At 42.5% G+C, this 230,017-nt stretch overlaps 2 protein-coding genes and 1 non-coding gene across 4 annotated transcripts; 2 read left to right on the top strand and 1 right to left on the bottom strand.

The window, feature by feature from the left end:
- The first annotated feature begins 47,437 nt into the window (after positions 1-47,437).
- LOC147897266 (5.8S ribosomal RNA) lies at positions 47,438-47,590 on the top strand. The gene has a single exon (XR_015541724.1). It is a non-coding gene; the product is annotated as a 5.8S ribosomal RNA (ribosomal RNA).
- A 13,667-nt stretch (positions 47,591-61,257) lies between these two features.
- LOC147897265 (uncharacterized) lies at positions 61,258-151,401 on the bottom strand. 2 transcript variants are annotated; one of them, XM_087379953.1, is made up of 8 exons: positions 151,062-151,401; positions 150,518-150,788; positions 140,829-140,891; positions 89,334-89,416; positions 83,198-83,228; positions 63,410-63,496; positions 62,246-62,411; positions 61,258-61,893 (listed from the first exon to the last, which is right to left on the bottom strand). In XM_087379953.1, the coding sequence occupies exons 1-7, from the start codon at positions 151,253-151,255 to the stop codon at positions 62,250-62,252; spliced, it is 891 nt and encodes a 296-aa protein (XP_087236079.1). In that variant the 5' UTR covers positions 151,256-151,401; the 3' UTR covers positions 61,258-61,893; positions 62,246-62,249. The 2 variants fall into 2 exon arrangements, with proteins under 2 accessions (XP_087236079.1, XP_087236078.1); XM_087379952.1 differs by having other exon boundaries at positions 61,258-61,873.
- Positions 151,402-175,888: 24,487 nt separating this feature from the next.
- Positions 175,889-211,333, top strand: LOC147897264 (UBX domain-containing protein). Its single transcript, XM_087380670.1, has 10 exons — positions 175,889-176,115; positions 185,338-185,486; positions 185,582-185,665; positions 185,753-185,942; positions 186,039-186,116; positions 186,255-186,323; positions 186,427-186,570; positions 196,281-196,389; positions 196,553-196,848; positions 210,643-211,333. Exons 1-10 carry the CDS (start codon positions 176,011-176,013, stop codon positions 210,811-210,813), a joined length of 1,395 nt encoding a protein of 464 aa, XP_087236796.1. The 5' UTR covers positions 175,889-176,010; the 3' UTR covers positions 210,814-211,333.
- The last annotated feature ends 18,684 nt before the right edge of the window (positions 211,334-230,017 follow it).

The raw sequence follows: 230,017 nt of genomic DNA, 5'->3' as shown, positions 1-230,017 counted from the left end.
AGCTTAGCAATATGATTGAGCAGTCCATTATGACAAGATTAGGGACTAAGAGGACTTTAAACTTCGGGGATGAAGAGTTGAGTAACCCTTCTAAGAGGTCCAAATTCCAACCGCGAGAGAGAATTGAGTTCCCCAAATATGATGGGGCAAGGGAGGCTGACAAAATCCTCAATTGGATTCGTGATTTTGAGCTATACTTTGCCCATCAAGACAAGACCGAGCAAGAGAAGCTTGCTCTTGCTACATTGCATCTGCAGAAGAATGCCCTAATGTGGTGGTCCTTGTCACAAACAGGAAAAGAGCCTATTCGTGAATGGGCTAAATTTGTGGAGCAACTGAAAGCCACTTTCATGCCACCGAGGCATGAAGAGAACCTAACCTTTCGTTGGGAGAGGTTTAGGCAGTTCGATAATGAGAGTAATGCAGATTTTACAGCCAGATTTTGGAAACTCTCTCTAGAGTTACCCGAAAAGAGTGAGGAAGATAGGAGAAAGAAGTATTTAGTAGCTTTAAGCCCAAAAGTAAGGTACGAGGTTGAAATGTTTAACCCGACCACGCTTAAGGACCTCACTAAGCTAGCTGAAATAGTCGAGAGGAAATTGAATCCGCGTAAACCCTTCAACAAAGGAAATGAGAAAGCTATTGTACAAAATGTTAACAGCCAATCACGTCCTAGATGGATACCATTACCTTCCATGACTGACGATGAGAAGAAAAAGCTAATTAAGGAGGGAAAATGTTTTGAATGTAAGAAACATAAGCCAGGGCATCCATGGCATAAATGTCCTACTCTATTAGCCAAAATTGTCAAAACCAATTCTGTAAAAGGGAAAGGCAAAGCATCCAAGCAGGAGGGTGAGGCTTCTACCTCCTCATCCCAAGACTCTACGATGAACATAGAACCAAGAGTAAATGCTATCCATTCAGCCAACCCTGGTGTATGGATGTGTGAACTGAATAGAGAGTAGGCATATTTATTGTAGAGTATGGATAGAGAATAAATATTTTTCTCCTCCGTGTAGAGCGTCTGATAAGATAAAGAGGGCTGAAATAGAAGAGTTGGAAAAAGAGATTGAAGGTCTATAGTTTCTATAGACTAAGTAGCTCTTCATCGCAAAATCATCCATAGCCAAGGTCTACCTAGTTCAATGAAAACATTTGGGTGAGAGAATCGTTTTAATACTGACCAATTTGTTGAGAATGTGTTTAAGCTTATTGAGCAGGTTACTGTAAAGAGATTTCAACAGCTAAGTATTCATAAGAGGATTCTGAGCATGAAGAGATACTGAAGAGGCACTGCAGTGGTACTTCTGCATTTTGAATATTCAGCATCAAGAGGAACCAGAACTTGAAGATGAGATTTAAGTTCGGATTCAGAAGAGATCGTGTACTACCAGGAGAAGATTATTTGCAGATTATGAAGAGGAGATGCAAATGCAGAAGTAAAAGAGAAGCGTACGCAAGAGGAAGAGACAAGCAATAATCCAGAAGAGGACTTCTGCTCATTCAAGCAGGAGGGAGTGTCATGACAAGAGAAATGATTATTTAGTTAATTAATAGTCATTAGAACTTTATTATTGTTAGGCGCTAATTTGATGGTGCGGTTATATGTTTGTATTTATGATCGATTAAGCGGTGTAATTAGTACCGCCAAAACTATGTAACATTGGCCAATGATTGGTAATAAAGATGTGCACACACGTGTCTAGGTCCTAGGGGCAATAGGAAAGGGAAAGGGTGCATTAGAGTGCATTGAATGGTAGGTGCATGGGTCATAGGCTAAGGGTAGCTGTAAATGGGAAGATGGAACTTGAGTGATCTCAAGGGACATTAATGAAAGGGTATCACCCTTTCATTGTGAATCTCACCTTGCATTCTCTCTACCACATTGCATTCATCCGTCATCTCTCTCCCACCTTGCATGTAGGTCGAAAAAGAAACAAGTACTCTCACAAGGGCGCTCTTCCCCATTGGAGGGCCAATCGGCATTCAAATTCTGCATGCATTGCACACATTTGCATTTTCAAAAAGTGTGGATTTTCACAACAAAAAGATCATGATGAGGGAAAGGGGGGTAATTTGAAAGAGGTTTTATTTGGTAGTCGTAAATTTCAGCTGGACTCATAAAATACATCAATCTCTTTGAGGTAGGAAAGGTGTCGATATTAAATGGGCTGATGCGGGACAAAACAGGATGATGTTTTGGGATTTCATGGGCGCTGGCTCAAGCAAAATCTCATTACTGCCATAGCAATTTGTTGTAGGGAATGGCCAAGAGCTCATGCAGGAGGAGCAGTTAATGTTAGTGTCTGTTATTGCCCTGGGAAACTGCTCAAGTAGGTTCAGGGTTTCTGGCAAGCAAATCTGGATTACAAGATTGAGCTGACACAACTGACTCTTATCAGTTGTGGTGCTCGACCACCTGCAAGCGTTAAGGTTGGCAACGGTTTATTTTGTACAAAGGGAACGTACTTTTGACTTGCATTGGGATCCATGGATCGTGATTTGAGGAACAAAGCTTCAACAAAATGTTGGACTTGCCCAATGGGTCATGAGAAGAGTGTGAGTTTGGATCGTGAGGTGCAGGTTTACTTCCTGTGCGGGAGATGGACTTATTACTTTTAACATCTTGGGTTCACTCAATTTATCCAAGATAACTTCTAACTTTGTTTCTTTTTTGTTGATAATTTATCTCCTCGTTGTAGAAAGTTGTTAAAATGTGGTTTGCTTGTGATTGCGGCCCTTGTGGTGTGGATGAGCTTGCTTTTGTTAGGCATGTGAAAGAATTTTGGTACTTTGAATAATCAACAGTGCATAGTCTTATATGCCTTGCAAAGACATTCATCGTGAAATATATAAATATTTATCCATGAGCTTGCTTCTATCAGGCATGTGAAATAATCTGATACTCTGAATAATCAATCATGCATAGTCTTATATGCCTTGGTAGACATTTATTGTGCAATATATATTTCTCCATGGCCAACATTGTTGAGAGACAATGGTTCATAAGTTCTGTGAGCAACATGTGATTTCAATTCAAGAGACCCTGATGTTGATATGAACATTTAGATATTAACACACAATTTTGAGCAACACATCGTGTAAATTGAAATTGATGCGGGATCGATTTGTTGACCCTTTAATGTGGAGGAGCTTTCCCCCTTCTCATCTGAAAAGACGAAAATGGATTGAAAACTCACATTGGGTTAACTTGGAGGAAGGTGCTGAGTGTCTTGCGTACCATTATCCGAGCAAACCTCAAGGATGTTGCTCTTCTTTTTGAGTCGGTGATGGAAGTTTTATTCAATAATATGAAACTCGTCATCTTAACATAGTCTAATGTGGACGATAATAACATGGCGCTTTTTGGAAATTAAAACCTAGCCAATACAAGAATAAATCATTATGCATATAATATCATCATTGTCCTCTATGAATATCAGTATAAATCGTTGCATTCTATTGTATGTTGTTTTTTAGTTGTTAAAATCTAATGGTTATATATCAACAAAATTGAATAGCGAAGAAGCCTAAAAAGGCTTTTGAAGTTAGTCGCTAACTTGCAAGGTTTTAGGTCTTACAAATTACCTTTCGAATCACTCTAGATGTGAAAAACCCAAAAAAGAAAATTTACAATGGAGACTCGGAGAAATCATAGCTTTTGCTAACCGCAAACATACGCATGAATAACAGCAGTATAAGCACAACTATGAATAGGAGAAGGCTACAGACTCACAACCTACTCAATGCACACCAAACAACAGGAATAACAATAGCTCACAAAGCATCTGTGAGTAGAATACCTAATTGAATAAGCAAATAGCAAAAGCTTACTGAAGTTTCGTACTATTGTTAGTCACAACTACTGGGGCTAGCTTTGGTTGCCTTACGCACTGCAAAGTTAGAATGCTCAAGACTAGTTGCACTTAGCACGCTCGCTCCTCCTTTTACTCAAGCTTTTCTCAATCTTAGGGGATTTTATTGATTGGGTCAAGTAGTGTTCTAGAAGATTTTCTTTCACAAACGTTTTTGAGCTGCTGTTAGCTATTTTACTAGTATGTAAGCCCGTGGCAAACCTATGGAGGAGAGTGAGGAGCGTAGAGTTTTCAACCTCTTGCCCTTTACGTCTCGTGCCTCTCTGCCGGCTCTCTTTAATCCCCCATCTCCTTACGAAACCTGAACTTTATACTTATCTTCTGTTTATTACACCACTCCTCAAGACACTACTCAGACTTGAAAGGGCGATGGGAGAAATATATTATTTGAACATCTACAGCTCAGAGGCAAAAAACATTTACATGGATATGTAGAACTCCTTCCGTGCCAACGATTGTAATCAATAGTCCGCTTGGATATATAAATCCATAACATAACTATAAGTTGTTATGTAACGATTCATCAAAAAACCAGTCGATCACCGTGAGGAGCCATCCCTCGCTGACCTCTTAATATGAAGTTTCTCTATTTTGATATATAAATATCACGAATTATTTCTCTATGGTTTGCCGCTTTTTCCTGATCATCATCTCACTAACCAAATGATTTCCAGCTTCTCTTTCGACTGCCTCTTTACTTCCATTCGCTAACGATGCCTTGGCTCCCATATAATCTTATCGATTCATGTCTCACGCTTTCACATCCTTCTCATTTTGTCTGCTCGCAATAATTGGCCTCAAACTCATGGTCAGTGGCCTTCTTTGCGAAAAAAAAAGGAGACCATCTGCACTGCCTTCACCTTGACTAGAAATCCTTTCGATTTCAGCTTTGTCCTACTGGTCCCAAGATAGCGAAATGAAAGAATCGCATGAAGCGGTGAAATTTTCACGTCGAGATTTTTGTCTCCTTTACACAATCCTAAGCCTAACATGTAGCGAACAAAGTTGAATAGCCTGGCATGTAGTGAACAAAGTTGAATCCAATGCAAGGCCTCAACATGCCCAAAGATCGTCTTTCTTGCATGTTGAAGGTGGGAATGCTCCACAGAAGAGTAGCAAGGGAGGAGGTCTTTGTTTAAGCGTGAATCAACTTGTCGGAATGTCCAGAAACATGAGGGGGCAAAGGAAACTGCTAAATGGTGAGAGCGATAATCCATAATACTATCCCTCGGCCGCCCTGGAAAGTACGCATCATCGCACTTTGGCATCTCCCTCGGCCTAGGCGCCTTTGTGAAATCATACAGATGCAATTGGCTTCATATTCGACAAGTAGGTAAAAAAGAGGCTAATATGCCGGTGTCAACATCTATACTTGTAGCATTGGCGCTTCCAACATGCATTGTGACAATCTCTCTGCAGGTTTGCAATTTACCTACTTGTAGGCATCTTTTTCTCTTTTAGGAGAGGTTTGGGGGAGGACGATTGGAGGAACATGGCCCGTCGGATTCAATCTAATCAATCTGAACCATCAAATTGAAGTGTTGCACGAATTGGTGCAAGGGTGGTTACAAAAATGGATTCGGACAAGGTATTCTCTCTTACTAGAGTAGTATGTAAAGTCTCATTCACGTACATCGGAGAGGGACACGTTCTACTGCTTTTAGTCTATCGAAACTGCGCCAATAAGAAGTAGATAGAGCATGCCCCATAGATTCTTAACGGAGTAAGTCAAATAGTATAATTACAAGAGTTCTCTCTGCAATTGCTGCTGCACTCCTTTTGTGTATTTTTGTCATAGTCTGGAGACGATGGAAAACAAAGCACAAAGGTATGCTCAATTTTAAAAGCTACTGTTTCTTTCGTCTTGCATGCTCCCATGATCTCTTTCCTCTCTCTTGTGCGCCAGATTGCTTGTAATTTAACTTGTGGCTGGCCACGGGTTTCACCCTAGTCAATTTTTAAAGCCCAGATATCGTGACGACCATTTCTCCACGTCATCAACACACGTGGTTGCCTCGACATCACATGCCTCGTCATCGCTCCTAGCTGCGCCCCTCTATAACGTTGAATCGGTTGTTGCCGATCTTCTTGATGTAACACACGCTCCCAGTCCTTGATTTAAGGCAATTGTTTGGAGATTTGGAATCGGTTTGGGGGAGGACGATTGGGAAATTCTCAATCGTTAGAGCAAGGTGGAGAGGTGTAGGGACACTAGAATATGGAGGGAAGAAGGTCCTCATGGCTTCCAACAAGGACCATACTTCCTCCACTTTGCAATTTGCAACACACTACCTCCATTTTGCCATTTGCAGTTGCGAGTTGAAGAGTAGTGTAATCGAAATCCTTACCCAACCTCGGTTTTCCACGAGGAGTCGCTATACTATTCGCACATGACCGCGCTTTGCATGTAGATGCAACACAGTCTCTCGAGAAACTCGAGGTACACTTTTTTCAAAAGTGTCACAAGAGTAGTGCTAACAAACGAGGAATGATACTATGTTCCTCTCATAGAGAACTCTAGGAAAAATACTTACATCATATTTCTTTTTCATTCCCTGGCCCGACAATGGATGCCAAAAGGGTTGGTTGTGTTTTTGGAAAGAGACAAAAATTCAGACCTGGTCGTGTTTTTTTGAAAGGGATAAAGATTCGGACCCAGCTGTGTGTTCAAACTTCTTTGGATTTTTGCTATTTGTAGGCTTCAACATGGGCTTCATGACACCAATCCCCAGCTCGGTTGGGAACGAACGAGACTGCAGAGTGTTTCTACATTTCACCATGGTGCCACGGGTTTCACACTAGTAGACGATGAGCTCTCTGCTGGCCATTTTCTTGTCGTCTCTGTCTGCAATGTCTCTTGTCTTATGTACGCAGTGGTTATGTAAATTGGTGGAGACGTCGGGTATGGAGTTCGAAAGCTCAGAACAGTGTTCCGTTCTTGTCAAATTACTTCGGAGGTTCTCGCTGCTCTGCTCTTAGAGCTTGTGTAGTCAAATATGCACGTTGCCAACATGACGGCCCATTTGTCTTCAAGACAGATCTCGAACTTGGGACATTATTTGCGCGTTCGTCACAAGGCATTTTCAGGAGCTGTTGATGATGACATCTACATGTGGCTAGATCACTTTTCAAATTGTCAGAATATAACCATTGGTTCGACGCTCAAAAAGTGGAGATTAAGCCGTCGTTTTAGGGCCTCGTTGCAGCTTGGTACACTAGTTCAAAGATCCTATCAAACATTCCTGGCCGCATTTGCAAGCTGCTCTTACAAGCACATTTGGAAGTACCGATAAGTGAAGAATGCTCTTATGAAACTTCAAGATCTAAGTCAATTGCCCACAGAATCTGTCTCGCAATTTGGAGTGAAGTTAACTCATCTCTTGTTTCGCATAGATCCAAATATGATAGAGGATTTCAAGCTATTCTTTTTATGACCAAGATTGAAACCTGCCGTTTCTTAGCACACGCAAGGTCAGGGTCCCAAGACCCTGAATAAAGCACTTCTGATTGTGAAAATAATTGAGTTTACATTGAGCAAAGCGGGTGCAAAACTTCTGCCCCTCCCTCCGTTGTTGCCTATTCCGTCTTATTCTTCCGCCCCCACGCCAACATACATAGATCATACTCTAAGTGCACAAAGGTTTTCACAAGCCTTGGTTTTGTCTACCAAACGATAAGTCTAGATTACCCGATCGCGATTCTCAAGGAAAAACATGGTGTTTTCATTGCAATTAGGTACGACCACATTCCTGGCCTTGCTGTTTTCATTGAAAGTAATAGGTTAATCCCATGCAAAATCATCCGACGGACACAACAAAGTCTTTAGTGTCGGCTAAAGATCAGCTGGAATCCTAAAGGACAAGTTCACGATCCTCCCAAGCCCATAGCTTTCGTTGTTGAAGCTAAATATTGTCAGCAGCCATTAGTCATCCTTATTGACGCAAGAAGTTCTCTCATGTCGTCCCATAAGACATACCACTCTACTCTATACCAAAAACTCGTGTAACATTCGGAGATAATGTTACAGTGGCAAAACGGCTCCGATAGAAGTGGACTCTTCTTTAGGAGCTCATATAGAATTATAACTAGGAGAGACCAAGCATATAGTACAAAGAAAGGTCTTGCTCTACAGCAAAATTTTCCTTTAATGATAAGTGTGATTGGCTTTTAGAAAACCAAGTTTTAATAGATTTCAATAATAAATAACACACTATTCAAAATTTTTGGACTTTCTCTCTTGGTTTGGACTTTTTTTTGGAGCATATCCTCTCCACTCAACTTCACTTAGTGAGCTAAAAAATTGGGTTTTTTTGAGCACTAAATGGGTCACTTATATACAAATATGGCCTTATTAAGCTAGTAAAAAGTCAAGTGGTAACCTCTAATTTTAAAAAAAATGGCTCAGTGAAGCTATAATTCCCAAACTCGTGCATGGTGCCCCCATCCAATAACTATAATAATAATAATAGTAGTCTCCTAACTCAAGTTCAATTTTAACACTATGAAGTGAAAATATGACACCATATGAAAAGAGTTTGTTGAATTCAACATATAAGTGGTGTATAGATACACCATTTTTTTGAAAAAAAAGAGTTTGTTGAATTCAATATATAAGTGGTGTATAGATACACCGTTTTTTTGAAAAACAAACCATACAATAAATTATCTTATTGGTGGTGTATAGATACACCATTTGTATGGAAAAAAGCATACAAAACATTATCTTATGCATTTGAATCTCGTTCAGAGTCATCAGATTCATGTAATGTATTTGAGCTTGATGGGTCAAGTCTTGCCAAATGATGTTTAATATGGACATGACTTGGATCAGGGATTGTGATACATTTTTCAACATTGTATCCATGCTTCTTTTTAAAACTTCGTGTCCTCGATTTCCAGCAATGAATAATGCTACTGACTTCCACCTCTGTTAATCCTTCATTATTTGAAACCCATTCACGTTTCTTTTGCAAGCATCCCTCATAGAGTTGTTTTATTGTATATCTTCTCGGGAGATTTTTCAATGGCTTTGGTTCATACCATAAAGCTGTAAATGTTATAGGAGTTCCCTTGTCATCCCTTTCTATCTTAGCAACCTTTGCAACCCAAATTGGGCCACCTTGGTCATCCAACTCTGAACCTGGATCAGATGCCCAAACTGCAACAAATAGACCCTCTTCAATCTCATTAGATGGTATAAACTCTGGTAAGGGTTTGTCTCCCTTCCTGCTATAATATTTTCGAGGTAAAAGGCATTCCTCTGCTTCCTCCATATCTACTAACATATTTATATCCAAAGGAAAACTTGGTGACCTAGCTTGTTCCGGCCAAAAGGATTCAGAGTATTGTGGATTTGTGTGTCCTATTAGAGCATCATCTCCTGTTTGTAAATATGGCTCTATGAATGCTCTCCAATCTACCATCCTCTCTAAGATAGCCACTTCTGATTCTTCCTTGCGAGAACCTCCAATTTTTTTCCCAATTCGAAATAGCATATCCTCCATTGTCAAAACATCCATTGCCTTCAACTCACCAGAGATAACACTGAAGATTTAATCTATGTCTTCATGTGTATGGCCGACAAGAAGAAAGCCAACTTCCACTTCTTCAAATATTTTCAAACCAACCAGCATAGAGCATAAAGCAAATATATATTTATTCTTGTTCTCTCTCCAACAATTATCAGCTTGTATTCGCAATGTGTTAGGCAAACATCCGCAAGCATCTCTGACCTTTCTTATTGCTTTCATGATTGATGTAACAACCTGGTTACTATCATGGTCATGCAAACTATCAATCCATACATCACAAAAGATTCGGTATCCATGTACTAATACTCCACACAAGTGTGTTTTTAGTCCACGTTTGCCCTCCAATGCCAGTGGGATGCGTCTATATCGTGGCAAAGTGGTTGTATTCTGGTCCATGCCATCAATGGTGATGCACACGGACTTATCGACATGTGAAATAGCTTCCTCTCTCCAAGAAGCATACAACTTTCAAGCATCCTGCACATGACGTAAATGGATTGATCGCCATTTAATATATCTTCCTCGCTGCTGCTCACATTTACTATGTTCAATGGCATTTTTTAATTCATCACATGTCTTACATTTTGACATCCTTTGCTTTGATGGTGTCTTGACATGGCAAAAATCTCTACGCCAAATTTTGTACAAGGTTGATCGTGAAATCATGCTCTCGTCTCTGTCTTGTAAAGTTTTATTGACAGTTTCTAGGACGACCTTCTTTGTCATTCCCAAAGGAAGATGTTGTTGGCATTCGACACGTCCATCTAGCATTGTTTGTTGAAGATGAGGCTGCAGTAATGCATGGTCTTCGAGAACTTGCTTTAATGTTGTGGTTGCATTTATAGTGCTTCCATGGCATTTAAGCTTGTAGGTATTTCCATGAATTGTATGAATAACTTTTTCTTTCACCTCTGCCCAGATGGTCCAGTATGTGCCATGTGATAGTCCAGTTAACCATTGATATCCTCGATTGCAAATGGGTCTCCCATTAACCATGGGTTTCAATCTAGGTTTACAGTGTCTTGTGCTCAAATCTTGATTAGTGCCTTGATGAAGAAAGCATGAAAACTCTTGAAGAAGATAGTTATATCTATTAGGCGCTGTCTTACTCCAAATACCAAGGCGTATGGCTGCACAATCATCTTTCCCAACTTTTCTAATGCAAAGTCTCTTGCAACAAACTCGCATAAGCATCCTTTTCATATTCTCCTCGGATAGCATCACATGTCTCTTTGGTTCTGGAATTGATGCCATGATTCTTCGCCTCTTCACACTCACATACTTTCTTTTTGTAAATAGTGTCTTGCGTTTTCTAGTTGTAAGACCATCAAACCTCGAATCCATTTCCATTGAATCTTCATCTTTATAATCAAATGCTGTGTGGGCTTGAGAATTATTTGATACCTTATAATATCTTGGAAATGGCAATCTGGTCGACATGTTCATTGATGTCAATTTGTTGCCAATGCCTCTTGAATTTTGTGTTTGAACTGTTTCTCCTTCGTAACTCAAGATTCTCCCATCTATATTCTCTGGCATGCTAGCAACAATATTACGAACAACATGACAAGTCTCAGATTCTCTGCCCCTTTTGCCTTGTATTCGAGTGGTAACATCATGATCATTGTCACTAATATCATCAATCCCTGTTATTGCATCACTTATCCCATCGATCTTTGCGTGTATTTTTCTTTGTGGTCCCATCTTATTATTCTCAACACAGGACAAGTCTTCTATACCAGTGAGCCTGTTCGAGTCACTTGCAGCACAAGACAAGTCTTCTATACTAGTAAGCCTGTTCGAGTCACTTGCAACACAAGACAAGTCTTCTATACCAATGAGCCTGTTCGAGTCACTTGCAACACATGACAAGTCTTCTATACCAGTGAGCCTGTTCGAGTCACTTGCAACACAAGACAAGTCTTCTATACCAGTGAGTATATTTGAGTCACTTGCAACACAAGAAACCTTTTCTACATCAACATCTGTTACTATAATGTCTGTCCTCAATACCTGTGAGCATGCCACTATGATACTCTTGATTACTACTATAGCTTCTTATCAATTTGGATCCCATTTGTGTTATAGTCTTTTTCTTCTGATAATATTCCATTGTGTCTTCCATGACATTGAAGGAAACTGTCTTGGGCAAACTTGATTTCAAGAAAGCTAACCCCCATTTACAAATACTATGAACTTGTAGTTGAGACGTAGTATTATGGACGTCTAATTGTGAAGTACTATCCATTGCATTTTGAATGACACCTGCACTAGTCAACTTAATTATCTCCACTATACAAAGAAAACTCTGAGCATAGCCCTTAAAGTTGCCAATTGCTAAAACTTCTCCGGAGCAAGATAACATCTGTACTTTTTTCCCTTGGATATAAGTTTTCTTGATATCTTGAAAGTATGTCTTTGGAACAATTTCGTCTTGGTCCCAGAGTGTTCTCTGTGCTTGCATATCAAATATGTCACATTGTAAGATATCTCCCAATGTTTCAAAGTCTCCATGTGGATATTTTAAATGTACTTCAGGATTTACAATGTTGGTGATTATCACTACACATCTTCTCTCACCACAACGTTGGAAATGACACACATTCATAGGATCAAGACTATGAATTTGTCCAAAAGCCACCACTTCATTCTTCTTATATAACACTACATCCATACCCTCTGTTAGGGTGAATACCTGTTTTATGTATAAAAGTAGATTAGCAACTCAAAATGAACATAATAAATAATCATTGAGCTTATTATTACTTAATAACTTCTATATCAAAACTAGCAGAGAAGGCATTAAACCTAAACCCTACATCCTAAACTTTAAATAATTAATACCAAAACATCTTAACCATCATAAATCCTAAACTTTAAACATTTAATTCCTAAACCCTAAATCCTAAACTCCTAAACAATAAATCCTAAACCTTAAACCCTAAACTCTAAATCCTAAACCCTAAATCTTAAATCTTAAATCCTAAACCTTAACCCTAAAATACAACCAAAATTTAATGAATTTTTTTAATTTGTGCAATAGGTTGGATATATCCCCCAACCTATTGCTTGAGCAACCGATTGGATATATCAAGCAACAGATTGGGGGATATATCCAACTTGTTGCACAAATCAAGAATTTTTCTTGTTTGTGCAACAATTTGATATACAATTGGGGAATATATCCAACCTACAACTGAAAAATCTTGATTTGTGCAAGGTTGAGAAATAGTTGGATATATCCCCAAGTAACAGGTTCAACAGTTGGATATATCCCCCAAGCAACAGGTTGGAGGCCTGTTGTTGGATATATCTCCCAACCTGTTGCTTAAGCAATAGGTTGGGGGGTATATCCAATCTGTCGCACAAATCGAGAAAATTCTCGATTTGTGTAACAGGTTGGATATACCCCCCAACCTGGAGGCCTGTTGTTGGATATATCCCCCAAGCAACAGGTTGGAGGCCTGTTGTTGGATATATCTCCCAACCTGTTGCTTGAGCAACAGGTTGGGGGTATATCTAACCTGTTGCATAACTCTAGAATTTTCTAGATTTGTGCAACAGGTTGGATATACCCCCAACCTGTTGCTCAAGCAACAGGTTGGAGGTATATCCAACCTGTTGCACAAATCGAGAATTTTCTTGATTTGTGCAATAGATTGGATATACCCCCAACCTGTTGCTTGATTGCACAAATCAAGAAAATTCTCGATTTGTGCAACAGGTTGGATATACCCCCTTGTTGGGGGTATATCCAACCTGCTGCACAAATTGAGCCTGTTGGATATACCCCCCAAGGTATATCCAACCTGTTGCACAAATCGAGAAAAATCATAAAATTTTGATTGTATTTTAGGGTTAAGGTTTAGGGTTTAGTATTTAGGGTTAAGGATTTAGGGCTTAGGATTTAAGATTTAGTGTTTAGGGTTTAGTGTTTATGATTATATTTTTAGGGTTTAGGGTTTAGGATTTAGGGTTTAGGGTTTAGGGTTAAAAATCTACGGTTTAGGGTTTAGCATTTAGGGTTTATGATTATTGTTTTAGGGTTTAGGATTTAGCTTTTAGGGTTTAGTATATAAGATCATGAGCTTAGAGTGTAGAATCTAGGGTTTAGAATTGAAAATTAGGTTTTATAATTTAAGTTATAGGGGTTAGGGTTTAAGGTTTAGGGATTGTAACTATTATATAAGTTTAAGAGCTTAGATTGTATAACCTAAGATTTAGGGAACTTTAGGATTTAAGATTTAGGGTGTAAGATTTAAGATATATAGACTATATAAAATATGCATTCTAAAGTATTTAGTTTAGATATATATAGACTATATGTTATATGCTTTCTAAAGTGTTTTGTTTATAGGTACGATACATTACAAAGGCTTTACTTTAAGTAAGTATAAGTCTACCTAGTCAAAGTATCCTACTGATTAGGGACAAGCACATAGGCTAAAAGCACACCAATTCATATTTTTTTACATTCATGCTGCATGGTGTATCAGAAGGTACGATCCTTTGCAAAGGCTTTACTTTAAGTAGTTACAAGCCTACCTAGTCAAAGTATCCCTCAAGTATCCTACTGATTAGGAACAAGTACATAGGCTAAAAGCACACCGATTCATATTTTCTTACATTCATGCTGCATGGTGTATGAGAAGAAATGAAAAAGTATGTGATAAGAAATATTCGAAGAAATATGTATTCCATATCATGGACATTCGAAGAAATATGTATTCCATATCATGGATACCATGGATATCTGGTAGTTGCTAAAGTAAAAAAATGATATGGATGCAATGATACTGTAGTCTTCTAGATTTTATGGTTTTAAATACCTACCTTACAAATACATTATCTAATTTTGCATTCTTCGACTAACTAACAAGTATTATACACATGGAATCATGGATATCTGATGGTTACTAAAGTAAAAAAATGATATGGATGCAATGATACTATAGTCTTCTAGATTCTATGGTTTTAAATACCTACCTTACAAATACATTATCTAATTTTTTATTCTTCGACTAACTAATAAGTATTATACACATGGAATAAAAGCATACATGCGAAAAGTAAGTGTGTAAATTTTAATATTTTCTTATTTTTTAAATTAATTTAATTCTTTTATTGACTACTTTTTAAAATTGAAAGATTATTAGTATATAATCTACATAATTTTAAATGTTATTAATGTATAATATTAATTATTTATATATTTATTTAAATTTATATAATAATTAATTTATATTTATATTAGTTTTTAAGTTAATAATGTATAGAATAGCAATATATTCACTAATTCTTCATTGTTTTAAGAGTAAGGATTATATAAAGCACATATGCTAGAAGACCTCCCTTTCAAGTTATTTTTTTAATTAATGTATTTATATATTTATTTATATAATAATTATATAATATTTATATTAATTTATAAATTAATAATATATATTTTTAGCAAAATTATATTTTAACATTTGTTAATAAAAATTTATTATATTATGGAGTAAAAATATTATAAATGGATTTCTTATATTAATAAAGTGTAGTGAGAAGAGTTTTTTGGAAAGATTTATGATTAAATTTTGTTTTGAAGTTGTTGCGTATGCAATAGGTAGGGACATTTGAGTGGTTTTGAGGTTGATAGAGAAATTTGTAATAAAGTGTCGTGAGAAGAGTTTTTTGGAGAGATTTATGATAAAATTTTGTTTTGAAGTTGTTGCGTACGCAATAGGTAGGGAGGTTTGAGTGGTTTTGAGGTTGAGAGAGAAATGTGTAATAGATTGTTTTTTTTTTAAAAGGAGTTTTTTGGAGAGATTTATGATTAAATTTTGTTTTGAAGTTGTTGCGTACGCAATAGGTAGGGAGGTTTGAGTGGCTTTGAGGTTGAGAGAGAAATTTGTAATAGATTGTTTTTTTTTGTTGATGAGTTTTTTTCAGAGATTTATGATTAAATTTTGTTTTAAAGTTGTTGCGTACGCAATAGGTAGGGTTTGAGTGGTTTTGAGGTTGAGAGAGAAATTTGTAATAGATTGTTTTTTTAAAAAGGAGTTTTTTGGAGAGATTTATGATTAAATTTTGTTTTGAAGTTGTTGCGTACACAATAGGTAGGGAGGGGTTGTGAGAGTTTGAGTTAAAGAGGAAAATTTGTGGAAAAAAAGATTTAATGCTAAAATGGTTTTTTAAGTTGTTGCGTACACACAAGTTTTTGAGAAAAAGATCGGATTTGAAAAAAAATTCAAATTTATAAAAACTTGATTCTTAGAAGTTCTTGCGTACGCAATAGGTTAGAAATGAACTCACCTCTTGCAACATTTTGAAAATTTTTGAGAATCCTGCAACAGGTTGATGAGAGGAGAGAAGCGTGGAGTGTAAACGAATGATCTTTGAATGAAAGAGAGAATGAAGAATGTTCTACTTATAGTGAACCTAAAAGAACTAAAAAAACCTTAAAAACTAAAAAAAGCTGACTTGACCTAAAAGCTATCCATTTCCTATAAAACTCTACTTCTCATCTTGTCTCACAACTCTCTTATTCTATCTCACAACTTTCCTGGAGCTCCATCACCTCTCCACTCTTCCTCCCTCTTCTCCAACTTCCTCTCTCCCCTCCCTTGCCCTCCCCTCCCCTCCCCGTCCCTTCCCCTCTCCTCCCGCTTCTCCCCTCCCTTCCCTTCCCCCTTCCCCTCTCCTCCCTGCCTTCCCTTCCGCTTCCCCTCCTCTCCCTCCCCATGGGCCCTTCCCCCTCCCTTCCTCTCCCTCCGCCTCCCTGCAGGCCCCTCCCTCCCGCCGTTCATCCCTTCCCTCCCTCCCCTCCCCTCGCCCCCCGCCCCCTTTCCCTCCCCCGTCCCGCTGCCTTCCCCTCCCCCTTGCCCCGCTCCCTTCCCTCCGCCCGCCCCGCCCCCTTCCCCTCCCCCTTGCCCCCCGCCCCACGTTGCCTTCCCCTCCCCCTTGCCCCGCCCCCTTCCCTCCGCCTGCCTCGGGGCAGGGGCGGATGCGGGGGAAGGGGGCGAGCGCGGGGGGGGCAAGGGGGAAGGGAAGGGGGCGGGGCACGAGGAGGGCAAGGGGGCAGGCGCGGGGTGGGGAAGGGGGAGGGGGCATGGGGCAAGGGGGAGGGGGCGTGGGGAGGGCAAGGGGGCAGGCGCGGGGCGGGGAAGGGGGCGGGGCGGGCAAGGGGGAGGGGGCGTGGGGCAAGGGGGAGGGGGCATGGGGACGGGGAGGGGGCACGGGCAAGGGGGCCCGCCCCATCCCCTTGCCTGCCCCGCCCGCCCCGCCCCCTTCCCCCCCTTCTCGTCGGCTTCGACGGGGAGGAAGGGGGAGGGGAGGGGGCGGGTGCCGGGGAGGGGGCTTGACGGGGAGGGGGGGGAAGGAGAGGGGAAGGGGGCGGTCGGCGGGGGAGGGGAAGGGGCGGGCGCGGGGGAGGGGGGCTCGACGAGGAGGGGGGGAAGAGCAGACGGGGAGGGGGGAAGGGGGAGGGGACGGGGGGGGCAAGGGGAGGGGACGGGGGCGGGGAGGGGGGGCGATGCCCCCCTCACCTGTTGCACGCACAACAGGTGGGGGGATCCCCCACCTGTTGCGCACGCAACAGGGGAAGGGGGAGGGGAAGGGTGCAGGCGCGGGGGAGGGGGCTTGACGAAGGGGGGGAAAGGGGAGGGGAGGGGAGGCGAAGGGGGCGGGCGCGGGGAGGGGAAGGGGGCGGGGCGGGGGGGAAGGGGGAGGGGAAGGGGGCGAGGGGAGGGGGCGGGGAGGGGATGGGATCCCCACCTGTTGTACACGCAACAGGTGGGGGACCGGGGCGGGGAGGGGAGGGGAGGGGAACCCCCACCTGTTGCGCACGCGGGGCCCCCTCCCCCGCCGTCGCCCCATCCCCTCCCGCTCCCCCTTCCCCATGCCTTCCCTTTCCCTCCCCACGCCCTGTCCCCTCAAAATTAAAAAAGTTAAAATAAATAAAAATTAAAAAATTAAATTAAATTTTAAATAAAAAAATAAACCAATTAATTAAAATAAAATAATTAAAAAAGGAAAAAATTATTTTATTTTAAAAATTAAAAATAAATAAAACTTAAAATAATATTTAATTAAAAATTTATTTAATATTTTGAGTTTGAAAATCTTTGTAATTCTCATTTTTTATTTTTGATTGTTTTTCAAAAAACTATGGCTTCCATGGCTTCCAGTTTTGGTTCCAAGGTGTCTTTCAAATACCTTGAACATGCTTGGTATTTTATGGAGCGCAAATCAAAGTATTTTTTGGTGATCACTGTAGAGAATATATCAAGCGCGAAATATTCTACAGAGGCAGTAAGAAATGGTGGCATGGTATCAAACATCAACATTAAAGAAAACAATTTGATAGAAATTGTGTGCAAAGGAAAGAATGACGAGGTGGTTTACAAGTTACGAGTTACTCCGAAGCACTTCTTGAAGCCGTTACCAGATTCAATTGAGGGATCCCAAGAATTACTTAATGCCTTAGAAGCATTGAAGAAAATGTGGGATGCATTTCCAGAGTGCAGGCTATTTAAAACCAGGCGAAAAATTGGATAGCGATGAAGAGGAAGATCCGCAAGAAGAAGATACAAGTCTCGAAGACTTTTCTATAAGTGTGGCAGACTTACATCCTCCAGAGGATGAGGAATACATTTGGGGATTTTCACAATTCAGCGTGGCCACAATGCTTATTGATCGAGCTTCATTGTTCACAAATCAAAGAAAGCTCGATAAGATATTTGCACGTAAATTGTATGAAGATACAAGGAAAACAAGAACTCCAGTTGCCACTAATATCACTCTTCGTCCTATGGCGTTTAAGAGATTTCAAGAAGATGATCCTACATTGCCTGATGTCACATTTCAAAAGCGCGTGGACTTTCTTGATGCTTTTGAGAACTTTAGAAGGAGTGACTTTGTTCGTGGAGAGGCTTTGTACCAAAGTCGATATGGGAGTGACATCGAGAAGAGATACATGCTGGCAAAGAATAGATTCTTGGAAAGATGCAGGTTTGAGCCCATTGATGGGCAACACTTTTGTGAAGCTTGCAGGATCGCCCTTGATGAGGGAAGAAAAGGAAACTTGCCACAGATTGAGTGGATGGAAAAGTTTCAATGGGTCATTTGTCATATATGCATATTTAACGATGACTCGAAGTACATTCTAGAATCAGAAAGGCTGAATTCTGCTCCATTTAGGTTGAAAAAAGCTCTTCTCTTTCTGAGATCTTGATAAAGACAAGGGAGTTATGGATGGGCTGTGGAAAGCCACAAACAGTGAAGGGCAGGAGACCTACATCTGAGTACATGGCAAAGAGGACTCGGTTCTATAGATGCTTGAAAGGTGTTGTAAGCAATACGCAAGGCATACCAGGTAATAAGGTTGAGGCAAAGGATTTGAACACCGTCGTTGCAAGATACAGGGATGTTACTTGCATTGTCTTCCATGAAGACTCAGTGTTTCAGAGCATCGTGGATGTTTGCCAAGCATATGAAACAGGGAAGATGTCCTTTGAGGCACCAGAGCACATTGCAACTCAGAGGAAAGAAATAAAGAAACCGATGTCTATTGTTTGGTGGAGAGCTTTAAGGTTTGTTCCAAATGCAATAACAGAAGAAGTATGCAAGAAGATGCTAAGTGGTGACTGCTTCTTTGGAAAGAAGAGCAAGCATAGCAACTTAGATGAAGTGGTCACCCAAATGATTCAAAGTGAGGCTGCTCTCTCGGCACTATTATTTTTATTGAAATCTGATGATGAGTTAGCTGGCAAGTCAATTGATGTGGATAAGAAGAAAGCACTTAGCCTAGGTCAACTCCTTGATAAGACATGGGCTAGAAAGTGGTTGGCTTCAATGGATGCAGATGCCACACCAACAAAGGATCTAAGAGCTAAAATGTCAAAGGTTGTTGAGACAGAATATATGGACATCAAGAAAAAGGCCTTGCAGTCCACTACCCAAGGTAGAGCAATTGGTGGTTTAGACGATGGTTCTCCATTCAGCTTCTCTTATGATATCTTGCTATCAGAGAATGATACAAAATTTGCACACATCAATGGCATTGATACAGAACAATGAGCGGTCATGCTTGGGAGAAGCCATGCGTATTTTTCATAGATGAATTGCAAGACCTTGCAGTGTCACGGATAGTTGAACTTGTGCGGTTTATCGTAGAAGGTCCTATGGCAGATAAGAAAAGATCAACGTTGGTCCTGTTCATGACAGAATCACAAAGGGATGCCTTATATGCGAGTTTGACATCTGCATTTGGGTATTTACTTTCAAAAGTATACCATGGTATAGTCCTACGTAATCATATGACTGTCTTGGAAGGCACTGCCATTCAAGTCTTGCAGCCTTTCTTGATGTGCTTCTTATCAAGGGGTGGTGGCAATCTAATCCAAACTCCTTTAAGGACTCTCGAGCTGCATTACTTTGAGGACAATAAGGTTAAGCTTGATGCAGCAATGGTGGATTACAGAAAGCCGATGGATCCTGATGTGATACTAGAGATGACAAAGAATTTATTGAATGATGGTTGGGAAGTAGCATTGTATCGAATGGGTTTTGCTACTGAGAAATTGCTACGCCAAGGTAGAAATGTAAATGTCATTGATACCCCCCATCAAATTGAGTTCTTTGACACATATTACAGTTGCACTACTTTTTTTGAAGAGGAAAATGTCAAAGAAGAGGGTAGTGAGTCTGAGGGTGATGATTCTAGCTCAGGTGATGATGAGGATGAAAGCTCTGCATCTGATGACTTACGGTAAGAAGAAATCCGCACAAATAATAAGGGTGATCAATTGTCAACTAGAGTCAAGGAGGTTCCACTCATCATACGGGAAGGCTCGCGGCAGCAAGAAGTTACAGTAGTACAGCACGTCATAGGAAAAGGTAAGGCTAAAGAGGTGGAAGCACTTCCCTTAAAATTAAAAGTGAGGAAGGCACCCTTGATCTTGGATGAAGGATAGGCAAGTGGATCGATCTTGGGTGAAGGACAGGCAAGTGGATCAAGCAAGGAAGCCTTACTCAAAGAAGGTATGGACGAGGCAAAGCATGACCAGGAGGCATAGATGGTTCTTCAACCATGACCTTACAGACTCCAGAGCAGCCTACTAGTCAGGAACCTAGTAGCCAGGTCCCTACTTACCAAGAACTTAGTCATGAGACTCTAGAGTAGCCTACTAGTCAGGTGCTTGGAACTGAAGAGCAAACTACTGAGGACCTTGCTACTGAGACTCCAGTCTTAGAGCAGCCTATTAGTCAGGACCCTGGTAGTCAAGGGCCTGGCATTGAGGACATTGGTACTGAGTAACATGATGGCTATCGGCTTTGTAATCACAAGTTTACTACTTTTTTTATTTCTTTGCTCTCATTATTGTGTATAAAGATTGTTTATGAGGGCCATTTTATACTTAACGGTGTTTTTTAATACCAAGTGTGGTGTATATGTACACTACTTACACATAAAAGGATTTATCTACACTACCTTTCTAAGGGCTTTATGTACACCACCTTTCTAAAAGAAATGGTCATAAAGGTGTGTGCACACCACTTATACATAAAGGTGTTTATTTACACCACCTTTCTAAGAGAATTGGTCATCTATTATTGGTCATCTATTGATGTTCTTAGGTGATAGTAGCTCCATTCACAAGAAGTTATGAAGATGTTTATGTAGACCACTTTGTAAGAGAATTGGTCATCTATTATTGGTCATCTATTGATATTCTTAGGTGATAGTAGCTCAATTCACAAGAAGTTATGAAGATGTTTATGTAGACCACTTTATAAAGATTTTTGTGAAGTTATGAAGATGTTTATGTAGACCACCTTTGTAAGAGATTTGGTTATGCATTGATGTTCTTAGTACTTAATCATTAAATCTTTTGTTTTGAGTTGGCAAATCTAGTTCAAAAAACAACATTACTAGTATATTCAAAATTTTTGGACTGTTTTTTAGTCCATTTCTCAAATTGGACTTTACACAAGTCCAAAAATTTTGAATAGTGTGTTAAATGCATGCAACTTTCAGACTCGACCACTATCTCAGGGATTTGTTGTCTATCTTGACTACGTTTTGGTGCATTCTAAATCCTGGCAAGAACATAAAGCAATTCCTAGCAAGCATTGCATCTAGTTCAATGATACAATCTTCGGCTCAATCCAAAAAAATGCAAATGGGCCCAACCAATAGTCAAATATCTTGGTTCATATTCTCCAAAGATGGGATTTGACGAGATCCAAGAAAACGTCAAAGCCCTCAATGAATATAGCAAAAGATGTCAAAAGTGTGCAGAGGTATTCAGTGCCAAATTCATTCCATAATTGTCCAAATTAGCTGCTCCTCTCCGATGCTTGCTCCTAAAAACGTTGAAGTTCCATGTGATACTTGGCCGAAACAAACTTGTCTTGGCCTCATGATTATCTTAAGTTACGGTGAGTTTAAGAGACTCACAGCAAGTCAACTCGCAGCTTCTTTAGTTTCTTCCGTGTAAACGCAGGTTGAGGTGAATTGAGGGGCGTTGGGATCTGCGTCGACGGCTTGCGTGAGTGCAATTTGGGCGATATTGGACTTGATCGTGCGGAGTCGAAGTCGTGCAGGTTCGCCAAACCAGAATCCGCGCGCGGGTGATTTTTCAAGCAATAGCTACGCACGTCAGCTCGATGAACACATCCAATTAACTACTTTTCGCATAGGCAATAAGGACATGGAGGAGTTGCCAATTCGTCTTGGACACTGTCAAGGAACGTTGCCAAAACTGCCAGCTGATCTCTCTAGCGCGGTTGCTGCACGATGAATCTCACTGATCTCGATCCCAAAGCCAAACACCATGTGTGCGTACTGCTAATTCCAGAAGTAATCTATTGAACACAGATCCCACGACCCAAAAGCTTGCCCGAACTTTGCTATTTCAAGAAACTCATCAGAATTTGGACGAAGTGAAGACCAGTACTAGCTGCTGGCAATTGATGTTTGTTTACGAGTGATCTCCTTTTATGCTTTTACGTAAATCAAAAAAGCATATAGCTTTTACAAAAGCTAAGGATGCAAACAACTAACAGAGGACATTTCAAACTGTGTCAAATACTTCTTGAGACTTTTTATCCGAAATCAAGCCTTTCAGGTTATGGTTAAGGCCATGAGAAATAATTTTATATGCTTTGAAAGACTGAAGATTAGTGGATGTTGAAACCACTCGCACGAGGTTTGGGAATAGGAATTTTTTTTCTTAAAAACCTACTCAGGAATTGCTCCATCTTGAAATTCTATTTCTAATTTACATTATAAAATTACTAATTCTCTTGATGAGCACATCGAAAAGTTCAAATCTATTTTGGAGCAGATGTCTGCTGTAGGTGCTCCTATTCTAGAGGATCAATGTATTGCTATGCTTTTAGTAACCATGAAAGCACCAGAGTTTGATACAATTGTCATCGTATTGGCATAGAAGGATAATGCGACTTTTGAAGGAGTCTGTGATTCTTTAAAGGATGTGGCTCGCAAGCTCAAAGCGATAGAACATATTTAATAGAAAGCATTGATTGTAAGTAAAAAATGTTCCTTTGACTCTTTCTTAAATAATGAGAAAGCTTTATTTGTGACCCCTAAGCGCTTTTGGGGTTTTCAAAACCGTGGGTGAGGACATTATCAAGTTAAGCTTTTGGAAATTATCACGCTGGATGCAATTATTCAAATAAATATATAACATGTGATTTCTGTGGAAAACCTGGCCGTGATGAAAATTCTTGCTACTGCAAAAGGCATTGGAGATCTTCAAATATAAACTATTTCAAGCATGCACATTCTACATGGAGTTTTGTATGGTTCTAGGGTTGCATCACAATCTGGTTTCAGTATCTAGACTTACGAATATTGGAATTTCCGTATTGTTTGATGATGCTGAATGCTGAATTTGTGAATGCTATCACAAGTAAAGGCCAAGAGTCAAGTATATTATGGCACCAACGATTTGGACATGCAAATTTTCAATCAATTTTGGATATGGAAAAACATGATCTTGTGGATGGCTTATCACTTATTATGGATGCCACTATGGGTATATGTGAGCCTGTTCTCTTGGAAAGAAACATCATTGACCCTTTTTAGGAAAAGGTATAAGAGCTACGATAATTTTAGAAATTGTGAATATTGATTTATGTGGCCCTTTTCCTTATTTGCATGGTGGAGCTCGTTATTATCTTCTATTCATGGATTTTTCTCGATATTCATTTGTTTCTTCTTATCAAAGAAATCTGAAGCATTTAAAAAGTTTTGTTCATTCTAGAGCTCCAAAGAGGCCAATTAATTCAGAGACTACGAAGTGATAATGGTGGTGAATTCAAATCTCATGTTTTTGATCAATTTTGTCGAGAGGTTGGAATCGCTCGAGAATTTACTGTGCCTTATTCTTCTCAACAGAATGGTGTTTCTGAGTGCAAAAATTATACTATGATGAATGGTACACAATGTATGCTGATCCATGCAGGATTAGGAAATGAATTTTGGGTAGAGGCTGTGGCAACGGCAATTTGTATGTCACAGATTGCATTGTTTTTATGAAGGTATTGGCTTACCAAATTCACATGTAATAATGATGTCCACACCATTTTGTTGACTATTTGTCCTAGAAAAAATGCTCATGCATCATTCACAAAGCACACTATTCTCTACTTTGTTCAATTTGGAAATTACACTATTCTTTATGGTATCTATTTGCCCACAATAATCACATGTAGCAATGCTATTGATGACGTTTGTTCTAAAAAAATTTAAAGAGAAATGCTTATGTGTGATTTGCATATTGTAGGAGTCTTTATCAAACTCCATGTACAATCACCAATCCATAACCCGCACATTGCTACAGCAAGTACAATTGGATTTGTGTAATTAAATTCTAGTAAAGTAGTTTCTCTTGTGCTAATATATTTAGAGGTGTATAGTGACATCAATATATAGATTCCATTGCATACAGATAAAAACACTCTTTGTCTCATGCACTTGTACATAGAAATAATTTCCTTTTCGTCGATTAGCAAAATAGACAAGCTCAATGCCATGCTTTCCATCACCTAAATTGCACCCATCCTTCCCCCCCCTCCCTCTCTCTCTGTCTCATTAGGTCTTGAGCCACTACAGACAAGCTCCTCTTGTCTCTAATCAGCCGTCCAAGCATGTTGATCCCATAGAAAGCATATAAAGGTCCATCCACTTAGATGATTAGGGGATTATCCTTGGTGTTTGCTCCCCCTTTGTGGGTTTCTCTCAAGGCGATAGCATGATGTGGGTGTTCTCGTGCTCATAGGCACCAATTTTTAAGAAGGTGGTGCAATGTCCATGCTCCTCCAGCATAGGGGGTACAACTTGTCTTTCTTACAAAAAGAGGGGCTAGACTTGCCAAAAGGAGAGGCTAGAAGAGAGGGTACATACCATTCTATTTAAGGTTAAAGAGGGTGCTGATGCCCCAACACGTGACAATTTTCTAGGGTACATGTGGGCCTCAAATGAGATTCGTATTTTGTGAAAGAAACGACGGGGTGCCTTAGGAAGGGAGTTTTACACGATGGGTGCCTTTCAAGAGAGTGTTGCATCACTTTTTTTGTGTGGAAAAATGCCCAAAGTAACCCCATGATCTAATTAATGCTTTCCAACTTATTTTGACGCTTAGCAAGCTGCTACTTTTTATTGGAAAGTTGTCAAAATGTAAACTTCAAAGTTTGGTTAAAGCTACTCAAAGTATCGATTTTAATCTTGGGAAGTCACTTTTCTATAGTAAAGGTATGCATAAGATTCCAAATACGAATTCAAAATTTGATCAACTGGAACTTCTTTGTACGAATTATATGATTCTAATATAATCAAATTTGCCCTTTTTTTTTTTTTGGGGAAAATTATGACCACAGCTAGCCCAATTTATTAACTGTCTAAAATAGCAACGGTTGAGATTGCTAAAGTTAGTCGTTAGGTGTAACAAAAAATAAAAATTTGACATTGTTCTAGGGATAGTATATTCTATATTTATAAATTGCATCCTCTCCCCCTTAAAGAAATTGAGATGTCTTCATCTTGCCAAGAAGATTAGGTAGCCCCTTAGGAGGGTAGACTCATCCTCCCTAATGGCATCTTCCTAAAAGAAATCCATTCCATTGGATGTGCTAAAATAATATTGTTACAAAACAACTATTCCTAGTCTCTAGAATGTTATCAGGTTACAACTTCAGGGCTCCTTAACTTGGGATTACAACTTGCTCATCATTAAGAAAATGATTTGGACTAGGTATGTAGGCCCGTTAGGAGGCTTATGTGAAATACACCATGGATTTTAAGATGCTTTGGTAGCCAAAGCATGTAGGTGGGGTTGCTCAAGAATTTTAAGCTTCATATGGCCACAATATTTGGGGCTCAATGAGGCCTTTACTTCTTATCTTTTCCCAAGGACAAAGAACTCTGCCAGGCCGTCTTCCTTGAGAATTATCTTAGATCTTCATATATTAGTACAATGCCTTGGACAGGCCTAGACAGTTGTGATGTCCTTGTGGATTGCCTTGGTATGCTCATCCATTTTGTACGTTTAAAAAATCCAATCAAGGAGTCTAAGAGCAATGTGAGCTTTGTGATGGGAATGAAGGCCTATAGGTATGCGACGATGCCTAGATGACCATAGGGCTTTGGCCTACACTTTATGTGCTTTACTAGGGAAAAATATATGTGTCAATGCCCAATGGAACATAGGATTTTGGCAAACACTCTATGTGTTTTATGATGGTAAAATCTATGTTGGGGTTACACCTATAGAGAAGTCCCATCTCTTTACAAAGGATCTCATTACTTGTTAGATGCTCTTGTCAACCTTATAAGTTGATCTTATGAATTTTGTTTTTTGCAAAATTCCAAAAGCCTAGGGTTAGAGGAGTTTAATTATTCCTCTCATAAGATTTGAATGATCCTCTAATAAGAGTTTTGTAACTTGCAAACTAAGACCACAATGTCCTTTGACAAATGGCTACAGCACTTACAAATGGACTTGCAATCATATGTGCTATTGTTACACTCATATATCACAAAACCAACATTATTTCTTAAAAGTGAGCCCAAAGACATATTCACTAATGCATTCAATACGAAAATCATATACTTATGGCAATCAAACATGGACATGTACCATTCATTATGGTGGATCCATATGCAGCAACATCAAACTGTACATCTTACATATAACCAAAATAACACAAAAATTAAAACACACTATGAGAACATGCATGTATGAAAGCTCCTCTACATAGAAATGTATGCGCAAGATGAGTGATGCATTACTACACTCCTAGCAAATGAGTGCATAGCTTGCTTCTTTCATCACCTTATCTTTGCCATTACATAGATCTACAAGAGACTTTCAATCTCCTTTCAATTTATCAACACAAATGAAAAACAAAACAGAGCGTTCCTACTAAAAAGAAAGGAAAAGCTTTAGAACCTCCCAAATGACTCCACAATAATATCGTATGTTTCAATAATTGACAAATACATAAAACAAAAGACATGGATAACATATGGTTAGCAACCTTTGCATCGAAGTACAAATAGATAGAAAAAAATCAAAAAAGACGATGACAAAAAATAATAAGGTTTGTTAAGTTTAATAAATTCAGGGATCCTAATAATTATTACCGTGAACAATTACTATTATATCACCCATCCAAAGAAGATGAAAACCAGGAATTCATACTGCATGGAAGTTGGCAAAAAGCATACTATGCAAGGCTATCAACTATAGAAGAAAATAAAAACAAATACAACCATCAATACAATGAAAATGATCAAAACAAAAACTTGTTAAATGATACAACCCAAAATGAAGATAATACCTTCAAGATCTATGATGGAAAACATGTTAATAGTGAAGATTTGTATGACATTGGATTAGACATGCCTTCGTTTACAAAAGAAACCAAGAAATGACCATTTTGTTTATAAGCGTAAAACAACAAATATTATTAGACAACAATGAATACTTCCACAAATTACGCTCCTTGAACAAAAAGCAAAGAGAGATATTTGATGATGTGATGCTGTGCAAAAGGTTGATGAAGCTAATGACTAAATTGCATTTGTTCCTCATAGGAGGAGTTGGAGGAAAAAACATTTACTCCTTCTCCTGGTGCAAGGTTTATTACGCTACTACAACCTGAACACACCAAACATTAACCGTGACTTGCCCAAAGTTCTGATGCTAGCATATACAGAAAAATCTTCTCCTGGTGCAAGGTTTATTATGCTACTGCAACTTGAACACACCAAACATTAACCATGACTTGCCCAAAGTTCTGATGCTAGCATATATAGGAAAATCATCTGTATATAAACAAGTCCAACTCATTGTTTTTTATGAGATCTCATAGGTTGGGAAAATAATTCTAGACTTTGTCGAGCTTAGAATGCAAACATTAGAATGAAACCACTCCTACTACTTTGGCAATGTTGACATCATCACTTGTGGTGGTTTTTACCAGGCCAAGCCTATTAAGTTTCTTGGGTTTTCAAAAAGAAGAATGACAAACTAGAATCCATGGCGAACACATACTAGCACACAAAACCAAAATGCTATGAACTAAAAACAACTATGAGACAAAGTAACAATGCTTTTGTGCATGCATTGAACTCCTTTAGGAATTCCACAGGCACAGGCATAGGCACACACACACAAGTAGGTTGCATTAATCAAATGTGCTTCCAACCCAGTACCAAAAGAACAAACTTTTCCACACCTCTAATACACCAAATTTCAAACAAATAAAAATAGTAAAAAAATTATTAGAATTGTCTATAGGCACAAAGCACACCTTCAAAGCAATAGATCACTTCTCTAGGACAATTTGCACAAAATCCAATCTATTGGAAGATACAAATGGACTACATATAATAATAGAAATAAAAGAAGGAAGGTTAGTTGAGCTATGCCCTGGTAATATCAACCAACAAGACGGGGCGAGTCAATGGAACTTATGGGATTTTCATGACATCATCCACTTACATGGGAAAACAAATAGTTTGGATACTCTTTCCTTAACAAGACATTGGAATGAAAACTAGAAATGAAAAAAAACAAGCATACAGTACATGTATACAAGCACAATGGTGGACACCAATACTTAGAGTCACAAAAGAAGTGCAAATAGGTTCATAAAAAAATAGGCATCCTCACATATGAACAATTTTGATTCAACCAACAACAATTCATAGATCTCAAGGACTAACATTATAAAAACTTGGTTTCTCACCAAAAGGAGTACATGCACATGGCTTAGCATACATAGTGTTATCTAGAATTGAAGAAATAGAGAAGCTATACTTGCTCAAACAACTGCAATTTGATATCTTCAACATAGACAATGACGTGAAAAAAGAAATGGAGTGCTTCACTCTTCAAGTGACATGGAAAACAATAGCACAATCAAAATTAGAGAAAAAGGACAAATACACAATAGTCATTCAATCTCTCAACACAAGATCCTTACCAAAATATGAAGAATATGACAAAGGAACAAACCATCTAATGAATTTAGAATATTATTTGTTTACGAGAGACAAGAACAAACATCCAATGCATCACTTTCAATTTCCACACAATCACAAATTACTCGCACTCAAGATCCCACACACTAGTTAGGAAAGATACATCAATTACTAAGGTTCAAACTTTCAATAAGCAAAGGATAGAAATTATAAGCACTGACATAAGCACAACAAAAGGCATATATAACATCCTCAATGTCTATATACCACCATCTAAAATGTACAACATTGTCATATCCTACCTTGAGAACATACTAGAGAACATAACCAACAAACAATCTCTTATGATTTTGCTAGGTGATTTCAACATTGACATGTTACAATAAAGACTGCAAGCAATAAACCTTCAAAATATGATGCGCTACTTCAACTTTAACTTATAATTCAATGAACCAACAACTACTTATGGATCTCAATTAGATCACATATTAAGCAACACTAATAATCCCAATAAAAAGGCAAGGACATCTTTTGCATATTGGACTGACCACTCCATCTCATACATATACATATAAGACTAATTAAATAGCACAAGCATACACATGGAAAAAAAGAACACTAACACCATCATAGATTCTCTACAAGTAGGGCCTTAGTGGCTTTGACACACTATTTATTTACTTAGCAAATTAGGAGCTTGGGAGGGCAAGATATTGAGGATGAGAGATCGGGGCAAGAAAAAGGGACATTGGGGTGTAGAACGCACATGGATTTAGAAACGAAAGAACACAGACAAAGAAGTAGAGTTCTTTGTGCACTGGATTGAGAGCAAAAAACATGATTCAATTTTGATTTTTGGACGAGCTATTGTTAGTAATTCTACAAAGTTTTGTGTTGCCATAAGTCAACAAAGTTTCTCAAATTTTGTAGCATCATAAGTCATCCACTTTTGACATGGATCAATATAGTTGGTAGCAAGGGAGATGAAGACAACTGCGGAGGCAAACCCAAATCAGCTAGTGCAGCTTCCATTTCGTGCACTCAATGCACCACCCCAAGAGTTTTGAGTGAAAGGCAGGGTATGTACATTCATGGGGTGAAGCATTGTTGCAAGTCTATGTGAGTGCAAAAGTCATGGATGCAATCCCTTGTAGTGCTTTGGAGCTTTTCCACATGCGTTTTGGAGCCTGCATATTGTTACAACTTGCCCTCATTGCAAAGGTGTTGTTGGGGGTTTAGGTTGTTTATATTCATCTAGGAGGGAAACTTTGTCGAAGAGGGATTCTTGCTATATGGCTTATAGTTGATTGATGTAACTTCGAGCAAGTGCACGATCAAGGGTAGCAACTCCACCAAGATCTTCACAAAAATTATTGATCAAGAACACAATTGATCTGTGCTAAGATTAGCTCTGTCAAAGTCCTATGAATTACTTCAAAATGATGAGAGTCGCAAGTGATTCCATGTTGTTGGCCTTAGAGGATTGAGGCATTTGGACATGGAATTTTGCTAAGGGTTCTACTTGTCTCGCCAAGCAAGCAAGAGAAAGCAAGGACGCTTTTATGAGTTGATCACTTCTAGTGATGATAGTGAAAAGATTTGAGGGTAGATTTGGCCTAGTACATGGACCAAAGGGAGATTCTTAGCACGAATGAGGAAGGAGAAGCAACAAGCAAGGTTCTTCCACAGCCGAGGGAGTGGCAGGAAGCATAGGGCTAACATGCAATATGGGAGAGTATGGTAGGTGTAGTTTAGTTAGTTCAATTTAGGTAGGTTAGTTAAGTTCAGTTAGTTCTTAAGCTAAGCTCTAAGTATTGCACTTAGCTTAAGGTGTATTAACTCAAATTAATGTTAATTTTAAAGTTGTAGGCTGAATAGGTTTCTTGTCATGGCTTTTTTCTACACAAAAATACAAAAATGTTGGTTGTGTGTTATGCTCATTGAAGCTCTGGATTGGGAGATATAAATTTTACATGAAAGAGTACCCATCTAATCTATCCACTCATTTCATGTCATATAATAGGTCTTTAATATTATTATTCTGTCCACTCATTTCATATCATATAATAGGTCTTCAATATTTTGAGTCTATCTACTCATTTCATATCATATATTAGTCTGCTCGCCGCCACTGATTTCATATCATACAATAGGTCTTCAATATTATTAGTCAATCTGCTCATTTTCTCATTAATTTCATATCATACAATAGGTCTTCAATATTATTAGTCAATCCGCTCATTTTCATATCATATAATAGGTCTTCAATATTATTAGCATGTCCACTTGTTTCATATCATATAATAGGTCTTTAATATTATTAGCCTGTCCACTCATTTCATATCGTATAATAGGTATGCAATGTTAAAGGATTCCAAAGCCATAGTCAAGTGCTCGGGACAAACGACAACTTCAATGACCACCTTAGTGGCCATTTGGGAAGATATCATCTTCACGCTATGCGCTACCTATGAGCGTGGCACTCCACATTCAATAGGGACCGTCAAAAGATGAGATCAATTCGGCAAGGCTTGGATTATAGGGAATTTTAACACTTTCTCTGCAGGTGATATCTACTGGATGTATAGACCACCTCCGTGGCTATTAACCTTTGTTCCTAAGGCAACCTAGGTAATGAGTCCATGCCGTGAAAACATGTTTTTCTTTCCTAACAACCTTTTCACTATATTTACCATCTTCAGCCCCTTTATAAAAGCACATATTTTTTCAAGCATTTATAGAAGTTTTCTTTTTCTGAGGAAAAAAAAAGCATTCCAAAGCCACAGTCTCAAAAAATTAAGAAGATGAACTACCAAGCTCCATTTTTAAAAACAAGATAATTTTGATTAGTCTATCCACTCAATTCATATCATCCAATAGGTCATCCATGGAAGACAGATGTTTCCTTTACAACTTTGACATTGATGGCAGATATGCATGTATGTCCTGCAAAAAAATTCATGAATACTTTGAGAAGGTTCATTGGTAAGATATGTGGAAATACCTTTACACACTGCATGAAGAGGCTATGCAGAGAGAGAGAGCAAGAGCATGCGGAACTCCTATGCTTGGTGCTTTACACACACACACACACACAAAGTGAGCATGAGAGAGTGCATGGAACTCCGTGCCAAATGAAACTGGAGGCATTGTGCAAATAGAGAGAGAGAGAGAGAGAGAGAGAGAGAGAGAGAGAGAACGGTCGGTGGCACGGGCCTAGATATTCTATTATTAGAGACTTGGTTAATGTAGAGCATTCAGTGTACGAGGGAAGGAATTTTTTTCAAAATACAAGTCAAAGTATACTATTCAAAACAAAAGTACTCTTTAGGCATTTGGCAAAAAAGAATACTTTATTATACACCCTATTGTGCTTAGACCCCAAAGATGAAATCTATTGTTTAATACAACCAAATATTGCTTTTAATACAACTAAATAGTGCTTTTAGAAGTTTTTGAATGTTATTACAATCATAATTGTTCATCAATTATTAACTATTAAATAGAACTATTTCATATTGCACAACACTCGTAATAGTACTAAAGTATTAGATTAGATTAAATACACAAGGTGTAGCTATAGCTACTATAACTAATACTAGATAATACAACATTAGTACTATTAGACCCGACTGTGAATTGCAATTGTAAATCTTGATTTAATATCTTGACTGCTCAGTGGAACAAATAGTTGACCAAGAATTTTCCTTTGTCAAATAGGTCATTCTTATACCTTTCTACCACTTCTTGATAAGAAAGTCCCAATTTCCAATGCTTAAACACCCTACTACATGGAACCCTAATAATAGCTAGCTTACAACATAGCAATCGAATTTGTTCCCCCTAGCCCTCTTATAAGAGCCAATCAGAACTAATAAAGGCAATTCCCCTTCAATCGATCTAAATAAAGGAAAACCTAATAAAGGCAATTTCCCTTCAGTAGATTTAAATGTGGCGTTGGATCTTTGAGTGGCCAAGAAGGTCTGGCAAAGTGAAAGGCAAGAAAGAAGAAAATGATGCATAAGCCATCTTGTGCACTAACCTAGCATCTTAACTTGAATGAAGCACATATACCTGAATGAATTTATTATGCCTTCTTTTTTTTTCCCATGAGGGTGAACATTTTGTTTCTGTGCACATTAAAAGCTCTATTGTGAACATCTTATGTTCTTAATATAAATATATAACTCTTTTTCTCAACCATTAATGAATGAGGAGCAAGCATGATAGATGGAATGGAATTGCATTGTTTGAGATAAATTTGGATCTTGCATATTTTTGTTTGAGACAAATTTGGACCTCATGCATTTTTTCCCCAGATTGAGTTATGATAAAAGTCAACACAATTGGTGTATTGAGTAGGTTTTTCCAACAACCCACTAGAAAAGTGAGTGGAAGGAAAGAATGTGGGTACGGTCATGTCAACTTCAAGTACTTGTTAGATCTAAGGAATCAAAATATGGCAATTGGGATTCCGAAGCTACAGTTTCTTGGAAAAGTTTGTGAAGCATGCTGCTTTGGCAAACAAAAGCGAACCAACTTTGTCAGAAGTACTTCTCGTGCACGAGGTATTCTTGATTTAATTCATATAGATGTATGGGGTTATGCCCAGACCCGCAGCATCAATGGTTCACTTTATTACTTGACCTTCATCGACGACTACAGCAGATATTGTTGGGTCTACTTTTTGAAAGAGAAATTTGAAGTGTTTGCCAGATTTCAAGAATTCAAAGCCATGGTAGAAAACCAAACAGGCAGAAAGATCAAGGTCATGGGATCAGACAGAGGAGGTGAATACATGTCTTTAGCATTCATGAATTTTTGCAAAAATCACGGCATTCGAAGACAATTCACATGTGCAGATACTCCTCAGCAAAATGCAATAGCTGAAAGGAAGAATGGGACTTTAGCAGACAGTGCTAGAGCAATGCTTAGTGAAAAGCATCTTCCGAATTAGTATTGGGCAGAAGCAATAGCTACAGCTAACTACTTGCTTAATTGGCTTCCTACCGAACCGATACAAGGTATGACTCCTTATGAAGCATTCACTGGACACAAGCCACGCATTGGGCATCTCCGCATATTTGGTTGCATAGCATATGCCCACATACACGATGATCATCACAGGAAATTGGATGCGAAGTCACGCAAATGCATCATGGTTGGCTACAGTGAAGAAAGTAAAGCATACAAATTGTATGATCCCATCAACCGCAAAGTCATTATCTCCAGAGATGTAATCTTCGATGAGGAATCAGAATGGAAAACCTCACCTACACAGGAGATAGAAGCATCGACTTCACAGTCATCTACAGAACAGGTTGATGAAGAAGAGCAAGAATTGCCAGCAACACCCCAAGCAGTGCCACAGCAGCTCAGACAGTCTACTAGGGAAAGCAGACCACCAGCCAGATTGACATATGCTCAGAAAGGCAAAGCAATTCAGGTGGAAACCACCAACTATGCTCTTATGACTACCATCATGGCTACAGAAGAGCCAGTGTACTTCGAAGATGCAGTAGATAAGCCAGAATGGCAAACTGCAATGAATGAAGAAATGGATGCTTTGTATAAAAATAACACTTGGGAATTATGCAACCTTCCACCAGGAAAGAAGGCCATAGCCAACAAATGGGTATACAAAGTGAAGTACAATCCAGATGGCAGTATTCAGAGATACAAAGCCAGATTAGTTGCAAAAGGATTTGCACAACAATATGGTCAAGATTATGATGAGACTTATGCTCCAGTAGCAAAGATGGATTCCATACGGTTCTTGATATCACTAGCGACACTCAGTAAATGGAATGTGTATCAGCTCGATGTCAAAAATGCATTTCTCAATGGTTATCTAGACGAGGATGTCTACATGCAACAACCAGCCGGTTATGTTGAACCAGGAAAAGAGAACAAGGTTTGCCATCTCCAGAAAAGTCTCTACGGCTTAAAGCAAGCACCCAGAAGTTGGTACAGCAGAATTGACAAGTATTTTGCTGATCTGGGATACATAAAGTCCAATGCAGATCATACTCTCTACTACAAAGTTCAAGGGGAAGATATTACTATTGCACTTTTGTACGTAGATGATCTGATTGTGACAGGAAGCAAGGATAGCTTCATCAGAAAACTAAAACAAGACTTATCTACAGAGTTCGACATGAAAGATCTTGGACTTATGCACTATTGTCTTGGAATTGAGTTCCGGAGAGATTCAGATAGCACATTCATGAGTCAGCTCAAATATGTTGACAGTCTCCTAAAGAAGTTTCATATGGCAGATTGCAAGATTGCAGCCACTCCCATGGAACAGAGTTTGAAACTTACTAAAGATTCAGAAAAGCCTACAGTCAATGACAGATACTACAGGCAACTCATTGGATCTCTTATATATCTGACAATCACACGGCCAGATATTTGTTATGCAGTAAGCTCACTAGCACAGTTTATGGCAAATCCAGTCTCACTGGAATGCAGCCAAAAGAGTCTTGAGATACATCAGAGGTACAAGACAATTTGGGATAGAATACAGAGGAAGTCATCCACGGTTGCATGGATACTGTGATAGTGACTATGCTGGAGATCATGAGACCAGGAGATCGACACAGGGATATGCATTTTTCCTTGGTCAAGGTGCTATATCATGGTTGTCAAACAAACAGCAACTTACTAAAGATTCAAAAAAGCCTACAGTCAATGACAGATACTACAGGCAACTCATTGGATCTCTTATATATCTGACAATCACACGGCCAGATATTTGTTATGCAGTAAGCTCACTAGCACAGTTTATGGCAAATCCAAAACAGTCTCACTGGAATGCAGCCAAAAGAGTCTTGAGATACATCAGAGGTACAAGACAATTTGGGATAGAATACAGAGGAAGTCATCCACGGTTGCATGGATACTGTGATAGTGACTATGCTGGAGATCATGAGACCAGGAGATCGACACAGGAATATGCATTTTTCCTTGGTCAAGGTGCTATATCATGGTTGTCAAACAAACAGCCAACTGTTTCTTTGTCTTCGACTGAAGCAGAATATAGAGCACTCACTACAGGTGCATGTGAGGCTATATGGCTCAGAAGACTATTGTCAGAAACAGATTACTTTGATGAGTCAAAGCCAACAACAATATACTGTGATAATCAATCGGCTCAAGCATTGGCCAAAAATCCAGTATATCACTCCAGAACAAAGCACATTGATGTCAGAGAGCACTTCATCAGAGAAAGAGTGTTACTTGGTGACATCACACTGCAGCATTGTGATAGCAAAGAAAATGTTGCAGACATCTTTACCAAACCACTCGGTAAAGAGCTATTCGAGAAACACCGACTAGCTCTTGGTTTGATGCAGAGGAAGGACATTCCCATTAAAGGGGTGTGATGGAATGTAATGCTCAGTCCTTCTTCGATTCCCCAGAATCATCATCTTGAGGGAAGGCCTACTTCATGATGTTGATCTTGAGGGAAGGTGTTGAGAGTTCACGCTCAACATCATGTGATCATGTGTGCATAGCACCATCACGTGATCATATGTGCATAGCACTAACCTTATAGAGTGCTATAAAGGAAAGGGTTAGATCCCCTAACCCTAACCCTAAAAGGGTTTTTATATATTCTATTTTTTCAACTAATTCTAGTGTACAGTTAGTCATTTGTGGTGTGCTCTCTAGCTGTGCCCTCTCTCCTCATCTCCACTCTTCTCCTCTCCCCTCTTCATATTTTGTCAAAGGCTAGAGTAGTAGAGTGAGAGTAGGAGTGCAATGAAAAAGTAGTGGCAAAAGTGTAATCTATAAGCAGAGTCCAGAAGTAGGGTTAGTAGGGAGTAGCAACACAATTATAGACTAAAAGTAGAATTTGAGGAAGAAGGGCAATAAAGACATAGTGTCAAAGTCAAAGGATGAGTAGTAGTAGGAGCATAAAAGGCTTCATGTAGTAATAGTAGAAAGAGCAACTACAAGAGCAAGAGTAGTAGTTGTAGCATAGGTACAAGGCAAGAGCAAGGAGATATATACACTTAGAGCAGGAGCAGCAGAGGTTTAAAGCAAGACTAGAAAAGGTTCAAAGCATGAGTAGGAAAGATTCATATGGGACAAAATATGCAACGTAGAAGCAACACAGTAAGACAAATAGTGCAAAGTTTTAGAGTAGCACAACAAGTTCAAAGTTTTAGAGCAACAATGCAAAGGTTTAGAGTAGGAGTAGCAAGTTTAGAGCAAGACAACACGTGTACAACAAAAGCAAAAGAGGTGCAATGTAGAACCAATGGGAGGTGTATTGTAAAACCAATGGAAAGCCCAAACTTTTTTGGAATTCATGGAACTCTTTAAAAGTCAAATTCTCGCATGGAAAAATGTGTTTTGCAATGTAGGAGCTAACTTTGAACATTTACTTATCTTTAGGGTTTGTAAAGATTCGCACACCCTATATAACTTTCTCATTTTCTTCAAACGCTAGGATAAATTTTCTCATTTTCTTCAAATACTAATATAGAATTTCTCATTTTCTTCAAACTCAAACTTGGCCTTGTTGGTTAGAGGTTTGCTATCTTCTAGCGGAGTTGCTATGTCATGGCCAAAACCCCCCGACTCTGGTCCCTGTAGAGTTGGTGGATGCTAACTAGTGGTTCTTGCAATCATCCATAAATTCTGGCATCCACTTCCTCCTTTTTGTTTTCTACACTCAATTTGCATAACTTCTTGCTATATCTTGATCTTTTCTAATGCTATTTTTAACTAATTTATGCATTTGATTCATATCTTCAAGAAATTATTGGCTACATGAATTCTTCTCTTTTTTGAGACCCTTTTGTAAAGTTACTATGCCAATAGCAAGATCATTGTTTTCACCACAAATCATTCATTGAGATCCACTAAATCACTTACTTTATACGTCTTAATATTTCTAGCATAAATTATGAGGATAAAAAAATGGGCTACAATATTGCCAATGATAGGTCACACATAGGGGTGTTATCCTCATGATAAAACTCTATTTTTGTGTACTTTTCATGTAGGCTCTATTCTCATGATAAACCTCTACTTTGATGTACTTTTTAGTACCTTTAAGTCGTAAAATCTGTATTGCGTGTGCTAGTGGAGATCTATTTGGGGCCTCACCTTACCTTTTGTCTTCTAAGGCAATTCTAGGCAAAATTATCTTTGACTTCAAAGGCTTTCTTGCTTATTCTTTCAAGATCTTATGTTTTTAAAAAAGGATAACTCTATGTTTGGAGGTCTTGGGCTATGCCTAAGAAACTCCCTTCCCCATCCTGTTAAATTGGAAAAAACTATTGATTTTGAGAATAAAAACTATTTGTTCCATAGTTCCAATTCTATCATATATTAGGCATAATTGTTAGCATCTTCAAGGTTTTATGCCATTTTTGCAAGAATGTATTTATAGCATCATTGTTCCTTTCTTCTTTTTCTTCCCTTTCACAAATTTTTGTCTTTAAGCCCTTTAAAATATTTGAGGTTTCTCTAAGTCACGATGTAGATGCATCAAATTGATGTGGATGAGTTGGTGATTTTATTACAGGAGTTACTAATTGATTCTATAACTTAGAGGAATGACTTGAATTAGAGTTTTCAATGAGTCATTAATAGACTTCAACTATGTTTCTATATTAAGTGTTTGGTTTTCTAGTTTTGTGAATCTCAAGTAGGAATTCCATAATCACCATAATATACCTCCTTTCAAATCCATAGACTCCCCGTGTGTATCCTCTTCTACAACAACCTTTCCTTTCCTCACACTTTCCCCAATTTTAGTAATTAATTTTTCTTTGTCTGCATTCATTATCATGAGATGATATTTTTCTAGACATGGCAAAGCAAAATGCTTTATTTAAGAAATAACAATTTGATGTCTGCTTTCCTATTATTTGTTTGAGGCCTTGAATTTGTCTTCGAAATCAAGGTACTTGCATAAATTGATAACTTGAATTTTCTCTCTAATGTCAATCCATCAACTCTAGATCTCCTTGATTTCAATGTCTGGTCCTTTGCTTTAAATTCAACGAGGCTACTTATTTGGAAAGGTTAGAACACCTTGGAAAGGAAGAGAGTGAACCTTAGAAAGAAAGAGGGGGGTAGAAAGAATCTAGGACCTCCAACCTTTAAGGGCTAAAGTAACCTTGTGTGATGTGGATTTTCTCCCCTTTTTTAAAATTCTACTTTTAGTACCTTTTACGCAACTTTATGCAAATTTTAAGCATTTTTAAAGCATGTAAGCATTTTTTGGGGCCTTTTAGTAGATTTTATGCATTTTTATGCATGTATAATACGCTTTATGCACTCTTAAGCACTTTTAAACACTTTAAGCACTATTTGAGAACTTTCAAGCACTTTTTAGGACTTTTGAATATGTTGTATGCATTTTTTATGCATTTTCTAGCACTCTTTTAAACATTTTAGAGAAATGGATATCAAATCATTAAAACTCTAATTTGTGTCTACATAATTTGTTTGAGTACTTCCAAGAACTTTTAGTACATTTTATGCACTTTTAGAAACATGGTGTAACTTTCAAGCACTTTGAGAAAATTTTTAGCACTTTGTGCACCTTTTAAGTATTATTTAAACACTTGTAAGCTCTTTTTGAGGCCTTTTAGTAGATTTTACACATTTTTATGCACTTATAGTACCTTTGATGCACTCTTAAGCACTTTTTAAATACTTTAAGCACTATTTGAGAACTTCAAGCACTTTTTAAACACATTTAGTATGTTTATGCATTTTTAATGCACTTTCTAGCACTCTTTAACACATTCTATAGCAATGGATGTCGAATCATTAGAACTCTAATTTGTGTCTACATAAATATATTCATAGCATGGTCCAATATCATACATCCAAATAGATAATGCAAAGCATTGCCACTAGAATGCACTTGTATGTTATAAAAGGTATTGCCACTAGATGTCCATTACATGGTATTATATGAAAGTGGCCTGAATTATATCTCCATTGATGATGGTAAGTTCTGTTGCTCAACATAATATGTGACATGCATCCAATTATTCAAATCTCACAATGTTTATTTGAGGGATCAAAGCTATGCTTTGTGCATAAATTGGAGGATAAAAATACTTGTTGTTGTATTGCACATGTTCAAATGTCATTTATAAAGGATGCAATCAATCAAATCTTCCAATAGACGTTTGGGATCCATGGAGCATCATGCTCCTATGCATGTGACATATGTATTAGTTAGACCACGTCCCTCGCTTGCACATCCTTGGAATGTGTGTGCAAATTTAAATTGTAATGGGCCTTTTGGAGTCCAGATTATTTACAAGGCCAATTGGATCTACCTTCCATGCACACAAACGGATCATGGAAAAATGAAATGATTGTGGCATAAGAAAATTGCCATTTTCCCATGTGAGGTTGCGAAGGAGAAAGTGCAAGTATCTATAAAGGTATTTGAAGATGCTAAAGGCAAAATTGATAAAAATGGGAATAAGAATAAAAGAAAGGAACTATAATGCAAGAAGATGATTTGCAAGGATCTTCATTTTTTACCGAAGACACACACTACAAAATTTATCAAGCACAACTTCATACATAGATGACATGTAGAACAATTCAAGGAATGTATTCTGGTAATGTCTTAAGAGTGTGGTGGTCTCTATGATGGACTTTGTTGAAAATTACTCCTTTAAAGAGAAAAGTGAAATTCAATCTATGCAATGGTATTCAAGCCAAGTGACCATTTTGTTTCCGCATGGGGTCACCTAATGTGAAGAACATCATTCATTTTTTTATTTTTGATGTTGAGCAACACAATACTGTGTTTGTTCAGCATTGTTTCTTAAGACACTATAGATGCATGAAAGACAATGATACACTCTAAAGGCACATTGGGTATTGTTTCATGGAGCAGTGTCTCAATTTAAAGGCAAACCTCTTTACTACTTAGTTGCTATATTACTCCTTTACTACAGATTGCATGGAACTTACATTTTTTTTTTTTTGGGGCGAAAAAAAGTAGTTTTATATTAGGTTACAAGAGAATAATGATCACATAAAGTTCCAATTACAATTGGTTCTCCCTTTTTCTATTTTGGTTTCTCAGATGTACTGGTGGAACCAATTGCATGGAACTTCTTTAGCTATGGGGTAGGAGCTATTATAAAAAGTGCATTCACATATGAACAACTAAATAAAAATAGTGCCACTTTGAAATGTGTTGCAGATGTTGTTACTTTTTTTAGGACCCACTTATCTGATGCATGGAATTTTGAGTACTCATCTCAAATAAAGAGAGTATTTTGGGACATCAAGAAGGTGATGTGTGAGAAAACATATATGGGATTCCAAAATGCATGCTCCATGCTATGTTAGTGGATATTTTGTATATGACACATGCACAATTAGAACCAAGAGGTTGTTATTCTTTGTTATTAGTGCATGAAAGGACATTAAAGGTGATGCACTAGTCAAATATGTGGGGAGAGTTGGAATTGCCACACTGTTGTCCCCTTGCAAGATACAAAGGGTGTCAAAAAAGTAAATGAGCACTCCTATGATGAGATTAGATGATGAGAAACACCATTGGGCCCAATTATGAAGTCATTATGATGCTTTGAGTGATGTAATCTTTTAAAGAGATTATTTTGTAGGCATCTTAGGAGGAGGAGTAATGAAGAAGATGCATATTTCTATATTCTCAAATGCAAAATAGCAAAGAAGTTGACAATTAAAGATCAAAAGGATGTATGAGGCAACTATATTTCTATTAGATCCTATCTTCTTTAGGGATACTACTATGCTAAAGTAGAGAAAAACAAGTACTCATCGGTGCTTGGTTGTAAACTAGTTGTTTCTATGTACTAACATCTTGTTGACAACCCAAGCTCAAAAGGATGTATGGGAAACTATATTTCTATTGGATCATGTCTTCTTTAGGGATACTACTATGCTCAAGTAGAGGAAAACAAGTGCAAATTGGTTGTTTGTTAACTAGTTATTTTTGTGTACTCACATCTAGTTAAAGCAATCAAGTTTCCCATAGATCCAATTGAGGGTGCCTCAAACCCATTTTGGATTGATACATGAAACCATCTACAATAACATGCCCTTTGTTTACGTAACCTTTCTGGTAATGTGCCATATTGAATGTTTATTGAATATTAACTAGGACATAACTTGAACCTTCTTCTCCTACAAAAATATTTGATCTTCTCTTTGTAATGCCAGTCTCACTAGGATGAAGGATTCACATCATGCATACAATCCATTATACTCAAAGTCAAACCATCAATCCAAGCAGCCATTACCATTAAGAAAATGCATAGAAGAAGACATCCCACTTGATAACTCTTATGATGGTTCCTCATGGGGTTTAAACTTTTTAGGGGGGGGAGAGAGAGAGAGAGAGAGAGAGAGAGAGAGAGAGAGTTTTTTACTTCATAGGAACAATCCCAAGGAGCCAATTCTGACTCATCCGAAGTCGATCACAAAGGATCAAACACAACACACACAACGACACAAACCAGAGCCTCAACCACCAAGACCCACGCGGGTTTTACAAAACTTGATGGAGAGAGAGAGAGAGAGAGAGAGAGAGAGAAGTTCTGTATTCATAATAGTGCCAAAGATTTTTATAGAATAGCTTCGTCTCTCATAAGAGATATCGAGAGAAATCTATATAAAACTAAGAAGTTCATGCATATATATAGAGAAATCTACATATATATATATAAAGAAATCTATATAAAAGCCTAGTGTCTAAGTCCAAAAATTATTTGACTAAGATGTAAAGGAACAAGCCTATGAGATCTTCTTTTCTTTTAGGATGATGGTTTCTCACTTGAGAAAATTTGACTTTTTGGGCAATTCTAGAGGCACTTCGTGTTTGGGAGAAGGAACAGATAAAAATCCATTATGCTCCTAGGGCATGGCTGAGTAATTGGTCCAAGAGATAGAGAAAGTGTACTGGTTTGCAAAGGACTACCCATTGAATCCATGAGGTTGAAGCTTATTTGGGAGGCAGTATTCTTTGCAAGAGAAAGATAGGGAGCTCCTTTTGGAGTAGTGGAGGAATAGATATAGAAGAATAAGGGGCCAATGGTAGTCATAGCAGACTATGTGAAGGTGGCCATCCAAGTTGAGATGCTTTAGAAAACAAGTCTTCCAACCAACTTGACTGGAAGCCAATCTTGGCCACCCATGTCCCACACAAGCTTGGGTGAAATGCCACTACGTAAACACCCAATAACAACCACTATGCTGGTTGTAGCCACTATCTTGGTTCTCTCTCTCTCTCTCTCTCTCTCTCTCTCTCTCTCTCTCTCTCTCTCTCTCTCACACACACACACACACACAATCAATGTCTGATGTCATATGCTGGTTATGTTTATTACTATTATGCTAGTTAATTTTCATTTGCATATATCTTTGAAATGGGGGGGGGGGGGGGGGGGGGAACTCATTGGCACATATGACTTATATATATATATATATATATATATATATATATATATATATATATATATATATATATATATATATATATATATATATATATAGAGAGAGAGAGAGAGAGAGTATATATCTATACTCTCTCTCTCTCTCTCTCTCTCTCTCTCTCTCTCTCTCTCTCTCTCTCTCTCTCTCTATCTATCTATCTATCTCTCTATCTCTCTATCTATCTACCTATCTCTCTATCTATCTATCTATCTATCTATCTATATATATATATATATATATATTTCTATACTCTCTCTCTCTCTCTCTCTCTATTCATCCATCCATATATATATATATGAGTCATATGTGCCAATGAGCCCCCCACCCCCCAATTTCAAAGATATATGCAAATGAAAATTAACTAGCATAATAGCAATAGACACAACCAACATATGACATTAGACATTGATTTAGAGAGAGAGAGAGAGAGAGAGAGAGAGAGAGAGAGAGTACTCTTTTGCAACCAGCCATCTCACCATGTTGGTTACAACCATTGGATTGGTTGTGCAGGATGTTACAGCCACCATGCTGGTTGCGTCCACTATGCTAGTTGTAGCCATTGTGCTAGTTGCATAGGCCAATCATGATGTATGTTCTTTGATGCATAGGTTCTCAATGTACTCTGTATAGCGACCAACCTGGTTACAAAAATAACAACCATTGTGTTGGTTGCAAACAATATGCTAGTTATGTTGGTTGCATAGGCCAACCACAGTGAGTGTTCTTGAATGCATAGGTTGAAATAATAAGCATCATGCTAGTTACAACCACTATGCCAGTTGTGTTGGTTGCAACCACCATGTTGGTTTCATAGGCCAACCACAATTAGTGTTCCTGAATGCATAGGTTTTCGATGTACTCTTTATAGTGACTAGCCAAATTCTTGAAATAACAACCACCATGCTAGTTGCAACCGTTGAAATAACAATCATGTTCGCTGTAGACATGATGCTAGTTGCAACCACCATGTTGGTTGTATACATTGTATAGGTTGTAGAGACAGTGTACAAGTTGTAGCCACCGTGCTAGTTTTGAGCACTTTATTACAAATAATAAAGAAATTTTTAAAACTTTGATGTTAATGTAGCAACATACATTAGATGTATTTAAATAATCATATACATTCACATACATTAAGTGTAGTCACTTGTATTTATTAAGATCCATGGAAGTACAAATGTTTACATGCAATCAATTATCCATCTCAACTCAAATGTACACTCATCTAAACTTTGGGATTTAAAAACTCCCCTGATGCAAATCACTTATGGTTGTTGGAGCATAGCCATCACCATAGCCACTTGGACACTTGTTGCACATGAAATTTTTATAGTTGATGTGGGAGCTAGTCTTTAAACTTAGGAAGAATGAGATATGTACCATGAAGGTTGCCTACAACCATGTAGGTTTCTATCATCCACTATGAGCATATTGTGATCATTGAGCCAAAGCTTCTGCTCCCAAAAGTTATCCAAAATTTTGAAGAAAGACTAGCTTTTCAAGATGTGGATTGAAAGCAACCCTTTGACAATCTTCTTGTGGTGGCTGAAGAGCCTACCAATTTTTTAAACTATGGTAAAAAACACTTTATGCACCACATAGTATTGAAAATCTTCACACAACTCCATATGAACACCACAAAGTAGATGGTTACCCACTGCAAGAAGGCATATGCTTGATTTTGCAGAATGTGTGATAGCCTCATTCTCTTTCACGATAAAAAACTACTCAGTCCATTGTGAAAGCCTTTCATGCCTTGTATGGAATCACTACATCAACAGCCATTCATATCTAATATGAGTGCTTGGATCTCTAGATGCTTGGGGGTGGAGACTTGTAAGGCCATTCATGTGCATAATGCAAAAATAGATTCCCAAGAGGAGAGCCTAAAGTGACCTTCATACCAATAGAGTGAGACTCTACTCAAATGCGACTCAAAATACTAGTTTTCATACATACCAGAGGGAGCGGGAGCTCCGAGACTACTCATAGAAAGGGAATGAACCAGAGAGATATGTACTCAAGAGTCTACATAAGAAGATATCTACAAGAGGGAGAAAGGGGGCTCATGGAAGAGGCTTGAGGAGACTCGAGCTGCGGCAACAACATGAAACTCTATTTGTAGGCCGCAGGAAGCCATTTTTCCTTGGAACAACAAGCCCTCTAAACAAGAATGGGGCTGAATGGGACTTTTCATTTTTGTTTGCATGCAAATTGCTAGACTAAACATTTCCCAATTGTAACACTTGACTCCCTAGGTCTATGCATGTTAAGGTGGTACAATTAGCGGTGTTCGGGACACCACAATTGAACAAAAATAAAAACAAATGATGTGCTTTTAAGACTCTTTGTAGTTTAACTAGTGGTATAAGAATCTTTAGATTTTTATGAATCTTACCAGGTCCAGACATAGTAAGGATTGACAGATTGAGAGCTCTTTCTTGATTCTATGGGTGGTGGTGCATGGCCGTTCTTAGTTGGTGGAGTGACTTGTCTGGTTAATTCTGTTAACGAACGAGACCTCAACCTGCTAACTAGTTACACGAAGGGTCCTCTTCGTGGCCAACTTTTTAGAGGGACTATGGCCGTCTAGGCCATGGAAGTTTGAGGCAATAATAGGTTTGTGATGCCCTTAGATGTTCTGGGCTACACATGCGCTACACTGTTAAATTCAATGAGTTTACCACCTAGATCGAGAGGCCCGAGTAATCTTTTGAAATTTCATCGTGATGGGGATAGATCATTGCAATTATTGATCTTCAATGAGGAATTCCTAGTAAGCGTGAGTCATCAACTCGCGTTGACTACGTCCCTGCCCTTTGTACACACCGCCTGTTGCTCCTACCGATTGAATGGTTCAGTGAAGTTTTCAGATTGCGGTGACGCCGGTGGTTCACCACCGGTGACATTGTAAGAAGTTCATTAAGCCTTATCGTTTAGAGGAAGGAGAAGTCGTAACCGGGTTTCCGTAGGTAAACCTGCGGAAGGATCATTGCCACACATCCGTGAGAAACACTGTGAACCGTGGACGTAACATCGAGGGACTGCACTCGGAGGTGCAGTCGTCGATGCCACGCGCCTCATCCGAGCCAAGCGAAAGTGGGTGTGGCATCGAGCAGGGGCGGCCCGTCGGCCGCGCGACAGGCATGAGGATCTTCATTTCCAAGGATTTTAGATGAGGTGTGGATGCTCCACATTCTTCGCACCATCTCCATGCTGGCGTATCCTTGGCTAACACTTTGATTCTTGGATAGGCAAACAATCCTTCTCTATTTCAAAAAGTAGAGAGTTTCATAATAGTAGAGGCATACTCAATCCTATCCTCAAAGAAACATCCAAGAAGATCATGTGCCATGATTGCATAATTTGTACATCTATCTCTGTGCGATTTTCCCACCAGTGCGGATCTAATATATGATTGGCATAGTGAAGAGAGTTGTGGGCTGGGGTGCCGGGTTCCATCGTTTTTGAACCATCTTTTGCAATAGGGTTCGTCAAGACAAACTGTAACCACCTTCGTCGAGCGTTGCTTTTCCTTCCAAACATTCCTCTTGATAGTCCACCAAGCCATATACTACACTTCCAATGCTTGGCTCTTTCACATCTAACCTACGGATTGAAAACCAATAGGCATCATTCTTCCACTGCATTAGATACTCTCCTCCAAAATGCCAAATTATTACAAAGCGTCTTTAACTCTATGAATTTTGTGCGAGCGCTATTTGAGCATGGATTTGCTATCCACTCTGTAGCCTCTACACTAAATTTTTTTTGAGTTACAAGCCCCTACTGCTTCAAGCACTCAATCATTATAGTTTGTATTGAAATATGTTTCACCTGGCTTTAGAAGCTCTAGCTAGTGATCCTTAGGCTGGTAACTCCTCAATATACCAAGTCGTCTGTCGCACGGGCAGCCCCCCTCCTCCATGCCTCGGCATGGGGCCGCATGATAAACCTTCCCTCCCCCTCACGGGGGGTGCAAGGCATCGAATAAACACAACGGTCTGATCTCCCTCCCTTGTGGAGGACATAACACAAGTAAAAATGACTCTTAGCAATGGATATTTTGGCTGTTGCAACGATGAAGAACGCAACGAAATGCAATACGTAGTGTGAATTGCAGAATTCCATGAATCATTGAGTCTTTAAACACAACTTGCGTCCGCAGCTTGTCCAAGGGCATGCATGTCTGAGCATCCTCACCACAACCACACCCCTCCACCTCTTTCTCAAGGGGGGCTGAGTGGCGGAGCTGGCCGTCTGTGATGCCCCTCCAAGGTGGCGCAATCGGCTGAAATGGATCGGTGGCACCGAGTGGCAAGGCGCTGCAAGGGTGGTCCATCCCCTCGCAGGGCGACAGTTTGCGAACGAATTGCTCAGAGGTGCACGTGCTGAGATCGGGCTTGTGGGGGGTGCCGATGTGCTCCCCCCAAATTAAAACATGGACCTCCGATTAGGTAAGGCTACCCACCGAGTTTAAGCATATCACTAAGCGGAGGAAAAAAAACTAACGAGGATTTCCCTAGTAGCGACGAGCGAACCGAAAAGAGCAGCTTGAGAATCGTGCGGCCTCGTTGTGCGAATTGTAGTCTAGAGAGGCATCCTTTACAATGGATCGGGCCCAAGTCCCTTGGAAAAGGGCGTCAAACAGGGTGAGAGCCCCATCGATCTCGGATCCTGTTGCTTCGCGAGGCGCCGTCGGCAAGTCGGGCTGTTTGGGAATGCAACCCTAAGTGGGTGGTAAATTCCATCCAAGGCTAAATACGGGCAAGAGACCGATAGTGAACAAGTACTGCAAGGGAAAAATGAAAACGACTTTGAAAAGAGTTAAAAACTGCTTGAAATTCGTTGTTTTTTTTTTCTTTTTGGCATTGTACTAAAATTGAAAGTGCCAACACGCGACCAAGATAGAATTATGAGCTACCCATAGGGCTTGAACTTAGGACCAGCACGCACACACCCCATGTTTTAGCCACTTCGTCTAAACGTTGTTGCATCTAGGTTGGTTGTCCCACAGGTCTTCACGGTGAGTAGCTCCATCCTTATTGTATACAAGTAACTACATCCTTATTGGCCTTGCCCATCCTTGACTTTCACCCCATCCTTATTACCCTTGCCCTACATCCTTATTGTATACACTTATTGCCTTGCCCATCCTTGACTTTCACCCCATGGTTTCCTCCTACACACAACTCTCCACCATGAATTCTCAACTTACATCATCGCCCCACTGTAAAACCTCTAGTGTCCCATACAATGTCTCAATCACAACTAACCTCACATCATCCTCCACGAACAACATCCTTGTTCCCACTCCCCATTCTAATTCACCATGTCCTCCACTAATCCAACACTCCTTGCATCCTCAACAAAGCTATGGGCAAAGGATTCTCAACTTACACTTATAAACCACCTCTAGCCTCATTAAATTTGAATTGAGTCCCAATCACATGGCATGCACCTTTCTCTATCTATAAGCTGTAATTTATTGTTCCCTACATTGTATTGGACATACCAATTGTTAAATAGCATAAGGGAGTGGGTAGCACAACAAGTTCATGGATGAACCTTATTGATGCACTCCAAATCCCATCTTACATGACAAACTTAAACCATGGGCGGATGCAATTCCTTGATAGGAGAGCTACTCCTCTACCATTGTGGGCAATCCTTTCACCTCCTAGCTAGGTACATATCAATGGACCTATACATGACCTTTATAACCATCTTGTATACATCAAACAATTCCTATAATTGTGATTGATTTCACAAAATCATGCTATTCAAAGAGCTTGAAATTGAAGGACTCGACAATTTTTGTGAGGTCATCTTTATTGAATGACTTGTTAAACCATGAAGGATATAAATCCTCCTATTAGTCCCAGAGTGATAAACAATGAAGTTTCCAAGGAGTAGTGCCTCCTTGCTAGCATGTGAACTTGTTGTGTACGGGTCCTTGAACCTTGGTCCCACCCATGCATGAACTTGTAATAGATGTACTACCTTCTTTGTGGCCCCCAAAAATCTTTTTAATTCCACACATGAAGAGCATGATTCTTGGTTATAATAATAATTAGTTGATTTAGAGAGAGAATATCAAGTAAAAAAAAAGCTTTTGTATGAATTGCATCTATATGAGGGAACTATGAAATATTATGGAAATGGTGATTCTATAAGGATTCATTGATCTAGATAGAGAAACATCAACTACAAATAAAGATTTTGTATGAATTATATCTACATGAGGACAATATGTGATGTTATGGAAATTTGGACACCTCTTTTCCCCCATTTGAATTATTAATGCAACAATTCCTATTGGTGCTAAAAGACTCAATGATCATGTTTTGCATATTTTGGGGATCACCATAGAAATTACGGCGAAGCATGTAGAAGCTAACAATGCTATAAAATCTTAGTGGTCAAGAGTAGGAGTTTCTTATGTCCACCTTTGTGCATTTGCATGATCATTGGCCTACAAGTATTGTATTAGTGAATGCAGATGATCTTTGAGGTGTAATAGCAAGCACAAGGAATGACCTTTCCCGTCTACAACTTGGCTAGTAAACATGCATGGAGAAAATATGCTCCCTTCGCCTCTCTAGATATTTACATGATGCACATTCTGGTCCTTTACACTGTCTTGCAATATAATTACACGTTAGGCCAAACTCTAAATTTGAATAATTCGATGAAAGGAGATGAGAGAATTATCACTGTATGGATGGGTAGGGGTCAAGTAGTTATTCCTTTTAAATGGAAAAAGGCTCTATTGGGGGACAAAGGTGATCTAAATGACATATAACTATGAATTTGGTTGTTAGCAAGAGCCATAGTGATTTCTCAAATTCGGAAATGATGGAACACCATACTTTTTTGCCATGCTCTAATGCCTTTGAATTTTACTCTTAGGCTTCAATCAAAATTATTGACCCTTCTCAAGTAGTTTTCTTGCTTATCAGTACGAAGAGTGCAAAATCCCCTTTAGAGACTTAGAGATTGCTTTGTAGAATGAGCTGGAAAGCTATCTTTTTATCTATATTTTTTTATTTTTAATATAAATTCTCTAGAAAAATAATGTTTATGGGTCATTAAACAAGAGAAGATGGATAATCATAGCTAGGTTTTTTGTTTGTTTGGGAAGGAGGGAAGAGAGAGAGAGAGAGAGAGATTTGAAAACCAAAGAAATACAAGGAAAGTCACACTAAGTGACTTCCCTATATATATGTACTCTAAGGTTTCCTCTTAACTGACACAACCAACTTTGAACGTTACATGCATGCTCTCCGCTTCACCACATGGCATCCCAAAGAAGTTACTTCTTACATGGGAAGGCAACGCCCCTAGCACAGTAGTTTGCATGCAACTTTATGTTTCCTATGATTGTTGTAATCCAGTTGCACAATTCAGTCAACCAATCCTCATTTGTTATGCTCCCTAATTAAAGTAACGAATCCAAAATTCTTTCAGGCGCTTTGCTTGATTCTGCTCAGATAAGCAGCAATAGAATGTTCTCATCCCAAGGTATGAATAATCGTGCATCAAAAACTTGTAGTAAGAGTATTTATCTAGCCGATCTCTTAGATAATTGCTACTTATCAACCAAGTAAATCAAAGTCTGATGGTTTACATGAAACATGATTTTATTATCCAATAGCTAGTGTCTGAATTTCTTCAATGAATAGACAATGCCTAATTCTCTTTTGCTGACATACTAGTTCTATGCTTTATTCATCATTTTTCTTGCATTGTAGATTGGTCTGAATCGTGGCGGTGGCTATTGAAGAGACATGGCAGTAGGAGAATGCCAAGCTAACTAGGAACGGAATGGAAATATGGAAAGCATAATGCCAAAATGGAAAGCAAGTGAAAGAATAAGTGCTAGCAATGATAACCAAAATACTCACATGATATAAAGCTTGATGTTGACTGATGTAAATGACTCAAGACAAGTACAACACTATATAGTGTGACACTAGACTCTAGAAAGCCATAGTGTATATGGGATAACTCCCAATATGACACGTGGCATGTCTAGGACTCACTAGACTCTAAAACACCCCCTAGACACTTAGTACACTCATTTTTGACTCACTTTGGCTTCACTTTGGTGAGAGAATAGAGGAGAGAAGCCACACCCATGACAACATCCAACTATTAGCATATGCAATCTCAGAGGCTAGTGAGCATGGTACAACAGACTCAGACGCTCATCTAGCATGGCTCAGAGGCCCAACATGCGTGGATGCAAAAGACTAAGAGCATGGCTCGGAGGCTGGAGAGCATGGCACAACAGGCTCAAAGGCTCTACCAAGCATGGCTTAGAGGCTCAACAATGGAAAGCAATTTCAAGCTACTTCCACTCATGGATGAGGATTGTTGGCTAGAACATGTAGAGTCTTGGAAGTATTCCTTATCGCCACAAGACAACTAATACATAGACAACTTCATCCAAGTGTTTTAGGGAGCCCATTGAGATATTTCTTTTCCACGAGCAAAAATTGGACGATGGGGATTACATAAGTCATGTAAATTGCTTTAGGTCACTTTTGGTCTACTATACTAGTGGTTAGCCACAACATTATTGTTCCATCTAAAACATAGTGGATTATCCTCTTGAATAATCGGGCTAAGATTGGCTTTCTTAATTTCTATGCTCCCAACAACAATAGAACGGCATCTAGCCATTAGACTCGTAATTCCATATGTTAATAAATTTGGCATTATTGTATTCTCACTCCAACTTTGATCCACTTTTCCATACATATGGAAAAGTTGAGTCCCATGCACTTGTACAAGACTTGAAGCTTGGCCTTAATCCATAAGCTTGGACCATTCTCAGTATTTCGATAGTAAAGAGAAGATCTTTCAACCCTATCTCCATTGTATCAATTGATAATAATGCTTATGGCCATCTACTCATAGGTTGACAAATCAAGCATCATATAGGCCAAGCAAATACATAAGGCGCTCTTCCTTTGGATAGCTCCCAAAAAGATGTCCTACAGGGAGATGGAGATTTAATAGGATCATAACTAATATCATCCATTTTCCAAAAATGGGATCGAGACATTATCTCTAGACGTCATTCCATATAGCAGCATATGTACTTGTGCTCGCTCACGTGGGTGAGTGCATGTGTACATGCACACACATGCACTACCCATTCAAACATATGTTAAGTTGCAACTTGCTTTCATTTGGTAAATATACCCAATATGTCTACCACATTTAACTCTTCTTCTCGCTATTCTTCTATGGCATCAAGCGATATGAAGGTAACATTCCCCTTTCATCAAAATTTAATGAGTAGCATTCGTAATGGATTCACCCACATCATCTAAAGGGTTGTCCATAACAAGACTATTATTAAGAGCATTGTAAGTTTGGAGTCCACATGTTACTCTTTTGAAAAACCATTCTTGTAATCATGTATAAACACATGGATTCACCCACATCATCTAAAGGGTTGTCCATAACAAGACAATTATTAAGAACAATATAAGTATGGAGTCCACATGTTACTCTTTTGTAAAACCTTTTTTTGTAATCATATGTATAAATATCCAAACAATTTAACCTCATCTTTTTTTTGCATCTTTGCTTATGAGCATGTATTAATAAAAATTTCGTTATCATCATTGAGACCATTCACCATCCTTTCAATGGTCATTTCTATGCTTTTATTTCCTTCCCATAGATGGATTATAAAGATGCTTAGTATTTGTTTCCTTATGTTAACTTGATACGGCTGATTTGATTAATGCAAACAAAATAGGTGTTAGAGCCCCCAAAAGGCACCACGTGTAGATGATGGAAGCACTAGTCCCAATCCCCATCCCGAAGCCACGCTACACCTCCAAAAGTCCCAAGAGGGATACTACGTAGGTCTTTTATTTTCCCACATATTTAAGGCCACCATGGCCTCCCTTATGCACGTGGGCCAATTAGGCCATGGGAGCAACAATGATTGATATAGCGAAGATTTTTCAAGTGTATCAAGGTCTAAAATTAATGAATCCAAACCATTGCACTATAGATTACCTGGGAAAGTTAGCCTGAATGGACTGACGATTTTCAAATCAAGTGGATTAATATGAGGGAGGTGTTTCAGTACTTGGAATGGCCGGTTGGAGTTGAAGTGACTATGCAGCAAAGGTTTGAATGGTTTTTCAAAAAGATCATGGAAACATTTGACAAATGGAAGCATAGATGCCTTTCATTTCAGGAGAGATTAACAGTAGTGAAGCACATTCTTGCTTTTGCATTGGTGTAGGTAAGTTCAATTTTGCCATTCTCTCTAGTGGCTTTTTCTAAGCTTGAGAAGTTAGTTAGAGATTTCCTATGGCAAGCTCAATATCATGTGATCGGGTGGGCAACGGTAACAATTTCTAAGGAAGTGAGAGGCTTCAGTTTGGATGACTTTAGAAGATAGTGGTGGCAAGAGATATCAAAGATTGAATATAATTTCAAGCTGACAGCAGGAGAAAATACCTTTGTTAATGATGTCATTGGATGCATTAAGGCTAAATGGCCAACAAGGAGTAATGCCAAAGGTAAAGATCTTACAAAGTGTAGTTGTCGTGATTGGGGAGATAGCGCAAAGATTTGCATTTTCGATCAGGTCAAAGATAGATGGAAGCATATCGTGTTGCATGACAGGGTGGACATTTGGGCCTTAAGATGTCGTAGAGTTCGAAGGGCTATTAAGAGTAAAAAAATCAATTTCATGTTATGGTGGGTTGTGACAAACCACCTTCCGATCTAAGATCAACTTGCAAGATGGATGAATATCAGCCCACTCTACTCTCTTTGTGGGATAATGAGGGAGACAATATCATTTGCTTTGAGAGTGCTTAGAGGTCCAAGGTGTTTGGTGTACCTTATTGAATTGATTAGCAAAAGAGACATTGCCATACACATCACATGAAAGCAAGCATTGCTTGAGGACCGTAAGGATTTGAATATGCATCGGTATAAACATCTTCAAGTAATCAGAGGTGTTACTCTAATGGTAATATGGTCATGCAAAAACACCGCTTTTAGATGTATTCCATTTAAGAGGATTTGTGCAAAATCATAAGAGATCAAGTTTTGGTAGTCTTTAAGGAGTTGGGGAAAAAAAATGATTCATTTTCTATAACCACGAAGTTGCTGAAAAATGCTGTAGTCTCTTGTTGAGAGTGTCTTGTACCTACTTTTTTGGCTTTAATATACTATAGTATCCTCTATTTTTTTGGGGGGGAAAAAAAACAATGTCATTAGTGTGCTAGGCAAAGTAGTTCTAGATAGTTGCTCATTTACACAAATGATAGAGTCTTTTTTCGCAAAAAGCAAGGAGGGGATGCAAGCACACTTCGATGCACTGAGGAAATTTCTGCAAACATGCAGACATGCAAATCCAAGACAAAAGTAATAGTAATCGAGAGCCGAAATAAACAAATGGACTTACTTTCAAAGGGCCGGAATTTGAAGATACTACAAGTGAAATGCATGCATAAAAGGAAAATTTTGGCAAGAATGAAAGCTCTATACAGCTTCCAAAATAAGTGGAGAAAGGCACATCTATGAAACTAGGAGATGAAAAAGCTTCTATATACTTTGTGTGTGCAAACAATGATCCTCTACACGTGTCCAACCTCGGCACACGAGCTCTCTAGAACTTATTGGAGAAGAATAAAAACATAACATTAAGATTTCTCATAGGAGAACTAGGAGTGAAGGCACAGACACCATACCCCATTCTACTGGCTCAGATGGGTATGATACCTCTGAAAGGGGAAGCTGTATGCCAATACATGGTCTACCTCAACAAACTTGAGAAGATGGGATGCAAACGATACCACACAAAGAAATGGAAGCTCAAAGACCACTGGATGGCACAAGGAGGGAATCAAAAGGATGGAGCTATGGCACATAATGGCTGTTGATATACTAGAAGACAAAGGAGAAATCAGAAATTTAGCAACACAGAACATGCTACAGAAACTACGGCAAGATACGTGGACGAAAATTAAAGTTTACAAACAGAAAATTAATCCAATGCACATTTATGGGATGCAAACATACCTCGGGGAGGGTATATCAATGTTTAAAAGGCATTAAGTAATCTGCAAAATAAGGGCCTCTACCTCATATGGGAGGAAGAAAATGAGCAGCAGGTAGTCCTAAAATGTCGAGCCTACATATACAGCAAGAAAAACATAGGGGCATAAGGGACAACCTGAAAACTTGTTGGATCAACCAGCCAAAATACTAGGAAATTACCTTAAGGAAGTTTCGGAGCACTGTGGCAAAGTTCTCGGACTAGCACACTAAGCAAGTACTCAGAACATAGCATATTTTGTGAAGATTTCTTTCGCTGGGTCGACCACTATTCTACTTATCCTAAGTCCTCATAGAATAGTTAAGGAATGCATAGCAACAAACACAAAAATTACTAGTCCCACCTTCTAGAGAGTTGCGTGTGAAGGTCATAACTAAAGCCCACAGTTGACGACACGAGGCCTATGGGACACGTAGTCCGCCAGATAGCTTGAGTTTCACAGTTTGGAACTGTAATGGTTCCCTCACAGCTCAGCCTGGCAACTTACGAGAGGCCTTTTTTTATCAGGACATCGTCTTCTTTACAGAGACCCATGAGAGCCCAGAGAGAGGCTTGCCGCAGGTGACAGGGTATGCCTGGGAGTCTGTCTTTCGACAGCAGACTAGACGATCAGGAGGAGTCAGAGGATCTGGCGGTGTGGCAGTTCTTTATAGAGAGCATCTCAGATCGATACTCACAGTCATGAGGAGAGACCATCGGGCCAGATATCTTTGGGTACGGATCAGGAGACCCCCCCTGAGAGACTTGTTTATTGCAGTATGCTACTTTCCCCCGAGACAGTCTCGTTATGCCTCAGATGGACCAGGACAGTCACCTTTTGAGGATTTGTCAGCCGATGTATTGGAGTACTCACGCCGCGGAGAGGTCATCCTTTTAGGAGACTTCAACGCGAGGACATCAGACAGACAGGCAGAGATTTTGGACTTTGCTGAGGATCCAGTCTTAGTTCCAGCTGCCCCAGATGAGAGTTTTCCACGCTTATCTTCAGATAGAGGGGTAGAGGTGACAGATTAGGGACATCGCCTATTGGAGCTTCTCTCATCGCACGGCATGGTCATTTATAATGGACTTCGACAGTGGCCGCATTCATCCACAGCCACATGTTTTCCCTTCGCGGGTGGTGGTACGAGCGTCATTGATTACGTCTTGGGTCCCCTGACTTTAATCCCTTTTGTACATAACCTCACAGTCGACCCTTTTATGCCTTCAGCCGATCATGCACGTCTGCACTTTATTCTTACCCTGATTCCTCATGCCCCCCCTTCTAGACATCATGAGCGTCAGCCATACTATGAGGTTCATTTTGACCACCAGTTTGATGATATTTATAGCCAGCACCTGAGTGGTCTTCTCCGTCCGCACCTTCTCGATGCCCTACCCTCCACACAGGATCGGTGGGACCTTGTACATACCTCCATCATCTCGGCAGCCCACAAGTCCTTCCCCGTCACTTGCCACACATCCAGTCCTCCACCAGCGGTCTTGTGCCTTGTAATGGATGGTATGATGAGGAGTGTAAAGAACTCCGCAGGAAGCTTCGCCTTGAGACACAGGAGAAGTCTCCCCTCCTCATTGAGACCAAGAAGAGTTACAAGCGTCTGGTGCGACGCAAAAAGTGCCAATTTCTAGCCCGGAATGAGGAGGAGCTGAGAAGTTTACTTTTCAACTGTGATTCCAAGGAATTCTGGAAGAAATTCCTTCGCTTGAAATCTCAAACTCCTCTTACAGACCCGCAGGTTTGGCTTGCCTATACTTCCACTTTATATGATATTCCAGACCAGCCACAGATCGACTTATCCCATGTGCCTAGACCCACCTCCTCTGCCTTATTCTCATCCAATAGTGTCCAAGCAGCAGCTCATCGTTTGAAGACTGGGAGAGCTAAGGACCATGATGGATTGCAAGCGGAGTATGTAATCCATGGGATTGATGCCTTAGCTACAGTCCTCTCCCGTCTTTTTAACGAGTCCATTTGTACAGGTCTTCCACCTAGTTGGCTAGAAAATACTATAGTACCCATACACAAGTCGGGGGATCCTTTGGAGGCGTCGAACTACAGGACCATTATGATTGGCCATGTCATGGCCAAGATTTATGCGACCATTCTAGAAGGACATATAAATGACCATGCCGAGGCGACAGGCACGAGAGCTAGAGGGCAGGCAGGATTTCGTGCAGAGCACTCGACTCTAGATCATATCTTCACACTCAGGGCTTTGATTGAGGAGGCGAAGTCACGTAAGCAACGGCTCTATTGTTGCTTCGTGGACTTCAGAAAGGCATTTGACACTGTGCCGCGTTTCAGACTCTTCCAGCGACTTCGTGACTTGGGATTCAATGGGGAGATTCAATGGGCGATCATGGCCTTGTATGAGAGAGTCACAGGTAGAGTCAGGACACGGGCGGGGCTGTCGGGGGAAGTACGCAGTACGATAGGGGTGAAGCAAGGGTGTCCTTTGTCTCCGACACTCTTTGGTCTCTATATTGATGAGTTAGAGATGTACATACAGACGATGGGTGGTACAGGTTCTTTACTGGCAGGATCCACGATACCGATTCTCCTCTATGCAGATGACATGGTTCTTATTTCTTCCTCCCAGCACGGTTTACAGGCACATCTCCATGCACTCCACAGCTTTTGTCAGGACAGAGGGTTGTCTGTAAACCTTGGGAAGACCAAAGTCATGGTCTTCAACACGTCATACCAGGTTTATAGGAGAGGCGAGTTCTCTTTCACATTTGATGGGCAGGAGGTGGAGCTAGTCAGGGAGTATACATATTTGGGTGCCACATTTAGAGGTCCAGTCTTCACCATGATGCATGCAGCACGAGATAGGATCAGTAGAGGGTATGCCGCCTTGGCTCTTCTCGAGAGGCAGTGTGCACAGTCACATTTTCAGCATCCCGACACGAAGTCCTTACTTTTCGATACGCTGGTGAGACCTGCAGTCATGTATGCTAGCCCCTTTTGGGCAGGAGATCTCAGTGTTGCAGATTGGAGACGAGTAGAGAGGTTACAGATCATCATGTTCTCCAGATTGATCAGAGCGAAGCCCACGGTACCGCATCAGATTACGTTCGCAGAGTTCGGAGCTACACCCCTAGCGCTAGATGCAGCATTTCAGTCAGTTACATACTTGCATAGGATCAGAGCGCTCGGAGACTCAGCAGCAGGCAGAGCATGATTACCGTGGCTAGCACTGACATCCTCGCAGATGTTAGCGGAGAGAGGTCATACTTTTTGTTGGTACCACACACTCTCCACATGGCTCACCTCGCTGGGCTTGGATATGGATAGGCTGCCACCATTTCGATACAGCATAGATGCCCCTCGCCTCCCTCTCACTCGACATGAGCTCAACCAGGTTATCAGGGCAGATTTGTTGCAGCTACACACGTTTCGCACTTGGGTTCATCCCACGGAGCTTCCTACGAAGATGGCCACATATCGTGACCATTTTCTCAGGATTTCAGAGGATGGCTTCATCATATCCCCAGGATATATCGACATCATATGTCGCACTCACTCAGGATTGCCTTGGGCTAGCTCAGGGTATCTTCCCACAGATTAGACGTTGAGGCCGACAGGATGCGTCGTACAGCTACCGGACATAGACCCAGGCGAGAGACTAGGATATGCCCTTGTTGCACTATGGGGGAGGTGGAGACTGAGGAGCACTTTGTTTGCAGATGCCCTTTATATTATGAGATCCGTGGCAGATTTCACTGTTTATTTGGGCACGGATTTGGACCTCTCTCTCGGATTATGGAGTATGAGGATCAGTGTTGCTTAGCGTTGTTCATCAGGGAGATCACCAGATACAGAGAGAGATTCCTCAGAGAGCACCGTCGCATCCCTGCCAGAGACCTGGTTATTCATGAGGAGCAAGACGAGGCGCAGGACCATCAGCACAGAGATAGCCCATCTTGCCAGAGAGCACCGATGGTTCCACCCCGAGGATGTACGTATGACATGATCCGACAACACCGCAGGATGATCTTACACAGAGGCCGTACCCGTCGCTTTATTTCTAGACGACGGAGGATGATGGCAGATTTTCGGAGGAGATTGCTCCATGGAGACTTGGCACCGCCAGTAGCCCATTTGACACTTGCCCAGATCTTCACACTCATGGCAGGAGGCATGGTCGATGGCCATGACTTCCATCATTTCTTTGGATCACAGAGCCCTTAGGGAAGACGATGTTCCTCATATTTCATATTTTACATTTTGTATCTAGGCATTTTTGGTACTCTATTTCATTTCATTTTGTATCTAGGATTTTTGTAGCCATTTTTGGCATCTTAGCGGTATTACGATGAGGCCACCTAGTTGGCGCATCGTTGATGATGTATTTTCCTTTCGGATGATTTTGTGTCCCATAGGCCATGTATGGCCTTCCGTGGACCTTTAATAAAACTTCTTTCTTTCTTTCTTTCTCTCTCTCTCTCTCTCTCTATGTGTATGCATGCACATACAAGAGCATGTGAACGCCCATTAAGCACTGAAATGCATACATACATGTGCATGCATGCAAGCATGTACTCATGCATATGGTTACACAATGTGAAGGCACACAAATGAGGTGTCGCATTTGCTTGGAATAAGGCCAAGATACAAACTTCTTTTCAAATGGCCCAATGGTTTATGTCATGGTAAAGGTTCAGGTCAAAAGTGTGCGTATATGTTTGTGTGTACATTGTCCCAGTGTGTGTGTGCGCGCACGCGGGAGTAGAAGAGACCTCTACTGTGCACAAATCATAAACATACTGTTGATGTGGATTTTATTCATTAAAAACGAAGTTAGGCATGTAAAGACCCAAAACTGAAGGAATAAAAGAGTCAACCGTAACACCACAATTAAAAATATGTTCAAGCAAAGCAAAGAAACTAGCGATTAAAAGTAGCCCTCAATAGCTCGCGAGCTTCACAGTGTCCTCAAACAACCTTCAAGCTGCTGCACCTCACCCTCGCCTTACCCTGTCCTCTCCTTGCTTTCCCTCTCCATTCTCCACTTCAGGAAGATCAACATGGTTCTCCCCTTGATACTAATCGCTGCCACACCTACTAGTAAGCAGAGAGGCATCAGAGGATTAACCTCGTACAGAACACATCATACAAAACAAATCCCAAATCAGGAATGGAAGGGACAAGTGGCTGGAAAGATTGAATATCTCAAACATCCACTGTATACCATACACAATTGACAGCAAAGATCAAAAGATGCAATTTTTCTGCTGGAAAGACAGCAATGGCAGGTACTGCATGATTCCTGAAAACATAAAATACATAATGATGTGGCGAAGTGCTTCAAGACAATGGGCCTGGCTAAATTCTGAGGCTAAAACAGACCACAACAGCTTGTGTAAAGTAATGTGATGCTAGCAGCAGCAGTTAAGAAGCTGAACCGAGGCTGAAGCAAAGCTACTTCTGACAAGATGTTAATCTTTAAAAGTGGCAAAGGAAGCTGCAGCACAGCATCACATCTCTATATAAAGCGATGCCAACCAATCACACATATTCTGATCAAGAAATGGAAGTATCAGAAGATGGAATTTAAGGCATTACAGATATTGAGTCAAAATCTGTTCTCCACTAGCCTGACAAAAAGTCATGGGAATCAAAAAATCATTTTAAGACTCATCCATGCCGAAAATTCTAACTATGTTTCAAAGTTCCCACTACCAGATATACATAAAATTGATAGTAAAACAAAATAAAATTGTGTGGAAGAACTTCTGACACAATTTCCATGCCCATAAGATAAATTCTTACTTTTTATTGTGCTTTCAGAAAATTTGAGTAATAAAATTACAACCAGTGGAAACAGCTTAGACCCCTGGCCAATCGAGTCCGAAAATGAAAAAGTTCATCCTTTACAGTTCGAGAAAAATTGTCTATGAGATACACAAAAGAGTACAGTAAACTATACAGTACTCAGTTGCACACCCTTCCCCTTAGGAAATTGGACACTAAAAAATTCACACTTGATACCTTATTTGTAATTAATGTCATGGCAACAAAAGAAACACTTGAGGATACATTAATCACTGATAGAGAATGAAAGGACATGTCAGCCCTTACTGTTACAGCTGATTGCGCACAGATTTCTATTACAAGCATGGGAACAAAAACAGCATAACAAGCTCACCTATCTAACATCATCCTACCTTTTGCGTTGGAGATAGTGGGATGTACTCTTTCAAAAGGCTGTGATGCAAAAATGTTCCGCAGCTCCTGATCAGCTGACACTCTTGAAAACAAATGCCGACCAATGGTTCCTAGGCCCACCTTTGTAGTCTTTACTCAGATTTCTAAGAGGTAGCTCCTGTGTTTTTTACAACTTCACCCGTTTTTGCATCTGATTGACAGGACCTGCAAACCACCACAACAATCTGGGATGGAGATGGTGGTGGAAGCCATGGCAGACACACAGAAATTTAAGTTAATTACCCATCACAAAAGTACGAACCTAGGCTGAAAAAACCTGATAGAATGATTCCACAACAAAATCACAAACTCCCAAAAAGGAAAAATCAAACATGTCTCAACTTGGTGCGCCATCTTCCTATTTGCCTGCTTAGTCATCTATACCCTATTATCTATAACTGTACCACCGACAACCTACAACCATCCCACCCGGAGGCAATCATGTCTGCCTTTGTGCGCGTACATGTTCTCTACTCAAGGACCTGTTCTTTCAACTGCAAAGACAAGACAATATGTCTGGTAGGAACCCATGTTGACCTGATCAAGAAGGCAAACTTGGTCCAATAAGTCCATGTTTAGAGCCTTTGGATCCATTCCTTGCAGTGGCAGGATGCTTAGAAAGGGTCTCCAACTCAATTAGTGCTTGGGTGGCTTCAGCCCGCCATTCTGCCTGTCGTTGTGCCTCAGCCGTTGGCAGTCCTAGCTGCAATTGCAAAACAAAGAGAAGGATGCTTAGATATGTGGAGATAGATTCCTGTCTAAACATTTCAGCTTCCAGACTCGCACTTTCTTATTTTGAGAAAAACCGCAAAAAAATAAGAGAGTTATCAAACAATCATCCATGGCTGTAGGGCTTGGGAAAAACAAGTTGCATACGGCAGGGGGCTTTTACCATCCAATGTAATTATATTTTACAGCAATACCTTCTTGCAGATGATATCCTATAAGAAGAGCTGCTCGTATCAACGTCATGTGTCTTCCATTCTAACAGGCAAGCACACTTTAGCGCTGATATAGTAAGGCAATCAAATACTATGCAGATGCAGATGAAACATGGTGAGTTGTAAAATCACATACAGTCACCCTTGACAACAGACACACCTTCCCAAATATAATCACATTGTGGCCAAATATGTCAAGGCTCTCAGCAAAGATGCCCTTAAGCTGCAAGAATAGTCTATCTTATCATATGCAGCTTCAACCGGATCCTCATCAGAATGTGAACAATGCCTTTCATCCTCTTGCTTGGCCTTTCAAAAGTAAAACAGTAACTTCATTTTTCCTATCTTGTAATTGGCCCTTTCTTTGAGCTACTTCACATGCACTTCTAAAGCAGAAAACAAAGCCATAGAGCAATTTGCCCCCCTTTCAACCCTGCTATATGTACCGTAGTTTTCGTCTTAAAAGAAAACGTCTTCTTTCTTGTATTTGACCCTTTCTTTGAGCTGCTTCGCATGCAACTCTAAAGCAAAAAACAAAGCCTCTTTCCCCTTCCACCAAGTACTATATGTACCATAGTTTTCGTCTTAAAGGAAAATGTCTTCATATTTTCTATCTTCTAGTTGGCCCTTTCTTTGAGCTACTTCACATGCAACTCTAAAGCAAAAAACAAAGCCTTTTCCCCCCTCCACCAAGCTATATGTACCTTAGTTTTTTCTTAAAGAAAAACTTCAAAGAGGAAGGGTGGATCAAATTTATTACAGCCACACGAAATGCATCCATTCGAGCATGCTCTCGTTCTTCCAAAGAGGCAAGTTTCTTTCCAGCAGCCACAGTTCTTTCCAGTAGCTGTCAAGAGAGAAAATTGTCAAGTCAGCACCATTAAAGTTATCAGCATGCAGCTCTCTAACAAACAGACTTTCTGACTCTCATATCTTGTAGAAGGAAAACATATACTGTCGGTCTCTTCTTCATCTATGATTACATTCAACATCTCAGCTTAAAGGACAACAAATAATAAGTCTGTTCTAAGAAAAATATGATGACATGCTTGATCATTAATGTGAAGCAGTGCTGTGTCGAAATTTGGGTAAAATCTAGGTAGAAAATGCCGATTTTAGTTGCCTCATGATGTGTGCCAAACAGTAAAAGTTGGTGTTATGTGCATCTCATAGTGAGAGAGTGTTTTGTGGGTGTGCCCAACTTTATTCAGGATAGGATTCCTTGTGTAGGCCCTAGGGGGCCGTATGGCTCAGTCTCTAGGGTTGGCTGGCCAGGCCACTTATGGCCCTGACCCTGGTCGGGTCAGACCAACGTGCAGGTCAGGTCAAACGATCAGGCTGGTCGGTTGACTGCCCTGGGGTCACTCCCCCTGGGTCGGCCTATTTGGCAGGCTATATAGCCCTGCCCTTTCTATTGGTTGGCATCTCTTCTGAAACATTTATCTCCTCCTCTTCCCTACTATATATACAGTTGTCATTGCCTCTGCCTCTCTCTCTCTCTCTCTCTCTCTCTCTCTCTCTGTGTGTGTGTGTGTGTGTGCAAGGATGACACGCACAAATCGAGAAATGGTCCAAAATTTTTAAATTTAGTCCCATGGGTCATTTTTGGCCCCCCGAGGACGATAATAAATTCCACTTTTACTTCTCTCTCTCTCTCTCTCTCTCTCTCTCTCTCTCTCTCTCTCATGTATGCTTCCACACTATGAACCACTCTCACATGGTATCAACACTCTCTGAAAGCATTGCGACGTAGTTTCTGAAGGCATTCCCACGCTTTGGATGCTGTTTTGTTTCTCCAGTGCTAAGCCTATAGGGTCAGCTATCTCTCCCCCTTGCAGCCTGTTGGTTATGCGGCTGTTCGGGACAGCATTCCTGGGTTGGCAGCAAGGTGACACAGCTCTTCTTAAAGGCGATTGGCAGCAGCAGTTCTAGGTGTGGTTTGGGGCAGTCTGTCCACTCCAAGAGCAGCCAGCAGGGTCGGCTCTTAGTCCCAGAGGCACAGAGGACAAAGCAGGGCTGTCTGCAGCAGCCTATAGAGGATCGATGAAAGTGAATGGAGTGTGTGTGGCAGACGTCTTCCAGGCAGTTTTTTCTTCACACTCCTTACCTTCACCTTCCGGATTGTGTTTGCTAGGATCAACAATAGGAATAGCTCCAAGGGTCCCCATGTATGAGCAAGGAGGACAAGCTTGACCACTCGAATTATGCCTCAAAATGAAAATAAAGCCTTGGGTCAGCTCATACAAGGCTTTTATTGGAAGCTTGAGAATCCTAAGAGCAATTAACTCGGATGCTGATCGGAAGGACGAGTTTTAGGCTGATTGGAAGGACGAGTTTTAGGAGGAGCTCAAGGATTGGGAGGATCAGGATTCGAAGGCTCATTCAGCTTTGGTCAGTACCATCACCAAGGAGGTTTCTCCGGCTATTCAGACACTGGAGAGCGCATCTGAGGTTTGGTCTACTCTTGAGGACCTCTATGCCACTAACTTGCCGATGTGTGTTGTCACCTTGCAAGGACATCTGTACAATCTCGAGTTCCCTAAAGGGAGTTCTCTTGCAACCTTTTCTAATGCAGGCCAAGATTCCCCATGATCAGTTACTAGCTATGGGTGTTGCTTTGACTATGGGTCGGTTGGCATCGGTCATTCTTCAAGCTCCCTCCGGATTACGACATCATTGTCCAAGCATTGAGGTGCTAGGTCACAACACGCCAATTGGACTTTGATGACCTGAGCTCCCTTCTCTGTCACGAGGACGTGAATTTATGGAAATTTTGATTTGCAACTCCCATAATTTGTGTGTGACTGCCTTGGGCCTCTGGGGCATGGAAGTCTCGCTAGGTGTGCGAGACTTGAGGAATTAAAATTCCTAAATGTGCAGGCCAATTACTAGGCAATTAATTCCTAGGACTAGTGTGTGCAACATTGGGGCAAAAGAGTGGTGCAATTAAAAATTGCTATTTTTGGCACAGGGCTCCAAAATCAGCATAGGACACTTGTTTGGCATGCAGGATGCCAAAAAGCAAGCAACAATGTCGAAATTGCTTTCAAGGCTGTTTTTTGGATCACTGAAGAACAGGGAGAGGCAAGTACTTCAGGGCTGTTCTATCACATCGCCTTGCTGATTTTTTACTACCAGGGTAGTCTGTGGGTTGTTGGTGGGCTGTCAGAAGCTCAAAAACGAATTTTTGAGCCAAGAGCCTCCAAATCACTTCATTTTTGCTGCTTTCCGGGTTACAGGCAGGCGCAAGAAGCAAGACAATTTGATTTTTGGCTGATTTCTGTCAACTACTGCTGATTTTGGGCCTTTTCCACTTCAGGCAACCTGTTCTGTGTTGCTTTCGGGTGTTCCAGGGTTAAATCATCAGTTCCTTGCTGGATTCATGGTTTTCCACACTAGACGACTTGTTTTCTGAAGATTACTGGCAGAGGAAGGCTGGTTTTTGCATGTTTTTACCATTCTCAGACTGGTTGTGGGCTGGTTATTGCGTTTGGTATTGTTTCCAGGCAGGGAAAGGCTGATTTGTGCTATTGGGCAGTGACCGTGGTGGCTACAGATTGGGAAGAACTATTTTGGAAGGGTTTCCTTCGTCCTTGTCTTTTCTGCATTTGTTTAGCCATGCTTGGCTGGTTGGGCACTTGGTTGTCCAGGTACTGAGGACAGAGAGATAGTTTATGCCTTTGGGATCTGTTGCACACTTGGTCGGAAGGAAGGATGCGTGATTGCCTTCTGATTGGATGCATATCTGCCATCTAAAGTTGAGCAAGAATTGCAAGGTGTGCAAGACATTGGAAGTCTGTAGGCAGTGGTTTGACTGTGTGCAGCTTTTAGGATACCTTGGAATCAGCCTCTTGGCTTTATATGAATATTAAAGAAATAACGCAAGAGACGCCAGTGTTTGGGGCCAATCATTGTCTTTGTTTCTGAGTAGGGGCCGTCTAGCTCCCTGATTAATGATTTGATAAATTGTGTATGCTATGGTTAAAGTGGATTCTACCACCCTTTGATTAGTCAAGGCTGGTTTCATAGTTCCATTGCCGGGATCCACCTAACTTCATCAAGAGGTGAGCCTATGGTTGGCTTGGTGCAAGTCCAGCAGACTATATATATATACCTTTGTAAGACTAGAATAAGTCCAATCATACAAGTTCTAAAGACCAGAACTCTACACAGAAAATAAAAGAGAAAATGAAGAGGTAAAAAAAAACTTTTATGAAAAACAAAAGGAAGGCATACTTAGCAAGTAAAGCAACACTATGTCGTCATCAGTGCCCAAGCATAAGCAGCTATACTAGGTTTCTAAAGACCCACGGAGTCTCTTGGACAAACCCAATGCTTACTAAAATACATCAAATAAACAAAAGAGAAAGAAAACAAGAAATAAAGAAGAAAGGAAGAAGGTGACTAAGCAAAAATAAACAAGCAAGTTAAGAAACAAAATCTTCCAAAAAACTAGAATTAACTCTCTCTCTCTCTCTCTCTCTCTCTCTCTCTCTTGTTTAAAACATAAAAAGATAAATCGACCCTTTACACTTATGTATCGCTTCCTACAAAGAGGCAAAATTACAATCCTAACTTAGAAAGCACAAGCATACTCAATCAAACTCTCTTTTGAAACTAAAAGAAAACGGGCTATTCAGCTCCCTGCTTTTGTTTTCAGCTTATGTTCAATCATTCTAAACATAGCTAAGGCCGATACACCATAGATAAAAGACTTCATATCTAAGATTGTGCGTACTTTTTTCATTATTTTCCTTGGATTTTACCTCTTGGGTAATAGTACAGTGATCAAATTACTACATTGAGTGATAAAAGACTCCTTAGTTGTACAAAGGCGGGAAAATCTACGGAATTGGGAAGAAATGACTCCATATTTTGTCAAATCAGATATGTGTGAGTCAATGTGAGGCATTTTTATAATATGTAAACGACTATATTCAGGTTGTTCACGTTTATCGTATATATCAACCTCTAATCCTATGGTAGATTGAGAAAGTTTAAGATCTAAGAAAACACAAGAATCCCCTCTTGAAGTGCAATTCAGTTCACAAGAGTCACGAGGATAGATTCTATAAAAGGCCTAACTTGGCTAAGCTTATGTAAAATGATAGGGCATGTATTGATAGAAATAAGACGTTGCATAAACTCAAATTCATAAGTGAAAAGATAAAAGTTTGCTAAAAAGACGGCACAATTAGTGTCCATGGGGATTCCTATAATTTGTTGAAACAAAGAATCACCTATTGTGATGTAAAGATTATCTAAAAGAAAATCTATCCAAGAGCAAACATCTTCAACACTTACTACCTTTGTGTATCTTTTCTTTTTAGAACCAATGTCATGATCTGTATTATTTAGCCACAGAAAGTCAAAGCATAAAGCTGTTTTCAAATCTCAGCTTGAAAACTTCAGCCACTAGCTTTTTGATTCTAAACTGCAAGTCTTCCAGCTCGATCTTTGTGTAAAGCGTGGTAAAGTCATAGGTTTGAAGGAGAATAGAAGACTCTTTTTCCTGAATGGTTCGAGAGGAATTAAAAAATTTTACAATAGGAATCACTCCTACAGAGTCATTTAAAATCCACCTTGAGTGCGAGGGGACATCCGCCTCCTTTAATAAGTCCCTCCAAAGCATGGCTTTGAAGCAGTAGCTTAGCCAGTTAGAGACATCCGTCAAAGTAGTCTCACAAGCAACAACAATAGATCTTGGCTTTTTTGGAGTTTTGTGGAACTTCCAAGCAGCACAAAGAAAAGGGATACTTGGATTGCAAACAAACCTAGAAGACTTGCAAAAGTCCAGCGGACTAGGCAAAGGATAAAGCAAGACGAAGAGAGGATGACGCAGACCCCTATTGATGATCAAGGCGTGAGAGGGGGATCCCAGCATGTTACTGAGCCAGCAGGTTGACAATATTGATGAGGAGGACATGGATTTATTCAAGGCATAGTTGCAGAGCTTTATGAGTGTTTTTCTTAATTTTCACAGGACCCTTGTCTTTAGAAGATTCTGAACCTTGAAACGCAGCCAAACAAAGGGAGTTCGAAGCTAATAAGAGGCCGCATGTGAATTTCCTGGATCAACCCTCGCAAAACCCCTATGGTTTACAGCAATCTAATGTTATTCCGGGATCAAATAAAGGTAATAATTTTTAGTCTATGGTTTCCGGACAGCAAGGAGTTATTGCACCCCCTGTGAAACAGGTTATTTGGTGGAGGATCAGTTTTTCAGGCTATGGTCAGCCCTCAAGCACAATTTGCTGGTATGCCTGCAAGTCAAATGGTGGGGTTTCAGCCTATCATGCACCCCATGGGACAGAATTTAATGTATGCAAATGTTGGTGCAGCCCCAGGGATTCAAACGGGAATGCCTAATGCAGTAGCACGCAATATGGTTATGCCAAATATGCAAAATTCAGGAGCTGGTCTGAATAATACAGCTTTGCCTCATGGTGTTGGTGCTGGAGATAGTGTGAGTGCTGGTGTACCATTTGCTTAGACACTTGCATATGATAATTTGGCACCAAAGGAGAATGTCAAAGACTATAAAGAAGCTAGAGCTGCGGTCAAATTCAAGACATTTAGTGGTATTCAGGATAAACTCAAGGCTTTGACCTTTCTCCAGCAGTTTGATGCAGCGTATACTGGAGGAATTTTTTCTGAATCATCTAAGATACGTCGGGCTGCAAGTTTTCTGAAGGGTTATGCTCTCCAGTGGTGGACCACTCTGCTTATGCAAAACACATCACCTATTACTTGGGTAATAATAAATATCTTCATGTTGCCCAATGATGGGCCGTTTGGACCCTTCTTGTTGGTAATGAGAGAGAGCGAATATGATTGTATCAAAGTACATGTGAGACCCTTTAGGATCTATAGGACCAGCGATCATTATCAACCAATAGTGATCCCTTAGATCCAGTGAGAGAAAATATTACAAACTTGTTATGTAGTGAGTACTTGGTAGGCTAGCTTGTGTGATAGTTCGAGTATCTTGTTGCGGTGTTCCAAAATCTCTTTCAAGCAGCTTCCTAGCTTTGTGGCTAGCTGCTCCAGCAGATTTTTCAGATTCTCTCTGTTGTTCCAATAACCTTCTCTGATGTGTGTAGGCTCTATATCTTAGGAGTACATTCTGCTGATTTTCTACCTACCCTGTGAGGCAGATTTCACGATTTTTTTCTTCTCTGGGTGTCCTGGGTCTTGCCCATCTACCTTCTCCACCTCGAGATCATGTGAACCAGCTCTGATTTTGCAGATTAGATGTCTTTTAAATATTAATATGTTTTCCCCGAGGTATTTATGCATTCCATAGCTGTCCATTGAGTTAATCCCTTGTTTGTAGAACTGCATTTTTAAGAGTGATGACTCTCGTCTTTGGTGGTCTCCTTTGTCCTCGAGGTACTAGGGTCTGATGACGAGTCCATCCTCTGATACTCTCAAAAATAGTCGTGATAGAACTGGATCTTGGTGGGAAACTCTTGCTTGGTCCCCCCCCCCAAGCCCGAGATGTATGGAGCTAGAGGAGATCTAACTGTATGATACAGTTAATCTCATCTCAAGGGATTGACTTGGGCAGTGCATCCATGTATCGAAAAGGGGGGAATCCAAGATGCTGTCACTGGCAAACCATGTGGATAGGCATAAATACCATGTATCAGCCCCACTTTTCGCAATCGTCTGATTGACTCTAATGCCAGCCGCGGTAGTCTCCAATGAGGTAAGGCTCAAATTCTGTGGAGGAATGTCACTGTCTGAAAAATTTTATATCATGTTCAGCGGAGGGACTAGAGAGGCATCTAGAGGTGTTTTGCAGGGAGAGAGATCTGACAATCAACCTAGGGAAGACCAAGGTCGTGATCTTTAACACCTCATGCGTTTTGTTGCATTGACATAGCTTCACTTATCGAGATGAGCTAGAGGAGATAGTGTATCTAGAGGCCTTAGAGGTGTTTTGCTGGGAGAGAGATCTGACAGGCAATCTAGGGAAGACCAAGGTCATGATCTTCAACACCTCATGTGCACAGAGCCAGTTTTTTAGGATGATCCATGCACCTAGAGCATGAACCCACACGTGGACATGGAGCTTTGGCCCGGTTAGAGAGATAGTGCTTTCAGGACCCGTGGACAATGAGCTGACTTCAACCCCTACTAAGGCCAACTGCTATGTATGCGGCATCTTTCTGGGGGAGCGACCTTTCGGCGACAAAAGTGGAGGAGATTTGCGCAGCCACTATTGATTATGGGTTCGAATTAAGCCCTCAATTCCCTATTAGATACTACGAGTTCGCCATGACACCTCTCATATATATACCATCAAATCGGCCAGCAATGATCCCTCGCCTGTAGGCGGTCAATAAAGGGTGTGATCTTGTCAATGTAGAGCCCAAAGAGAGTTGGTGAAAGAGGGCATCCCTGCTTCACTTCGATGGTGCTCTCAATCCAATCTGATGGGCCCCCCGGGGTCCCGGGGCATGGACTTTCCCTCTGACGGACTTGTATAGGCTTATCACCCCCCAAATAAAAACCTCTGGAATTTGCATCTCCTAAAGCCTCTTGATCATACGGGATCATGGGATAGTGTCAAAGACCCTCCAAAAGTCTACAAAGTAAGCGTAGACTTTCTGGCGCCTCAATATCGCCTCCTCAATGATGGCCTCAAAGTGAAGATGTGGTCTAGGGTGGAGTGCAATCGTCGAAAACTTGCCTGTCCTAGAGCCCGCTGTCCTTGTGCCTCTATGTGATGGGTTAACTCTTTCTCTAGTAACGACCCATAAATCTTGGCCATTGTCCATGGGGTGGGTCCCCTGCTTTAAGGATGGGAACAATGGTGGTAGTGCTCCAAGTAGGTAGGAAGTCATGGCATATAGCGTGGCTGAACATCTATGCTAAAATCAAAGCTAAGACATCTTGCCCATGTGCGAAGTGCTCAGTCCGTAGTCCCTCGTGATCCTGAGCTCTCTGATTATGGAGCCGATAGAGTGAGTCCCGTACATTCTATGCAGTGAACCAATGACATGTGGTGGACCTGGGCATGGAGGACATATCAAGTGGCGTATGCATGGGGACGTCATAGAGTGAGCTCGCATATGTGTGCTAGACCTCTAGATCTGTGATGGGAATAGGCAGCCTTCCCCAGATAGAAGCCCCACCTAATGGTAGAATCTTCCCTCGAAATTATCACACCACCTCCTCCATTCTGTGTAAAGAAAGCCCGCCTCTTACAACATGTCAGTCATCGTGAAATCCGATGCGCCTCGTGTGCCGTCAAATGGCCCAAGGCTCACTCAAGTATAAGGTGAGATCTCATCTCTCTGCACTCATTATCATACCAAAGATTCTAAGGCATCTTCCCCACAATGGCATGTGCTGCGGATCAAGTCGTGGGGAAGGATCTAGCGGCAATGTCCTGTGTCAAGAGGACGTGAATTTATGGGAATTTTGATTTGTGACTCCCGTAATTTGCATGTGACTGCCTTGTGTCTCTAGGGTACGGAAGTCTGGCCACGTGTGCGGGACGTGGGGAATTAAAATTCCTAGTGGGCCCTAGAAATTGTGAATGTGCAGGCCAATCACTAGGCAATTAATTCCTAGGACAGGTGTATGCAACAGAGGGGCAAAAGAGTGGTGCAATTAAAATTTGCTATTTTTGGCACGGGATTCCAAAAACAGCAAAGGACACATGTTTGGCATGCAGGAGGCCAAATTCAAGCCTCAAAGAGAGTAAAAGTGAAACGCAATTCTCCCAGGAGTGTGTCTAGAGCTGGGCGACCTGTCTTCTGGCTGAGTTTTGGTCTTCTGCTGCTCTTGGTGACCTTCAGGAGGCAAGGCGACCTGTTTGGAGACTTTGTCTACTGCCAGAAGCTAATCAGGCTGCAGAAAGTGGGGCGAACTATTCCTGGCTGATTTCTGCCAGTTGCTATTGATTACGGGGCTTTCCCAGGTGGGGCAACCTGTTTTGGAGCTGCCTTTGGGCTGCACTAGGGCTGAATCACCTATTCTTTGCTGGTTTCACGGTTTTCCAATTCAAACGACTTGATTCCTGTGGATTCTGGGTAAAGGAAGGCTAGTATTTGCCTGCTTTTTGCCGTTTTCGGACTGGTTGTTGGCTGGTTATTGCATTTGGAGGCAGATTCATGCGGTTGGGCAGTGGCCAGGGTGACTACAGATAGGGGCGACCTGTTTTGGAAGGGTTTTCCTGGTTGGATGTGCCAGAGTTTTGGCTGTCTTTGGATTTTCTGCAACTGTTTGGCCATGTTTAGGTGGTTGGGCACTCGGTTGTGCAGGTGCAGTAAGCAGGCAGATAGTTTAAGCCTTTGAGTTGTGTTGCATGCTTGGTCAAAAGGAAGAGTGCGTGATTGCCTAGTGATTGGATGCATATTTGCCATATAAAGTTGAGCATGAATGGCTGGCTGTGCAGGATATTGGAAGTCTGTGGGCAGTGGTTTGCCTCTGGTGCAGCTTTCAGGAGACCTTGTAATCAGCCTCTTAGGTTTATATGAATATTAAAGAAATACCGCAAGGGGCGCCGTGCCAATTGCTGTCCTTGTTTCTGAGTAGGAGCACTCTAGCTCCCTGTGATTTAATCTGTGGTGATTGATAATTTGATTATTTACTGTGTATGATGTGGTTAAAGTGGATCTTACCACACTTTTATTAGTGAAGACTGGTTTCATCTTATACCACTAAGACAAGGGTGTCCAAAGCACGCGTGAGGGGTATGCATCATCTTATACCACTAAGACAAGGAGGTCCAGAAGCTCACAAGCTAAGTGGCTCACGTAGGCCGAGTCAAGAGAAGATCTAAACACGGATGGGTGTGGGAGGGGCTCTTCCTGTGGCTGGCATTGTAGCCAAGATGCTAAAAGCCAGGTATGAGTGGTCATCACCGAGCGGAGGGGAGGCACAATAAAGTCGTGTATCAGTGGTAAAAAGGCCAGGGGACGCATCAGATAATCCACTGTGCTTGTCCCTCCACGTGGAAAACAAGTGTGCCCACCAGATGACGGACACTTCTAGAGGCCGTTATCATATGCCATCTCTGGAGGCCATTATCTAGAATGAAGTCATGGACAACCCCTGACTCAATTAGGTGTCTCTCAAAACCTGTCACATGTGTTGCATCTGCTGAGTGTCCCACTATCCCGATTTCTACCGGATCTAGTCCCTAGTATTAAGCTAGGGAACCCAAAACTTCCTTACTTGTGTGTACTCAAAAAACAAATGGGTGCAGACCACTAAATAGACAATGCTCCAAGAGAGATATAGAATCACCATAAGATATATTCCCGTCCACAAAAGAGTCTGGAGTCCCACCAAACCATGGTCCTCTATCCTTACCTCCTTCGCACTTCTAGATCCCTGAGCCCACGTGCTCCCCATTGAGCTTCTGTTCACCGTGCCTTGATCCTTGCACCTTGGTTTACCGTTTAGCATAAGCCCCACAATGGCATCTCTCATACAGTGTTCTCATGGGTAGACACTCTCGCCGGTACACAGATAAGCCTCTTGGGGACAGAGCGCCAAACCACCTCCAGCATGGAATTATTCTCATCACACAAATGATGATACACCAGTCATGACTCCGGACGAGATCTGTGAGTGGAAAGAGAACCTTTTTCAAACATTTATTGCCACAAGGTATGTACCAGTTTATGACGCAGACTGGAGCCTCAGATGCAGATGCTTCACATGTTAGCATGGATCAACCTACACTTTCAGTAAGCCCTCAGCACATTAACATCAGGCACACTTCTCAATAAGCCCTCCGCATGAGGCACATTTGATAGTAAGCCCTCAACACGAGGCAGTCCCACTCATATCAGCACATGCTGACAGTGATGCACAACCATCACATTCATGCATGGATCCAACTCCATCTTTTGCCACAGATGTAGATACTCAGTAGGAGTTCAGTTATGATCATGCATTTATTTAGCAAGTCCGTCCTCATTACGAGGCACTCACATCTCCTGCCGCATGCAGAGATATATGCCCCAACGCATTCAGCTCTTCAGGTGATTCCATTCAAGCATCCATCATTGATGCTTTCACCTCTGATACGGAGCACATCATATCATTGGACACACTTTCCACCTTTAGTTCAGATTGGCACATCAGTCTTCACATGACATTCCAGCATCGGCTCAGTTATGCCGCATTGCACCACCCTTGGATCTAGTGATCACCACCTCTTTCGATCAGCAGATCATTCCTCAGCATCCGGATATTTATGCATCCGTTGCAGTCCTGCCCTAGTGCAGTGGACATCATCAGGTTCAGCCACAGTGCAACCTGGGGAGACTCACTGTTTCAACATGCACTTATGGCTGTAATATACATTCCTTACTTGATGCAGCTCAGTGGTCAAATCCACGACTACCGATCGATCCCTACATCATCATTCGGCACCTCACATGCCTCAGGGACATCTTATGTTTTCACAATTGTATTTCAAGCTTCTTAGCCTTTATATTGTCAGCTCCTTCTTGATGAGCCTATGACAGATGCTACATCCCATGCCGATGGATGTTTAGCCATGCACACAAGAGACGACCTTTAGCTCAACAGTTTAGCATACATGTTGGACACGTTCCTATACCTTGTCATTTGTGTGGGCCTCTTCTTCAACAGAGCAGCGTACCATACCTGCACCTTCAGCCCCAGATTTTCAGCCCCTGGATCACTCTATCCACATTGACTATGCCATCTTCTTCGACCCCGCATCATCTGACAGAGATTATAGCTCTATTGTAGCATACATTGTCAATTCTTTTGGATTGGTGACACTATTGTATGTCACAACCTACCGGGTCTCATCTCCATCGCTACATCGACTAGCCTCACATCCAGATGCCCCTTCTTTAGAGCTGCTACACAGTCCACGGCGACTCATGAAATGTTCAGCTTTGACATGTTCAACACGCAGCCATAGAGACAGTTCTCCACACTGTCATCTTTCGATCGACTAGTCTTTGATCCAAGTGGACTTGACTTTCTGCATATTTCCTTCCTCTTCCCCTTCGCCGTATCTTCTGGGTTTTATTCCCAAAGGCGAAAGATGGCCCACAACTTAAGAGGAGGGAAATCCACATTATGTACAGGATCATAAGTTGTATGTACATGCTTCCACTACATAGTCATTGTGCTCACACACGCACACACTACTCTGATTTCTTTTGAGTTTTCTTTTCAATTTTGGATGCTATCATATGCACCAAACAAAATCCACAAAAAGGTCTTATACATGCACCCTCCACTTACTCAATACAATTTAAGAGGGGGTGAATTCAGGATGGTGTAAATTGCACTATCTAGATAGGGCATAGGAGGAAACCCTAACCCTAAGGGGTTCACATGTATATCTTCATGTTCATGTTCAATACAACTTAGTGTACAGATAGCTATATCGTGTGCACTCCTCTCTCTTTCCCTCTCTCACTTCCGCTATCAAAGACGACCTTCATCACCGAATGGGTAGTGTTTGCATCTAATGTCATGACATTTGACTTTAAAAATGCATCTACTATCATGACAATCGGCTTAAAAAATGCTCCAACAACATTTCAAAAAAAGGTTTAGAAAATCTTTAATGAATATCTGACCACATTCTGGGACAGCCCACAATCCAACACCGGATGGCGCATAAGCCAATTTTACCCCTCGAAACGTTTCAAAAATAGGATCTAGATTTTGTTGGCCCATTCAAACTAACAGCCCGACATATTGAAAATAGGTACATATTGGAGGCAGATGATTACTACACAAAGTGGATTGAAGTGCGCGCCATGCGCAATAATTCTTCGGCATCCGTGGCCAACTTTCTCTATGAAATGATCATGACCAGATTCGGATCTCCCATTGAATTGGTAAGTGAGTAGGGCGGCCTTCTAAATGAACAAGCATAGCCTTCTAAATAGATTCTGCAGATCATGAAGGAATTGGTCAATGAAAATCGAACAAATTGGGACAAGAAGCTCTGCTCCACTTTATGGGCTTTCTGAACGGCATAGAAGGTAGCCACTAGAGTAACTCCATTCAAGCTCGTGGCGCTTCAAGATCCGAATCTTCAAAGAAAAAGACGCAGTTTTATTATTCCAATCCCGTCTTGGATTGCGCTCCGAAAAGCTTAAACTCCATGGGGTTGGACTGTACTAGATACAGAAGTTCTATGATGGGACATTTTTATTAGGCATGTTGCAAGGCAAGAAGTTCAATAAGCGAGTGAGCGGGCCAATGCGTCTATATCCGTTTCGTGACATAGAGACGAAAGTGCCAACAGTCAGTTGCGCACGTATGAACATAATTTGACCACCAAATGACGCCCGAAACAAGAGGATGTGTATCTTTCCCAAGAATCCATTCACTGCAATTCATGGGGAGCGATTTGCTATAATTAGGCAACATTCATGTACATGCAATGCCCTAGCACAGTTATACGTTTACCGCTTCATCTTCTCCCCGCAACTTCTCCTCTTCGTGCACCCTTGCTCACACAGCTCTTTCTTGTGCTCTCATCAACTCGTCAACCTTCCCTTGTTATCACCTTCACACTGTGACTCTCTGCTTATATCCCCCTTACGTTTCTCTTTCACCAGTGCTAGCTCTGTCACACACTCTTGCGTGGACATCGCTTGCATCCTTCATCAGCTCCACACTCTATTTGTACCTTGCCCTTTACCATGATGGTTGCTTACGAGCGCCTCACCCAATTTTTTGCCATGGCTCCTACGACACAGAAGTGGCGGTAGGCCATTAGCCAAGACACACGTTTTTCTCCAAAGATTCCACTAACAGATGGACCAGTTAGCCAAGCCCAATCTCAAGTTGCGTCTTGGCCAAATCTTCTCAGTGACTCCACCAGTCATAGATACGCAAAGCACTTACAAAAAGGTTGGTCACTCTAGAACAAGCCAGAACAGAAGGAGAGACAATCTACCATTTGTGCAACAACAGATTCAACACCAACGCAGTCTCTTGAACCATCTCTCCATTTGCCCAAACCCCCCGTCCCCACATTCTCTAGAAGCAAAAACAAGGGCAGAACGCTCCATCAGTACAAAGCTTGCATTCATCCTAAAATGGAAGGTAATTTTGGACCCACGGACTGGAGACTGAGCCGAAGGTTCTATTTGCCTCAAGGATCCTACATTCAAGTCGAGGTCCTTGTTACATTCGCTCCGAACATTTTGCAATTGATTGATGGAATAGAGGAGGGCTTTCGTTAAACGTAACACATTGGGTTCCTCCGGAAGAAAGGCCAATAGCTTCAAAATTGGGTGTACACTACCATAGCAACTTTGGTGTCACAGCCACGATGTTCAAACTGCTTGGCACAAGCTGCTTCTGAGCAAGCACACAGAGTTCTTGCTAGTAGATGTATAAGGTAGGGTCATCCACCTTTGGCCATGGCGGAACGCTTCCTCACAACCACCCTAAGACCCAATAACTTACATTTTGGATCCTTTTCCTAGGGCTACATAACGAGATGAATTCGTGCTGCAAGGCAGTGGTAAGTGTCAAATTTTTTTATGCTTAGACCCTAGCCGAGACAGGAGCTACCAAGGTGAGACTCACTTAGGAGTTTCGAGCACCACAAACCTTGCCCATAGGGATCTCAGGTACAAAAAAAGGGTTACTTATGTGAGGGCCTTCCAAACCAATGTCTCTTCCTAAGAGAAGAGGGGACGAATTGTCTAGGTAGACGCCCTCACACCCACGACAAGTAGAGACATGAGGTTACTTCTACTGGCCACCCTCCTAACGGTCATGTGTCTACACCTCTAGTTACTCATGTGACTCCTCATCCTCCACTTCCACCTATGCCTCCTATACCTCATAAGCCTCCACAACCTTCACTACCTCCTATTCCTCCTAAACCTCACGTGTCTCCTGAGCCTCTTGCGCCTCCACGGCTGCCGTAGCCCACAACAATTGTCACTAAGCCATTGAGGTAGAGATAGTGGGATACAATTACAGCCCACAACTTCCATCCACAGTTGAGATCCCCATACACGCCCAGAGCCTCACTCAAGTATACCACGAGAAGGACCAAGATTCCCATGCAGTCTCTCAATTCAGGTCTTGCTTTCAGTATGGGAGGGGATGCACTACCGCAGATGAGTGTTTCGAGGAGAGGTAGCACGTTGGCAAATCTCCCTTCTACCTTTTGGTCAATTTGTCGACAAGTGCTGCGGAGGAGGACTTTCAAAGACTTCGGATAATACCAATTTTTTGCAGGCTCCACACTTTCTACTACAGAGGGTCGTAAGCACTCCATTTCAGATATGGGAGTGAGATACAAACTTCAGAGGAGATTGATAGCAAGATAGTCAAGCAGACGATGCATGAAGACAAACTTTTGTTGTCCATAGTCTCATTGGATCACAAATTCACTCATGTCAACGAGCACTTCGGTCGAGATTAAAAGGACATGCATTGCTTTTTCTATACTTTACGATCCATGGTGACATTGTCTTTGACCCTTGGGCACAGCTAGTTCGACATTCACGACCTTGCATTGAAATCAAGTAGCTTTTCACTTGATAGAGAGAGAGAGAAAGGGCAAACACATCCGAGTTAGCTAGATTGGAGGGTAAGGTATACGGTTTCCCAAACTCCCTTTTCCTCAGAGATCACCTACCTTTAGCACAGGAAGGATTGGAGGAGTTGCAGGGTAGGAGAGTTCAATTGTGTTTCTACTCGCAGCAAACTTTCTGGGTACAAAAGGGTTACAGATGCTCCAAAGAGTTCTTCAGAGTGGTAGGATGGAGATATTCTTCTGATAGCCTCGGCAAACTTAGAGATGATGCTGGCATATAATATATGCCTAATAGATGCCCAAGAAAAGAAGGCTTGTTTCCTCTTTTCTTCAGGACCTTGTGGGGTATTGTCAAACCTCACCTTCTGTCTGCTTTCTCAAAGGCTCTTCAGCTTAGATCGTTAGACAAGCCCATGTGTATTGGTAGTAGTAGTCTCATCCCGAAAGTACACTTCTTGGGACTACTCATAAGATCCTAGCTTAGACCCCTTCTTCCTGACATCATCCAAACTACTCAAACAAGTTTTGTGGAGTCAATAGGATATTGTTGTCCTATTCTCGATTCCAAGAAGTCTTACGACAGAGTTGACTGGGGTTTCTTAGAGGTACCATGAGGAGACTTGGTTTCGATGACTGACACATCTCATGGGTAAATACTCATAGTCGGCCAATCAATGGTGATATATGGGAGATGAATCCCTTGCTCCATATCATTTTCTTTTTGTAGATGAGGCTATATGCTACTTTTTGTAGGCTATCAGTCAAGGGACATTGGGGATATCTCTTCTGATCTTGCGCGAGCAAAAGCTGTTAGATATTGAGTTTGCCGATAACACCGCAATCATAGTCACATCCATTGACACGTTTTGCCTAGCAATCAGGAGGACTTGGTAATTGAAATAAATCAAAAGGTATTTGGACAGGTGCTGTGCAAGATGCTCCGGATTGGATGTTGACAGAGGTTTCGCTTGGGTTCTAGAGGCACTTCCTATCTTTCAAGTTGGGGTTCATATGTCTCCAACTCAACAATTTGCACGGTGGTGCAGAGTATACAAAGTAAGCTATACCATATCGGAGCACTACTAGACATTCCATAGCTGGTAGAGCACCGGCACTTAACTAGGTTCTTCTAGCTACCATGTGGTAGTGGCCTCTGTGTCCATGCAAACAACACTAGAGAGGTGAAGGGGTGGAGTGGAGGGGAGGGGATTCAATGGGCACCAAAGCCAGAGTATCTTGGGACATTATCATCTTCCTACCCCTTGTTTAACGCTTGACCCTTGGAGACCAACCATGGAAGCAACTCCTACTTCATGGTATTCTCCACGAGCAATTGGGGAGTGGTTGGGTGGATTTTCATGATGGACCATCATTGTCAAGTCCGATTCTCTGATAGTAAGAAGATTTGTCAAATTTTGGAATCATTCCTGCCCAGCTCTAATCCGAGAAGTCCCATCCACCCACCAAGGGGGGGAATTAGCCAAGCATCCTGACTCTCTAGTGCAATATCATGGTCTTACCCTTAGCAGTGAGCAGAGGCCATCATTCACAGGTTGTTAGTACTAGACTCTAGATCATCAGAGCCATTCCGCAAGCCTGGAGGGAGACCCTTACGGATCCTTGGTAACCTCATACTGTGTCAGATGATTTAGGTGTTGTTCAACGAGCAAGGCACATTTCTAGGAGTGAGTAGAATCAGCACCTTTCTCATCAGTTGTCGAGTTTATGTCTCATTTTTGGGGGATCATTAGGGCCAAGAAAGTCTCATACTTTTTTGGGCTTACTATTCATAGAGGTATTCCAATTCGCTCTTAGCTTCAACAGATGGGCAGGCCTTTCCTATGTATGAGATGCCAGTTTGCAAAGGATCTAGCAAGCATTTTTTGTGGTTGCCATATTGCTTGGGTGGTTCGGATAAGAGTTTTCAGATTATTCTCATTCATCACCTACACTTTGACGTGGGGAGTAGATCTTAGGGGGAGCAAATTTGGTGCCTTTGCTCTACATGAGTCAGAGGCAGGTGATGATGCCTTCTTTATGCAGTGGTGTTATGGATGTGGCCCTCGAAAACTTAGCACCATGGTGCCTCAGGATTTGTTCTTTCTTCCCATTCCAACTCACGACTCATTAGGCGGACTCCGCTTGGAAGTTGGTTTCCAGCATTATTTTATGGCAGATATTATGTTCAAGATGAGCTCAGCTCATTCCTGGAAACACATTCACTGCTGCTGATATACTGGCTTCTGTTTGGGCTGATCTCATTTTGACTATCCAGAGTCAGTAGTCAGTGAGGGAGATGCACAAGGACCTCCGCAGTCACGAGAGAGAGTTTGATAGCATTCAAGAGTACTTGAGATTGTTCCTTGCTTTTTCATGTTACACCACATGGGATGACATGGCATTATAGACCCTCCCTATGGTTGTTTATTCATATTGTAGAGACCAGGTATAGAGATCTCACTCTCCCACCTCTGATATAATTTGTTTTGGATGCAATTACGTACTTCTTAATGCAAAAAAAAAAGGTTTTTTTTTTTTTTTTTTGGGGGGGGGGGGGGGGGGGGGGGGGATATATATTGGTTGATCAATGCATTAGAACTCACAAACACTGACGTTGACATCACAGAACTGGTAGCTGAAAAAATCATAGGCAAAATATGGCAACATCCAAAAGAGAAGATGGCATTCTACAAAAGAGAAATAATCCAATGCTGCCCTATGGAGGTCAAGATTATCTCGATGAGAATCTCTCTTTTTTTTAAGGAAACTAATATGCCAGCTACAAACCTGCTCCCATGAACTCAAAAGAGACTGGTAGATGGAAATTATATAATCTCAATTAGATTGCCCTAGCTGGTTTATCTTTCATGTGCCCAAAAGCCCTTATAAAACTAGCTAAAAGACAATTTTGCCAAAAAGGAAAATGGTGAAGGAATTGGGAAACCCACTATGCTGCAAAACAACTTCAAACAAACATATGGCTAAACCCTTGTTTTATGAGCACCTACTTATTGAGTTGAACTTGTTTGCATGCCTTGATAGCCATTGCGATAGTGTTTGTAGTTTTTCCCTATTTGGGCTTGGTTGATGTGGATGGCTACTTTGAGGACTACCCACAAGACTACTCCAAGGCCGAAGAGCATAGTATGCCTAGCACTCCTTGTCAACACACCCATAAGACATGCAAAATCATTCCCAAGCACACGCAGCCAAAGATCAGCAACCAGTGTCCAAGATGAACTAAGAAGGTCTGCAACATGGCGAAAGAGAAACAGTGCACCTAGCATGTGTGGCATCCGTATTTCTAAGAGATCACACATGGTCAACCATCTATGGTAGCTCTCCCACCACCCAACATTTACATGTAACCACAATCTACAAATTTTATTTGACGAAGAGAGCCAAAGTTGGTGAAATCATGGCACCCTGGGCGTATTTCAGTATTCAAACTATCAGCTGACCCAATGCTGAATTAAAACTACAGGCCTGAAGTAGTTTCGCCACACCCCATTCTGGGTTGGACTTGCAAATATGCATCCTAGATAGCAAAATGCATGGATAAACATCATCGAAATGTTGTGTAAGAATCAGAAGATTTTTAAAAGGGTAGAGAGAAATCCTAAAACGAAAAAAAACTTAAAAAATTCATTGGTCCATTTTAGAAAAGCCAGCACAAGGTGCATCTATGCAAGTGGATATCTTTCTTTCCACCCTTCAAATGTGAGCCATTATCCAATAAAACAAATAATTGCAACACCTTGTTACTTGAAGTTGGTAAAGGATTGTTTGCCTCATTTCTAGAATACACTAACAACTTGATGTTTATTATCTCCAAGTAAATCGCTTTATTCATTTTGCATACACATTGCAGCTTTTGGTAGCTTACATTTAAACAACAAAAGTGAACCAAAAGAAAATGAAACGTAAACAGTACAACAATAAATAAGTGAACAAAAAGAAGATGAAACGTAAACATTACACCAATAAATGTTGCATAGGAATGAATTGTTGGTTTACCCGTTTTTCTGTTCGAAGCTTTTTTTTAGCCCTGGAGGAGAAACAGTAATTGCATTCAAAACTCTCTCTCTCTCTCTCTCTCTCTCTCTCTCTCTCAAACACACACACACACACACACACAGCCCCAGCCACATTGCAGGACTGATCCAGAAGCTCCAAGTAGCAATCGTGCATCAGCACCCAGGTCTGTTCCAGGGGTAACACAATCTGCTACAACTATGCTCCAAGGGAACGTGACCTGATAGAGGTCAGCGCAATCTGGTCCAAGCACTCATCCATGCTTGAGACGGATCTGTCGCATCAGGGCCCCTGCTCAGGGTGACACAACCTGCTACAAGTTCGCTCCAAGGCGATGCGACCTAATACAGGTCAGCACATTCTGGTCTAAGCATGGTTCCAGGCCTCCACACTTGAGGTGGATATGTCCCCGACCAGAGAATCAGAAAGTGACAAAGGCTGACAGCTGAAATATTCCAGTACAATACATGAATCATTGATGGAACAGATACAAAAGTACAGAGTCAGATAACACAAGTAGAACATTTGGATGATGCCAATTTGAAACACTTATCCTACTGTTAAAATCTGGGTCCAATTTGTTTAAAAGACAACAAGAACCTGAAAGCAAGTATCGGGCAAATTTATTTGAAAGAAAACAAGAATCTGAAAGCAAGATACACTTGTATTTAAAGTACAAAAATAGGCAAACAAATGATGTTAACCCCAAGAAAATGATGTTTACCCTAAGAGAATTCCCAGGAGTACTATGTCACCCAGGGTTGCCTACTTTCCACGTACATAAATTCCATACGTTCTGTAACGTTCCGTACAGTCGTCTGCAGATTAGGCACCGTTGCAGATTTGAAAACTAGCCTTTTTCTGCCTGATTTGGGCCTCCCTCTCGTCCAAACCTGCATATAAACCTCTCCACCAAACACTCGCCCCTCTCCACCAAACAGCCCAAGCTCCCGAGTCCCTCTCCATCTCCCTCTCCCTCCCTCTCCATCTCCATCTCCAACAAGCTCCCCCTCCATCTCTCTCCCTCTCCATTAAGCTCCCTCCCTCTCCACCAAGCTTCCTATAGGCTATGGCAAGCAATGGAAGCTCAAAAATGGAGGAGAGAATACACAAAACCAGATGTTGTATTTAATTTCTGCAAAACTAAGAGTGGAAGCTCAAGAGAGAGCCAACATAACAAAACCTTAGGGCTAAGCGCCCTAACTGGACTAAGTGTCCTAACTGTCCTAAATGGTACATATACTAACTGTACCAACTGACCTAACTGGTTATAACTAGGCCTACAAGGCACATACCAAGGAATGAGTGGCACCTATGGATAGCCATAGAATGGCCTACAAAACCCCCTTCCATGGTATGGGCTGAAGTATCCTAGACATGGTTCAAGATACCTGAATATATAATGTCATGGTTGCACATGTTCATCATGTAGGGATATAGCAACCTATGACTGTACAGAGTACAACAGATCAAGTCACAAAAGGTACTAAGTTTAAAGCTTGCCAAAAAGCTTCAAACTTAGGACGAGGTAGAGACTGCGTAAAAAGATTTGCCAAGTTGTCTTTAGTGGGAACATAAGACAACTGAATATCACCGCTGATAATCTCTCTCTGACATAGTGATAATGAACCTCAATATGCTTTGTGCGAGCATGGAAAACGGAATTCCGTGCAACAACCAAAGCACTCTGACTTGCCTTTGTCACATGCACCCTTGCACTTGGGTGCAATGTGACACACTGGCTACATCAACAAGTCCGTAATAGTTCCCTAATAGGAGATTTTGTCGTATAATGTGGACACTCAGGCACAAGCTACGTAAGTCAGTCTCTCAGCCTTAGGTCAAGTTAGACAGTCAGTCTTGTTCACTAGTACAGTAGGTAGTTACTCTTTCCATCTTAGGTTAGGTTGTCCTAGGATAGGAGCCCCAAAGGGACCCCCAAAGGCTGACCAAATGGAAAAGAGGTAAGCAAGCAAGGAAGCAGCCTGCAAAGGCTGCCCACAAAGCACCCTGGCATATGAGCCAGGGAAGGGCTTTTTATAGACTAAGGGGGCAGCAACCAGTCAGCTGTAGCTGACTGCTCAGTCGGCTCAGCTAGGCTGGTTGGCTGGCTCCCCAGCCCCTATAAATAGGGCCCTTGCTGCCCTCTCTTTCCTCATTCAGCAATCCAGCCTTCAGTCCTCCGATAGCCACCTCCAGCCTCTTGTGTGCAGTCCTAAACACCTTTAGAGTTGGCCCTGATCATCCTCGGTCTTTGACCCTCAGTTCAGCTTGTATGGAAGGTGTATACGCAACACCATAGTTGAGGATTCGGACCAGCGAACAGAGTAAGGTTGGGGTACTGTTTCAGCAGCTCTTTACAGTTTTGCACAGCTCACTTCTCAGCCCTATATTTCATTCATCTCTCAGCTCTCTATTAGAATATATTACTCCTAGCTTTCACTCTCTCACTCACACAGTAACCCTGCATCCCAGTGGACAGCACAAGCCTCTTCTTTGCCTTACAGAAGTCAAGGTCTCGGTATTGGTCGGTGTTGCCTCTCACGTCTTTGGGTCTGCAATACGTGTGCACAATACGTGTGCACATTGTAATCTTCAAAAGCGTGTTTCCATGCTCTCTCAAGGAGCGTTATTTGTATCTTTAGTTCTCCAAGTATAAAGCACATTCTCCCCTGATTAGGGTGAGTACAGGGACCCAATCAATTGTCGCCTCCATTCTCTCTCTACCCTCATCTCCTTTCTCTCTATGGTGCATAACGCTAATTCCTCGCTAAAGGTTTAAAGAAGGTCTTGCTATGATTACACGATGAGATTACCGTTGCATGTTACAGCCTCGTAGTGTACTTGGAGCATTAGTTTTGAGCCCCTTATATTTTGAGGATTTTTTATGCTATTTGCTATTTTGTTGTTACTAGTCTTTAGTGATATAGCACTTAGCAAGGGCCTAGCGAGCCCTTTGCTCCAGCTCAAAATGGCTTATATGAGTTATCTCTGTATTGTTCTTTGTCTCATAGGCCCGCCAGGCCTCCCACAGACGTTTATCTCTCTCTCTGTCCCTCTCTCTCTCTCTCTCTCTCTCTCTCTCTCTCTCTCTCTCTCTCTCTCTCTCACACACACACAAGGGCTTCTGACTGAGCGGAAACCACAAATTCCTATCACGGATTCATGCATATGGCATACATACGCAATATCACTATATGATGTCCTAGATCAGACCCCAACTGATATGTCTTCCATCCCCTGGCCCACTACTTGCACTCTGTTCACCACCTACAATGTGCAGGCTACACTACACCGACTTCACAACCAGCGAGCTCACGATCATGAGGGACTACGGACTAATCACTTTGCACATGGAATGGAGGTCCTGCCCCAGTCCTAGCACAATTGTTCAACCAAGCTGCTTGGTCGCGAATTTCTCCCCGCTTGGAGCACTACCACTATTGTCTCGATACACTAGTCATAAGACCCCATGAATACTAGAAATTACCACTCATGATTGGCCACACACTAGCTAAGATATGTGGTTCAGTACTAGAGAGAGAGATCAGTAACTTCACAGAGACACATGGGCAACAAGCCTTACGATAGGCTGGATTCAAAAGACAGCATTCTACTTTAGACCACATCTTCACACTATGGGCCATTATCGAGGAGGCGAGGTCCAGGAAGCAAAAAGTCTACACTTGTTTCGTCGACTTTCAAAAGGCCTTTGACTACACGTAACTATGCATTTCACCGAAACGTTTCTGGCAAAACGCTTCGCCGTGTTTCACTGGAGCGAAACCCCTTTTTTGTCATATGCAGATCTGGTGATAACCCGAGGGCAAATCTTGGAGAAATGTGTTGCATGTAAGAGTTGATTAAAAAGGTCATGAGACAATGAGTTGTTTTAATCGTGACAATATTAAGAGCTTTGTAGTCAATGCAAAGGCACATAGACTTATTCTTTTTTTCAATACGAATGATGACAATGGACAAATGTGACCTTTTGTCAAGTAAATTCGAGACTCCACTATGAATATCCTCGTGCTAAGTGAATGAAACCCGATCAAGAGGCCCAAAACCCTAATTTTGTTCAAGCCATTCTTCTTGCGGCCCCCTCAGCCCTGCACATTTCTGCCTCAGATGCAGCCTTGTTTCTGTCTCCTTTCAGCTGCTTTCTACCCTTTTAAGGTTTCTGCACAACCGCCATCTTTGCTGCCCATTCCGCTTCTATTTGGCAGCCCGTTTGCTCTCCTTTCTGCATGCCTAGCCTCTATGTTGCCTGCCCTTCATAGCTGCATCCTTTCAGGTCTGTTGGGAGCAGCACGTGTAAAAATTCGAGCCATTTCAGAGCATTTACACCCCCATTTTTAGGGTTTCCAGGCTACTGCAGCAGAACAGCCCATCCACGTGCGTTGGTTGCAGATTTTTTAGCCATTGGAGGACTTTTCGAACTGTTTTGGAGCAGTTACTTGCATTTCGGGTTGCTCTAGGGTTGCTGCTGCAGAACCACCTTCAACATAGAAGTTTTCAGGGCTGTTCCTAGCCTCTATATCATCTAGAATTGTCGATTCTTGGCCTGGTGATCTGCTGGTTCATTTACAGCGTCTTGGTATAGCTTGGAGATGGTTTGCAGAAGCACTTCACAAATTTCGAGCTATCTCATTGCATTTGGTGCCCCTCCAGCTACCTTCTTGAGGATTTCGGACTTGCTACAGCACCTAGAGCAGTCCTCACGCCCATAAGTGCTCTTTCCTTGGCTCATTTCTACGTTTTGGGGCATCCACTTGCTGCTCTTTGATTCAGGTTCACTCAGTTCTCTATTTCAAGGCGTATTCTTGCTGCAATTCCATTAGAATTTGCATTTTGGAACCTGCGAGGTCATCCACCAGCAACTGGACACGTTTATTCATGCCTTTCTCAAACTACTGCTCCATTTCGAGCCCTAGACCAGCTCCTTTATTGGGTGGTTATCTATTGCACCTTACTGCCTTTGCTACCTCAGTTACCTCAGTTTGACACTATGGAGCCTCGTCCTTGTGGTGAAGACTCATCAGCACCACTTTCAGCTAGGGATGAGGAGCATGACAAAGCACTAGCGCTTATTAATATGAGGTTGGTCAACAAATTGCTTCATCAACTTGACCTCACTACTTCAGCCAAGGAGACCCTGGACAAGCTCAAGAACATTTATGCTACATCTACTAGACCCGAGCAGGAACTTTTATCTGCTATGTTGCATGATCTGAGGCGGTAGATGATGCTTAGCTCTGTGTGTTTGTGTTGAGTCAAATGAAGGTTCTCAGCCTTGAGTTGTCCCTCTAAACTGAATGTATTTGGAGTCAATAACAGGTCCTCTGCCTTGGGTCGTCCCCCAAAAATTGAATGTATTGTCTTTTCCTTTGGTTTAATGGTATTGATCACCTAGTTCAGAGTAAGGGGGGGGTTGACGAGTGATGGTTTGCCCTTGCTAGTCACAAGCTAACTGAGAAATCGCTATCACACGGGAAGTGTTGGATAGTTGGACTTGCTCTTTGCAGTATTGCGGTGTAGGGGGGATCGGTCTACTCTTGCATGTTGGGTCTCATGCTCTTTGCTCTGAAGGGGGGTCTTGGAGATATCATAGCCAAAGAGAGTGTGGTGATGTGATGTGTTGGTGTGTAGTACTAGGAGTTCTAGTACTAGTTCATGTGTGTGAGTCATGTGTGCGTGGCACGCGTCACTATGGGACTTATCCCTTATGCACATGGTGCCGACGTGTGAGTGAGTAGCCTATATGACGCTTGTACTTCACTTATCATGTCATACTTGATGAATGAATGAAAGCCTTCATTATGTCTTCATCTGAGTCTCTAACATCGGCTACATGCATCTAAAATGTGTATATCATTCTCTACGTTGACAGCTTCTTAGCTTACTTAAGATATGTGAGTTTCAAGTTTCTTTGCATACAAAGAATACAGAGAGCTTCTAGCTGTTAGCAATGTAACTAAGAGGAACATGAAAATTCTTTTTTTTAAGACACTAAAAATCAAAAGTGATTTATGGACACTTATTCCATGACTGAAAAAATGCAACAAGTCTAGTCTCCGAACACAATTGCGCAGATTGTACCATCAGAAAAGAGAGACACCTCCAATCAACAGTGCCATAAAGCTGATGCATCTTGATTTGCTCATCCCTTGCCCTTTGAAGCTCCCCACTTGCCAGCCTGGCCTGTCAATAGCCACAATTGCCTGAGAAACTTCCATACAAGTTTTCCAAAAAAGAAAAACCTGATAAATTTTTTGACACAAAAACCCTACAGTGCTCTAGTACACTGCACAGCCACTTGTATGACTTTTTAAGATACAATCTTATTGTGATCTTTTGCCATCTAGAAACATTACTCTAGTGCCCTGAGCCCAAATTTAAGTCCTAACATAACCAGTTCGCGATAAACTTACAACTGGGACTACTGCTTGTGATACAACAATAAATTTTACCAAAAACAAAAGTCTAGGACAATGTGCAGGTAAGTTTAATGCAGTATCCCTGTGCAAGTCCAATGTCAAAAAGAAAACACAGATTTCCCTAGAAAACAGCATTGATTCTATGTCGGTTCAATCGATGCAAGCATTCCACCACAAGACAATGTAAAATGTTGGCAGCCCACTTTGATGCATCTTGGTAAAAACATAAAGTGTGCCTACAAGAGCCATTCGATTTTATGATCCAAGGGTATGGGGCGCCTTCATCTGATGTAACATTGAGCCTAGTATATACAGCTGTGAGGATTTCAAAGCTTTACAACAGGCTGTGGTCATTTTCACCACCAAGAAGACACCATGTTCTCTGATTTGTTCCGAGCCTGCTGCAAGTAGAGAAATTAGTACGCATGGCTTCAAGCGGGAATGCGCAGTATTCGCATACATGCACTGCTGTGTTTTAGAGCAGAATGGGATTAAACCACACTAGGAGCTCAAGCAAAATCAAAGGTTTATGCGGGCGAAACCACAGCATTGAATAAAGAATGAGGGGATGAGCACACATCTACAGGAGAGGAGGTGGATGTTCATGAAGAGAATTGTACACCAAGGGGCCAGTCTTTGAAGATAGCAATTGCAAGTGTGAATGGCTTGATGTTGAACCACCAACTTGGATTAGCAGGCAATGATTAAAAGAGGATCCTAAGAGTGTAAGAGATTGCTTTATAAAGGCAAGCAATTCAAGGAGAAAGGCAAAGCCCTCATGTACTATTTGGGAATGCCAAAAGTGCAACACGCACATTTGTGTTTATCCCTGCTTCAAAAAGTACCACTCAAAGGAAAAAGACCATTCTTCCATGAAAAAGACTTCTATTAAGTATTTAAAAAACCCGCGTAACCAAGCTCAAAGCAGAAGTACATCATGCTGTGCATGAGGAAAACCCCCCTAAAATAGGGAACAGAAAACTAAAAATGAGTTGGAAAGAAATCAAGGTTGAGGCTGAAAGTGCCACCTCAACCCTGTTGTAGTCTCTAAGAAAAAGGGGGAACCCCTCCATTCCCTAAAGAATATAACCCTCCTGGCTGAGGTTGCCCAGGAAGAACCCTGCATGCTCGTTGAACGGTATCGACCTAAATACTGGCCAGGGTGTGCGAGGGATGGACCTGTGATCCGTCTAAGGCCTCTGTGCATCTGGCCCTCCAAAGCTGCCAAGCATTGATGCTAGCCAGTATCTTCGAAGTGGTATCCCATCAGCATGTACTAGTCTACAGTGGGAGATAGGCACATCCTCCAGAGAGCAAGTCTCGACTAGGTGATGTCGAATCGATATGGCCCCAGAAGCATCCTGCCGCTCATAGAAGATCTGAGGCCTTGACAAGGAGAGCCAAGCCACTGATCCCCACATCATGAAGAAACAAGAAGGAGCAAAAGTACTGAGGACCCTGGCAATTTCCATCCAAATGGCTCTCACATGCCTGCAATCCCATTAAAAATGATGAATCGACTCATCAGCAAACGAGCACCTAGGACAAGTGGGGTCTACCCCAAATCTAGACCTCCACTTGTTCATTGCAATCCCTCCATGAATAGAAAGCCAAAAAAATAGAGTGACCTTTTCTATTTCTTCGCGATCTCCAAAGCCTCCGCCAGAAGACCCCTGCAAATCAGCGGAAACCTGATCAATGGGGCCCTGGAAGGTCTCCAACCTCGAAGAAGACCATTCTTGAATGACATGCAATGGAGAATTGAAAGTTAGGTTTGCAGAGTTACTATAAGTAATTGATTATCTACTTTATTTAAATTTGGGTTATGACACTACACTGAGCTCTATATAAATTTCACATTGAATTGACTTAGGTCTTAGATATATAGTTACTGATGATAAGGTAATGACATGCTAAACTTGCTATACTTTTCTTTTGTAGAATCGTTTCCTGTGGAGTATGGACAGAGCATCTAGTGTGAGTAGTATCTAGTGTAAGTCTACACTTTCTTAATTTGGGTAAAAAGAAAAACAAAATTTGTGAAAGCGAATATGCTATATGTTTGAGTAAAAGGTATATACCAACCTCCATTGCATTTGGTTGGCAGGTGGATGTCATTATGCTAGCTAAGTTATAGTTATTCATGATATTTCAATGCTTTGATGTTTCTTGCGTTTTTCATTTGTGATGATGAGGTATTTTTAGTAATCAATACCTATCTATGATGTGAATTCATAATATGAGTTTGAATCCATTGCAGGATTCATATTTCTGTCTTCATGAGATTGACTTTTCTCATTGTTTTGCATGGAAATAGCTGCCCCTTTCAAGCTTGCAGATGATTTCCCTTGTGATAGTCAAATCAATGATACAGTTTAGTCCTTGCATTGGGCCACCACAAATATGCAACATTGATCTACCTTTATAGACTAGAATATATACAATTGTACAAATTCAGATTTTTGTTGTTTGAGAAATTTTTAGATGTTGGGGCTTCTACACCCGCGTAAGATATTTTGATATAGTTGAGCAGCTGATCACCACTTGGACGAAAATTCAAAGAATTTGCATGTCCGCTAAGGCGATAGAAAAATATTCCTTTGTAAGACTAGAATATATCCAATTGTACAAATTCGAATTTTTTTAATAGGTGTTCGGGCTTCTGCACCCATGTGGGATATTTTGTTATAGTTGAATAGTTGATCACCACTTGGACGAAAATTCAAAGAATTTGTATGTCCGCTAAGGTGATAGAAAAATATTAAGTCCGGTATAATATTACATCGAGTGAATTATGAGGGTACAAATAGGAGTTGGGAAGTAATTTGTGAGCATTGAATATTAGGAATTTGGCTTGTTGCAAATCTTAGATCTCTTAACAATATGCTAGAGAAGATGTATATCCATCTTGTCAACTCACAAGATACTATGGATATGTACCAATACCTTGAGCAAATGTGGTAGAACTATCTCACATAAAAGAATGCAGATTATCCTTCTTGGAAGCTTTTTTGTGTAGATTACAATTTTTCTTGCATGTGTACTATTCATTCCATGTTTCATATGATATCGAAGCCTGTTAAGAAAATATTGAGGTATCCAATGGATTATTTTCTTTTAAGTGCTATAGCCACTATGTATGTGTAACAAAAGTGGCATTTTAGTAGCCTTTTTATTAGCCTTGTACTTTAGGCTCTAGAATGATGCCCCGTGGCAATGTGGGGTTACCATCCCATAAATAAAGTTGTAATTTGGCCTACCCTAGTTCCTATAAAAGGCATGGCCCCCCCCCGCGCAAAATTTGTACCAAGCTTGATTTCCATACTCAATGGAATTCTACCAGGGCTTCTAAGCTCAAGCTGAATTCTAAGATGGCATTAACCATTTTCTGTCCTTGTGCAGCCCCTCACAAAACCTGTTGTAAGTCCAGCCCTTGACTTACTCTCTCAACCTCTCTTTCTCAGTTCTAAAAGGTACTTCTCTGCTTCCTTCAGCATTGTACTTTCTGCAATATACATTCCAGCAAGTGTCTGATTCTAAGGAATTCAACCTCTCTTTCTCAGTTCTAAAAGGTACTTCTGTGCTTCCTTCAGCATTGTACTTTCTGCAATATACATTCCAGCAAGTGTCTGATTCTAAGGAATGGCTCTAGCCTATTTTCTTTCCCAAGCTATTCTAAAGGTGATTAGGCTAGCCTAGGGCTGTCATTTGAGTTAAATAGGCCGAGAAATAGCTCTAGTTAGTAGCAGTCTTGTTACAATGGTATCAAAGCACTCTTTTTGGGAATTTTGTGGGGGGAATCATTTCAGTTTGCTTTGAAAATTGGAGCACATCATCTTGAGCCATGGGCCTATCTACCTGCCAAAAACTGTCACGGCCAGGTGTCTAGATCTACAGATATACACATGGCAGCCCTAGACTAGGTCAAATTCCAAAGTGGTCCGATGAGCATGATTCTTGCATCATTGTGCTCAGTTTTGATCAGCAGATCAAAATCCCTCAGGAAACTTCTGGAAATTCCATGGTATGAGTCAGCAATACTCAGGTTTTATGAGCACTGCCAGTTTTATTGATTCTGCTGCAATTAGGGTTTTGCTGTACCAAATCTGGATTTTGCTGCATACATAATTTCGCCCCAGCTACTCCAAGGCCTGTACTAAGTTTCATTGGGATATGAGATCATTTTCCCTAATTTTTACCTTGAAATTGGTTCCAGCAGAAGCTTTTCTGAACATCAGCAATTAAAGTTTTCCTAAATTTTGGGGCTTTCATGTTTTTCCTGTATATATGGAGTCAGCCCGCTGATTACACTCCTGCATCAAGTTTCACATTGATCTGAGTTCATTTACTCTTGAAATTGCCTTGAAATTTGTTTCAGCAGGTACAATCTAAGGTTTTCTCTGCTTACAGATCATCTAATTTGGGGCTTTTCAGTTTTACTAGGTATTCTACTCTATTCTACTCTGGCTATCCCTAAATTGCAGCAATCATTGGTGATTGTAACCGGCCTTCAAAGAACTAAAGGGCAGTAATCTTCATCTACTCAATCATAAACCTCATAAATAGCCACAATGCAAGCTTCAGTCACTTAACAATACTTAGAAATAAACTTCAACAACAACAATGGGGAGGCTAGAATGCCCTTGCTCAGTGAAAACAGTGAAAACAGTACACAACACGCCCACTGGCCCCAAATGCCTTGGCACCCCTTTCGGTATTTATTTGATGCTTCTAGATGGAAATGCTTTACACCAGGAGTTCACCCCCGCACTGTTCCTCTCTGTAAATCCTCTAACTATCTTCTAGGCATAAAATTATCATAAACGAGGGGCTGTTAAAAGGGCGGAGTCATCATTGCTCCCGCATTTTGTGCCATTCCACATGTACCATGGTGGGGTTAAACATTCCGGGTCCCACACCCTGCATCTGTGGCATATTCCAAGGATTACCCATCATCCCAAGCATACATGTCTGCATCCCAGGTTGCATCCCAATGTTTGAGTACATCATATTGGAATTTGCAGGGGGCATTCCACCCGTCATTTGCTGCTGGGAATTTTGCATTCCGGGCTGCATGCTGCCCACAAAGCTGCCTAGCATTCCGGGCCCTTCTGTGGGCTGTCCCACCATTGCCTGAAAAACTGATCCCCCTCCGAAGTATCCTGGATGCATCATGGGCTGAGGGAGGACTTGCTGTCCTTGATTGACTAAATGAAAGTTGTTGGCATTACCCACTATAGGGGTGAGTGTGGGCATCTCCGGTGGCTGTCCACTGAAAGATACATGCTTATGAGCCTTCTTCTGCTTCTTCTGAGCTGACTTTTTGCTTCCAGGGGGAGCAATAATAGTTGGAAGAGCTTGCATAATCTCCATAAAAGTATGTTGCAACTGTGACAAGGCTCCCACTGCACTTTGCATTTGCAACTGAAAAAGGGCATTGGATCAAGCTCCTTTGCCTCATCTACCTCATCCTGTGAGTCCTCAAATGGCATGCTCAGGAGAAACAAATTGTGCCCCACTGTCCTGCTCCTCATCACCCCCACTGATGCTATGCTCCCTTTCAAAACTCTCTAAAGCTCTGTCTTCCTCTTGCCCCTCTTACTCGGAGATGGACAACGACCTCTCATGGTGTGATGTACTTGCTGAGATTGATGGCTACAACAAAAATTGCAATGAAGGTGTCCTTCACCCAACACTACCAGGACTCACCTCTATAGGAAGATGGTGACAATCCCGGCAATGGAACCATTAACCATTGTTAACCCTGGGTTAAGCGTGGGTTGAGTTACAAAGATACTTTACATGTCCCCGTGACAAAGTGACTGAAGTGACTAAAGCTTGCATTGTGGCTATTTATGAGGTTATGATTAAGTATGAAGATTATTGCCCTTTAGTTCTTTGAAGGCCGGTTACTGAGGGACTGGCTAGAGGAAGTGCACACTTCCTAGAAGTTCCTAGGGGCGAAGTCTAGGTGCACCACTAGGTCCTAGGGGCAAGGCAAAGGCTTTAAAAGAGGGGTCTAAACGTTGGGCCCAAGGAAAACCAACGTTGTCCTTGGTATGGGGGTTAGGACTTTAATGAAAGGCCAAATGGCAAGAAGGAGGTGCCATTTGTCATGCATGTGTATGCATGCGGTGATCGAGGGCGTCTCTATGGCTCTCCACTGAAATATAAAAAACATGCCTATGAGTCTTCTTATCCTTCTTATGTTTCTTCTGAGCTGTCTTTATGCTTCCAGGGGAAGCAACCATAGGGGGAGGAGCTTGCATAATCTCCATGACAGCATGTTGCAACTGTGACAAGGCTCCCGTTACACTTTGCATTCGCAACTAAAAAAGGACATTAGGATCAAGCTCCTCTGCCTCATCTACCTCATCCTGTGAGCCCTCAGTGGCATGCTCAGAGTCTTCTTATCCTTCTTATGTTTCTTCTGAGCTGTCTTTATGCTTCCAAAGGAAGCAACCATAGGGGGAGGAGCTTGCATAATCTCCATGACAGCATGTTGCAACTGTGACAAGGCTCCCGTTACACTTTGCATTTGCAACTAAAAAAGGACATTAGGATCAAGCTCCTCTACCTCATCTACCTCATCCTGTGAGCCCTCAGTGGCATGCTCAGGAGAAACTGGTTGTGCCCCACTATCCTGTTAGTCATCACCCCTATTGATGATGTGCTCCTCTTCAAAGCTCTCTGATGCTCTATCGTCCTCCTGCCCCTCCTGCTCAGATATGGTCAATGACCGGTGTGACATGCTTGATAAGATTGATGGCTATAGCAACAATTGCAATGAAGGTCTCCTTCACCCAACTCTACCAGGGCTCACCTTTGTGGGAAGATGGTGACTATCCTTGCAACGGAACCATTGTAACCGGCTTTCAATTTATAAAAAGGGCAGTGATCTTCTTCTACTCAGTCATAGACTTCATAAATGGCCACAATGCAAACTCTCTCTCTCAAGATGTCCCCTACTCAAGAAAGCAACCAGGATGCCAAATACGGGTACGAGACCCATGGGACATACACGTCAGTACAAGTGATGTTTTGGAATTGTAGAGGTTTCCCTTGGAATAAGGGAGTCAGTATTAATGCATTCATACAGGGAGCAGATATAGTTTTCCTGGGGGAAACTTGGGAGAGCGAGCTTTGCAAAATCCCAGAAATACCAGGATATGTAGTACATACAGTCTACCAAAAACAAATTGAAAAGAGAGGCCAAGGAGGAGTGGCATGCATGATCCAGGAACACTTAGCAGACAAAATCAACATGTACAATGCTGATAAGTACAAGAGGTCTATATGGCTGAAACTGGAATTTGGTGACTACCCTCTCTTCTTGGCAGGATGTTATATACCTCACCATGAGTCCCCTTTCTATGCTCGGAATGGAATAGATTCAAGTGATGCATTTGAATCACTATGCCTAGACATTGCAAAACTGAAAGACATTGGCAAGGTAATAGTCATGGGAGACCTCAATGCCAGAATTGGACAGTCGCAATTCCAACCTATTATGCACGATGAATTGGACAAAGAAGCTGCAATTGAAATAGATGCCTTGTGGCATAGAACATCAGAAGATGATACTGTAAATGCGCAAGAAAGAGCACTTAGTGTATGATGAATGAGCTGCATATGCCAATTTTGAATGGGATGCAACGCTTTCCAAGGACCAACAAGATGACATGCTCCTCTGCCAGCGGGGGACAGTGTGTCCTTGATTATGTCCTAGCCCATATCAATGCTCTACATGATATAGAAACTTTCAGGATAGGAGAGAATTACCCTGAGTCAAACCATCTCCCACTATGGTTGACTCTTGGTATTCCAACTGAAAGAGAAGTGCAGAAATTTGCAGCCACTTCAAGAGGCCTCCATATAGATCAAGAAAAGTAGAAAGACTATGCCATCACGCTAGATGCAAAATTGAATGCAATGGCAATAACACCCACATGGGAAGCCCTCAGAAAAGCTGTCCTTGACATTGCAACGCAGGTTTTTGGAGAAATTTCCCAGGACTGCCCCACAAAAAATGGTATGATGATGAATGCAAGAAACTACGCAGAGAGCTGAAACATATTTCTGATATTGACCTCTACAGACAAAAGGAAAAGCAATACAATGCCCTCACGAGGAAGAAGAAAAGAAATTACATTTTAGAAAGGGAAAAATCTGATTTGCTTACATTCATCAAGAATCCCAGAAAGGGGTGGAAACATGTTAAGGGCCAGAAGAAAATGGTCATGGGCAATACCTCTGATGAGGAAATGCTGGAGTATGTCACCAAGCTCTAAAATCATGCCAATGTGACACGTCCCAGCACTCCTGAAACCCCTGATCTGCAAAATAACCACACACAACATCAGAACTGAGCAGGCTGCTCACCACCCAACCGTGACATCTACGGGATGTGATCCCGAATCAGAAGATGTCCCCCCGAGCCACGAGCTGAGCTACCGGCACGAACTCCCAATCAGATCCAAACCAGTCTGGTGTCCCATACCACCAGGTGGCGCTGTGAAGCCCTGGATCTGCCACTGGGCCTTGGGCTACGCTAAGATGCAGGCGCGCGTCCGCGACTCAATCCAGGATCAGACCTGGCACCTGGGAACGAGACTTGCTCCCAACTGCACACTGAGAACTGAACCCCCTGGGCCTCTTTTATAGACTCGGGCCCCGGCGCCAAAAATAGCGAAGACCTATAAATAGTTCGTACCCTTGCCACTCAACCCGAGAATCAAGCCTGCCTAGCTCTAAGCCTCCCCAAGCTAACCTGAGCTAGTTCTGTGTAACTAGTACACGTCAGATACCGATCCGTGCACATGACATACTCCCCCTCCTCTAAGAACTCACTCCTGAGTTCGCTAAGAAATCGGAAAATGTTCTTTGGAGGTTGTGTAATGTCTCCCATGTTGCATCCTCCTCAACACGATCCTTCCACTTAATCTTGTATTCCGTGATAGTACGATTTCGAATCTGTCTTTCACGGAATTCAAGAATAGATTCAGGTTCGTGAGGAATAAAAGTTAAATCTGTAACTTCTATAATCTCATGAGGAGAAACAATTTGATCACCAATACTTCTTTCAGTCTACTGACATGAAAGACTGGATGTACTTTAACATCAGGAGGCAATTCTAGTCGATATGCAACTGGTCCAATTCTTTTAATGACCTTGAATGGGCCACAGTATCTGGGGGATAATTTCGGAACCAAACCAGTACTTAGGCTCTTGGATTCCTTAGGAATTCTCAAATATACCATCGTTCCTTCAGAGAATTCTCTAGGTGAACGATGTCTATTAGCATAAAATCTGTCCCGATCTTGGGCACTTCTAATAGACTCCTTGGCAAACTGCAACATTTCCTGCATGTCTTGCAAGAAGTTCTTAGCAGCATCATTTTGAATCCCTTTTAATCCTACCATAACTGGTGACTTAGGTTGAAACCCGTACATAAGCATAAAAGGACTATAACCTGTACTAGAATGCTTTGCACTGTTGTAAGCAAATTCAATCATGGGTAGATAATCTGCCCATGAAGACTGTCTCTTAGATACATATGCCCGAAGCATGTCTTCAACCAACTGGTTGACCTTTTCTGTACTGCCATCAGATTGTGCATGATCTGAGGAACTCATACTTAGAGTAGTTTCCAACTTCTCAAATACAAGTGTCCAGAAGTTACTTGTAAATTTTGAGTCCCTGTCACTGACTATGTCAGATGGCAAACCATACAGCTTGAACAAGTGGTCCACAAACTCGTGAGCCAACTGAACAGCTGAAATAGTTGTTCTTGTAGGTAAGAATCTAGCCATTTTTCACAAACGGTCGACTATGACCCAAATAGAGTCATGACCCTTGCACGTTCGAGGTAAACCAGTAATAAAATCCATGGAAATACTCTCCCATTTATTACCTGGAATCTGTAATGGCTGTAATAAGCCCGCGCTTCTAAGGCGTTCAGCCTTAGTAACGTGACAAACTCGGCAACCTACCACATAGTTCTCTACAAATGCACGCATCTTAGGCCAATAAAAGGTATGCTTCACAAGAGACAGAGTCCTATGTATACCTGGATGTCCCGCACTAGGAGCATCATGACACTCCCAGAGAATCTTGGATTTTAGGTCCAGAACATCAGGCACACAAATCCCTGAGTCCTGGTCAACCATGGAATTCCCATCCTGGACTTTCTGCCAATAAGAACTGAAATGACTATCAGTTGCGTATAGCCCTCTCAAGGATTGAAATAGGTCTGAGGATATTTCCGTAAATGACAAAGCATTTACAAACTTAACTCGACTTAAGGCATCCGCCACACTATTCAACGAACCCTTACGATAGCGTATCTCGAAATCAAAATCCTGCATTAACTCTGCCCATCTAGCTTTCCTTCCTCTCAAGTCTGATCCATCACACACATACTTAATTGACTGGTGATCAGTCAATACAAGGAACTTTGAACCATACAAGTAGTGTCTCCAAACCTTGAGAGCATACACTACCGCATAAAGTTCCTTCTCAAGTGTGGGCCAACGATACTGAGTGTCGTCTAGCTTCTTACTCTCAAAAGCTACAGGTCTGCCCTCTTGGAATAGAGCTTCCCCAATCGCATAATCACTCGCATCGGCCTCTAAAACATAAGGCCGGGTAGGATCGGGTAATGCAAGAACGGGTGCTTCCTTGATAGATAACTTCAAGGTTTCAAAAGCCTTGTTCATTGCATCATTCCAAGAGATCGGCTGAGTAGACCTGCGTCCACGACCTTTCAATATGTTGGTCAAGGGTACCGTGATTTGTGAATAATCACGGACTGACTTCCGAAGAAATACCGTAAATCCTAGGAAAGAGCGAAGTTGTTTCACAGTCTGAGGGATAGGCCATTCTAAAACCTTCTGGATACGATCCAGATCAATGCTAATACCTTCAGAAGAAATCTTGTGTCCTAAGTAAATGATCTCCTTCATAAAGAAGTCACATTTACTCATCTTGGCATAAAGCTTATGCTGTCTTAGAACAAGTAAGACAACCCGGAGGTGTCCTATATGATCCTCAAGCGTTTTACTATATACCAAAATGTCATCTAAGAACACTACAACAAATTTGCCCAGATAATCTCTGAACAAATCGTTCATCATCTGCTGAAAAGTAGCAGGAGCATTGGTCAAACCAAAAGGTAATACGAGGAACTCGTAATGACCATACCTAGTCCGGAATGCGGTCCTATCTATGTGTTTAGCATAGATACGGATTTGGTGATAACCCGTACGCAAATCAATCTTAGTGAAATACTTCGCCCCGGCCAAACGGTCTATCAAATCATCAGAACGAGGTAAAGGATAGCGGTTCTTAATTGTAACTTTATTTAGTCATTTATAATCTATACACATTCTCCAGGAAGAATCCTTCTTCTTTCTTAATAGGACAGGTGCACCCCAAGGAGATTTACTTGGGCGGATATAGCCCATATTCAGGTAATCCTGAAGCTGGGTAGCTAACTCATCCTCCTCTACCTGGCTCATCCTATACGGTGGTACACTGATAGGTTGAGCCCCTGGGACTAAGTCTATGTGATGATCTACTGCCCTTTCTGGAGGTAAACCTTCCGGCAGTTGAGCTGGGAATACGTCCTTAAAATTATCTAACAACGTTCTCAATTCTCGGTGTTCAAACACACTTAATTCATTTTTGTTAATCACCGAAACAATAAATAAAGAAAGTGGAATCAAAACACACTGATAGACATCATAATGAGAAGTGTTCAATATATTCCGAAGCTGCAACGCAGATACAATAGGCCCCTGAGAAGGGGGAATCTTATCACACTGAATACAAAATTGGGTGTCCTTGTCTACAAAAGAAAGTGTATGCTCCATCCATCCAATCTGGATATTGTGGGTTTTAAACCACTCTATCCCGATCAGCAAGTCTACATGCTCTAAATGCATAACATAACATGTGAGAGCTCCCGTGTAGGCTTGAATCCGGATGGGAAGCGCTTCAACCTTGCGATCCCAAAACTGCTTCCCAGCTGGAAGCTGCACCTCGTAGGTGTGGTCGCTAGGTACTGTGGACAGCCCCATCTTCTGCACAAATTTGTAATTAACAAAATTGTGAGAGCTGCCCGGATCAAAGAGAATGTGAACCTGTTGGTCCCTAACTTCTCCATAAACTCGGAAAAGATCATGGGAACCAAACAACGAAGTATTAAAGGTACAATTACAAGAAAGGGGGCAGGTAATGACATTTACTGAAATACCTGTCATCGTAACCTGGTTGGCTCCCTTGGCTGCAGTACGTGGACCTGCCTGGAGCTTTGGTCCTAGCACCAATTTTTGGTTCTTCCGCTTAGGACACTCATTCTTCGTGTGGCCCCGCTCCTCGCAATAAAAACATCGGCCTTCTTTCTTGAGCCTGAGAGTGCGAAGGAAACGGGCCTTACCATTCTTCGCAAGAGTTAAGCTTTTCCTGGAGGCGTTGTCCGTAGACTTCGTCTCCCCAATACCAGTCGCATGCTGAAAGAACTTGCGTTTGTTCTTTCCGCTCGTCTCGGTAACTGTGGTTGCCTTGATACCGGCCATGGTATCATCATATATGCGCGCATATGTCATGGCCTCCTGCAATGTTGTGCACTTGTTATTCTTAATCTGTAACTTATAGGAGTCTAGCAAACCATCCACGAAAAAACCTAACAAGGTTACAGGATCCATTTTGGTGGCCCTGGTTTGCAGATCCCTAAATCTTTGAAGATAAACTTCAAAAGTTAGATTCAATTTTGACATATCGAGGGCCTTGAGCTTGCCGACGATATCATAGTCATCTTCCTTCTTCAGGAACTCCTTCCTGAAGATACCCTCAAATTCTGTCCAAGTATCAGGCTTAGACTGAAGTTCTTTCCACCAAAGCAAGGCTTTACCTGACATAAACCCTGCTGCTAGCTGAATCTTTTTCTCATCTGGATAGGGGTGAAATTGGAAGTGTACTTGCCACTTGTGCAACCAAGTGTCAACCACCTCCTTTGTTCTTGATTTCTGGTCACCTGGAAAGGGATCCGGAGTGATATTCGGGCCTAGCACGGAAGCCATGGCATCCACATGCGTGAGTGCCTGAACCGTGCTAGCCAGAAGAGTCAAAGTTGCTTGTATCCCTTGGAGTTGCTGTGTCAACCCCGATTGATTAGCGTTGACCTGCTCAAATTTACCATCCAGAGCAGTCGTGAACTCACTGAAGGCTTTCTTAGTGATCAGGTCGTCATAGAGACCCTGATCATCCTCTCCCACTGGAGTGTAATCTAAGTCCTGCTCTCCCATAGCGAACTCGGGATTTGGAGCATCAGACATGGCTGAAATCTGATTAAATTACACTGACTGAAACGAAGCACGGAGGGAGATGGAGCGGAAGAAAACCGTCCCAGATGAAACTGACAGAAGAGATGCTGAAATCTGGTGAACCGGAAGTCCACGTGTCCTCGTGCCTCCCCGAACCTGCCAACCGGATGCGCAGGCTGGAATTGAAGCTGTGCGGACTGCTGACGTGGCCTGTACGGCTGCTGACGCAGGCCGTACGGTAGCTGCAGAAGCTGGCGCAGCTGCTGTTCGGTACAGCAGCTGGTACTGAAGCAGGCAGGACAGTCCGTACAGGCTGTACGGATGTCGCTGGAGCTGTACGGCTGGTATGGCAGCTTCGGGAGTTGCGCAGGGCTATCGCAAGCAAGGGCGGATGCAGGAAAGCTGTTCGAACAGGGTGCAGCTGAAGGGCGAGGCTGGCTGGCACAAATTTCGAGGTAGCTTCTCGAATCTTGGGCTGCTTGTGGGTTGCCTAGCACCCAGCCCCCACCTATATAGGGTGCAGGGCTGCCTGATTTGGAAGCTAGGCTTCCAAAAAAAAGGCTAAGCCCCTCCAGCTTTGGAGGGGTGCTTTTTCGAAAAAAACCTGAGCCCCTCCAACTTTGGAGGGGTGCTTTTTCGAAAAAAGCACCCTGTTTCAGCGCAGGCTGCTCGCAGCCCTAGGCGCAGGCTGTTCGCAGCCTGTTGCGCAGGCTGTGGACAGCCCGCTGCGCTGGCTGTGGACAGCCTTTTACACAGGCTGTCCCGCCACACTGCCTCGCCTACAGCGCCCCTTCCTAAGCTCCGCATCCCCTACTCCCTGGCTGTCTATTTCCTGCACTTCTCTCCTTCTTTTCTACTCTCCTTCTCCTCCCTCAAAACTTCTCTCCGTAGCCTTCAGAAATTTCGATTCTATTTCACTCCTCTTCTTCTTCCTTTTCCAGATATTTCTTCACCCCTTCTACCCCAGGTAGACAGCAAAAAACGCAGCAGGAAATCTCGAATGTTAGGGCATACCTGGAAGAGAAATCCGTCAAATTTCTCGCATCAGAAGTTCCTACCTCAGGAGTTGGCTCTGATACCAACTGACACGTCCCAGCACTCCTGAAACCCCTGATCTGCAAAATAACCACACACAACATCAGAACTGAGCAGGCTGCTCACCACCCAACCGTGACATCTACGGGATGTGATCCCGAATCAGAAGATGTCCCCCCGAGCCACGAGCTGAGCTACCGGCACGAACTCCCAATCAGATCCAAACCAGCCTGGTGTCCCATACCACCAGGTGGCGCTGTGAAGCCCTGGATCTGCCACTGGGCCTTGGGCTACGCTAAGATGCAGGCGCGCGTCCGCGACTCAATCCAGGATCAGACCTGGCACCTGGGAACGAGACTTGCTCCCAACTGCACACTGAGAACTGAACCCCCTGGGCCTCTTTTATAGACTCGGGCCCCGGTGCCAAAAATAGCGAAGACCTATAAATAGTTCGTACCCTTGCCACTCAACCCGAGAATCAAGCCTGCCTAGCTCTAAGCCTCCCCAGGCTAACCTGAGCTAGTTCTGTGTAACTAGTACACGTCAGATACCGATCCGTGCACATGACACAATGCCACAGAAATGGAAAATGAAACAATGTCATATGCTTCCGCCAGCCCTTTCACTTTTTAAGATGTTGAAGCAGGGTTGAAAAAGATGGCAAATGGCAAGGCCTCTGACCACATGCACATGTGTGCTGAACTCTTCAAATGGACAGAAGACAGGGCATGACAATGGCTATCCCACATACTGACAAACGCTTTACATCATGGCTTCCCTCCAGATTGGCAAGAGAATAGGGTTCAGCCTCTATTCAAAGGAGGAGACAAAAATTCAGTCATCAATTACAGGACTATAATGGTCAGTTCCACACCAGCTAAACTTTTTAGCACAGTGCTTGAGGCAAAAATCAGCAATTGGGCTGTGAAGAGGCCAAGAAGAGGGCCATTGGCCAAGCAGGCTTCCGTAAAGAACATAGAACTGCAGATCACGTGGTCACATTAAGAGTACTCATGGATGAGAGCAGGCTCAAAGGAGAAACTCTTCTATGTTGCTTTGTAGATTTCAAGAAGGCATTTCATACAATCCCAAGAGGTGGCCTATGGAAAAGAATGCAAGACCTCGGAGTCCCTTTGGCACTAAGGGTAGGCATCTCTCGCATATATGAGAAGGTATCATGCAGACTCAGGCAAGAACATGGACTGTCAACCGCCTTCCAAAGTAATATGGGGGTGAAACAAGGTTGCCCTCTTTCACCCACACTGTTTGGAATATGCATTGACAAGCTAGAAGAACTGATTAATGAATTCGCAGCAGAAGAAGGGATACAAGAGCCCAAGCTTGGGCTATGGACAATACTATTGCTCTTATATGCAGATGACGTGGTTCTTTTCGCTAATGACCCTGACTCCATGCATCAACTATTACAGGTACTTCAGGTCTTTTGCACGGAAAGTGGGCTGCAAATTAACACTGCCAAAACCAAAATGATGGCAGTATGCACCACCCGACCTGAACATCCCCCGGTTATCAGCTTTGAGGGGCAGCCCATTGAATATGTCGATACCTTTAAATATTTGGGAATTGACATACCAGCCGATCACAGATGGTGGCACTGTGCACAAAGAAGGCGGATACAAGTTGGGGGAAGTACTATCAATTTGAAAACGACTGTAGGCACACTAACACCTGGAACTGGAAGATTCGGAATATGTTGTTTGATGCATGGTTCAAACAGTGTTATATGGAGCAGAAGTATGGGGGGACAGCATCTCTCTCTCCACATGGAATGAGATTGAAAAAATGCAGAAAGCTTTCCTACGAAGACATCTAGGAGTCAAGGCAACTACCCCTTATTCAGTCCTCTTATTGGAAACGGGCAAGCGGCCAATTGAATTCCATGCACTGATCAGAGTGATGCAGTACCTAGTGGAAGTACAACAAATGCCAAAAGAAAGATTGCCACATAGAGCATGGACTGCTAGTATGAAACTTCAGAAGAATCATAAAAGCAAGATCATCTGCAGAGGATGGGGGACAGATATAAGAAAATGGTTCAGCAGATGGAAAGTGGAATCATACCTCACTATGCTCTCTGAAAAGGTCAAGATGCAAGAATTCCAGTTGTCCCTACTATGCACTCTACAAACCCCATGGTTGACAACAAAAAAGAGGACCAAGCTAGAATACTATCAAGATGAAATAAATCCTTTATGCTGGTCATCTTTCATGACACCAGATGCCCCTGCTCAGCCATACATCAGTACTCCCATACCTCTTCTCTATCGCAGGAATATTGCCAGATTCCGCACACGGTAACATACCTTGGCAATAGAGACGAGAGCTTGGCTAAATCTTCCGCGACATGTTAGAGTTCGCAGATTCTGTGATTCGCAGACAGTAGAGACAGAGGCACATATAGCCCTACATTGCCCCCGATACGCACACATCAGAGACGACTATCAGCAGATACTGGCAGACACCACTCAGATCTCGTCAATTCTCTCCACTGCCTCTCCGGCAGCGTTGGGATCTTTTGTCACTCGTCTTTTTTTGTACCGTCAAGAACTTGAAATTTCTTGACCCCTCCACAGCGGAGGAGATTTTTTGTACTGAGGATTAGGTCCCATGGGTCATTTTTGTAGGATCGATTGAGAGAGAGAGAGTGCAGGTAGCAAAGCGTCGCACAAGTCTTAGCTGTCACGTCAAACTTGGATGAAAATGAGAACTTCCCTTTGCTGTCTATTGACATCTCTTTCTTCAATCACTGCATCATGAATAGTGGGATCATTTTGTGCTGGAAGAGAAACCTGCAAATCAGCATGGGGTACTGGCTGATCATTGCTTGTTGAAGGGCCTGCAAGAGGCTCATGTTGCTGGTCAAAGTCTTCCTCTAATGAAGGCAGAGGTAACCAAGAGTCAAAGGCATCAAACATGTCAACATCTGGCTTAGCTTTGCAGTCCACAAGAGGAGAAGCTGAATGTTCAGCAAAGATTACATCTCTACTGACAATAATCTTCCCAGTATTTGGTTGGTATAACCGATACCCTCTGCTCTCCTGGCTGTAACCAATAAATATGCATTTGATTGCCTTATCATCAAGCTTATGTCTCAGCTGAGATGGTACATGAACATATGCAAGAGACCCAAAAACTCTCATGTGTGAAAGTGAAGGCTTCCTGCCTTTCCATGCTTCATAAGGTGTAACAGTCTTCAATGCCCGTGTAGGTGATCTATTCAGCACATAGTTCGCACACATCACTGCATCAAGCCAAAATTTATTGGGCAAAGACTTGGCCTTAAGCATGCATCTGGCCATCTCCATTGTGGACCTGTTTTTCCTTTCAAAAACAGGATTCTGCTGAGGAGTGTAAGGAGTAGTTCATAAATGAATAATGCCCCGTGAAGACAGAAATGCATCAAACTCCTTAGACATATACTCTCCCCCCCCTTATCTGTGTTGAGGGTGACAAGCTTGCATCCTGATTCATTCTCAACCATATTCAGCCACCTCTGAAAGCATGAGAAAACTTCACATTTGGCTTTTAAAGGATATACCCAGCAATATCTTGTGAGATCATCAATGAGAGTCATAAATTATTTGTATCCCCCAATGGCATTTGTCCTCATGGGGCCACAGACATCACTGCGTACTAGCTGCAATTTCCTTTGTGAGAATTTTGGACAATTCTTTTGGAAAGGAAACCGATGCATCTTACCCAAAAGACAACCCTCACACGCATGTTTGGAAACTGTGTGAGTTTGAGGTACATCATTTGCCATCTGCTATGAAGGTAGCTTTGCAAGAGCTCTATAATTGAGATGACCCATTCTCTCATGCCAAAGATGAGTTTCAGCAAGCTGTGAATCTGAAATTGCAAATGCTTCAATAGAAAGTGCAGCTGAGTGATGATCGAGGTGATAAAGCCCCTTTTGCAAAAGTGCCAGTGAGAACTATGGCATTGTCATCACGAAGATCGTAAACTAGGCATCTGTAGCCATCAAAAATAACTCTGAAACCTGAAGTGGCAATTGCTGAAATTGAAATCAAGTTGACTTCAATTCCAGGCACAAAAAGAACATTTGTCAGAGTGACAGGATGGCTTGAAATGGATGTGAGCTGCACATCTCCAATTCCTTTTACAACATAGGAAGAATTATTAGCACATGTGACAGTCCCCCCTCGAGGTGCATCACCTAAAGAATGAAACAACTGTCTGCAAGATGTGACATGCTTGGAGGCACCACTATCAAAGTACCAGGACTGAGCATCATTAGCAGTAAAGAATGCATCAGCTTTGGAGGGATCAAATGAGCAATGGACAGCCCATGCCCAATCATCCTGAAGAGCATGTGCATGTGAAGCATCTTCCGGCTCATGGGATTCAATAGCACGAAAGGCATTAAGTGTCAATCCTGCTTTCTTTTTCTCCGAAGCAATGCGCTTTCTACATTCTGAAATGTCATGTCCAGGCTTGCGACAATAGTTGCATCTTTTCTTCTTTGACTTATCTGCTGTATTTTTAGATGCATGGGAGGAATTGCAGCTGCTATGCGCAGATTTTGGCTTGCCCATAGGCTTGGAAGCCTTGCCTCTTCCTGTCTGCTGTGAAGCAAATGCATGATCAGGAATAATGGCTTGTCTATTAGCTCTACTTTGCTCTTCCTGCAAAAGCAAGAATAGTGGTCTGGATTACCCATGGCCACTAATCGAAGGGTTGTAGCAAACCCTTGATATGTATCTGGTAGTCCATTCAATGTGGTACTGACAAGCTGTGAATTTGGCACCACCTCATCAATGTTGGCAAGTTGTTCCATGAGGTCCTTGACCTTTGTCAAGTATGCATCCATAGAGTCACCTTCATTCATGCTGACTTCCTGTAATTGCCTCCTCAAATATGCCACACGTGCCTCATTGCGAATCTGATAAAGAGAAGCCAATTTATCCCAAGCATCCTTTGCTGTCCTGCAAGACCGGATGTGTGGAATAATGATTCTCTTGCATGATAAAGCAATACATGAATGTGCATTTGCATCTCTTGCATCCCATCTTGTCTGTTCCTGAGTTGGAAGAGTAGTAGCAGGAGTGCTAGAAGATGAGGCATCAGGAGGAGTACCCCCTACAGAGGAACCAACAATAGAGGCAACCACTGTAGCATTGGCTGGCCTCAAATCAACCCCAGAAACAATATTCCACAAATGCTTTGCAACAAGAATATGTTTCATGAGATAAGACCACATCGGATAGTTGGTGCCATCCAACTTATCATCTTCACGAAGAACTCCAAATAAATCTTGATTGTTCCTAGCCATAGCAAATGTGATACCCTGAAAGAGACCTGAAAACCCAAAAGCCTCAAGGCTATGACTGCAAAAAGCTGGCTGTCCAAAAAATGACAGCAAATATCTGCAAATTTCCAACCCAAACCAAAGGGCAAATGCAGATCTGACCCAAATGTGACCGTGGCAGGCAATGTTCACTGCAAAAACAGCAAATCTGGCAAAAGACCCAAATTTAATGAGGGCAAATAGGCCAAAAAGAGGGCTAATGCAGAAAAGCCCCAAATTTTGCTGAGATTTTGCAAATGTGACCGAATGTGTGAGAATCTGACTCAATGTCCTGCAAAAGTGACTCAATGTCCTGCAACCTGACCCAAAAGTACTGCAAACAAACAAGAGATTGCAGCCCCAAATCCCAAAGTCCCAATGTTCTAGCAAGAAATTGCAACCAAAGAAGGTGAAAAGAACTGAAAGCCCCAAGAACTGCCAATGTCCGGATTCACAGCCAATGCCAGCTAGTACAAGTTCTGACAACAGTTTCACAGGTGTGAAACTGTACGGAATACCTGGAGCAAGTACAAGCTGTATGGATCTACGTTGTACGGAGCACTGTGCGACGAATGTACGAAAGCAAGTACGATGCCTGTACGAAAGAAGGTACTGAACAGGTACTGTGCCTGTACGGAGTGCAGGTACGATGTATGAAAAGTACAAAATCCAATGTGCGGATGTAAGTACGGGGTAAGGGTATCACACAGTACAATGTACAACGGCGCAAGTACTGAATGCAGTACAGAGCTGGCATAGTACGGTCGCCCTGTGTGCATGCAGAGTACAGTCTGTACGACTGTACGGCTAAGTACGGAGCAGGTTGTAGGTACGGTCGTTCGTACCATATGACTGTACGGATGAAGAGGTAGTGAAGCTGAAGGGAGCTGATGTGAGTCTAGGTGCAGGAGAAGACGAGTCAAGCCTAGTTCTGATACCACTGTAGGATCGATTGAGAGAGAGAGAGAGTGCAGGTAGCAAAGCGTTGCACAAGTCTTAGCCATCACGTCAAACTTGGATGAAAAAAAATAGAGAGTACAAAGTACTAGGACTAAGTGTCCTAGGTGTCACATAGGACTAAGTGTCCTATGTGGCCTAAAAGGCACTAACACTACAAGTGCCTATATTTATGCATACAAGGCACATACCATGGCCTATAGGGCATCACTAGAACCACCAGGAGATGGCCTACAATTTTTGGCCCCCCGAGTACAATAATAAAAGTCTACTTCTCTCTCTCTCTCTCAAAGTTTGCAAATCATTCGAACTTTCCTATACACAGGCTTCCATCACAGGTGTTGCAAATTAATCATTCATTCATCTTGACAACTGTTTTCCTTTGACAAAACCAATTGAAAGCAGTGCTCACGAGTACTTGTACTCACTTGTTTTTATTGAAGGCCGGTTAGAAATAAACTTCAACAACAACAATGGGAAGGCTAGAATACCCCTGCTCAGTGAAAATAGTACACAACACGCCCACTGACCCCAAATGCCTTGGCGCCCCTTTCAGTATTTATTTAATGCTTCTACGCCACGGGTTCACCCCCGCATTGTTCCTCTCTGTAAATCCTCCAACTGTCTTCTGGGCATAAAATCCAAGTGCATCACTAGAATCCAACTAGCCAGGCAATCGTAGGCATCCACTTCTGAACTGACCCAACTGAAAGGCATCCAAGCATCCAAACCACTAGCAAACTGTACCCAAGCAACAGCCTCAAGGCTTTCACATGCAACACACTGTCCCTTTGGCCAATCCCTAAGTACAGCCTTTGCTTCTGAGTGTTTACTGATGCCTGTGGAGACCAGAAAAGACTCCAAACACAAGAAAAACATTGCAGCTAACTTCAAAATGAGAAACGACAATCAACAGGAAGACAAAAACCGAAGACCCGTTGTATGCAGCAGAGGGGCGAGCTCAATCCTCACACCTATCCCCTGACCAGGCTCCCAGCAGGGTGCAGTTGTCTTCCAGCTTCAAGGAGGAGAAATAGAGCAAAAAAAAGGCAGAAGGAAGGCTAGCAAAGAGCTGAAGATGCTGTTGTCCATAAATCAGCTCCGAAGTGACTGCCTCAAGATCCGTGCTAGAAATTTCGCCTTGGGAAGCATGACAACCTTCAAAATTGTGGCAGATACTCCTTGAAGTGTGTGCCAAGTGTATGTACGGCTTCTGGAGAGGATCCATACGGCTGTACGGTCTGCAATAATTGCTTTGTATGACCTGCTTTGGGATTCGCGCCAGCAATTGGGCTGCTGGGCATGCAGGAGTAGGGAAAAGAATGAGAGCAACAACAATTGCTGCAGCACCTGCCAACAAGAGAGTCGAATTTGCTAGCAAAGCTTCTGTTAGGCTTGCAATGCTTCAACAGGGTGAGGGAAGAGAGATGGTAGGTGGTAAAGGGCATGCACCTACATGCATAACACTTGGCGCTTCATTAAAGCTCTAACCCACCTGACCAAGGACAACATTGGTTGTCCTTGGGCCCAACTTTTAGACCCCTCTCTGGTGCCTATGCCTTGCCCCTAGGACCTAGTGGTGCACCTAGACTTTGCCCCTAGGAACTTCTAGGAAGTTTGCACTTCCTTTAGCCAGTCCCTCAAGGCCAAACTATTACTAGACTTAACCATGATTAACCCCGGTTTAAGCATGGATTGTGTTATAAAATACTTTTCACATCCCCGTGACAATGATTGAGTCCAAAAACTCAGAATTAGGGCAAAATGTGAATTTGCCACGTCAGCAATGAATCTACTGTTAGCATTGGAATTAAACTTGTCATTATATTCTACATACTATTATTCGACACCCAAAATAGTGTATCTGTACACCACAGTGACATTGACACTTCTCGATGTAGATTTTTGGACTTTAGAACAACAAAAAATCTACATTTAGACTTCTACAGGGTTGAGATAGCATTTTCAGCCTCAGCCTTGGTTTCTTTCTACCTCATTCCTCTGAGGTGTTTTTTATTACATGCTTAGCATGGTGTATTTCCACACAGAGCTTGCTCTAGCGGGTTTCTTTCTTACTTAATAGAAGTCTCTTTTTTGGAAAAATAAAAATAAAAAATCTACATTTGTATGATTGGATACATTCTAGTCTTACAAAGGTATATTATCCACTGCCTGCCTGGCTGATCCGTTGCTAGCCTGGCTGCTCCCGCTGCCCCCCCCCCCCCCCCCCGGTCATCTCTTCCTTTCCGTAACCCTCGTCCTGGTTAGAGGGGCTCTATGGTAGCACCCTCAAATCCCACAGCCATTACGGTCCCTCTTTCTCCAACCGACAAGCAGCAAGTATAGCAAGCAGTTCAGTCCCTCAAGTACAAGGCAATCGTGGGCAGAATTGTGGGCCTCACACCCACAAGGAGATAGGTGCGAGAGTGGATCCATGCGAGCTTGGCACTAGAGGGAGACCACATTCAAGAGATTGCCATCTATGGAAGAGGCGTCTTCCTCATCCAGCTGAGCTCCCCCGCTACTACCTTGACACGTGGAGCAAAGCCCCATCCTTCTTGGCCCGCATTTGGTGTACGTCTTCCCTTGGTACTACGGCCTTATAGTGGAGGACATAAACACGACACACCATGTTCCCCCATTCCCGGTTACGCTCTGCTTCCCAGGGCTCCCAAAGGAATACAGAGCTATCCTCCCCTCCATTGGTCAAGCGTTTGGCACTGTGTTGGATTCCCCACCAGATTTGGCCACATCAGTGGTAGCAGACAACGGGGTCCCCGATGGTTGAGAGCCCAGAGTCCCTCTGAGAGTTGATCGTCCTCAAGACCCTCAAGGAGGGTACACTTCGTCAGCGAGTGGAGATTTCTGGGTTACCAGGCCACTGTCTTTGTTGCAGGCAGATGGGTCATTTAGCCAAAGACTTCCCTCACGTGTGTATTGTGTATAGATATACATAGACATATGTGTATATGATATTCAAATGCCTAACAAGAGGACTGGAAGTCAAGGCAGGAAGCATCTTGTGGGTGATCCTAATCCTAACACTAATACTGAAGCTATGGGTGATGCTATAAGGTCTAGAGGAATGGGCATTCTTGACATTGGCCACATTGATGGTGATCAAGGTAAAGGAGCTAATTTCAATGATGCTCATGATGATACACAGGGGATCTTGGAAACCTCTCCTCGTGTGCAAATGTCTCACTCAAGAGCAGCCTGCTGCAAATGTCTCACTCAAGAGCAGCCTGCAGGTTATAAAAAGCTGTATGGCCCCTCTGCTGCAGATATTTAAAGATTTGACTAATGAAATGAGGATGAGCAACCAAAGACTGGACCAGAAATTGCAGAATTTGTCTTCAATTATGAATAGGGGGTTTGACCAACTCAAAAGAAGCCAAATTGAGGAGGGAAAGAGACATATGGAGGCTACCCTTGAAACAAAGTCTGATTCTGATGATGAATTTGAGCATGTGACCAAGGCTGAAGGGTTTATGGCATCAGCTAGAAGAGCTTATCATAGGTATGATGGGGTTGCATCCAAAGCAAAGGACCTTCCACAAGGGACAGCTCAGAAAAGTCCAAGCCCTGAAACTGACCAGAAATTTAATGAATACAAGAGTCTCCCTGCTGACCTCAGGTCGGCTCTCACATTCCAACAATATGTGCAAACTGTGAGACCCTCAGAAACCAAAGGGAGATGACTTCAGGGCAGTGAAAAGTGGTATTTTAGTAGCCTTTTTATTAGCCTTGTACTTTGTACTTTTACTGTAGGCTCTAGATTGATGCCAAGTGGCAGTGTCAAGTTACCATCCCATAAATAAAGTTGTAATTTTGCCTACCCTAACAGGCATGGCCCTCCCCCATTTGTACCAAGCTTGATTTCCATACTGTTAACAGGGCTTCTAAGCTCAAGCTGAATTCTAAGATGGAATCAACCATTTTCTGTGCTTATGCAGCCCCTCACAAGACCTGTTGTAAGTCCAGCCCCTGACTTACTTTCTCAACCTCTCTTTCTCAGTTCTAAAAGGTATTTCTGTGCTTCCTTCAGCATTGTACATTCTGCAATGTGCATTCCAGCATGCGTATTTCTGATTCTAAGGAATGAATCTAGCCTATTTCCTTTCCCTAGCTATTCTAAAGGCGATTAGGCTAGCCTAGAGCTGTCATTTGAGTTAAATAGCTCTAGTTAGTAGCAGTCTTGGAAACTTTCCTCACTTTTATATATTCCCATGACTTCTTGGTTGTTAACAGGAAAGGAATTTATCAATTGAATGTTTTCCATGTAGAAATACATTTTTTTTCCTATGAAAGGACATTTTCAAGGCCAGCAGCCTTGTTTCCAGACTACAGGCCTGCAGGGCTTCCATGTAGGCAGCCATGCCATAGGCCGCAGATGCCCATGCAATCCCCTTCTAGAGAGCAAAGTTGAAGACCCCTGTCCAAAAACTGTCTGTACCTGTGGCTGATTCTGGCTCGTCGATACACCGGCTACTTCACCCTCCACTCTCAAGGCACCTGTCTTTTGGACATCCTCTCAACAGTGCAGCCTTCTCTAAGTCCTGCAACAGCCCTGACCATGCTGCTCCAGTCACAGTTCCAGCTCTTGCTGCACTGCCAACCTGTACTTGCTGAATCTGCCAACCAGATCTATATGTTGTCTTGCTACAGCCCTTTGACCCTGTCCATGCTATACTTGATGCTGCTGCTAATGCTGTTGTACCACCTGCAGTAACATTTGTACCTGTTGTACCTGCTATGGTCTACGTGCTGCCCATGTGGCAACCAATCTGCTGCCCACATGGCAGCCCTAATCTCAACTTCTTTTTCATATCCTATATAGTAAGTCACCCTCCTACATGTTCTCATATGGGGGCTCACAAGTGGGCGGTGATCGTAATATTCCAACAGGCTGTCCCTTCCAATACCGACCTTGCTTGAAGGGTAGATCTCCATTAAATACAAGGACACTCATGTGCTATCCATGTGATGGCCTATGTGGTGTCCACATGGTAGCCTCTTCATCCTTCTCCCTTCCCCCACAACATCTTCACCTTTTGGGAGGCAGTGGATTGGGCACGGGAGGCATCTCAATCTATCATGGCCCTTCTTTTGGATTTCGAGAAGGCTTACGACAAGGAGTGGTCCATTCTAGAGGGTAGGATGTAGAGGATAGGCTTTTCGAACAGATGGATTCAAGGGGTCACCGCCATGTATGCCGGAAGTGCCAGCCCACAAATGCTCATAGGAGGCCACACGGGAGAGGCCTTTGCTCTTTCTCGCTCAGTTCATCAAATTGTAGCAGATGCTTTGGGCTATTTTCTACGTTCCCATATGCAGCAAGCCTTACACAGATGAAACTCACAATCTGCCAGGATGAGCAACTCTTGGATTCAGAGTTTGCAAACGACATGGCACTTACTATTTGGCCTCGGGGACCAATATCAACTGGACCAAATCATGGCAACTAAGGAGTTCCAAGAGATTCAGGATTAGGGGACTGTTCTTAGCTTCCAATGGATTCCGCAAGGTAAACAGCCAGATACCTAGGCTGTCAGGTTGGCATCGATATTTCAGCAGAGCAGCATATTACTCCAGGGCTAGAGAGTATGCGGAGCAAGCTTCTATATTGGAGCTTAGCCAAACTCTCACTAATAGGCGAGGTCCTCATGGTCAATCAGCTCGTCCTACAACGGCATGATACATAGCTTCTTGCTGTGCAATTTCCTATGGGTACGAGGAATACTAGAGCCGGGTTGCTTGGCAGACGATGATCCTGCCACAGGCACAGGGGGCACTTGGCATTACCATGCAAAGCAAAGCCCTTTAGGGCAAGCTAGTGGTACGAGATCTCGCCCCAAGCTCTGAGCCCTAGAAGCTCTTGCTCCAACGAGCGCCTCTCAGGAACACCTTCTAAACAAGACAGCAGCAACAATCCCATACCTAGATTTCTCAGAGGCTCCCCTCGCAAGGAAGGGCTCCCCCTTGATGCGGAGCCTTCATAGGGTGTGGCAACATGTATCTAGTGGACTCATTCGAGCCAGCCCCAAGCACTCATTTACCACCCGGAGGTGAGGGACTTTTGCTAGCACAGAGGATGCACATTGGTTGGGCACGAGACAATGGCCCAACTAGATATTTTGACATTCGAAGATCCCTTCCTATGGAGGTAGAGGCACGAGGGCAGGCATTTTCCAATTTGAGAGAGGTAGGCACCTGGATGATGGAGATTTATACGACGATCCTTAAGGCATGGTGGGTGGGATTGCGTAGTGCCTTAGCCCCCCACCACTGGTATAGGATAGTTCTCAAGGATTGGGGTGCCTCTCAGGCTCCAATTTTTGTGGCAGTCCCTTGGCTCTTACCGGTGTAGACTCTATAGTGTAGAGCCTAGGGCCTTTTCAGCCCAACATTGCAAGAGAGATGGAGGCGGACAAGGTTCTACATATGATCGAGTGGTAGAGGATCAGATTAGTAGGTTGCTTGGGCAAGGACTAGACCATTGACCCACTACCAATCTTGGTAGGACAGGATGGGGTCAGGTGACGCCTTTGGTTCTGGGAGGAGGGCCGGCCTCTTAGAGAGATTCAGTAGGATCCCAGGTAGTGGTTCTAGCCAATTTGGATAGGGGGCTCAGGAGGAGGTGCCCTTTTTCTCTTACATGACTCAGATCGAGCGTCATCAAGAGCTGGAGGCCGCAGCCTAGTCCCTCGAGAGAGAGCGTCACTGTTTGGCACAATAGGTTCCCTTGGAGGTTATTTCCTACTTTTGGTCACAACTATGGACCAACTGCAGGGCAGAAGGTATCATGTTTCTTCTAGAAGGTGGCGCACAAATGGTTGCACATTGGCCCGCAGTTGGAGCAAAAGAGCGTAGGTGGTAGATGCCTTCGCTGTGCAGACACAATTCAGCACTGTCTTTGGGGCAGCTAGGCAACGTAGAGGATCTGGATGCGAGCCCTCTGGATTGTGACCTCTCCATCGACCCAACCACCCAGCCCACAAGCTTCAAGGCCAACATGTTATCAGGATAGAGGCACATGCGGCAACTCCTCCCTCTTGCCTACGCCCTCCACCCTCGCAGAGGATAGTGTATGGGAGACGGTGTCCTAGATCACATCATGGAACATTTTGGTTGCCCACTGTAGTTTTGTTATGAGAGGCCATCAAGTTCCCCCAACAGCCACCCTGGTCGCCCTATAGCAGGATATCATCTACCCCCTGCAAGCCATTTGGGTGCGTCGGACTCCAGGTTCTAGAGCTAGCCGAAAGGTGGGAGCGTTTCTACAAGGCTTGGCCTCCAAGTATATTCTACATCATCACTGTGAGAGGTATTTGCTGGTTGTATAGACCTCCACCCTAGCTTTTAGCCCCTGTTCTACAAATTCCCTAGGCAGTGAGCTGAGTTCTATGGAAACAGGCTGGTGTTTCTGACAACCAGATGCTTGTTTTTTCTTTTCCTGATGCTCAGCGCCTTATGGATTGCTGCTTTGTATGGTTGATTCTCAAGTTTAATAGACCATTATTTTCTTTGGGGGAGGAAAACTCCACGTGTTACTGCTGAGAAAACCTCCAACGAATCGAAGGGATGAATTGCCCCTCTAGATGACCAAAATCTGAGGTAGATCAACAACTCAGAGCATACCAAAAGTAGGCTGGAAACTACGCCTACAAACTGTAGAAAACAAGGGCCATGCGCTCAATAACTCAGCTATTAACCCTGACAATGTGCCTTGGCAAAAACGCTAATTGCCTGCAGAAAATGCAGTGAGAAAGGAAACAAATACTACACCTCTCTCTCCACGGGCACACCCTAATGTACAGATAGAATCTGACCAACTTTAACATGTCCACCTTCTCTAGCGCCATTCTGCATTTCTAAAGACTGGAACTGATGGTGGACTGCTGACTGAACAAATGCATGTTGGAGATATCATAGCCAAACAGTGTGGTGATGTAATGTGTTGTGTGTAGTACTAGGAGTTCTAGTACTAGTTCATGTGTGTGAGTGCCACGTGTCACTCTGTGAGCTATCCCAAATACACTTGGTACATGTGTGTGTGCGCTTAGCCTATGTAAGGCTTGTACTTCACTTATCATGTCATACTTGATGAATGAATGAATGCCTGCATTATGTCTTCATTTGAGTATCACTTCTTCAATCCCTAGCCTCTCTCTCTCTCTCCCCCTCACCCCATGTTCCTAACATGGTGTTAGAGCAGGTTCACCCTGCCATAGCTGCCACGTCATCCTAGACCTAACCCTAATCCGAAACCCTAATTCTGCTCAAAACCTTTCTTCCTGCAGCCACCTCAGCCCTGCACATTTCCACCTCAGATGCAGCCTCATTTCTGTCTCTTTTCAGCTGCTTTCTACCCTTTTAAGGTTTTTGCACGACCGCCACCTTTGCTGCCCATTCCACTTCTATTTGGCAGCCCGTTTGCTCTCCTTTCTGCATGCCTAGCCTCTCTGTTGCCTGCCCTTCATAGCCGCATCCTTTCAGGTCTGTTAGGAGCAGCACGTGTAGAAATTCGAGCCATTTCAGAGCATTTACACCCCCATTTTTAGGGTTTCCAGGCCAATAGAGCAGAACAACCCATCCACGTGCGTTGGTTGCAGATTTTTGAGCCATTTGGAGGACTTTTAGACCTGTTTTGGAGAAGTTACTTGCATTTCAAGTTGCTCTAGCATTGCTGCTGCAGAACTGCCTTCAATACAGCAGTTTTCGGGGCTGTTTCTAGCCTCTATTTCATCTAGAATTGCCGATTCTTGGCCTGGTGATCTGCTGGTGCATTTTGGTCCACCCATACCTCTACTACAGCCTCTTGGTATAGCTTGGAGCTGGTTTGCAGAAGCGCTACACACATTTCGAGCTATTTCATTGCACTTGGCGCCCCGCCAGCTCCCTTCTTGAGGATTTCGAACCTGCTACAGCACCTTGAGTACTCATCTTGCCCAAAAGTGCTCTCCTATTGGTCCATTCTTGCACTTCAGGGTATCTACTTGCTGTTAGTTGACTTGGGTTCACTCAGGTCTCTATTTCAAGAAGTATTCTTGCTGCTTTTCCATTAGAATTTGCATTTTGGAACCCCGAGGGCCCCCACCAGCAGCTGGACACATTTATTCACGCCTTTCTCAAACTACTGATCCATTTCGAGCCCTAGACCAGCTCCTTTATTGGGTGGTTATCTATTGCAGCTTGTTGCCTTTGCTACCTCAGTTTGACACTATGGAGCCTCGTCCTTGTGGTGAAGACTCATCAGCACCACTTTCAGCTAGGGATGAGGAGCATGACAAAGCACTAGCGCTTATTAATATGAGGTTGGTCAACAAATTGCTTCATCAACTTGACCTCACTACTTCAGCCAAAGAGACCCTAGACAAGCTCAAGAACATTTATGCTACATCTACTGGACCTAAGCAGGAAGCTTTATCTGCTATGTTGCATGATCTGAGGTGGTAGATGATGCTTAGCTCTGTGTGTTTGTGTTGAGTCAAATGAAGGTTGTCAGCCTTGATTTGTCCCTCTAAACTGAATGTATTTGGAGTCAATAACAGGTCCTCTGCCCTGAGTTGTCCCCCAAAAATTGAATGTAGTGTCTTTTACTTTGGTTTGATGGTATTAACGACCCAGTTCAGAGTAAGGGGGGGTTGACGAGTGATGATATGCCCTTGCCAGTCACAAGCTAACTGAGATGTCACTATCACACGAGAAGTGTTGGACACATTTATTCAAACATTTCTCAAGCTGCTAAGTCATTTCAGAGCCCTAGACAAGCTCCTTTATTGGCTGGTTATCTATTTCAGCTTGCTATCTTTGCTACCTCAGTTTGACACTATGGAGCCTCGTCCTCGTGGTGAAAATTATCAACTCTACCTTCAGCTAGGGATGAACAGCATGACAAAGCACTCGTGCTTATTAATGTGAGGTTGGTCAACAAATTGCTTCATCAACTTGACTTCAGCCAAGGAGACCTTGGACAAGCTCAAGAATATTTATGCTACATCTATTGGACCTGAGCAGCAAGCTTTACCTACTATATTGCATTATCTATCCCTCTTTGAGGTGGTAGGTGATGCTTAGTTCTATGTGTTTATGTTGAGTCAATAAAGTTTCTTAGCCTTGAGTTGTCCCTCTAAATAGAATGTATTTGGAGTCAATAAGAGGTACTCTGCCCTGGGTCGTCCCCCAAAAATGAATGTATTGTCTTTTACTTTGGTTTGATGGTATTGATCACCCAGTTCAGAGTAAGGAGGGGTGAAGAGTGATAGTTTGTCTTGTTGGTCGCAAGTTGACTGAGAAGTCACTATCACATGGGAGGTGTTGGATAGTTGGACTTGCTCTTTGTAGTATTGCGGAGGAGAAATCGGTCTACTCTTTGCGTGTTGGGTCTCACACTCTTTGCTCTAAAGGGGGGTGTTGGAGATATCATTGCCAAAGAGTGTGGTGATGTGATGTGTTGGTGGTGAAGTACTAGGAGTTCTAGTACTAGTTCATGTGTGTGAAACATGTGTGAGTGCCACGTGTCACTCTGGGAGCTATCCCATATACACTTGGTACATGTGTGTGTGTGCTTAGCCTATATAAGGCTTGTACTTAACTTATCATGTCATACTTAATGACTACAAGAAAGCCTTCATCGTGTCTTCATTTTAGTATCACTTCTTCACTCCCTAGCCTCTCTCTCTCTCTCTCTCACACCATGTTTCTAACAATGCATGCAAGCCTATATTTATGCCTACAAGGCACATACCATGGCCTATAGGGCATCAATAGAACCACCAGAAGATGGCCTACAAACCCCCCTCCATGGGATGGGCTGAAGTATTCTGGAAACGTCTTAGAATACCTGGTATTTGGTCATGGTGGCACATGTTCATCCAAAAGGATATAGCCACCTATGAATGTACAAGGGATGTCAGATCATGTAACAAAGGGAACCAAGTGTAAAGCCTGTCGGAAGACTTCAAACTTGGGACGAGGAAGTGCCTTTGTAAACATATCTGCTATGTTGTCCTCTGTGTGCAATGGCCAAAGCACTATGGCTGTCAGTGTAGACAATAGTGGAGGATGTCTGGCGAATACCAAGATCTGTAAGTAACTGTCGAAGCCAAACACACTCTACTGTAGCAGCGAAAGCTGCCCTGTAAACAGCCTCACAGCTAGATGTGGCAACTGTTGGTTGCTTCTTGCTGAGCCAAGAGATACATGAATTGCCAAGCAAAAAACAATTGCCAGTATGTGACACTTTGGTGTCGGAACAACCTGCCCAGTCGGTAAGTGAACCCTGATCACCATAGAAGAGGGCTAAATTCTGAGTGCCTCTAAGATATCTGAAGACTCTCTTCACTGCTTGCCAATGCTGTGAACTGGGCATGTGCATGAATCTGCTGAGTTGAGATATTGCATACTGTAAGTCAGGTTTGGTGTGACAAATCTGCAGTTCAAATGGATGCTTTATAAGCCCTGAAGACTCCCTTTATATAGGACCTGGTAGCCCCCAAACCAACTAACCCAGTAGGGACCAGGATGGCTGACCCAGCAGCCTGCCCCCACTAACTGGTCATGGTCTGTAAACTGACCAGCAAGGCTCTCTTCTTGAGGCCCCACCTGGCCACGTGGCAGGCTGCCACTGGCCCATGCAGTCCTGCCCTAAAACCAACTTGATCTTAGCCCTTTCTGGCCCTGATCTGCTGCGCCAACACAGGCTGCCTCTCTGCCTATCTCCAGGGTATGTTCCAGCCCTGGATCTGGTACATGCGCTGCCCAATACAGGCACAATCCTGCTGCATGCACCCCACCTCTGTTCTGGCCATCTACAGCCCTTGGAAACCCCGCCTGGATTCCGTACGCTTGCTGCACAGTCCAAACTGCTGCCACTGTCATCACAGCATCTTTCTGCAGGGTCTCATGATGTGCTGCTGCTCTGACTGCATGTCAATCAGTTTCAAGCAGCCAGGTATGTTCTTTGGGTGTGCTGCCCACGTGACAGTTCATGTGCTGCCCATGTGACAGCCCCATGTCACCTCTATTGATTGCTTGTATGCTGCCCATGTGGCAGCCACATCATCTCTAGGTTCACCCCCCATGCTCTCCCCATATGGGGCTTACAGATGGGCAGGTGACCATACAATCTCCAACAGCCAGGCCTTGGGGTCCAGGACCTATAAAAACCCCCCCACATAAAAGGCCCTTCTGCCTGCCTATATGCAGGCCTGTGCACAATCCTTCCCTATGTCAGGGCCCATATGTGGCCCAAGGGATTGCACCCCCATTGAGGCTATTTTCTGGCTGCAATCCTTCCCATGTGTGGCCCAAGGCATAGCCAACATCATGGCTGTCCCTTCCAAGAAAGATGTGCCCGAAAAGGTGGATCTTTGGAACCGGCCTTCGGAACCCCAAAGGGCGGTAAACCACAACTATCTCTGAACAAACAGTCAATTACAGCCACTTAACTCCCAACTAATCACACCACATCAAATAGCATAAAAGAAAGTACAGGTGAGGCTAGAATGCCCCTGCTCAATAATCACACAGCGACACCGATTGGCCCCAAACACTTGGCGCCCCTTGCAGTATTTCTTTTTTTGTTCTTCTTTAGTGAAAAGTAAAAGCAAACTTACAACCAGGGAGCACCCTGAACTGTTCCCACTAGCTACCATTGTTCACCGGCCCACACTAGGCACACACTGCATCAAACTGGCAAACTATGCATCCCAACTGCTAGAGCAAGGCATAGGCATCCTCTAACCTCAACAACCTGGTCTCAACTTGGGTTCACCCTCTGTAATTGGGTGATTGCAACAGACCCAGGGAATCCCATAGAGAATCTCAAAACAGAGAACTAGAAATCAATCCCACAATGAAAACAAAGAGAAATTGGGCTGGAAATCCGGGATTGCGCGCCCACAGCACGGGCTGCAACCAAAAACACCTACTCCTCACAAGAACAGATCCCCGAGGTATCCAAAACCCTGCCAAAGACCTGAAAACAGAGTTTCACAGCCTGAAACCCTAATTTGCAGCAAGAAAAGCCAGCCTCAGGCTGCGTACAAGCACTGGACACCTGCAACAGGGTCCGTACAAGGTCCGTACAGTCCATACACAGCCCCTGCAGCCTGTAGAAAGTCCGTACAATCTGCACGGACTGTTTGTCAGTCCGTACAGCCTATTAAATGCGCCGTACAGCAGCAAAACAGCGCCAGGATGGACTCCAGCAAGTCGCAGAAGGTGCTCTTTGACTCAGGCTGTGTGCAACAGGGCTGGATGCAAGGAAACAGAGAAAAACAGCAGCAAAACAGCGACCAGCAACCTTTGGAAGGTCTGGCACAGCAAGAAGAAGAAGAAGAAGGAAGATGGCGAATTCTGGAAGAGAGACTGTAGCATTGGACGCCATCTGCCCTAAAGGGGGGGGGGGGGGAAGATGCTAAAAGTGGAGCTGGTAGGTTGCATGCCTGACACGTGGCACATTAATGCCCCTGACCCCCTGTACCAAGGAAATGTTGGTTTCCTGGGGGCATCTTTTGGCACGTGGCACATTAATGCCCCTAAACCCCTGTACCAACGAAACTTTGGTTTCCTAGGGGCAACTTTTAAAGGCTCTAACCCCACTAACCAATGACAAACTTGGGTACTGTCTAGGGGCAACCTTTTAATCCTTTTTAACCCCTCTTCCCATGTGAAACTTGGGAATCTATCTGGGGGCAAACTTCCTAGCTCCGTCACACCCCTTCGCAAGGTCAAAGTGATGCCATGCCTTGATTCTAACAATTAGGTCTAGCCAGTGTGTCCCGTTAGATGTTAGCACTAGGGGCTTTCAAGAACTCACCGCTCCTCTAGGCCAATCCCCCATGGCCAAACTGGTTACAAACTTAGTCATAGCTTATTTGCTTACAAAATTCACCTCCCTGTGACATACCCCCCTCTTGAAACAGCAAACATAATGGTTTCCTGCTCCAAATTACAGCAAAAATAACAATGAAAGAGAGAGGGCATGAATAACCCTTCCAATGATATACAATGATATACAACTGGCCATGAACATATGATCTAGGAGAGAACGTGAATCCATCCATAAGTCCAAGCCTAACCAACTGGAGTGACTAGTACACTCATCATAAGAGTCCCATGGCAGAAATACTGTCAGCCAACAACACCTCGGGTGAACATGAAGTATCATCAAGCGACCCTATGATTCCCTGTGAGCTGTCCGTCTTGAGGAGGTGGAGGCATGACCCCCCTCTTGAGCACTAGGTACTGCTCCAGACTGATGCTCGGCTGAACCGGTATGTCCCTCGACTGCAATCAGCACAAGATGGAATGCATCCAAATAGAGCTGCACTAGCTCAAGTGAATCTGCCAATTCACCTTCCTCCAACCACTTCGCATCCAGCGCTGAATAATTGTTAAACTTTACCAAGTAGCGACGCTGAGTGACACCGTACTAATCTACTCACGAATAAGTACTTCATCAAGCTCTTCAACCTCGGGCTGATCCTCATGGAGCATATCATTTGGCACTTCACCTTGAAAAGGTTTCAACAAACTAACATGAAAGGCATTATGAATGGTCCAATGATCCGGTTGTAAGAAATCCTAGATTTACTATATTTAGAAATGTGCTAAGGAACTGAAAGGAGACTGAAATAGCAGAGAACAAGGAATAATTGTATTGCTTGAATGTCTGTAGGGTATCTGTTGTGTCATCCATACAATTGGGCCTCTCTTATATAGAGAGTGAAGAGTCACACATGAAAAGGTGTGTACTCCAAAGTGTGTGTGCATGAAGAGGTGTGTACCCCTTGTGAAGGGTGTGACCTTTGATGAGAGGGTACATTACAATAGAAATGTCTCTTCAATAGTCTCTTGTGAAGGGTTGTGCCTCATAGGAAGTGTCCCGTCGAACGGGCAAGGGTTGTGCCTCATAGGAAGTGTCCCGTTGAAAGGGCATACCCTTCCACAAGTGTCCATTCATCAAACCATCCATAAGTCTAGAAATAGAGAAAGGAATACGTCACAGATCGTGACATCCCCTCCCACTCAAAATAAGACCCTGGTGGAGATAATGAACTGATGTAGAAAATATCACTGTAAATTCTGAAAATACTGCTGTAAAATGTCAGCATACTGCTGTAAGTCTTCATCAGATTGCCAAGTAGCATCGGAGTCGTCCAGATCTCGCCAAAGAAAAGGAATTCCGTGATAAGTCGATGTCGAGTCTCTTGCTGTCGATGGTCCAGAATACGCTCAGGAATAAGGAGAACATAATCGTCTTCGATTTCTGGGACATAATCACCTGCAGGAGGAACTGCTTCATCGCCTAGAATGTACGTCTTTAGCCAAGAAACATGAAATGTCGGATGGATTTTACCCCATGATGGTGGTAATTCCAATTTGTAACTTAAAGGTGAATTTTTATTGACGATCCGGAAAGGTCCATAGTATCTTCGTCGCAACTTAGGAAACACAGACTTAACCGTCTTATAGCGATGTGGGGCTACAAAGGCTACAAATAATAGCACCATGTCACCAGTGTCAAATTCCAGGTGACGTCTATGTTTGTTGGCGTCTCCGTTGATACCGCTCTTGCGCTTTTCGCATATGGTCCCTGACTTGGAGTGTGAACAGTAGAGTTGTACCCAAAGATTCGAACAGTGAAATCCAAAAGTGACTAGTAAACTAAGGATCTCTGTCGGATATGATATTCTTGGGCAATCCATGGTGTCGGAAGATGTGTTGTATGAAGAGTTTGGCGATGTCCGAAGCCTGTGCACTGCTTTTGCAAGCAACAAAGTGTGCCATTTTGGACAATCGATCAACAATTACCATAATCTGAGTGTTACCTCGGGAGAATCGTGGTAGTGTTGTAATGAAATCCATGGAAATACTTTCCCAACTTTCAGTTGGAACTGGAAGAGGCTGAAGAAGTCCTGTTGGAAGTCGTCGGCTTGCTTTCATTTGTTGACAAGATAAGCAAGATGTAACTATTTTGATGACGTCGCTTTTCATCTGAGGCCAGTAGTATGTTGCACTGAGTAACCTATAAGTCTTGTTGATGCCTGGATGGGCAGCATAAGGAACTACATGATGCTCTTTTAACAAAAGACGTCGAACATCCTTGTCATGTGGTACACAGACGCGATCTTGATAGTACAGAAGGTCGTCCGTATAAGAATAGGATGAGAAAATCTTCTGTTCAGAAGTCGAAGGTTGATCTTTTGAAAGAACTTGTACTGCTGTGCCGAAGTCTTTATCATTGAAATACTTCCCTTTGAATGAATTCGGAACATCCACAAATAATGTAGAGATTACCATAGCTGATGCTAGAGTTAACCTGCTGAGAGCATCTGCAACTACATTGCGTAGTCTTGGAATGTACTCAATGGTCATGTGAAAGTTGGCCAGAAACTCAATGGTCATGTGAAAGTCTTGTTGATGCCTGGATGGGCAGCATAAGGAACTACATGATGCTCTTTTAACAAAAGACGTCGAACATCCTTGTCATGTGGTACACAGACGCGATCTTGATAGTACAGAAGGTCGTCCGTATAAGAATAGGATGAGAAAATCTTCTGTTCGGAAGTCGAAGGTTGATCTTTTGAAAGAACTTGTACTGCTGTGCCGAAGTCTTTATCATTGAAATACTTCCCTTTGAATGAATTCGGAACATCCACAGATAATGTAGAGATTACCATAGCTGATGCTAGAGTTAACCTGCTGAGAGCATCTGCAACTACATTGCGTAGTCTTGGAATGTACTCAATGGTCATGTGAAAGTTGGCCAGAAACTCAACCCAGCGTGCTTGTTGAGCGTTCATGACTGGCTGAGTAAAGATATACTTTAAAGAGTGATGGTCTGTTTTGACCACCGAGTCGGCTTCCATGAGATAATGTTTCCAAGAGCGATAAGCATGTACAACGGCAAGAAACTCCTTATCATAAACCGGGCATCGGGTTTGGATATCAGAATGTTTATGGCTGTCAAAAGCAATAACTCTGCCTTCTTGCATCAAGACTGCTCCTGTAGCGATGTCGGAAGCGTCGGTCATGACCTCAAATGGAAGGTTTGGGTCAGCAATAGCCATAACTGGTGTGGTAGTGAGTGCTTGCTTGAGTTGTTGGAAACTATACTCTGTTTCGAGAAGCCACTGAAAAACTGCTGTGCTTTTCAATAATTCGGACATAGGAGCTGCGATTTCGGAAAACTGATAGACCTTTGTATGGTAGAAGTTTGCCAATCCGAGAAAAGAGCGGACATCATGAACATTCTTAGGAGTAGGCCAGTTTTGGATTACCTCGACCTTCTTGGGATCCACAGAGATGCCTTGAGCTGAAATAACATGTCCCAAATATTCGAGTTGGGTTTTGAAGAATTCACTCTTCTCAATGTTGATGTAGAGAGAATTTGCGCGGAGAACTTCAAAAACTTGGTGAAGATGTTGTTTGTGCTCATGTAGGGATCTGCTGAAAACGAGGATGTCATCGAGGTAAACGATGACGAACTTATCGAGGAAAGGCCTGAAGATGTCGTTCATTAGTGTCATGAATGTGGCCGGGGCATTGTTTAACCCAAAAGGCATGACCAAACATTCATAGTGTCCATACTTTGTTCGAAAAGCTGTCTTGTACTCATCACCTTCTCGTATGCGAATTTGATGATAACCTGAACAAAGATCAATCTTTGAGAATTGTGTTGCGTGTAGAAGTTGATCGAAGAGGTCATCGATGCGAGGCAATGGATACTTGTTTTTTATAGTGAGCTTGTTGAGGGCTCGGTAGTCGATGCAGAGACGCATTGACTTATTCTTTTTTTCCACAAGTAGTACAGGAGATCCGAAAGGGTTGCGACTGGGCCGAATGTGACCCTTGTTGAGTAGTTCGGTGACCTGTCTTTGGATTTCTTCATTTTGAGTGTAAGAAACCCGATAAGGAGGTTTCGACGATGGATTACTGCCGGGAATAAGTTCAATTGGGTGATCCACTGGTCGTCGAGGTGGTAACTGCTTTGGCAATTCCTGTGGAAAAATATCCAGGTAGGACTGGAAAAAAGGTTGGTTAAGGTATTCAAGAGGATCCTTTGTTGGTGTCTCCTCTACTGCCGTAACCAACAGAAGTGAAGTCTTTACTTGACGTTTACGAACCCACTTCTTTACTTGTAGGGCAGAGGCAACTGGGGTTGAAGAAGAGTCCCTAGAACCAGTTAGCTCAATAAGTTTTCCCTGGTGGACAAACTGGATAGTATGGCTGCGAAAACTGATTGATGGATCATAGTCGTAGAGCCACTGTTGCCTTGGGAGCCTCCCTCCTCAAGGATACAGCTTTTCTATGGTGGCAAAGACGCTTAAAGGACGGCAAAAGTGTGTTAACATGGTAACGTTTTGAACACGTGCTCCGTAAGCAGTTCATACCTGCCAATGCGGACTTCCAAGCACGTTCAAAACTCCGACAGTTGGAGCAAACGCGCTCCTTGTCTTCCTACATCTCTCAGTTCACCACATTGGTGCTGGAGATTGATGGTTTAACTGAGGATGATCACCTTCATGCTTTCATCTCAGGCCTAAATCCCTCGTTACGCATTGATGTCCTTAAAGCAAACATCACCACCACAGCTGGCGCTATTGCTTACGCAGAGCGCATTACAAATTTCCAAAACACAGGGAAGCAGAGTGCTAATCGCACACAGAACTCTACTATGGCCAAAGGTGCTCACCCTCAAGATAACACTAGGTTTCGAAAAAACTTCGGTAATCAAGGTCAGCGACAGTCTCAAGATCCCCCGAAGACTTAGAAATCATATGCTCGATTCCAAGGATCGCGCCTCTTTTTCTTCACAAAGTCATTACCGACATCCCCAACATAAAGGTGCGGCCACTGGCAAGAAGAACAACTCCAACACAAAAGGACTTTGTACCATCTGTACAAGCGACCATAGATGGTTCGATTGTCCCAAGCGACCAAAGCAAAATTCCAATATGGAACCTAGCACTTCCCAAAGAGAAGATGCTACCCCAGCACAAGACAAGAAAGGCAAAGCTGTTCGAATGGCAAATACCATCCACCTGAGCCTTGCCAGCAACCCCGAACCTTCCCTGGCCACTCAAGTACTTTGTGTTCAAGGATCGATCAGCACAAGACAAGAAAGGCAAAGCTGTTCGAATGGCAAATACCATCCAGCTGAGCCTTGCCAGCAACCCCGAACCTTCCCTGGCCACTCAAGTACTTTGTGTTCAAGGATCGATCCTTGAACACAAAGTACTTGAGTGGCCAGGGAAGGTTCGGGGTTGCTGGCAAGGCTCAGGTGGATGGTATTTGCCATTCGAACAGCTTTGCCTTTCTTGTCTTGTGCTGGGGTAGCATCTTCTCTTTGGGAAGTGCTAGGTTCCATATTGGAATTTTGCTTTGGTCGCTTGGGACAATCGAACCATCTATGGTCGCCTGTACAGATAGTACAAAGTCCTTTTGTGCTGGAGTTGTTCTTCTTGCCAATGGCCGCACCTTTATGTTGGGGATGTCGGTAATGACTTTGTGAAGAAAAAGGAGCACGATCCTTGGAATCGAGCATATGATTTTTGAGTCTTCGGGGATCTTGAGACTGCCGCTGACCTTGATTACCGAAGTTTTTTCGAAACCTGGTGTTATCTTGAGGGCGAGCACCTTTGGCCATAGTAGAGTTCTGTGTGCGATTAGCACTCTGCTTCCCTGTGTTTTGGAAATTTGTAATGCGCTCTGCGTAAGCAATAGCGCCAGCTGTGGTGGTGATGTTTGCTTTAAGGACATCAATGCGTAACGAGGGATTTAGGCCTGAGATGAAAGCATGAAGGCGATCATCCTCAGTTAAACCATCAATCTCCAACACCAATGTGGTGAACTGAGAGATGTAGGAAGACAAGGAGCCCGTTTGCTCCAACTGTCGGAGTTTTGAACGTGATTGGAAGTCCGCATTGGCAGGTATGAACTGCTTACGGAGCACGTGTTCAAAACGTTCCCATGTTAACACACTTTTGCCGTCCTTTAAGCGTCTTTGCCACCATAGAAAAGCTGTATCCTTGAGGAGGGAGGCTGCCGAGGCGATCTTTTTGCCTTCAGTGAGGTCAACAGTATCAAAATACATGCGCATTTTTGCGAGCCATTGGTCAACTATTCGGCGATTGCGTTGACCAGTGTAGGCTTCCGGAAGTTTGATGTCAATTCTTTTAGTTTTGGAAGCTTGAAGTAAACGGTAGAGGGCACGTAGTTCAGTGTTTTCTACCTCTGGTGGGAATGAATCCGCAGAGTCGTCTGGTTGCGTCACGTCATCCTCTATATGTGTGGTACTGCGAGAATCTTGAAGTTGTTGAACTTTCTGGACCAAGTCGGAGATGGTGTCCTGAAGCTAGGAAATTTGAAGTTGCAGTAGTGATTCGCCTTGTATGTTGACTTCAGGGGTCTTTTTTGGACTTGAGTCTTTGATCTCTGGAGAGGCTTCACGCGAGCGTTGCGACATATCGGAGATCCCTGTGAGAAAAGCGCGAACTTGCGCTCTAGTTTGTACCATTCCTAGAAGAAGATTCGGGCTGCTCCCTGAGGTTGCTCATGTTGGAGGGGGCAGGCGAGGCAGGATGGAACCACCCGTGGAAATCTGGTAAAGGAGGTCCTATCTGAGGTAACACCGGTGATGCCGAAAGTGGTGTTACTGCTCGTGAGAGGACAAGAGTAGGTTGCAGAGTCCACGGATCTGAGAAGGGATAAGGAGCTGCTGTAGGAAGTGGAGGATATCCAGGAGAAGGAGTGCCTTCAGAGTGTAAATACTGTCTTGGAGAAGGTACAACCTGTATAGAAGGATATCTGGGAGCTGAAGGAGGTGGAGAGTACCCTGGAGATGCTGAAGTGAGGGGTAAAATTATCTCCAAAGATGGACAGCAAACTCTTGAGGAATATCAGGTTCTGGATATCTTCGTGTCTCGTGGAACACAACCTGGACTGTGCTGAGGAAGTAATGTAACTGAGGTGCCTCACGCAGAAGATATAGGATGTGGTCCAAATCACTAGAAGGGCACGTGACACAGAAGACCCACGATGCAAAAGCTCCGAAATGGGCTGGTTGTGCAATCTGAACACGATATTGTGTGGTAGATGATGCCTGAGGTGTCCTTGAAATGCCGGTGAATTACCAGGGGTTTCCATGCTTTAAGGGAGCGTCTTTCATTTGCTGTAATTGGATAATGATAAGAGAATCCTTAAAAGTAGAATGGAAAGAATCCACCTGGTATTGATTTAATCTGCCAAATTGTTGCGTAGAAGAGGCCTGCAGATTTTTGTCTGGAGGTCCATGTTGCAATGGGTGGCGAGGAGCAGATCTGGGCCTGGCATTTAATAGGCTGTCTTCATCGCGATAGGAAGCTGAAACTGCTGCTGATCTGGCAGGTAAAAGGTAGCGAACCAAGGAGAGCAGGCTATCAATGGCGCAAACTGGTTGCAGGCTGATTTGCGACAAAATGGCGGGCTGGCGATGTGCTCACGCTGCCGGCTGGCAAGGAACAGGGCCGAAAAACCAGCGGGGCTGCAAATGGCAAGGTGGCTGGCAGCGAAAATGGCGAGGCAAGGCTGGCAGCGAAAATGGCGAGGCAAGGCTGGCAGCGAAAATGGCGCGGGCTGGCAGCGAGATGGTGCGGCAAGGCTGGCAGCGAACCGGCGCGGGCTGGCAGCGAAATGGCACGGGCTGGCAGCGAGATGGCAAGGCAAGGCTGGCAGCGAACCGGCGCGGGCTGGCAGCGAAATGGCGCGGGCTGGCAGCGAGATGGCGAGGCAAGGCTGGCAGCGAACCGGCGTGGGCTGGCAGCGAAATGGCGAGGCAAGAGGGCAGATCCTGCATGACCAGATTCCGTACGATGGAGGCGAGCCTGCGTGCAAATCCGTACGGACGTCAAAGGGTGCGTCCCTTTTTTGTTTGTGGCTGCCTAGGTTGGGTGGTTGCCCAAAAATTAAAAGGTGGGTTTATTTAACCCTAGGGTAGCTAGGGTAACCCTAAGGTTGGGGGCTGGTTTTCCCTTTTAACCCCTCTAGGTACCCTTTCATAAGTGCTTGGTGCCTAAAAGGTGTGCCTATTCGAAGGGGTGTGACCCTTGGAATAGGTGCACCTTTTCATGAAGGGGTGTGTCCCTGTTTTTAAAAGGGGTGTCCCTACATTAATAGGTGTGTCCTTTTGTCCACAATGGGGTGTGTCCCTTGGGTGAGGAGTCGAGACTCTTCATCACAAGGTGTGTCCGATGGTGGAAAAGGTGCGTCCCTTGGTTTTGGGACAGCCCAAGCACCTGAAAAGACACGATTTTTGTCGTGTCCATTCACATCAACTCGTGATGTGTGGGAGATGGAGAGGCCATTGATGACTTTAGGCAAGGTTGGCGCTAAAAATTTTTACACTCATCCTCTTTATCTCTTCCATACACAATGTGCACGGATGTCCTTCTAGCGGAAAGATGTATTAGATCGGCGCTAGAAGGTGGGGGGCATTTCCTACAGGCAGGAGCGAATTTTGCTATGATACCACTGTAAGAAATCCTAGATTTACTATATTTAGAAATGTGCTAAGGAACAGAAAGGAGACTGAAATAGCAGAGAACAAGGAATAATTGTATTGCTTGAATGTCTGTAGGGTATCTGTTGTGTCATCCATACAATTGGGCCTCTCTTATATAGAGAGTGAAGAGTCACACATGAAAAGGTGTGTACTCCTAAGTGTGTGTGCATGAAGAGGTGTGTACCCCTTGTGAAGGGTGTGACCCTTGATGAGAGGGTACATTACAATAGAAATGTCTCTTCAATAGAGTGTCTCTTGTGAAGGGTTGTGCCTCATAGGAAGTGTCCCGTCGAAAGGGCAAGGGTTGTGCCTCATAGGAAGTGTCCCGTCGAAAGGGCATACCCTTCCACAAGTGTCCATTCATCAAACCATCCATAAGTCTAGAAATAGAGAAAGGAATACGTCACAAATCGTGACACCGGTAGCTTCAACCTATAAGCTACATCATTTATCGGTGCCAAAACCTGGAAAGGACCATAGTACCGAGTGTACACTTTATCCTTGCCTTTTGTCACCACAATGTAAATATCCTGAGTCAAAGAACAGTTGACCATTTATTTGATCATAATTAAAGAGTTTTATATGTGTTAATTATGGTCAAAGAGTTCTTTTAATGGTCAAAGGATTGACTACGGTCAAAGATACTTGACTCTAGTCAAGTAAACCTGACTTCGGTCGGGGAGACTTGGTTTATTACCAAGAGGGTTATCCCCGGTTAACCAAGATGTGCCAACTTCGGTTGGAGAGTTGTGCCAACTTCGGTTGGAGAGACTTGGCTATAATTAAGGCGCCTCGACCCTTGGTCAAAGCTCCTTAATTATAATCAAGAGTGTTGACTCCGGTCCACCAAAGAATAAATATATTTTTTTATATTTGTTTGACATGTGGCAGACAAGTGGCTAACCCGTGGTTAGTGTAACTCTGGTTAGTTGTCAGAGGTCCAGTTAGTTGGCCCAACCAAACCAGACCAGGTTTGATTAGCTAAGTCTGGGTGTAGTTAAACAGACTATAGCTGGTTAACCAGACCACAGTGGGTTAAGGCCGAGTTGGGAGCCAACCAAAACAGACCAGAACAGAACCAGTCTGGTCAGTTTGACCAGACAGTAACCACCCACTCAGACTAGAGCCAGTTAGTCTGGTTAGAGTAACCAGTCAGTTACTTCATCTGGTTACTGTTCCCCAAAAAAAAAAAGACAGTTGCAGAGACTGTTTCTGCTAGCAGATTTCATCTATCTGTCAGACTTTTACTGTCAGAAAAGCAGCAGAAAAGCAGAGAAATCAGAGACTTGCAGAACAAGAGTATGCATGCCTTTGAGCAGTGAAAAGAGGGAAAAACAGATGCTTTTTGAAGCCATCTGCAGCAGCCAGAAAAGGGGCAATATAGTTGTTGATGCTTTGGCAACTGTGTTGGTATATGCCTTGAATTGACAGCCAGTACTGGCATAGATTGTGAATGCAAGACACCTCTTGTTGAGGTAAATTTTCTCTTTGAAAAGCAAAGGCAGCGTGCATCAGTTGCATACACAGTGTGTGTGTGAGAAATTTGCAGATCTCAGACGAGTTGTAAAGATGGCTCAATCACCTATCCAGTGGGATTCACAAGATAGGGATGCGCATCCAAATCAGAGAAGTGTGCAACAAACTCAGCAAGAATTTGAGCTGATGGTACGCACTCATATACAAGAGATGGAAAATCTCAAAAAGGATCCAAGGGCTCGGCATTTGTTTCAAGCAGAAGCTATGCCTAATGCAGTATATGACGTGCCAATGCCAGAGGCACACTCTCGTGTACAGCCTGAGAAAGAGAGATCTCATAGGGGACGGTCTCATAGCAGGAAGAGATCGATCTCCTAGTCCATCACCGTCTACCTCGCATCATCATAAAAGCATTCTTGAGGGCATAATGGTCATGCTTCTGCCCAGCCACAAGCTGTTCATGTACCCATGAAAAATCAGCATCATCTGCATACTGATCTACCATGTCATCCAATTCATTGTGATACGAAATGGTCACTGCTGAAACTAGAGGCTTTTTAGACACTGCATCTGGATGTGGCCTCCTCGAAAGAGCATCTGCTACCACATTTTTATTGCCCGACACATGCACAATCTGAAAATAAAGAAAATTGGCCCACCGCATGTGCTTCTCGGACAGCTTCCTCTGAGTGAGAAAGTACCTCAAGGACTGATGGTCTGTCTGCACATAAAAATCAGCACCCAAAAGATAGTGCTTCCAGGTGGTAAGTGCATGAATAACAGCCAACATCTCCTGTTCATAAACCTGCATGTGGTACTTTGCATCATTGAGAACCTTGCTCTCATATGCCACAACTCTTCCATCCTGCATAAGCACACCTCCAATGCTATGTCCACAAGCATCACAATGGACAGCAAATGGTTTTTGTAGGTCTGGTAGAATAATCACGGGGTCTGAGCATAACTTCTATTTGAGTTACTCAAAGGCTGCAATTTCCCGATCCTTCCATTTGAAGGTGACCCCTTTCTTCTGTAAGGCCTCAGCAAACTAACGGATAAACCACCTTTGCAATACGAGCATAAGCCAAGAAAGCTTCGTACTTCATGGATATTCCTCAAAGGTGGCCAATTTCTGATGGCTCTACCTTAGCAGGATCCATCCTCACTCCATCTGCTGAAATAATGTGACCCAAGAAGTGAATTTCAGCCATGAAAAATTCACTCGTCTTGGCATTTATAACCAGCCTGTGCTTACGCAGCTCTTCGAAAACTGTGGCCAAATGCTTCTCATGCTCTGTACTCTTAGAGTACACAATGATATCATCGAAGAATGTGCCAACATACTCCTGATGATTTCTGAAAATTCTGTCCATCATCCTGTTGAATGTGGCAGGAGCATTTGTTAATCCAAAAGGCATCACTAAAAACTCATACAAACCAAAGGTTGTCCTAAAAGTTGTTTTGTGCTCATCCCCTGGCCGTATGCGTATCTGGTGATAACCACTTTTCATATCAATACGGCTGAATGCTCTGGACCCTTACAATCGATCCAGAATGTCATCTATTCGTGGAATTGGAAATCTATTCTTGATCGTGACCTTGTTGAGAGCCCTAGAGTCAATGCACATCCGCCATGACCCATCCTTCTTCTGAACAAGAAGCACTCGAGAGCAATAGGGAGAGGAGCTGTAACTCGCCTTTGATCACAAAGAGCAGAGTAACTGTCTCTACTATCACACAAAACTCAAAATACAGCCGACTTAAAACATTGCCATTGTCCACAAACAAATCTCACAGCATAAAACTTCACTGTATAGCATCATTGAACCATTTAAGACAAGGGAGGCTAGAATGCCCCTACTCAGAAGCATGAAGAGTGACACCTGTTGGCCCCAACACTTGGTGCCTCTTGCGGTATTTATTTAATTACTGGTTAGCTCAAAATACAAAGGGACTCCCTTCAAGAGCTCACCCGCAAGTACAATGCCAACCTGTGGCTGTGCTAGTGACACCAACTCCCAGTGCTATTCCTTTGGTTCCTTTCAGAAGTCATGCATAACACAAGTAGACCAATCTGACAGCATACCAAGCAATACATTCACACATAACCAAGCCATTACTGAGCCCAAGGCTAGCCACTGCACCCCAAGGAAGAGAGTATCACAATCAGTGCCCCAATCCTCTCCTGGGCCAACAACAGGGCATCAAACCTTGCAAAAACACAGTAAAAAAGGAAGCAACATAGAGTAGGCAGAGAAGGTAAGAATTCAGCCAACAGAAAGAGCCTATTTCAGCCCAGAACAGCTCTAGAAGTAGGTTGAATAGCGAACAGCAAACGCTAGTAGGAGGGAGCTGCCTATGAGTGTCTTCTAGCACCAGAAAAGATCACAAAAGAGAACGTGGCCAGGAGTGAGGCGTCCAAGAATATGGCTTCAGAATCAAGAAAGGAAGACTTCTGTCGCAAAGAAAGTCGAGAAAAGCTTCAAAAGTGGCCCAAAATGGAGACGTCCAGGTCCAGGAAGCATGCCAGCAACAGAGAGCACCAAGGGGAGGAGAGCTGTCGCAAAGAAAGCTTGAAAATCCACTTCAGCCAGCAAGAGGGAGGCTGCAAAAATCCACCATGAAGAGTATGAGGTTGCTCTGGTAGGGGAGAAGTCTCAAATCAGCAAGGAAGGGAAAGGAAGGGCTCCAAGGCCTTCTAGGGACTTCCAGAGGTGACACCTAGGTGCCACAAGGCAAGCAAAGAAGCCACATGTAGACACATGTACAAAATGAGGCGTGGGATTTTAATGCCCCTAGGGGATCAGGGGGTCACATGGCACACCATGACCCTAATGCTTGGGAACCAGTGACCCTAGTTTGTAGGATCTCTAGGGGGTCAATTTTTAAAGAATGACCCCACTGAACCAAACCAATGACCTTAGAAATTGAAACCACTCTAATAGCACCAAGAGTTGCACTTATTGCACATGAAATCATAGGTACCTTTTGGGCATTAATTAAGGCCCCTAGCTTGGTACCCTAGGCTAAATTCAGTGACAATTAGTTTAGACACTCACCATCACCACCACGTCCCCGTGACAAGAGCTTGGCTGTATCAGCCCTTTTTACAGCAGCTCCTTCAGATGGCTCATGATTTCCTCCTGTTGGGTTGCACTAACCCGATACGGAGGCTTGTTGGGTGGTGAGCTACCTGGAATCACATCAATACCATGATCTTCCAGCCTTTCGGGTAGAAATTCCTATGGCAAAGCATCAGAAAAACGATCCTGAAATTGCAAAAGAAAATCTGTCCTGTTTTTATCCAGCTCCAAAAGTTTGGGACTTTCAGAGCTCAAAGAGCCCTCTTTTGCAAAAATCAAGTAAGCTGAAAGATGCTTTTTCATTATATTTGTAATAGCAGAAGCTGATACAACAGGGACTGACTCTCCCTTATGTTTTACATCAAGAACATGGGTCTTGCCCCGGCCCCCGATGAGTAAGTGTCAGCTTCTTGTTTCTGGTGTCAAGCACACCTCCAACTCGGTAACACCATGGCATCCCCAACAAAATGTCACACTCAGGTAGTGGCATAATATAGAACTCTTCTGTGTCCACATAGTTCTGAATGTGCAACCGCAACTTCCCAATGATCGGAGTGATAGGAGTGACCAACTCGGGATTAGCCATGTTTGCTTCACACTGAGCTCCCATATCTTCTGCACATATGCCCAACTTTGCTGCGAGCTCAGGTGAAATGAAATTCGCTCTGGCTCCCGGATCAAAGAAAATAAGACATGATTGATCCCTGATCTTTCCCCAAGCCTTGCATAACTCCCTTTTCTCCAATTCATGCATACCTCCAATAACATCAGGCAACAGTTTCCTCTGCAAAGGACTTCCTATTCCGATGAGGGCATTCATGGGCTCTATGGCCTTCCTGCTGGCAAGTAAAGACTCGTGGGCTTCAAACAATGCCTGCTTCTCCTCGGGAGACTACTGAGGTCGTGACGACATTGCCTTTGTTCCCCGAGCTGTTTTTAAACCCACTGATCCGTCCTTGCATCAAAGCATATGCTGTATTTGCATTCTCTATGAGTTGGGACAGATTTGTCACCTGTGTTTTTGTGCAATAATCCATTCTCTTTAGGCAATCCAAGAAACAATGCTAAAAGTGGAGCTGGTAGGTTGCATGCCTGACACGTGGCACATTAATGCCCCTAACCCCCTGTACCAAGGAAACGTTGGTTTCCTAGGGGCATCTTTTGACACGTGGCACATTAATGCCCCTAACCCCCTGTACCAAGGAAACGTTGGTTTCCTAGGGGCAACTTTTAAAGGCTCTAACCCCACTAACCAATGACAAACATTGGTACTGTCTAGGGGCAACCTTTTAATCCTTTTTCACCCCTCTTCCCACATGAAACTTGGGAATCTGTCTGGGGGCAAACTTCCTAGCTCCGTCACACCCCTCCGCGAGGTCAAAGTGATGCCATGCCTTGATTCTAACAATTAGGTCTAGCCACTGTGTCCAGGTAGATGTTAACACTAGGGGCTTTCAGGAACTCACCGCTCCTCTAGGCCAGTCCCCCATGGCCAAACTAGTTACAAACTTAGTCATAGCTTATTTGCTTACAAAATTCACGTCCCCGTGACAATCTCCATTAAATACAAGGACACTCATGTACTGTCCATGTGGCAGCCTATGTGCTGCACATGGCAGCCTTTTGATCTCTCTCCCTTGACCCTAGTCTCTCAAGGTGTCACTCCCCCATGCTCTCCTCATTTGGGGTCTTACAAGTGGGGATTTGACCCATCCATTTAGACAACCACAGAACTAAGCGAAGGAGATGTTTGACATACAATACATGACGGAATCAATTGGGTAGATCGAAACTTGAAGAGGCGCACTCTCCAAAGCTAAATCTTATGTAGCAGAATGTGATTGAGAGCTCTAAGCTCTGCCTCTCTTTTATATAAACAAATCTACATGCATATCCTTGCCTTATGTTTTTTGAAAAGCTAAACAAAGCTTTGATCAAGCTTCGAGTAGCCTTTTATTGTCTCTACCCACAACCATTAATCTATTAAGAAAGCATGAAATTTATTCATAATTCCCCACCTGCTTGGAAGCTTAAACTTTCTTCTTTTCCAAAACAAGAAGAATACCATTGACACAAAAGAAATGCAATAACTCACAACTAAGAAGTGTGTTTGTTTCACTCAGAATCTCATGGCAAAAATATGCACCAATACCACTAACACTACTCCCAATCTGAGTCAAAACTCAAATCATCTTCTCCAAACCACAGACCGGGAACCAAACTATACAGTGCCATGTCTAAACCTACATTTCACCTATAGAGCCATCGCTCACCGTCGAGGACTACAAGCCATAAGACAGATCCCAACCAGATCCTAGCTCAGCAGACCTCTGTGTCCCATACCACCTACCCTATTCATGAAGGATGCATCAAACTAGCTTGCCAGCCACTAGCAAAATCCATTATCCACGTATAATCAACACTAAAACCCCATTCCAATACGTAATCTTAGGCTATAGCTAAATCTTGCACATGGGCTTCGTTCCCTTCAAAATCTCCTTTCAAAATAGACACTCTTATAAGGATTATCCATCCTACCCACATGCCTCCATCCACTCGAGTCTCCCCTAACCCATAGGTGAGTAACTGACTAACCTTAGCCTTGGTTAGCTAGGGATGTAACACAATGCCTCAAGATGCATTATGCCAAAACAAGGGGTCACATAGACTCCAACAAAAGAACCCTAAAGAGCAAAACAAAACTAAAATCTCATCAGTGCACACATAAGCACAATTGCTATCCAATTCAATACTCTCGTAAGATCTAAAGGCCAGATATAATTTCATATATTGTCTTGCAATCGAACATGGCATGTCAAGGAAGCTACATAATCCCAAACCATATGGCATTAGCCAATGAGTCCTCATCAATTCTTTGGGCCTCATTGACTCTCTCTAGTATTTGGGAGACGTGCTATGGCTCATCCAAAGTAGCCAAGGATCAATCAAAGGCATTCTTGTGGACCTAGAGTCAAGCATTTTGGTTTGGAAGGGGAACTTCATGCGATAACTTCATTTTTCTTGGTTGTTTACTAGGTAAGACTCCCCCAATTGACATTGTAGTTTTTTTTATAAGTAAAACCTTTTCCTCAACAAATTTATTTTTAAAAAAACAATTTTCTCTTCGAACAACTAAAATACAAACCGGGGATATTGATACATGAATATACAACATGGTAACAAACCAAGACAAGAAAAAGTAGTTCTTCTTTACAGGAGGTTATATTGCCATTTGTATACATGGTTCTAAGCAGCTTGGGGTTTATCAACCGTCATATTACTCACAATTCGCCATTTGAAGCAGAAATGCAAGTTTTCCCCCCTTTCAAAACTTTGTTTTCTATCAAGTCACTTTCATGTCATCATTGATGCCATGCTCTAATGGAGGAAACACGGGCAATATATTAATGGTAACAAACCTTGGCTATCTCTGCATTCCGACGAATCATGGCTTTTTGATGTTCTTGTACGTCCATCTTAATCTGTTTACAAAATGAAAGAATGTCTTAAAAGACAAACAAAATTCTATTATAACCATGAATGATACCAAAATCCTAGAGTTCTATGATGTAAAACCATGGATGATACAAAAATCCTGGAGTTCTATGATATAACTCAAAAACACATCAAATGATTATTGACCTAGGTCAAATTTTTGTAGATTAAAATTTTACATTGAATAGGCAAGTGGTGTATGAACCTCTTACATGAAACCAATCGAAATAATAACTACATGTGTGAAAATTGTCTAATATGTAAATTGCAAAGCTACAAAGGCAACTATTAGTCCCTAGATAGTTATGCTCTAAGCAAGATGATAAAGAAAATTAAGTAAATGACATTACAAAGTCCACGACCGATGAGGTCAACATTCAAACAAGTTTGAAAATGGTGTATAATAATTTACTAAAAACCTCCAATACCTAATAGATACAAATGACAAAGATCAGGCTGGGAAAGTTCATTGCAAGGGTTGCAAGTGTCTTCTTCCTCATACCTAGTAGCTAGGGCAAGAGAAGTGACAAGTGTATGCAATTTGTTAAAAAGAGTCATTATAATCATTGAATGTATGTTCACTCACTGTCCATGAGATCTTATTGGATCTCTCGATCCCATTTTAAGATTATTTTCATTTCATCTTATGACAATATGTCTCCATCTTATAGGGGAATAGCCATTGATTTGCCCATCTCCTTCACATTTTGAATGCTTCCTTTCCTTTTGGTAGATTGTTCTCTTCCCTCACGAAAAATTTGAGCCAACAATTTCCTTCACACTCATAATGAAAGCCTCCATTGCCATGTGTGCAAGCATGACACGACCACGATCACTCTTGGAAATCAAGCCCTCCACACAAGCACAAACAACCGATCAGCAAGCTGGCTCACCACCCAACCATGATGCTCACGGGTCCAAGACCCGTAGGATCCGAGCATCCCCTCGAGCCACAGGCTGGGCTGCTCGCACGAGCATCTACATCCAACCAGTCCACAACCATCCTGGTGTCCCATATCCACAACCATCCTAGTGTCCCATACCACGAGGAGGAGTACACCGGGCCTCAGGACTGCACTGGGAATACGCGCTACGCTAGAGAGCAGGTGCGCATCCACAGCAGGGTCCAAGATTCAGACCAGCAAGGAAGAGCCAATCTTGCTCTAACTTGCATGACTGAAAATTGAACCCCTAGGCTCTTTTTATAGGCTCGAGCCCAATGCTGCTAAAAATAGCAAGAATCCTAACTCCTCCATTGCCCTTGCAATCGAACCTGAGAAGCACATGCCTAGCCCCTAGCCTTCCCATGCTATCTGAGCTACTCCTATGTGCCTAAGCACACGTTAGATACGATCCATGCACATGACATACTTCCCTTCCTCTACGAACTCGCTCCTGAGTTTATAAGAAAGTCTGGAAACTCTCTCTGAAGGTTAGTCAATGTCTCCCATATAGAGTCCTCCTTGACATTCTCGTACGGACAAGGGCACGGTTCCCAAGGAGGCTGCTTGAAGCGAGGATTGAAGGCCAGATCTAGGTGTTGAGGCTCCGGGATAGATCTACAGGCTCGAGATCCTCTACAGCTCTTTCTTGCTCACCCTCTGCTCTCTATCTTCATTTCTCTCTTTCCTAATTGTTGGAAGCCACCTGCACTTTGCGGGGGACAGAGAATAGGTGCAAGGAAGAAGCTCGCCCCTCTGCCATAGACAACGGGAATTGGTTCTAGGTTTTGTTTTTCATTGTTCTTTCTTGCTTTGGAGCTTTTTGCCCTGCATGTGTCTTGTTTGCAGTCCTTTCATGACTTCTGCAGGTTCTAGCAAGCACCCAAAGGCAAGGGTGTTCCTGTGGAAGGCGGCCCAAGGACAGTGTGGATGCATGTGAAAGCCTTGAGGCTGCCTTGAGCTCAGTTTGCCAGTGGTATGGATGCCTGAACCTCTCAATTGGGACATCAGAAGTGGATGCCTGAGTGCGCCTTGCCAGTTGGGTTTCTAGTCGTGCACTTGGATTACATGCCTTGAAGACAGTTAGAGGACTTGCAAGGAGGAACAGCACAGGGGGGAGCCCCTGGTGTAAAGCATTTCTATTCAAAAGCATTAAATAAATACCATAAGAGGCGCCAAGGCATTTGGGCCACTGATGCATTGTGTATTGTTTTCATTGCACAGGGGCATTCTAGCCTCCCCTTTGTTGTTGTTGAAGTTTGTTTCTAAGTTGTGCTAAGTGGTTGAAGTGACTGAAGCTTGCATTGTGGCTATTTATGAAGTTTATGATTGAGTAGAAGAAGATCACTGCCCTTTTGTTTATTGAAGGCCGGTTTCACAATCCCGTGATAAAATCCATGGAAATACTTTCCCATTTATTACCAGGGATTTCCAAGGCTATAGTAACCTAGCGCTTCAAAGGCCTTCTGCCTTGGTCACTTGACAAGTACGGCAATCTACTACATAGTCCAGAACAAATTCTCTCTTCTTAGGCAATTAAAACTATGTTTCACAAGAGACAGAGTCTTGTGTACTCCAGGTTATCCTGAACTGGGGCGTCATGACACTACCAAAGAATCTTGGATCAAAGATCCGACACATCCGCTACACAGATTTTATCATTTCGAAACAGCAAGCCATTCCGAATCATCCACTGACCTCCTACCGCCTGGACAATAGGTGGTATAATCCATGAGTCTTGCAAGATCATTCATTGAGCTCCCATAATGGACCTTCTGCCAATAATGACTGAAATGACTATCAGCCGCGCAAAGCCCTCTCAAGAATTGAAATAGGTCAAAGAATATCTCAATAAATGCCAAAGCATTTACCATCTTAAACCGACTTAAGGCATCAGCAACACTGTTTAAAGAACCTTTCCACGATCAAATCTCAAAAATCAAAGTCCTGCATTAAGTCTGCCCACCTAGCCTTCCTTCCCCTCAAATCATCCCCTTCACACACATATCTAATCGACTAATGATCAGTCAATACAACCAATTTGAAACCATACAGATAATGTCTCCAAACCTTGAGAGCATATACTTCTACATAAAGTTCCTTTTCCATGGTAGGCCAACAATATTAAGTATCATCTTGCTTTTTACTCTCAAAAGCTACAGGTCAACCCTCTTGGAATAATGATGTCCCAATGGCATAATCACTCGCATCGGCCTCTAACACATAAGGCTCGGTAGGATCAGCCATCGCTAACAGGCGCACTCTTAATACAACTTTTCAAAGTATCGAAAGCCTTGTTCAAATCTTCATTCCAACTAAGAGGTTGAATGGACCTACGCCCACGACCTTCAATATGTTAGTCAAGGGGACCGTGATTTTAGAATAATCATGTACTGATTTTCATAAAAAGACAGTAAATTCTAGGAAAGAGCAACGTTACCTCAACCCTGAAGAAGACTCACAGAAAAAGGGAGATCCTCTGCAAACTCTGAAAAATATAGCCCTCCTGGCAGTAGCTGCTCTGAAAGATCCCTGCATGCTCGACCAGATGGCCATCAGGGATGCCACAAACTGTGAGAACCTCGAAGAGTACAATAAAAAGTTTTGGGAAGCCTTGCTGCCCGTGGGTTCTTACAGGCGTGTGGAGCTGTCCGAACAGATCTAGAAGTATTGTTGTGGGCTGCCAAAGGAAATTCGGGACTATTGCACCAAAACCAAAGTCTCCGATATGTCTCAACTGAAAGAAAATGCCATGACAGCTCATGCCCTCTTGCAGGGCAAGACTTTGGGCTTCAAGGGCAGCAACCAGGAAGGTTTAGGGGCAACAATCAGGGAGGCCATAAACATTTTAGAAAATTTGAACAGCCCATCAAGTCCAGATTTGTTGCAGGACAGAGGCGAGGATCGCCTCGAAAGAAGTTGTCAGAGGAAGACAAGAAGGCCCTCTATGATGCCAACAAATGTTTCATATGCAAGGAAGAGGGCCACCTAGCACATGAATGGCCATACAGGAAGAGGAAGTTTCCCTCGTCGGATTAGAGTGAGAACAAGGGAAAAAAGAAGGATGACCATAGGGGTAAGAAGCCAAAACCCACTGCTGGTCTTATGTCAGATGTCACTGGAGCCATACAGGATGTGGATGCCACGGAGTTATGCAAAGCGTGGGGTAAAATCCGTGACCAGGGCGCTTTGTTCTTCTTTGAACCAGGTGCGAGAGCCAATTTTATATTACCAGGGCTGGCTGGAAAACTGTGCATAATGGTAGAAGAGATGGGGCCACTATGTGACGCAGATATGGCTTGCCCAGGTCACAGTGAGTCAGTTACACCGATCATTGGGAAGCTCCGCATGCACATTCAGAGCTATGTGGACATTGAGGAGTTCTGCATTATGCCGCTAAATGGATGTGATGTTTTTTAGGGTATACCTTGGTACCATAGGAAGGGAGCACTTTTGGATGCCAGAGACAGAACTCTTTGACTCATCGAGGGAAGACTTATGTTTTGGATGCTAAACTGATGGGAGAATTTATTCCATTTGTATTGGCTTCGGCCATTTCAAATGTAATGAAAAAGTGGATTGGCGAAGGGCACCGAGAGAAGAGCATTCCCTTCTTTTGGTACATAGTCAGAAATGCTAGGAGACTTCAGCTCAACAGTAGAGGTTGGCGGCCTTCCAGAGCTCCACATTAGGATTCTTTTCGGATTCCTCTAGAGATGCAGATGAAGTTTTGGAGGAGGCTCTAGAAATCCCTCAGAACTAGAAAGATCACTCTTTTCTTTTGGCTTTCTATTCATGGAGGGATTGCAGTGAACCTGTGGAGATCCAGGTTCGGGGCTAACCCTACTCCTTGATGCCACACATCAGTTGAGTCAGTTCAACATTGCCTTTGGGAGTGCAGACAAGTGAGGACGATCTTCATGACCTGGGGATCACTGGCATGGTTATCTCTCACTGGCCCTCAGATGTTTTTTGAGGGACATGACTTAGTTCAGCCTTCATTATACAGCGACACCCTATGGACTCTTGTTCCCTTCAAGATGTTCCTTTCACTCCTTTTAGAGTTGCTCATGCGTCGGTAGACACATCATGGGAGATTATGGCTAGCATTACATGGAGGGCCAGATGTAAGGAGGTGATAGAGGGTTCACAGGTTCATTCCTTCCAGTCTATCGCGAGTATATGGACTGATACTATACAGAAGACTTGCTTGAACTCAACCCAAGTGTTAGGGGCTTTACCCTGCAAGAGCAAATTGGTCCACCATTGAAGTGCATTGCCCTTGAGAAATGTGGCTGCCTTGAAGTTCCCACCGGCATAGGCAGCATCAAATTGTTGCACAAACGTCAATGCTTTCAGCCTATCCTGTATCCCATTGAATGTCTCAAAGTTTACAGCAGATCCAACCTCTTTGTAGTCTATAAATTTGCCCTTGGGTGCAATATTGTCATTCACAGGTGGCCGCAAATAAGGGGGCTCATTCTGATCTTCACCCTCGCTAGTTTTGTGCTTCTCCTCGAAGTTGTTTGACCTCCTGTGTTCCTCCTACTCTGAGATAGTCAATGACCTCTCACGATGTGACATGCTTGCTGGTTTTATGGCTGTAACTAAAATGCAATGGGGGCTTTCTTCACCCTGGGCTCACCTCTGTAGGAAGATGGTGACTACCCCGGCAATGGAACCACTGAAACTGGCCTTTAGTTAACTAAAGGGCTGTAAATTGTAACTAATTTAGTATCCACGTCATTTACAGCCACATTGCATATCTTTCAACCACTTCCTTAAACACAAAACCACTTAGAAACAACTTTGAGAAAGAAACTGGATGGAGGCTAGAGTGCCCTGCTCAATGGAACCAAACACGAGACACCCCACTAGCCCCAAACACTTTGGCGCCACTTTCGGTATTTATTTAATTCTTCAAAAGTGGAATTATGCTTTACAAGAAGGGCACACCCTTATACCGTTTTGCTTGCATTTTCCACTACCAGAGCCAAGACTTGACCTCTGTCTGCACCACTAGTACCCAAGTGCTAAGGTCAAAACTGAGGCATTTCTCGACAATTGTGACACTTGATTGTGACAAGGCATCAATGCGAATCCCCAGAAGTGCTCAAATAGCCTCAAGGCATAAAACTGCAACCAATCTGTCTCTCTGACACCAACCAGGCATACCCTTTGTGATTGGGTATCTTCTTACAGCCTATAGGGCCCAGAAAGAGCCCCAAACAACAAAATGCAAAGCAACAAGCTTCTAAAATAGCAAATGCAAATCAAAAGGAAACCAAACTTCTGTACCCGCTGTCCGTGGAAGAGGAGCGACCTCTGATCTCACGTCATGTCCAAGCTCCCAGCAGTACACGGGTGGCTTCCAATCATGGATAGAGGAGATAGAGAATGAGAGAAATGAAGAAACTGGAAGCGGGAAAGAGAGAAGGGCGAGGCTCAGGGGTGAAGAGGCCAGGGCAAAAGAAGAAGAGCTAATCTCCCTTGGCAAAATCCACCTGCAGTGTAGAACTGACTCGTGCAACTTCAAATGGCAACCCTGCCTAGGAACGCGTGCCTCAGGTGCAAGCAATCAGCAAATCAACGACTAGAAAACCACTTCGAGATGCAGCAGCTTCCTTGGGGTGCGTGCAGCTGTCTCGAGAGGCATCCAAGCAGCAGAACAGCAGCAAACCAGGTCTGTACAGCAGAGGATTTTCTGTTTAGCAGGCTTGCCAGGCTCCGTACAGTCCGTACGAAAGTATTAAATGCAGCAGCTGCAGTCCGTACAGCCGTACGAAGTGCCTCGGGACGTGTGGAGGTCAAAAAGCATGGAGTCAGACCTTGGAAGGCGTGCCACTCAACCTTAGACCTTCAAAAAACGTAAAAACTTCATCCCACAACGTTGGAAGAGGAGAAAGGAATGGGGAGGTGGTAGGTAGTGCATGAGGGGCTGCCACATGGCCCCCTCATTAAAGCTCTAACCCTCCTCACCCATGGAACATTTGATTTGCCCCCCCCCCCCCCCCCCCATTAAAGTCCTAACCCTCCTACCAATGAAACGTTGGCTTTTCTTGGGCCTAACCTTTAGACCCCTCACTTTCCTAGCATTTGGGCCTAGTGGGTGCACTGAGAATTGGACTAGGGACTTCTAGGAAGTGGGTGCTTCCTCTAGGCCAATCCCCTCATCCAAAGTAACCATGGAAGTTGCCACAGGATTAGCTACACATGAAATTCACGTCCCGTGACAATTGATGCCACATAGAACCGTTAAGTATTTCCTGTCCCAAACTAAAACTCTCCCAAGCAAAGAGGTGGCTTTCTATCATACAAAACTATGATTTTGACATTTGAGCTGGAAAGGAGAATATTGTGGCTGATTCTCTATCTAGGATGTGGGCATGTACCTTACAAGCTGTAGATGGTGAGGTGGCCTATAGGTTGGAGCTGCCCTCTTCTTCTATGATTCATCATGTGTTTCATGCATCCCTTTTGGAGAAGTGCTTGGGCCTTACAGACCAGGTTATGGAGGAGCTGCCTCCCAGGGATGAGGAGGGACATATTATATATATATACCTAAGAGGATATTGGATTTAGAGATCACATCCTCAAGAACAAATCATATACCATAAGGGATATAGCTAGATGAATCGAGGAACATTCCCAAACTCATCCTCTAAAAACACAACATAGTGCAGTTTCAATCTCACGATAGTCATTCTTAAGATTGAAAACCATAAACTCCATCACGCATAGTAGGGACTAGCTACTATGACATCCCTACTGACGTCATCAGCGCCCAATAGTGGGTGTAGACCATAGTATAAAAATATGCTCTCACACATACAAATCCATACACCCACATACTTGAGCATCCATTTATACAAAGTCTTTGTACTAAGTTTCTGTCGGCACTCCGGAGGTGAAGGGCAGACTCAACCATGACAAATCCTATACAATAAGGGATAGCTGGCGAGCTCACCTCCCAACCATAAGGAAGACCATAAGGGAGAGCTGGCGACCTCCCCCCCCCCCCCCCTTCCTAGATCCAGTATAAGGATCACCCTCCGAGCACAACCCCATGTCCCATACCACAGGAGTCCAATTCACGTTTTCGGTCAGACTAGGCATAGGCCTGCTCATGGTCCTGGTATCCCAAGCCGTCCATCTTGAGGGAGCCCACAATCACATCTATAGACTTACTAAGGGGTGTCCTCAGCGTATGGGCACCCGTACACTGGGTGTTGCAATTGACCCCTTTAAAAGGGGTCCAACACTTGGACCCAACCCCATCGTTAATGCCAGTTCATGCTATGACCTTGAGATCATAACAGTTAGACCCTAGCATCCAAGTCACAGAACAGCCTTGCACGGTTGCCAATAGTCGGCGACACCAGTTTGTTACACTTGAGAGGAGCTAGATGACAGATAGTAGAGATTGATCTAGTCATCCTCAAGACATGGACTATGCCACACAAATGAGGATCCACTGCCACATTGCTCTCCCGACTATGGTGCCCCTTAATACTACTACAGCACATGGTGGTAGACCTCCCCTTCATTCTAGAGTATCCTACTTTGTCTAGCTGGCAGCACATGGAAGGCTCCCCCATGGCCTGTCGCTCAAGTAGTGGGGAGAGATAGTAGGGCTTTTGAAGTCTATACTGTCTTGTTTATAGTACTCCACAGCAGCCCAGAGTTCTGAAGTTGTACACTCGGATTATCTCGCATTATGGCGCACTTGTCAAGTATTCACGTGGGGATGGTAACCTGACTCACAAAGGGATGCCATGCTTTTTTCCAAATCAAGGCAAAGGAAGGCTTCCAGCACAATTGGTAAGCGCAGATGCAGTAACTCATGTCATGTTGGGAGACAATAGCTAGCATCACAACTGGCATAGATGGGTTGTGAATTACAGCGTTGTGATGGGGGCAGCAGACTCAACCAAAAGCCACCCTAGTTAATGTCTGGTTGGACATCATCTACACCATGTGCTCAATCTGAGAGTAAGGTAATAAGGGCTCTAGGGAATCCTTTGAGCATCAAATCAAGCACTCTTCTGCAAGGCCTAGCCAACAGGTAGCTTCTTACATGCACATAGATCAAGAAACCCTTTGGTTCTAAAGTGTTGGCTGTTAGCACTTACCTAGGGTTACCTTAGGTCATTAATGAGCTGGAACCATCAGAAGCAGGCTGCAAATAGCCAGTCTCTCCTTGCTGATCTTTGTACCGATTTTTGAAGCGTAACATAAGAGGTTCCTGTTTTGGACAAAAAAGGGGGGAACGAAGGAAAAAGTGACAATACAAATGCCCGTATTAAAGAAGGCGGCTCCATATTCTCTTCGTCGAATGTATTTCAGTTTGCATGCCTTAGTTATAAATCTTTTACTGTTCTACGCCAAATAAGTCAAAATATGCAGCACTTCGTTGGAAAAGCAAAAAGGGACAAACTTCTGTTCAAATATTGTAGACCCCAGCAGAGAATGCAAAACCGTCCATCTAAACCTTTCATTTAATACAAATTGTTTTGTTCAGTTGACCCTCGCTTTCCACAAGTTTTAGATTTTGATATCTTATCTTCATTTCGAAAACATGTCAACCTCCCCTGGCATCCCTGCATAAGTTGTCAGAAAATAGATCAAGATAACCATTTCAAATGTAAGACAACTATGACAACTATAAATACCTGAAGAGAACTGTTGGAGCTCTTTTGCAAATGCGTGTCATTACCGCAGTCTATTGATTTATGACTGACTGACTTGTTTGATTCAGAATGAAAAGGCTTTTTCGATACTTCATCCTTTTCTGCTTTTCTTTTCTTTTGGCTTTTCCTTGACCTTCCCTCGTCACCTTTGGCAAGCTCCTCTGAGTCATAACGATGCCTTCCCCTTTTCTTGGTCACTCTCCCTTTTCTAGACCTGGAATGCCCATCCTTAGAGTGCTTTCGGGCCAACTCTCTGGACACGGTCAAACAGTCGCAAGTGAATAAACGGACGCTCGGGAAAATAATATGCCTTAATCCTGCCTACGGGTGTTTTACGCGTGCACAACTAAAATTACATTAAATTTCATGCCTATACAAGATTTTGCCTTGAAATTACGGAGCGAATTTTTAGGCCTTTACAAAATCCCACGATTTTTACGGTGAGTCTTCTGCAGGCATCCATCCTTCATCGACATCAATTGTTCATCGTGAAGGATTCTACAAAAAAGTTTCAATATCTGCTCACAACTTATCTGCAGACTGCCGTGAGCCACTGCTGCTCTTGCGAGATCGCGTTCTTCTCTGATGTCTCCTTTTCTTACTGGACTTGTCAACGCCACGACTGTCAGTAGAAGAGGAGGAAGAAGAGGAGGAAAACTCATCACGTGAAGAAGCAGAGGAGGCTAATGTACTAATTAAAGAAACTCTCGATTTCTCCATGAACTCGTTAAGGTTTTATGCCTATGCTCAACGTGGGCGAAGAGAAGCAAGGCGGTTGGTAAGAGTGCTGGCTCCTAAATATTGTTTTGGGAAGCATCTCCGATATCTTGGCAGTTTAGATCTCTCATATTGCATTGCCCAGTGTTCCATATATTTAAATAACAAGGTCCTCCTTGAAAGAAATGAGAAATGTTTCATTTATCTCCTTTACAACATGCCACATTGCAACTTTAACCCAACCTTTACTATGAGCTTCCAAATGTATTTTAATGATGATGAAAAGCTGGAGAGACATCATCTTATCTTATCTTACTTCTTAAGCATATAGAAGTATATAAAAAAAGTTATGAAGAGAATTCTTTTGAACATGGAAAAATTAAAGGAGGGAGGGTAATTAAAGGAAGGAGGTGGATCACAAAGGGAAGACTTTTTCTTTGGAGAAATGATAAGGGGATGTTGAAAAGGGAGATTATGAAAACAAGAGGAGAAAATAAAAGGGGATAAAATTCCGATGGAATTTAGAGATAAAGAGGGGAGGGAACAAGAAGGTGGGGGGAAGGATAAGAAGGAACTAATAAAAAGGTCAAGAAATTAAAAAATTATTAATAAAGAGTTTTGGTGGTAAAAAGTTTAATACTTGGGGGGAATAAAAATACGGAGGGAGGGACAAGATAGCAAATATAACTAGATAGAGAAGGAAGGGTGAATTTAGAAGGTGGGGTTTGAAGGAAAAATAGAGAAGTGCACGGAAAAAGAATGGTGGGGGGTTGTTGAAGAAGAAATAGATAAAAGGGGGGGAGGGGGAGGGTTTGTTAAAGTGTAAACAAAATGAAATGAAATAAAATCAAGGGACAAGATCTAACTTGATCTAAGTGAGGGGGGCATGAGGGGGGTAATCAAAAAATGAAGCTAAACAAATAAAAAACATGTGTGTGGGATGCGGGCGTGTGGGTCTGCATCGGGAGCCAACAAAGGTGAAGGAACTTGGAAGGGCGTAAGGAAGGGGACAGCACAAGAGCTTGCTAAAGCTGAACGATGGTGAGAGGTGCAGAGGGACTAGAGGAGTAGACATAGGGGCAGACAAGGGCGAGCTGTGAGGCATTTGGAGGGGGATTGCAGACTCTAGTGGGCAAAGGTAGATGGCGCCACCATAGCAATCAGTGTATAGAGTGACAGTGAGTGCAGTAAGCCTGAGTAAGGGCTGTGAGTTAGTGTGCGACATTAAGAGTGAGCATGTAGACGACCACGAGATAGTAGGGGTGTAAGAGTACAATGATGTGAGCGCACTTGGAGACTAGACTCATTGGAGAGTTATTGACTCGTGCGAGGTGAAATCTGCACAGGCAGGGAGAGAGCGCTTGGAGAACCGCATGACAACGCGACAGTCAAGGCAGCGGGACAGCCGGGGGGGTGTGAGTGTGAGGAGGAACAGGTGGGAGAAGGAGGAGGGTATTTAAAGGTTAGTTCGGCTTAGTCGGGAAGCTTAGTCGGTAGAGGTAGTCATAGAGATGGAGGTAGTTAGGGAGTTGGGGAAGGGAGACTCGAGGAGGTGAGACGAACTAGGTAGTTAGAATGGGTAAGAGTAGTGGGATGGGGGGGGGGAGGAATAAATATTAAAAGAATTAGGAATACTTAGAATCGGAAATTAAGGAGATAATCAGGGATTAATCTAGGAATAATTTAGGAATAATAATAAAAAATTCAAAAAAATAGTGAGAAAGTAGGAGATAATTAGGGGAAATTAAAAATTAGGATAAAATTAAGAAAAAATAGGGTGAATGAGGTAAAAAGGAAAAGTAGGAAAAATAAAGAAAAGATTAGGAAAAATAGGAGAAATAGAGAGAAATTAGAAACAATTTAGGAAAAATTAGGAGAAATAGGAAGAAACAAGAAATAATTAGGGAGAAAATTTGAGATTGGGAGAGTAAGTAAAGTTAGGGAGAGACAGGGGAGAATGGGGAAAATACAAAAAATTGGGAGAGAATTAGGAGAAATTAAGAAATAATTAGGTGTAAGAGTGGGGTAAACTGAGAGGTTTTAGGGGAGTTTAGGTTTTAGGGGAAAAATAGGAGAAAGAGAGGGGGGGAAGGGAAAAGACAGAGTGAGGAAAAAATTCTAGAGAGAGAGAAAGGGGGAAAGGCAGTTTAAAAGGGATATAAAGGGTAGAAAAAATAATTAGTGTGGTCAAGAGGAAAAAAGGAAAAATATGTGTGTTGTGTGTGTGTGTTTGTAAAGTATATAAAATGTGTGTGCATGTGTGCATGTGTGGCCCACCCCCAACCCAGAGGGTAAGACCACATGGAGTAAGCCCACCATGTGGAACTTACTCCCCACCTAGTATTGTGTAGAGAAGAAATGGATCATTATGATAAGTGTTAAAAAGTGATGTCACTAGTATAAGCGGATCCCAGTTCCATAGTAGGGTGGTACCCATGATTCTGCACATAAAAAGTAATAATCAGTACTCAAATTAAATGGAATCAAATCATTACGTATTGAAAAATATTTATCTCAAGCCAAAAATTATCCAATCATGACATGACTACAAACTAAACATAATAAAGAGTTATCCAATCAATGTAAATTAACTATATGGCACTAGCCCGACCAAAGGCCAGTTGGGAAATCAGTGTGTGTGTTTAGATTTAATAGTCCCATCAATAAATGAGCCATACAATTAATTCCACCATTTGGATAAAACGTTATATATGAGATAAGTACAAAAATATACACGACATTTAAGTTGGGACTTGCAAAAATTTGAGAGTTTGCAAAAATTGTAACAAAATTGAGAATTTATAATCATATTGAGTTTGAAATAGGAACACAAGATTGGAAAAGGGTGTCGAATCCATCAGGTTGTCCATGTTCCAAGGTTAGGGTCCACTTACCTCCCACCATCCAAGAAAAACTAGGTGTTAGAACATCAAAGTGTGTGATACAATAACGGGGGTAGTCCTCTCCCTTAAAATGAAGTGGGGGATAATCCACTCCCTTAGGTTAGTCAATCTGAACTTTTATTTTATAAACCAAAGAGGAATAATATCATATTAAATAAAGACAATGAAAGCCAAGGCTAAGGCATGATTGTATGGAGTCTCTTCAACTAGGCTAAACTTTAAATGACAAAATTTTCATTGCCTAGACTTTAAATGAATATAAAAATGACAAAATTTGAAAAAAAATAAGAAGCAATGAAGGACAAAGAGAAAAATAGGAAGGGATGAGAAGGTTATATAAGGGCCACTTATATTTTTTATAAAGAATAAAAAGTTAGTTAACGGGGAGGGATTTGTTAGTTAAGGTGAGAAAGACAAGAATTAATTTTACATAAATGAGGAAAATCAAGAAAAAATTAAATAAGGCACAGCAAAAAGATTGAAGATAATTAATAAACTACTCCTATGATCTAGGAGCTAGAGCTAAAAGTTTAAATATAGTTATGAAGAGCACATCATAATAAGGAACCAATTAGAAAATAAGTAACTAAAGGAGTACCTATGAAAAAGTAGAGGGATATATTTTTTAAATTCCTTTTATTATTGGTTATATAATAAAAACAAATTATGTAAATGACATGCAAACAGAGGCCCATAAAATACATGTAAAACAACAGTTGAGACAAAGGTTGCGAGCCAAAATAAAGAACACAAGCAACTAACCGAAGAAGTCGGCCAACTCAAAAAGAACAAACGCAAAGTGAGGTGGCAAACCGGCACAATGGAACCAACATAAGGCGATCTGAGGTTAGTAGCAAATGCCAATAGAGAGAGACGTAGGTAAGTAAACAAAGAGCAAGCTTGTAATGAGGGGTGAAGAGGCCGCAAGGTACATTTGTAAGGAGATCTCAAGTGGTCAAAGCCTAGGCAAGGTGGCCGCTCTATAAATACAAGAAGCCACAATTCCAGATCTTATTGAAGGAGCACGGTAACCAGTCCATATACAATTAGAGTTGCAAGAAGGCATTACCACCTCAGGGCCGGAATATATAGTAAACAATCAAACAACAAAATAGATGTATGGTGAAGCTTTGCAACTGTAGACTAGAGGGAAGAGAAACAGTGAAACAATGATGAGCAGAGCTTCGCTCTAGTTGTCGTGAGTATAAAACCCAGTAAGGGAACCGCAATTGCAAATGGTAACCTCCAACACGTGTCGTAGAAAAAAAACCACAACGAAAGGCAACTCGAGGAGACCTCCGAAAGGACGACGAAACTGTAGCCCAACAAAGTAGTAAGGTGATGAAAGAAGGGTTGTCTATGAAGACGTACAAGCAACAGTCCAAGAAGCCAGTGTCATAAAAGAATACCTTTAAAAGAACAAAGTCCACAGGCTTGCCAAGAAGGGGCATTGAAACAAGTGAGCAAGGAAGCGATGCAGGTTGAGGGCGATCAGGAGCAACATCGAGCGAGAGAAGGATCAAGCAAAGCTGCTAAGAGGAGGAGACACTATGGACTAAAGGAGCAAAATGGGAAGGATAACGTCGAAGATAATTGCCATGCAAGGAGCTTGCAATGGAGGAGCCATTTTTTGTGACGATAAGAAGGGCAAGACGGAGAGAAGTTTACACATAAGGAATCTTTACAAACGTAACATTCAGGATCAAAGGTGCTCATGGGAGGAAGAAAAGGCTAATGAGCCATTGGGGTGGGGGGGATGCAAGCACATACCATTAGGACCTTTGATAGCCTCTTTTGGGAAGATTGGTTGGAAGAATAGGTTAGGTTGAGGTTCGTAAGGTTGCACGGTGTGTGTGTGTGTGTGTAAGCAAGTGTAAGCATGTGTAAAGTACGGGAAAAGCAAAAGGATAGTTTACAACTTCTAAGTAGGGGTGAGTGGGGTCTTGTTTGACCTTGTAACTATTTATATATAACATGTAAAGGTTGACAGTAAGCATATAGGAGAGGTTTATAGGAAACTTATACATAAAGCATAACTAGGAAAAAGAAATAAAAAGAGTTGCATTAGGTAATTATGCCTAGAAGCAAGTATAAATAGAGTGCCATAAGATAATCAGGGGGAGTTTTTTATAAATATACTCTCAATACTTAGGAGGAGGGGTTTTAATGTGTAAATGTTCATCAAAGGTCAGCATAAGGAAATAAGAAAAGTTAAGAGGGGAAAAAAGGTTATAACAAGATAAATGGGGGCTTTTTGGGATTGGTAGAATGAAATAAGAAAAGTTAAGAGGGAAAAAAAATTAATTTGATGTAGAAAAAAAGAAAATGGGGGGTTTTAAATGCTTGAGTAAGAAGATTTTAGCGGAGAAAAATTTGTGTGTGTGTGTGTTAAAAAATATTCTAATTGATTTTTTTGTGGGGGGGGGGGGACTAGGGCAATTTGTGTAGCCACTATGAGTGTAAGCAAAAAAGAGACCTATGTATGTGTGTGTGTGTGTGTGTGTGTGTGTGCGTGTGTGTGTGTGCATGCGTGTGCGGTAAGTATATATATATATATATATATATATATATATATATATATATATATATGTATGTATGTATGTATGTATGTATGTATGTATGTATGTATGTATGTATATGAGAGAGATACAGATATACACATATACGATATATAATATTATATCTTATATATTAAACATACATACACAATACAATAAAATATATTATTTATTTATTTATATTTACATTTACATTTATATATTTAATATATTATGTGTGTGTATATATATATATGTATATGAGAGAGAGAGACAATATAATAGATTATATTATATATTATATATTGAACGTACATACACAATACAATATAATATATTTTATATATTTATTTATTCCTTTTTTTATATTCTCTCTCATAAGATATAATATATTGTATAATATATTATGTAAAATATATAATAGACTATATATATATATATATATATATATATATATAAAGACATCTCAAACACCTTCTGAAAATTAAAAGGCAGATCTTTGAGCCTCTTCACAACCACATGATTGTGAAGAGACTCTAATGATCACATAGTTGTAAAGAGGCTCATAAAACTCCACATATGATCATGTGCTCACTTGAAGTAGGTTGGAGATGTCTTGATCCTCTTCACAACCATATGATGTGATAAAGAGGCGCATAAACATCCACATATAACTACATGATCATTTGGAAATGTCCTGAGCCTCTTCATGACCACATCGTTGCAATGCTTCTAAAAGATTTATCTAGAACTCTCTAGATGGCCAATGGTTGGTTTTGAGATGTCTTTGGACATATTTATTACCATGTGGTTAAGGAAATAGTTGCAAGGAAGGAGGGGGAGGTGAAGCGAAGGTGTGGGGGGCAGGGAGAGCAACCTATCAGGAGGGGTTGGTGAGGGGCTGGTGAGCAAGCGTGAGGTACTAAAGGAACACCTACACTACATTGAAGGAGAGGGAAGGGGAAGTTGGGGCAAAGGTGAGCAGGCAAGCAATTGTAAGGGGAAAGTGGAGTGAAGGTGAGGGGGCCTAGCCCTCAAGGAGAGGGGAGAGCAAGGTAAGCCATGCGACGAGGGGTGATGAGGGGCTAACTGACCAGCCACAAGAAAGAGGGATGGTGAGGGAGAAACCATGAAGAGAAGGGGGGGGGGGCAGGAGTAGACATGAGGTAAGGAGAGGGGGTGGTAGAACGAACGTGAGGAAGGTTGAGAGCCATGAGTACGGTTGGTGCACAAAGATTAGGGGTTCTAAGAGAGAAGAATTGGTCAGAGGAAGGGTGTGGAGGAGTGGTGAGTGAGGATGAGAGCGAGGGGAAGCAATCGTGACGAGAAGAGAGGGGAAGGTGGAATAGAGATTAGGGGGATTGAGAGAGCAGCTCTAGGAGGAGAGTAGTGAGTGGATGAGAGGGGCTAAGGGAGCAACCACAAAGAGAGGGGAGGGGAGGTAGAGTGAAGGTGAGGGAGGTTGAGAGAGTAGCCATTGAGATGGGTGGTGAGCAAAGGTCAGGGGGGCTAAGAGAGAAATGCAAGGATGAGTTGGTGAGAGGAGAGGTGGTGAGTGAGGATAATAGTGAGGGGAAGCTATTGTGAGGAGAAGGGAGGGGAAGGTGGAAGAAAGATGAGAGGTGAGGGACTGAGCATAAGGAGAGGAGAGGGGTAGATGGAGCAAAGGTAAGATAGCACGTAAGGAAAGGGTGGTGAGCAAGGGTGAGGCACTAGGTGCTAGCCCTCAAGGAGAGGGAAGGGCAAGGTAAGCCATGCAAGGACGGGTGTTGTTGGGCTTTAATGAAGTATCCACAAGAAGAGAAGTGGTGAGGGAGAAGCCATGAGGAGAGGAAAGGTGAGGGAGTCGACATGAGGTGAGGGGAGGGGGAGGTAGAGTGATGGCGAGCAAAGGTTAGGGGGTCTAAGAGAGAAGCTATAAGGATGAGTTGGTGAGAGGAGAGGTGTGGAGGGGTGGTGAGGAAGATAGCGAGGGGAAGCAATCATGAGGAGAAGGGAGGGGTGGTGAGCGGAGATGTGGGGATGAGGGAGCAACCACAAGGAGAGGGGATGTGAGGGAACAACCACGAGGAGAGGGGAGGTAGAGCAAGGAGAGGGGAGAGAAAGGTGAAGTTGAAGGGGTCTAAGAGAGAACGTACTACAAGGAGGGGGTGAAGGTCATTAAGGAGAGAGAGTTGACGGAGGGTAGAGGGATCATGAAGCTATGAGGGATATCGAGAGAGAGGAGGGGGCGGGAAGATAACTAGGAAGATAAGAGAGAAATTAGAGAGGGGGACTCTTGTGACTCAAGACGAGGTGATACTTCATTCATTTTGCCAATAGGGACTTAGCCTAGTGGTAAGGCAAGTGTGTGTATGTGTGTGTGTGTGTGTGTGTGTGTGTGTGAGAGAGAGAGAGAGAGAGAGAGAGAGAGAGAAAAAGAGAGAGAGAGAGAGAGAGCATGCATGTGTGAGTTCAACCCCCAGCTAGAGGAGACGCTGAAACAAATAGTTGTTTGCAAAGAATAGAGTGCCAACATGTGGCACTACAAGCAAGAAGCTAATTGGACAACCCACAAGCCGACATTTATATACATATGTGTGCCTGCGTGTGTGTGTGTGCGTGTGCGGCTTCATTTGGTACAAGAGAGTTAAAATGTGTATTTGAGTGCCTATGTGTGTGATTCATTAACACACACAAACTATGTGTGCCATGTGAATATATTTATTCTCTCTCTCTTTGAGTGTACAGGGTTCTCCTATATTTGAGTCTCTACGTGTGTATGCATGTGACAAAGTCACTCAAGGTAGAGAGAGCACACGTGGGTGTGTGATGGAGAGAGAAATATTATATGTGCATTAAGAGAGAGAGACAGAGAGATGTGAAAAGTGTGAGAGGTGCTCAAGATAAAATACTTATGCATATGTCTGTCTACCGGGTTTACACAAAGGCTTTGCCCCTCTATCAACATCACATGGTCGATCATCTAGCTAAATCCTTGAGTAAAGTAATCATAGAGTCAAGCCAAGTAGTGCCTACAATGGAGGGAGTCTTCAAACTTGAAATTTTATGTTATGAAATTAAAGTCGTTTTAAAATATCACTGAGACCCAATGGAATGGGTCTCTAACCCGTCTAAGATGGGTCATGACACTCATAGTTAGAGTGAAACAAAGTTTCAGGTAGTTATAAAGATCATACTACCTTGGTCTACTTATTAACCACTTCCAACTTCACGAGCCACTACATCTTGGCTTGGCGATTAAAAGGCAGGATCAACTCCATAAACGACAATGTGAATCACACAACATAGTTAATTTTTGTTAGAATCACATGTGAAAATTCACAAAAGAGTTCGAGGTGATGCAAATTTAACCTAAGAATTAAATCCTCCCCCTCATCTACTCACCACTCCCCCTCATCGGTGACCTCTGCCCTCTTCTCTCTAGCCTCTCCTCCTCTCTCTTTCTCTCCCCTCCCCTTAGTGCCCTCTCCTCCTCCCTCCCCTGTGTACCCTCTCATCCACTCTCTCTCTCCCCTCCTTTGCCTGGTGGTGGCAACTCTCCTACCTCATCTCCCCTTCTACCACCCCACCCTCTCTCTTTCCTCCTCGCGGTTGGTTTTGAAGGGACTCTAATTTCCCAATAGTGTGGCTCTATGATCAATGAGGTGGTTCTCCATATAGCCTTGATCTTGTGTGTGTGCATTTTATTGAATCGTTTCGTCATGATTTTTACAAATTGGTGTAGTGAGTTGGTATAGTAGGTTGGAGGTTTTGTCATCTGAGCATGCATTGAAGCAAGCAAATGCAATCGTTGCATCATCCATGGGATTCATATTAGGGAACAAATTTGTTGCACATACTAGAGCATGCCAAGGTGGTGTAGTTATTGAAGACTCGTCATAGCATGGCAAGAAGGACATTGACGATGCAAGAGGGAGTCAGCAGTCCATGCCAAGACGCCATGGGGCAAGAGAGTTTGCCAAGTTTTTGAAGAGCTTGCACAGTAAATGCGACCTTAGGGAAGTGAAGGGCATTCAAATAGTCCTCCATGAGAGGAAAGCTCTAGAGGGGAAGGAGCTCCCTACCATAGACAAGGGAAAGGAGCATGCGAGTGCTAGGTTTTACATATATTAATTTAGTTATGTTAGTATTAGGTTGCATTTTATTAGATGTTAGTTTAGATTAGTTAGGTTGAGTTAGGAAGGTTAGCATATAAATGTTGTGTGCATGATTAGCCTTTACCTCGATGAAGGTCCAGTTAACGTAAAATTTCAAGTTGTTAATTGAATTGTTTTTTTCACATGTGATTTTTGTTAGCATTTTAAAAAAAATGTTGGCTTTGGAATTGTGTTAATAGGCCATTTGAATCAAAAGCTACTGATTTTAGAGCAAAGTAGAGTCATTATGTAGCCGTATTATGAGACTAAAGTGTGCACAAAGTTGCCTTGGTCACCTAGAAGCCTTACAATAGTTAGCCCAAGAAAAATATTGGATGAGCTTATGGAGGGAGACTCTAAGATGTGACACTTCAAACAATAGTTTCTCATTCTTAAAAGAAATGCATTGATGAAGCAAGATAAACCCTTTTCCCAAAGATATAAAAGGTTAACCTAATCTTGTTATTAAAAATCTATCAAGTAACCTTTTGCAACCAACCTTACTTTGCATATTTCCATTGTGATATCTATATTAAGTTTGACTTTATAAACCCATATGCAACCAACGATGTTATTGTTTGTTCTTTTTTAGTGTGCCTTCATATTCTTTCTCCATGTCTTGAACATAGTGCTCTAACTAGGTTTTGTTTGTTTTTTTTTTAAATGGCTCTTTGACATTTGTCAATAAGTAACATAGACCTTGATGTCTAGGTCTCTTGTCCTTTATAATATATGTGCTTATTAAAACAATTTTCTCACTTGTTTTGGTTGAGGTTTTGAAGTAAATGCAAGCTAATCAACTTTTCTCCATTGAGGAGAACTTGATGACTTTGATATCTCAAGTTGTTTTTTGAGAATTACATATCTCTCTTTCACTGATTTTGTATTGTCCTATTGCATCATCTAGATGTCCTATATCATGTGTGGGATTTTCTTTTAGATGCATCTCACCCATATACTTTCTTTAGCAAATCACCTCATCTATTGCATCTCATCTTCTATATCATAACCATGGCAGATACTTTCTTTTAGGAAAATCTTACATCTTTTATATAAAGCAAAAACTCTCAGGGACCAATAGCTTGAAGCAATAAAGAAAGTCATTTGTAGATTTCGGTGTCCCATTGAGATCACATGCCATCAAGGGGTTCACTTCATTAATTTAGTCAAATGTCATGATCAAGGAATTTCTCATTTAGCTCAAGAAATCAAAGGACAAACACGTTGAATGTTTGTGAGCAAATCTCATATGGCCCACATTGTTATTAAAGAGAAAGCCATTTGATGCATGGACAAATGGGATGCAAACACCAATGCATAATTCATATTGTATCCATATGCTAGATTGCATATTGCACATCATATCTTACAAAAGTGAAAAATACAATAATAAAAACATTTCATGAAAAAATCAAAAAATCCAGTGATGTAGTTGCTCGCATAAAAAAAAGATGGGGGCTATATTTCTAAACTTACAATAGATGTCAATGCATAAAGCACTCTACACAATACTTTCACTGCCATTGCACCATGCCTCCAAGACAATATAATTTATAAATACATCACCACTATACAATAGCTCACAATGGTACTAAAACCTAACAAGATATTGCAAATGATTTTCACTGACTCAACTGATATTATAACTGCTTCAAGTACAAACCATTACATAGCACGACCAAATATTCTTAGCATAGTGTCTCTGCGGAGTTTGGGTTTGAGTATAACAAGAAGACTTACAAAAAGAAAAGGAAACCACAAGGAATTTGATTCTCACACTTTTATCAGCATCGTGATTAAAAAAACTATTATAGGGAGTAGCTAATGCTTTATGTTCCATTTTCAAGAAATAGAAGAGAGCTTAAAACAAACAACTGAAACATGGCAATTAGCCTACCTCAGGAATCTAGATCAAATTATTGAGGTGCACAAAAAATTCAACTCTAGCATAAGTTCTGATCAAAATATTGACGCTTCGCAAAAATTTGAGCAACAAGTTAATCAAATGGCTGCAAATGCAAATAACAATGTCTGGGCTAAGGCTTTCAATAGTGTTATATTAATGGAATCATCTCATATAAGAGATGTGACACATCACAATTACTCAGAGAATAACCAATAGAAATTCCATTTCCTCAAACAAAAAATGACCAAGGAAAATACATGGATAAGAGTTACCAACTCTTGCAACTAGGAGAAGAACTACTTTTATTAAGTGAACCCTACTTGCAAATACAAATGCTAAATGCTGAGCAAAGACACATATTTGATGACATGATTCGAAAAAAGCAAAACAATCTGACACAACCAATCTACATATTTCTTATAGGAGGGGCTGGGACTAAGAAAACAATCATATGTACTCTTGTTCAACGTATGACGTGCCTGTACAATAAGGACCCAAATTTTGAATCATTAAAGATTAAAATACTAAAAATGGCATGCACAAGAAAGGGTGCATACAATATCAATGGTAGTACTCTCCATTCTGCCTTGGCCGTTCCCATAAATTGCAAGAACATGCTTGAATTAATAGCTAATAGGTTAGACAAGCAATGCATAGATGTCCAAACAATTATCTAGATAAATTTAAAAAGATATTTAATTTTGTCGACAAACAATGCGTGCTATCAAACATGTCCATGGGATTTCATTCGGGGGTTAGATGTTATAAAAATGGGAGACTTATATCAATTACTGACAAATGGTTTTCTAGCAACAAAATCTACTGAAACAAATCTTTTGGAAAGAGCAAATAAGATGCTACTGACTCGCAACTATAATGCGAAAAAATGATTCACTATTTGCTAATATCTTGAGTAATTTCAGAGCAAATGCACAAGAACAGCAACACATTATACAATTAACTCTATCTGCTATTGTAACCCACCACTAGACTTGACATTTCCTCATTTGTTTTGCACACCAAAATTAGTATATGCACATAATGAAGCTATTTTCCAACAAACAAAGGATGAGACTTATATTTTCCATGCTATAGAAAAAAGACATCATAATTTCCCTATGGCACTAACATTGTTAAATTATCACAGTAAAACTACTGGGCTTCATAAAGAGATAAAATTGAAACATGACATGGTGGTTGAGTTGTGGGATGGTCTTGTGAATGGATCAGATGGTCACTTTAGAGGGACAACAAGGTATGATTCATCATTGATAATTATCTGGGTGCAACTTTCAAACAGTTGTGCTTGGGCCCACACATGTCAGTGAACAAGGAACCAAAGTGAGCATCACATCGAGCAGCATAAGATTTCAATACTCTCGATTACCAAGAAAATACAAGTAGGCAACAACATCAACTATATAATCTCTTGAACATAGTACCTGGTTCAATTGGCAGCAGTGAGAATAAGACATTGTGCTCAAGGCTTAATGCTAGAAGTGCTCTATTTTGACCCTACTAGTCAACCACAACTGCCATTGCATACACAACGCTTTCAAGGGTGCAAACTAAAGAAAACCTTTACCTTCTAAAGCCGTCAAATGCCATAAATTTTCATGTAGATCCAATTGTAAAGCCATTGAATGCTAGAAATTTTCACATAGATCCAATTGTAGTAGCTAAAATGGATACAACACTTTGGAGATTTGATGTGCCATGCTTACAAAAATGGGCTCAAACACCTATCATCATCCAATCACTAAACACACATTTTTTACAGTCACATTATCTTGATATGAGTGCATATTACAGTCTCCAAGCATTTGATTTACTTTGTCTTAATGATACTTGGACACCAAACCCCTCAAAATACATCAACACAAAGAGATTTGCTACAATCATGGCATTTGATAAGATGGGCACTTGATACAATCATGGCATTTGATAAGATGGGCTCAAACACCTATCATCATCCAATCACTAAACACACATTTTTTACAGTCACATTATCTTGATATGAGTGCATATTACAATCTCCAAGCATTTGATTTACTTTGTCTTAATGATACTTGGACACCAAACCCCTCAAAATACATCAACACAAAGAGAGTTGCTACAATCATGGCATTTGATAAGATGGGCACCTCTCGCCTATATAAGCACAAGCTAACCTCAAGTGCAATAATCATGGTGCCTGGACTTGAAATAATTGTGAGACATTTTCAGCCAAATCTAAGGCAATCAATGTTTGTAGTAGTGATGCAACGAATCAAAGCATATGCCCTTGGCATCTTCTTGCAACACTTGACACAATTACTCAATCAAGAGCCGATTGATTATCCAACATTTGTGCTAGGGGATTAAAACATTGACATGCTTGTTAAAGCTTTAAAGTAGGAGCAATTAGCAAAACTTATAGGAAAACATAATTTGCATTTAATAAATAAAAAAACAATAGTTTATGCATCTCAACTTGACCATATTTGGACGAATGCTCCTATAACAAGTAGTTACTATGGAACAACTGAAGCATATTGGACTAATCATAGTCTTATTTATATTGTTGATCAATTTTGATAAAAATTTATATTGTTCTAAGCAAATTAAAAGCAATTTGAGTTGCATTTTACTCCTCAAAAGAATTGTTCTTACTTAAGCTAGCTCTCTTGGTTTTGTGAAATCCATAGCAATAGCTATAACCCAGTGGTTCATTGTAGTGGAGTGTTTTTCCTATAGTTGTTGCTACTAATGTCAATGAAAATTGACTTGGTTACACTACTTTTATTGAAATTCCAAAAAAAGGGGTTGGCTAATTCAATGACTTAGTTTGGGAATAGGTACTAGGACTAGTGCCAAGAGATGCGGTAAATAGTACCAATAAGCCGCCCTAGCAAACTTGAGCAAGGAGCGGTCCCATGCACTACTATGGCTCAATATCCTTCTTGGTGCCAATAACTCATGCAATTTAAAAAAAAGTACAAAAAGGGACTATGAATACTTTTTCTTAAATTCTTTACATTTTAGAGCCAATGCTTTTGTCCTGCATTTGTGCACCATGTGCGCCCTTGTTTTTGCTTGTGTCTCCTTTGTGAGAATTATATAGTCATTTCCTTCACCTATTCCTTCACGGCTGGCTCCTAATAATGACACGATTGTATTGATTCCTTTATTTGGTATCATGGAATTGTCATCGAGTGCTTCTCTCATGGAAAAATGCTCTAGAAGGAGTATGGGGAATGGTCTTTGGAGATGATTAAAATCCTGATGAAGAACCCCCCAACAATTGAAGCTATGGAGGCAAAGGAATGAAAGAGCAATCACTCTTATCTCACTTTATTAGATTCACTAGTCCATCACATCATCTTCAAATCCATGTGGGGGTTGAAGGCCACTGTACCTTAACCCCAGTTATGTACAATACTCAAACACACATATATATGGATGACATAGAAGATTAGGGTGTTTTGCACCCACCAAAACTTGTGTGGCTCTCTCTCACCTTCTTTTATTCCACTTTTGCTGTTGAGATCTCTCAATTGGTATTAGAGCGGGTGTTATAGTTGAGCCCAAGTGTGTGCCTGGAGCCCAAAAGTCAACTGTTGCAACTATGTGGGAGGAAGGAGAAGCTCCATTGGGTGACTTTACTTGCATACTGGTGTGTAGAGACCTTGCAAAAACTTTGGAAAGTTTTCTAAGTGGTTTTTTGCAAGCTGGCAGGTGGTTTTGGAGCAAAAGAAGATGTTTTCTGATGATTACCTTCTTCCTTTTGACTACTACTGAGAGTTTGAAATGACCTGTAGAGGCAACTATTGGCTGCTTTTGGTATCTATTGCACTTTGGGAGTTCAAAAACACCTTCATTCTTGAATTTGGCATCATTTTGTTGGATTTTCGACTCACTATCTCTACTTTAACGATTTTTTGCCAATGTGTTGGAACTCGAGTTTGAAGCAACCATTTGCAGATCTGTCACTTTCGATGGACTCAGGAGTCCTAAAACTTATGTGTTGCTCATCATTTGCACTCTAGTGGTGTTTACAAATAGGTCTATTTGCTAAAACGTTTTTTGGTCTGTGTGTTGGACCCGGTGATTGGGACCACGGTTTTTAAAACCGTTTGTTCCAGTGTGTTCCAGAGGCCCAAAAACCCCTACCTACTAGCTCTTGCATGATTCTGTGGAGATTTGGAGAAGTTCCATCTCTCTGAGGCACTGAATCGTCTGTTTCTTTGTCAACATCCATTCAAAGGTTCAAATCTTTGATTTTTGGATTGTAGGTCAATTGTAAGGGTTGACTCCCCATTTCATCAATTGGGATTTTGGAGTTTCAACAGGAGAGAGATATTTGCAGATTGTCTAACTGAGTTTGATTATGCAGTGACACCCATGCTTTGAGGCATATCAAGTTCTATTTTCACTAGTGATCATTGCCATGGGGCCGTGATTTTTGGATATACCTTATGCAAATCACTCTAGTTGTAGTCTAAGCCATGTGTGCTCATTTGTGGTTTGCATTGGGTTGCAGTGGATGCTTTACAAGCCATTTGGATGCATTGTGATCCTTGTTAGAGGCGTTGATAGGCCCAGATTGCCTTGTGGGATGCTTTCTTGATGGATGTTTAGCACACAGATGCTATTTTATGTTGAGGGATAGCTTTGACATTTTGTAGTGGATGCACAGGTTGCACTATGATCTCTTGGATGAGATTTTGTTGATGCATATGCTCATGGACAACATTTATGCTTGAGGCATTTTGGCACTTATTGGCATTGGGATTGCCATTGTAGTTGGCATTTTCTTTTGGGCCAAATTTGCTCATATGGTTGCATAGTATATGCACACGAGTCAGATGCATTTTTGATGCTTTGAGCCTTTGAGATTTGGTAATATTACCTTACATTTTGGCATAGACATTTGGGTGCACTTGGTATTTGGTGTGATTTCTCTCTTGCAGGTACTAGCAATTGGGATTTTGTTTCATTTGCATCATGGCATTCTCTTCCATGCCTGAAAAGGAGATATTAAGCATTAAAAAGTTTGATGGGACAAACTTTTCTTTGAGGAAAGAATAGAGATGTGCTTATTCAAAAGAAGCAGATTAAACCCTTGGCAAGGATTGGAGCTAAGCCTCTAGATATGTCTGAGGATGATTGGAATGAGTTGGAGGCATTAGCAAAGTCTATTGTTAGAATTCATCTTGTAGAGTCAATCTATTTCATAGTAGTAAATGAGCAGACTATGTAAGATCTGTGGAAGAAATTATGTGCCACTTATGAGAAGGAAACTACCTCTAATAAAGTTTACCTCATGAAGAGGTTGTTTGAGTTGCAGATGAAGGAAGGGGTCTCCATTGCTTCACTTGAATGAATTCAATATTATTTTTAGCCAGCTTCAAGCTTAGAAGATGATCTTTGATGCGGAGGCTAACGCAATATTCATATAGGTGTATTGACATTGCATAGTGATTCCATGAGTGCTATTCAGCTAGCATGGAGTCCGGTCTTTCATGCAAAGACTAAACACATTGATGTAGGGTACCATCTCATCAAGGAGGTACTTGAGGACAAGTGCATAGAGCTTGTCAAGGTTCATACAGATGACAACCCTGTAGATATGTTGACGAAGAGTGTACCTAGTTAACAATTTGAGTATTGTCGTGTATTGATGGGCATTGGATAGTATGTCCACTGTTTGCTCTCCCTTAAAGGCACATTGGCCTTTAAGTAGGAGGTTGTGGGGGTTAAAGGCCACTGTACCTTAGCCCCAATTATGTACAATACTCAAATACATATATATATCGATGGCATAGAAGATTAGGGTGTTCTGCACCCACCAAAACTTGTGTAGCTCTCTCTTCTGACTCTTCCTCTCTCTTACCTTCTTCCATTCCACTTCCATTGTTGAGATCTCTCAATCCATGGCCCAAGAATTATGGATCAAATAGGTAAGTCTTTTTGGTAAGCATATTACCAACTCAAAGATGTTTTTAAAGTTAAAATTTTATCATTTAAAGATGAATGATGGTGATGAATTAAGTGACCAACTGTCAACAATTCACAAGTGTATGAAGATAAGAGGTTTGTTTTTATTAAATCCATATATGGAGTTGCTCATTTTGAGCAAACTTTAGAAGTCTTGAGACTTGCAGCTACTACACTCGATGATTTGATGTCTCTTCACAAAGAAATATAGGAGAAATAAGGATGCAAAGGTCGTTTTTGAAAAAGGATCAAGCTTTTTCTAGCACAACTACTACAAATGGGAGACAAGCAAAAGAATTCAATGCAGCCATGCCCATCTTGCTACAAAAGACAAAGCAAAGGAACCCAATGACGTCGAAGGGACCATAACATATTTTCCGAGTCCATCTTGAGGAGGGTGATTAGAATTGGGCCTTTTGAATGTCCCTTTTGTGTTGTTGAGTCAATAAGGGTCCTTTGCTCTAGGTAGTCCACATAGTTGTATTTGAGTTTTTCTTTTTGTGTTGAAAGCCTTAAATTTGCAAAGGGTTTCTAAGATATGCCTTGTACCTAGCTAGGAGAGCAAGGTGGTGTGATTAAGTTATGGTCTCAATTGCCACTTGCATGTTGATTAAGGGGATTGCTAAGGCATGAGAGGTGGCCTCTTTGTATTATTATGGTGGAGTTGCAGATTTCTCTTTTTCTTCTCTTCCATTAAGGATGCACTGATATCATCCATGTTCATCATAACACCTAAGAGTTGAGTAGTCAATTGAGCTTTTGCTATGGTTTAAATGAGTAGGAAGAGAATTCCCTTGTTTAAGTTAATCTCAAAGAATTGCATTAGGAGGCTTGTTGTGGAAGTCTAAGCTTGAGTACCCCCCCCCCAAAAGAAAAACTCTTCCCATGCCCAAATGATCTATCCTATCCATCAACGTGACGAATGAATTGCACTTAAACCCAAGGAAATAATGGCAAGAGCCTCCTCATGTTTGCCAAGTGTGTGTTGATTTTGAGTCTCTAGTTGTGGGCTTCTTCTCTTTTCCATTAGCAATGTTCCACAACCCCTTTTCATCAGTGTGAACTTGACTTTTTGTTTCCATGTGTGAGATGAGTTGCCTTCATGCTTTTCTAATTTCTCTAAAGTGTCCATGAGGGGAAGGTCTTACATTTGAGAGTATGTTCTCAAGGCAGCATCTAATCCATTAGCACAATGATGCTCAAAAACTCTAAAAGTCATACAAATGCATCTGAGCACTTAGAAAACTCCATTAATTTGGTATACCCATTACAAGTGGTTAATTTTCTTACCTTTAGGCTTATTCAAGAGTTTCCTATGTAGCAAGGTATCAATGCTTTTTTTAAGTATTTCAAGTACATGAAGTCATATTATTACTTGCCATATAGTAGATGGTGGATCGAAAGTCTTCCTTAGTGTTTACTATAATAATTAACTCCATGTAGAATTTTGACAATAGGTAACTTTATCAAAGCTTTTGTTGAGGTGTACTATAATTAAGTTGTGAGAATGGCCATGCATTGGATGTAATAGTGCCTCTTTTCTAGTATCCTCCCCTTCCAACTATTCTTACTTTCTTAATGGGACTAACCCCATATAAAATCTAAAGCGTTCTAATGATCCTTTAATCTTTGGTACTCCATTCAACTCATCGAGGGGAAGGCTAGATTTAAAAGAATCCTTGGAAAAATTAACAAACCACCAATAGCACCAATTTGCTTGTATGATGGAAATGATATATGCCTTGATCAATGGGCCCAATCAAAGTCTTGCAATGGAAAAGGAAAGCATTAAATGTTGCCTTGATAGACAAGTTAGGATAGGAGGAAGTGAGCTTATTGATTGTGAACCATAATGCATGGTCAAAACAAAGAGGTAGTGCCTCATAATTCAAATCTAGATTTTGGTATCAACATTTAAAGAAGCTTGTCCCACATTAAAATTATTATTTACATATTTTAAATTTCTCTCAATGTTTGAAATCATATCCTTACATTTAGAAAATACATTAGGAATTGATGGCCATCTACCAATATCATATTTTATCACTCAATGTTAACAATAACCAATAGCACCAATTTGCTTGTATGATGGAAATGATACATGCCTTGATCAATGGGCCCAATCAAAGTCTTGCAATGGAAAAAGAAAGCATTAAATGTTGCCTTGAGAGATAAGTGGATGGGAGGAAGTGAGTTTATTGATCGTGAACCATAATGCATTGTCAAACCAAAGAGGTGTTGCCTCATATTTCAAATCTACATTTTGGTATCTACATTTAAATAAGCTTGTCACATTAAAATTATTATTTAGATATTTGAAATTTCTCTCAATCCTATCCCTTCATCTAGCAAATACATTAGGAATTGATGGCCATCTACCAATAGCATATTTTATCACTCAAAATGGTTTAGGTTGGAAATAATACTAATCCCATACATATACCTAGATTTTTCATGTTCAAGCTTGAAGTCCCCAAAGGAACATACATGTATCATCATTGAATGTGAGCAGCAAGTTTATGTCTTCTTTTTTTAATTTATAGACAAAATAACTTTTTCCTTATGCTTGAAAAACCAACCATACAAATCACACAGTGGTAGTTGAGGAAGAAATTCTAGAAAAACTAGTTGGTTAGCTAGCTCATATTTAAAGAATCTAGCTCACTACCTAGGGAATCTATGAAATAGGCGCTAGCTGCTAGGGTGGAGGGCTAAACATCTAGTGAATGCCTAACTTTGTGAATACATAAAAGACACTAATAGGCCATGTCTTGTAAAAACGACCCTTCCTCTCAGCAATTGTCCTCCAATCATCTAAGATCATAACATGCAATGCTCCCAAATGGCACACATGGTGTATATGGTATCTTGCAAAATGGTAGCTAGGATGGCTACCTAGGGAACCTGGTGGTCTCCCATCACAAAACTACAATGGGCAACCCAAATGTTCCAAGCAGTGGTGCTGGACACCATCTCCCATAAGTTATCCTCTAGTGAGGGCATAGGGTGCTATTGAGAAGGAGGCAATGTATCACGTGTCTCTATTTGTGAGACCCATTGACTTTGAATCCTGTATGCTAGAGAGGTTTGGTCAATGGAGAAGGCATGACCCCCATCCCTCCATAAGGCACCGTCACCTAAGTGAAGGCTTGCTGCATTCTCTATGTCTTGGCAATAATCCAAAGGGTCCCCATCCAAATCTTTTGTGCTATGAGGCATTTCCAAACACAATGTATGTTTGTCTCCATATCTCCTTTTGCACAACAACAACAACATGCATCTCCTCTAGCCATGTAACAACTGCCATCTAGGCACATCTCCTTTGACAATGGAACATTATGCAAACATCCATGGGCCACTATCTAAAGTAAGAAATCTTCCACGGTCTATGACTAGTCCATGAACACGACCAAATTTTGGAGATAACCTCATAGGAAACCTGTTGTGTTCAATGCAACAATGCTCTTTGAATGGAGTGTAGACTATATAGCACCCAACTATATGGATTGACCAATGCATGTCATGTATTTTCAAGAAGGGCACCTCCTCCACCCTATTCGAGTGCCCTACTTTGGTTGGCCAAAACCACTCTCTTGGATCTCACTATACCTCCCAATGAGGCCAAACCTCCCATGATCACAATCACCACCACGTCCCCTCTTGTCCAGCCAAGATTGCAATTGTATCAATGGTTCAATCCTTAACCAAGCCAAACCACTAACTTGATCCTCTGCCAATCAAACATATCCAAGGCCCCATCAATCTTTAGGTGCATCATTTGCCCTAGTATAAGACCCTCTTGATCCCAAACATCCAGATGTTGTAGAAGGGACTGCCACTCAAACTCCTCACGATGTCATAGGTTGGCCCAAATGGACCTCTAAACAGATGCTACCACAATCTATGAAGACTCCTCATTAGGGGAGAGGCCTTCTCTATGATGGAAGCCTTTGGGAAGATCCATCTGTGGGACTACTACCATTGGTTTCTAGGGAGAGGTGTGTTCTTTGGAAGCCTCATCGAAGCAAGAACTACTCGGGCTTTGAGCTTGGAGTAAGAACTTGTACCATTAGCTTGCTTATGAGGGCTATGTTCTGAATCTACAGGTCAATGATGCCAAGTCCTCCCTCCTCATAGGGAAGAATCACCATCTGCCGAGTGACCTTGGCTCTAGATATCCTCATGCCATGCAATCCCACCCATATGACATTGCGCACTAGGTGCTTGAGTTGTTCGATGCATCCTTTGTGAAAATAATAGCTTGAGGTTATATATCATGCCATAGCTAGGAGGACTTGGTTGGCCATGAGGGCCCACTTATAAGAGGGCGTTTGGTGTACAAAAGCTTGTGCCACACACCCTCAAGCACTAGGGCAATCTGTTTCTCTCTTGAGATGTCAAGGCCCACCTAGGAGCCTAAGTATCTCACTGTCTACCCTCACATAATGCAACAGAAGCCTAACATGGCCCCCCGATCCAATATCTTGTGAACCTCTTTAGCCATTATGAGGAAGTCGAGTGATGTGATCCAATTGATCCTAGCCTTGGAGGCCAAGCAATGTCTCTCTATGGTTCCTTAGACTCCCTTTAGGCTCTCGGTCGTGCCCTCCCACAAAGCAATATCTCTCTAGGTTATTTGGACTTCCTTTAGACTCTTTGTTGTGCCCCCCCCCCCCCTAAAGAATGCCATGTCATCTACAAACTCTATGTCCAATAGCTCCTCTTGACAAATCGAGAGCTGCAACCTAGTAAGCCCCACTACCTAAGATTGTAAAAAGTAGCCTATGCCACAAAGAGAAAGAGAAAGGAGTAAGGGGTAGCCCTATATTGTACTAAGCAGAAAAGTACAAAGGCCTCCCTTGTGTGACCTCCCGGAAGCATCTAACAAGTGCTACTTTGCATCCAAGGCCTAGGCCCGCTGAAGCCATTTGTCTAGAAAAACAAACCTTTGTTTGGTACCCTTGAAAAAAGACCACTCCACCCTATCATAGGCCTTCTTGAAATCCAAGAGAAGAATTACAATAAGTCTAGGATCCTCATGTGCCCAATCTACTACCTCCTAAAATGTGAAGATGTTGTGCATGATACTACATTCTTAAGCAAAACATGTACATGTGTCACGAATGGTGTCGATACGTTGGGATTGCAATTGCAAGCTCAAGACCTTGTCTAAGTCCTTGTAGGCAATATCCAATAGGGTGATTTGAATGCCAAAGCTATACCCCATTTGTAGGATCAAACAAATCCACCCTCAGGTCAATGATTGGGGTAGTGAGCTAGAGTAAAAAACCTCCTGAAAAGCCATATGACAAGGGATCTGAACGAACTCCTAGAAACACTAGAAGAAGAATGACGATAATCCATCCTCCCAGTGTACTTCTACAGAGTGAGGGACTCGGGGGCCTCCAAAAGCTCCTCATCATGAAAAGGGCCTCCACCTACCTACTCAAACCTGAGGAGACCACTGTCAAGATATGAGCATATAATATGAGCATATACTACCTCCCTAGTTGCAAGAATTTGAGGGGACTCTTCCTCAAACTGGAACAAATATCGATAGAGGTCTATGGTCATCTCCAAGATCTCTTGTGAGTCTAAATGCATCTATCCACTCACTTCTTGCAACCTCTGAAGTTGTGTACCTATTGAGGGTCTTAAAAACTTGCCTCATCATCCTATCTCCTTGTTGCACGCAATGTGCTCTGGAGGAGTGGTACAAGCCATTGGGAAGTTGGGCCTTGCTCCCTAAGCCACTCTTTGGAAGTGGAATCCGCGTCTCGAGGCTAGCTCGTGTTCTCAAAGAGAGTGATGCCGATAGGGAGCCTGTGCCTGAAGCTTCTCACTAGTCCTTTGAATTTTATCGGCTACCTAAATGGCCCAACCACCTTGGGGGGCTCTTTCATATCTCTATCACGTCTTGCTCCACGTCCTCCTCCTGTAACAATGCATAAAGAATGCAAACACGCTTCTATGGGAGTTCATGTGATAGGCTTGCTCTAGGGGAAGCACAATTCGGGAGTGATCTAATGTCATCCTTACCAAAATACTCGTGGCTCTCCCTCTATGCATCACCCATCCCTCATGTAGAATCTATCAAGTTGCTTTAATAGACCATCATGCTACCAGTAATTGAAGGAGAAGTGGAGACTGCCAAGAAGTCTGAGTTCTCTGCCAACCCTCAACCACAGTAATTGTAAAGATAATTACTCCCAAGTGATGCACTCGGTCATGGATCACCAAGAAGGAGGCTCCACCTTTCTAAGGATTGCTTAACCCAAGCTTGTCTCTAGAGCCTTATCCTCTGATTTAGGCATGAAGATTGGTATTGTGCCCTTAAATGATTATGGACACCTAAATGATATTTTTAATCTAAACCTATTTGGCTAGCTTTTATGTTAAGGTTATGTACATCATGAGATGCTTAACAAGGACATACATGCTTTACACATAATAAGCACTCAATGATGATATCTGATTACCCAAAGGTTACTTACCTTGATCAAAGCTACTTCTTAATTGAGGTTTCTAACCCTTGAATAAATAACGCCACATTGCCCACAAGATGCTCTACAACCTTGGTTGCATAATTTGACCTTGGCCAATTTGGGAATACACTTCTATTGTCGTGATCCTTGATAATATGAGCCTACATGGCATTATATATTGCTAGGCTTCATGACCTTTGACGTAAAGGCTAAGATCAAATCTCAACTATTGGATCAAGCCATTTTTAGAATTGGAATATGGCTGGCCCTTTGAGGTGAGTAAATTATGTGACTTGGCCCGCGGTAAGTACCTCCCAAGCTCTCAGAACACAATTTTTAAAAATTCCAAATGCCTCCTTGGGACCCTCTTTGTGGGGAATGGTCGTGGTCAGCCATTTTCAGGTCGAAAAGGGCATGGCTAATGGTGAGCGTTCGCGGCCGCGTCCATGAGCCATTGTCTGGGCACTTTCCTTCCCGAAAAGTCCTCCCGTAGCCCATTTCCCTATACGCGCCACTTGCCATTAGCGAGGCACTTTCCTTCCCAAAAAGTCTTATACTTGAGGCTTTCCTTACGTGGAAATAGGTGAAAAAAAATTGTGTTGTGCCAAGTTTTGGTTAATTTGCTTGCATGAGACACGTCAGCTTTCGGGAGAACCCGTTAGCTTTGGGTTGGTTCTTGGAGGTCCCTTCTGGAACTCGCGCATCACCTTCAACATCAGTAGTATCCCACCCCCCTAACCAAACAACCGCTTGCAGCTGCCTTCCTCTATCCCCCCCATCCTTCCCCTCAAAGGATCTTCTCGTTGCTGATGGATGGTGTGCAGCCTGAGACAGATGTCCAGCAGCAGGAAAAGATCGCGGCGTTCATGGAGATCGTTGGCAAGCCTGCTGACAAAGCAAGAGAATTTCTGCAGGTTCGCAACTCTTTTACTATTCTTAACCCTGCAACTCGAGACATTCTCGATGAAAGGCTGTTCACTCTCTGGTTAATTTTCTTTGCCCTGGGGAAGGTTTACGAACTATCTTTATCTTGCTGGCTATAGCTCTAGATTTCCAGCTAGATTTTCCTAGGCGTGTTTATATTGCTACAGGCTATTGATCGTCGAGAGCAAAATTTGGATCTGTTTAAGGGAAAGTATCCGTTCCATGCCTTTTCACCAAGTTCATGCCTTAGGAAATACAAGCAGCCTTGGAGCTTGCTTATGCCACGATTCTATCCGTTGAGCGGAGCAGCGTGTTTAAGCCTTCTTCACATTTCCTATTCTGTCACGTTCAAACAGAAACACGCCAGGAATTTTTTTTCCATGCTGACATCCAATTCTGAGTGCATTATGAACTTAAATCAGAGAAATTGTGCCTGAGCTAAATTTATTGCTCTCCAAATGGCTGCTGAACGTAATGCAATGAAGAGGCTCCAAATATTATTTCAAGCCATGACAAGGAATTGTGTACATGTCTCCTGGCAATGCCTCAGTATTTATAGGAAGATTACCAAGGGGTTACAAGGGGCACACCTGACGAAAACCCTGGATTGAAAGTAGAGGTCGGGGGCTTTTCGTTGTGGAAGATCTTTGAAAGGTACTCAGTCTATATCTAGGAGTAGACTTAGACCTCATCAGGAGTATAATCAAAGCATGAAAGCATGATATACATGTTCAAAATCAGTAGTTAGTACACACTTTATGTAGACAATGCTCAATAAATTTGTCGTCTCTTGCAAAAAGTTTTATTTGCAATCTTTGCTAGAGAGGCTGCACCTCAAAAGGATTTGATTTTGAACATCAAAACTTTTGTAATCTTTTGGGTTCATTGGCAACCCAAGTCTTCCTTATCTTTGTGCAGCTTGGAAGTCAAAACTTTTTTAAATCTTATGGGTTCATTTGCAACCGAAGTGTTTCTTATCTCTGCCCAGCGTGGAAACATGACCCAGTATGTCAGGAATTCCTCTTGCCATTGGCTTTTGCGGTCCTCGTGGCTTCTCTGCCTCTTTTCCCTTCGAAGTTGAAGGCTTTTCTGGGCACTGGGCAGCCACGTGCCCCTCTTTGCCGCACTTGAAGCATTTCCCATCTCTGCGGAATATAGCTATCTGTTCAGGGGTGAATGGAGATTTTCTTTTATAAGTCTTTGAAAACTGAGTACCCCTCGGCTTTTGAGGCTGAAACCCTTTCTTTTCAACCTTGGGATACTCTTTCTTTTCTGATTTTAAAAAATCAGTTTTCTTTCTTTCGGCACGTCCTAGTACCGTGGATGGATCTTGTAACGGCACAAGACTAGCTACTGAAGCTGAATGCATAAGGTCTGAAGCTGAATGCATAAGGTCTTGAATGTTCTTTGCCCCCAAAGCATTCACTACTGCCTGGATTCTTGGACTGAGACCTGCTCTGTATTTTCTCATTTGGGTTCCTTTGGAGATCTTTTTGAAAGGTGCAACCTGCAAATAAGCATCCCAAAACTTTTGGTTGTACACATCCACTGTATCTCCTGCATCCATATGCAAACTGTCCCAATCTTGAAGAACATGGTCTCTAAACTGTTTAGGCATAAACTGCTGGTAGAAGGCTTTCTTGAAGTCCTTCCACTTCTTTGGGGCTGACCCATCTGTGGTCTGTGCACTCCACCATGCACTAGCTGTCGCTGTCAAGTGCAAACTGACCATTCTTAACTTGGAGGATTCTGAAAACTTTTTTGTACCGAATGCAGCATCAAACTGCCTGATGAACTGCAATGCTTTGTCTGTATGACCATACTGTCCATTGTAGGTCATAAACTTGACAGATTTACCTCCCTCTTTGAATTCCTTGGTCTCTCTGGAAGACTTTCTCTTCCTAGACTTCTTGTGTTTCCTTCTTTTCCTTGATGGTTTATCTGATAAAGAAGAAGATACAGAAGTCGAACTCGAGGTAGACGGTGATGGACTAGCAGATCGGTGATGATGCCTCGATCTCTTCCTGCTATGAGACCGTCCCCTATGAGATCTCTCTTTCTCTGGCTGTACACGAGAGTGTGCCTCTGGCATTGGCATGTCATATACTGCATTAGGCATAGCTTTTGCTTGAAACAAATGCTGAGCCCTTGGATCCTTTCTGAGATTTTCCATCTCTTGTATACGAGTGCGTACCATCTGCTCAAATTCTTACTGAGTTTGTTGCACACTTCTCTGTTTTGGATTCGCATCCCTATCTTGTGAATCCCACTGGATAGGTGATTGAGCCATTTTCTTACAACTCGTTTGAGATCTGCAAATTTCTCACACACACACTGTGTATGCAACTGATGCACGCTGCCTTCGCTTTTCAAAGAGAAAGTTTACCTCAACAAGAGGTGTCTTGCATTCACAATCTATGCCAGTACTGGCTGTCAGCTCAAGGCATAAACTTAAAGCTGTGTGCCTCTTTTCTGGCTACTGCAAATGACTTCAAAAAGCATCTGTTTTTCCCTCTTTTCATTGCTCAAAGGCATGCATACTCTTTTTCAGCAAATCTCTGATTTCTCTGCTTTTCTGCTGCTTTTCTGACAGTAAAAGTCTGACAGGTAGTGATAGGTAGGTGAAATCTGCTAGCAGAAACAGTCTCTGCAACTGTCCTTTTGTTTTTTTTTGTTTTTTTGTGTGGGGAACAGTAACCAGATGGAGTAACTGGTCGGTTACTCTAACCAGACTGACTGGTCCTGGTCTGGTTAGTCTGCAACTAGACTAACTGGACTGGTCACAGTCTAGTTACAGTGACCAGACTTATCTGGTTGGGTCAACTAACTGGACCTCTAACCACTCCTCTGACCAAGGTTAGGTTAGCTTAACCTCAAGTCTGCCACATCAGCCACCTGTCTGCCATGTGTCAGTGCCACATCAGCATCTGATCTGGCTGCCACATGTACTGGCACATCAGCACCTGAACTGTACACTGCCATGTCAGTTCACACGTGTCAGCGCCACGTCACTTGTGTGCCACGTGTCTGTTGACCTGTCAAGACCTTTGCCACGTGTGCGCCACGTCAGCTCTGGTGTCCTTGGCTGCCATGTAAGCCTAAGGTTGAACCTTGGTTGGATCACTGACGTCGCGCATCGTGCCTTTTGGAGAATCTGTCGCGGGACCTTCTAAAGAATCCGTCGCAGGACCTTCTACGTGCGCCTAACCATCAGGCCTCCACCTTCCATTTCTATAAGCAACGAACGATGAAAGCACCCGTTCAGTGCAGGCGCCTCTCAAGCATAGCTTTGAGCGTCAAAGTCACTGGTCCTTCGTTGTCTCCCGAGAACCTGGCCGGCCTTATATGAGCGCAGCTTACGCATCCTTGTGCAAAACTTGCACGCTTCCGTCGAGATAAAATTAAGCACTGGGGCACACAGACTCAATATCTTCCAGTGGCATCTTGTGTAAAACAATTCCTGGCACAGCACTTTCTACAGGATAATCCTTATGCAACCGAACAGATAAACGTTGATGCATCTCTTCGTTTGCAATTACATCTAGAATCCTTTCCTGAGGCAATAGATAGCAGCTGGCTTCGCTTCTCCTACACCTATGCCAATCTCTAAGGTTCTCTTTTGCTAGATCGTCATAGTTTGGGAAAACTATGAGCCTTATGCTCTGATACCAATGTAATCGCTAGCTCTCTCGTGGATCCTCACGCTCGTAATTATCTGTAGAAACACTCTCATAAGAGCTCTCTCTCCTCTCTCTCTACACACAGCTAGGGTCTAGGACAACATGTCGGGCTGGACCCCCCCGAAGGTATTTTATTTCTTGAAGAGAGAATCTGTTACAAGAGTTCAGCGTAGAGCTGCTTGATACAAAATCCAACGTGAATGAATCATTACAAGAGCTTCAAGCTCATTTTAAATTGGCAACATGCCACTTGTCTAAAATCTAGACTAAGTCCTATTACATGTCACTAAGGGCCACTCTGGAGTCTTCAAAGCACTTGGTCACGCGAACCGCCTCCTAGATGCTTGTTAGGCTCCCATAGCGCTTAGGAAAATAACTCTTCCTAGTACGTGCAACAATTAATTAAAGCGCACCACCATGGCACCCATTAATTGTTAGCGCTTTGCATGCAAAATAACACACTGTGGACTAATTCTAGTCACGGTGGGCGTCCCCACTGAATACATGTGCACACCTAAACAAATATAAAAAAATATATTTATTCTCTGGTTGACCGGAGTCAACACTCTTGATCATAATTAAGGAGCTTTGACCAAGGGTCGAGGTGCCTTAATTATAGCCAAGTCTCTCCAACCGAAGTTGGCACATCTTGGTTAACCGTGGTTAACCCTCTTGGCGCATGCCAAGTCTCGTTGACCGAAGTCAACACTCTCTGACAATAGTCAGCTTTGTAGTTCTCTGGTTAACCGCAGTTAACCCTCTTGGTAATAAACCGAGTCTCCCCGACCGAAGTCAGGTTTACTTGACTAGAGTCAAGTATCTTTGACCGTAGTCAATCCTTTGACCATTAAAAGAACTCTTTAACCATAATTAACACATATAAAACTCTTTAATTATGATCAAATAAATGGTCAACTGTACTTTGACTTAGGATATTTACATTGTGGTGACAGTGGCTCTCCTGTAGCTGCGAAAATATCTCGTATCTTGTCTATGTGGTTGTCTCGCGCTATGGTGGGGGGCGTACTCTCCATGATCTCTATATTCGATGGACCATATTGATAGTGATGCCGCTGGTCGGACGATCTCCATCGAGTAAAGCTGTGATGGGTTGGACCTCCATCGTGCGTGCCCTGGTCCATTGTTGCATTGTGTATGGCTCCTGCATGTTTGGCTGCATCCCTTCTTGTCGTCTTCTCATCCCACTGATCCATACTGCCCTCATGTCGTCGATCTCCTCCTCCTCCTCCACTCCGGTGAAGGAGCACATTTGAATGCCTGCCGTTGAGATCGAGCTACCCTTGTCTCCTGTGGCACTGCCCTCTCTTGCTCTCTAACCTAACGCAGAAGGATCTCTCTATGTCGTCTCATCTCCATCAGATAGAGCCAAATGTAGACATGGTCCTGGAAGTAAATCAGCCTTGAGAGAGGCCTGAAACCATGTCCCTCCTGGAAGAGCAGTGATAATGTCCTCGGATCTCATAGTAAACAGAACAGGTCCATAGGAAATGATCTCTCTCTCTTTCCCAGAGTGCATAGTCTGCAAATCTGCTACTCCCTAGGTGTACTTGTGGCTCTCCCTGTCTTGATCCTCAGATGATGGGATGAAACCCGCTTCTATCCAATGGCAATCCGGAGGGCATGTGAGACTTGCCTGTCCTGTAGATACTAGGTTGTGATGATCACTCCATCTTGCGACACTATGAGGAAATGGTCGCGATAGAACTGGGCCTTGGTGGGGAACTCCCCCCCCCCAAAAAAAAAGTCCATGGAGAAGGTCCAACCGTATAGTACTGTTGATCTCATCCTATGGGAATAGGGGATTAGGAGCATCCAAGCTGTACTGAAAGGGAGGGGGGACGATCCATTTGAATGCCGTGTCGGTCAAACCATATGGAAATGCGTGCATACTGGCCATGTGAGTCCCACTCTCAGCTAGTCGTAGATGACTCTAGTGCCACCCTTGGTAGCCTCCCCTAGGTAACGCCTAGACTCTGTGAAGGTAAGTAACCGTCTCGAAGATGGCATCAACCTCGAGTGGTGTCATTGCAAACTCTGCCTGTATGATCTGGTGGGTGATTGAAGGCTTTCTCCGAATCATCTTGGATCCCATAGTCACCTGCAGTCTCTCAAAACATCACCACTCGGTTGCTGTCAGGTTACACCCTCAGAATGGTGCTCTGTCCATGGCTGTTGGCCTCACCAATGTGTCAAATAGCCATCCCTTCGTCGGGGGGTCCTGAAAATGTGCATGAAAGTACTGCTGCTCTAGTCGAGCTAAAGCTTCCTGCCCTCGTGTAAGTCGTGCTTTGGCTGTGTATGTCATCGTGAAGACTAGCCCTGCAAAGACTGCCCATAAGTAGGTGTAGGACTATACGATCTCTAGCTCTTCTCGGTAGGTGAAGCTATGTCGATGAAGTGCTGACCGTGAGGTGTTAAGAATCATAACCTTAGTCTTCCCAAGGTTACTATATCATTTGCGTACAATAGTATCTGTATCATTAGATCGGCCAGCCATGATCCCTCACGTCCCAAGCAGTCAATGAATGTCGTGGTCTCATCAATACCCTATCGTGCTTGACCTAGCCTGACAGGCCTCCAGGGTCAGGTACTTGTTAGAGTTGAGGGCATCTCAGGTGTGTAGGCCTGAGGGTGCGAATATAGGTGCTCCTGCTGCTGCTCTGATGGCTGATCTGTTGAATGATGAATGAGGGCCTGGAGGCCCTCCTTTTATAGGCCCTTCAAGGAGCTGCAAAAACCGACCAGGCAGGCTGCCTATGGCTGACCCAAACAGGCCGACCAGGCCCTGCCCTGGTCTGCTATAAATGCCCCTTTGGGGCTCATTTTTCCAGGGCCTTTGGCCGACACTTCAGGGCAGGGGCACAGCCCCTATGCTGGCCGACTTGTACCGTGCCTCCCCACTGCCCTGTGGGGCTATAAAACCAGGGCATATGCCCTCTGAACCTTGAGGGGTCCAGTTCCCATAGTGCAGTCATGTTCTAGGCCTGGTAGGCTGTCTGTGACCAGCCCTACCAGCGTCCAAACAGTTGACTCTTGGTTGCTGGCTGCCCTCTCCATGCTGCGCTACATACAGGGCCTGCTCCAGGTCGCTTTCCTGCCCACACCTGCTGCCACGTGGCTCGCCGTACAAGCGCCTACCTCTCTCTCTTTGATTCTTGCCCACATGGCACCCATGCTCAGTCTCTCAAACCCTAGGTTCACCCGCCCCATACTCTCCTCATATGGGGGCGTACAGATGGGGAGGTGACCTTTCCAACACTTGTACCTCTCCATAAACATCACATTTGTCAATCTTGTTATGTATTGTTGCTGTAATTTCTTGTCCTATAGATTTGAGCTGAGTAGTGACAATTTCTTGTACCTTAGTCACAGCTGTGGTGCAGGAGCTGCAATACTACATTGCTGTAAAACTTCTTGGATTACCTCTTGTTTTCCATTGGTCTTTATTTCTGAAATTTCCCTCTCCAGAGAAGCAATTTGAAGCTTTGCATCTCTGAGTTCTTGTTGTAAGAAATAAATCTTCTCATGTGGGTCTCCTTGGCTTCGAAATCTGTGGTATGTTAAGGCATAAGGGGAGGGTGTTGAAGCCATATCAGCATAGGATGGCTTCTTGCTGGATGGAGTCGAGGGCAACAGCTTTGTCTTGGGGAACTCCATAAAAAATGACGTGCAAATCTGTCTTGCCCTTTGAATATATCTAACCCCTAGGGCGGGGCCAAGGGCTCAGCCTAGCCTGGGGTTAAGGAGCAAACGCTTGTACGGAGAAAGTACGGGAGATGTATGGTGCTGGCATGACGGGCTGTACGGAGAGGGATGGTGGACTGTACCGAGAGTACGGGAGGTGTACGGTGTCGGTATGACAGACTGTACGAAGAGGGTACGGAGGTACGGGCTGAGGCTGAGAGAAAGGGAAAGAAAGAAGAATGAAAGAAGTTTATTAAAGTTTGATAAAGACCGTTGGGCCTATGAGACTGATAGAAAAACCTGATACAATGAGCGAAAGTGTGGAGCTAGTAAGCGAGCATCCTAACCCATGCTAGAGAGAGAGAGAGAGAGAGAGAGAGAGAGAGAGAGCATATATTTTGCGGTCACTGCTAGGTGCTGATGATGTTGTGGGAATGTGATAATAGCTGGTCTCTGCTATTTTTGATGGAAGTTACGGTTTTTGACCTTGTGGATGACTATCTTTGTTCTTTTAAAGATGAGTTTGGGCATGCTTCTGGATTCATTTGGATATGTTAGAAAAGACCCAACAGAGGGTACACGCAGCGGAAGACTTATAGTAATGCCCAGGAGCTCACACAATGTGCGGTGTGGGTGTGAAATCACAAACTTCTTTACTTATGTGCATTCAATAGATGTGCAGACTCATCAATAGACAATGAACCAACCAGATAGAGAAACCACCAAAATATATATTTCCGTCCAAAACTATGGACACAATACAAGAGAGAGAGATCCAGAGTCCCACCAATGGTATGGTCCTCTGATCTTACCACAAGGTCCTTCTCCTATCAGCTGGCTATCTCTAGACTCGAGCCCGCGTGCTCCACCTGGAGCTTCTGTAGACTTTCCGTCCAGATCACAACACCTTGCTGCCCTGAGAGACAGCTAAGGTTCAGCCCTTGAGAGCTCAGTCTGCAGCACACCTTCTACTCTCCTTCACCTCCAAGATGAGGCCCAAGAAAAATGTCTTCTGGCTGCTCCTGTCTGCTGCCGGTTCTGCTGAACTGTTGGATGTTTGAATGAGGGCCAATGGCCTCTTTATATAGGCCCCAAGGGAGCTGGCAAAATACCGACCAGCCTGCAGCAGACTGGCCGACCAGACTGGCCGACCAGTCTGTGGCTGGTCCAGCCCTATAAGGGCACACAACCCAGGGCTTTTGGCCCAAACTTCCAGGGCCCTTTGGCCCTCCATTCAAGGCAAGGGTCCAGCCTATATAAGGCATGCCTACTGCCCACTGACAGCCACATTTCCTGCTCCACATCTGGGCCTGCACATCTTGCCATATCTGCGCCTCTGCCAGCTCCTCTTCCCAGCCATGGGTCCTGCGCCGTACTCCTGTACATCCTGCTGTCCTGACCCGCCTGTACCGCACCATCATCAGGGTCTGTTGCAGGCCCTTCACCTGCCCACTACCCTCGCCATGCTGACGCCATCTGCAGGTCCCAATCCTGTGAGGTGCTGCCCATGTGGCAGCCCCCTCTCTTTCTTCTCTCTTGGGCACATCCTGCCCTAGGTCTCCCTCCCCCACGCACTCCTCATTTGGGGGCTTACAGATGGGGAGGTGACCTTTCCAACAGGATATATATTATTGCCATTTAGGAGGAATAGGTGGAATATTGGTTGTGTTGTTTTCTTATGGGCATATTATATTGCTCTATCACTTTGAATGCCAGAATGAATTACTCACAAGTCTGTATGTTTAATCAAGTAGGATGGAGATTGTGATCAGTCAATTGCATTACCTTTGTGTTTGTATCTTTTCCTTGCTTGGCTATTCTAAACAGGCAACAAACTGGCAACTTGAGGAAGCCATACAACTGTTTTATGCTGGAGATGATGGTGGAAACAGTGTCATTCAAGGCCATGTACCCGCCGGAGAGGTAGCATGGGAGGAATTTGCAGCATCCTCAGAACCACGGCCCCTTACATCCAGGTTTCATGTTTGGAAGTGGCAATTGCCTGAAATGTTTGACACCTTCATCACAATTCAGGCCTGACTTATGATTTTTTCTGGATATGGTGGTGTAGTGTTACTGAGCAAGGTGATGACTACGTCAGGCCACCTTTGCCAGTGAAGCGGGAGGCATTATATGAAGATATATTTCAGTACCAGTATGTCTCCTTGTTATTGCTTTCTTATTTGTTTTGTTAATTTCTTTTGATACTTAAGTGGCAGCATGGTTGATGCTGATTTTGCAGAGCACAACGCCTGGCACAGACTTCAAATCAGCCTACTTCTGTAGATGCCTTCCGTAATTTTCAAGAGGAGGCGGGGTTTCGTGCTCATGCAGAAGCCAATGGTGCAACAAGCATTGAAGCAAACAGAGATTCTTTGGCCGCTCTATATAGGCCCCCCTTTGCACTTATGTTTCAAGGCTCTTTTGAGCAGGTACTATGTCTGTAGAGCGAGTGCTGAGATTTCTTTGCAAGCTGAAACTATATAAATCACAAATATGGATCAGTACTCACACCATTCTTTTGACAGGCCAAAGTAGAGGCTGCGAAACAAGGAAAATGGCTCCTAATAAACTTGCAGTCGACGAAGGAGTTTTCAAGCTACATAGTGAGTGAAAGTTATTCTTCTGGCAGTGTACAGGAATACTATTAGCTTAATGCATGCCAGCAGATTATTGGCCTTATTCTTGCTATTCATTCAACCCCAAGGCCTGAATGAATTTAGCGCATTTATCTTTTTTTGCAGTTGAATCGAGACACATGGGCCCATGAAACTGTGAAGGATATGATTCACACCACTTTTGTTTTCTGGCAGGTTGGCGCTTTATTGTTTCCTATTGCAAAATATTTATTCGTGTAAATTGGAGCCAAGCTGTATTATCACACTTGTCCTTTTACATATATATCGTTCATTACAGGTATATGATGACACAGAAGAAGGAAGAAAAGTTTGCACCTATTACAAGTTGACAAATATGCCAACAACTATGGTGCTTGATCCTTTGACTGGACAGAGGATGCGAGCCTGGGAAGGCATGATTGGTGCAGAGCGCCTTTTGGAGGTACAATAACATGCATGAAAGTCTTGCAGGATTGAGCACAGTATACACCAGTGTTATGGTCAATTTAGATGAGCCAGTGCAGAACAAACCATGTACTATTGAGGACATGCTCTGCAGCCTTGCTCAATAACAAACAATGGTACTTAGATTGCGGACCAATGTGAGTGGGCTGTAGCTGAATTAGGAAGAAGGGGTATTGCCTTACTGAAGGGGATCTCCCTCTTTAGGCGTACACTTTCTCAAACAAGTGAAAGCACATCCCTGCATGGGCTTGTTCAGCATTAGGCGCACAATTTCTTAAACAGTGCGTTGCACTTTCAAGGGTACTAGCTTTTGTCATAGGAGGCATGGTACAGATCCCTTTCAAAGCAGAAGGGAGTAAATGCTTGGGTGTTCACCTTGCTTGATATGGTTTGTCACTTCTTTGCCAAGTCCTTTATTTGTTGTTGTACAACTATTATAGCACATTGGTTGTAGATACCGTGCACAACTAATTGTGATGTAAAAATAGTTTTACCACCTTGTGGCAAGATTACTAATGTTATTTCGTCTTCTAATTGATGCTGAATTTGAGACTTCTTGTGCTTGGGGCGGTGAGTTCCAACAGGAATGTAACAGTGCGACCCTAGACATGCATATATACATGTGTGTGTGTGTATATACACGTGCTTCGTGCTCGTTAGATAGATTCCTTTGTCTACTTGTCTTATATTGAAATCTTCTGATGTTTGTAGTGGCATGTTCCCTCTTTGGGAACTGCTTCTTGTAATATAAGCGAACATGGATTTTACCCCCCCCCCCCCCCTCCAAAAAAGTGCGTGTACACGTACAACACACGCGCACAAAACACACATGCGTGTATACACACACACCCCTCTGTGTGTGTGCGTGCGCGCGTGTGTAAATATTCTAGTCTTACAAATGTATGTTTATTCTACTGTTACAAGCGAACTGTTACAAGTGCGCACACACACATGCATCTACACGCACATGCACATGCACATTGTTAGAATTCTGGTCGCCTCCTGTCTGTACTATAGGGAGTGAGGACTGGTATGAGGGACACACACACACACACACATTCACATTGTTAGAATTCTGATCGTCTCCTGTCTGTACTATAGGGAGTGAGTACTGTTATGTGGGTGTGCCCGCCCAAGATAGTTGTAGCTTTCTCCTCCTTTCTCTCTGAATTTCTGCTGTTAGTTGGGGGACTGTGCCAGGGCAAGTTGCCAGGGATGTAGGCTGGGTGAAAGGCTGCATGAAGGCCCCAGTTAAGGGCCTGGTTAGGGGCTGGTAAGGGCCACACATGGCCAGGTACATCAGGACTGGTTGGAGCCAGTCAGGCCAGCCAACCACCAGCTCTTTGGGTCGGGTTGAACCGACCAGCCAATCATGGACCAGTTGGGTCAAGTCGGCCTGACTAGAGCAGACGGACCAGTAGGGTTTCCCCCCTATACATAGGGCACATTTGGCCCTTTGTATTGTGTCTTTCAAGGGTGCAGTTCTGCCTTTGGTTGTATCTTCCAGTGCGGCAGAGTTTTGCACACATCTCTTGCATACTCTTGCGCAGGACTTCCTCTTATTGCATTTCTGCTCTTTCTCTCCTCTTCGAATATTTCTGCTGCACCTTTGAGACACACACCACACACACACTTTTTTTTGTGTGATGAAAACACACACACACACACACACACACACACACACACACACACACACACGTACGTAGATGTTTGTATGTATGTAGACCACTGCCATGAGCTGAGTTTTGACGATGTCTCAGAGTTAATTTCCACACATTTTTTTTTGGCGAAATCCATTTGTCATTTCCCAAAGAATCATTTCCCAAAGAAAGGGACAATCAGCTACAAACATCAGAAGATGCCATTATATGAACAGTCAGAAATTTCTACCAAAGGAAGCAATGGGGAAACGAGCTTGTAGCCGCTGCTGTAGTAAAAGCAGGAAATCATGAGACTCTGGGCAGTGCCAAAACAGATGAGCATAGACTCCTTTATAGACATACTTCGTCGACAAGTGGCAGGAGCAACGTGACGACGAGCTAAGATTTCTTTGCGGCAGGGGGCGTGGTCTCCTTGATCTCTGTATCCGGCGGACCATGTCGATAGTGACACCTCTGATTGGGCGACCCCCCCTGTGAAGGTCAGAACCTCCATCTTGCGTGCCCAAGTCCGTCTTTGCATCGTGTGTGGCTCCTGCATCTTTGGCTGCGTCTCTTCTTGTCATCGTCTCATCCCACTGACCCACTCAGCCCTCATATCCTCTATCTCCTCCTCCTCTACTTTGCTATGTCTAGGGGCAGAACAAATGTGTAAGAATCTATGACATGTCGCTGGGATCAATCTAGCTCAGTCTCGTGTGTCACTGTCTCCTCTTGCTCTGATATGATGCAACAAGGTCTCTCTATACCGTTGCATCTCCATCAGATAGAGACCACTGCAAACATGGTCGTGGCAGTGAATTAGCCGGGAGAGAGGCCCAAACCCGTGTCCCTTTTGAAATAAGCAATGAAATTATCTCCGGATTTCATAATATACAGGGCAAGTACATAGAAAGTGCTCCTCTGTCTCCACCTCCTCCAATGTGCATAGTCTACAGATCCGTTGCTCTCTGGGTGTACCTGTGGCTGTCCTTGCCTCAAGCCTCGGCTGATGGGATGAGACCTGCATCTGTCCGATGCACAGTCACAAGAAACGTTTCGCTTGTTTTGTCGTTTCGGGGTTTCGACGCGTTTCGTATCGTTTCGTTTCGACTTTTCAGACGAAACGTATAGGTTTCAAAATGATACTTCATATATACAAGGATAGAGGCAAACAAGATATGTTATATTCAAGTTTAGAGTGAACAAAGACAAATACATTATACAATTGACAAGTCAATACACCTAGCCTCTGGTAATTCAAAACATGTCACAAACACATTATTTTAGCATCCTATGTCAAGTTTAGCTTTAGAAATTAGACCATAATCCATTTAATATTTATGGAGTCAAAACTTAAAAGCATATGGACATTGGATTCTAGGATCTAGATATATGAACATCATTGACCCATTGAAGCTTGAATCTAGATTCTAGATATATGACTCAATTCCAAAATGTCAGGCAGAAATAAGTTCCAAAAATAGATATATGAAATAATAAGTTCCCAAAGTGGCAAGTCGTAAGCTCAAAGTTTTCAAAAATGAAAATGAGTAGCATGAGTCACGAGTAATAACAAGTCAACTACTCATGCTCACTATTCTCTCTATCACTATCACTATCTACATTTGAATCTGTAGATTCTTCGCCGTGGGAACTCTCTCTTGTGCCTCTACCCTTGCTGCCATCTCCTCAAAGGAATCACTAGAATGACCACTAGTAGCAAGGGTACGACCACGACCTCGCCTTCGTGTATAACATTGTGGTGAAGATGAAGGGCCAGTGTCTGCAATCAAGGGTGTTGCACTAGTAGATGCTTGTGCAATAACCCTTGATTGCGCACTTGTCACACGTCGAAAGCGTGCCTCATCCTCTCGAAGAAAATCATAAGCTATATCCTCATCACTACGCCTTTGGATGAATGATGTATCAATAGTCTCCCCTCGAGCCATGCCTTCCTCAAGCTTCTTTAAAACTTATGGATTGAGCTCTTTGATCTTCCAATTGAGCACATCGATTCCTTCAATATTGTCAGTGTCTTTGAACTGCTCCAAGAGATGGAGGTTGGCATTTACATAGACCAACCTATCAAGTTGAGATGTGCTCAACCTGTAACATGATAATCACATAAAACATAAATATTTCTAGATAAAACAAGATTAAAAATGCATCTAGATTCTAGATTTTAAATAGTTGTGATTCATAAATTGGATAAGACTGAAGACTCAAGAGAATTGAAAATGCATCCAAGCAATAAGTTGGATTACCTATTTCTCTTCTTAGTTGAATGTATGCGCATATGTTCCATATGCGCTCAGCAGCTCCACTAGTGTAGTCCTGCGATAATACTCGAAGAGCTAATCTTTGTAAAGGGGGAGTAAGCCGTCCATTATCTCCCACCATGAAACGGCAAGTCTTCTTTGCTCTAGACTCAAAGCCACATCTCGCCTGAACTAGCTACGGTCATGAACATAGAGCACTGACTCCCTCTCAATCCTATAAGATGCAAGCATAAGCTCTTAGCTAATTGATCACATAGTATACTAAGACCAAGAATTTCAATCAAGATGCTTCGGAGTAAGTACTCACATTCCTGGCTCTTCGGAGGGCAAAACTCTATCCACATAGGATGTCCACCCAGCCATAAGAACAATGCCTGACTAGTGGCTTTCCTCCTTGTATAATGGATGCAACATATAGGAAATAATATGAATTGGTTTTTAAAACCAATTCCATCTTTTTGTCCATATCTGACGATTTAACCTTCACCTCCGGAGTACCGACAGAAACTCAGTACGAAGACTTTGTATAAATGGATGCTCAAGTATGTGTGAGAGCATACTTTTATACTATGGTCTACACCCACTGTTGGGCACTGATGATGTCAGTGGGGATGTCATAGTAGCTAGTCCCTGTTGGTATTGCAATAATTCTTTCTATCTTAAATGGTGCGTTGTCCTATTAGCTAGATTTAGATTTAGATGCTTGTTTGGGAGAGACTAAAATGAAATCGTTTAGACTTCACAAGCAGTTGTAGCTTGAATGAAGAGATTTGGAGTACTTTTTGATTAGCCTTCTCCTTTCATCAGTGGATGTGACACTTTACAGCCAGGCTGTTGGATGCCTCATATACTTGTGCAATATCAGGCCTGATATTTAGTATGCAGTATCTCAGGTGAGCAGATATATGCACAGCCCAAAGACAACACATTGGCAGGCTGTAAAACACATTTTCAGATATTTGCAAGGCACAAAGTCTTTTGGCTTGATGTTCCCCAGGGGGGGTGACTTGCAGATGCATGCTTACAGTGATTCAGATTGGGCTAGAGACTATGATACCAGGCAGTCCACTAGTGGTAATTGTTTCTTTTTGGGCGATGCTTGCATTTCTTGGCTGAACAAGAAGTAATCTACAATGGCTACTTCCTTATGTGAAGATGAGTACATGACAGCTTTCACAGCGATAGTTGAGTGTGTTTGGCTGCGACGTTTGTTTGCTGATCTTTGCCTCATATTGGAGGGTCCCTCTCCTATTCTCACTGATAGTCAGAGTGCTATTGCAGTGTGTTTCATGCTCGCACGAAGCACATTGAGGTTCATTATCATTATGTCAGAGAGAAGTTGCATGCAGGGGAGATCAGTATGATCTATGTGTCAACACATGACAATGTTGCAGACATCTTCACCAAAGCACTTCCACGTGAGAAGTTTGAGGCATTTCGCAGTGCCCTAAACTTATCTCCTTTTGGTGATTGATCACTACCTTGTACACCACATTGGCACTGCAGGGAGGTGCTAGAATTACTATTATATTCTAGGCAGTGGCCAATGTAATGTAATAAGTGTGTTAGGGGCACTTTTCCCTCTTAGAGGTTTTTTCCCCTAACCACGGTCTAATCTCTAACTACGGTTAGTGATTAGATAGGGTTTTGTCACTTAGACAAAACCCTTATCTCTTTCTTTGTACTTCACTCCAGTCACTTCAGTTCAGTACACTTTGGGAGTAAACTATGTTCAGCTCACTCTCCATCTTGCTCACTCTTGCTCTCTTGCATTTTCTCACACTGCTGCGGGGCTGCTGTCACAAGAGCACGATAGAACTTTTGGTATGCTGGACATCGAGCTATGTTGAATGCAAGGTTGCATTGATAGAAGAAACGATGCTTAGCTATTTGAGCCTTTTGCTTCAACTTTGGAGCAAAACTAGCATCAAGCGTGATTTGGCGTCTTGGAAGCTCTCTTCCTTTCTTGTTGTTGCAGCCTTGGCATGAATTTGTTAGGATGTTGCGATCCTCTCATGGCCCATACCAACACTAACAAAGCTTGATGAATGTGGAGAAGGCACCGGAACTTCATTTATATTCACATTGGGTAAAGACTCAATAATGTTAGAAGACTCCGGGGTGGTAAGAACTTGGGGAGAAGGCCCAATATTGCTTTGAGAGAGTTGCAGTGAGGTTCGTGTTGAAGTAGAGGCCTCTCTTTTCAGCCTCTCGATTTCAGTGTCCTCTTGTACCTTTGCATCAATCACCTCATGAGGCAAAGGTAAATGGAGCAATGACCGGACCTCTTCAAACTTTGATGGCAATCCACCATGCGCTAAAATTACACCTTCCGGAACATGAGTGCAGCCATGTGTTCCTTGAGCTCTCTCCCATATGTAGTGTGCCTTCACCCGGCTTGATGCTCTTAGAATCATTTCCCCACAATACTTGCAAACAACACATTTCGTGCCCGAAGTGCCATACTTGCTGATGAGAATTGGATCTCCCCAAACATCACGATGATTGGCAGATTTGCGGGGAGGCATGATGGACAAGGCCCTCAAATTTTGGAGAAAAGAAAATTGGGGCAAATTGAACTGTTGCTCCCTTGATCCCAAATTGGGGCAGAAAACAAAGGCAGCTAGCTGCAAAGGGGACGGTGGGCAGGATCGTCAATGGTAGGCTGCAGCAGCAAAAACGGGTGGGCAAGCAACGTGCAATACTTGGTCATCGATGCTGGTTGGCAAGAGAAATGTAGAATCTAGATGTATGCAGGCTTGCAGGCTGGAGCGTTGTCCTAGCGTGACTGTAGCAAGGGATTGCAAGAAGGCAACGTGGAACGATGGCTTGGAAGAAGGCAGCGTGGTACGGGCCATGGGCTGCGTAGAAGCGTACCGGCAACGAGATGGAGAGGCTAGATCCAACGCGGGTGGAGGTGAAATGAACACGGGTGTAGGCGACTGAGGCGGAGAGTGTTTTGGAAGGTCAATGGGTCAAAAAACAGCCAAAATCGATTTTCATGCATTTGGGCGAAACAACGTTTCCTTGGGAGTGTTTCGTAATGTTTTGAAACGTTTCGTCGCGAAACGTTTCGTTTTGTTTCGAGGGGACGAAATGCGTTTTCATGTGACACTGGTCCGATGGCGATCCTTAGAGCGTGTGAGACTCGTCTGTCCTCCAAGTATTGGGATATGATAATCACTCCATCCACAGATACTCTCAGGAGTGATCACGGTAGAATCAGATCTGGTTGGAGTAGGTCCAACCATCTTGTGGGATCAAATGATCAGGGGCATCTAAGCTGTACTAAAAGGGGGGGAGACGGTCCATTTTACGAAACCATTTTGATATGCGTGCATACCAAGCCATGCTAACCCCACTCTTAGCTAGTCGTATAGATGACTCTAGTGCCAATCTTGGTAATTTCTGTCTAGGTAAGGCCCAGACCGTGTGGAGATAGTGGCCGTTTGGAAGATGGCATCAAACTGGAGTGGTTTCATGCCAAACTCTGCCTATATGATCTAGTGGGGGATTGAGGGCTTGCTCCGAATTATCATAGATTCCATAGTCACTTGGAATCTCTTGAGGTGCGGCCACTCAGTCTCACTGATAGATCGCCATCCTTCTGCCTATATGGCTGTTGGTCTCACTAATATGTCGAATAGCCATGCCTTTGTCAGGAGGTCGTGGAAATGTGCCTGAAAGCATAGTCGCTCCTTGCCCTCGTGTAAGTCGTGCCTTGGCTGCATGGGTCATCGTGAAGACTGGACTTGCAAAGACTGCCCCTAGGTAATTGTACAATCTCCACGGCTCCCCTCGGTAAGTGAAGCTGTGTCAGTGACGTGCTCCCTGTGAGGTGTTGAAGATCATAGCCTTGGTCTTGCCAAGGTTGACTGTTAGGTCTCTCTTTACAAAATGCCTCTAGGGCATCTAGGTGCTTGTGTGGGCTTGCTGCTGAGTAAGATAGGAGAACTTTGTCAGTATTTGTATCATCAGATCATCTAACAATGATCCCTCGCATCCTAGACGGTCAATGCAGGTTCCCAGAGCGTGTACTGTCCCTTTGACTGATTCACATAAGCTCATCACCCCCTAGATCATGTCTCTTGGGATCTACATTCTTGAAGTTGCGTGATCATATGAAATCATGGGATTGTGTCAAAGGCTTTTCGAAAGTCTACAAAACATGCATGGGATCTCGATCTCACCTCCTCGATGAGATTGTCCGCAAGGTGAAGATGTGATTAAGGATGGAATGATGTCTCCGAAACCTAGCCTACCCCAATGCGCACTTCCCATGTGCTTTCGTGTAGGAGCTGATCTCTCTCTATAGTACCGACCTATAAATCTTGGCGTGTATGACCAATCATGAGAGTGCGGTAGTTCCTAGTATCCATGTGGTCTCTTGCTTTGTGTATTGGCACAATGGTGTGGTGGTACTCCAAGCAGGGAGAAAAACCGTGGCACATAGCATGATTGAACATCTGTGCTAGGATTGGGGCTAGGACCTCCTGTCCATGTGCGAAGTGCTCGGTGCGTAGCCCCTCATGGTCCTCGGCCCTTAGATTGTGGAGCCAGCGTTATGCGGAGGGCAGACATATCAAGACATCTACACAAGGCCTCACGGGCCTATGAGACAAAGTATACACCAAAAAAGTTGCAATTACTTCTAGATAGGTAGAGAGTCAGGGGAGCGCTCAAGGCAACTCAGCTCACGATTATTTAGATGCATAGCTGAATACTAGTACTATCCTAAAAATGGCCTGAATAACATCAATTTAAGAGAGAGAGAGAGAGAGAGAGAGAGAGAGAGAGAGAGAGAGAGAAGGTTGACCTTCAAATCATGAGACTCACAAAAAAACTATAGCGCATCAAGGTGTCTTTGGAGCTCCTCTGGTGAGGAAGACAAAAGTGCCATGTCATTTGCATACAGCAATATCCGGATCAGCGTGCTAGCAAGAGAGCGTCCATCCCCCTCGTGTCTGCATCACTATCTCGAGCTCGTTAATGTAGAGGCCAGATAGGGTAGGTGATAAAGGACACCCTTGTTTGACCCCAATAGTGCTCATGATCTTGTCTGTCCATCCACCCAGATCTTGCCCGGACTCTGCCTGAGACTCTCTTGTAAAGTGCCATGACAGCCCAAATGATCCCCTGGTCATAACCCAAATCCTGTAGGCGCCATAGGAGGCGTGTTCTCGGACCATATCAAATGCTTTGCAGAAATCTAGAGAGAGAGAGAGAGAGAGAGAGAGAGAGAGAGAGAGAGGATTCTACCTGTCATCTTTTTAATTTCACAGAGCCAGGATTCTACCTGTCATCTTTTTAATTTCACAAGGCCAGGATGTTATGCCATCTGGCAATTTCATGGAAGCATTATCACCTCTCACGAATTTTCTGATTTTACGATTTGAAAGAGCATATGAATGTAGGAATAATATGGGGCTCCCCTTGCTACACGCAGTAATGGCTTCAAATATTGATCCTGCCAGCAGCGCTGAAACACCCAACTTGTACCAAATGTTGAGTTCCTAGCAAAAGGGCCAGGGGACTCTTTTGAAAGCTCACCTATGCTTTTGAATTCTCACTCAGTGTACTCTTGGTAGACAAACATGGAATAGTTTATTTTGTGGGGATGATGCTTCTTAAAACTGACTATATTCGGCCTATTGTAGCTTGGCAGTTGTTATTTGATATTAAGTTAGCAATTTCTCCCTTTGACTATGATTAGTTCACATTTTAGACAGTGCAACCGATCCTACTTTTTTTTTTGGGAAAACGGACAGGACCTTGTACCATACATGGATAAAGGGCCTATGGAACAAAAGCAACTCGGTTTTCCTCCACCAAAGAGACCAAGAGAATCCAGCTATATATCAGCTGATGTGCCGAAAGGTAGACACATTTGTAATTGCAAAGTGTAGTTAGTGTTATAAAAAATATTCCCACAACATAGTCAATCCTGATGTTTGGGTGTTTTTTTTCCATCTTTGGCTGACCTAAGAGGAGTGAACATTTAATGTGAAGTTGACATGTGCTTTTTTGTTGGTGAATTTAGTTCGATCAGATTGGGAAGAAGATGAGGAACTTCGACAGGCCTTGGCTGCATCTTTAGAGGACACAAAAGAACCAACCCAAGTAGTGGGTCAATCACATTCATCAGAGAAGACAAGCGTGGAACATTTGAGAGATGGTCAAATTCTGCCAGAAGAAACTGTTGCTCATGTACAACGGAATTACCCACCCTTGCCAGAAGAGCCAATGTATACAGATGCAACAGTCTGTAGAGTGGCTGTTCGATTTCCAGATGGTAAAAGAGGCCAACGAAGGTTTCTACGTTCTGATCCTATTCAGGTATCTTTCCAAAGCTTCTCCATGTCTCTCTGAGCTCGAACGACTCTCTGCATTGCCTATGTCAGACTGGTTATTTGCTTTTATTTCTTTGATTATAAACACTGGTTGGATCTGTTCACTTCAAACCTGTTTGACTTCGGCCCTATGTACACTGAACACCATTGTTATCGATTTGATTGGTTTATGTGCTGTATAGACCAGGCCTTCTCTTCTTTCTGTGAGACATTTTAATGCAATAAATGACACACTCAAAACCTTTCTGATTAAGTAAAAATTGTAATTTGTAGCTCATGTTGACTTAGTAGGTGATATCATGCCAAACATGTCTTATTCAAGGGGTGCCCTGATAGGTCTCTGTAATGCCTTAGTGCAATACAAAATGGGTTTTAGTTTCACTTTAAAAAGTTGCACATCAACTTTTATTTATTGTGTTCAGTGTTCTTTCTACCTTTTTGGACATTCAGAATTTGCACAATTTAGTGGATACTTGCAGCTTAAAGAGCTGTACAGGTTATTTTGATTGCTTCATTGCTTTCGATTGCGGAAATGTGCATCTAAATAATAGCTTTTAGTGATCTTTCAAGTTCTTTAAGCACTAGTCAGTCCCCTAGCATCTGTGTTCATGTGCATGCTTTGTTCTGCACTCGGTACAGGAGTGCTTTAGTTGACAGTTGGAAGTCTCTTAAATTCTTTTCTTTTCCTATGAATCACTTTTTTAACTGCTGCGTACGTGTGCCTTTGTGTGGGTGGGAGTGGGTTTTTGAGGGGTGAAAAGGGCTATGGGGGGTGTGTGTGTATGGGAATCTGCGCTTTTTTGGGGGTGGGGGTTTCATCTGTGGGTGTGTGGGTTTGTGAGGTGGTATTACCAGGGAATGCACCTAGTAATGAACCCTCGTCCCCTAGGCGATCTGTGAAGGATGTGATCTCATCGATGTAGAGTCCAAAGAGAGTCAGTGAGAGAGGACAGCCCTCCTTCACTCCAATTGTGCGCTGATACATTTCCCCGACGAGGGCTCTACCTGATTGAGATGTGGAGACACAGAGATTCCCTTGTACGGCAAGCCAGAGATCTCAGCTACAGTTGATGCCTCAGGACATTGAGCTAGATCGAGCGCAGACACGTGTCACTGATTTTTACGCATCCGAGCTAGCACTAGATGAGATCGAGGGGGAGGAGCTCAAGGAGACGAGCACTGTGGATTAGTAGTGAGACCCGTCACCAGAATGTGGTTGGACGAGAGATGCGGAGACCACACACGGCACGTGGGGCGACCAGAGCACGCACGATTGAGGTCCAGCCTATCTCAGCCCTCCTCAGAGGGGACCAGCAGAGACGAGGCATTCTAGTATCCCCATGCTACCCCGTCCTTCCCTTCCAAAGCAAGACGAGCCTTCCTCACACAGGATGGATGAGATCATCAGATCATTACGAGGAGGAGACCCGACCATCAGATGGGGACTTCTTTCAGAGGGGAAGCCACCCATTTTCATTACTGATCTGGGAGTATGGCACACTTATGCATGCTCCTTATACAATGTCCCAAGGCAAACATCGCCAGACATGTCTTCTATGCCCAGGCCCACTACCTGCCATCTGTTTACTACGCAAGATGTACGGGCTGCACTACACTAGCTCCACAATCGGAAAGCACATGATCATGAGGGCCTATAGACATAGCATTTTGCACATGGGCACGAGGTTTTAGCCCCGATTCTTGCAGAGATGTTCAACCATGTAGTTTGTCACGGCTTCCCACCAACATGGAGCACTACCACTATCGTACTGATACACAAAGCAGGAGACCTCATGGACACTGGGAACTATCGCACCCTCATGATTGGCCACACATTGGCCAAGATCTATGGATCAGTACTAGAGAGGGAGATCATTAGTCATACAGAGGGAGATCAGTAGTCATACAGAGGCACTGGGGTAGCGAGCACTAGGGCAGGCAGGATTCAGGAGGCAGCACTCTACTCTAGACCACATTTTCACTTTTAGGGCTGTCATTGAGGAGGCGAGGTCCAGACATTAGAAAGTCTACACATGTTTTGTAGACTTTCGAAAGGCCTTCAACACTGTCCCACGATCCCATATGATCAGGAGACTACAGAGGAGATGCAGATTCCAGAGACGATCTGGGGTGTGATGAGCCTATATGAGTCAATTAGAGGTAGGATTCGTGCTTCAAGCGGGCTATCGGATTGGGTCGAGACGTGTGAGTGGTCCGAAGCCGAGCCCCTCCTGAAAGAGATAGTGGTATCGCCCTCGGATCTCATAGTAGGCCGGACAGACACATAGAAAATGCTCCACCTCCCCCATTGTGCATAGTCTACAGACCCGCTGCTCTCAAGGCATGCCGGTCGCTCTCCCTGCCTCAATCCTTAATTGGTGGGACGAGACTCGTATCTGTCCGATAGCACCGCAAGGCATGTGAGACTCTCCTATCCTCGAGGTACTGGGTCCTGATGATGAGACCATGCTCCGATATCGGGTCATGATAGAACTGGGTCTTGGTGGGGAACTTTTAATCCCCCCCCAAGCTCGAGATGTGTGGAGTTGGAGAAGGTCTAACCGTATGATACGGTTAATCTCATCATGTGGAATGAGCTCCGGTGGTGCATCCATGCTTTACTGAAAGGGGGGGAGCCTATCCATCTGGATACCGTGGCTATCAAACCATGTGGACACCCGCGCATACCATGCTGTATCAAAACCTCTCTCTGCCAGTCGTCGGGATGACTCCAGTGCTAGTCTCGGTAGTCTCCACTAAGGTAGGGCCCAAACTCTGTGGAGAAAAGTCACGGTCTAGAAGAGGGCGTCCACCTGGAGAGGTGTCATGGCAAACTCTGCCTGTATGATCTGATGGGGAACTGAAGGCTTACTCCGAATCATCCTAGATCCCACGATTACATGTAGCCTCTCAAATCCCTTTCAATCAGTAGCTGAAAGGTCACTCCCCCAAAAAGCTGCTGCATACATGGCAATCGGTCTCACGAGAGTGTCAAAAAGCCAGCCCTTCGTCGGTGGGGGGGAGAGAGAGAGAGAGAGAGAGCTACTACATCTCCAAGGTGAGAGGGAGTGCATAGGGCATCTCCTAGAGAGTGCATAAAGAAACTCTCATAGTTATTATAGATCAGACCTATGTTCTATACTATCATATTGTGACCTTCATTACATCAGTTTAAGACTGAGAGTCTTTGGGCTTGATTTGAAATCTCGAATATATACTCATCCTTCATAGTAGACTGCCCATTTTCATGCTTTCCAGGCTTCTTTTACTTTATTGAGTTCAATGGATCATTGCTTGAGCTGAGACCGGTCTCCTTTCCAATGGGAGCCCCACCATTAGCACGTTGATGCTCTTTGCACGGATGCCTTGCTACAACATCTTGATTTCTCCAAGCCTTCTCGGTTAGTATTGATGCTTCCGATACCGGGTCAGGTGCGGTCTTGATACAACAAGATCTTCACAGAAATTGGCGCCCTCTTCTTTATGCCAGTAAGGCGCTATCTAACACTCAATCTCACTACTCTCCCATTGAACTAGATTTTTTGGGCATGGGTTGGGTTGCACAAAAGTTCCATCGATAGTTACATGGCTCTAAATTTTTCTTTCAAATGGATCATGCTGCTCTTGTTCATTTGCTCACCAAAAAACATCTGCATGTCACTTGGCCCATTGGGTGCTCCTCCTCCAGGACTACGATTTCATTGTCAATTATCGCCTTGATACCATCGCCGCCGATGCTCTCTCCCGAGTCTACTACCAATCAGTTTAGGTCCACTAGTTCCTGTCTCTACCCGTCGCACATCGCACTCCTCTGCCTGTGCCTCACCCCAGTGCATCTCCCCCCTCCTTCGCTGATCTTCCTACCCTTCAGGTTGTTGATCCCATTATTCCTATTCTGGCGGCTTGGGTGGCTACTTTTTCCATCTATCATCTGACTCTTGAGAGCCCCTGACTTCTGCATCTTGACACCGAGATCTAACTCTCAACTTCCAACTTCCCTTCTCATTGGTATTCGTGAGGGTTTCGCCTTCATGGCACTTCAAAATTCAAAGGTCAGTCCTCATCAAGGTTTAGGATCAACACTGTATGGTGGAGAGTGGAGAATAGAATGTAGGTCATCTTCTCCCGGTCGTATTGATGCCCTTTGGGCCCTGGTATGTGCCATGTAGCTTTAGTTATTGACACTTAGGTCACCTAGTACTTTTAGTGTCTTATGACACCTAGTACTAGTGGTAGCACTAGGACACTAGGTCCTAGGGTTCTCTTTTATAGTACTTTGTACTTTCATTTTCATTCTTCTAGTTGATGTAACGGCCTCTACTTCTTGCTCCACTCTTGTGCATCCTTTTGCTTCCGTGAGCCTACAGTGGTATCAGAGCACTTTCTTCCCGGACCTGCTCCCTACTCCTAGCTTCTTGCTTCCAGCTCAAGCTCCCGCACTTCAGCTCCATCGTCAAGCTCAGCTACCGGATGTCCCGCACAGCTCCAACGCGACCTCGCGACCTGCTGGCCGTATGATTCCGTACAGGCCGTACGGTTGCCCGTACGGTGTGTCAGGCCGTCCGTACAGCTGCACGGAGTTTTCATACTGCGCGTCAGGAAAAGCTGTCCACACAGTACCATACGGATGCCTGTACAGACCATACAGCGCATCAGAAATCTGTCCGTAAAGCGCATCAGAAATCAGTCCCTATAGTTCGTACAGCGTGTCAGATTTGAGCGTACAGTTCCGTCCATACTGTTTTGTACTTGCAGGATTCATTTGCAGGCTCAGCTGTGCATTTTCAGCCATTGTTTGGCTTCGATTTTGGGAGTAGACATTGCAGTAAATGTGCAATTTTTGGTGACATTTGGGGCTTTTGCATTCGGGCTACGATTTTCCAGGTAGATTGCAGATTTGCAGACAATTTGGGGCTTTCCTGAATTTGCCCCATTTTTGGCTCAGTTTTGCTCTACAAATTGGGGCTTTGGGTCTATTGCAGGCAGATTGCACAATACTTTCAGATTTGCAGTGATTTTGGCAAGAAATTGCAGGCCATTTGATCACATTTGCAAATTACAGCTTATTTTGGGGCTTTTCCAGATTTGGACAGCGAGTCCTATTTTTGCAGTTGCAAGCCTTGAGGCTATCTTTTGGGTCACTTTGTCAGTGCTTTTTGACTCGTCCCATTTGCAATGGCTGGCAACAATCATGATTTATTTGGCATTCTTTGTGAAGATGATAAGTTGGATGGCACCAACTATCCGATGTGGTCTTATCTCATGAAACATATTCTTGTTGCAAGGCATTTTTGGAACATTGTTTCTGGGGTTGATATGAGGCTAGCCAATGCTATAGTGCCTGCCCCTACTGTTGGTCCCTCTGTAGAGGGTACTCCTCTTGATGCTTTATCCTCTAGCACCCTTGTTGCTGCTCTTCCAACTCAGGAACAAACAAGATGGGATGCAAGAGATGCAAATGCACATTCGCGTATTGCTTTATCATGCAAGAGAATCATTATTCCACACATCCGGTCATGCAGGACAGCAAAGGATGCTTGGGACAAATTGGCTTCTCTTTATCAGATTCGCAATGAGGCACGTGTTGCATATTTACAAAGGCAATTGTAGGAAGTCAGCATGAATGAAGGTGACTCTATGGATGCATACTTGACCAAGGTCAAGGACCTCATGGAACAACTTGCCAATATTGATGAGGTGGTGCCAAATTCTCAGCTTGTCAGTACCACATTGAATGGGCTGCCAGATACATATCAAGGGTTTGCTACAACCCTTCGACTAGTGGCCATGGGTAATCTAGACCACTACTCCTTTGATCAGCTAGTCACTTTACTTTTGCAGGAAGAGCAAAGTCGTGCTAATAGGCAAGCTACTATTCCTGATCATGCATTTGCTTCACATTAGACAGGAAAAGTCAAGGCTTCCAAGCCTATGGGCAAGCCTAAATATGCGCCTAACAGTGGCAATTCCTCCAATGCATCTCAAAATACAGTAGATAAGTCAAAGAAGAAAAGATGTAACTATTGTCGCAAGCCAGGGCATGAAATTTCAGAATGCAGGAAGCACATTTCTTCGGAGAAAAAGAAAGTAGGATTGACAGTCAATGCCTCACATGCAATTGAATCCCATGAGCCAGCAGATGCCTCACATGCACATGCTCTCCAGGATGATTGGGCATGGGCTGTCCATTGCTCCTTTGATCCCTCTAAAGTTGATGCATTCTTTACTGCTAATGATGCTCAGCCTTGGTATTTTGATAGTGGTGCCTCCAAGCACGTCACTTATTGCAGACAGTTGTTTCATTCCTTAGCTAATGCACCTCGAAGGGGGACTGTCACATGTGCTAATAATGCTTCCTATGCTGTAAAAGGAATTGGAGATGTGCAGCTCACATCCATTTCAAGCCATCCTGTCACTTTGACAAATGTTCTTTTTGTGCTTGGAATTGAAGTCAACTTGATTTCAATTTCAGCAATTGCCACTTCAGGTTTCAGAGTGATTTTTGATGGATACAGATGCCTTGTATATGATCTTCGTGATGACAATGCCATAGTTTTCACTGGCACCTTGAAAAAGGGACTTTATCACCTTGATGATCACTCAACTGCACTCTCTATTGAAGCATTTGCTATTTCAGATTCGGAGCTCACATCCATTTCAAGCCATCCTGTCACTTTGACAAATGTTCTTTTTGTGCCTGGAATTGAAGTCAACTTGATTTCAATTTCAGCAATTGCCGCTTCAGGTTTCAAAGTGATATTTGATGGATACAGATGCTTTGTACATGATCTTCTGGCATAGTTCTCACTGGCACTTTGCAAAAGGGGCTTTATCACCTTGATCATCACTTAGCTGCACTTTCTATTGAAGCATTTGCTATTTCAGATTCACAGCTTGCTGAAATTCATCTTTGGCATGAGAGAATGGGTCATCTCAATGATAGAGCTCTTGCCAAGTTACATTCACAGGGCATGGCAAATGATGTACCTCAAACTCACACAGTTTCCAAACATGTGTGTGAGGGTTGTCTTTTGGGTAAGATGCATCGGTTTCCTTTTCAAAAGAATTGTCCAAAACTCTCACAAAGGAAATTGCAGCTAGTGCACAATGATGTCTGTGGCCCAATGAGGACAAATGCCATTTGGGGGTATAAATATTTCATGACTCTAATTGATGACTTCACAAGATATTGCTGGGTATATGCTTTAAAATCCAAATCTGAAGTGTTCTCATGCTTTTAGAGGTGGCTGAATATGGTTGAGAATGAATCAGGATGCAAGCTTGTCACCCTCAACACAGATAGGGGGGTAGAGTATGTCAAAGGGGTATGATGCATTTTTGTCTTCACGGGGCATTGTTCACTCATGCACTACTCCTTACACTCCTCAGCATAATCCTGTTCCTAAAAGGAAGAACAGGTCCACTATGGAGATGGCCAGATGCATGCTTAAGGCCAAGTCCTTGCCCAATAAATTTTGGCTTGATGCAGTGATGTGTGCCAACTATGTGCTGATTAGATCACCTACAAGGGCATTGAGGACTGTTACACCTTATGAAGCATGGAAAGGAAGGAAGCCTTCACATGAGAGTTTTTGGGTCTCTTGCATATGTTCATGTACCATCTTAGCTGAGACATAAGCTTGATGATAAGGCAATCAAATGCATATTTATTGGTTACAGCTAGGAGAGCAAAGGGTATCGGTTGTACCAACCAAATACTGGAAAGATTATTGTCAGTAGAGATGTAATCTTTGCTGAACATTCGGCTTCTCCTCTTGTGGACTGCAAAGCTAAGCCAGAAGTTGACATGCTTGATGCCTTTGACTCTTGGTTACCTCTGCTTCCCTCAGAGGGGGATTTTGACCAGCAACATGAGCCTCTTGCAGGCCCTCCAACAAGCAATGATCAGCCAGCATCCCATGCTGATTTGCAGGTTCCTCTACAGCACAAAATGATCCCACTATTCATGATGCAGTGATTGAAGAAAGAGCTGTCAATAGACAACAAAGGCAAGTTCCCAGATGGCTTCTTGACACACTGAGGGACAACAAACAAGATCAACCTCTTGCTGCCCGGACAAGATCAGGGTATAGACAGATGCATGGTCACTTTCTTGAGTTTGCACTCCTTGCTACAGCTTGCAATGAAGAGCCTTTGTGCCATAAAGATGCTTTTGACAGCAAAGAGTGGATGGATGCAATGAGAGCTGAGCTACAATCTATTGCCAAAAATGACACATGGGAATTAGTAGATCTCCCTCCTGGCAAGCATGCCATTGGTACTCGGCGGGTCTACAAATTAAAAAGGAAATCTGACGGCAGCATAGATCAACACAAAGCTCGTCTTGTTGCAAAAGGGTATGCCCAACAACAAAGCATTGACTTTGAGGAGACCTTTGCTCCCACCTCCAAGATTACTACTATTAGATGTGTCATTGCCATTGCAGCCCATCACCATTGGCAAGTGCACTAGCTTGACATCAAGACTACCTTTCTTCATGGGGATTTGCAGGAAGAAGTTTATGTGACACTACCTCTTGGCTTTGAGGTTGTTGGCTCTGAAAACAAGGTATGCCGGCTAAGAAAAGCCCTTTATGGTTTGAAGTAGGCACCCCGGGCATGGTATGCTAAAATTCATGCACACTTACTGTCCCTTGGTTTTCAAAATAGCCCCACAGAGCCCACTCTTTATGTCCGTGGGAGTGGATCTGATTTTTTAGTGCTGATTTTATATGTGGATGACATGCTGATCATGGGCCCTGATATTCAGCATATTGCAGCCTTCAAGGCTGATTTGCAGCAAGCTTTTGAAATGTCAGACATGGGACAGCTGCATTATTATTTGGGCATTCAGTTTGCTCATGTTGAGGGGGGTATCATGATGTCACAGTCCAAGTATATTGGACAGCTCCTTGATCGTTTTCAATTTGAGGATTGCAAGCCAATCTCTACTCCAGTGGACCTTGGCTTCAAATTTTCAGCTCATGATGGGAGCCCACCATGTCTTTACCAGCAGGCTATTGGATGTCTCATTTACTTATGCCACACCAGACCTGACTTACAGTATGCAGTATCCCAGCTCAGCAGGTTCATGCACATGCCCAGTTCACAGCATTGGCAAGTAGTGAAGAGAGTCTTTACATATCTCAGAGGCACTCAGGATTTAGCCCTCTTCTATGGTGATGAGGGTTCACTTACCATGCATGTTTACACGGATAGTGACTAGGTAGGTTGTTCCGACACCAGAGTGTCACTCATGGCAACTGTTTTTTGCTTGGCAGTTCGTGTATCTCTTGGCTCAGCAAGAAGCAACCAACAATTGCCACATCCAGCTGTGAGGCTGAGTACAGGGCAGCCTTCACTGCTATAGTAGAGTGTGTTTGGCTTCGGCAGTTACTTACAGATCTTGGTATTCGCCAGACATCCTCCACTATGGTCTATACTGACAGCTAGAGTGCTTTGGCCATTGCACGTAATCTAGTGTTTCATGTGCGTACCAAGCACATTGAAGTTTACTATCATTATGTTCGAGAATGGTTGTCAGCAGGAGACATAGAGTTGTCCTACCTACCCATAGAGGACAACATAGCATATATGTTTACAAAGGCACTTCCTTGTCCTAAGTTCGAAGTCTTGCGACAATCTTTACACTTGGTTTCCTTTGTTACATGATCTGGCATACCTTGTCTATATCCTTTTGGATGAACATGTGCCCCCATAACCAGAAAATACCATGTATTCTGAGATGTTCAGAATACTTCAGCCCATACCATGGAGGGAGGTTTGTAGGCCATCTTCTCCCGGTCGTATTGATGCCCTCTGGGCCCTGGTATGTACCATGTAGCTTTAGTTATTGGCACTTAGGTCACCTAGTACTTTTAGTGTCTTATGACACCTAGTACAGTGACCACTAGGACACTAGGTCCTAGGGTTCTCTTTTCTAGTACTTTGTACTTTCATTTTCATTCTTCTAGTTGATGTGACGGCCTCTACTTCTTGCTCTACTCTTGTGCATCCTTTTGCTTCCGTGAGCCTACATAGAAGTCACCTATTTCATGCCACCAAGACTAGATCATTGTTGAGGATGCTTTTTTTTGGCAGTGATTGGATCTTTGTTGAGCATGAGCATGTTCATGGATCCATCATTTTGATCCACCATCCACGATTTCATGGCATCCTCCTTGTCGCCATAAGCACGCGGCGTGAATTGCTGGCGGCCGACCTATGTGCTTCCTGCGACGACAACCTTGCAAGGGGCTGCTGCCCCGCATTGTCTTTGGAGGGCACCTGTCCCACGTTGGCCTTGAGGCTGCCCATGACGAGTCTGCTATCTGAAATGGGGGGCCTAGGGAGGCTCTCGACCTGAAACAGAGGGCCAAACACACACACACACACACACACACGCACGCACACCCCTTTTTTTTTGGGTGGAATCTTTCAGTCATTATAGTACAAAGAAGCTATCCCATAAAGAGAGAGCTATAATACATCAAGAGAAAATCTCACTGTAGGACAAATATACATTATGATCAATGACACGAGATTGCAAGCAATCAAAAAGCGATTGCTGCAAAGAGTGTCGGAAGAAAGAGAAAGTAGAAAAAGTAGGATCACTGAAGACCCTATGATTGCGATCCTTTCATAGAGTCCAGAGTGCCTAGTATCGTACCCAAACAAAAAAGAAATCAAACTCCTGTCTGGGTGGATGTAGACCAAAAAGCCAGAAGAACTTTCCAAAAGTAGTCTGAGGAAACCGAGCTCTCAAAAACTGCCCAAGGAAGTCCAAAAAAGCACGAGAGGAAGGACAATGCCTTTTCAGCCGGCTCCTCCATTGCATCTGCAGGATCGTCTTAAGGACTGGACACTTTCTTCTGTGGGATTGTCATGCTGTCGTCTCAAGTTTACACGTATTACTGTCTCTTCTCTTTATAAAGTTCTACTTCCTCCACCATATCTCTCTCACAGGGCGAATCAGCTTTGGCATCTTGATTGTCGCGTGAAATGGTGGCGGAAAAGTTTGAGACGGATTTGGCATTCTAAGATTCCTCTCTGTTAGCAGGTTTTCTTGTGGAGAGCTTTAGTGGGTGTTCTTCCTCATGGACAGCTTTTGGCATGCCGACTTATTGCTTCATCTATTTGTCAGAGATGTCTGGCTCTGAGAGAGACTGTGCCTCATCTCACACACACACACACACGCACAGAGAGAGAGAGAGAGAGAGGGGGGGGGGGGGGGGAGGGAGAAGGAGAGCAAGGGAGGGATATGAACGTCCTCAGGAGGCCTCGCGGGCTTATGGAACAAAGTACATCAAGAGAAAATAACTCATACAAGCCTTGAAGGGTTGAAGCAAAGGGCGCACTAAGGCCCTTGCTGAGTGCTATACTAAGCTCAAGAGCTCAAGAGATCAAACACAACTCAGATACAAACTGAAAGATGAGACTCAACCCGGCACTGTAGTGGCTCTCTGGTGGGCTGCGAGGATATCCCGGATCTATGTCTGTCGAGCTGTCTCGCGCGAGAGAGAGAGAGAGACTGGTGGGGGGAGGGAGAGGGAGTCATTGGTGCTTCAAGAGATTGGAGGAAATTGGGTTCACAAGGCTTACAAAAAGAGGAGAAGTACATTTGTGGGGTTGGGTTCATAGGAATGTGTGTAGTAACAACAAGAAGAAGAAGAGACACAGAAGTTTTAAAAGAACGTTGTGATGCCAAGAATCTGCAAAATGCTACACAGCAAGAGAATATGACAAGATTCTAAGAAAGTGAAGGAGTGGATTGGCGAACAACATATCTATGTGTGTGTTAGAGAGAGAGAGAGAGAGAGAGAGAGAGAGAGAGAGAGAGAGAGGTTATTCTTCACCAATTTGTCAGCTGATTGGACTGATGTAGTGGATTGCCAATTTCTCAAAGAGAAGTCAAGGTCTGGATATACCTACAATGCTTAACGTCAATGTGAATTTTGGTACCGTAAGTGTGGACAAACTTAAGTGTTGAAGCTCCCAAATGATACACCAACTAAGAGTACATGGTTACAATTCTCAGATACAGACATGAGAATGAACATTGATTGTCAGATGTTGTGGTTGAGTGACTCAAGAGTGTAGAGGTAGGTTAAGAAGACTTGCGATGGAAAAGGAATGCACAAGGGAATAGACTCACTTACAACATATGTGGCCTTCAAAAGACTGCTCCCTGGGGCATGCCTAGGGCTCACTAAGTTGCAGCACATGTGGCCTTCAAAAGACTGCTCCCTGGGGCATGCCTGGGGCTCCTTATACCAAGCCCATATTGTGTGTCGTCCATGCATGGACCAAACTCCATCTGCTGCAGGCCCATTCACAAGTTCTTCTTAAGCATTGCTTGAGCTGCTTCTCTATGCCAGCACACCCTGTGGCAGCAGGACCTTCTGAAATGAAGCTTCAACAGCAGGAGTTGCGAAACGACTCAGCTCGAAGGAGAGGTTTAAGGAGCTTGGTTGCAATGAAGAGCAGCAGAGGTGGTGTGGCTTGCACGCCCCCATTTCATCTACTGGTGATTTTCTGATATAAATGAAGAAAAGAACACAGTAAAACCTTGACTATTATGTACTGAAAAGCTTGCGGTTGTGTGCCAAGACCTTTGTTGCCTCCTGGCTGGTATACTTTTTTCTTCTTGAAATTCCACGTTTCTAATCAAATCTTGCCTTTCATAACCTGGGAGTCCCTTTTGTTTGTGCCTCCAAAGCATGTGATGATTGCTATCTTGCCTTACCACGTTGCATAGTCATCTGATTTTGGATGTAAGCATGGGAATGAAGATATACGAAGGATCACATCCATTTAACCTTGGGGCCTCTTACGATTTTCGTAGCAGTCAAAGAGTCTGTACATTGAGTCTCTGTAAGAGTTAAAATTTCTGTAACACCATACTTTTCTTCCTTAACTTCCTGGCGGGTTTTGTGTATATGGTTGTCTTTTTGTGTCGTAGTAAATCCTTTCTTAGACTGGACTAAATTGTGTTGTCTGAGGAATGAAAAGTCAATGTCGTGAAAATGCATATTTGACATGCAAATTAACCCAATTGTAATAGCTTTAGCAGTGATGAATGCTGCACCACTTAAACATGTTTCTTCCATGCAGCTGAATCGCTCGTTAACATACTGCTTCCTCAGTTTTTCTCAACTCTTGAATGTCAAAGAAAGAAACAATAATACGAGTATCAGAAAAAGGAACCAGAGTAAGATTTCAAAATATAATTAATCCATGGTATTCTTGTTTGAAAGACATTCATTGCTCCAATCTCATAGCATCCCGTTTGTATATTTCATTGGGAGTATTGGATGCTTTTTTGTGCAGGGTTTCCTTCGAATGCATTGTAAATGTCCTATCCAACCTGTTTGCACATTCTATTGCTGAAGTAATTCTAAAGAACTACAATAAATTTTGTTAAATCAATCAAGGAGAATTATGATACATTATTCTAACGATGCAATGGCATTTAGATTTAATAGACTTGGAAAGGGCATAGTATAGGAGCTGTGGCAACATTTAGGTTTCTAGCAATGCCCATATCATGATTCTTAAGTACTCTTTCATTGTCTCCCACATCCTCTCTTCTGCCATCTTCCTCTTGTGCTGCCTGTACACATGCATTAGAATATATTCTCCGAGATTCACTTGTGTGCATCATTCTGTTTATTTGTTCCTGACGTTTGAAACAATTTCTTCCATGTACTGAACTTTTTCATGGTATTCTGAGGATCTCTCTACATGCTTAACACTTTGTCTATGGATTCTGTACTGTGCAGTTGCTTTGGTCCTTCTGCCAGGCTCAAGTTAAGGAAGCAGCAGATGGGAGATCATTTCGCCTGACACACACCATTCCAGGGATAGTAGGAGGAGTGCTGGATTATCAGACAGAGGCTAGCATTGGTGATGCAGGGCTTGCGAACTCCATGCTGGCTATGACTTGGGACTAAAGATAACGAAGTAACTGAATGGGTTCATTTACTTTTGATTCTGCAAGAAGAATCAATGAAGGACACCGTGCATTGGAAATTGTATCATAAATGTGATATCATTGCCCTAGGTGTCGCACTGTTCAGAATGGTGAAGCACCGCTGTTTTCCTCCTCTTTTGGGTGACCGCTTTTGTCCCATTATTACTGGCATTAATTCTTGAATGACAATTGCGGCCACTGGTATTCGTTTAAAGAGTCATTGCTCATAACTTGCTGAATTCAAATATTTTCAGGTGAGAGTGCTTTTCTAAGTAATCTTGTTCTCAAAAGATCACTTCTATAGCTCACTAGATTTTGGCATGGTTCTCAGTACATGCCAAGAAGTTCAGCAGGTGCTTAAGAGGGAACCATTTTTTTCTTTGCTAGTATCATGTAGTTTGGCAAATGTAGACACTGGAAGGTTTTATTCTGGAATTGCCAAGCTATAGTCAGATAGAGGAAGCTGAGGATCCCCCTTCGGATTTGTAGCAGGCACTTAACGTTTAGGATGATGAAGTGACAATTGCGCTTTGATTCACCTCCTTCACTTTGCTTCTCCTTGGGAATCATCATTCTGCAAGAAAATGGGATTGTGCGCTTGGCTTTTTGATCCCGAGGACAGCTCCATAAGGCTTTGTCATGTTCCGAGTTTTGCTATTTGGGCAATCGTAATGCATCTCTACATGCACCTCTACATGCACATAGAGATATATGAAATGAGCTTGAAATTATAAGGACTAGCAGAGGATGTAAAAACTTAGAAGTTTGCTTAATAACACAGATATAAGTTTAAAGCTCTTAGGGTGGTAATTCTCAGTTAGGAGCTTGCGTAGTTACACGCACTCATTTAGTTTAAGAGCTTTTATTGTGGTAATATGAATAAGGTTTGTTTAGTTACAGGGACTTCAGTTTAGTCATTTAGTAGGATGAAGTCGTTATATGGTATGAAAGTTCAATGGGAGATGTCTTCTTTGTGTGGAAATTATGTGAACTCAATGGCTATAGAAAAGGATATATTCAAATGATTTTTTGAAGGATATAAGTAACCCCCCTCTCTGTGCGCCCACAAAGTTCTCTTGTTCAACGAAGGGAAGTGGTGAACCTTCACTCTCATACCACTGCTTCACTCTCATACCACTGAAATCGGACCAAAAACCCTAAACGAATCTGTGTTCAGCTTTGAAACCTTTAAACGAATTGGTGATCCGCCTTGAAACCCTAAAATGAATTAGTGATAAGTCTTGAAACCCTAAAAATGAATCACTCGTGGGAGAAACACAGCTTGGATCTATGACTCACAGCAGATAATCACCAAGATAGATTTTAAATTTCATACATAATAGGGGAAAACATCTGATAGCTTTTATCTGACGAGGAGCAGCAATAGATTTGTTTTGGGAATCAAAACAAAGTGAGAGGGAGAGAGAGAACAGAGAACACAAACACTAGGGCTTGGAAATAAGGGTTGGACCCCCTTCGAGGGTCTTTATTAGAATAGAATAAATCTTCTTGGTGCTTTTTGGATTTGTGGGACTTGCTTTTTGACACTTGCTCCATCATTTGTGGGTCTTCTTGCACAATCACTAACACTTCATCTTCCTTGTAGATAACATCAACAATTCTGTAATAAGATGGGCTGCTTCTTCCAAGAGCTTTGTATTCCCCTCGACTTCTTTGGCTACAACTCCACCTTTAATTCCCAAATAAGAGAAAGAAACACTTGGTCAATGATCACTTGTACCGATACTTGAGCGCATCAAGCTCTAAAGGCTTCTCATTTATGAGTAGTGTTTCCTTGAAACAAATTCAAGAAAACAATCCACTATTCTGCTTGCATTGCCATACAAAGGTTAGATCGCCATAGGCAAACTTTATCAACACGAAAATGATATACATATTTCTTGGAGCCTTTCTTTGACTTTTTCATGAGAGAACCTTCGAGTCTTTTCTCATGAAGTGATTTGCATATTTACTATTATTGTTTCTTTTGTCTTCTTTTCTTGAGAGACCCCTCGAGTCTTCTCTCATGAAGTAATTTGCACATTTACTGTTACTGTTTCCAAGTAGTGTGAACCTCTTCTTGGGATTGCTTTAGAAAGAACTATTTGGAAATAGATTCCATTCACTGCACAAGTGCTCCCAATTCTCAAGGTCTTCTACCAAGCACTCACCTAATACCGTGCTAGTCAGATATAAACGTGGAGGGCTCTCAAACTCTCCAAAAGAACATATATATGAGAGGTAAACTGTAAAACAACCATTTTTCCCATAATAATCCACGAGAAACCCCAATGGAAACTATTGGATAATAGAATCCTGAAGTAAATACTGGGTCAATAATGACCATAAAATGTTGCCATATTGATGGCTAATACTTGAGCATGTAAATGCTTCATAACAAGTAAACAACAAAATTGAATATCATAATTGCAAACCTCTGGAATGAGATAGTTGGAAACATATAACCGTGTCATTAATGGAATAAAACCATATTCATGACTTCAACTTGGAACGTACTACCCTCAAGTGGGTCTTGTCCTGAAATCTCCAAGGTACTTGATGTCTCTCGTATGTGAACTTGTCTTGAAATCTCCAAGGTTCTTGTTCTCTCTTGTAGAGAACTCTTCGAGCTATGCTTGAATCATATAAATTGGGGCTTTGCAGTTAATTGAGAGACCTTTTTTTTTGGGGCACTTAATAGGACCACGAATCATATAAGGTCCAACTGTGTATTTCTCAATATCCACAAAAGATATCCATATTCCTTTGCACTGAGAGACTACAAGTCTATAACCTTGATTGAATGGCAGAAACTAATCATAACTTAGATCTTCCAAGGCTTGAGATAATATAACTCAGAATAAATACCTGTGTGAAAACTGATTTCACACCTTCTTAATTGAAGCCTTGGCCTTGCCATAAAATTTTTCCTGAAATAAACAAAGAGAAAAAACACACTTCTTTTCTTTGTATTGTACTACAAGGGCTAGATCTCAATCTTAATAAACATGAAAGGAAATACTAGGCTTTATATGTTTAGCATCATCTTTGAAAACACTCATCCAATGGCAAGCTGGCATACTTTTGGTTTCTTTTCACTTCCGCTCAGGATCTTTGAAGGAAAAAGTAAGATCTTGCATGAGTGACCATAGAAAAGTTTGGATCTGTATCCCATAGCATGAAGAAAAAGTTCATCCTTGGTTGATGATTGCCCTGTATATCTATTTATCACAATAATTGAGCATAATATGCTCTATGTTTCTTTTGTTTCCCTAGATAACAAAAGGGGGAAACGAATGAAAAATGTTCGGGTCAGTCCCATCCAAGACTTCTTTAAAACCATAGTACTGTATAGCTTTGATATCTATATTTCTAGATCAAATGATATATCAATAGCATTGGAACTTGACTCTACAGGCACCACGATTGCATTACTCAGCTGCCTTGAGATTGGAAAGGATCTAGAGTCACAACTCATGCCTTCTAGGGTGTACTCAAGAGTCGAAATAGATCAATGATGGACTTGCTTTGAAGCTTGATGGGCCTCTCTCTCCTTCAATAAGATTGCAGAATCAACAACTTAATCTATCCGTGCAAATTAGTCGCTCTTCCACAAAGTTCTCTTGTTCTTGGATAGTCACCACCAAGGGCAGTGGTGAACCTTTGCTCTCATACCATTGAAACTGGAGTAGAAACCTTAAAACAAATCTGTATTTAGCTTTGAAACCCTAAAATTGGTGATTAGCCTTAAAACCCTAAAATGAATTGGTGATCAGCTTTGAAACCCTAAAAATGAATCACTCATGGTAGAAACGCAGCTTGAATCTCCGATTCATAGACATAATATAATCATCAAGATAGATTTTAAATTTCATAGATTACAGGGGAAACAACATCTGATAGCTACATTTGACGAGGTGCAGCAACAAATTTCTTTTGGGAATTAAAGCGAACTAAGAGAGGGAGAGAAAGAATAGAGAATACACATACTAGGGCCCATAAATAAGGGTGGGACCCCCCCGAAGGACTTTATTGCAATAGAATAAACTTTGTACAACTGGTTCATAAAAGAGCTTTAGGTTGAGTCCAACTCTTGAATGATTCTAGGAGCAATGCGGCTCTTCTTTTATAGACTTGGCCTATCAAAAAGCTAGACCTGCTTTTCTAAAGCTATTTTTACAAAAGCTGAGCTTTCCTACTTTTAGCCCACTTTGGGGCAACTTTCTTGCTCTTTTTAGAACCCTGCGGGGCCCTTCTTAATGGCACCATCTTCTTGATGCTCCATCATTTGTGGGCCTTCTTGCACTGTTCCAAGTCCTACACAATCACCAACTCTTTAACCCATTAAAGGTTAGCAAAACTGCGGGCCCTTCTTAATGGCACCATATTCTTGATGCTCCATCATTTGTGGGCCTTCTTGCACTGTTCCAAGTCCTACACAATCACCAACTCTTTAACCCATTAAAGGTTAGCAAAATGCATGCATTTCTAGTTCTTGGACTAATCCTAGTCCCTTGTGGGAGTCCCCACAATTCTCTTTTACCAATGCAAAGCAAAAGTAAAAACAATAAAACTTATTCTAATTAACCAAAGTCAAGTTTCTTAGATCGTAGTCAATCTGATAAAGACTCCTCTTTATTTCATGGGAGGAATACCAATTGGTAAATCCCAACCCAACCCCCTACCCTCCCCCCTCCCCCCAAAAAAAGAAAAGCTACCAGGATTGTGGTTATCAAAGCAGGAAAGAAAGAGCAAGCTTCATGGCTTATTCTCGTCATTTGATCCTCGCTATCGGGTGACTTGTTGGTATTCTAATCGGTAGGGAGAGGACATACTTTATTGGAAGTAGGCACACAGTTCAAAATGCCAAGTAGAGAATATCTACTCTAAACATCTACTTGTTTTCAGTACATTTGCTCATAATTACATGGTGGCACTTTGTCTCCATATGCAATGGAGGAATAGTTGAGATATTTGTATTTGCCCTCCCTCGCCCCGGCATTATCATCCTTGTGAAACCCGATCTTCATTCACATCTCCATGTCTCCCTCCCTCCCCCCTATAGGCCATGATTGGCCTCCGTAGATGTTATCATCATCATTGCCATCTGTCTCTCATTGCACGCTTGCATTAATGCTTGTGCTCCATGGTTATCTCATCTCTTCTACCAAATTAGGGGAAGGATTGATCCTTGATCTTGATTCATAGAGTAAAGTGTGTTCTTCATATTATGACCGGTGATCGACAAATTTGAGTTTGTTTTTTTGGTAGGACCTTTTGCCAATGAATTTCTACCAAGGACCATTTCAAATAGCCACCACCTCACCAAGACGTTTGGATTATTGTGATAACAAAGGGGGTAGGAGTTCATACTTGGGAGTTGATGCTTAGAGATGGAGGCATCCAAATTCCTTCTGCAAAACTAAAAAACAGGAGGCCATGGAAAAATCCGCTAGTTGTTATGGAGTCACGATGTTAGTAATTGGTAGTATTGAAAAATATTGTGAGAGCTTCATGCTCGGTGGTGCTATAGTTGGATGTTAGGTATATTGGCCTAATAAATAAAGTGGTCTAGTGGACATCTAGTTATGTGATAATAATTCCAATGGCATAACCAGATGCATCCACATGTACATGAGAGATGGTGTCTTTTCTGTGCTATCATAGGATTGGTGTTGTGGTTGCTTGCTCCAAATCATTGTAGGCTAAGCTTGAGTCTTGGCCCATTGGAACTTGGTCTTCTTATTGGAAAGCTCATATGGTGGTGTAGCTATTCGAGTAGAATCTTTGGTGTAGAGGCTGATAATATCAATAAGCAAGTAGAGCTAGTCTAGGTTGCTTGACTTGGGCTTTGATCTTGGAATGCTCGAACATTATTCCTTATCAGGATAAGATCATCCATGCACAAATGGTTTGTTTTGGCACCACGAGTACAAAAAACAAGCAATCACTTCTTTTAATGGCATAGATGAACCTGGCTTTGGTCAATTGATCTAGCTTGGCATTGATGTACTTGGCATAGGTTGGATTCATATGATATCATTGTTAGGGATCAAGGGAATATGATGTTGTCAAATCTTGAGGGGCATACCTCAGGGATCTTGTGAAGGCCATTGTGCCTTAACCCCGGTTATGTACAATACTCAAGCACATATATATATGGATGACATAGAAGATTAGGGTGTTTTGCAGCCACCAAAAACTTGTGTGGCTCTCTTCTGGCTCTCTCTCTCTCTCATCCTCTTTTGTTTCGCTTCCGTTGAGCACTCTCAATTGGATTCAGAGCTCGGGTGGTCTATCTGATGCTTGTGGGTGGTCTAGTTAAGCCCGTGTGTGAGCTTGGAGCGTGAAGTTTGCTACTACAGCTCTGTGGGAGGAAGGAGAAGCTTTGTGGGTGGCTTTACATGCATCTTGGTGTGAAAATTGAAAAGAGTGGTACTGGAACCTTGTAGAAGTCTCTAGGTGGTTTGGCAAAACCTCTGAGTGGTCTTCAAGAGCCTGGAGTGGTTTTTTGGAAGCAAAGAAGCAAGGAGATGTTTTTCTCTGTGTGAGTGATGATTTTTGCTCAAGCTCATGTCATGGGTACTGTGGGTGCTGCCATTCCCTATTTTTGGACTATCTGGCTCACCTTGTGAGCTCAAAATCCAATTTGTTTTTCTTCTTGAGCCTCTGGCAATCCCCACTATGAAATATCTCGTGAGTTTCCATTGCCTTCCAAAGCTCTTCCAAGCCTCCATCTAGCTTTTGGGAAGCTCGAGAGAACTAGCAGGAGCAAGAAAGCCCTAGTGGAAGTAATCATTTCGCATTCTTTGAGCTCTTGTAAGCTATGTATGCCTGTGACTCGAATATACTACCACAAACCACCAATTTCTATTCCGTCTATTTCAGTGGATTTGGGGTGGGCCAGATGTTGCCTGTGAAATTTTGGGGCAATTCGGTGAAGCATTCGGGGAGCGTTATTTTACCTAAGGTTAAATTCCAAGGTAAAATTTCAAGGGTTTAGCTCCCCGTTTCGCATCTGTTGGTTGGGATTTTGGAGTTCTAGTAGAAGAGAGATATTCACAGATTGTCTTGCTAAGTCCGAAATAGTGATGCCCATGTTTGAGGCATTTCAGGTTCTATTTTCAGCAGCAATGATCATTACCGTGAGGCCATGATTTTTGGGACATACCTTATGTAGATCACTCTTGTTGCCATTTGAACCATGTGCGCTCATTTGTGGTGTGCATTGGGTTGCAGTGGATGCTTTATAAGCCATTTAGATGCATTGCGATCCTCGTTGGATGCACTGATAGGCACAGATTGCCTTGTGGGATGCTTTATTGATGGATGTTTAGCACACAGATGCTATTTTATGCTAAGGGACAGCTTTGACACATTGCAGTTGATGCATTGATAGTGCTATGCTCTCTTGGGTGAGACAATATTGATGCTTATGCCCATGGACTGTGTTTATGCTTGAGGCATTGGCTCTTATTGGCATTGGGTTTGCCATTGTTTTGTCATTATAGGTTGACATTTTCTTTTGGGCCAGATTTGCTCATATGGATGCATAGTATATGTACACGAGTTAGTTACATTTTGATGCTTTGAGCCTTTGAGGTTTGGTGATATTTATTCCATTGTGGCATACATATTTGGGTGCATCTGGTATTTGGTGTGATTCTTTCTTTCAAGCACTAGCATTTGGGATTTTGCTTTATTTGCATTAGGGCATTCTCTTCCATGTCTGAAAATGATTTTTTTAGCATTCAAAAGTTTGATGGGACAAAATTTTTGTGTGGAAAGAAGAGATAAGGGATGTGCTTATTCAAAAAAAGCAGATTAAACCCTTGGAAAGGATTGTAGCTAAGGCTACAACTATGTCTAAGGATGATTGGAATGAGTTGGATGCATTAGCAAAGTCTACTGTTAGAATTCATCTTGCAGCGTCAGTTTATTTCATAGTAGTAAATGAGTAGACTACAGAAGATTTGTGGAAGAAATTATGTGCCACTGATGAGAAGGAAATTGCCTCTAACAAAGTTTACCTCATGAAGAGGTTGTTTGAGCTACAGATGAAGGAAGGGGTCTCCATTACGTCTCACTTGAATGAATTCAATATTATTTTCACCCAGCTTCAACTCGGAAGCTGAATTTTGATGCAGAGACTAAGGCAATATTCCTATTGTGTTCATTGCCATCCTCATGCAATACCTTCCGTACAGCTGTCTGTAACTCTACATCTAGTGGAGTACTAAAGTTTGAGGATGTTGTGGGTAGCTTGTTGGCCAAGGAGATTAGACAGAATTCTATGGAGGCAACAAGCATGATGCAGCCTTAAATGTGCAAAGGGGCAGATCACAATTTAGGGAAAAGTCTCAAGAAAGAGGGAAGTCTCGTAGTAAATCCAGGGTACACAACATTGAGTGTTACCATTGTGGCAAGAAGGGCCACTTGAAAAAGGATTGCTACAAGCTGAAAAGAGGGCAAAAGGATAAGAAAAAGAATGCAAATTGGGGTGCAAATAAGAAGGAAGAGAGTCCAAGGGAGGAAAAAGGAAAAGTGAAGATCAAGGAAATCAATATAGTCACTGTTTGATAGTGACAATGACATTCTCTTCATGTCTACTCTACCTACAGAGTTGCTTATCACTTCAGATGATGCATATTCCCAGGATTGGATTTTGGATTTTGGTGCTTCATTCCATGTTACTCCCCATAGGGAATGGTTCTCTACTTATGACAGTATGACAGTGGAAAGACAAGTTGGGTGCATCTAGGAAATAACTATGCATGTGACATAGTGAGAGCAGGAGACATAAAGTTTTGTTTTGCAAATGGGTCAGCATTTGTTTTGAAAAATGTGAGACATGTACCTAAGTTGACCAAGAATCCCATTTCAGCAGGTCAACTACATGCTGCTGGCTTTCAGACACCCTTTGGCTTTCAGAGTTGGAAAATTTAGAAGGGCTCTATGCTTTTAGTCAAGGGTGCCAAGTGTGAAACTCTGTATCCCTTACATGTATCAAGGGTGTCTAATCACATTTTTGCAAAATAACCAAGCAGCCAAGTACTTCTTTGTGGCATTGTCGGTTGGGGCACATGAGTTAGAATGGAATGAAACTCTTATGCCGTTTGGGTTATGTACCACATTTGAGCTTTTTTGATTTTGAATTTTGTGAGCACTCTCTATGGGAAGTAGAATAAATCAGCCCATAAAAGATGGGGAAAGAAAGAGCTTGAAAGCCTTGATTTGGTGCATTTAAATGTATGCGGTCCCACGGTCCCATGCCCACACGGGGAGAGATGGGCTATCGTCTCTAGGCGGTGAAAATGGAGAGATGGGCTATCATCTCTAGGATCCAGAAGCAAAGAAGATCATACAAAGCCACGATGTGGTCTTCAACGAGAAGAAAATAAATGACACCCATGAGGTATGTGGAAATGAGGAGAATCACTTTCGAGGATGTAAATCCACCTGCATATCTTGATAGACAACAAGTTGTCCATGCACCGAATGTGTAGGAAATGGTGCCACTAGGTACTCCCACAGGTACATAATCAAGGGCAGATGATGGATCATCTATTGGTGGAAATGATGAGCCAAATGTGGTTGATATGCAGGCGGGGCAACAAGCTGCAATGCTCTTGAGAAGATCAGCTAGAGTGTGTACACTGCCTGAGAGATTTGTTCCAGGGGCAAACTTTGTGATGCTTATTATTGATTGTGGGGAGCCTTCTTATTGGTGAGATCAGCTCCAAGGACTCCCAAAATCTCTCTGCCATCAATTTGCAGTAGCCAATACAAGGGCTTAGGGAAAATTGCAACAAGCAGTTGACCCCCCTAGATCAATTTGCAACAAGATTTTGGCTCCCTGGATCAAGTCGTAGTAGACCTAGAGCACATGGGAGGGTTAAAAACCCTAATCATAGTAGAGGGACCTGTACTCTGATGGCTGGAACACAAATCATAGTAAGCTCTGTCTCTTTCATATGCTCACACAGCTTGCTCTATCTCTTTCATATGCTCACACGTGCAAATGGATGAGTATTTGGATGCTAGAATATATTGCAATTCAGCGTGGGATGTGGGGGAGAAGTAGAAGGAATTCGCAGCAAAAGAAGAGAGCTAGGGAAGAAGAGTGGAAGACAATACACACACTAGGGGCAAGAAATAAGGGTTGGTCCCCCTTGGAAGGCCTGTACAACTAGCTCTGAGAAGAGCATGAAGTTGAGTTTTTCACCAAGAATGTTAAGCACTCAGAATTTTGTCAACATGTCCATCAGTATTAGTATGCTAGCAAGCATTGGTACAAGTAGCAATATTACCATCGATATTGCATCTATCTCTAAAGATTTAGAGTTAGTGATTGACACAAAATATCGACACTAATACCAATACAAAGTATCAATATTTCTTAGGTCACTCATTCTTCAAGATTGTCTTTGTCTCTCTCCTTAACCTCTTGCCTCTCCACCCCTCAATCCCCCTTTCCCTCTCACATCCATCATCTCTCACACCCTCTTGCTACTCGGAGCTACCTTTTGGAAGTAGATTAAAGCTCTCCTTCCAATAAGGAGCTTGTGGAGCTAGAGGGATATAAAGCAAGATTTTTGTGATTTCCTCTAATCAGGTTGGTTCTTTCTCCCACACCTCTTTCACTGTGTTTTCAACTTTTTGTAGCTTTGTGAACATGATTTTCAATTGTGAATACATATGTTTAAGTGATTGAAAGCAAAACATCCATTGGTTTCTAATACATATGTTTTCTTATTTTAGGGTCTAAGGTGTGTTATCTTTCCCCCCAATGAATCTAGGAGCCCTGCGGCCCTTCTTTTGTATACTTGGCCTAACAAAAAGCTAGACCTGCTTTCTAAAAGCTACTTTTTACAAAAGCTAGGCTTTCTTGCTTTTAGCCCACCTTGGGGGAACTTTTATGCTGTTTTTAGAACTTTATGGGTCCCTCATTAATGGCGCCATTTTCTTAGTGGTTTTTGGCCTTGTGGGAAGTGCCTTTTAGCAATTACTCCATCATTTGTGATCCCTTTTGCACTCTTCCAAGTCTTACATAAACACAAACACTTTAAACCATTAAAATTTAGCAAAATGCATGCATTCCTAGCTCTTTGACTAATCCTAGTCCCTTGTGGGCATTCCCACAATCTTCTTTTACCAATGCAAAGCAAAAGTAAAAAATACTAAAACTTATTCTAGTTGACCAAAGTCATTATTCTTTGACCAAAGTCAATTCTAATAAAGATTACAATTTATTTCTTAGGAGAAGCACCAAATGGTGACATTCCCTTGGCTTCTAATCGGTTGCCCTCAAGTGGAAAGCTTCTTGATACAATTGCAAAACTTGAAGGTATTCTGTAAAGATACCCACGTGGCATTGAGTGCCAAATAGTTCTTAAGGTATCTGCGAATGACCTTGCCTTTGGGCCCTTTCTTTTCTGTGTGATATATAATCTATTTTTTTTGGAGGACCTCCTCCATCTCTTCCACTTTAGGTGGATCTTCTTGAACTGGTTCTATGGGCTTTGGTCCGTGATACTTTTTAGAAGACTCAAATGAAAAGGATTGAAGTCTTGAGTAACTCTAGTCGATATGCAGCTTCTTTTATTAGCTCAATAACCCAAAAAGGACCTTAATATCTAGGAGACAGCTTTGGGTATACTTTTTAATTTTCCTTTCATCTTTTTGAGGCATTCTTTTTCAAACTTAACTAGCATCCAGTCTCCTTCTTTGAGATTCATCTCCTTCCGGTGCTTATTTGTAGCCTTCTTTTATTTTTTTTGAAGATCTTTCAATTGCTATCCGAACCTAGGAAAAGACTGTATCCAAGTTTTAAACATACTGATTAGCTACAAATATCTCATCTTTTTTCTGAGAATAGGTGGCAAAATCACCTTTCTATAGATGACTTCAAATGGGGCTTCTCGTGTGGAGTTGTGAATAGTGTTGCAAATTCCATAAGAGGAAGATACTTTTCCCATTTGGTTTTCTGTTCGGATGCATAACACTTGAGAAGATCTAGTACCGTCGAATTGGCATTCTTTCTTTGTGTGGTGAAACAAAGATGAGAAATCCAACTTCGTACCCATGTCATCAAACAATGCTCGCCAGAACAAACTAGTCATCTCCCCCCCCCCCCCCCCAAAAAAAAAAAAGAGGGTTTATATTAATATGTCAACTATGTATATACATATGTCTCTAGAAGCTTTTAGCAAGAATACCTTCTCAGAAAAAGAAAGTACTGTCATACAAAAATCCTTTGGTCATCAAAAAACAAAAAGACATGGTCGGGAATAGTAGGAACGGGTGAAGAAGGAACAACAGCGGCATGAGTAAGAACTGGATCACCCAAAAATTTATCAGTAGGAATGGAAGCATAAGGACCAGGAGAAGAAGGAACAACAACATCAAGATATCCTGGATCCAGATCACCCAAACTTTTATCAGCAGAAGCAGGTTCAGTAGGAATGGTAGCATCATGAACAGGACAAGTAGGAATAAGTTCTTTGCCTTAGAATGGTTCATCTTTAACTGCAAGAGTGCGAACAACAGGAGCTGAAGGAGAAGCAAAAGGATTGCGTAGATGCTCCATAGATGATTCCCGACAGACTTTATAAGATACATTGGATGGGTCTGCTCATGAAACAAGAGTCTTGAAGGGGCGGGCATAAGGGGGAGTGACCAATTGTGGGCCCACAGGTGCCGAGAGATGGTGGAAGGGGGTTGGGCCCACAGAGGAAACATATTGGAGAGGGGGGAACCGGGAGACGAGTAGGTGGATCTAGACTGACAGTGGAGGCTGGGGTGTGATTTCTTCAGAAGAATTCTTCTTTTTCTACTTCCACAAGTTCTGCCAGAGCCATAGCTTGATCCAACAGAGTGGTTTCTTCATTTGCAAATCTCTCCTTAGTAGATAAGAAATCCTAGAGTTGGTGGTGGGACTGAGCTTTTTGACATTAGCTCTTCATTCTTGTAGTCAAGCATAAGGATTCAAATAAACTTTTAGTATCCATTAGAACATTATTAAACACCTTACTACATCTTTGAACCCAGAGTGACCATAGAGCTGCGGACCTGATGGCATTCCAATTCTGAGGGGCCCTGATAGGAGAGTCCCCAAGCAAGATAACCGAGTAACTAAGGGGAAAGGTAGTGAGAATTCTGTTTATGAATTAGGTCCCAGAGTTCTCAAAATAAGACACAATTGAGGAAAAGATGTGGAATGTCCTCCCGCACTCTGTTGCACCGTTTACACCATCCATTACCGTGGCCAACCTTTTTGGCTCTGATGGCTATCCAAATGCCCCGGTGAAGGATGAGCCAGAGAAGACAAGAATGTTTCTCCAGGACATCGTAGTCCTAGACTTTAGCAAACCTTAGAGACCACGTTCTCTCATCATATCTCATGAACCACATTTTATTGAGGCGAGTGATCATTTCCTCTTGGCCCTTGTGAATGAGAGGGATCGGTGTGAAGTTTAGTTGACCCACCCACCTAAATTCCCTCATAGTAGGAAGGAGCCACTTGCCTAGCCATGGGAGGTTTTCTCTAACCCCCCATAGTCTCTAATGTTCCTTGACTAAGAGCAGGTCAAATCTGGTTAATTTGTACATGTTCAAGAGAGAGTTATCATACACTTGCCTTGACCACGGTCCCATAAATCTCCCCATACCTTGATCCCTCTCTTACTTAGTCTGATGGCTGGTTTAAGTTGAGCTTCTCTTAGCGGGTTAGAGCTAAAGAGAACCGAGAACCAAACTGAGTCCTGACTGCAAAAAGTGCCTATTTTTCTAGAGAATCCCTTCCACTTAATATATGGTCTCATAATTTCCCAAGCTCTCCACATGCTCTTCCACAGTTCCAAACCTTGAGATTCGAAGGAAGGAGTCCCAAGTCCCACAAGAAATGGGGCACATGGCACCGACAAAGATCCCCCAGTTCTAGCCCGTCCTCTTCCAGCTCGTCTCCTTTGTCATCGTCTTTTGCTTCTTCTTCATCTACATCTAGAGAGCGTTTTACTCATGGACGCAAAAGCAGGAGGTCTAGATTGAGAAGAAGGGAATTTAAAGGAGACAAGTCCCTCAAATTTACAACTTTTGATGGAAAGTATGCGGTAATTGAGAAAGCTTTGAACTTCATCTGATAGTTTGATATAGCTTTTCGGACAGGTCACTATCATGAAAAGACAAAATTAAAGATTTTGATTTTCACCCCACAAATAGTGCCCCTACATGGTGGGGAGCTCTTGTAGTGGCAAATGAAGCACCCAAGAAGTGGGAAAGTTGCACGAAACAATTTTTTGAGCAATTCTTACCTAAGAACTTATATGATGATGTCCATACAGCTTGGGAAAGTGTGTCCATGATAACCACAAATATCCTGAGACGTATAATTAGAAGTTCTTTTCAGCTTACCTCCAGATTACTCCTTTCAAGGAAATTTGAGAAAAGTCCAAGCTTTGAAAGTAAAGGGCTAGTCTACATCCAAGCATTTGGACCCAAGTAAGCATTGAACGTCTGTGAGATTCGATGCATTCAACCTCAGTGGTTGAAGTAACTAAGGAAGATTTGCTATGGATGATGGTTGCCTCAAAAGGCAAGGATGGGAACACCACCAGAACATGGCCCCAACAACTCAATGTCAAAAATAGCTCCAATTTCAAAAGTTGAGGGGTCCATTAAAGCTTTTACACCAGAACAAATCGAGGCCTTCCAAAAGGAGGGTAAGTATTTCCATTTTGGAAAAAAAGGGCATATGGCTACCCAATGCCTCAAAAATCCTTTGGGTTTGAGGGAGTAGGAAACGCCAAAAGAATCGCCAAAGACTTTGTCAAGAGGTGTCCCATATATGTTAGGAAGAACAACTAAGCCTAGAAGATGGAGAACTTTGCCTCTTGTGGAGTAAAGTGAGCGACCAAAATGCTTTGATCGAACCAGGACCTACTGATAACATTATCTTTGAATACCTAGCTTTGAGGCTAGGAATCAAGAGAATTGGGATCATCCTTGGATTTAGAGCATGTTTTTGAAGGGGATCCAAAGTCACTCCTTTGATTGGAAAGTTTATTAATATACAAGACTATGTGGATCATGAGGAGTTTTATGTTTCACCTTTTAAGCATTCTGATGCAATTTTGGGAATGTTGTGGTTCCACAAAAAGGAGGTTCAAATTGACATAAAGGCAAATAACTCTCAAGGTTGTGCACAAGAACAAGGAACACAAGATTTTGGAATGTACAAAGGACAAGTATTTGGGTGCTAGAGTAAATCACAATTTAGCCTGGGAGATGTGACGGAGAAGTAGAAGGGATTTGTAGCAAAAGAAAAGGCATTTATTGCAATAAAAAGTAACTTTGTAAGAGCATGAAGCTGAGTACAACCCTTTAATGAATCTAGGAGCTTGAGGCCTTGAGGTCCTTTTATAGAATTGGTCTAGCAAAAAGCTAGTCTTGCAATCTAAAAGCTACCACTTACAAGAGCTGGGTAACCTTTATGCTCTTTTTTTTTTTGGTAACCCCGTGGGGACCTCCTTCATGACACCATTTTCTTGGTGCTTTTGGCCTTGTGGGACCTGCTTTTGGGCACTTGTTGCTCCATCATTTGTGAGCCTTCTTGCACTCTTGTAAGTCCTACAAAGACCAACACTTTCAGCCATTAAAGGTTAGTTCTTGGAATAGCCCTAGTCCCTTGTGGGCATCCCCACAATTCTATTTTACCAATGCAAAGCAAAAGTAAACAACATAATAAAATTTATTCTAGTCAACCAAAGTCAACATTCTTTGACTAAAGTCAATTCTAATAAATATTACTATTTATTTCTTCGGAGAAGCACCAAATGGTGACAATTAGTATGTTTAAAGAAATTTTGATAAAGGTTGATGTCTTTAAAAAACAACATAGATCTCAATGCACCTTGACCATCACTAACGCTCTTAAGTAGTGTATGATGCTTTTACAAACAAGGATTAAAGTATAGCTTAGCAACAAAATTCTCAAGACAACAATTTTTCCATTTTAATGAGGATTTGGCACACCTTTAATCAAATATGAGTACATCGCATCATTACCAAAATAAATAAATAAATAAATATATGTGTATATATATATACTTATGTATGTATATATATGTATACATACATATATATATGTGTGTGTGTGTGTGTGTGTGTGTTTATGTGGCTTTAGTGACCTTGATGCCTTTAATGAAGGCCTCAATATCTCAATGAAAATTTATTATAAAAAGGGATAAATACTACTCGTCATAATAAAAACCTTTGGAAGCTCTATTTTTTTGAATTTTTTTAAATTATAGATGCATAGTTTGGTCCTTTTGACACAGTGAATGAGCTCAGACTATTTTTGCACTTCACAAACTACTCGTCTTTGTTTGTGATTCACCTTCCTTAAAGGAAGCTATCATATGATATGATGTAGCTTGCCATGGACTTTAAGAGAAACAAACAAAGAATGTAAGATAGGAAAATCGAAAAACAAGGTCAACAAGGCAAAGGTTGAAGGGAACAAAAATAGATGGTATAATCTCCAAACAATAGCGAAAGGCACATTTATCAAATGTAGATGGGGAAACAATACTGGGGAAAATGCCTCTTTATGGAGACCATGGCAAGCCTCAAAGATAGAAAACTCATGTAAACATGGCAATTAGAGTAAAGAATGTGAACTATGGTCTCAAGACTAGGCAGAGCATTCTAGGCAAGAAACACTAGGTCATTTGAGTGACTACCAGGCTCACGATTTAAAACATTTTGCCTTGCACGTAAGGACTCATTGATTGCCACTCTACCAATACCCCAAGAGCTCAATTTCCAAGAGACCCTCTAACTTGAGACATGGACTATGTAATGTTAAAAGGGTATACAACTTAGATCAATGAGCTGCAAAGAGGGCGGCATTAGCTATGTTGTTTTTCTTTAAAACAAACATGAAATTGATTTGAGGCACATAATTAAAAATGATGTCCATGAGAAGAACCAACATGATTTCTTTTCTAATTTTGTCATGCATGCATCAAGGAAGATCATAACAAGTACGAGGACATTGCAATTGTAAAACAATGGGAGTTATGTCATATCTTTCCTCTATATAGAGACTATAAACAATGAACTACAATTTGGGAAGAGCTTCAATCTCGTTTCAATGACACACTAGAAGAGGTGGATAACTTTGTAGTCCTTGCTTCCTTTGGGAAGTGCCTCTGAGAACCATTAAAAAGAGTGCATAGACAATTATGAATGATACTAGTTTTTTAAAACCTCTTCCTACTTGTGTGCATTCCCCCTCTTCATACGCTTATCACTGTCTTCTTTACATGTACACTTTGATTTGGTATTGCTTTTCCCTTCATAATCCTATGACTTGTCCTTCCCTATCTTCGCCATTCTGTTGTTTATCAACTGTGGATAAGATTTGCATTTGTCATAGACTCAAGGGCATGCCTTGATTGTTATTTGGATGAGTCATCATTTTCTCCTATTTTTGCACTTCACAAGCTACTCTTCTTTGTTCTCAATTCAGTTTCCTTAAAGGAAGGTATCATATGATATGATGCAACTTGCCATGGCTTGTAAGAGAAACAAACAAAGAATATAAGATAGAAAAGTTTAAAAATGAGAAGGGGACAAAAATAGCTGGTATAATCTCCAAACAATAGCGAAAGGCACATTTGTAAATTGTAGAGGGAGAAATAAGGCTGAGGCAAATGCCTCTTTACAAAGAGCATAGCAAGCCTTAAAGATAGAAAATGCATGTAAACATGGCCATTAGGTTAAAGAATGTGAACTATGGTCTCAAGACTAGTTAGAGCATTCTAGGCAACAAACACTAGGTCATTTGGGTGACTATTAGGCTCACAATTTAAAACTTCCACCTAAGGACTCATTGATTGCCACTCTACCAATGTCCAAGGAGTTCAATGCCCAAGATAGTTTGACTTGTGACATGGATTATGTAATGTTAAAGGGTTGTACGATGTAGATCAACGAGTTGCGGCTTTAACACTATGTTGTTTTCCTTTGAAACAAACATGAAATGGATTCGGTGAACATCATTCAAGATGCTGTCCATTAGAAGAACCAACATGATTGCTTTTCTATTTTTGTAGTGCATGCATCATGGAAGCTCATAACCAGTAAGAGGACATTGCAACTGTGAAACGATGGGAGCTATGTCATATTTTTCCTCTATATAGAGACTGTAATGAAATGCAATTTGGGGAGAGCTTCAATCTCGCTTCAATGACAAACTAGAAGAGGTGGATAACTTTGTAGTCCTTGCTACCTTTGAGGAGTGCCTTTGACGAACATTAAAAAAAGCGCATGAAATGCAACCACTACCAATGATACCAACCTTTTTGAAAATCCTTTTACTTGTTCATACTTGTGTGCCTTCCCCCTCTTCATAGTCTTGTCACTGTCTTCTTTGCGTGTACACTTCGATTTGGTATTACTTTTCCCTTCGTACTCCTATGACTTGCCCTTCTCTATCTTCGCCCTTGTGTTGTTTTCCCTTTCTCACATCCATTTTGGACAAGATTTGCATTTGTCATAGACCCAAGTGATAGCGGAAGTGAGAGAGGGAGAGAGAGAGGAGTGCACATGATATAGCTACCTGTACACTAAGTTTATTGACAATGAACATCAAGATATACATGTGAACCCCTTAGGGTTAAGGTTTGCCCCTATGCCCTATGTGGATAGTGCAATTTACACTATCTTTAACTCTTAAATTGCACTGGGTAAGTAGAAGGGTGTGATGTACAAGACCTATTTGTGGATTTAGTTTAGTGCATATGATAGCATCCAAAATTAAAAAGAAGACTGAAAAGGAATAAGAGTAGTATGTGCGTAAGCGAGCACTGTGACTACATAGCGGAAGCATGAACAATGATGAGTACAATTTATGATCCTGTACATATCATGGATTTTCCCGTCTTAAGTTGTGGGTCATCCTTCACATTTGGGAATAAATCCCAGAAGATAGGCCGAAGGAAGAGGAAGGAAATATGCAAAAAGTGAAGTCCACCTGGATCAAAGACTGGTTGATAGAAATATGATTGCATAAAGAACTGCATGTATGGCTGTGTGTTGAACATGTCATAAGTCACAATGGACTGTGCAGCTGCTCTGAGGCATCCGGATGTGAGGTTCGTCGATGTAGAGATGGAGGA

The sequence above is a fragment of the Dipteris shenzhenensis genome, chromosome 10 (assembly GCF_047967505.1).
Source record: "Dipteris shenzhenensis isolate YYH24624 ecotype China chromosome 10, Dip_SZ_1.0, whole genome shotgun sequence".
In the NCBI taxonomy this organism is placed as follows: domain Eukaryota; kingdom Viridiplantae; phylum Streptophyta; class Polypodiopsida; order Gleicheniales; family Dipteridaceae; genus Dipteris; species Dipteris shenzhenensis.
Note: the sequence above shows the minus strand (reverse complement) of the source record. Positions and strands in the feature narration are given on the sequence as shown.

What these genes read in the sequence shown, in the direction of transcription:
- LOC147897264 (XM_087380670.1), top strand. Translation starts at nt 176,011, where the DNA reads ATGGATGGTGTGCAGCCTGAGACAGATGTCCAGCAGCAGGAAAAGATC. An exon ending in AAGCAAGAGAATTTCTGCAG is followed by an intron (nt 176,116 to 185,337) that starts GTTCGCAACTCT and finishes TATTCTAAACAG; the next exon opens with GCAACAAACTGGCAACTTGA. An exon ending in GTGCAGAGCGCCTTTTGGAG is followed by an intron (nt 186,571 to 196,280) that starts GTACAATAACAT and finishes GAAAACGGACAG; the next exon opens with GACCTTGTACCATACATGGA.
- LOC147897265 (XM_087379953.1), bottom strand. Translation starts at nt 151,255, where the DNA reads ATGGAGAAATCGAGAGTTTCTTTAATTAGTACATTAGCCTCCTCTGCT. An exon ending in GCTCCAACAGTTCTCTTCAG is followed by an intron (nt 140,892 to 150,517) that starts GTATTTATAGTT and finishes TTTTGTAAACAG; the next exon opens with ATTAAGATGGACGTACAAGA. An exon ending in TATGGCACTGTTGATTGGAG is followed by an intron (nt 83,229 to 89,333) that starts GTGTCTCTCTTT and finishes TTTCTCCTCCAG; the next exon opens with GGCTAAAAAAAAGCTTCGAA.